The 288358-nt window shown below is 36.2% G+C and overlaps 3 protein-coding genes across 4 annotated transcripts; all 3 read left to right on the top strand.

The window, feature by feature from the left end:
- The first annotated feature begins 8395 nt into the window (after positions 1-8395).
- On the top strand, positions 8396-13905 carry LOC124358789 (mediator of RNA polymerase II transcription subunit 25-like). The gene is made up of 3 exons (XM_046811086.1): positions 8396-8834; positions 10829-10868; positions 13754-13905. The coding sequence occupies exons 1-3, from the start codon at positions 8713-8715 to the stop codon at positions 13874-13876; spliced, it is 285 nt and encodes a 94-aa protein (XP_046667042.1). The 5' UTR covers positions 8396-8712; the 3' UTR covers positions 13877-13905.
- A 1167-nt stretch (positions 13906-15072) lies between these two features.
- Positions 15073-37443, top strand: LOC124358059 (mediator of RNA polymerase II transcription subunit 25-like). Of its 2 annotated transcripts, XM_046810346.1 has the most exons (5): positions 15073-15229; positions 16779-16998; positions 18391-18533; positions 22656-22821; positions 37134-37443. In XM_046810346.1, exons 1-5 carry the CDS (start codon positions 15204-15206, stop codon positions 37422-37424), a joined length of 846 nt encoding a protein of 281 aa, XP_046666302.1. In that variant the 5' UTR covers positions 15073-15203; the 3' UTR covers positions 37425-37443. The 2 variants fall into 2 exon arrangements, with proteins under 2 accessions (XP_046666302.1, XP_046666303.1); XM_046810347.1 differs by lacking the exons at positions 15073-15229; positions 16779-16998 and adding an exon at positions 17967-18085.
- A 12607-nt stretch (positions 37444-50050) lies between these two features.
- On the top strand, positions 50051-262962 carry LOC124358058 (phosphatidylinositol 4-phosphate 3-kinase C2 domain-containing subunit beta-like). Its single transcript, XM_046810345.1, is given in 35 exon segments — positions 50051-50322; positions 69251-69410; positions 72688-72804; positions 78244-78406; positions 84425-84505; positions 87647-87891; positions 88291-88473; positions 107519-107715; positions 129160-129268; positions 146676-146819; positions 152620-152702; positions 166588-166657; positions 170206-170297; positions 172860-172959; positions 176943-177139; positions 184197-184395; positions 193774-193978; positions 195028-195192; positions 195516-195631; positions 201046-201205; positions 201870-202058; positions 209700-209925; positions 214997-215140; positions 220761-221006; positions 222067-222196; positions 222337-222492; positions 231477-231627; positions 244626-244782; positions 247324-247428; positions 247430-247563; positions 248566-248766; positions 256838-257037; positions 259273-259364; positions 261128-261283; positions 262142-262962. Coding segments are annotated over 34 exon segments (5250 nt in total). The 5' UTR covers positions 50051-50322; the 3' UTR covers positions 262319-262962.
- Positions 262963-288358: the final 25396 nt, after the last annotated feature.

The following is a 288358-nucleotide window of genomic DNA, read 5'->3' as shown; positions in this document are numbered from 1 at the left end:
TGAAAAAATCTAAACCATCTGCTAATATATCTAACCAATGTTATTCAAATGCAGTCAACGAAGCTTTTTCTCACTGCAGTGCCTTACACTCAGATGTAAGAGGAAATGTGTCCAATATGGTAGATAGTTCAAAGTGTTTAAATAAAACAGAAAACAAAGCAAAAACGAGGTCAATGTCAAGTGTTTTATTGATCGGAGATTCTCTTTTGCGTTTCTCGGGGAAAAGGTGTGCAGAGGAGGGAGCTATCGTGGATGTAAATCCGGGGTCGAGAATTAGTCATATAAAGGGTAAGCTTGAAAAATATAAGGCTGCACAACCTGAAATAATATATCTCTTGGTAGGCACTAACAACCTTGGTCGTGGCTACAATGGTGGCCCTGGGTATGACGGTGGCTGGGGTAAGCGTGAGGCACTCCATTCGATGGCTGACTTGTTGAGTACGGCTAAACGGACTTTCCCAAACTCTGTTATAATAGTGAATAGCGTTCTCACGAGGAAGGATATCAGTCAGAGAGCCCTCTTCTATTACAATGATCAACTGATGTTGATGTGTAATAATTTTAATGTCGAATTTTTTGATGTTACTGAAGTGATAAGGCCCTATCATCTTGCACGTGATGGAACACATCTGAATAGAAGGGGTAATGAGTGTTTTGGTAACCTCATTTTTCTCTCACTGAGAACGATTCATGAAGCAATGTCTAATGTGTCAAGTGTGTGTCCCAACTTTCAGGTATCAGCGGAGACTAATGATGTGTGCCCCAGTATTCAATCGCCATCCGATTCAAATCTGTGCCTTGGTCTTCAGTCATCTGCTGATGTGAGCGTAGCACTTTCCAGTCCTCGGTTATTACATGAGCAAAATAAAGTGCTTCCCAGTGCTTCTCATTTGGCTCAACTAAGTGATTCAAATCTGTGCTCTTTGAATATTGACCAGTCGGGAAACGACACAGACGTGCTGCCGGCAGTTGTAGGGTAGCACATCCCCCCGGAGACTCTGCAGTGGCAGATCCTGGACATCTGGATAGCCCGCCTGATACTGTGAAGATTCTGCATCAAAATGTTCGGGGCATCAGTAACAAGATTGATAATTTTCAACTTTTTATTGACGCCGAAAATGTAGACATAATTTGTTTATCTGAACACCACCTGAGAGATTTCGAGTTTGAGGTTTTGTCACTGCATGGTTACACTGGTGTTACAGCTTTCTGTAGGACAATTTACCAAAAGGGAGGTGTTTGCATCTTTAGTAAATCTTCAATAAAACACAATGTTTTAGATGTCTCCCGATTTTGTCAGGAGGGTAGGTGTGAGCTTGCGGCAGCGATCTTTCAGTTCAGACAGTTTCCTCTTCTTGTTGTTACCGCTTATAAGCCGAAACCTTTTTCAGCGTCAGTGCAAGAACATGAGATGTTTTATGAATGTTTATCAGATTGCCTTCACAATATCACAAATCCAGCAGTTAGAACTGTTGTTGTGGGTGATTTCAATGTTAATCTCTCTGTTTCTGACATAAAAGTAGATAAGCTTTTATCCATGATGGCATCTCACGATTTAAGCAATAAAGTAACTTCATTTACGAGGGAATTTAAAAACTTCCGGTCCCTTATTGATCACGTATATACTGATCTTTCTGAAGACATTTTCAGTTGCTCTGTCGTGATAAATGCCTTGTCCGATCACCATGCACAAATCTCACATGTCAGGTGTTTATCTAGTCCTGGTTGCCCTAAGTTTATGCTTAAGCGATCATTTGTAGAGGAAAATCTTCGTATTTTTAGACATCTTCTGGGTGGGGAAACCTGGCAAGATGTTTATGCGGCTAGAACAATGGATGATAAAATGAGCTTCTTTATGTCCTCTATAGAGTTTTATTTCATTCAGGCTTTTCCTGAGAAAAGAGTTCGGATTCGTGGGCGTTCTCCAAATGCCAAAGTGTCTTTAACCCAGGAGCAAATTGAGCTACGTGATTTGGTTGTGCATTGGTATTATAAAACTAAAGACCTGAGTTCTTCTGATGAGAGAAGAAAACACTACCTTTCTTTGAAGAGGCAATTTAGGGCTAGTGTAAGGGAAGCTAAGTCATCTAATGTTAAACATTTACTGCAGACTTCCTCAAATAAAGTTAAGACTGTGTGGGACATAGTGAACGAGCATAGAGGTAAGGCAAGAGTTTCAGCAGATATCCCTTCAACCATCAAGGATAGTAATGGAGTCATTGTTAGGGACCCGAAAGACGTTTCCAACTTGTTCAATGATTTCTTCATTAATGTGTTGAATGCAAGTTCATCTTCCACATCGTTGTCTCTTCTTCAACAACAATCAAGTGCAAGGGTGTCTTCATTTTTCTTTTCACCTGTTTCTGAAGTGGAAGTATCTGACATCATCAGATCTATAAAAGAAAAGGCTTCTTCTGGCTTCGACAATATATCATCGAAGCTTCTTAAATCATGTACGGAGTATTTTTTTAGGCCACTTGCCCATTTGATAAATTTTTCGTTTGAAAATGGCGTGTTTCCTGACATTTTAAAGTTGTCTATAGCGAAGCCATTGCATAAAAGGGGACTGGTTGAGGAACTTGATAATTTCAGGCCTATTTCGATCGGATCGACATTTTCTAAGGTGTTTGAGAAGGCAGTTTTGATAAGGTTAACGGCTTTCCTGGAGAGTAATAACGTTTTGTTTGACAAACAGTTTGGTTTTGTCAAGGGAGGCTCAACTGTGAAGGCAATGTTTGCTCTCTTGGATAAAGTTGTTAAAGCTCTTGATGAGGGAAAGTTTTCTGCTGGTATCTTTTTTGATTTAAGAAAAGCATTTGACATGGTTTCGCATGAACTTCTTTTGCAAAAGCTTGACAGAGTGGGTGTGCGTGGCTTGGCAAATCAATGGCTGTCATCTTTCTTGAGTCAGCGTAGACAAGTTGTGGAAATTCCATATGTTGACGTAAATACTAGGAAAAGATGCTTTTCTGACGAGCAGATTGTCAAGACGGGTGTGCCACAGGGTTCCATACTAGGACCCTTCCTCTTTATTTTGTATGTGAATGACCTCAGCAGTTGTGTTTCGAGGGGCTTGTTGTGTTTGTTTGCTGACGACACATCACTTGTAATTGATGAGTCTTGCCGTTTCAATATGGAGATGAATACGTTTGTTCAGTGTAATTCAATAGTCCAGTGGTTTCAGAGTAATGGTTTGGCCGTGAATGCTGATAAAACTACATTGCTGGACTTTTCGATTTAATCAAGACGCAATGACTCTTTGAGTGTTTGGGTTGGCGATGCAGAGGTTTGTTCTGAGCAGATGGTCAAGTTTTTAGGCCTAATTGTTGATAGGAATCTTAGCTTCTCCTTTATGTAAATCATGTCGCACGTAAAGTCTGTGCTGGTATTTTTGTTCTTCGTAGACTTTCATCTTTCACGGAAACCGATGTGCTTCTGACTTCATATTTTGCATTTGTTTATCCCTACCTTTCATACGCTGTTGAGTTTTGGGGTTTTGAAAATTGCAGAACAAAACATGTATTTCTTTTGCAGAAAAAAGCGGTGAGAGCTATTGCTGGCATCCGTCAATCAGAATCCTGCAAATCACATTTTAAGAAGTTTAATCTGCTTACTTTTCCAAGTATATATATTTACCACACATTGGTATTTTTTTAAGCAAAACCAGGGCATTTTCGAGTCACTAATTCCACAGTCCGGACACTACCTCAGAAATAGCAACAAATTAAATATTCCCCCCATGCAACCTCTTTTTTCAAACATCACTGTTTTTATAATGCCGTAATTTTTTATAATTCTCTTTCTGTGGACCTAAAGAATGTAAATGATGTAATGGTCTTTAAGAGAACACTGAAGGCTTTTTTAATAGAAAAATGTTTCTACACCCTCAGTGAATTTATTGGTAAATAGTCTGTATGTATAGATGTAAACTGTACTTGTATTTTTATGATATTTATGACGCAATCCAATGCATGTTATATGTCTGTTTGGAAATAAAGGATATTTGATTTGATTTGATAATCTTGTTTTTATGTTATAATCTTGTAAGGACGCAATATAACTACTTTTTTTATTGATTTGAATCGCATAAAATCACCTTTTATTTTGTCCATTTTTGTATAAACATAATCGTTTGGTGAGTAAGCTTTCAGAAAATAAAATATTTTATTGAGATCTATTTTACAAAATGTAGTAATCTAGCGTAATATTTAGTCATAAATAACGTTTTAGTGTACATTATTTAATTTGGATGATAATTTCTGTAACCCAGAACCATTGTTTGTACTGCACGATTACCGTATCTTGGCAGTCCTAATATTGGAAAGTAATATTTGAGTTTACTTTTTATGTTATTAAGATAACCGAGTATGGAAAAGTTAGAAAGAAAGCTTAGTGTAAAATAGGCCTCGATTTTAAATGAGCATCTCTTTATTTCTAGTTATACCTACAAAATAAAATAGATACAAAATAATAATCTAAAGTTTGATTCTAAAATCAGAGTTAGTAATCCTTACATAAAAGCAATAACAACTATCGGGATATCTGGTAGTATTTCTCTGTTGTGGTGGGAAAGGCATCTTATTCACTGTAATAACAGTTTAGGTCTCTTTGTCTCTTTATTTTTCCTCTGTTTTAGTGTTTGTATAATTAATTCTTAAACTATTGTAATGGAATTTTTAAAAGACAGCGGAGTATAGGAATGTTAGTATTTTGATATATGGAAACCTAAATCAGTTTCGATTGTGTAAAGGCGTCAATCAGTCCAGTGGTAATTTATGTCTTGCATGTAAACATCAGCAGCTATAATAAGCATATAGATGAATTTTTAACTATTTTGAATAGAATTTGTGAGAAAATATTGATGTTATAATGTACGGAAACATGGATGGATGAATGTGGTGTGATTGTTGGTGTGGAAGGGTATGAAGTCATAGTTAATAAAGTAAGCAGAAATCAAATGATGGTGTGATTGTCTATGTACGAGAGTGTTTCATTGTTACGCATGAGGAAGTCAGATTGCATGGGGCCACAAGTATTAAGGTAAACTTTGCATGGGATCACAAGTATTAAGGCAAACTTAACTACAGGTAATGAACGTCTGTGTTTCTTCGTGGTATATCGTAATTCATCCTCTGACCGTGACCTTGAGCTTAATTTATTTATTCAATTAATAAAAGTGTAATGATAGGCACATGGACCGTATGCACTGGATTGTTGTTGATATTAACTGCTGCATATTATAGAAAACCCAAAAACCGCTGTCACAACAATATATAGACGTTTTGTACGGGTCCGATTTTATTGGCTGTATTACTGTTCCCATAAGAGATATGAGTGTATCTAAAAGTTTTATTGATAACATTTTTACGAACTGTAACAGGGGGGAGAGGGAGAGAGGTTCAAAGATTCAAAGATTCAAAATTTCTTTATTTACATAATCGTTAAGATTAGTAATGGCGTCAAATACAAAGTTACTAACTATTACAGTGTAGAACATTAATTAACATATTATAAAACATGTAATGTTACATGATCAGTGATTATTACTTGACACAAATGTTAAAACTGTTAAACATTAAAAATAAAGCAGTGTTAAATGAATACAATCTGGCTGCATATGAAACTTCTACAGAGAAAAATGTACATATGAAATAGAATGAAAAAATCTAAAGTTAACATTGATGATACAAAATGAAACAAGTTGGAGTTAAAAATGGACATGTCAAAGTTTGTGTTAAAATGCTCTATCAAAGTGGTAAAATAATTTCAAGTTAGTGCTAGTTGAAATGTTGTTTCCAGTTATAGAACTCTGCTAGGCTGTAGAAGGGTCGGTCCTGAAGCCAACTCTTCAGGCGGCGTGGAAACTTTTGTACTTCTGTCTTCTTAAGGTCTTCTGGTAGAGAGTTCCACATTTTGGCGCCAGTGTAGCTGGGTTTCTTCTCAGTCCTACTAAGATGATGCACAGGAAGGCAGTAGTTGGTTGCGTGCCTGGTGTTATGGTGGTGGATCTGTGCTCCATTTCTTGCCGCGTTTGGCGCCTTGGTGTGTATATAAGTCACAACTTCTAGAATGTAGATGCTTATGACTGTGAGGATCCTCAGGCTCTTGAAAGTGTCTCTGCATGTTTCTCTTGGTTGAAGGTTCCCTAGAATTCTGATTGCTCTTTTTTGTTTTAGGAAGACACGTTGTAGGTTAGTGTTAGTTGTTCCTCCCCATACAGCTATTCCATAGCGTATGTGTGACTCAAAGAGTGCATAGTATGCAGTCTTGGTAGTTGTGGTGTCACTTATACTTCTCACTCTTCTCAGCACATACAGTCCTGTGCTAAGTTTCTTGCAGAGTAAGTTGATGTGTTGTGTCCACGATAAGTCTTCGTCAATTGTAACTCCAAGGTATTTGGTGGAGCTAACTTCATCAAGTTCTGGTATTCGTGTGACAACTTCTCTGTTTCTTCCTAGTACTAGTTGTTTTGTTTTCTTTTCATTGAGGACAAGGTCATTATTGTGGCAGTATTGGATTGCCATATTTATGGCTGTGAGGGGGTGGGTTCTATTTGCAGGTCAATCGGTGCCACTCCTGCCAGCACTCTGATTGCGTCATGCGAGACCGTGTTGTATGCATTTGCTACCTTCAGTAGAACTCTTCTTTGAATGCTCAGCAATTTCCTCTTCAGTGCAATGTTTCGGACATTTTTCCTCCAGAACTCACATCCGTACAACATTGCCGGCTCCACGCAACCTTTGTATAGCATCATAAGGTGCTTCCCTGTCATACCTCTATTGGCTCTTGTCTGTCCTGCCAGTTTGGCGTAGACTCCTTTCATTTTCTCGCACACCTCCTCCATATGTTTCTCTAAACTCATCCTATGTCCTACTACCACTCCTAAGTACTTCATTTCCTTTTTGCAACGTATATATTCTCCTTCCACTAACAGCCTAGTTGGTCTTACCAGCTTTCCTTTCAACATCACTGTCACTGTCTTTGATTTTGAAAACTTCAACTTCCTTTGTTGTCCCCATTCTATTACATTTTCTACGGCCCTGCTACCCCTATCAACCAACTGTTGTGTAGTCTGTCCTCTGACTATCAGCAATGCGTCGTCAGGATATGCAGTGATTGTTACTCTTTCCCCTAGATCCAATCTCAGTAGGCTGTCGAACGTAACATTCCACAGGAGTGGTCCCACAACTGATCCCTGTGGACACCCTCGAGTCATCCTCTTCCCTGCCTCTCAATTTCCTACCCTGAGTAACACATCTCTAACTTGGAAGTAATCTCTAATTAGGCAATACAAACTCCTCGAGCAATTACACATCCCTAGTACCCTTAAGATTTCTGGCCACCATGCCGAGTCGAATGCTCCCGCTATGTCCAGGGGAACGGCCAGCACATATTTCTCTACGGTCTACTCCACATCCCTCTTCACTATCATCAACGCATCCACTTTTCCTCTTCCCTCCCTAAATCCGAACTGCCTATCACTTAATAAGTCTTCTTCACTAAACCATATTCTCATTCTTGTTACAATCAACATTTCGCCTAACTTTCCCAAAACTGAAAGCAGTGTCACTGGTCTGTATGATTTCACCTCACTGGGATCCTTGTCCTTATTTTTCAAGAATATCTTTACCACTCCTTTCTTCCACACTGATGGGAGAGTACTCTTTGACAGTATTTCAGTACCCCTAGTAGAATATTGTCAGATCCACATCTCTTGCCGTCATCAAGAGACATAATCTTTATTTCCACTTTCTGAGCTAAGAATACACTGAAGACAAAGTTATTAGTACTATCAAAGCTGAAGTCTGGGGTTTTCCCTGAATGCAGATAGAAAACTAAACTGAAGTTTCGGGCAAACATTTCACTCTTTTCCTGATCATCGCATACCATCTAACTATTAAGACATTCTTGTGGGTAATCTTGGTTTCACTTTTAAAGTAGGGTCATAGCTCCAGAAGTATTTAACGTTGTTAGGTAAGGAGTCACTTATGTGATTTTGGTAGTCCTGGTAACATCTCTATTTGAGAGTTCCTTGCACCTGTCACGAATAGGTAATAAAAATTCATAATATTCTGCAGGACTCGCAGTTTGTTTATATGGTTTTTATTTGTTGCAGTGGTATTTATAGTTTATATGGTATTTATTTATGGATAGCTGCCTTTGTCCCCCATACGATATATATATATGTCTTTGTTGCAGTTTTAACATGGACTTTTCACTTTATGTTTTATAGCCTTTACTCTATGATAAAGAATTAAAATAACGCCAAATTACAATACAAAACAGCTAAGTTAATCAACGAATGTGTATGAAGAACTAGTGTATAATGAGGCTTTATGATTAATAATTAAAGCCGACCTATAGGCAAAAGAGAAAACGTCAAAACGTTTGTCAATAATACATCACAATCAACATGAACAAATTTGTCATAACCTAACTTCCTTGCTGGTTGCATTACACATTATTACATACAGAAAACAGAATAGTTGGCCAGGTCAGGAGGGTACGATTGATTTTTTTTTGTGTTTGTTACTATTTTAAGTATACAGAAATGAGTTTTATTGTTGAAAAACCTTTCACAGCATGCGAATTTTCTTGAATCGTTACAAGTTTTAGATTTAAATTAGTGATGTAGTGAAAAACTATCAAAAGTCGTCAACAACCCAAAAGTCCTACCACCCTGGTTGATATATTATTTTATATAGAACAACCATGGTTGTTGGGACAGTGGATCATTCCATCCAAGCTGACATCATATTTGTAATTGAGGGCACTGCTATCAACGGTGCCTACCTGAACGATTTGAAGTCAAACTACATCATTCCAACACTTGAGTAAGTACCTATAACTTACTGCTACTAATACTTTAAATTTAAGGGCAGACTTTAATAAGCGGCTTATGTTATTCTGTTGTTTTTATCGAATGGTTCAATTGTTTTTATCCAAAGGAATAATTCGATATTACAATAAAATCCTCTGCCGATTAATATGAAGAAAATGTGTGAGATATTTCTCAAAAGTGACGAGGTTTGTTTAAGTGGCTTCAACATATGGGTTTGGATCCTGGTAACCCATGGGGAGAATTCTGTACTCCATTTCACAAAAGTGGTTGCTCATTGATATCAAAGTCAAACATTCTTTATTTACAATTTCGTTAAGAAATGTAATGGTGTCAAAAATTGCATAGTAGGTATTTTTCTTGGTCTTGCTTTACATTGCTTATGAGTTTTTCGTTGTAGTGAAGAATTCTTCCAGTTTGCAAAGTGGTTGTTCCATCAGCCAGTCATGCCGTTGTTTCTTGAGTTTTGTAGAGCTGAGGTTCTTCATGGATTCAGGTAGTACATTATATAGTTTGCGTCCCATGTATGATGGCTTCTTGCTGTATTGTGTGGAGTGGTGAATTGGAAGGATGTAGTCTTTGGCTCGTCTTGTATTATAATTGTGAACATTTTCTCCTCGGTTGTAATCCTGTTGGTATGTGTAGATAATCACAGTGTGTATGTATAGACAGACCACTGTTAGGATTCCCAAAGTTTTGATATCAAGCTGGGCTAGTTATAAGTATTGTAAGGTTTCTTTGATATCTAAGTCTAGACCATAGCTGTTGGTTTTGTTGTTTTGTAATGTAATTGTTAAATTTATGTTTTTAAAATTGTAATGTACGAGATTCTTCTTGTAACAATACTTTATTATAACTCTTATTGTGTAAGATTTTTATATAAGATAATATATATTGAATTGTTTAATAATAACAATAGAATAATGAATGTAAGCCGCTTATTTTGTCTCCCCAGTTATAGCCTACCAGGCCTGGTAGTTTGTAGTTAGTTTGAAAGCAAAAAACAAAGTCTCAAATAATTTGGTCAAAAATTAACATTAACATTGCAGGTTATAGTTTAACACCAGTAGGTAATGAGCAATGAAAATAAAAGACATTTTTTCCATGTAGCCTTCTTTCATTTACTTTATAAATAGAAACCTGGATAATGTTTACTTTTTATGTCACAATTTTATTCTCAACGCATAGTCGCGATCATTATGTAGTTTAATTTTGGCTACATTGAAGTAGGTCAGTTCTTTCTGTATGCTTATTTCAAATTGGTTTAACGTTTTAAGTTATATTTATGAAAACTAATCATTACAATAGCATAGGCTATAGGTTTGTTGTATATCCTAGCAGTTATAAATTATTTAAATAGATGTGATGTCACTATCGTAAGTTAGCAGTTCAATTGTGTGCTAAAGAATTATAAACAAGTATCGTACCGTAAGTTACTTGGTGACAGGAATTCCTATTCCAAACACTCTTGTCCTAAACCATTCTCAAATCTTAACCTTTTGAATGGTACCAGACTATTCCTCCAGCTTTGTGCTTTGGTTTGGACATTCCTGATTTTAAAAATATAGTCTAATTAATATTATAATTATTTAATATAGCCTTAATTGCAAACATGTAGTTAATAATCCGTTTTATACTCAAGGCGTTATACAGAGATAGTCAACTAACTATGGTATGTGTTGTGAACCCTTACAGTGCCACAGTCTCATGTAGACTGTATTACATTTTATCAATACACATAGCCTTTATAAGTAGGTTTTAATTCATCATTAAATTATTACTTTCTTAGATATAAAAACACCTGAACTATACTCTAATTTGAAACATCTATAATGTACTTTGCTTCGAGATTTTGGTTTCATTAGTTCAGATAATCGTAAATATCAATAATTCAAATGTGGTGGTGGCAACTTATTATACTTCAGCCTCTCAATTAGAGTTATTGTAATAATTAGGGATTGTAATTGTAATAATTATTTTCTGTTCCAGATATTTCAGTCAGGGCACCATAGAAGATTATGTATGTGAAGTAAGTACATGACAATTCCATACATATTTCAAATAGTAATTGTTGTATGATGATTTAATACATGTTGAATGTAAATTAATCTACCAAAATATGCTTGTGTCACTTATTTTGTAGGCTATGTGTGTGTGTGTGTGTGTGTGTGTGTGTGTGTGTGTGTGTGTGTGTGTGTGTGTGTGTGTGTGTGTGTGTGTGTGTGTGTTTTAGAAAACAATTTCTTGGCAAGAATGTATTCATATAAAAAGGTACAGAATATATTTTGAAACCTTAACTTTCCAGTTTGGGAATGCTCATTGGTAAATATCTTTAATTAATTTATTTTATTTCCAACAGACATACTTTTCAATTTACTCCATTTTATATTCAAGATTCATATAATTAACTTATAAACAGCTTAACCTAAACATGAATTTCTACAAACAAAACATGTGAATGGCTGAAAAATAATACTAATATAATAAACTATGGCAGGGAATAATATATAACAAGAATATATATAAATGTTTTAAGACACGAACAATACAAACAGGAAAACAGTAACAATAAATAAACTATAATATAATAAACTACCGGTATAGCATAATATAACAAGAATATATATATATATATATATGTTTCATTGTTTCAAAACAGTAACTATAACAGTAAAGCTGTAACTATAACAATCATAACATGGTAAACTATGCCATAAAATAACAAAGAATATAAATATGATATATAGATAGCAAATTAGCAGCAAAGATAGCAAAAACTGATGGTGGTATAATAATACGTGAGAAATAGAGTGGAAGCATTTTTTGCATGATGATCCAAAACTTTCACTCTTATGACATTTTTATCACAATGAAACATAAAGTTTTGGTAACATATTGGTATATTTTCCCATTTCCTGTATAGTGTAGCTATTTACTTTACTAATATTCATTTAATTATTTGTCATTTAGGCATTTCAGTATATGGTGCTGCAATAAGCAAAATTCTAGATTCAATTTCATAAATGCTGAAAAGAGCAATTAGAAACATTTGAGGCTAAACCAGACATGTTGATGAAATAAATGTTGTAACATTATGTATAATAATAGTTATGGGAGGTACATTAACTACTATCTCAAGAAATTAGATATGACAGTTTACACCCACTTGTTGAAATAAATGTTGTAACATTATGTATAATAATAGTTATGGGAGGTACATTAACTACTATCTCAAGAAATTAGATATGACAGTTTACACCCACTTGTTGAAATAAATGTTGTAACATTATGTATAATAATAGTTATGGGAGGTACATTAACTACTATCTCAAGAAATTAGATATGACAGTTTACACCCACTTGTTGAAATAAATGTTGTAACATTATGTATAATAATAGTTATGGGAGGTACATTAACTACTATCTCAAGAAATTAGATATGACAGTTTACACCCACTTGTTGAAATAACATTATGTATAATAATAGTTATGTGAGGTACATTAACTACTATCTCAAGAAATTAGATATGACAGTTTACACCCACTTGTTGAAATAAATGTTGTAACATTATGTATAATAATAGTTATGGGAAGGTACATTAACTACTATCTCAAGAAATTAGATATGACAGTTTACACCCACTTTTTGAAATAAATGTTGTAACATTATGTATAATAATAGTTATGGGAGATACATTAACTACTATCTCAAGAAATTAGATATGACAGTTTACACCCACTTGTTGAAATAACATTATGTATAATAATAGTTATGGGAGGTACATTAACTACTATCTCAAGAAATTAGATATGACAGTTTACACCCACTTGTTGAAATAAATTTTGTAAGTTATACAGGCTGTCCCGTAACTCTCTGAAAAAAGGCATTCCATGTTATTACTCAGGTTAAGACAAACATATTTCACCATATGAACATGGGTCTCCGATTCTTGGTTTCCCATCTGTCTGTTTGTATATGCTTTTTGTAAAAAAATAATATTTTTTAAAACTAATAAATTAAATTATACTAACTTATAGGTATAATAACAAGGCTAGTTACTGAAAAATATCATAAAGTTAGTTTTAGTGTTTTAAAAATGATGGCCATTAAAACTTTTAGTATCTTAAAAACTAGAATTTTATCTCAAGAATTGCAAGAATAACAGTTTTTATAGGATTTTTTCACTAATCTAATGACACCAAAATTATTTAAATTGAGTAGTAAATAACTGATTTAGAGCAGATTTACTGTGAAAAGACATGGCCCTCATTGAGGTTCTCAGCGAATAGCCAACAATAAAAAAAATTGAATTACTGCAGCTTTCAATTATTGGAGACACATGTTCATGTGGTGAAAAATATGTTTGTATTGACCTGAGCAATATCGTGATATACATCTTTGTCCAGAGACAATAGTTAAGGGATGCACATTAACTATCACTGGAAATTATATATGACAGTTTACCCCCACTTGGTGAAATAACATTTTGTAACATTATGTATAGTGATAGTTATGAGATGTACACTAACTTGTAACTGGAAATTATATTTGACAGTTAAAATGTCATATTATTGTACTCAGTTTTTTACAAACTTATTTATTCTGTAATTTTTTCATTGTAATCTTAGTTACCCATCAGATCAATGTGAACATGTTTGCTAATGTTGAGCCAAATCCCATGTATTGACATGCACCATCATCAAACTCAAATTTGCTTTTATATAAATTAAGCTTTATACCAAATGTCCAGTCTATAGATCTATACTTCTATCCTGAGGTGTTGTGAGGACACTGGCAGACAGAAATATTTATTTTGCGGAAGGCTAATATTATTGGATAATTGAGTGTGTAAAATGTGTACTATTGAATTGAATACGATGACAAGTAGTGTATAGCATATGTGTGGTGTGTAGAGCACCAGCACCCTCTACGGTATTGTCACGTACCAGGCAGCAGATTGCCTGCCCAGTCTCAGCAGTGACACCTACGGACCCTACACCAGTCCACAGAGAGTGCTCATGATGCTGGATAATTGAGTGTGTAAAATGTGTACTATTGAATTGAATACGATGACAAGTAGTGTATAACATATGTGTGGTGTGTAGAGTACCAGCACCCTCTACGGTATTGTCACGTACCAGGCAGCAGATTGCCTGCCCAGTCTCAGCAGTGACACCTACGGACCCTACACCAGTCCACAGAGAGTGCTCATTATGCTGGATAATTGAGTGTGTAAAATGTGTACTATTGAATTGAATACGATGACAAGTAGTGTATAGCATATGTGTGGTGTGTAGAGCACCAGCACCCTCTACGGTATTGTCACGTACCAGGCAGCAGATTGCCTGCCCAGTCTCAGCAGTGACACCTACGGACCCTACACCAGTCCACAGAGAGTGCTCATGATGCTGGATAATTGAGTGTGTAAAATGTGTACTATTGAATTGAATACGATGACAAGTAGTGTATAACATATGTGTGGTGTGTAGAGTACCAGCACACCTCTACGGTATTGTCACGTACCAGGCAGCAGATTGCCTGCCCAGTCTCAGCAGTGACACCTACGGACCCTACACCAGTCCACAGAGAGTGCTCATGATGCTGGATAATTGAGTGTGTAAAATGTGTACTATTGAATTGAATACGATGACAAGTAGTGTATAACATATGTGTGGTGTGTAGAGTACCAGCACCCTCTACGGTATTGTCACGTACCAGGCAGCAGATTGCCTGCCCAGTCTCAGCAGTGACACCTACGGACCCTACACCAGTCCACAGAGAGTGCTCATGATGCTGGATAATTGAGTGTGTAAAATGTGTACTATTGAATTGAATACGATGACAAGTAGTGTATAGCATATGTGTGGTGTGTAGAGTACCAGCACCCTCTACGGTATTGTCACGTACCAGGCAGCAGATTGCCTGCCCAGTCTCAGCAGTGACACCTACGGACCCTACACCAGTCCACAGAGAGTGCTCATGATGCTGGATAATTGAGTGTGTAAAATGTGTACTATTGAATTGAATACGATGACAAGTAGTGTATAGCATATGTGTGGTGTGTAGAGCACCAGCACCCTCTACGGTATTGTCACGTACCAGGCAGCAGATTGCCTGCCCAGTCTCAGCAGTGACACCTACGGACCCTACACCAGTCCACAGAGAGTGCTCATGATGCTGGATAATTGAGTGTGTAAAATGTGTACTATTGAATTGAATACGATGACAAGTAGTGTATAGCATATGTGTGGTGTGTAGAGCACCAGCACCCTCTACGGTATTGTCACGTACCAGGCAGCAGATTGCCTGCCCAGTCTCAGCAGTGACACCTACGGACCCTACACCAGTCCACAGAGAGTGCTCATGATGCTGGATAAAATCGGAATGGAGTAAGTTTATTGTATTCCCGATATAAATCTGTAGTCTGTAAATCTCTGTTAACTGTGGGGAATGAAATTACATAAATCACTGTAAAATTGATAACTTTTCATTTATCTATATGTGGTGGAATAAAGTTATTATCATCTTTATGTGATCAACTGCGCAGAATATAATCCCATAAAACTAGAGGGTTATGTGACTGCCAGAACCTTTCTAAAGGCTCACCGTCGCAAATGGGCACATATTAACCTGTTTGCAACCACATTTCATCCGAAAAATTCAATTCAGTATTTTGAAAGTATAACCTCCCCAGCAATAAAAGTTAGTTTGAAAAGGTACGCTCTTAAACTTACCCTTGTAACAAAATATAACTTTTGTTGATTTTATAAATAATGACTATTTTAAAACATCAAGTTGTCCATATAATACAGTGTCCAATAAGATTCTTATTTTAAGTACAATAGGAATCATTAGCTATTTAAGCCTCATTGTGGAAAACATTTAACATTTCTCATCTTCAGGTAAGAAATGTTAAATGGTTTCTTCTGTGGTTGAAATATGTTAAGATTTCAATTGTGTTGCAATGTTTTGATGTAGACTTTAAAACTTAGAAGATACTGACTGTGTGAATATGAGAACTGAGGTATTTAATTATTTACTTTTTATTTCCAATGACAATGATTCCAGAGTGTACAGTAATTGCTGCATTGCTTGTGGTACTGAAAGGACATTTTAGAGTAGCTACAAACTGAACTGCTCTTTGGATTGGATAATTAATAATTAAGTTAGCTAAATCTTCCTTCTGCTTATCTCAATAAAAATATTTTACTATCAAGACTGAAGTATTTCAGTACAATCACCAGTTCTTTTTTTTCTAAATTTTGTGATCCATTGAGTTGTTTCTTTACTTCTTATTAACATAAAAAGATTTAACGTATAATTTAAATATTCCAGTTAACATGTGGTCATGAACTCAACAGAAGTCTTGAATACAAATGAAAAAGTTGTTCTTGAAAAAACTCAAGCACATGCCGGAGTGTCAAAGTGATCGGAGCAAGTACCTACCATATTGTTGTAGAGACAAGCATACTGTCAACACATCCATAAAGTAACACAACCCATCTGTGACAGTGAAAGAATAGAATAACTCTGTATTGTTTATCCAATCTTTCACTGTCACTGATGGATTGCTGACATTTTAATTTCTGGATGTGTTATCATTGCGCTTGATCTCTACAGTAACATAACTGGACTTGCTCCAATTACTTTGGAACCTTAGGCATTTGCTTGAGTTTTTTCAAGAACAACTTTTTCATTTGTATTCAAGACTTCTGTTGAGTTAATCTCGACAGATTTATTACATTTAAAAGACCTTTTTGAATAATTAACCTTATGCCTCAAAAGGTTTTTTGACACCCAATGAAGAAGTTAGATTCCGATACTCAAAATTTAGTGTTCTGATTATATAATATTAACAACTGAAAACGTTGAAAAGCCAGTTATGCTATCAAATGACAAATAATGAACAAAAAATTTGACTTCTCGTGTTGTGTACAGGTTTGTTGGTGGGAAAGGAGAGTCTCATGCTAATATTGCGGAAGGCCTGGCCACCGCGCTGCTGTGCTTTGAGGATCTCCAGCCCAAGCGGGATGCCAACGCAGTGCCTCAGAAACACTGCATCCTGGTCTGTAACTCCCCACCGTACATGATGCCGGTCAGGGAGACACCCGCCTTTGATGGGCACAATGTGGAGCAGCTGGCTTCAGTACTTAGCGAGGTTAGTAATACACAACGCAGTGCCTCAGAAACACTGCATCCTGGTCTGTAACTCCCCACCATACATGATGCTGGTCAGGGAGACACCTGCCTTTGATGGGCACAATGTGGAGCAGCTGGCTTCAGTACTTAGCGAGGTTAGTAATACACAACGCAGTGCCTCAGAAACACTGCATCCTGGTCTGTAACTCCCCACCATACATGATGCTGGTCAGGGAGACACCTGCCTTTGATGGGCACAATGTGGAGCAGCTGGCTTCAGTACTTAGCGAGGTTAGTAATACACAAAGCAGTGCCTCAGAAACACTGCATCCTGGTCTGTAACTCCCCACCATACATGATGCTGGTCAGGGAGACACCCGCCTTTGATGGGCACAATGTGGAGCAGCTGGCTTCAGTACTTAGCGAGGTTAGTAATACACAAAGCAGTGCCTCAGAAACACTGCATCCTGGTCTGTAACTCCCCACCATACATGATGCTGGTCAGGGAGACACCGCCTTTGATGGGCACAATGTGGAGCAGCTGGCTTCAGTACTTAGCGGCGTTAGTAATACACAACGCAGTGCCTCAGAAACACTGCATCCTGGTCTGTAACTCCCCACCGTACATGATGCTGGTCAGGGAGACACCCGCCTTTGATGGGCACAATGTGGAGCAGCTGGCTTCAGTACTTAGCGAGGTTAGTAATACACAAAGCAGTGCCTCAGAAACACTGCATCCTGGTCTGTAACTCCCCATTGTACATGATGCCGGTCAGGGAGACACCCGCCTTTGATAGGCACAATGTGGAGCAGCTGGCTTCAGTACTTAGCGAGGTTAGTAATACACAAAGCAGTGCCTCAGAAACACTGCATCCTGGTCTGTAACTCCCCATTGTACATGATGCTGGTCAGGGAGACACCCGCCTTTGATGGGCACAATGTGGAGCAGCTGGCTTCAGTACTTAGCGAGGTTAGTAATACACAAAGCAGTGCCTCAGAAACACTGCATCCTGGTCTGTAACTCCCCATTGTACATGATGCCGGTCAGGGAGACACCCGCCTTTGATGGGCACAATGTGGAGCAGCTGGCTTCAGTACTTAGCGAGGTTAGTAATACACAACGCAGTGCCTCAGAAACACTGCATCCTGGTCTGTAATTCCCCACCATACATGATGCTGGTCAGGGAGACACCCGCCTTTGATAGGCACAATGTGGAGCAGCTGGCTTCAGTACTTAGCAAGGTTAGTAATACACAACGCAGTGCCTCAGAAACACTGCATTGTGAGTTCGTAATCTATTTACAACGGAAAACTCCAGATTTACTGTTTATTTCTAAATTTGTCAAAGGGTTAAAAATAATTAATTCCTAGTTCACTGTTTATCTGTATAATGGTTTATATTTGATTCCAGAGGAACATCCATCTGTCCATTTTGTCCCCTCGTAAGATTCCAGCACTGTTCAAGTTGTACGAGAAGGCAGGTGGTGATTTGCCCAGTCAGACCAAGAACTATGCCAAGGATCCTCGCCATCTGGTACTACTCAAAGGATACAGGTCAGTTATCATCCGGTATTCTTCCACTGTCACTGAAGTTCAATATATTAAAACCAGCAAGACTCACTTAAATGGAACACTGGAAAAGTTAAAACATTTTTTAGGAGTATAAGTAGAAAGGGGAAAAAAGGAAAAAAATATGAGAAGAAAGAGAAGGCAGGAAGGTTCAGGAGTTATCTTTTTTGCATCCAAAGAGTAAGACCCAAACTTATTAAAAAATTTTGATAGTCATGGAGATTAATACTTAATCTATTGGGGAACTTGCCCGAACGTTACTCGTTGCCGGCGAGCACAACCGAATAACGTTCCCTGAGCTCTAGTCGTGCTATTTTTAGACGCTAACGAACACGTAATTGTTTGTTTTTTTTTTTTTTCCGCTAGATTGTAGTTGTGTCCTGCATCCATGTAAGCACTTGTTGTGTTTCATTTTATTATGTTGGCACACTGGAACCACAACTAATAACTTGTTTTGTTATTGTTTACATTTTACCATGTGCTCAAGTTTCGTGACTTCAACATTCTGTACATCGTGTTCTCACCGTTTTGTGTTTAACTGGTTTCAGTTGCTGAATGAGTTTTTAGTTTTTAGTTCATCTGCTAAATCATGGAACAAGACAATTTGTGCACTTTAGAAGTAGATACATATCTACTGCAATATATTTATGTATCTACTACAATATATGTTTACTGTATTATTTATTTAAAACATTCAAATTGGTTTTATTTCTTATTTATCAAGCACTGTTTAGTAAGGTAAATACAACTTTCAATAAATTTTCACTTATTAAAATACTAAACAGTTCCAAAAAATTTAGTTTTTACAATCCTTTGGTTAACCCTCTAAGTGGCAAGCGCCGTCTGAGACATATGATTCACGCCGCCGCGAAGTGGCAAGCGCCGTCACAGCCATCGCTTCTCATTTAACCCTGGAACTGGCCATCATTTTTCCCAAAATGGCAGGCACTTTTTGGTGATTTTGTAAGGGTTTTGTATTTTAATCACTGCTCATCTATTTTTTAAGATAAAAACATTTTAAAAACATCAATGTCTTTAGAAATAAATGCAGTTTCCCAAAAAAATATTAAAGGTTGAATCATTTAATGTATTTTTATTTTTTTACAGATTAACGTAAAAATATTAGTAAAGAATAAATTTTTCTCAAAATGTATAGCACCCTCTCAGGTAATATGAAAGTTTTTAGAATAATTCTAAAATATACAAAAGTTTGCTTATATACCTCAATTACAAATTACAAAAAAAATATTTAGGTAAAAGAAGTTTATTGGTACTTTTGAACAATATATCTATAAAAACTACAAAATCTGAAAAAAGTTTGTATAGCACTATTATGTATACCATTTTGACATTTTGGAATCTATTGGATGAACAAATATTTTTTTCTAAGAGATAAATATATTTAGAAGAGAAAAATATGACATTTATAGAAGTTTACATTGTATAAAATATTTTTATATGGCAACAAACATTTTTTTAATTTTTACAAAAGTCAAAATTGTGAAATAAATGCCTAACTTTTTTAGCTAACAATTTTCTTTTCATCCAAATATTATTTATAAAGATAGTACGTTTATTGAAGTTTACAAAAATGTACAACAATGTATTTTTGTTTATATTATTTTTTTGTTAAAAAAATAAAACAAGCGATGGTCATAGAAATAAAATGCTAATACCTTCAGAAAAAGTAAAAAAAACTTTTTCACTTTTATAATAAATACCTTTGCATAAATTTAAATCAAAATTTAATTTTAATTAAAATTAAATTGTCTACAAAATTATAAAACACTGAACCTACGTGAACATAGGCTTATTTTCAGTTTCACAAAAATCCAACCTATTCCCTAAAACTTAACCTAACCTCTACATTTTTCACTTCACTAATTAAAAAAAAAAAAAAAAAAACAATAAACAAACTTTTATTTATACACACTAAATAACGAAATGTCTAAAATATCCTAATAAATAGCAAGCAATACACTAATACCGGCAATGGCGTAATAACAACAAAGAAATCAACATGGCAACCATGCGATGCGTTGTTCTTCTCTACTGGCTGAGTCGGTGATTGCGCAACAGAACAAAAATAAAATACTAGTTCATAGTCTTCGTTGTCTATTATACTGTTGCTTAGAGCAATTCTTCTTCTTTGTCTTGATATGATTTTCACTATTTCCAGACAACGATAAAGTAACAAAAATAACAAAATTTAATGAAGCTATTTTCGACGCATTAGGCATTTTGGGATTTTACAAAACACGAGCTTTTCAAACGCTTATTTTATAAACATTAATTTTCCTACTGGCTATTGAAAAGATGTTTCTGAAAGCCAAGAATACACTGTTTTCAATGACGACACTTACGATCGTGTAGAACGTAAACTCACGATAGGGAATTTTGACAAACGTACGGTAATTTTAGCGTGTTCGGAAATTACGCAAACAAATGGCAATCGGAAATGTGAACATCCAAGTTTAGAATTTTATAATGAAAGATTTAACTTAACTATAGAGCGTTTTATGGTATAATATGAAACCTTGAATCTTTATCTTTAGATTTACGTATGTTTTACTTCAAACAAAGTAAAAATAGACTTGCTGTGAGAGATCATATTACGACATAGTTAATGCGTCGAAAATAGCTTAGTGCCATTTTGAAACTGTAGTTAATGCGTCGATAATCGCTTAAAGCCAGTTGCAGGGTTAAGGCTGTTGCTCCGCAACCGTCCATTATTTTTAGGCCTAGTTTGAACTATCGTATACTCCATGAAATTTCCTATACATATCATATAGTATAGTGTGTATTCATGTTACTAATGTTTGCTGGCTAAAATGAATCCAACGGTTTTTGTTTGACCTGTCGGCAGATGAGAGAACAGCTGTCTACTCGTCTCGTCACTGTTTTGTTTGGCGACTTTGCGTACTGTTATTGTCAGTATATTATTGTTTATCGCGTTGTTTGTGTTACCGGTAATTGTTTATGTTTTTCGTTCATCATGGAAAATGTTGGGGTACTTTGGGATTATACCGACCACACCAGTATGAGGAACACAAACATATAAATTTATAGAAAAAAAACATTATAAAACGAAAAAGCAAGTCTTCAATTACAAACTTACAATGATTATCAATTGTTAAAGGGTTTCCTGTGACGCCCAGAAAGCAGCAATATCAAGGATGAGTGAGTCTAGTGGATTTCCGCCTTCAGCAGCAACTGCCGACTGCCACGCATATTTTAGATGTAGGCAACTAGTCATGACCTTGTAAAAAAGAATGGCCCCCTCTTCGCTCCTGGGTAAATCCCAAATTCTCATAGTGTCACCCATCACTAATCTATTACACACACAGTAAAACACGGAAGTACAACAAAGCGACGCACTCGACAGACACTTCGGCACGAAAGTACAAGAATGCGGCGCACCAGCTGAACGGGCGGCGAGTCACGTTATCTACTAGATCGCTCGACTTTGACCTCTGTCTGAGGATGGGAGGGGTTTGCGTTAAGACAATTCCTGTTTTATATTTACAAAATGTACTGTGCTATGACAAACTAAGCCACTATTATAGGCCCTACACTACTGGGAGGAAAAGACAAGCCCCTTCTAGTGACTCGGAGTAAAAAAACAGTTTATACATAGATTTAGTTTTCCCATCTAACTTTTTTGTTCTTGTAAATAGAAAAAAATGTATAAGAAGTACTTTGTTTAGAATAAAATTGTGTATATTTTGTGAATTTGACATTATTTTGTAGCTCCAGTAGTTTCAAAGTGACGGACTTAACAATTATTTTTTCTAAAAAAAATTTTTTAAACATCTACAATGATATTAATCTGAAAATAATGGTAAGGCACCAAATATTATATTTACTCTTATTCTATAGTTCATAAGGAAAACAAAAATATATAATGTTATGTTATCACTTAGATAATATTTTCTAAAATTAAGTTTAACGATCACGGCAATTTACCCGAAAACGGCCTGCCACTGAGACCACAAATGACCTCCACTTACAGGGTTAAATAAAAATTAACAAATTTTAACTTTACAAAATTAGGTTTTTGTTACGTAATGCAATTTCCGTTAACAATTTCTTGTTTGTGTGTTGCAGTCTGAAGGAGAGACCTGTCAGCCCTGGTCCAGGCCCCACTGCCCCTCACCCCTCCACCTTGCCCATCCCCTCCATGTCCTCACCTCTGCCCTCCACTAACAGCCCTCTGTCAGCACCGGCCCAGCAGCCTCAGCCCATCTTCAAGCCCACACAAGCCACACCTCAGGTAGCCATGCTGTTGTTCTGTTTAGACTGTACACGTTTGTATGGGAAAACATTGAAATAAACACTCTTGCTTGTAAGAACCGAAAATCATGCTTAACCTCTACGGATAATTTTGGACTGAATATTTTAATACTTTTCTTTAAAATCTGATGAACAAAAAGGAATTATTGCCATGTGTCCTTCTGAGGAGGTAGGCTTAATCACCTTTGTTTTCAACAGTTTCATAGCATTAAATGCGGCTGTCTTCCTGCCCCAGAGGAGTGTGTCCCACTCGAGCTCATTGCCCCAGTAATGCTTGTGGAAGTTAGCCTTTGTAGACTCTGTATTCTCTTGACTGCTGTATTTTGTTCCACTTTCAGCTACGACACAAGAGCTGCATATTTGACTATTGGTTTTATTATGGCTTCATAGATCCAGTATATCATCTTGGTTTACAGTCCCTATGTATATCCAAAGAGTCTTTGGCAAGCACCAATAACTTAGTTGCTTTGAATAAAATGTTTTCAATACGAGGATTCCATGGGAGACTTGACCACTGTTGAATACATTATTCTACTACTTTCCACAACAGGTAGAGCTAATTCAAATTTTCTAGTGAAGTTATACATGTTTTTGATAGTGTAATCTTCAAACCCTCCCCATGACACCAGTTGCTAATAAAGTGAAGGGATTCTTGAGTAAGGCGTCCAAGGCATACCTTTATTCCTTCTGCTGACCATAAGTAATATGTCGTCAGCATTACATTGCAGTTTTACACCCCTTTCTTCTGCTTCACACAAAATATCATTCACCACCAATCTCCATAAAAAGGATGTCCTCTCTTACTTTACAACTTTTTAAGAGGACTACAATCCACTTGATAGCATCTGAGGAAACTCCAATTCTTTCCAGTACTGCTTCCATGGATTCGTATGCTATACTGTCTAAAGCACCTTCAATTTCCATAAATACATTAACTAGGGCTTCCTTTTCCTTGAAGGTATCTTTCACTTCCTCCACTAAACTGTGAAGAGCTGTAGTGGTTGCCTCATCTTCGACATATACATTTTCGACTGAGTGGGCAAACCGACAAGATTTCATCCCTGTGTGTCTATATTTTTTTATTCACCGTAAAGGTTAGGCTGATCGGCCTGTACTACGTAGACTATAGACTAAGACGAGTCTTTACATTTTTCAGTACAAACACCACCAATGCCGTTCTCAAGTTCTTTAGAATAAATCCAAAATCCTAGCTGCTCCTGAACAAAATTATTAGATTATTTAAGAGAACATCCAACCCTTTTGTAATAGGACACAGAGAGATTTTTCTTGATTGCTGGACCAGCAACCTCCCAACTGGACCTATTTCCTGCCATAAAATAAAGAGCCTATTGCTTGGCATTTTCTACCATTTGGTGTCTGACCTTTCCAGTTCAATCTCGCTTTTCTGATAGGGATGTATATCTAGTAATTCTTCTGGTAGGGTACTGTTTGGAAAGTAGGCTGTGCAATTCTTGAGTGCGGGTGTGTGTGTGTGTGTGTGTGTGTGTGTGTGTGTGTGTGTGTGCGCGTGCATAGTGATGGTTGTATGTATTACCTTGAGGAAATATAGGAGCAAGAAGAACACACTGCAAGGTCCACAGCTTCACTTGAATGCCTCGGCACCTTGGCTTGGAAAGCAGGTAAAATAAATCAAGTTGAGAAAAGATTATAAGAAGTCAAATATTTTGGTGGACCGTTTTTTTGATAGATAAGAAAAGAAACAGAGTTAGTGCTAGATGATGAGAGAAGCTGAGCCTGATCAGGTACAACGAGGAGACAAGAAGTGGAGCAGGCTGTCTCCAGGTGCATGCATACAGAAATATGGCTCTTGATGATGAGAGAAGCTGACCCAGATCAGGTACAATGAGGACACAAGAAGTGGAGCAGGCTGTCTCCAGGTGTTTGCATACAGAAATATGGCTCATGATGAGAGAAGTTCTGCCTGATCAGTTTATAATGAGGAGACAAGAAGTGGAGCAGGCTGTCTCTAGGTGCATGCATACAGAAATATGGCTCTTGATGATGAGAGAAGCTGACCCTGATTAGGTACAATGAGGAGACAAGAAGTGGAGCAGGCAGTACCCAGGTGTTTACATACAGAAATATGGCTCTTGATGAGAAAAGTTCTGCCTGATCAGTTATAATGAGGAGACAGGAAGTGAAGTAGGCTGTCTCTAGGTGCATGCATACAGAAATATGGCTCTTGATGATGAGAGAAGCTGACCCTGATTAGGTACAATGAGGAGACAAGAAGTGGAGCAGGCAGTACCCCAGGTGTTTACATACAGAAATATGGCTCTTGATGATGAGAGAAGCTGAGCCTGACCAGTTATAATGAGGAGACAAGAAGTGGAGCAGGCAGTCCCCAGGTGTTTATATACAGACATATGGCTCTTGATGAGAAAAGTTCTGCCTGATCAGTTATAATGAGGAGACAAGAAGTGGAGCAGGCTGTCTCTAGGTGCATGCATACAGAAATATGGCTCTTGATGATGAGAGAAGCTGACCCTGATTAGGTACAATGAGGAGACAAGAAGTGGAGCAGGCAGTACCCAGGTGTTTACATACAGAAATATGGCTCTTGATGATGATAGAAGCTGACCCTGATTAGGTACAATGAGGAGACAAGAAGTGGAGCAGGCAGTCCCCAGGTGTTTACATACAGAAATATGGCTCTTGATGATGAGAGAAGCTGAGCCTGATCAGGTACAATGAGGAGACAAGAAGTGGAGCAGGCAGTCCCTAGGTGCATGCATACAGAAATATGGCTCTTGATGATGAGAGAAGCTGACCCTGATTAGGTATAATGAGGAGACAAGAAATGGAGCAGACAGTCCCCAGGTGTTTACATACAGAAATATGGCTCTTGATGATGAGAGAAGCTGACCCTGATTAGGTACAATGAGGAGACAAGAAGTGGAGCAGGCAGTCCCCAGGTGTTTACATACAGAAATATGGCTCTTGATGATGAGAGAAGCTGAGCCTGATCAGTTATAATGAGGAGACAAGAAGTGGAGCAGGCAGTCCCCAGGTGTTTATATACAGACATATGGCTCTTGATGAGAAAAGTTCTGCCTGATCAGTTATAATGAGGAGACAAGAAGTGGAGCAGGTTGTCTCTAGGTGCATGCATACAGAAATATGGCTCTTGATGATGAGAGAAGCTGACCCTGATTAGGTACAATGAGGAGACAAGAAGTGGAGCAGGCAGTACCCAGGTGTTTACATACAGAAATATGGCTCTTGATGATGAGAGAAGCTGACCCTGATCAGGTACAATGAGGAGACAAGAAGTGGAGCAGGCAGTACCCAGGTGTTTACATACAGAAATATGGCTCTTGATGAGAAAAGTTCTGCCTGATCAGTTATAATGAGGAGACAGGAAGTGAAGCAGGCTGTCTCTAGGTGCATGCATACAGAAATATGCATCAAGAGCTTGATATATGCATCATCAAGAGCAGAAATATGCATCATCATTAAGAGCTTGATCATGCTCTTGATGATGAGAGAAGCTGAGCTTGATCAGTTATAATGGGGAGACAAGAAATGGAGCAGGCTGTCTCTAGGTGCATGCATACAGAAATATGGCTCTTGATGATGAGAGAAGCTGACCCTGATTGGGTACAATGAGGAGACAAGAAGTGGAGCAGACAGTCCCCAGGTGTTTACATACAGAAATATGGCTCTTGATGATGAGAGAAGCTGAGCCTGATCAGTTATAATGAGGAGACAAAAAGTGGAGCAGGCTATCCCAGGGTGCATGCATACAGAAATATGGCTCTTGATGATGAGAGAAGCTGAGCCTGATCAGTTATAATGAGGAGACAAGAGAAGCAGGGCAGTGTCCCCAGGTGTTTACATAAAGAAATATGGCTCTTGATGATGAGAGAAGCTGACCCTGATTAGGTACAATGAGGAGACAAGAAGTGGAGCAGGCAGTACCCAGGTGTTTACATACAGAAATATGGCTCTTGATGAGAAAAAGTTCTGCCTGATCAGTTATAATGAGGAGACAAGGAAGTGGAGCAGGCTGTCTCAGGTGCATGCATACAGAAATATGGCTCTTGATGATGAGAGAAGCTGAGCCTGATCAGTTATAATGAGGAGACAATAAATGGAGCAGACAGTCCCCAGGTGTTTACATACAGAAATATGGCTCTTGATGATGAGAGAAGCTGACCCTGATTAGGTACAATGAGGAGACAAAAAGTGGAGCAGGCAGTCCCCAGGTTCATGCATACAGAAATATGGCTCTTGATGATGAGAGAAGCTGAGCCTGATCAGTTATAATGAGGAGACAAGAAGTGGAGCAGGCAGTCTCCAGGTGTTTACATACAGAAATATGGCTCTTGATGATGAGAGAAACTCTGCTTGATCAGTTATAAGGAGGAGACAAGAAGTGGAGCAGACAGTCCCCAGGTGTTTACATACAGAAATATGGCTCTTGATGATGAGAGAAGCTGAGCATGATGAGTTATAATGAGGAGACCAGAAATGGAGCAGGCTATCCCAAGGTACATGCATACAGAAATATGGCTCTTGATGATGAGAAAAGCTCTGCTTGATCAGTTATAAGAAGGAGACAAGAAGTGGAGCAGGAAGTCCCCAGGTGTGCATACAGAAATATGGCTCTTGATGATGAGAGAAGCTCTGAGCCTTGATCAATTATAAGAAGGAGACAATAAGTGGAGCAGGCAGTCCCCAGGTCCGTGCATACAGAAATATGGCTCTTGATGATGAGAGAAGCTCTGCTTGATCAATTATAAGAAGGAGACAAGAAGTGGAGCAGGCAGTCCCCAGGTCCGTGCATACAGAAATATGACTCTTGATGATGAGAGAAGCTCTGCTTGATCAGTTATAAGAAGGAGACAAGAAGTGGAGCAGGCAGTCCCCAGGTCCGTGCATACAGAAATATGGCTCTTGATGATGAGAGAAGCTCTGCTTGATCAGTTATAAGAAGGAGACAAGAAGTGGAGCAGGCAGTCCCCAGGTGCGTGCATACAGAAATAAGGCTCTTGATGATGAGAGAAGCTCTGCTTGATCAGTTATAAGAAGGAGACAAGAAGTGGAGTAGGCAGTCCCCAGGTGCGTGCATCCAGAAATATGGCTCTTGATGATGAGAGAAGCTCTGCTTGATCAGTTATAAGAAGGAGACAAGAAGTGGAGCAGGCAGTCCCCAGGTCCGTTTACATACAGAAATATGGCTCTTGATGATGAGAGAAGCTCTGCTTGATCAGTTATAAGAAGGAGACAAGAAGTGGAGCAGGCAGTCCCCAGGTGCGTGCATACAGAAATATGGCTCTTGATGATGAGAGAAGCTCTGAGCTTGATCAGGTACAATGAGGAGACAAGAAGTGGAGCAGGCAGTCCCCAGGTCCGTGCATACAGAAATATGGCTCTTGATGATGAGAGAAGCTCTGCTTGATCAGTTATAAGAAGGAGACAAGAAGTGTAGCAGGCAGTCCCCAGGTGCGTGCATACAGAAATATGGCTCTTGATGATGAGAAAAGCTCTGCTTGATCAGTTATAAGAAGGACACAAGAAGTGGAGCAGGCAGTCCCCAGGTCCGTGCATACAGAAATATGGCTCTTGATGATGAGAGAAGCTCTGCTTGATCAGTTATAAGAAGGACACAAGAAGTGGAGCAGGCAGTCCCCAGGTCCGTGCATACAGAAATATGGCTCTTGATGATGAGAGAAGCTCTGCTTGATCAGTTATAAGAAGGAGACAAGAAGTGGAGCAGGCAGTCCCCAGGTCCGTGCATACAGAAATATGGCTCTTGATGATGAGAGAAGCTCTGCTTGATCAGTTATAAGAAGGAGACAAGAAGTGGAGCAGGCAGTCCCCAGGTGCGTGCATACAGAAATATGGCTCTTGATGAGAGAAGGTGGCTGTGACAGTGCTACTTGGACACAATGGCTTGGCTCTTGTGTGGCGAGTGTGAAGACTGCCACTTTCCATCTATGCCAAGTTATTTACTTTAGTATATTTTATAAGTAGATCAATTTTATTCTTTCAGTAATCTTTTTTTTATTACAGACATTGTCATAAGAGTGTTGCAAAATGCAATTAAACAATTGGCCCTATAAAATTTTATTTTGTTCAAATGTCTATTGCTGTCTCCTCCATATGCTGCCCTCGGCAGTCCGTCACAACGGTACAAAGTTTAAAATTTTTATTTAGCCAGAATGGTTTTACGTACTTTGATGAAACATAAATGTTACCTAACCTTGAATAAAATGTAATATAAACCAGTTGTCAAAGATTTAAAGTATTTTTTATAACTTTGTTAGAAGAGTTATATTAGAGAAAGAGTTTATTTGGATATCTTAGAATAATTTTTCTTTTAATTCAAAATGAACTATTTTGTACTCTGTTCTGTTGAAAAGATTCATCTAAAATTCATTCCTTTGTGAATAAAGATTTTTTTAGTTAAACATATTTTTCTATTTCAATATTTTGGTCAAAAGAAAACTAAATCTTACAATATAGGTAAGGAGATTATTGTCAAAATCCAACATTGTAATGTTATAATCAGCTGATTAGAGTGTCGAGAGTTAAAACATGCTGATTATTGTAGGTCAGGTCACAATCAGTGCTGTCCCTTAGTGCATGTGTATTTTGTTCAGCAAGCAAAATATCTCCCTTAGTTATCAACAGATTTTCTTAAACTTGGTATTACTGGATTTTTAGTTAAGTTGTCTAACTAAAATGTAATATTCACTTTTTAATTAAATGTTGTTTATAGGATATTTATGCTTAGAGTTTTAAGAAGCTGCCATTTTGAAAATAAAACCTGTTGAAAGTTGTTATTCTTTTCTGTAATTGGGGTTTTAGTTTATAAAGCTATATACCAAATTCCCACATATTACAACAAGCCATTCTCGAATTAAAAATATGTAAATTGAAATATAAAAAATTATGGCTATATGAATAATTATTGAGTTTTCAAAAGTTTTAATATGATATTTTGGTTTGTTTTTGGACAAGTAATAATATCTGAACAATTTGATAGAGAATTCTGGGACACTCTGTGTAAATATTTAATTAATTTTTGTGTCATCATTTAATTTACAAAATTTTAGTTTATTCTTTTTGACATCCTTTATATTAAAGTATATCATAGTGAGTGAGTATTCCATTATAATTTTCAATATGATTTACAATTTGTAGTACTCGAATAAAATTAGTAATATTCAAAGTCAAAGTCTTTATTGCACATTACATTTGAACATTATTACAATTTGTAATACAAACAGGTGCATTGTCATAATTTAATAAACAATGTTAAATTTAAAAGTAAAACAGTGGAATTTCCTAAAAGTAAGACAGAAGTCTTATAAATATTGCAAAATTTATCAAAGATTTCATTTCAATTAGATTCAAGATAACTCATGATTAAGAATATGCAATGCCAACAATTTAAATAATTCTCCATCAGTTCTGTAGATAAGTAAAAAGCAAGCACTAAAGCCTTTACCAAAAAAATTCTCTCAGTGACTGGTGTGGTTTGATTGAGTCGGCTGTTATCAGTATTAGTGATGATAAAGTGTTTGTGAAACCCAGCGTATTAGTCAGAGTCAGTGTGGTGTTTTCCTGCTCACTCAGTACTGTAATGTCCTTGTGTCTGCCTCAATGGCTCACTTTTGTGATTCTCTCAACCCTTGTGGATTCTGTCAGGTGAATACTGGTAGTGTGATCGTCTTATCGTAGTAAATCTTACAAATTACATCATTGCTATGTTGTCTGTGTAACTGTATTTGTTTAATCCATTTTAAGTTGTAATAATTAAAAAATAATACGATTTACAAGTCAGATAAATAATCCAATATTGTAAATACAAATACAGCAAAAGTAAATGTTGTGTTTTTTAATTCTTAGATGTTTAATTTTCAACTATCATTGAGATACGTGTTCAAAGTTAAGTAGTTTCAAAGGCTATTGATCATTCATTCAGTAATGCACCTTGTGCCTGTAAGTGTCAGAATTAATAACCCATTTAAATATTTTAGGAGGGCATATATTATAAATGGTGTATGTATATTTAATGTTGAATCGATACAGATATAATCCTTCATTTCATTTGCTCGTATACTAATAATAAACAAATTATTATTTTGTTTTTTTTTTTATATATCGTTTGCTGGATAGTTGTAATGAAGTTGTGTTATCACCTGTACTCAGTGACTCCTAAATATCTTATGTCTGTCCAACAAGTGAGAGATCCAGACCTATTTATTGATATTATACATTTACATTATTAGTTAGAACAATCCAATATCGTAATCATACTTCAGTAGTTCTGCCATACAAGTTGTCTAGTGTACACACAACAATACTTGTAAGAGAGATCCAGACACAATTCCCAGCAGAGCAAGCAGTATATTTCATCAGACCTATTTATTGATATTATACATTTACATTATTAGTTAGAACAATCCAATATCGTAATCATACTTCAGTAGTCCTGCCATACAAGTTGTCTAGTGTACACACAACAATACTTGTAAGAGAGATCCAGACACAATTCCCAGCAGAGCAAGCAGTATATTTCATCAGACCTATTTATTGATACATTATACATTTACATTATTAGTTAGAACAATCCAATATCGTAATCATACTTCAGTAGTCCTGCCATACAAGTTGTCTAGTGTACACACAACAATACTTGTAAGAGAGATCCAGACACAATTCCCAGCAGAGCAAGCAGTATATTTCATCAGACCTATTTATTGATATTATACATTTACATTATTAGTTAGAACAATCCAATATCGTAATCATACTTCAGTAATCCTGCCATACAAGTTGTCTAGTGTACACACAACAATACTTGTAACTCACATGACCCTGAGCAGTTCTCTACTTTCTCTCTGCCTCCTCATCTGTGCATCAATGTTTTCCTCTATAGCTTGTAACTGGCTTTATTTTTTATAAATGGTTGTTTTCATTTCAAACTTATCAGCAAAAAGAGTCATACATTTTTAGTCGATTTCTTATGGAAAATCCTTGAAATTGCACTACGGCATTTTCAATATATAATTGTAATAAAAAAGGGTTTAAAACATTATTTTAATAACCTTTTATAAAGTAAAACAGGTTTAACCTAAAATAATTGAAATTAAGATCAAATCACAATTAATTCATCAAAAACAAATTACATCCTGGAGCTGTCCAGAAAGTAATAGTGTTATTCCATAAAAAACATTTCTTGTTAGATTTAGAAAATTTGTTTTTACCATTTCCCTGCACATGAGCCACACAGATTTGTACATTGACTAATTACATCCTGGAGCTGTCCAGAAAGTAATAGTGTTATTCCATATAAAAAACATTTCTTGTTAGATATAGAAAATTTGTTTTTACCATTTCCCTGCACATGAGCCACACAGATGTACATTGACTAATTACATCCTGGAGCTGTCCAGAAAGTAATAGTGTTATTCCATATAAAAAACATTTCTTGTTAGATATAGAAAATTTGTTTTTACCATTTCCCTGCACATGAGCCACACAGATTTGTACATTGACTAATTACATCCTGGAGCTGTCCAGAAAGTAATAGTGTTATTCCATATAAAAAACATTTCTTGTTAGATATAGAAAATTTGTTTTTACCATTTCCCTGCACATGAGCCACACAGATTTGTACATTGACTAATTACATCCTGGAGCTGTCCAGAAAGTAATAGTGTTATTCCATATAAAAAACATTTCTTGTTAGATATAGAAAATTTGTTTTTACCATTTCCCTGCACATGAGCCACACAGATGTACATTGACTAATTACATCCTGGAGCTGTCCAGAAAGTAATAGTGTTATTCCATATAAAAAACATTTCTTGTTAGATATAGAAAATTTGTTTTTACCATTTCCCTGCACATGAGCCACACAGATTTGTACATTGACTGTCGTGTGTATCATTTCTGTTCTTGTTATCTGGGTCAACACGAAAATACTATGAATTTCTGCCCCAGTCATATATTTTGGGCTATAACGTTTTTTTAATACAGCGCTGTTTTTTGTTGTTGTTTAACACGTTCGCTACCACCATGTTAAGAAAAGTCGTATACCCACAGACCAACAGGCTCAAATATGAGCCGCACGGTTTCTTCCCGTGCACCGGCGTCCCAAATATGCGCCGCTCGGGGCACCTCAAATAGACTGACGTCCCATATTTGCGCCGCTGTTTGCATGCCACTATTATTGCCATGAAAAATCACTGGTCTATTTTAGAGGCTTGATACTTTTGTATTGGTCTATGGGGATGTCTGGCTCACATGTGGGACGCTTGGTCTCTGGATATCTTAAAAATTACGTCCTATCATGGCCTATCATGCCAACTTGTTATAACCAGTGGCACAATAATTAGACTATGAATATGTGAGCACTTAAATATAATGTAGCGTGGAACATTCTGAATATAAGTGTAAATTTAATAACTTATTTAATAAATGTTCACTTATTTTGTTAAATAGTTATGACATATGGGTTAACAGTCATGTATTATGTCCTGTAGAGTAAACAGAACCCCATTTATGTTTTTGTACCTTGAAATAAAATAAACTTTATTTCTACTTAATTTTCTTATATTTTACTTTTTTAATTTCTAAACTTAAAATTATTGTAGGCCTATAGCCTAATAAGATATGTATAATAATACATTCAATGAACTTGTATTTATGACTCTGTTGATTGAGCTTTTGTACCATGAATTAAAATACTATCATAATAAGATATGCATGTTTGATTGAAACTTACCCTAAAACCTTCAGTAATTGAGCAAATAAATAGTGGCTCATATATGGAACGCTTGGTCTATGTTAAGATTTTGATGCTATAGACCGAGCGTCCCACATATGCGCCGCCGTAAAAATTACGCAAATCAGCAATATATCAAATAAGAACAGTACAGACGTACATTTTAGGTTATTTTGTTGAATTATAGCTCAATTCAACAATATTTTATCCTTGGTCTATGGTTAGTCTCACACCAATCATTCTCGGTCTGTGTAGAACAACCACATTTTGTAACGTTGGTCTGTTACGGTGACCCGAGCGGCGCAAATATGCGCCGCCTGGTAGCGAACGTGTTAAGCTGTAAATAAACTTAAAGAATATTTTGTCATGTATACATTTTATTAATACAGTCTAAAATCATGACAATACAAATTATACACTGTTACTAAATGTGTCAAAATAAGTCTTAAAGTTTTTAACCATTTTTGAAGTTTTCATAATTGCACAGTTCTAATTATATAAAGTTGTTGATTATTTTGTAAACACTGTTAACTTTAATTTGGCCTAACCTGTAATGATTGTGTACATTTCAAGTACATATGCCACTTTTTGTATAAAAATCTATTTAAATGTTATGTTAAATTTATCTTTTTGCTTTAAACAATTACTTTGGAATTGGGATTAAAGTGATGGATGCTATGCAATGTGTAACTGTTTTTTACAGAATTTATCTCTATTTAAACTCTATTTAAAGAATTATCAATCCTTACAGTTCGTCAGTTATTTATAAAATCTCTCATAGTTCACATCTTCTCACACTTTCACTCTACTTTTTCAGAAATTCCCCATTCATATAACACCCAATATGCCCGTGACACAGGAATAGCCACTTTACAACTATATAGATCTTTCTCCACAGCTAATTCGTATTACATATCAAATATACTATTCAGAAATGTTATATATTATAACATATCCAGCGTATTATTTAGATTTTATGTTGGCGGCTAGATGCAATTAGGCCTATGCACAGGCAGATTGCCCATGTAGGCTTTCCAATAACAATAAAAAAAAATTGTTATATTTATTTTTCTATTCTTTATACTTATTTTACATTTCTTCTATATATAAGCTGCTGTATATATAAAATAATAGGTATTTCATCTAAAAAGATTGTATATATGTATATATATATATATATATATATATATATATATATATATATAAATTGCTGGAATAAACGTTATTCATTCATTCATTCATTCACAGTAATAAAGAAATGTATTATTATTATTATTATAGTCGATAACTGATTACTTGAGATCAATGACAATATATTGAAATCTTGCTCAGTTTAGTTTTTTGAGCCCTCACACATTTTAAGTTCATTAACACATAACGTGTGGTGCTCGCTGTTGTTTGTTGTAAGCGTTCAGTGCGGTTCAGCCATTCTCATATTCGGTAAAATATTTTTACCACAGTCAATGTGTTAAGAAGTAATATCACTTTACTTTAATATCACAGGTGTAAGAAGATAAATAAGATTTGTGCTAACGACTTAAATAAATTTGGTGAGCTATATCATGTAAAAACACAACAAAAATAGTTAATAAACTGTTAATACGATTTGGAATTGATAATCATCCAACGTTGCATAAAAGCTACAAGTAATTCTTCCAGTGTCTCAAATATTAAATTAAAAGCCCAAGGTTTTAAGAAAAAAAACATATTAAAAATGTATAACTGCTTGTACACCTGCATATCAACTATTTAACGCAGAGTTGAAATAACATATGAGTAATTTTTCACAGTAAACCTGAAGGATAAAGGTAAGAGGGAGTTGAGGAAACCCGCTAGTGAAAGTGGTCAGAGGGACAGAATGAGGAAAGTTGAGGATTTAACTACCTACTCTGTCATACACAACAGTAGGTAGTTTATATTTGTAGACCAATGCAAACACAAGTATTAAATACAAAAAGTAATAGGTATAATTAAAAAATGTTAAATATTTATCAACACATTTTATTTTTATTTTCTAACATTATAAATGTAATCGTTATTTGTCTGTTGAGTGGCATCAGCTGTTTTGACATGTTTCTTGCTTCCGGTTTGTTCCTTTAAAGTGGTCGCTTTGACAGTTATGAATTGTGTTGAAAAAAATACTGTCAGAATTGTATAATAGTTGTATGAGTTGTATAATAGTTGTTATTGTAAATTTTTATAACAAAACTGGTTTTTTATTTAATTTTTTTGTAAACATTTTCAACAGGTACCACTTTGTTAATATTAAAGCAAATCAAACAATAAAGTTTTTAAGGTTTCCTTTGTTTTATCACAATATATGTGCAAAGTTGGTGATAGGTACCAGCCCTACCAGATGTTGATGTAAAGCCACACACCAAATTTCTGGGAGTGATAATCGATGAAAAATTGTCATGGACACAACATATTGACAAGCTATGTAAGAAAATAAATACCAGTCTTTATATCTTGAAGCGAAATAAAAACAATCAGTAACACCTCAACAGCAAAGACTACTTACTTTGCAATATTTAAAACCCATAATCGATACAGGATAGCCGCCTGGGAAGGAACAACTCAAGAGAACCTACAACGACTACTGCGACTTCAGAAAAAAGCTATAAGGATTCTTAACTGCCTGGGCCCCAGAGACACCTGTAAAGAAGCCTTTAAGAACCTAAAAATCATGACAGTGATTGCCCTCTATATTCGGGAGGTTATACTGTATGTTGATGGAAAGAACCTACCTCGAGCTTGCTGACCACCACGACTACTACACCCGACATCCTGCAAACTACCCACTACCAGCCCACCATCTTACACTGTACCTGTATGAAAGAAAACCGTCATATGCTGGCAAGAAGCTGTACAACATATTACCACAAGAACTAAAAGCTCTTAAAGGAATGAAGCTGAAGGCATCGCTGAATGACTGGCTGACATCAAGACCCTTCTACACCCTAGATGAATATGTGCACTGCAAAGACATTCAAGAGTGACATTATTTTTGTATACAATTTGAATTGTATCCACTGTAAACTGACGCTATACATTTCTCTAAGAAATTTTGTAATAAAGAGTTTCTGAGTTCTGAAGTTTGATGTTTGTAGCTTTATTAGTTCTAGAGAAAATATTGTGTTCGTAAACAATACACAATAGTGGCTAGCAGTTGGACAACACTTCAACCAATGTTTATAAGACATGAGAACTGCCAACCACAAAAGTTTATGATGCACTTTTCTGAACACCCTGTATATATTTTTAACTACTTTTTACCTTTAAACAGTAGCCTATTGAAATGTCCGATAGACTGTATGACAGGTGAATTTTGAGTTCATCTTTAAGGTTTCCTATAACGTGTACTAACTGTTATTGAAAGCTAAGGAGTATACTGTAACCACAAGTATACTTAATGTATTCATATTTCATTGTGACGAATACTTATGAATAATAATCAGTGCAGTAAAAGTGTAAGCTGATTTATGACTGTTTACATATTATCAGCGACATGAGTGTGTATGATACAGGTTCTGATGGGGACACAGCAGCAGGCCCCGACACAGGCCCAGGCACAGACCCCCGCCCAGACCCCCACAGCTCCACAGACGGTCCAACAGCCCCGTGGAGCTGCTCCGTTCACTCCTGGCTATCACCCCAACATGATGCAGCAGAACCGCCCCCGCTGGCCCATGATGCCCCCACAGAACCGAGCTCCGTACCCCAATACGAGCTCACAAGGCAGTGTTGGAGCTCCTACACTCATAGCCCAGCTCACACAACCTCCCACCGCCATGGTTAACCCTCAATTCTCCAGTTAGTATACATATTTATTATTTACAGATGAACTTACATAATCGGCTAATATCTTTTTTATATGGATTGTTCCTAAAATGTTCAACACTATTAATTTACTAATAATGTTTTTATTGATTGAATGGGGGGGGGGGGTGGGGGGGGGGGGGGGTGGGGGGGGGGGGGGGTGGGGGGGGGGGGGGGTGGGGGGGGGGGGGGGTGGGGGGGGGGGGGGGTGGGGGGACGCACTCAACTATCACAAATTTCAACTAGCTCAGGTAGCAGCTAGAGAAACAATACAAAATGCAAAACGGCTAGGCTGGGTTAAAATATGTAATGAGATAAGCAAACACAAATCTTCTCCACTCGCTTGGAGAATGATCAAAAAATTAAAGTGTAATCAATCTAACTGTAAAAATGGTAGCCTACTTAATGATAATGAACAGCTTTGTGAGAATTTTATGAAACAAATCACACCAGATTATGTTCCTAATAGAGAAGATTTGTTTCATATAGGCCTATGTGACTCTAATAACAGTACTTACCCTTTCCTAGAAGATGATTTTACATTCAAGGAATTAGAGTTAGCGATTTTGTCTAAAAAGAAAGATACCTCACCAGGTTTGGATGGCATCACATATAAAATGATAAAATACTTACCATCTAATGCACTACAATATCTCTTAAATGTTTTTAATAATATATGGAATAATAAATCGGATATACCACAAATATGGAAACAATTCAGAGTGATAGGTATATTGAAGCCCTCAAAAGACAAAAATGATGAAGCATCATACAGGCCTATATCACTCATTCCGTGTATGGTTAAAGTTTTCAACACTATGATTAAGAATAGGCTTGAATGGTACATCGACAGGTCAAACATAATACCAGACACTCAATATGGTTTTCGAAGGAAAAGGGGTTGTAATGATTATATTGTAACATTATTAACCGATATTCACACAGCATTGTCTTTCAATGAGACACTTATTGCCACATCATTGGATATTACGAGTGCGTACGATAATGTCTCAATCCCAGTTTTGTGTAGTAAGATGTTAGAACTTGGTAAGTTATTCCTAATAAAATTGTTAAATACTGTCATCAATGGCTATCTGATAGGGAAATAATCATGAGTCATTCTAGTTCAGTAATACCAAGACGCAATTATAAGGGCCTCCCTCAAGGCAGTGTTTTGAGTCCTATATTGTTCTCCATCTATATTGCTGAGGTTAATAATTTTATACAACAACCCACCAGATCTTTACAATACGCTGATGACGTTTTAATATATTCGTCTGGTAATGGATTCGAGCAAACGCAAACTAATGTACAAAAAACAATTGATTCACTTGAGAAATATTTTGGCCAATTGCACCTACATTTCAATGGTAATAAAAGTAAAGTAATTATTTTCACGAGAAAGAAAAATGTAAGCAATCTAAATCTGTTAGTGGAAGGATGTGTTATTCCTGTAGTGGATAATTTAAAAATTCTGGGAGTCACAATAGACAACAAACTCATGCTAAGACCGCATATTGAAAATGTTAGTAAGTTATGTTTGAAAGATATTGATATAATTAAATTTATGGCCTGTGGTACAAAAGGAATTCACCCTGATTTGGCCCTACAGATATACAAAGGCCTTATAAGGTCCAGATTAGATTATTGTTGTTTTGTATATAGTAATGCTCCCAAAAAAGACCTTCGTAAATTAGATTTAATTCAGAATCTAGCTTTAAGAACCGCAATAGGAGCTATGAAAAGCACGCCAATTATTGCCTTACAAGCAGAATGTAAAATAGCCCCACTGGAAATGAGAAGAAATATGCTAACAGATAGATTGATATACAAGATTTGTACAGGAAAAAATCATCCTACCTTCTATAAAATAATGTACTTGAAGTTGTTAACTTCCAACTTTACATACTGGAGGAATAAAAAGCTTCCACAAATTATAAAATCGGTAGATAGAATAAGCAAATACAATCCAAATTTTGATACCAATTTGGAATATAAAACCCAAAATGACTTTGAAAAACCTTTAGTTATGACCCATATAAACCTCACATGTGTTGATTCAGTAGATTATAATAATAGTATAAGTAAAAAGGGAAATAATATGATAGTATTAAAACAACACTTTCTAAAAAATTATAAGTTAACCTCAAATGCAAGTAAACAACATCTTGAGACTAACAAGGAAAGTATTAAAATATTCACTGATGGGTCAAAGACCAAAGAAGGCGTAGGCGCTGCCTTCTACATACCCGATTTGAATACCAGTGTAAAGTTTAAGTTAAATAAATATGTATCGAATTATACGGCTGAACTAATCGCAATTATAAAGTCAATAGAGTATATAAACAATACTGCATATAATAGTATAGATATTTATACAGATTCTCAATCAGCGATCAGGGCAATTAAAAAAGCAAATCAAGGTTTTCCGGATACAGATAACATAATCCTCAGCCTTTTACATGAAATATTAGCTAAAGGCAAACATTTTGTGATCCACTGGGTTCCAGGACACTGTGGTATTTCGCAGAATGAATACGCAGACAAATTAGCAAAGGAGGCTATATTGGATGGAGATAACTTAGATAACATTAATATTCCATCAACAGACCATAAGAAAATAACTTGCAATGTAGTATTAGACCAATTCAAAGAACTTTTTAACGCAAGTACATCAGGTATATGGTATAAGTCCATAGAACAAATTCCTCCGAAACAATCATGGTTCAGAAATGTTAGGATTAAGAGACACGACATAATTAATATATGCAGACTGAGATTTGGTCATGCCAGAAACAATAGCCGACTACACTGGATGAAATTATATTTCACTCCCTTGTGTCTTAAATGTACATTAGGAGTAGAAGAGACATTAGATCACTTAATTCTAGGATGCCCAATGTACAGTTATGCTAGAGATCAAACGTTCATCAATATTAAGAAACAATTCAGTAATCGCCCATATAATTTAATTGATGTACTACGTACAAACAATCTAGATATTTACAGCGAAATTATTAAATTCATTAATCTACTCAAATTAAAAATATAAGTTAGCAACACAAAAACATATACACCTCAGACATAATTGTTGCATCACCCAGGGTTCTTATAACCGTGGCCTACCTTTCGGTTTAGAAATGCCTGACAGGTCCCAGGCGAGAAGACACCCAAAACACCTATGCAAAAATTATCCTATAATAAAATCCATCTTAGAATTTTCCCAAATCCTTCTTTGAAACTAACCATAACACTTGTAGACATAAATGTTAACCCACTAACACAATAATCAAATAATTATAAACAAATAAGATCGGCAACCACAATATTGTGATTATAAGTAATTCATTGTTTTAGAAAAGACTGTTAATATTAACATAGTCAGTGTACTTCGTGGCTTCATGGTCAGTCCAAAGCCGAAGAGAGAGAAAAAAAAAAAACATTTTGGATCAGTGCCCAATTTTTAGTCTATTCACTTGCCAGGTAAAATCGAGAAGGATGACGTTGCAAAAAATAAGTGATAGTTCACAACGATGTAGTTGTTCACAGCCTTTTTGTTTGAAGTATTATTGTCTTCTCAACACTCATTACTATATTATCGATTTAAGATAATTTAGATAATAAAATATTAAAACAAGTTTGAAAAATGTAGGGTAGAAGAAATTTTAAGTTGAAATCATTATTGGATTTAAAATTAAGTAGATGAAAATTTAAAAAGTAACATACACACACACATGGATATGTCTCGGAGACATATTTCTTTCAAAAGATAACTAAGATGTGTTTTATAAGAGTCTTTAAATTTATAGTAAATGTTAGATTGTAACTTTGTCTTTCTTATATGCATTACAGAACTGATTGCATAGTTAATATTTGTTAAAAGTATATATATATATATATATATATATATATATATATATATATATATATATATATATATATATATATAAATATATATACAATCTGTTCAATTTAAGAAGAACAATAAGTAAATAGTATATACAGAAGCAACACTGACAGTTAAAATTGATTTAGATGTTAACACTAACATAATTAATTCAAGAAACTAAAAGGTAGATCCAGAATGGCAATTCGGTGGAGTCTGTACACATTTTTAGAATTATCAAGTAGATTTACCGCAAGGTGGTTTGGACGATCTTCTAATCTTAAAAGATAAATGCGGCTGAATTTGGTTATTTCTTCATTTACTGTTGGGATGTTCAAATCTTGATGTAACGTTTTATTGGATACATAACATGGCGCTTTTGCAATTTTTCTTTATAATTTTGATTGATACCGTTGTAGTATCTCCAGATTTGAGTTTCTTGCTGTGCCCCATAACTGCACACCATATGTCCACACAGGTTTTAGGATAGTTTTAAATAATAGTATCTTGTTCTTCAAACCGAGTTTTAATTTAGATCCCTGTAGCCAATTCATTTTATTTGTTTTTAAATTTAGCTGTTGTCTTTTTGTCCAAATGTGGGATTTCCATGTAAGCCTTCTGTCTAAGCGCGTGTCCAATTAATTCATGTAACGTTATTCAATGTAACTGGATGACAAGAATTTTGATTTAACGTAAACGTTATGTGAGCTAATTTATTTTCGTTAATTTTGACTCTATGTCTTAAACCAATTAGCAATTGCATCTAAGCTCTATTGTAAATAATGGGACGCTCGAACACAATATTTTTATGGACGGACAAAATTGCAGTATCATAACTTTTATTTTCTAAGCACTCCCGTATCATTTCGACTTGTATATGGACTTGTTTTTTGTGCCATGTTTTCGCCTAAACCCAAATTGATGAGCAAGTATTATAGAATCTTCATCGATTAATGACTGTAGTCTTCTCATAAGAAGCTTTTCAAACAATTTTGAAATAATAGGTAGAAGGCTGTATGAGGTCAGCTGGGTGAGGGGCTTCTCTGGCTTTGGGATGACAATTAGCTGGGCTCTTTTAAATTGAACGCGTATGTGTTTTAGTCTCAGTATGGCGTTAAATAAGAATGTTAAGAACATAATAGCTTTTCTTGGAAGTTCTTTCAGTATTTTTCCAGTAATAGAGTCGTAGCCAAGAGACTTATAAGGATTGAGTTTATGAGCTATAACTGAACGAACTTCAGATGGTTTGAATTTTCGTAATGGGAAATCGAGTTGAAGTGGAGAATATAAATACTCGTGTATTTCCTCTTCGTTGTTTACAAAGGCGCCATTTGGTTTGAAGACATTGGTGAAATATTCTGCAAATGCCTCAGATTTTGCAATATTATTTTCCGCCCAATTTCCATCAGGTTTTAAATTCGGAGAAATGTAAATCTTAGGCTGCTTAATTCTTTTAGTTACTTTCCATAACGAATAGTCTGTAGCTTCGGTTGCTGAGAGAGACTGGGTATACTCTTCAAACCACTGGTTTTTAATATTAAACCATAATCTTTTCAGATATTGAGCTGCACTGTTAAAGTTTACCTTATCATTTGGATTTTTACTGTTTTGCCATATTCTTCTTAATCTTCTTTTCTCAGCGATTTTTTCTTGATGCAGTTACGGTAATATAAACCTATCTTGTCAACTTTTGAAGAAAGTTGTAAGGGTGTAGCCACTTTGGCAGAACATTGCAAACCATCAATAAAGTAGTTGTTGCATTTTCTAAATCCTCAACACTTTTCAACGAAATGTTAAAATTCAAATTTTCATTTAATGAATCACGAAATCGAACCTAATTGTAAATTTGTTATGTAACATTTGACTTGACTTTTTTTAAATACTTCTGTGCTTAAATTAAGTATAATTTTCGAATGATCAGAAGATAGGTCAAGGCAGGATTTGATATCTGTGTAGTTTAGATTAATACCTTTTGTAACAAAACATCTAACAAATCTGGCTTTTTTTCTCATATCAGACGGCCAGTATGTAGGTTCACCCGTAGAAAGATAATTGGATTGTGTTATGCAATTGTAGACTAAGTGAAACCAAGCTTGTTTTGAGATACAGGCAGTTTTGCAAACCTTTTTTGAAAAATTATTTATAATTATGTTATATTCAACATTATATTGATTATAATGTAAAACGAGAGTTATATTTTTCATTTTATAACATTTTTTCAATGATATATAATAAAAAGAAGTTAAAAATCAGAAAAAAGGTGTTTGGTCTACTTTTGATTTTTACAAAATTAAGAAACATTTAATAGACTATCAGCCAACTGACACTTGTTTTTTGGGTCTTCCTGTTAGAGTTATTTCAATTTCTTCCTCACGATTTCCATCATTTTCCTGCGGATGTACAACTTCCTCAGAGTCATTGTCACTTCCAGTATCGTTATAAATGCAGCATTTTTCGTGTATGTTAATGGTTTCCTCTAGGGCTGAATTTTCAGATTGACTCATTAAAATCAGTAGGACAGATTTCACCAATAACATTATTTTCATGTTCATGGGGCCCACAAGTTTTTTCTACGAGGTTTATTGGGTCGTCACTTCCTCCTGCGACTACTACATCATCTAAATCTGAGGTCTCTGTTGGGCCTATTTCTTCTACATCATTATTATTTATCACTATGTATTCATCTAGAATAAAGTCATTAGATTCAAATAGTTCTCTTAATTTTTCATCTTCAATTACGATTAGTGGAGACTCAGTTGCACAAATACCTTCATCAGCATTAAATAGCCCTCCGTCACAATCATTTTCAGGTGTTTTTAGAGCATTATTCTGGTCACAATACTGATCACTTCTTCTCAATGTAGATTTATTTGGGATACAATCCCTTTCAGGTGTTGTTTTTAGTGCAGAATTATTCTGATCACAATCCTTGCCAGGTATATTTAAACTGTCATTATTCGGTTCACTATTTTTTCCAAATGTTTTTAGTTTAGAATTTTTCAGATCACAATCCTTTTCAGGCACTTTTAGGTTGGCATTATTCGGGTGAAGATTATTCTCGGGAGTTTCCTGTGCAGCAGTCTAACGGTCTTCACGCCTTCAGAAGTGAAGGAAACAACAAGAGAACAGAATACTAAAAAATCTACCGGTTATGACCTCATTGCGGGATAGTTGTTACGATAACTTCCCAGAAAAGGGATTATTTTTTTAATTCTATTGTTTAATGCCAACAAGAGTATATCCCATCTAATTGGAAGGTAACCTAATCTATACAAGGAACCACCAGAGAGTGCAGTTGGCGGCGACCAATAGAATGGACTGGCCTGCGCGACGTTGTCACACAACTGCCGCTGCCGCCCAGCACGGCTGGCTCATTGTGGCTGATAAACCGCTGCTCTGTCACAACTAACACTGATACTGAACATTTAAAACTTATCAGTATAATTGAAAAACAATATTTAAAATGTGTTGACAGCTATATTATATTTAAATTACTTGTATAGTTTATTAATGTTATTACAAACTAACTATCGATTAAAACAAACAAATCGTCCCGTCAGTTAGTCAGAGTAAAGTACTTGCTTATTTCCATACGATACAACAATCTTTTCAGTGATTTTAAACGATTACTAAACACACACAAAATTAATATACATGTTGCTTATATTGGACACTGCATGACGTGTTGCTTGATTAAAAATAATTAAAAAATATAACAATATAATCAATTTTAAAATTATGGAACAATTGTATTTTTAAAATTTGAAATAACCCAATTTTCCACTAAATAGCTTTTAGGGCTTACTATTTTAAAATGAAATACGTTAAAAAGCATGATTGACTTAATAATATTCTTACCTTTGCACTTGTATATTATTTATTCGCTCTCAGGCGGCAATATCGTAGCCAAAACGTCGGAGTCTTCTTCATTTTCACGAAATATTAACGGGAAATTAACGTTTTTGCGGTATTTTTATGTTGTTTTTTTATTTATATTTCGGCTAAAGATTTTAATCCTACGATCTTCGTATATGAGTAATATAATACAATAATTTATTTCAATCCATTTAACTCAACATGGAAATAAGCTACAGAGATGTACTTTTTTTAAAAAATGACCGTAAAATTACATTTTGTAATACGTAGTTAATTAATTCAAGACAGCTCTAACATTTCTTTCGAGCGTAACGGTTAAGTATTTTAAGAACGCTGGACTCGCGCGGCTTGTGGTTACAGCGGGGAACAAGTTTGGCAACGTCGCTCAGTTCTCGTTGGCCGCTCCAAGGTCACGGGCAAAATAGGCTCCTCCCTCAACTGCACTCTCTTGTGGTTTTTTGTATAATCTAATAGTTGTTATCTATATTCCTAGTAAACCACATCACCAGGTTTCTTCATACAGACCGATAAGCCAACTATATATTTCTTCAAAGCTTGTTGATGAATTGTGTTAGAAACAGTTTCAGCCATTGATTACTGAGCTAAATGTGTTTCTGTATCATCAATATGGTTTCAGATGGAAACATTCTGCAATGGAAGTACATATAGTAGTCAATGAAATCAAGCAAACTCTTAAAAAGGTAAATTCTGCACCGTTTCTTTATATAACCCAGGCATTCGACAAAGTCTGGCAGATGGCCTTTTGTTCAAAATAAAATCTAAATTCTACCACAATCTTTTACAGTTATTAAATCTTAACTATGTGAGACACTTTGGGATTCAATTTCAAAACTATAATTCGGAAAAAGATTGAATTTATAGTTCAGCAGAATAATGTATTGAGCCTTTTTTGTTCACATTCTTCACAACAGATGTACCAACATATGAAGCAACTTTAACTAGAACTTTTGCAGATAACACAGCAGCTTTGACTTCTCATCAAAACTTATTTGTAACTTCACAGTTCTTGCAAGATATTTAGAATACAATATCTGATTGGCTCAAACGCGGGAGAATAAAAGTAAATGAAAATAAATCTGTGCAATAAATATTCCATTTATTCTTAACGTGGGATGCTGTTCACAAGTTTTCCTTAACAATATTTAACTGCCTAAAAAAATTATTGGAAAAAATCCCACTTCTTTCTCTTGAAATAAATTGTTACTGTACAACGTTGTTTTGGAACCTATATGGAGATATGAACTGTGAAGCACTGCATCTTTATCAAAATCTGAAAATAATTCAACGTTTCCAATCCAAAGTTCTGAGACCAATACTGCAAGCTCCATGGTCCCTTACAAATGCGGTAATTTGCAGCAATACTAGAATTGCATTCGAAGAGAGTATATATAAAAGTGTAGTTTACGCTTCATAAGTAAGCTTAAGGACGTCAAAATCATCTTGCTTTGAATTTTGAGGGTGTGTATAATCTTAGAAAGAACGACTTCCGTAATTTAAGTGATCGCTTTCATGTTCTTTATGTTGGTTTAGGTCTTTGGACGCTAACCAGCCATTGTTATTCTAATAAACCATATATATTTATTATTCATATGTTATGGAATAGATTGTAAATAATAAATAAAATTACATGGTCCTATACACAATAAGAGGGCTATTATGATGACAGATGGTACCAAAGAAATATCAGTCATCAGAAACATAAACTTAAATGCTGTACTATATTATGAATAACAATATTTACCTCTAACGTTACTATAAGAGCTTTATATATTTTTATTTCTTTCTGGACATATGTCTCATTAAGAGTCAGAGGGTTAACTGATTTTTTCTGTAAACTTTTAGCTTTCTTGGTGAAAGCACCATCGATGTCATACGATGTCGTATAATATTAAAAAATGGAATTAGTCATATATAATGCATCAGGTACCCATTTTCAGTGTCATAATAAAATTACGAGGGCCAGAGTTTAAGCGAGTAATTTTGATTTCAGGTTTTGCACTTCTAGTTCTAACTAATTATATTTCCAACGCAAAATAGGAGTTTGCTATTTTGTCCCGAGAAACATTATATACCTAAATATATTTTGTAATAAGTTTGGATTAAAAACAATACAGTTTTTGCTGTAGATGGAGCTTATATTGGTTACTTTTTTAACTTAAATTAAAAACATAAAACCAATATTTAAGACTTTTATTGTTTTGTGAGGCCTTTCGATAGCGAAAGTTTGTGATGTGTCTGAAGAAGATAGCTTCGCTATCGAAAGGCCCCACAAAACAATAAAAGTCTTAAATATTGGTTTTATGTTTTTAATGTAAGTTAAATACAATTTTTATTAATATTAAAACTTACATATGAATATAAAATGAAATTAAAATGAAATGAAAAATGTCTTTATTTACAGAGGCGAAGTTAGGACTTAAAAGTCCTCTCTACCACTTAACCTCCCTAACAATATAGATATTGTTATTAAAAATTAAAACTAAAATAAACCTGTATAGTACAAACACATTTCCTTTGTTAGCTTTGGGGGAAGGGTACTTTTCTTCACATATTAAAAGGTTAGCAATAGTTCAAAAATGTATTCTAAAAAGCTGGTTTGCGAAGTGAAGAAGATATCCCTCTGATTTAAATCTCTGTTGACTACAGACGGATATAGACTAACTGACAACTGACTGACGGGATTGTCCCCTCTCCTCTCCTCTCCAAACTAAAGATAGAAAAATCCGTTTCATTAAGTAACATCCTATTTTTATTGATTTTTGTTCACTCAATATTTTAATTTGTTTTGTGTACTTTCTCTACAATATTTCTAATTTTCAGAAATTCTTAAGTCATGTCCATAAGTTATTCGGCTTCAGATAACTTCTTTCATTTAAAATTTTATAAAATTAATCTACATACTGCTCAAGATAAAATTATAATCCTAAAAATTTCAACTCGATTCTACGCACAGGCCATTAAGGCCCATGTTGGCTCTTTTCACATGTTATTTTTAATTATACAGGAATTAGGTAGCAAATTATGAATCATAAATACTTCACAGGTTTACATTATTTAATTTTAATTTCTCTCTTCATTTCAATATATGGATTTAATTTCTTTATGTTATAAGACGTTTTAATATTACTTAGCGTTAAATTATTTAATGTTAACTATTTTGAACTGTATTACTTGAATATTATTTATATATTCATTACCATTAGATATCCAAATGCATACATTTGTTTTATTTCTTTATTATTATAAAATATTTTCTTCTATTTTTCATTAAATTGTGGAAATAAATGTGATTTGATTTGATTTCAATACGTAAGTTTACTTTACATTAAGACAGTTGTCACCCATATTTATATATGATAAATAATGATAAAGTAAAGTACATGGTCTTGCTTCCCCACCCATGTCCTCAATATCGTACTATTTCTTCGGTCCAGTATAGAAATTATATTAGTATTTATATACCTAATCAGTATTGTATACCTCATCAGTAAGAAATGGATGCGATGTCCCATCAACGATTCTCTGTCATAAAAACTGCATTTAGTATGTTTTATATTGCTTTGTGATTCCACTTGTTATAATCACGAATTCACATTCTCTCGATTGTTTCCTCAAATCGTCATCACGGAACGAATCGTTTGTTGGATCAACCTAATGCCCAGTCCATCCGTTTTTGTTCCTTAAGGTGCTGTAATAAATTATGCCATCCCACGATGTCTAAGGAAGCCAAATTCAATATCTAACATTTATACATACATATTTAGTTAATTAATTAAATTTTGTTTATTAATTGGTTTGCGTTGTTGCCACAATGTATTATAGGAATTGTTGTTACTTATGTTATGATTTCACTAGATGAATTTAAACAAATTGAAACTAGTAGTTAAACTAATTAAACACACGATTGTGCTATCATAATACAATGTTTACACAGAACAGCTTACTACATTTGATAGGCTCATTAAATTAATATTTCGCAACTTTAAAGGATATTTCAAAAATATTTTGGAATTTTTTAATTAACAAAATGTATTCATATAGAATCGGTCTTGATTTTTAAAGACACCACGCGCATTCTGATTTTCTGTATACCTCCTGCCGTGTGCTCGTGGATACACGAGCAGGGGTGCACTTGCCCTTATACCACCATCGTCAGTCCCCTTGCTCAGCATACCCCTTAGTAAGTTCCTAGCTTCCTTCGGCATGCACTTGATGTCCTCCGTTTTTGGCTCTATCATAAACATACAATAGTTTTACTAGGTTAATCTCGCAGAGCCTTGCTCGTGTTAAGTTGAGCACACTTATTTAATTAAATTCCAAATCAAGATATTTGTGTATAATGTTATACTAAGTTTTTAATAAATAAATCATTCTAAATGCCGTTAGGTAGGAAAAAGTTGGGACACAGATAACTATTTCCCGGTACTCGGAGAACGGGGGGAATGGGCCAGCGGGTTGCGTTAACTCAGGAATGGTAGAAAGCAGTAAACAATGATGCCCATGCGACGTAGCGATCAGATTTTGCGATATTGACATGATAATAACATTAAGAGTAACAAGGCACAGAGCTGTCCCAGGCGTTGCTCACTTTTTCTGGAACAAATAACATCACTTTTATGTGCATTAATGGCAATTCATTTATTTTTGGAACCATGGGGACAGTTCATCCACCTACAACCCATCTGTCAGGGAATGTCATGCTCCTAAAGAATTTTATTGACTAGAAATTATAATGTTTTATGGTAGACTAAGAATTTATATGTATTTTTACTACTGCGATCATATAATATTCTACAGCCTTTGACGGTAACAGCTGATTGGGTGGTACAGGATTGACAGAATTGTACCAAAGACCAGTGTTCTTGACATTCTTAACACCATAATCAGTTTTGTTAGTTATTTTATTGTTAATATTTTTAATTAATTCCCGTTTGTTGTTAATTTGAACATTGTGTTGGATGTAAAGCGTGTCTTACAATATTTAATCTACTTTGGTGTAATTTCAAAATGTGTGTTTTAAGAAGTTTACAAAACATTACATAGGGTATGACAGCTGAGCAGGAGCTTTTCAGTTAATACAAATAATTTTACATTTGTCATCTACATTGACTAGAGTAAGTAACCTTAAGCTATTGTTGTAATGAATTCATTATAATAATAGCCCACCAACCATTAATACTTATATCATATTTAGTCAGGTCAGTAATTTATTTAATAGATTTTTACATATCAGTCCAATAATATGGTTCAGAACAGGAAACAGGTACAGACTAGAAATCTGGCCTGAAAATAACAGAAATGCCAAACAATATAAAGTTGATCAATAAAGCATCACCAATATCATCCCCTCAACCAAACATAATTATACTCATTGGTTTGTGTCATCAACAACCAATTAATCATGGATGGGTAGACTTCTGTATGTATGCCCCTTAAAAATTAGTTGGGTAGAGTACGATAAGCGGACCCAGTTTTCTACATTGAAATGATCAAGTGATGTTTAATTATTGTATACATCGATATAACCAACCAATAGGCCTAGTAATTAATTTGAATAATAACTAAATCAACTGCACTAACTGTATTCACATTTTCATTTTCTAAACACAATTTGTTCTATATACAAAAAGATAGTTAACTTTAGAAAACCAAAACGAAATAAAACTTAAAGATCATTTACTGTGTCTTCCTCTGTTTGAAGATGTTTGTTTCGTTGTTACATTTTCTTTATTATTTAAAGTACATTTTTCCTGTCATCTATCTTAATTTTATTGTTTAATTAATGGTTATGGTTTCTTTTATTATTTAAGATATTACTTAATTTTTTGGTAAATCTTAAGCTCAGCGACTACCGCTCCAATCGCCGTAATTTTTCGCATACTAACACAGGTTAACGTAATTTCACCGAAAAAAATTCTTCTTCTTTGAATGTAGTAGTATTATAGCCAACACCAGGCTCCTTGTGGCACATAATAAGAGTAACAGTAGCCAATCTCAATCAGTATAGAGCCGCAGTGAAGGTGTTAACAAGTATTATAGCATGGCAATTATTGTACAGTAGTTGAACTCGTTGACTGAACCATGTGCCTTGTGGCACATAATAAGAGTGACAGTAGCCAATCTCAATCAGTATAGAGCCACAGTGAAGGTGTTAACAAGAAGTATTATAGCGTGGCAATTATTCTACAGTAGTTGAACATATTGACTGCACCAGGCACCTTGCGGCACATAATAAGAGTAACAGTAGCCAATCTCAATCAGTATAGAGCCGCAGTGAAGGTGTTAACAAGTATTATAGCGTGGCAATTATTGTACAGTAGTTGAACACGTTGACTGCACAACGTTCCTTGTGGCACATAATAAGAGTGACAGTAGCCAATCTCAATCAGTATAGAGCCGCAGTGAAGGTGTTAACAAGTATTATAGCGTGGCAATTATTGTACAGTAGTTGAACATATTGACTGCACCAGGCACCTTGTGGCACATAATAAGAGTAACAGTAGCCAATCTCAATCAGTATAGAGCCACAGTGAAGGTGTTAACAAGAAGTATTATAGCGTGGCAATTATTGTACAGTAGTTGAACATATTGACTGCACCAGGCACCTTGCGGCACATAATAAGAGTAACAGTAGCCAATCTCAATCAGTATAGAGCCGCAGTGAAGGTGTTAACAAGTATTATAGCGTGGCAATTATTGTACAGTAGTTGAACACGTTGACTGCACCACATTCCTTGTGGCACATAATAAGTGTGACAGTAGCCAATCTCAATCAGTATAGAGCCGCAGTGAAGGTGTTAACAAGTATTATAGCGTGGCAATTATTGTACAGTAGTTGAACATATTGACTGCACCAGGCACCTTGCGGCACATAATAAGAGTAACAGTAGCCAATCTCAATCAGTATAGAGCCGCAGTGAAGGTGTTAACAAGAAGTATTATAGCGTGGCAATTATTCTACAGTAGTTGAACATATTGACTGCACCACGTTCCTTGTGGCACATAATAAGAGTGACAGTAGCCAATCTCAATCAGTATAGAGCCACAGTGAAGGTGTTAACAAGAAGTATTATAGCGTGGCAATTATTCTACAGTAGTTGAACATATTGACTGCACCACGTTCCTTGTGGCACATAATGAGAGTGACAGTAGCCAATCTCAATCAGTATAGAGCCACAGTGAAGGTGTTAACAAGAAGTATTATAGCGTGGCAATTATTCTACAGTAGTTGAACATATTGACTGCACCACGTTCCTTGTGGCACATAATAAGAGTGACAGTAGCCAATCTCAATCAGTATAGAGCCACAGTGAAGGTGTTAACAAGAAGTATTATAGCGTGGCAATTATTCTACAGTAGTTGAACATATTGACTGCACCACGTTCCTTGTGGCACATAATAAGAGTGACAGTAGCCAATCTCAATCAGTATAGAGCCACAGTGAAGGTGTTAACAAGAAGTATTATAGCGTGGCAATTATTCTACAGTAGTTGAACATATTGACTGCACCACGTTCCTTGTGGCACATAATAAGAGTGACAGTAGCCAATCTCAATCAGTATAGAGCCACAGTGAAGGTGTTAACAAGAAGTATTATAGCGTGGCAATTATTCTACAGTAGTTGAACATATTGACTGCACCACGTTCCTTGTGGCACATAATAAGAGTGACAGTAGCCAATCTCAATCAGTATAGAGCCACAGTGAAGGTGTTAACAAGAAGTATTATAGCGTGGCAATTATTCTACAGTAGTTGAACATATTGACTGCACCACGTTCCTTGTGGCACATAATAAGAGTGACAGTAGCCAATCTCAATCAGTATAGAGCCACAGTGAAGGTGTTAACAAGAAGTATTATAGCGTGGCAATTATTCTACAGTAGTTGAACATATTGACTGCACCACGTTCCTTGTGGCACATAATAAGAGTGACAGTAGCCAATCTCAATCAGTATAGAGCCACAGTGAAGGTGTTAACAAGAAGTATTATAGCGTGGCAATTATTCTACAGTAGTTGAACATATTGACTGCACCACGTTCCTTGTGGCACATAATAAGAGTGACAGTAGCCAATCTCAATCAGTATAGAGCCACAGTGAAGGTGTTAACAAGAAGTATTATAGCGTGGCAATTATTCTACAGTAGTTGAACATATTGACTGCACCACGTTCCTTGTGGCACATAATAAGAGTGACAGTAGCCAATCTCAATCAGTATAGAGCCACAGTGAAGGTGTTAACAAGAAGTATTATAGCGTGGCAATTATTGTACAGTAGTTGAACATATTGACTGCACCACGTTCCTTGTGGCACATAATAAGAGTGACAGTAGCCAATCTCAATCAGTATAGAGCCGCAGTGAAGGTGTTAACAAGTATTATAGCGTGGCAATTATTCTACAGTAGTTGAACATATTGACTGCACCACGTTCCTTGTGGCACATAATAAGAGTGACAGTAGCCAATCTCAATCAGTATAGAGCCACAGTGAAGGTGTTAACAAGAAGTATTATAGCGTGGCAATTATTCTACAGTAGTTGAACATATTGACTGCACCACGTTCCTTGTGGCACATAATAAGAGTGACAGTAGCCAATCTCAATCAGTATAGAGCCACAGTGAAGGTGTTAACAAGTATTATAGTGTGGCAATTATTCTACAGTAGTTGAACACGTTGACTGCACCACGTTCCTTGTGGCACATAATAAGTGTGACAGTAGCCAATCTCAATCAGTATAGAGCCACAGTGAAGGTGTTAACAAGTATTATAGCGTGGCAATTATTGTACAGTAGTTGAACATATTGACTGCACCAGGCACCTTGCGGCACATAATAAGAGTCACAGTAGCCAATCTCAATCAGTATAGAGCCACAGTGAAGGTGTTAACAAGAAGTATTATAGCGTGGCAATTATTGTACAGTAGTTGAACACGTTGACTGCACCACGTTCCTTGTGGCACATAATAAGAGTGACAGTAGCCAATCTCAATCAGTATAGAGCCGCAGTGAAGGTGTTAACAAGTATTATAGCGTGGCAATTATTGTACAGTAGTTGAACACGTTGACTGCACCACGTTCCTTGTGGCACATAATAAGAGTGACAGTAGCCAATCTCAATCAGTATAGAGCCACAGTGAAGGTGTTAACAAGTATTATAGCGTGGCAATTATTGTACAGTAGTTGAACATATTGACTGCACCAGGCACCTTGCGGCACATAATAAGAGTAACAGTAGCCAATCTCAATCAGTATAGAGCCACAGTGAAGGTGTTAACAAGTATTATAGCGTGGCAATTATTGTACAGTAGTTGAACACGTTGACTGCACCACGTTCCTTGTGGCACATAATAAGAGTGACAGTAGCCAATCTCAATCAGTATAGAGCCACAGTGAAGGTGTTAACAAGTATTATAGCGTGGCAATTATTGTACAGTAGTTGAACACGTTGACTGCACCACGTTCCTTGTGGCACATAATAAGTGTGACAGTAGCCAATCTCAATCAGTATAGAGCCGCAGTGAAGGTGTTAACAAGTATTATAGCGTGGCAATTATTGTACAGTAGTTGAACACGTTGACTGCACCAGGCACCTTGCGGCACATAATAAGAGTAACAGTAGCCAATCTCAATCAGTATAGAGCCGCAGTGAAGGTGTTAACAAGTATTATAGCGTGGCAATTATTGTACAGTAGTTGAACACGTTGACTGCACCACGTTCCTTGTGGCACATAATAAGAGAAACAGTAGCCAATCTCAATCAGTATAGAGCCACAGTGAAGGTGTTAACAAGAAGTATTATAGCGTGGCAATTATTCTACAGTAGTTGAACATATTGACTGCACCACGTTCCTTGTGGCACATAATAAGAGTGACAGTAGCCAATCTCAATCAGTATAGAGCCGCAGTGAAGGTGTTAACAAGTATTATAGCGTGGCAATTATTGTACAGTAGTTGAACACGTTGACTGCACCACGTTCCTTGTGGCACATAATAAGTGTGACAGTAGCCAATCTCAATCAGTATAGAGCCACAGTGAAGGTGTTAACAAGTATTATAGCGTGGCAATTATTGTACAGTAGTTGAACATATTGACTGCACCAGGCACCTTGCGGCACATAATAAGAGTAACAGTAGCCAATCTCAATCAGTATAGAGCCACAGTGAAGGTGTTAACAAGTATTATAGCGTGGCAATTATTGTACAGTAGTTGAACACGTTGACTGCACCACGTTCCTTGTGGCACATAATAAGTGTGACAGTAGCCAATCTCAATCAGTATAGAGCCGCAGTGAAGGTGTTAACAAGTATTATAGCGTGGCAATTATTGTACAGTAGTTGAACACGTTGACTGCACCACGTTCCTTGTGGCACATAATAAGAGTGACAGTAGCCAATCTCAATCAGTATAGAGCCACAGTGAAGGTGTTAACAAGTATTATAGCGTGGCAATTATTGTACAGTAGTTGAACACGTTGACTGCACCACGTTCCTTGTGGCACATAATAAGTGTGACAGTAGCCAATCTCAATCAGTATAGAGCCACAGTGAAGGTGTTAACAAGTATTATAGCGTGGCAATTATTGTACAGTAGTTGAACACGTTGACTGCACCACGTTCCTTGTGGCACATAATAAGTGTGACAGTAGCCAATCTCAATCAGTATAGAGCCACAGTGAAGGTGTTAACAAGTATTATAGCGTGGCAATTATTCTACAGTAGTTGAACATATTGACTGCACCAACGTTCCTTGTGGCACATAATAAGAGTGACAGTAGCCAATCTCAATCAGTATAGAGCCACAGTGAAGGTGTTAACAAGTATTATAGCGTGGCAATTATTGTACAGTAGTTGAACACGTTGACTGCACCACGTTCCTTGTGGCACATAATAAGTGTGACAGTAGCCAATCTCAATCAGTATAGAGCCACAGTGAAGGTGTTAACAAGTATTATAGCGTGGCAATTATTGTACAGTAGTTGAACATATTGACTGCACCAGGCACCTTGCGGCACATAATAAGAGTCACAGTAGCCAATCTCAATCAGTATAGAGCCACAGTGAAGGTGTTAACAAGTATTATAGCGTGGCAATTATTGTACAGTAGTTGAACACGTTGACTGCACCACGTTCCTTGTGGCACATAATAAGTGTGACAGTAGCCAATCTCAATCAGTATACTCGTTGACTGCAGGTGGCACATAATAAGAGTGACAGTAGCCAATCTCAATCAGTATAGAGCCGCAGTGAAGGTGTTAACAAGTATTATAGCGTGGCAATTATTGTACAGTAGTTGAACACGTTGACTGCACCACGTTCCTTGTGGCACATAATAAGAGTGACAGTAGCCAATCTCAATCAGTATAGAGCCACAGTGAAGGTGTTAACAAGTATTATAGCGTGGCAATTATTGTACAGTAGTTGAACACGTTGACTGCACCACGTTCCTTGTGGCACATAATAAGAGTGACAGTAGCCAATCTCAATCAGTATAGAGCCACAGTGAAGGTGTTAACAAGTATTATAGCGTGGCAATTATTGTACAGTAGTTGAACACGTTGACTGCACCACGTTCCTTGTGGCACATAATAAGTGTGACAGTAGCCAATCTCAATCAGTATAGAGCCACAGTGAAGGTGTTAACAAGTATTATAGCGTGGCAATTATTGTACACAGTAGTTGAACACGTTGACTGCACCACGTTCCTTGTGGCACATAATAAGAGAAACAGTAGCCAATCTCAATCAGTATAGAGCCACAGTGAAGGTGTTAACAAGAAGTATTATAGCGTGGCAATTATTCTACAGTAGTTGAACATATTGACTGCACCACGTTCCTTGTGGCACATAATAAGAGTGACAGTAGCCAATCTCAATCAGTATAGAGCCGCAGTGAAGGTGTTAACAAGTATTATAGCGTGGCAATTATTGTACAGTAGTTGAACACGTTGACTGCACCACGTTCCTTGTGGCACATAATAAGTGTGACAGTAGCCAATCTCAATCAGTATAGAGCCACAGTGAAGGTGTTAACATGTATTATAGCGTGGCAATTATTGTACAGTAGTTGAACATATTGACTGCACCAGGCACCTTGCGGCACATAATAAGAGTAACAGTAGCCAATGTCAATCAGTATAGAGCCACAGTGAAGGTGTTAACAAGTATTATAGCGTGGCAATTATTGTACAGTAGTTGAACACGTTGACTGCACCACATTCCTTGTGGCACATAATAAGTGTGACAGTAGCCAATCTCAATCAGTATAGAGCCGCAGTGAAGGTGTTAACAAGTATTATAGCGTGGCAATTATTGTACAGTAGTTGAACACGTTGACTGCACCACGTTCCTTGTGGCACATAATAAGTGTGACAGTAGCCAATCTCAATCAGTATAGAGCCGCAGTGAAGGTGTTAACAAGTATTATAGCGTGGCAATTATTGTACAGTAGTTGAACACGTTGACCTGCACCAGGCACCTTGCGGCACATAATAAGAGTAACAGTAGCCAATCTCAATCAGTATAGAGCCGCAGTGAAGGTGTTAACAAGTATTATAGCGTGGCAATTATTGTACAGTAGTTGAACACGTTGACTGCACCACGTTCCTTGTGGCACATAATAAGTGTGACAGTAGCCAATCTCAATCAGTATAGAGCCGCAGTGAAGGTGTTAACAAGTATTATAGCGTGGCAATTATTGTACAGTAGTTGAACATATTGACTGCACCACGTTCCTTGTGGCACATAATAAGTGTGACAGTAGCCAATCTCAATCAGTATATAGCCGCAGTGAGGGTGTTAACAAGTATTATAGCGTGGCAATTATTGTACAGTAGTTGAACATATTGACTGCACCAGGCACCTTACGGCACATAATAAGAGTAACAGTAGCCAATCTCAATCAGTATAGAGCCGCAGTGAAGGTGTTAACAAGTATTATAGCGTGGCAATTATTGTACAGTAGTTGAACATGTTGACTGCACCACGTTCCTTGTGGCACATAATAAGTGTGACAGTAGCCAATCTCAATCAGTATATAGCCGCAGTGAGGGTGTTAACAAGTATTATAGCGTGGCAATTATTGTACAGTAGTTGAACATGTTGACTGCACCACGTTCCTTGTGGCACATAATAAGTGTGACAGTAGCCAATCTCAATCAGTATAGAGCCGCAGTGAAGGTGTTAACAAGTATTATAGCGTGGCAATTATTGTACAGTAGTTGAACACGTTGACTGCACCACGTTCCTTGTGGCACATAATAAGTGTGACAGTAGCCAATCTCAATCAGTATAGAGCCGCAGTGAGGGTGTTAACAAGTATTATAGCGTGGCAATTATTCTACAGTAGTTGAACATATTGACTGCACCAGGCACCTTACGGCACATAATAAGAGTAACAGTAGCCAATCTCAATCAGTATAGAGCCGCAGTGAAGGTGTTAACAAGTATTATAGCGTGGCAATTATTGTACAGTAGTTGAACATGTTGACTGCACCGGGCGCCTTGCCTACTGGAAAAGTGCCTACATGGGCCTTAATGGCCTATGCGTAGACTTGTGTTGAAATTTTTAGGATTCAATTTTTATCTTGAGCAGTATGCAGGTTAATTTTGTAAAATTATAATTTGAAAGAAGTTATCTGAAATAGAATAACTTATGGATATGACTTAAGAATTCTGATGATATGTTATATTATAGAGAAAGTACACAAAAAAATATTGATTTTATAATAGAATTATAACGATTTTTACATTGTTTATGATTTGAAAATGTTTTGAAAGAAAGTCGTAATGAACAAGATGATAGTGAATTAGAAGCACATTAATTAACAATCATGAAATCTCTCACAGTACAAACAACAGTACTAAAATAATTAACCATCGCCCAAAACAATTACCCCTAGAAGAACTATATTTTTGTTTTTCAACATCCTGATGGCCTAGAATGATGAAATTTAATGCACATACGCCTCATTTCTTAAATTGAAAAATAAAAGTATTTTCATGTTTGAAGATCAACCACCCATACAGGGTTGAATTAGGGTTCTAACCCTAGAAGAGCTATGTGTTTGTTTTTTAACTTCCAGAAGTCCTAAAACATGGAAATTTGACACACGTGTCATAATAGTCATAGTCATAGTCATAGTCATAGTCATAGTCATAGTCAAACGTCTTTATTCATGAATCATGTACATTGGTGGTACAGTGAATAGTGTCAAAATAAAATATAAACCTAAAACAAAAAATAATACATACTACATACAGAAATGCTGTGTAACTACAGCTAACTGAACAGATTGAATGAATGAGTGTGCAAGTTGTATGCAGGATCTGCTCTATCATTTTCAGTGAATATAATTGGTTTTTTCGTTGTATTATGATATAAATTTTGCATTAAAGTGATCAGTAAGTAATTCTCAACATTTTTGTATAGTGTATTTTTTAACAATTCACAAGAAGGTGCCAAATTTAAGTTTTTTATACAATTATTTTCATATTTCTATTTGGTCTGTACTCTTAAAAGCAGATAAGAAGGGTCTAGAGATAAGGCCTGAAGAACTGATAAGTGCAGTGACCAGAACTGACCTTTGTATTGTTTGTTGACAAACTTCTTATCTCACATGTCATTGTAATGATTTTGTTATGCACCTGTAACTGACCAGTGTATCAGATCTGATAGCTCAATGATATAGTTGAGGACTTCTATACTGAAAGTTCTGGGTTCAAATCCAACTGTTGTCATTACTTTTTTTGCTTAAAAAGTTAATTATTGTTGTTATTAAGTAACCAGTATTTATATATACAAATACATTTTCAGTTTTTTTTCCTGAATTCATACTAATAATTTCTAACAATTTTATATAAAATGAATAAGAAAAAATTACAGTACCCATGTGGTAAATGTTCTAAAAATATAACCAAAGGCTGTCATGCTATACTTTGTACAGGAGCATGTTCTAAATGGTTCCACAGAAAATGTACTTCTCTAACTCTTGAGGAATATAAAAGCATAGCACAGTTACCAAGAAAATGGCTCTGTGACAAATGTACATCTGTTGATTTCCAATTGGAACAAAGAAACTATAGGTATCAATCAAGATGTAACACAAGAACTAATAAATCAACATGAAATTATAAATTCACTTAATGATGACATTAACCAAGCAAGAAAAGAAATTATAAGTCTTAAGAATCATAATATACAATTGGAAACTTTAGTAATAAAAAAAGAAGAAACAATTATACAGCTGGAAGAAGAGGTAAATGGATTACGTACTAAATTGAACCAAAAAGAAAATTTGAATATCTCTACAATCAAGAAAGTAAATTCAGGTGTACATAGTCTATCTCCTTTGAATTCCACACCTTTCCATAATAACACTGGACTGGAAAAAAGTTTATGGAGCCCTGAAAAAACAAAGCTGGAGAGTTTTTCAATGGTTATAAAAAGTAAAAAAAATATACCCAAACCTATACCTAAGACGTATAATGGGAACCTAAATCCCATTGAATTAAGGAACCAGTTTGAGGTTTTACAAGTTGATGAAGATGAGACTTCAAATGTTAGTGATCTCAGTATTGATGGAAGCCACAATGAGACACACATGAATAAGGTGCTCATTTGTGCTGATAGTCATGGACGAGATTTAGCCTGGCACCTTAATAAAATACATAAAGATCATAAAGCAGTAGGTTTTGTGAGGCCTGGAGGGCGTACAAGACAAATTTTAAATTATAAAAATATAGAAAATGTAAATTTAAATAAAAACGATTATTTGGTGATGGTATGCGGCACAAATGATGTGGCAAAAAATGAAGCAAATGAAGCATTGACTTTAATAACTGAAACCTTGGACAGAGCTACAAATACAAACATCATTTTAGTAGACCTCCCACACAGTTATGACCTGGCTAGTTGGTCCTGTGTCAACAAAGAAGTTGCAAAGACAAATAAGCGCCTCGAAGAGCTTAGTGGCAAGTACTCCAATGTTACACTAGTGAAATCTAGTAAAGCAGAGAGAGCTTTACACACCCGTCAAGGTCTCCACTTAAATTTTTGGGGAAAGAAGTGGTTAGCTGGAGTAGTAACAAAAGCCATTACTGCCAAGAAGGACCCTGACCACAGGCTGGGCCTACGAGATGTGCAACCTCCTCCTCCAGGTACATGTGATGTGACAGGGAACTGCCTACCAACTGGAAAAAACTACAGTGCACAAGTAGAAGGTCACCAGAATCTAAGGACTCATGCCTCATTGTTTATCACTTAAATATTCAATGCATAAGAAATAAATTAGAAGAATTAAATCTATGGTCAAATAAGTTAAATATACATGTTTTAACTATAAATGAACACTGGCTTTGTCCAGAAGAGTCTTTGTTATATGTGCCAGCAGGTTTTTGTGTAGGTAGTGTTTATTGCCGGAAGCCTCCCCTTAGAAGAGGGGGTTGTAGTATATATGTTAAAAGAGATATAATATATAAAACTATTGAATTAGAACATTTATGTGTAGATTTCGTTTTTGAGGTTTCAGGTATATTTTTAGTTAGTTTGAATGCTATCATTATAACAATTTATCGAACACCAAATTCTCCCATAAATGATTTCATAAGTTTTTTTGATGAGTTACTTGGTTATATTAATAAAAAATATTCTAATGTGAAGTTGATCGTATCAGGTGATTTTAATATCAATATAAAAAAAAGTAATGTTGAGGTAGATTCTTTTTTCAATTTATTGTGTTCCCATAACATGCATTGCTTAAATCTAGAAAGCACCAGGGGTGAGGCATGCCTTGATAATATAGTTACTAATGTAAAAAAAGGTACTGTAACCTGTAATGTTATTGAACCTCATTTATCAGATCACGCAGCAGTTTATGCAAATTTTCACACTAATGGTGCTCCAAACTCAGGTATAAAAAAAGGTATTTCAATTAAAACCATTAGAACGTTAACGCCATACGCTATTCAAAATTTTAGGGAAAACTTGACTCATGTAGACTGGTCACAGCTACAACGTTTTACTAATGTAGATGCAGCATTTGATTATTTTAACTTTGTCTTGACAAGCACTTTTAATGTGTGCTGTCCTTTTAAAGAGATTAAATTAGGCAATAGTGACAATACTAATAGGTTAAGTAGTAAATGGTATACAAAAGAATTGGAAAATATTAGGAAAATAGTAGTTGCATTGTATGATAAGCTTAAAAACAGTAAGGGTACAGTTCATGAACTACAATGTAAAAATGTGTACACCAGAGCAAAAAATCTGTATAGATCTGAAATTAAAAGACAGAAAAAATTATTTAATGAGAAATATATTACCAATTCAAAAAATAAATGTAAAGCTGCTTGGAAAATAATTAATACAGAAAAAAAGGTTGAAGAAAAAAGTCATGAAACTTTTATTGATTCTAGGACTTTTAATAACTTCTTTACACTTTCACCTTCTAATATAATTAATACTTCTGACCAGCAGAATGACAATAACCTTGCTCTTGAATATTTAGAAAATTACATAAAAAATAAGGGTGTATTAAAAAATGATTTTAAATGGAAAAATATTGAAAGAAATGATTTTTTATATTGTACATCTAGGTTGAGTACCTCAAAAAGTGAGGATTATTATGGTTTTTCCAATGCAATTATGAAAGACATCATTGACATAATATTAGAGCCAGTTACTTATTTATTTAATAAGATGCTAGACCAAGGAACATTTCCTCAAGCTTTAAAAATAACAGAAGTAGTGCCAATTTTAAAAAAAGGAGATAGGACTAACCCCTCTAGCTATCGACCAATCTCATTAGTTCCTATTCTTAGTAAAATATTTGAGTTTTGTATCAAAGAACAATTGTATAACTTTTTTGTTGTAAATAATCTTTTTTGTTTGGATCAATTTGGTTTTCTCCCACGTTTAAACACAGTAAAAGCGGTTGAAACTGTAACAGAACAGGTTATTCTGAATTTTGAAAACAAAATAATGACATCTACTACCTTAATTGACTTAAGTAAGGCTTTTGACTGCATTCCTCATGACCTGCTTTTAAAAAAGCTACATTTTTATGGCATAAAAAATAATGAATTACGTTTATTTTCATCATATTTACAAAATAGAAGCCAGATGGTTTCACAAAATAAAGATGTATCTGGTTTCCAAAATGTTTTACTAGGAGTACCACAAGGCTCAGTACTCGGTCCTTTTCTTTTTGTAGTAGCAATAAATGATTTTTCATTTAATATGCCTTGTAGGTCTGTTCTATATGCAGATGATACAACTATTTTAAATAGCAATAAACATCTGGAAACTTTAATTTTAGAACAGGAGCAGGCAATGACTGAAGCTATTAAGTGGTTTAAAGCCAACCTTTTGGTAGTAAATAATAGCAAAACAGAAAATTTAATTTTTACTCTTGATGGAAATTGTGTCCTTGATAGTAAATACACAGAACCTATTAAGCTATTAGGAATATACATGGATAATCAATTAAATTGGGATGCACATGTAAGTTTTCTTTGTAAAAAATTAGCTAGGGTTACATACCTTATCAGGAAACTAAAGTATAATATCAGTACTGAAATGTAGGTCACAGCATATTATGCCTTTTTCCATTCCCAGCTCAGGTATGGTGTAACACTTTGGGGAAACAGTACTAGTGCTAAAACTGCTTTCATTTGGCAAAAGAAAGTAATTAGAATTATTGCAAATGTTGGCAATAGAGTTTCTTGTGTCCCACTTTTTAAAAAATTTAGAATTATGATCCTTCCATCCCTGTATATTTATTGTACTTTACTTAGTATCAAGGAACAATTAGACAGTTTTATTAGTAGACAAGAAATACACTCCTACTGTACAAGAAAAAAATACATGCTTGAACAGATGAATGTTCGATTGGAGAAAACCAAAGGCACTTTTATTTATATGAAGATTAAACTTTTTAATAAACTTCCTGAAAAAGCATGGCGTGTGTCTATTAATAGATTTAAAAATGTTGTGAGTAATTGGCTTGTTGATAACACATTTTATTCTTTAAATGACTACTTAACCTGTGATATTGTACGTTAATTTTTTAATAGTTATGATTTTGTTGATAGTTATCTCTTGTTATTTATTTATTGTTCTTAAATCTATTTCATTGTTAATTTTAATTTGTTGCATTTTTATCTATTTATTGTTACTTTTTATTGTTATATATTTATTGTTTTATTTACTATTTAATTTATTCTGTATATAATGTTTTAGATATGTTATATATATTTAACGAGATGCTGCTAATACCATTTTTACTTTTATTTTCTTTTTAATGACTAAATTGTGGCGTTATTCACATGTTCATATAAAATTTACTTTGACTTACAGTCTAATCATTACACTTGTATTATGGGGTTTTAAAGGTGTGATAGGAGTAGGTAGCCTTTTAGATATAATAAAAAGTGACGTTGTCCATTGCATTGTCAAGTGCTTAAAGACAATAAAGATTTCTTGATTCTTGATTCTTGACTATGGGAGGTGGAAAACTCATCTAATCTCAACAGGCAAAAGTATTTCTCCTGAGGAAAGATGCAGACACTTGGCTTTGGACGAATAGAGTTTTTTGTTGACCAATTTATGTATATATTTTATTAATAGGGATGACAATATAAATGTTTTTATGATATCAGAAATATGTTAGAACAGAAATAGATTTTAATAACCATAAAACCATAGATTTTATTGTTATTTAAGTAGGCTCCTCAGTCCTATGTATGTGTATATTTTATTGACCTGGACAACAATGCAAACAATACTAAAGCACCGGAAATAACTAGGAAGAAGATTGCAAGGATCAGAAATAGCTACTTTTTGAGTGAAGTTGGTTTTTCTGACCTAAGTATATATATTCTTTTGATCATGCAACAAAAAAAAAACTCTACTATGACATCTGAAATATAGCCTAATTAATTCGAACCAGAAGTGGTTCTACACACAACATCTGACATAAGTACCAGAAATTATTTTGATCTTGAATTTCTTAACCTTCGACATATTTTAAATGATTTTATTTACTATTGTAAAATCTGCTGTTGAAAATACCCAACTATGATTTAGCAACGGTACTTTGGGATTATACCGACCACACCAGTATGAAGAACACAAAAATATAAATTTCTAGAAACAAACATGATAGAACGAAAAAACAACTCTTTAATTACAAAATTACAAGCATTTCCAGGTATTGTGATCGGTATTGTTGTTGCTGTTATCTTATCTTTCTCGAGAATCCCGATTACGGCAGGCCGCGCGGAATCACATGATTATTTAAGTTTTTTGCACGGTACATAATTGCCTTTCCATTACAATTTAATTTATATTTCTGATCAGCCCCTTTAGAATTTGATATTTTACTGATAGGTACTATCTCGAGGGATGTTTTTCTTTCGTTGACATCAGCGCGGCGCAGCACCAAAGGTGCTGCCGAAGCCCACGCTGATTGCCGGAGGCACTCGCATTTTGGGTGGCAGAGTGTGATCAAGAATAAAACAAGTTTTGAGTGTTTTCAAGAAAGAGTTTAGTTTTTGTTTGGTAATGTTTGTTTATGTTGAATTTTTGTTTTTGGAGAAATGTAGGGGTAATTTAGTAGATAATATATTTTAACTTGGTTTGGTCAAGAACAATATTTAAATTTTATAACGATGATGAAACAATGTTAGATTTGAAAATTTACCATATCTTCTCGCTCAGGCTAACAAAATGGGTGGTGTTTTATGTGAGATGCAGAAACTGAACGATCAATCACCATCTTATTTTCTGATCACTTCATTTATGATTCCAAAGTACTATGAATTGTCGTATGTACTTAGCATACAAATAATGTTTGAAGGAACAGCAATAGAAGAGAACCATTTAACATAATTAACAATCATATCTCAAATTTGTTATGTAGATAAGAGGAGACTATCCTAAGCATACCATCTTACATTCCGTAATAAGTTGAAGGGTATGAATAAGCAGAGGGCTAACATTCAAAGAAATTAAAGATAACCTATGGCCAGTAATGCAATAGCAAGGACAACAATCTTATGTTATGTAAAACTAAACTGGGCAGAAGTTACATTTGAGATTATTAACTTCTTTGGAGTATTGTTCAGGCTATGCTACTGTCTAGGCTAATAGAACATTTATACAAGGTGAGTTTTAAATACCCCTAATTACATTTTTCAACATATTATGATATTTTAATATCACATCACTGCAAATAAGTTTTTAACTATGAATATTTTACTTTTGGATAGTTGAAATTTTCTGTCACCATTTTATAATTTTATTTTCTTTGTTTACATTACACATTTATATTTGAAAAAGTACATCATTTAAAGTTCATCCTAGAAGAGATTTTGTGATTGCTACTATGTCACTGTCATGTATAGCTCAAATAGGTTTTTTTGTGGGTCCGTTGGGTTTCTTGCAGAAGAGATTTTGTGATTGCTAATATGTCACTGTCATGTATAGCTCAAATAGGTTTTTTTTGTGGGTCCGTTGGGTTTCTTGCAGAAGAGATTTTGTGATTGCTACTATGTCACTGTCATGTATAACTCAAATAGGTTTTTTTGTGGGTCCGTTGGGTTTCTTGCAGAAGAGATTTTGTGATTGCTACTATGTCACTGTCATGTATAGCTCAAATAGGTTTTTTTGTGGGTCCGTTGGGTTTCTTGCAGAGGAGATTTATATTTATTTGTAACATAAGGTGATTATTCCACATGATTGCTAACGGTCAGCAGTCTAGATTTCTCCAGCTTACAGAGCTGTTTTCTTGCTATTGCCAATAAAAAAAAACATCCTTTCCTTTTGTATGCTTACCATCTATGATTTTTATTAATTCACACAATTGTTAGTATAAGAAACTTACTTTCTATAGAAATCCAGTTGTGGTGGCCCTCTTCTGCAAGAAATCTGGCCATTTCTAAAGGTGCATACTATTTGTCTATTAATAAAAATTGATTCTATGCTAATTTGTCTAGGACTGGTTCATCATCTAATGTAGAAATCACAACACAAGTTAATTGGAAGTATGCATTTTAGTATGTACCGTTTTACTGGCACATGAGGGGTTAGCGTTGAAATTTACATTTTTGTGAAGGTTCAAAAAGGAAAAGAAAATCTTCTGAAATAAATAAAGTTCAAACTAAAATAAAACTTCTTCTTGAAAATAATTACTGGATTTAAAATAAAAATAAAAAACTTCTTGATGACTTTTAAGTTCAAACTTGTAATATATTCGTCACTCAAAAATGTACAAAGTTCTTACAGCTTGTCTTTTATTCAATTTTCAAAATTCAAAACTTTCACACTCTAATCTGATCTGGCAATTCTTCACTTTAATTTATCTTCAAAATTCAATTTTATTTTGTTACTAATTTTCTTTACTTTACTTTAACTATTACTTCTTCTCAGTGTTAGAATTTATATATTGCTGAAAGCATCTAACAACCACAAAACTCTTTTAGTATTTTTACATAACATTTTATATACATGTGCTCACTGCACCAACAAGTTTTATATTGCACAGATGAAAAGGACAAGTTCCTAAATTCCCATTAAATTTAATTTTTACAATATTTCTTTCCCCAACATTATTCAAAATAATTAAGAATGAATATTGACTGGACTCCAGTTAAAAGGTTCACTTACCTGCAGGTTCGATGACGATTAGCAAAAAATAACTCTAAGTACTTTCAAAGACTATACTCGTTACTACTACTTCCGATCAACTGAGACAGGAGGTACCTCACTCCACCTCTCAATTTCGTTATCAAACACTCCCATCTGCGATGCGCGCCTCGCTGATAGTAGCCTCTTTTGTACTGTCCAGTCCTTATCATTCTTCTGGGCCTACTCCTTCTACCGGTAATCCAGTTACCCCAGAATTATTATTTAATACAATCGGTACAAGTATATATTTTATACAACTTAGCCGTGGATCCACTATTAAAATGAATTCGTTCAACCTCTGCTCCTTTTAGGAAGCTCTTTTATACTTCAGAGTTAATCCTAGCTCTCAAAATAAAAACTGTTGTTGAAGGTTGAATTTTATTAAATTTATTTTTTCAATATATAAATCCAATATAAATTTTAAACGTGAGGATTTGATTTAAAATAAAGTTCAATTAGCTAACTTTGTACAACTTCGTAGTGGATCTATTTTTAGAAATGCTTTTGTTTTTATGTTTTATGTATTTTGAAAAAATCCAGTTTACGGAAATGGAATAATGAGTGAAAGCAGAGTAAGGCAATGGTGTATTGATTTTAAAAATGTCCTCACCGATGTTCATGACAATAGTCGTAGCGGTCGACCTTGTCTAGTGACTGAAGATTTGATGTTGAAAATCAATGAGAAAGTTCGTGAAAATCGCTGTTTCACAATGACTGAACTCTCGGAACATTTTCCACGAATTTCATGAAGTTTACTAGGTTTAGTTTTTCCACGGCAGTGCGTGTCCCCATACAGCCAATCGTATACAACAAGTCTTGGATGATTTTGATTGGGGAGTATTTGATCATCTGCCTTATAGCCCATATCTGGCACCAAGCGACTACCACCAGATTGCTATGCAACGCTTCAATATTGACGCTGAGTTTCACACTGGCATTAATCAGCTTGGTTAAGATCTCAGGCGGCAGATTTTTTCAAAACGGGAATCGAAAATTTTGTGTCACTTTATGATAAATGTCTTAATTTGAATGGGGATTACGTTGAAAAATAGCCTAAGAGTGTAGCTTTTAAATGTATATAAAAATATTCCTATTTCAGTTTAATTTTTTATTTCAAAATACCTGTCACTTTCTGGATAGCCCTCGTACAATTCACGGCAAAAAAAGAAACTTAAATTACGAGATTTCTCGTCTTACACGTTTTGAGCAAATTACTACACGAGATTTCCCGCAGTACACGTGGGAAGGGTTAAGGATCTACTTTGTACAAAGTTTGTTGTGCAAGATATTTCAAACTATTGGTGAGTAGTAACGTCTGTTCAAGTCAGAGCACAGTAACATTGTTACTTAACTTGTTACAGATGTCTAAAGCTGGACACGACACCACAGACTATGACCGTCAGTTCGAAGAAGACCTGGAGAAGGCGCAGGCACTTAGCCTGGAAACCCTTGCATTGGAAAAATTTCGAATGGAAAAGTTGAAAACAGAATTGTATCGTTTCCAGGCTCGAGCAGAAGTTGGTGAGTAATTTATATATATTAAATTATATACACATACACAATTTATTTTTAAAACAATGAAAAAGCTGTAATGGTTAAATTATTCTATAGATGAGTGGCTGTTTTCAATTAAAATAATGACATTACTTAAGTCCAAGTGTAAGATATTTGATTGCCACTAAGAAAACATTTTCCGTCATCTATAGTCTTAAGTTTAGATATCAGACAATATTACTTACATAGTTACACAAGGATCCTCAGTGTTCTCAGTTATATCTACAACAATAGAGATTTTTATGTTCAACAGGTTTATGTAGTTGCAGAAACCAGTGAGGGCCTAAGATAAGATAGGAGTTACACAAGGATCCTCAGTGTTCTCAGTTATATCTACAACAATAGAGATTTTTATGTTCAACAGGTTTATGTAGTTGCAGAAACCAGTGAGGGCCTAAGATAAGATAGGAGTTACACAAGGATCCTCAGTGTTCTCAGTTATATCTACAACAATAGAGATTTTTATGTTCAACAGGTTTATGTAGTTGCAGAAACCAGTGAGGGCCTAAGATAAGATAGGAGTTACACAAGGATCCTCAGTGTTCTCAGTTATATCTACAACAATAGAGATTTTTATGTTCAACAGGTTTATGTAGTTGCAGAAACCAGTGAGGGCCTAAGATAAGATAGGAGTTACACAAGGATCCTCAGTGTTCTCAGTTATATCTACAACAATAGAGATTTTTATGTTCAACAGGTTTATGTAGTTGCAGAAACCAGTGAGGGCCTAAGTTAAGATAGGAGTTACACAAGGATCCTCAGTGTTCTCAGTTATATCTACAACAATTGAGATGTTTATGTTCAATAAATGTATGTAGTTGCAGAAATCAGTGAGGGCCTAACATAAGATGGAAGTTACACAAGGATCCTAAGTGTTCTCAGTTATACGAGGTGTGTCCAAAAAGTATCCGACCTTGACGTCTGGCTTGAACTGACATTACTCGGCCGAGGTTGTCGTAGATTGATGTTGTGTTTGACCAAAAAACGCGGAATAAGATTTGAGGAATGAGCTGGGGCATTGTCGTGGTGCAGGGTCCAGTCACGGCTTGTCCACAGTTCAGGTTGTTTCCTTTGCACTGCATCTCGTAGCCGCCTTAGGACCTCAATATAATACTCCTTATTCACTGTATGGCCTCTTGGAGCATATTGAACAACGCCTTCCTGGTAAAAAAAAAACTGTCAGCATTGTCTTGACTTTGTCTTGCTTTTTTCGGCCGTTGCTCTTCACGAGTTTTCCACTGTGAAGATTGAGCCTTTGTTTCATGGTCATAGCTATAAACCCATGACTCATCACCAGTAATAACTTTTTTAAATAGCCCTGGGTCACTTTTTATCAAATCCAGAATGTCCTGTGCGATTTCAAGTCAACAGTCCTTTTGGTCTTCTGTCAGCAGCCGAGGAACAAATTTTGCCAAAACACGGTTCATTTTTAAATCTTCGTGTGAAATGTTACAAACTGACGATTTTGGTATTCCTAAATCTTCTTCCAGCTCTTGGACAGTCAATCAACGGTTTTCATTAATTGCTCCACGAACAAGTTCAACACTTTCAGCGTTTCTGGCCGTTGAAGGCCTGCCAGTATCTGATGCTGAATGGCAAAGTTTTTGACAAAATTTAATGCAAATGCGCTGCTCAACATGTTCTGTCATATTGACATGCGATGCACACACACGGCAGTACTGTACGGAACAGAGAACTGTGACTCACTGAGTGACTGATCGTATTCAATGCCTAATATGGGAAGGAGTAGGCTCGCCACTCCCCTCCAATAACCGGTTCGAGCCGGTCGGTTACGCCGCGGCCGCCTACTGATCACCGGTCAGATACTTTTTGGACAGACCTACAACAATTGAGATGTTTCTGTTCAACAAGTTTGTGTAGTTGCAGAAACCAGTGAGAGCTTAAGACAAGATAGGAGTTATACACGAGGATCCTCAGTGGACTCGGTTATATCTACAACAATTGAGATGTTTCTGTTCAACAAGTTTGTGTAGTTGCAGAAACCAGTGAGAACTTAAGACAAGATAGGAGTTATACACGAGGATCCTCAGTGGACTCGGTTATATCTACAACAATTGAGATGTTTCTGTTCAACAAGTTTGTGTAGTTGCAGAAACCAGTGACAGCTTAAGACAAGATAGGAGTTATACACGAGGATCCTCAGTGGACTCGGTTATATCTACAACAATTGAGATGTTTATGTTCAACAAGTTTGTGTAGTTGCAGAAACCAGTGAGAGCTTAAGACAAGATAGGAGTTATACACGAGGATCCTCAGTGGACTCGGGTTATATCTACAACAATTGAGATGTTTCTGTTCAACAAGTTTGTGTAGTTGCAGAAACCAGTGAGAGCTTAAGACAAGATAGGAGTTATACACGAGGATCCTCAGTGGACTCGGTTATATCTACAACAATTGAGATGTTTATGTTCAACAAGTTTGTGTAGTTGCAGAAACCAGTGAGAGCTTAAGACAAGATAGGAGTTATACACGAGGATCCTCAGTGGACTCGGTTATATCTACAACAATTGAGATGTTTATGTTCAACAAGTTTGTGTAGTTGCAGAAACCAGTGAGAGCTTAAGACAAGATAGGAGTTATACACGAGGATCCTCAGTGGACTCGGTTATATCTACAACAATTGAGATGTTTCTGTTCAACAAGTTTGTGTAGTTGCAGAAACCAGTGAGAGCTTAAGACAAGATAGGAGTTATACACGAGGATCCTCAGTGGACTCGGTTATATTTACAACAATTGAGATGTTTCTGTTCAACAAGTTTGTGTAGTTGCAGAAACCAGTGACAGCTTAAGACAAGATAGGAGTTATACACGAGGATCCTCAGTGGACTCGGTTATATCTACAACAATTGAGATGTTTCTGTTCAACAAGTTTGTGTAGTTGCAGAAACCAGTGACAGCTTAAGACAAGATAGGAGTTATACACGAGGATCCTCAGTGGACTCGGTTATATCTACAACAATTGAGATGTTTCTGTTCAACAAGTTTGTGTAGTTGCAGAAACCAGTGACAGCTTAAGACAAGATAGGAGTTATACACGAGGATCCTCAGTGGACTCGGTTATATTTACAACAATTGAGATGTTTCTGTTCAACAAGTTTGTGTAGTTGCAGAAACCAGTGACAGCTTAAGACAAGATAGGAGTTATACACGAGGATCCTCAGTGGACTCGGTTATATCTACAACAATTGAGATGTTTCTGTTCAACAAGTTTGTGTAGTTGCAGAAACCAGTGAGAGCTTAAGACAAGATAGGAGTTATACACGAGGATCCTCAGTGGACTCGGTTATATCTACAACAATTGAGAGTAGATCTCGCCCAAGACCAGGCTCTTTTAATACTGGTGAGTTTATTTTATTATTAGTACATTTTTGGCGGTGTATTGGATATAATAATAATAACATTTTATTTTTCCTCTACTCATTTTTGAATAAGTCATAGTGTCATAAAAGTTATCAGAGGAGGTTGATTAGTAATGAACTTGAAGGACTCCTAATGATTGGAATTGATTGCTTTGATGGAACACATGTTGGATTAAGCTGAGGTCAAGGTGGATTGTATTTAAAAATTGACTATATTTATAAGTAGGGATAAACTAAAATTGACCTTTTAAACTTATTGTACTAATCCCCTTGTAAAAGCCAAGAGTTTCTCATCTTCTCTGTTACATAAAGTATAGTGCAGCATATTTTTTCAAGATTTTAATAAATATAAATAACCTATAATTAATTTAAAATATTAAATCTATAATAATGAAATCTATTATGAACTAAAGAAAATCTTTAAAAATACTTAGATGATGAATACTTGGAATAATGTCATTACTGAATAATACATGTAATATGTTACATCCTTTATGAAGAAAAGATGATTTTCTATTCTAGGCTATGGCTATGTACTTAGATCTGTAAACTTGTATTGCACTAATGAAAAACCAACTAGGGGTATGGCTTGCCTAGACAACATTTATTGTAATCTCGCTAAAACGTCTTTTAGCAGTACATTGTTAGAACAAAATATAATTTCTGATCATGCTGGTATGTGGGTTAGTTTTTTAGTCTCAAAAAAAGATACCAGTAAGTTTAATGTTGTAGGCCTATATGAAGTACGTTTGATGCGAAATCTTAATCTTAGGGAACTAAAAAATTTGCCTTAGTAATGTTCAAATTCAAAATTTCTTTATTTACATGATCGTTAAGATTAGTAATGGCGTCAAATACAAAGTTACTAACTATTACAGTGTAGAACATTAATTAACATATTATAAAACATGTAATGTTACATGATCAGTGATTATTACTTGACACAAATGTTAAAACTGTTAAACATTAAAAATAAAGCAGTGTTAAATGAATACAATCTGGCTGCATATGCAACTTCTACAGAGAAAAATGTACATATGAAATAGAATGAAAAAATCTAAAGTTAACATTGATGATACAAAATGAAACAAGTTGGAGTTAAAAATGGACATGTCAAAGTTTGTGTTAAAATGCTCTATCAAAGTGGTAAAATAATTTCAAGTTAGTGCTAGTTGAAATGTTGTTTCCAGTTATAGAACTCTGCTAGGCTGTAGAAGGGTCGGTCCTGAAGCCAACTCTTCAGGCGGCGTGGAAACTTTTGTACTTCTGTCTTCTTAAGGTCTTCTGGTAGAGAGTTCCACATTTTGGTGCCAGTGTAGCTGGGTTTCTTCTCAGTCCTACTAAGATGATTCACAGGAAGGCAGTAGTTGGTTGCGTGCCTGGTGTTATGGTGGTGGATCTGTGCTCCATTTCTTGCCGCGTCTGGCGCCTTGATGTGTATATAAGTCACAACTTCTAGAATGTAGATGCTTATGACTGTGAGGATCTTCAGGCTCTTGAAAGTGTCTCTGCATGTTTCTCTTGGTTGAAGGTTCCCTAGAATTCTGATTGCTCTTTTTTGTTTTAGGAAGACACGTTGTAGGTTAGTGTTAGTTGTTCCTCCGCATACAGCTATTCCATAGCGTATGTGTGACTCAAAGAGTGCATAGTATGCAGTCTTGGTAGTTGTGGTGTCACTTATACTTCTCACTCTTCTCAGCACATACAGTCCTGTGCTAAGTTTCTTGCAGAGTAAGTTGATGTGTTGTGTCCACGATAAGTCTTCGTCAATTGTAACTCCAAGGTATTTGGTGGAGCTAACTTCATCAAGTTCTGGTATTCGTGTGACAACTTCTCTGTTTCTTCCTAGTACTAGTTGTTTTGTTTTCTTTTCATTGAGGACAAGGTCATTATTGTGGCAGTATTGGATTGCCATATTTATGGCTGTGAAGGAATCAATTTCTAGTTGTTCTGTGTTTTCTCTGCCAAGTAATAACACTGTATCATCTGCGTACATTAAACAGTTGCAATAGAGCTCAAGGAGTTTAGGAAAGTCGTTTGTAAAGAGTATGTACAGAACAGGGCCTAGAACCGATCCTTGAGGGACTCCTCTTGTGATCTTCTTCGGATGTGATCTTACTAATTCTAGTTTTCCATTGTTATAGTGTTTTATCTCCACCAGTTGTTTTCGGTCTGTTAAATAGCTTTTAAACCACTCTTTTGTTGTTCCCCGAATTCCTAGTGATGACAGCTTTTTAAGGAGATGTTTGTGGTCAAGACAATCAAAAGCTTTACTATAGTCAAGCAGAATAGCAGTAGTTGTATTTCCTTCTTCCTGTTGGTCAATGATGAATTCCACCAGACTAATCAAAGCAGTGGTTGTGGATTTTCCAGGCATAAAACCATGTTGGTATTTTGTCAGAAGTTGATTGTTTGTTAGGTGTTTTAAAAGACGAGATAGAACTATTTTTTCAAAAACTTTTGATATGGTTGGAATTAAGGATATTGGTCTATAATTAGATGGTTGTGCTGTACATCCTTGTTTGTGTTTTGGATATACTTTTGAAAGTTTCAAAGCTGATGGAAAGGTTCCAGTAGAGAATGATTTGTTAGCAATATGAACTAAAGGCTCTATAAGGTCGTCTTTACACAATTTTAATAGCCTAGAGAAGACTTCATCATAACCTGAGGAAGTTTTTGGTTTAAGTTCATTGATAATTTTGGAAATTTCCTCTGGATCAGTTGGGCTTAGGATTAAGTTGGGAATATTTCCCTGTGGGATTGGTTCTGTTAAGTGGTTAGTATTTGGGTTTTTACTTGCTATTGTTTGATCGGCTGCATTAATAAAGTAGGTGTTTAAGTGGTCTACCATTTCCAATGGTTCAGATACTATGTTTCCATTTATGTTGAGATGTGTTAAGGCACTGTTGTCTGATTTTGCTTTTCTTTCTAGATTAATAAAATTCCATATTGATTTTGTTTTGTTTTCAGCCGTTGCAATTGTTGATATTGTGTTTTGTTTCCTCAAGAGACGTAGTTGGAGATCGTATTCCTTCTTTAATAATATGGCAGTTTGCCTATGTTCCTCCCTACCTGTAGTATTATAGATGTTTTGTGCTTTGAGGAAGTCCTTTTTCAACTGGTATGCTGTGGGGTCAGACAGAGCATAATTCTTTTTCCTTCTTCCTTGTCTTGATTTTATTTTTGGACATGCTTCGTTAAGGGCGGTAAGAAGGGTGCTACTAAATTTAGCGTAGGCTTCATCAGCTTCGTCGGTATTATAGACCTCTGTCCAGTTTTGCTGGTTTAAGAGTTCTTTTAGAGACATCAGATTTTCTTCGCTCATATTTCTTCTTTCTGCTATAGTGTGGTTCATAGGGGAGGATGAGGTATGATTTATAGTGCATATTTGCCCTGTGTGGTCTGAAATTCCTGTTTCAATTACTTCTACCTTTAGGTTGTCTTCTGGGATGTTGCTGCATACACAGTCAATTGACGTCCTTGATGTTGGAGTAATTCTGGTAGGTGGGAGGTCTAGCCTATATAAGTTGTAGCTGGTTAAGGTTTCAGTCAATAAAGTAGAGTCATGATTTCTGTTAAGAGAGTCAATATTTATGTCCCCCATTAAGATGACTTGATGTCTGTGTGTCTGTATGGTTTCCAAAGCATCAGGTATTGCTTCAAGACCGGTCTCAAGATTACTTTTTGTCCTGTAAACCCCTATGATCGTGAATAGACTTTTACCTATTTTAAGATTTATGGCAGTCATTTCGCATGTGAGTTCAATCGAGAAGTGCTGGATGTTAAGAGCTGTGCTATTGTTTTTTAGGTGATCTTTAATGAAGATTGCAACTCCTCCCTTTAGGTGATTTTCTCTGCTATATTCTGTTAGCAAGGAGTAACCAATTATTCTTGTGTTGAGCATTGTTTCTTTTTTTTGACCATGTTCAGTTAGAATTACTACGTCAGCCTTATGCGTGTATAGGAGAGCGTTTATCCTGTCAATTTTGTTTGCAATCCGGTCTGTGTTTTGATGGAGTATAGAGAGAGATTTTTTATTTAGGTTGTTTGTTCGATAGTGGGATTTATTACTAAAAAAGGCTGCAGTTGAAGTGTTGAGGAATTAGGTGAAGTAGTTGGAGTGTTTGTCCTGCTGATAACTGGTTCAAGGTCATTATTTTTACCCATAACCTGGCAGTAGAAGTTAATATTTTGTGCAAAAAATTCTTCAGTACTTTGATTTATAGGTTTTATTTTTGCATGTAGGGGTGGTGTTTTACTGAGTTCAAATTTTGGGTTTTCTGATTGATCTGTGCTGGATTTGCCAGTTAGAGTGCAGTGTTTCTTGCTGGATATCCGTGCACTTTTTGCGACCTGAAGGGAGACGCTGAAAAAATTCCTCTTATCACTTCTTTTAGAAGGCTGTTTCCTTTTATTAAATGGCATCTTGTCTACGGATCCAGTCATACTATGACTCAGTTTGTGTGTCAAAGATTGACTGTCTCTCTCAGTCAATTCATGGCTCAGTTTTTTGGTTGGAGTTTGTCTGTTTCTCCAGGTCATTTCGTAACCCAGTTTTTGTGTCAGAGTTTGGCTGTCTCTCTCGGTCAGTTCGTGGGTCAGTTTTTGTGTCGGAGTTTGACTGGTTCTCCCTGTCACACTGGGCGTCAGACTGTGTAAAAGTAGGGTTTTATCTGGAATGTCATTATTAGTAGCATAAAGTCTGGTACTATTAAGAGCTGTCTTAGAAGCCTTTAGGAAACTCTTTAGATGTTCATGGGCCGTTCTGGCTTGTTCAGAAAGTTTTTCTGCAAGTTCTTCACAGTTTTCTGACATGTTGTTTAACAAATTGGATTTTAATTCAAGTTCTTTTTTGAGGTTTGTCATGTTATTTGTAAGGTCGTATATTTGTTCCTTTAGTAAGATAAAGTTAGATTTTTCTTGTTTTACTTGCTCTTCAAGTTGGCTATTTTGAGTAATGAGATTCAAGTTCTGTGAGGATAGGTTATTTATTTGATCACAGAACTGTGTTTTTTTCTATTTCAGTTTGCTCAATCAGTTCTTGTTTATGATTTTGTTCAGCGTATAGCTTATTTTTCAGAAAATCTATTTCTTCTTGTAATTTGATATTTTCAGCGGAGAGGTCGTGGGTTACTTCTTCTGCTGCTATTAGTTTGTCTTCCAGTTCTAGTTGATACTCAGATTTTCTCAGTTTTTCTTGATGAAGTTTTTCTTTAAGTATTTTATTTTCATATAACAGGGCATTTCCAACTTCTGCAGCGATAGATAGAGACGTTTCATGGTCCAGATTATTAGTTTCAGAGAGGTCTTGAATTTTGTTGACTGGCTTTACTCAGAACCAGTTGTAACGAATTACTTACCATTAAATGTGTCATAAAACTGCTGCCCCATAGTTACCATAATTATATGACGTGTTGCAGGGGGTCCTTGTGTTTATCAGATAAAGCCTCCACCTGCGGTAGTGAGACGGAACAGTGTTGCCACTACCTCAGCACCCCCTGCCAGTGACCTGATCTCCTTCCATAGTCCGACTGGGCCTTCCAACAGCAACACAAATTCTGCTCTTGAACAGTTTGAAGTCAGGTCAGTACTGTACTAACTAACTACTTACTTAGTACGATGTTACGATTGTTCGCATTCCACTCGCGCTCTTAAGTGCAAGAGGAAGCAGCTATAAATTAAATATACTTTTTATGTATTATATAATTTCTTATTGGCTTTTTTCATATGAGCTTTGGACCTTCAATGGCAGGTTTAACAATGAATAATTTTATTTTTAAAATGCAGTTTAGTAGTAAAGCATTAATATCGGTACCTTTTTTATTGTTTCAGACACAAAACTGAGTTGTTTGTAAATAATTTGCTTTATACGTCTAGAGGCAAAAATAAACAAGGTTAAGTTTGAATGCTGTAGATGGAGCTTATATTGGTCACTGTTAAATTACATTAAAAACATAAAACCAATATTTAATACATTTTATTGTTTTGTGAGGCCTTTCGATATCCAAGATATCTTCTTCAGACACATCACAAGAGTAAATACAAAAAGTAAATTTGATTATTAATAATAGTTAACATATGTGATTTAATATTAATTTGTCCTGTGTGGCGTAGTGTGTAAATATAATTAAATTATTACTGTTATTATACTATATAAATTTTGAAGGTTATTTTTGTAATCTTCGTTTAAGTAATATTGAATTTTGAATTGGTCCATCTTCTTGATTTAATAGATCATCTGTATTTGTTTGATTTATGTAATATGACTCCCATGCAAATGTGTGTCACAAACACAAATTGGATAAGCACTACATGGACAAATATATCTAAAGATGTACAAAAGTCATTAAAAAAACATACAAATAAAAACGTCACATATAAAACAACAAATCAATTGAAGAATAAATTGAAAAATCCAAAAGATGAAGAAGAAATTATTAATAAATCAGGTATATACCAAATTAAATGTGATGACTGCAACAAAAAATACATTGGACAAACAAGAAGAAAAATTCATACACAATATAAAGAACATTGCTCCCACATTAAATTCAACAGAAAAGAAAAATCTGCCGTCGCACACCACTGCATCAATACTGGACACACTATATCACAGAAAAACTTAAAACTATTAAAACATGTTAACACTCCAAAATATTTAAATGCATGGGAGTCATATTACATAAATCAAAGAAATACAGATGATCTATTAAATCAAGAAGATGGACCAATTCAAAATTCAATATTACTTAAACGAAGATTACAAAAATAACCTTCAAAATTTATATAGTATAATACCAGTAATAATTTAATTATATTTACACACTACGCCACACAGGACAAATTAATATTAAATCACATATGTTAACTAATATTAATAATCAAATTTACTTTTTGTATTTACTTTTGTGATGTGTCTGAAGAAGATATGAGAGATCACGGGTTCAAATCCCGGGGAGGGCCAATCATGTATGGACACGAGATAAACCAGTGAACATCGAAGCCTACATAGCTGTGTAGCTGAGACTTAAAAAAAAGAGAAAAAAACAAAAAAACAATCTTGGATATCGAAAGGCCTCACAAAACAATAAAATGTATTAAATATTGGTTTTATGTTTTTAATGTAATTTAAGGTTAAGTTTAATGCAACTCCCGTAATTTTAGCTCTATTAGTTAGTTTGCGGTTAAAGTTCTAACTCTGGTATCAATACTTTTTGATCCGAGAGTAGGCAGGCACAGTGTCTACTATTTTATATACATGAAGTGAAATGTGATGACAAAAGATATATGATCTTGGTATCATTGAAAAACCATATTATTAACGTTAAAAACTGATTTCTAAAATTCTATAAACTTTTCATGGTTAGTTGCTTTTTCTTGATTTCATCACAATTTTGCGAGAGCTATTCTCAACAGTGTCTCATTTTCTCGGCTCGTTTCGCAAAATGCAACAAATGCAATTGGAGCTTAAACTCTGGTTGCCACTACCCCAGCACCCCCTACCAGTGACCTAATCTCATTCTATAGTCCGAATTCTGCTCTTGAACAGTTCGAAGTCAGGTGAGTACTCAATATCATGTAGAGCATAATTAAAATAAATATCTGTTCAGTATACATACCATATATATCCTCGATAGACATGAGCTGTTAGACTCACCATCACTTCTGGGACTCCTCAAGGGGTAATCTGTGTGTCAGAATCTAACTTGGTTTTATTAAATAACGGCTCCCCTACATAATTGTGTCCACTAACAGGAACCGGGTCTACCATTGATCTATCGTTGTGCAGCCCAGGCCTGACTGGAACGCATTCAACGAAAAACTAACAGTCCCAGAAATAAACATTTTGTTGGATATTTATACCGTAGTCGAGTAGACGGGTGAAAGAGTGAGGTTGGCACCAGTTGTGCCTACAGGCTATTACACACATTTATAAATGACCTTGTGAAGTGGTACACGCAGAGATCTCTGGCAATGAGTTAGCCGACTGAGTCGCAAGAGGCCTTGCGGCACTATATACAGACGGGTGAAAGAGTAAGGTTGGCACCAGTTGTGCCTACAGGCTATTACACACATTTATAAATGACCTTGTGAAGTGGTACACGCAGAGATCTCTGGCAATGAGTTAGCCGACTGAGTCGCAAGAGGCCTTGCGGCACTATATACAGACGGGTGAAAGAGTAAGGTTGGCACCAGTTGTGCCTACAGGCTATTACACACATTTATAAATGACCTTGTGAAGTGGTACACGCAGAGATCTCTGGCAATGAGTTAGCCGACTGAGTCGCAAGAGGCCTTGCGGCACTATATACAGACGGGTGAAAGAGTAAGGTTGGCACCAGTTGTGCCTACAGGCTATTACACACATTTATAAATGACCTTGTGAAGTGGTACACGCAGAGATCTCTGGCAATGAGTTAGCCGACTGAGTCGCAAGAGGCCTTGCGGCACTATATACAGTCGGGTGAAAGAGTAGGGTTGGCACCAGTTGTGCCTACAGGCTATTACACACATTTATAAATGACCTTGTGAAGTGGTACACGCAGAGATCTCTGGCAATGAGTTAGCCGACTGAGTCGCAAGAGGCCTTGCGGCACTATATACAGACGGGTGAAAGAGTAAGGTTGGCACCAGTTGTGCCTACAGGCTATTACACACATTTATAAATGACTTTGTGAAGTGGTACACGCAGAGATCTCTGGCAATGAGTTAGCTGACTGAGTCGCAAGAGGCCTTGCGGCACTATATACAGACGGGTCAAAGAGTAAGGTTGGCACCAGTTGTGCCTACAGGCTATTACACACATTTATAAATGACCTTGTGAAGTGGTACACGCAGAGATCTCTGGCAATGAGTTAGCCGACTGAGTCGCAAGAGGCCTTGCGGCACTATATACAGACGGGTGTGAAAGAGTAAGGTTGGCACCAGTTGTGCCTACAGGCTATTACACACATTTATAAATGACCTTGTGAAGTGGTACACGCAGAGATCTCTGGCAATGAGTTAGCCGACTGAGTCGCAAGAGGCCTTGCGGCACTATATACAGACGGGTGAAAGAGTAAGGTTGGCACCAGTTGTGCCTACAGGCTATTACACACATTTATAAATGACCTTGTGAAGTGGTACACGCAGAGATCTCTGGCAATGAGTTAGCCGACTGAGTCGCAAGAGGCCTTGCGGCACTATATACAGACGGGTGAAAGAGTGAGGTTGGCACCAGTTGTGCCTACAGGCTATTACACACATTTATAAATGACCTTGTGAAGTGGTACACGCAGAGATCTCTGGCAATGAGTTAGCCGACTGAGTCGCAAGAGGCCTTGCGGCACTATATACAGACGGGTGAAAGAGTAAGGTTGGCACCAGTTGTGCCTACAGGCTATTACACACATTTATAAATGACCTTGTGAAGTGGTACACGCAGAGATCTCTGGCAATGAGTTAGCCGACTGAGTCGCAAGAGGCCTTGCGGCACTATATGTACAGACGGGTGAAAGAGTAAGGTTGGCACCAGTTGTGCCTACAGGCTATTACACACATTTATAAATGACCTTGTGAAGTGGTACACGCAGAGATCTCTGGCAATGAGTTAGCCGACTGAGTCGCAAGAGGCCTTGCGGCACTATAGACAGACGGGTCAAAGAGTAAGGTTGGCACCAGTTGTGCCTACAGGCTATTACACACATTTATAAATGACCTTGTGAAGTGGTACACGCAGAGATCTCTGGCAATGAGTTAGCCGACTGAGTCGCAAGAGATGTGGAAACTCCTCCAATTTACTCAAAGCCATAGCATCAGATATGAAACCCATTTAAAACAGTTTCTGAGAGATGAATGGGTAAGATTGTGGGCAGACTTTATAGAAAAGAAATTCAGGAGAAAGTAAGCGCCATGGGAGTCCTCGAATCGCTTCAACCGCAGGGTTGAAATAGTTTTATGTCACCTCAGGATTGGACACACTCTGCTCACTCACAGCTGTGTAATGTATCCCTCTGCTTGTTCATCTTGTGATGTCCCTTTCACGATTAAACACGTCTTGATTGAGTGTACCTTTTTTTTCTGCAGAGAAGAATTCATAGTCTCCCTGTAACATTGGTGGAGCTGCTTGGAGAAATCAGAAGTTTTATCAGTTCTAATTTCTCTGTAGTACTTTGTTACTGGCCAGATTCTGAAAATTACGTACCAGATTACTTTAGTCACTTATAGGTTTTAGTCTGAGCTGGGTGAGCCCCTTTACAGTTCACCCACACCTATTTTTAACGTTTTAAGTATCTTATTTATAAAAATTGTTGTTAAATAATTTAGAGCTAAGCTATTGCTGTAGTAGCAAAATGAAAAAAAAAATATATCGAGATACAGTACATACATTTCTGGACAGAAACACATATAAACGTTTAGCATTAACATGATGCAAATATATCTGACATCGCTACTTGAGCAGGTGCCATTGGAAAAACAGACGATGGTAACCTCTGTGTTGTTTGTCAAAAACAAAATTTACAATCTGCAATATTTCTTTTTCATTTACTGGTGTACACCTGAAAATTGGATCCATGTGGTTAACTGCAAGACTTGGTTGAGTACTATTTCTAAGATTATGAACTTTAAATTAAAATTACTAACACTGTTTGGATCATTAATTTGAGTTTAAACTGCTTTTTTCTCACTTTAAAAATTGTATGCAGTTTTTTATTTTTATTATTCTATCAATACTACTTAATCTAATAATGTTATTTTTTTCTTTTTTTTTTAACAATCAGTAATTCATTTTAGTCAACACTTCATTTTAGTTTTAAACTAAAAAAGCAAAATCTAAATAATACATAAATATTTTAAGTCTACTGTAGCGTTATAAAAATTTGATCAAGTTTCATTTTCCAATAATTTGATAAAGGTTTCCATAGTATTTTTGAAAAGTTGCTACAGGTTAAAAAAGCATTTTTAGCATTATTATTTATATTTTTTTGAGAATTCTACTGAAAGTTCCACCATTTGACCATCATAATCTGACAGTTCACTTATTAAACCAAATACTTTAATTTCTGATATTTCAATGTTTGTATTAAAATTGTGAATACAGATTGATATTGAAGCCATTACTCTAGTCGGAAAACCCATCAGATAATACATTCCTTGACTTTTTTAAATATTTTTGCATTCTTTAACTTCAGATGAAAATGAATAATTAATATTAACATTAGTATTATAGAACATTAATATTAACGTCTCCCTCAACAATAACATAATTTTCCTTTTTTGTTAATAAGTCTAAAATAAAATTTAGCCTATTTAAAACTTTTAGATTGTGCAATTGTGGTTTGCTAAACACCTGCCTAAATAGTTGTCTTTTTGTTAATTGTTATCATAATTATACAGCACTCAAGAAGTTTATCCTGACACCTGACCTTTAATTTCCTTGAATTCAAATCCCCCTTGGAAAGTATTGTGACTCCTCCCTCACCCCCCACCACGCATTCATCCCCCCTTACAATTAATTTTCAGTAATTTACAATTTTCTTTGAGAAGAAAAGTTTATTCTTTAAATTAGAATATTAATATCAGTACTTTCTTTAATTGATGTGTTCACATTTTCTGTTACAGCAACGATTTGTCTGTTATTCCAAAACCACTGAATGATTATTCTGTCAGGAACTTGAGTTCTGGAATTCCACCAACCATGCGGTCAGTTACCACCTGGAACTTGTTATTATATAATTAAGTATTTAGAAAAGCCTACATGCATATATTTCAGGAGACAAGCATAACTATTTTAAAATTGAGTATTAACGTATTAAAGGTTATATTAAAATATTGATAAATACTTCCTGGTTGTTTGGTACTTTTTGTTCCTCAGGAGTTGGCTCAAATTGGGCTTCTGCTGGTAAAAACTGACCTGTTAGGAGGGGGGGGGAGCAAATAGGCCTTTGTGTTGGCAAATATGTTTTGTAATATGAGTCTACTTTGTTGATAAATTCTAAATTTTGTGACTGAATATGCTAGGCCCACTCAGTCGCAGAGACTTCTAAGTATAAAGATGACTTTAGCTGACTTGCCTTCAATTTTGGCCAGCTGTTCACTCTAGCGTAGGTAATCATACAATATTATATCTAGCAGATGTTGCTATAACTGTCTCTGTATAAACAGTGCATAGACCATGTGACCAAGAATCTTTGTGTTCTGGATTGATGCAAATATTTTTGGGTTTTTGAGGTTTCATTTAAGCAATTTTCTTCAAAGAATTGGGTTGTCATTCGCTTTAATAAAAATATCTAATTTAAGAGCTGCTAAGTATGGTGCCTGATAAAGATAAATGTCATCAATACATATAAAAAGGCTTTCCATTGAAATCGTCTTAGTTATTTAATTTACATAAACAAAGAAGAGAAGAGGACCCAGATTCAATTCTTATAGAACAGTATTTCAGATTAATCTAGGTTTGGAAATAAGAGATTGAATTTATTTACTACCTTGGCCACCTTGCAGGCAGCTATGAATGAACAAATTTCACAAGGGATTTGATTTTATATAATTCACTCTGATAGAATCTGATGACCTTCATGCACAGTCCATCAATTCCTGTTGAAGTTTTGTGTTTAAACTTTACTGAAATGTTTCTTAATATATTATTATTATTAATTTCTTTAAACCAGTCTGATAAGAAGTTTACTACAAATGTGTGCTGTCTGTATATTTTGGTTCTTTAAAACATGTCCATTGATCTTATCAGCAACATTTATGAAACAGTTGTTAAAAAGCCTTTTCAATTTGCTTTGGGTGGTTTATTATTAATTGCCCTCTAACAAAATAGTTTTTTATTTATCATAAAAATGACACATCTGTGCCATGATGGTGGCTTACCTGAATGCCACATTTGTCAACATTATAACGCATTCAAATGCAAAATGTTTTTGGTTTTTTCTGGTTTAATTTTATCTTGGAAAAATTGGGCAAATTCATTTGGGAAGTCTAATTAAAGGGCTCCTAAGCCCGGTGCCTGGTAACAAGAGTAGTGTCAATATAAGGCTTTCCCATTGGGATCTTCTTAGTTATGTTATTTACAAAACAAAGAAGAGAAGAGAACTCAAGATTGATCCTTGTGTAACACCTTTTTAGGTCAATGTAGACTTGGAAAGAACCAATTTAATTGGCTTTACTCAGGCATCTGGAAAAGTGCAGCTATGAATGGACTGACTGCTCATGGGATTTTATCACTTACTCTGACATAATCTCATGCATGGTCTTCTTCACAATTCCTATTGAACTTTTGGGTTTCAATTTCATTAAAATATTTCCCCAAAGTTTTAGTTAGTTAGTAAAGTTAGTTATTGGTTTCAGACAGTCTAGTTTTGAGTTTGCTACAAGTGGGTATTGTACGTTTAGATTATCTTTAAATTTTCAATTCATTTGCTCAGCAACATTTATGAAATAGATATTAGCCCGTCCAATAGTCTTATGAAAGACTGTCCTGTTTGCTTTGGGTTTTTATTATTTATTGTCCTTTTATTTTTTAATTTATCATAAAAATAGCATATCTGGCACACCTGAATGCAACATCGATCAGTATCAGTCTGTTCATTTGCTTGTGACCGATGTTTACACACTTGTGCATGAACACAAGCACAGGCAGATGTTTACTTTTACAAAACCAATTTTATGTACTCTGTTGAATTCAAAACAGATATTTGTATTTTATGTATGAATCAATGTTTCTGGTTTAACCCTGGAACTGGCAAACGCCCGATATCGGGCGTTTTAGTTGCATCCTAGATGGCAGCGCCCGATATCGGGCGTTTTAATACGTCTTTTATTTCTCAATATTACGTACTTAAAACACGATCAAAGAGTATCGGTATTGATACCAATCGAAAGAGGAAGGTTCAATTTATGTAAATAATACACTAATAAATAATTTTATCGTTTCGTTACGCGTCCATACGTTTTATAATCTCGGAACTGTTTGTTTACATTCTCCCGCGTACCGCGCTAGTTGCGCGTGCAGCGATGAGTCAACTGGTTCATTCGGCTATTGTTATTTCGTCAGCTGGTCTGGTTTATTGGTTGTTTGAGTTTTTTGTAATGATGGTTGTGTATATAACACAATAATAGTAATTTTTTGTGATTGTTTACGTAATGGATCATAATTTCCGCGGTCGTTCAAGTGACATTTGAGAACCAGTTGAACATGAAATTAGCAACGATGAGGATTCCGATTTAGACATTCAATCAGAACATAATTAAAAAAATATATAATAAAAAATAGAAAATTAATATAAACTAATAGTTACAAGATTGTACAAATCCAAGTGAGCTTTGAAGTTCTTACTTTTGTTGGTAAGTAGCACTTTCAAATGTCAGTGTATGATTTTTTTATCGTTTACCACATGTAAAAATAAATACCTTATAAACTATGTGTTGTTTTATTTTTACTCAGAATCAAATGCTCTTCCTTTTCTATATTTTGGATTTTGCATATCACTAACAACAACAATTTTACAAATCAAAAACTTTGAACTAACTTTTCTTTTTTCTAAAATTTTTTTTTTTCATGAAGAGTTAGAGTAAGAGTATTTTTTTGTTTTAATTATATTATGTGAAAAATGTTCATTGAACAATGCTGAATAAAGAAATATATAATATGACATAGGTACTTTATAGTAACCATCTAATAATAAAATAAATATGAGGCAATGTATCAAGTACTAAAACACTCTGCCACTGAGAGAAATATGACCGCCAGTTCCAGGGTTAATATCTTAATATTTAGGGGGCTATATGTTTTGAAATTTAAATCAGAGAAAAGATCTAATGAGATTTTGGTTCCAGGAGTGGTTTCCGAGACATCGGGTTCGACTTGAACAATTTGAGCTCTGAGCTGAGCGGCATTACGCCACTGTCCACTACTTCTATGTTCCATGCGGCTCCACCACCGGGGTTCTACCTCCCCACTGTCTCCACCCCTTCCACCTACTCATCCCAGTCTCATCCCGTCATCAACCCCTTCATGTTCTTCAGTATCCCCAGGGGCCAACAACCTCCACCCACCGCTGCCAACCCTAGTCAGTTTAACGGTAGGTATTCTGTACCACTGTCATATATACTGTATATGAATGTCAATCTTACCAGCTCTAAATGTTTCATATCAATTTTATAAGTGCATTCGTCCAATGTATATTTGTTTTGAATGGTTGACTTTTAACAGTAAAAATTGTATTATTAACAATCAATTAAAATCTGTGGCAGTAATTTTGATTAAATTCACGATTTTATATAAATTTCAATGTTTTTATTTGTATAGTGAGTCCTTATTGTATATTTTGAAGGAAAATTATCATTTATTCTAGTAATTTTATAATAGCTAATTTATGTGTTCTAAGTAGTCTAATTTGTGTTATCTAAACCAGTTACTCTCTAAAACTCCTTCTTCTTACTCAGTAACAGTTTATTAGTGTACTGCGGTTGTATTGCAGGCAACAATCTGAATGTTTTGAGGACGGTGGAGAAACGGGACAACAGTAACCTAATAGACCTGACTCCGTTTGACTCGGAGCTAGACCCACACCGGGACAAGGGGGTACGAGTCAGCCTCCTGGAGGCTTTTGACCCTCTCCTCACACCCTCCTGTTCCTCCGAACCCATTCCCGAGGACACAGGTGAGCCGTTAAGTCTTCAAATTCTATATTATTAGTTTATTATTGTCAATTATCGCTCTAATTCAAATCTTGAGTTTAAATTAAATAATCATATGTCCAAATTTGTGATTTATATATTATTTATTCATGCATTAAAAGTTATAACTGGATAAGAGTAAAAGAAAGTTTGAAATTATAACCTAATTAATATTTTATGTTGAAATAGCCTTACATCCATTGTAATCTAACTATGAAATTATTGAAATAAGAACAGTGAAATTTCATCACTTTATATATTTATCAAGTAGTTTTAAATCACAATTTAAAAGAATTTGTAAATGGTTACCACAAGAATATATTTTGTCGGTGTTGCATTAATACATTTTGGGATATACAAAACTTTGTTCCAGTTGTGGTGCTGTGGCTTTAATTATTTACTGATTAAATTTAACCTCAAGGCAACACCACTTGTGCAAATGTGGGTATGAGTAACCTTTGAAGTAATCTTATCACTACAGGTGCCTGATATAACACTGACAAGCTTGACTTGAAAGTATTATATTTATTTAAAGTAGTTTAACTTGTCTTTTGTTACTATTTGTACCTTAGTTTGCTGTTCTCAATTTCTATATTATGTCTTTATTATTTTCTATGGCAAAAATTTGTAATTTGGACTCTTCAAAACAGGTTTTTATAAGTTAGCATGATTATTGGTGCTATTAATGAACTAATCATTAGTTGCTCAATTCAATTTATAATTCATTTACATTCAGTCAGTATTCGAGTAAGCACTAGTTTAGTTTTCAAACATTTTGATTTTAATCGAGTATCAGTCAATATCACTTATAACTTTTAATTTAAATTTTGTCTATCTAATAATTATCACTTTCAATATGTTTCAGTTAGAAATTTTATTCTTCCTGGGTTTTGTCCCTCAATATTAATTTCTAGTCCTGATTGGTGTTTGAAATTCAAATTCAAATTTATTTGATCATTAAGCACATTCAACAGTCAATAGATCATGTCAAAGACATTAAAACAACTAATAAGTTATAAAGTTAGATTACAGAAGGTACAAAAAATTAGTTAAATAAAAAGTATGTACATCACAATAATAGCTAAAACTTAATGCTACCAATGATAACATTCTTTCAACTTATAGGAAGCATTATCAGTCAACCACATATAAAGTGCCTTTTGGAATCTATCATAGTCTACTTCATGAGCCAGTAGAGGAAATTTATTAAATAAAGTTATTCCAGCATGTTCTAAGGAGGACAGGGTTAGGCTGAGTCTACTGTACTGTAGGTGGACTAAGTGCGACTAGTATTGTAACAATGAAAGTTGCTATTGAGTTTAAGTGTGAGTAAATTACGTTTAACACGCAGTAAAGTAACACAAACGCACATATATAAATATATATATATATATATATATATATATATATATATATACAGGGTGATTCATGAAGTTCTCCCCCCACTTCTACAGCACATTGTACTAGTAAAAATAATGAAAAAATGTTATATAAACATAGGTCCGAAAACGCTTCGTTAGCGAGTTACAGCTAGCGAAAGATTTCGCCTGAATTCCTGGGTAAAGAGTAAAATAAAGCCATACTGAACTTTTGGAAAGGTTAATTAAGTAAGAAATATTGTGGATTATTATGTATTTTTACCTGATAAAGCTAATAAAATAGGTTTCAGAACTGTACCTGTAGTAGTTTTTGAGGGATTCAGGTTAAATGCAAAAAAAATTGGGGCACGAAACAATGTTTTTTTTAAGTTTGATGTACAATAACTTTGTTAAATTGGTAATAAATACATAAAATCAACAAACATTAATTGTAGAGAATTTAATTCTGAGAAAATTGATATAATCAAAGTCTAAAATAAAACAGAAAAAAGTACCAAAAAAAGATTTTATTCAGTATAATACATTACTAGTTTTAAGCAAAATTAATCAGGTTGGGCCCAACCGTACGCACCTTTTATAATAGATGTTCGAAAATGAGGCCATCATTATCAATACATTTTGCAGCACGTTTGTATATTGCTTTTGTTGCGTTTCTTAATTTTTCAGGACTTCCCTGTATCTGCACAGCCGAATCCATAATACGGGCAATTAATTCATCACGAGAATTCACTTTTGTCTTGTATACAATGTCTTTCATCCATCCCCAGATGCAATAATTCAATGAAGATAGATCTGGTGATCTTGGTGGCCAAGGGTGAGGCCCTCCACGACCATTCCAGTGTCCAGGAAATTGATGATTTAAGTAAGCAGAAACGGCACGTGAAAAGTGGGGAGGTGCTTCCGTCATTCTGGAAGTACAAATTTTGTCTGAGATGTAAAGGAACATTTTTCTAACAGCTGCGGCAACTCTTCTTGAAGGAAATGCAAATAGAACTCAGCATTTAGGCGTCCAGGTAATATGAAAGGTCCAATCAGCCGATTGTGCAAAAGGCACACCAGACATTGACGCTAAATCGGTGTTGAAAGTTCTGTTCCACTACCTCATGTCGATTTTTTTCTGCCCATGAGTGTTCATTGTGCAAGTTATTGACACCATCCGAGGGAATTTGTGCCTCATCCGTAAACAAAATACGCTTGTGGAGTTGATTATTAATATTCAAAAAGTTGCAAAACTCCAAGCGAAGCGGACCATCCCTAGCTGTAGATGTTGAACCCTTTTGTTTATGAAACGGATAAAATTTTGTTTCGATTAAGTGACCTCCACACCGTTGACTACGAAACTCCTAACCGCCTAGAAATACGTCGTGTGTACTTACACCTGGACTGGCGATGAACAGCATTAATAACAATATCATCATCAAGTTGGACAGCTCGTTCATAATTGGCCCTAGTACTTGGTAGTGATCCTGTTTCCCGAAGAGTACGAAAAGTTCCTGAAATTGTTTTGGTATCTGGAATCCTCCTATTAGGGTAACGTAGTTCATATTCTTCTACAGCAGCTCTAGCATTACCATTACAGTAAACCCAAAATAAAAACCATATCAGCGTATTCCTCTGATGTAAATAAGTAAGGCATTTTTTTCGCTGAATAAACAATCGAATTATAACTCACAGAAAAATTGCATTTAATAACACGATTCACAGAACCCGATCACCTGCTGTAGCTTGCAAAAACACCACTAATACACAGTTCTAACGTAACAGTACAGAATACCATTGTTGATCAGCTGTTATTTGTGCGTTACCAACTTAGAAATTAATAAAACAAAAAACTTCATTTCGATGATTAGTAAACAATAATGGGAAAATGTTTTGCTTCATTTATTTTCGAACATTTTATGTAAATTTTTATTAAAAAAAATACAACGTAATAAAACATGATATTTTTATTTACAAACAAATTTATTTAACAGTTAATCTTGTTTTCTCAATTTTATCTCATCATTAAGGAACAAACATTTTGTTTTTTGTTTTATTTTAACTAAATACCGTACGGTATTTCTTTACAGCTAGTAATGTATTATACTGAATAAAATCTTTTTCTGGTACTTTTTTCTGTTTTATTTTAGACTTTGATTATATCAATTTTCTCAGAATTAAATTCTCTACAATTAAAGTTTGTTGATTTTATGTATTTATTACCAATTTAACAAAGTTATTGTACATCAAACTTAAAAAAAACATTGTTTCGTGCCCCAATTTTTTGCATTTAACCCTGAATCCCTCAAAAAACTACTACAGGTACAGTTCTGAAACCTATTTTTATTAGCTTTATCAGGTAAAAATACATAATAATCCACGATATTTCTTACTTAATTAACCTTTCCAAAAGTTCAGTATGGCTTTATTTTACTCTTTACCCAGGAATTCAGGCGAAATCTTTCGCTAGCTGTAACTCGCTAACGAAGCGTTTTTTCGGACCTATGTTTATATAACATTTTTTCATTATTTTTACTAGTACAATGTGCTGTAGAAGTGGGGGGGAGAACTTCATGAATCACCCTGTATATATATTGGTTTACAACAGTTAAGATTCTTAATTTTCTAAACGAAGGCTTACAATGGTCATTTAAAGCTGAGAATGATAAGATTCTAATCACTATTTTTTGCAGTAACAAAACTCTTTCTATTCCCTGAGCATTGCCCCAATTAAGTACTCCATAAGACAAGTTGCTATGGAAAAAAGTATAGTACACATGTTTTAAGTAGTTGGCAGGGACACAATTTCTAAGGTTGTTGGATGGATTCAAAAAAATCACTCACCTGAATTTTGAATGCCGATTCAAATTTTCTGAGAAAACAGGAATACAGAGATAGACCGATAGCTGTCAACACTTTTCGTGTTCCATTTCTTATGAATAGGAACTACTTTGGTTATCTTAAGACAATCTGGAAATTTCCCTTCCTTGACACGAGCATTTAAACAATCAGCAAAAGGCTGAGCCACAGTACTAATTACAGAAATGGGCAGATCCAACACATTTACACTGATATTTACAGAGTCACTAGTAGACAGAATACTAGTCCAGTCAACACTCTCAAGACACTGAATGAAGTTATTTATATTGTTGTCAGTAAAGCGCCTAATGTAGCCTGTAGGCTTGATTACTGCAGTGTTATCATCCAACAGTAGGCCACTGAGTGCAACAGTAATATGTAACGGTTTATGATCAGAAATGGGCAGATCCAACACATTTACACTGATATTTACAGAGTCACTAGTAGACAGAATACTAGTCCAGTCAACACTCTCAAGACACTGAATGAAGTTATTTATATTGTTGTCAGTAAAGCGCCTAATGTAGCCTGTAGGCTTGATTACTGCAGTGTTATCATCCAACAGTAGGCCACTGAGTGCAACAGTAATATGTAACGGTTTATGATCAGAAATGGGCAGATCCAACACATTTACACTGATATTTACAGAGTCACTAGTAGACAGAATACTAGTCCAGTCAACACTCTTAAGACACTGAATGAAGTTATTTATATTGTTGTCAGTAAAGCGCCTAATGTAGCCTGTAGGCTTGATTACTGCAGTGTTATCATCCAACAGTAGGCCACTGAGTGCAACAGTAATATGTAACGGTTTATGATCAGAAATGGGCAGATCCAACACATTTACACTGATATTTACAGAGTCACTAGTAGACAGAATACTAGTCCAGTCAACACTCTTAAGACACTGAATGAAGTTATTTATATTGTTGTCAGTAAAGCGCCTAATGTAGCCTGTAGGCTTGATTACTGCAGTGTTATCATCCAACAGTAGGCCACTGAGTGCAACAGTAATATGTAACGGTTTATGATCAGAAATGGGCAGATCCAACACATTTACACTGATATTTACAGAGTCACTAGTAGACAGAATACTAGTCCAGTCAACACTCTCAAGACACTGAATGAAGTTATTTATATTGTTGTCAGTAAAGCGCCTAATGTAGCCTGTAGGCTTGATTACTGCAGTGTTATCATCCAACAGTAGGCCACTGAGTGCAACAGTAATATGTAACGGTTTATGATCAGAAATGGGCAGATCCAACACATTTACACTGATATTTACAGAGTCACTAGTAGACAGAATACTAGTCCAGTCAACACTCTTAAGACACTGAATGAAGTTATTTATATTGTTGTCAGTAAAGCGCCTAATGTAGCCTGTAGGCTTGATTACTGCAGTGTTATCATCCAACAGTAGGCCACTGAATGCAACAGTAATATGTAACGGTTTATGATCAGAAATGGGCAGATCCAACACATTTACACTGATATTTACAGAGTCACTAGTAGACAGAATACTAGTCCAGTCAACACTCTTAAGACACTGAATGAAGTTATTTATATTGTTGTCAGTAAAGCGCCTAATGTAGCCTGTAGGCTTGATTACTGCAGTGTTATCATCCAACAGTAGGCCACTGAGTGCAACAGTAATATGTAACGGTTTATGATCAGAAATGGGCAGATCCAACACATTTACACTGATATTTACAGAGTCACTAGTAGACAGAATACTAGTCCAGTCAACACTCTCAAGACACTGAATGAAGTTATTTATATTGTTGTCAGTAAAGCGCCTAATGTAGCCTGTAGGCTTGATTACTGCAGTGTTATCATCCAACAGTAGGCCACTGAATGCAACAGTAATATGTAACGGTTTATGATCAGAAATGGGCAGATCCAACACATTTACACTGATATTTACAGAGTCACTAGTAGACAGAATACTAGTCCAGTCAACACTCTTAAGACACTGAATGAAGTTATTTATATTGTTGTCAGTAAAGCGCCTAATGTAGCCTGTAGGCTTGATTACTGCAGTGTTATCATCCAACAGTAGGCCACTGAGTGCAACAGTAATATGTAACGGTTTATGATCAGAAATGGGCAGATCCAACACATTTACACTGATATTTACAGAGTCACTAGTAGACAGAATACTAGTCCAGTCAACACTCTCAAGACACTGAATGAAGTTATTTATATTGTTGTCAGTAAAGCGCCTAATGTAGCCTGTAGGCTTGATTACTGCAGTGTTATCATCCAACAGTAGGCCACTGAGTGCAACAGTAATATGTAACGGTTTATGATCAGAAATGGGCAGATCCAACACATTTACACTGATATTTACAGAGTCACTAGTAGACAGAATACTAGTCCAGTCAACACTCTCAAGACACTGAATGAAGTTATTTATATTGTTGTCAGTAAAGCGCCTAATGTAGCCTGTAGGCTTGATTACTGCAGTGTTATCATCCAACAGTAGGCCACTGAGTGCAACAGTAATATGTAACGGTTTATGATCAGAAATGGGCAGATCCAACACATTTACACTGATATTTACAGAGTCACTAGTAGACAGAATACTAGTCCAGTCAACACTCTCAAGACACTGAATGAAGTTATTTATATTGTTGTCAGTAAAGCGCCTAATGTAGCCTGTAGGCTTGATTACTGCAGTGTTATCATCCAACAGTAGGCCACTGAGTGCAACAGTAATATGTAACGGTTTATGATCAGAAATGGGCAGATCCAACACATTTACACTGATATTTACAGAGTCACTAGTAGACAGAATACTAGTCCAGTCAACACTCTTTAAGACACTGAATGAAGTTATTTATATTGTTGTCAGTAAAGCGCCTAATGTAGCCTGTAGGCTTGATTACTGCAGTGTTATCATCCAACAGTAGGCCACTGAGTGCAACAGTAATATGTAACGGTTTATGATCAGAAATGGGCAGATCCAACACATTTACACTGATATTTACAGAGTCACTAGTAGACTACTAGTCCAGTCAACACTCTCAAGACACTGAATGAAGTTATTTATATTGTTGTCAGTAAAGCGCCTAATGTAGCCTGTAGGCTTGATTACTGCAGTGTTATCATCCAACAGTAGGCCACTGAGTGCAACAGTAATATGTAACGGTTTATGATCAGAAATGGGCAGATCCAACACATTTACACTGATATTTACAGAGTCACTAGTAGACAGAATACTAGTCCAGTCAACACTCTTAAGACACTGAATGAAGTTATTTATATTGTTGTCAGTAAAGCGCCTAATGTAGCCTGTAGGCTTGATTACTGCAGTGTTATCATCCAACAGTAGGCCACTGAGTGCAACAGTAATATGTAACGGTTTATGATCAGAAATGGGCAGATCCAACACATTTACACTGATATTTACAGAGTCACTAGTAGACAGAATACTAGTCCAGTCAACACTCTCAAGACACTGAATGAAGTTATTTATATTGTTGTCAGTAAAGCGCCTAATGTAGCCTGTAGGCTTGATTACTGCAGTGTTATCATCCAACAGTAGGCCATTGAGTGCAACAGTAATATGTAACGGTTTATGATCAGAAATGGGCAGATCCAACACATTTACACTGATATTTACAGAGTCACTAGTAGACAGAATACTAGTCCAGTCAACACTCTCAAGACACTGAATGAAGTTATTTATATTGTTGTCAGTAAAGCGCCTAATGTAGCCTGTAGGCTTGATTACTGCAGTGTTATCATCCAACAGTAGGCCACTGAGTGCAACAGTAATATGTAACGGTTTATGATCAGAAATGGGCAGATCCAACACATTTACACTGATATTTACAGAGTCACTAGTAGACAGAATACTAGTCCAGTCAACACTCTTAAGACACTGAATGAAGTTATTTATATTGTTGTCAGTAAAGCGCCTAATGTAGCCTGTAGGCTTGATTACTGCAGTGTTATCATCCAACAGTAGGCCACTGAGTGCAACAGTAATATGTAACGGTTTTATGATCAGAAATGGGCAGATCCAACACATTTACACTGATATTTACAGAGTCACTAGTAGACAGAATACTAGTCCAGTCAACACTCTCAAGACACTGAATGAAGTTATTTATATTGTTGTCAGTAAAGCGCCTAATGTAGCCTGTAGGCTTGATTACTGCAGTGTTATCATCCAACAGTAGGCCACTGAGTGCAACAGTAATATGTAACGGTTTATGATCAGAAATGGGCAGATCCAACACATTTACACTGATATTTACAGAGTCACTAGTAGACAGAATACTAGTCCAGTCAACACTCTCAAGACACTGAATGAAGTTATTTATATTGTTGTCAGTAAAGCGCCTAATGTAGCCTGTAGGCTTGATTACTGCAGTGTTATCATCCAACAGTAGGCCACTGAGTGCAACAGTAATATGTAACGGTTTATGATCAGAAATGGGCAGATCCAACACATTTACACTGATATTTACAGAGTCACTAGTAGACAGAATACTAGTCCAGTCAACACTCTCAAGACACTGAATGAAGTTATTTATATTGTTGTCAGTAAAGCGCCTAATGTAGCCTGTAGGCTTGATTACTGCAGTGTTATCATCCAACAGTAGGCCACTGAGTGCAACAGTAATATGTAACGGTTTTATATGATCAGAAATGGGCAGATCCAACACATTTACACTGATATTTACAGAGTCACTAGTAGACAGAATACTAGTCCAGTCAACACTCTCAAGACACTGAATGAAGTTATTTATATTGTTGTCAGTAAAGCGCCTAATGTAGCCTGTAGGCTTGATTACTGCAGTGTTATCATCCAACAGTAGGCCACTGAATGCAACAGTAATATGTAACGGTTTATGATCAGAAATGGGCAGATCCAACACATTTACACTGATATTTACAGAGTAACTAGTAGACAGAATACTAGTCCAGTCAACACTCTCAAGACACTGAATGAAGTTATTTATATTGTTGTCAGTAAAGCGCCTAATGTAGCCTGTAGGCTTGATTACTGCAGTGTTATCATCCAACAGTAGGCCACTGAGTGCAACAGTAATATGTAACGGTTTATGATCAGAAATGGGCAGATCCAACACATTTACACTGATATTTACAGAGTCACTAGTAGACAGAATACTAGTCCAGTCAACACTCTCAAGACACTGAATGAAGTTATTTATATTGTTGTCAGTAAAGCGCCTAATGTAGCCTGTAGGCTTGATTACTGCAGTGTTATCATCCAACAGTAGGCCACTGAGTGCAACAGTAATATGTAACGGTTTATGATCAGAAATGGGCAGATCCAACACATTTACACTGATATTTACAGAGTCACTAGTAGACAGAATACTAGTCCAGTCAACACTCTCAAGACACTGAATGAAGTTATTTATATTGTTGTCAGTAAAGCGCCTAATGTAGCCTGTAGGCTTGATTACTGCAGTGTTATCATCCAACAGTAGGCCACTGAGTGCAACAGTAATATGTAACGGTTTATGATCAGAAATGGGCAGATCCAACACATTTACACTGATATTTACAGAGTCACTAGTAGACAGAATACTAGTCCAGTCAACACTCTCAAGACACTGAATGAAGTTATTTATATTGTTGTCAGTAAAGCGCCTAATGTAGCCTGTAGGCTTGATTACTGCAGTGTTATCATCCAACAGTAGGCCACTGAGTGCAACAGTAATATGTAACGGTTTATGATCAGAAATGGGCAGATCCAACACATTTACACTGATATTTACAGAGTCACTAGTAGACAGAATACTAGTCCAGTCAACACTCTCAAGACACTGAATGAAGTTATTTATATTGTTGTCAGTAAAGCGCCTAATGTAGCCTGTAGGCTTGATTACTGCAGTGTTATCATCCAACAGTAGGCCACTGAGTGCAACAGTAATATGTAACGGTTTATGATCAGAAATGGGCAGATCCAACACATTTACACTGATATTTACAGAGTCACTAGTAGACAGAATACTAGTCCAGTCAACACTCTCAAGACACTGAATGAAGTTATTTATATTGTTGTCAGTAAAGCGCCTAATGTAGCCTGTAGGCTTGATTACTGCAGTGTTATCATCCAACAGTAGGCCACTGAATGCAACAGTAATATGTAACGGTTTATGATCAGAAATGGGCAGATCCAACACATTTACACTGATATTTACAGGCATAAGATTTGTTACAACATTGTCCAAACTTGCTAAGGCACGAATTTGTTCATAATTTCCACACATAAAGCCTATGGTTCGTAGCAAATTATTTAGTTGCAAGTGCTAGCATTATTCTTGAATATATCAATATTTAAGTCTTCACAAAGCAAGACTCTAAAAGAGCACTTACTTAAAAACAATAAGAGTGCCTCCAAGCTGTCAAAAAATACTTTTAGGTCCCCATCAGGAGCTCTGTACAGTGACACTATTACAACCTTCTAAGCACACAAACCTCAAAGTGCTTCTCTGCATAGTAACGTGCAACATCAACCACTTCACAACCCAGGTTTGAGCCAAATAAATCACAACTCCATTTATTTGGAGATTTATCACAACAGTCATTACATAGAATAGCTGATGACATCACATTTTTACACAACTACTACAGGGCTACTTCGCCATAAAGCCTTACCGACATCACCTTTTACTGTAATCTGCCTTACCGACATCACTAATGCTCTAAACTCTCTTACCGACACTTAGTTATTCGTTCCTCTACTAGTCAAAGTTGGCAGTAAACCATAAAATGAGTATTAAATGTCTCTAATTAAAAATAAAATTGATTAAAATTCAATTTTAAAAATAAGTAAATAAAAATGTCTGTTACATATTATTTATATGATAGGTGTCGAGGATAAGTCACAATATATTTCTGTTCAATAGAAATAAGTTATACACATTATTAGACAGCAGAGGGATTTGAACCCATTCTCCTATAGTCCAACAAGTTTTCATAGATAGACAGTATACCAACTGATCAGGACTTGTTGATAAGCAACTAAATAAGTTATATCTTCAGCCAAACAGAAAGCTGATGTTAGCACAGATAAGAACGGTAGAGATGAGCCCAGGGAGATCAAACCGCAAAATTGTGAATCACTATTTTGACTGTTTCCATTGTCTAACTACTAAGTGTCTAACACTAACCCCCAAACAATTGCTAATCACTTTAACCAGTTTTCACCAATATTGCAGAAATCACCCTAAAAAACCAGCCAAAAGTCACAAAACAACCGGCACCTCCACAAACCTCAGGTAATGATTTAACACAGCTACCTTTCACTAATGAACAAGAAATTGAAGAGATCATTGATAACCTTAAACCCAAAACCTCGTCAGGATTAGATGAAATTTCAGCAAAGATGCTGAAACACTGTAAGAAAGCTTTAACTCCACCACTAGTCAAAGTAACAAACTTATCCCTCGCTCATGGCCACTTTCCAGCCGCACTTAAACAAAGTAAAGTATACCCCAAGCTAAAAAGTGGAAACCAGACTGAAGCCAAAAACTACAGACCCATATCATTAATCTCAACCTTCTCCTTGAGAAAATAGTTTTAAAAAGATTAATGGACCACTGTGAACATAACAGCCTGTTAACAGAAGCCAACATGGCTTCATCAAGGGAAGATCCACAACATCACTGCCATAATCAAACTTGCAGAATTCGTCATTGATAGCTTGGAAGAAAAAAATCTGGTTACTGGAATTATGCTGGATTTCAGCAATGCTTTTGACTGCTTGGGACACAAACTGATCCTCAACAAACTTGAACAGCTTGGTGTGAAAGGCCAAGCCTATGCATGGTTCAAGAGTTATTTGGAAGGAAGAAGTCAGGTTGTTGAGATTCAAGACACACAAAAAAAACATACGCCAAGAAGTAAGATCCGACCCTTTACCCATTACAAAGGGTGTACCTCAGGGTTCGGTATTGGGACCAGTCCTATTCATTCTCCTGACAAATGACATGCCACAATATCTAGGAATGCACTGTACTCCCCTAATGTACGCTGATGATACGACACTTCTAGTCTCTGAGTCATCACCAAACAATGTGGCCATCAACTCTTACATTGCACTGAATAAGGCATATCAATACTGTCATGAAAACGACTTAGATGAATATACATAGATGAATACAAACTACACATAACGTCTACAACAAGTTTATCTCTACATGACACATCAGTAAAAGATATCCCTGGGGTGGCTCCCAGGTTGCTTTCAAAACTCTCCAACTCTCAAATTAGTGCTGATAATTTTTTAGAACAAAACGTGACAAAAAAAACCAGACACAAAACAGTCTCAATCCAAAAACAAAAAATAAATAAGTAATTTTTCACCAAAACATGGACAGACTGAGCAACAAGATTGATAGATTAAACCACTTTCTATACATAAACAAGCCACATATAGTTGTACTAACTGAGCATGGTCTAAATTCCCTAATACTCAACAATGTTTGCTTGACTAACTATGTTCTGGTTGCTGCTTTCTGTAGAAAAAATCATCTCAAAGGGGGCACAGCTATATTCAAGCAAGACAACCTCGCTAATGAAGTTGAAAGTATCCTCTCAGAAAAACACAGTATTGAGTTATTATGTGAAATTGCAGGTATAAAAATACATCTAAGCAAAAAGGAAACCTTATATGTGCTGGGTGTTTACAGACCCCCCTCTGCCTCACTTGAGGAGGCCCTTACACAGATGACTCAAGTGCTGGAAGAAATTCCAAATAACAACAATGGAATTTGTATTCTGGGGGACCTTAACGTTGATAGTCTGACACAATCAAGAGAAAAAACTGCAGTAAGTGAAATGCTTGCCACTTTCAACATAACAAGGATTCCTCTGCCCCCAACCAGAATAACCTCCACCACTGCTACTTCAATAGATGTAGTATGCACCGATCTGGACTTGGGGAAGGTTAACGTTGAGGTTATCCATACCTCGCTTTCTGATCATACAGGACAGCTCTGCAAACTTGAAGTGGACTGTGAAGCAAAAAGACCTATTAACATGACCAGACGGATTTTCAACTTTCACAATCTCTCAAACCTATCAAACCTCCTTGCATTAAACTCCTGGGAAAGAGTCGAGTCAGCACCTACAGTAGAAGAGGCATACTCAGTTTTCAAAAGACAATTCAGTCCAACCAACCTAGATAACTTGAAATCTCTTCTGATGAACAAAAAATGGGATACTATCAATCTTGCCCCTGATGCTGACTCAGCTTACGATATTTTTCTGGAAGTCTTGAAATTATCCCTTGACATTGCTTGCCCCAAGAAGAAAAGCAACAGGAAAATAAACCAAAAAACTTTGTGCTATGACAATGAGACACAATACCTCAAGGATATTTTCTTAAAGGCACTTTACAAATATGAAATGACAGGAAATATCCAAGATAAAGCAGTTATGGTGGAAAGGAAAAAATATTATGACAACAAACTTAGAACCCTACGACAAAATGCAAACTCACACTTCATTGAGTCAGCTGCAAACAAAACCAAGGCCATATGGACAGTCATTAACCATGAAAGAAAAGGACAACACAAAATCCCATCTCAATCCAGTATTATAATAAATGACAAAGTCGTGAATAACCCATCTGAAGTTACAGAACATTTTAACATTTTCTTCTCTCAAGTTGCTGAAACGACACTGAAACTTAGCAACCAGAAAACAGTTGGAAATCAGGATAAAAATGAAAATGACCAGTCTATAGTAGACAACTGCCAAACTGTTTTTAACTTAGGCCCCACAAATTTCAGAGAATTAAGAGCTGCCATCTATTCCCTTAAATCAAAACCATCCAGTGGAATGGATGAATATTCAGCTAAAATTGTAAAGTATTGTGCTGATGAGCTTATACCACCTCTAGTCAGCATAATAAACAAATCTTTTAGACTTGACCAATTTCCTACTGCATTAAAACAATCTAAAGTGTATCCAAAACATAAAAAAGGACCAACCACTGAAGTTCAAAATTACCGTCCTATTTCACTTCTTTCAACATTTTCAAAAATAATAGAAAAAGTAGTACTCAATAGACTTATGACCTACCTAGAGCAGCATAACATAGTTACTAACTGCCAACATGGATTTCTTAAAGGTAAATCAACAACATCAGCTATCATCAGCTTAGTAGAATACATAATTGACCAAATAGACAAAGGAAAGTACATCTCTGCTCTCCTCCTTGACTATAGCAAAGCTTTTGACTGTTTAGGACATGACCTCATATCAGAAAAACTTAAATCTCTTGGCATTACTGGCATAGCAAACAACTGGTTTATGAGCTATCTGTCAGGGCGAACACAGGTAGTTGAAATACAGAACATTACACTTGGCCATAAAAACACCTACCAGTCAAACCCACAACCAGTCACACGTGGAGTGCCACAAGGATCAGTCCTGGGCCCAGTCATCTTTGTCTTATTTGTCAATGACTTCCCAGGATACATCCAAGATCACAATACCAACTGTGTAATGTATGCTGATGACACAACACTCTTAATAAAGGATGACACTGCAGAAGGAGTACATACAACCGCCTGCAACTCCCTCTGCAAAGCACTGACATACTGCAGGAAAAATGACTTGGCTGTAAATCCATCAAAAACCATACAGATTAACTTTAGTAAAAGAAAAGACTACATTCCAAAAATACCTGACGTAGAAATTGAAAACCATGTTAAATTCCTTGGAATCATTCTGGATGGAAATCTCGGCTGGACAGAGCATGTGGATGGCCTTTGCAAAAAAATCAGCATAGGTATTTATGCTGTTCGGCGCATAAAATGGATTGGAAACCTAGAAAATGCCAAAACAGCCTACTATTCATTAGTAGAAACCCATATGAGGTATGGGATTGCTGTATGGGGCGGATCCTCTGTCGGAAACCTCAACAAGGTGCTTGTCCTGCAGAAAAAAGCCATTAGAATCCTCGCTGACCTTGAACATCAACAAAGCTGCAGACAAGCCTTCCAAACCCTCGGCATAATGACCGTCACTGCTCTATACATCCAAGAAGTAATTCTACATGTGCACAACCTGGGTCTTCAAACAGGGAAAGATATCCATTCATACAACACTCGCCATGCAGCCAACTACGTTCTGCCTCCACATCGCACAGCAATTTATGGAGAAAAACCATCTTATATCGGCCGGAAGTTGTGGAACGCTCTCCCAGAAACAATGAGAAGATTGAAGAGGAGTGCCCTACAAGGAAAACTGCATGACATCCTAGTAAATCAACCTTTTTATTCACTGGACGAGTTCCTCAACGCCTGCAATGAAACATGGAGATTTCAAAATGTACCTTGACTTTTTTTTTTTAACTGAAACACAAATGTATAAACATTCATCATCCATATTTATGTATTAATATTATGTGACTCTATAACTGTTCTTAATGAATATGTAAATAAAGAAGTTTGTCTATTGTCTATTTGTCTATTGTCTATTGTCTATTAGTACAATTACAACAGCACTAGACATCACATGCCCCCTTAAAAAATCAAGAATTAACAAAAGAAAATATACGCTTTACAACACAGAAGTAGAAGAACTGCGAGCAGACTTCATAAGAGCTAATGAAAAATGTGCACTCAGCAAAAAGGAAGAGGACAAATATATAGCTTTTCAAAAGAAGAAGGAATATGATATGAAGCTGTGAATACTCAGAAAAACAAAGTGTGAACAAAGAATAGCTGAGGCAAGTAACAAAAGTAAGGCTGTATGGGAGATTGTCAACAGTGAAAGGAAAGCGAAAAAAAAGGACTCAGAAACAGTCTGGCAGTTGAATATCAATGGCAATACAGTTGAAGACCTGAAAGAAATTGCAGAATACTTCAATGAATTCTTTGCGACTACAGCGGAGGATATTCTGACCAATAACAATTCTCCCAGAACTTCAGTGATCGAGGATCCAAGAGATCATTACGAAACAGCAATCACCGAAATTCCAATTGGTAACATCAGAGGAGGTACTGAAAGTTATTTCTTCTATGAAATCCAAAACATCCACTGGAGTAGATGGGCTAAATTCCAAAATATTAAAGTTCTGCAGAAATGAAGTTTGTATACCAATCGCCAGTATTGTTAACAAATCCCTAACTCAGGGTAGATGTCCTGAGAATCTAAAAACCTCCAAAGTGTACCCTCTGCACAAACAAGGTAATAAAAAGGAAGTGCAGAATTTCAGGCTCATCTCTTTAATTCCTACAGTCTCAAAAGTCATGGAAAAGGTCATACTGACACGTCTTACACAGCATTTGGAGATAAATCACAACCTACCAGAGAGACAACATGGCTTCATATCGGGAAGATCAACCACCAGTGCCCTCATTGATTTGGTTGAGCACCTCATTGACAACCTTGAGGAGGGAAAAAATGTTTGTAGTGTTTTTCTAGATCTAAGCAAAGCTTTCGATTGCCTTAACCACAGATTATTATTGACAAAACTTAGCTCTTTAGGCATCAAGGGTACAGCACTAAAGTGGTTTGAAAGTTACTTGCAGGGTAGAAGGAACATAGTGGAGATCAAACAGGTTCTTGAGGGAAATATCAGAGTTGAAACATCCGAACCGATGGAAATTAAAAGAGGTGTTCCTCAAGGATCTGTCTTGGGGCCTGTACTGTTTGTGCTTTTCATTGGAGACCTTCAGGAGCACTTGGGGGAGGGTTGCTATCCAGTGTCATACGCGGATGACACTGTCCTCGTCACAAACAACAAGTCGGTGCAGGCACTGGAAATTGACACCCACACATCAATAACTAGATCTAAGCACTACTGCCTGAACAACAATCTGATTTTCAATTCATCCAAAACCAAATGCATCACATGGGGAAGACATAAAGATTATGTATCTTTGCCACTGGACCTAGAACAAGTGCTCTCTGCAAAGCATTTGGGTGTCACAATTGACAATCGTCTCTCATGGAATCAACATGTAGACATAATGTGTTCAAAACTCAGCACAGCTCTCTTTGTTTTAAAGAGAGTTAAACACATTAGCACACCACAAGCTACTAGAATCACTTACTTTGCGCTTTTCGAGACACATGTTCGCTATGGAATAGTGCTTTGGGGGGGCTCTTCTATCACCAACCTTCAGCGAGTCCTAGTTATGCAGAAGCGTGCAGTGCGAATCATGGCTGATTTAAATCCTCAAGAAAGCTGTAGAGATGCTTTTAAGAACTTGGGCATACTCACAGTGGTGTCTATTTACATTACGGAGGTAATATTACTAGCTATCAGACAAAACTGCTTGAGGAACCGTGATATCCATGAACGCCAAACAAGACATGGCAATGACTTCAATCTGCCAGCCCACAGATCAGCTCTATTCGCCAAGAAGCCAACCTATGCAGGTGCCAGGTTGTACAACATGCTACCAGGAGAACTTAAGAACCTTGGCCCACAAGTTTTGAAGAGGAAAATGTTCAAGTGGCTAGTGGAAAAGACTGTATACAGCCTAGAAGAATTTATGACCATCAACACCTACTAATAAAAGTTAACAAAAATGTTTTAACTTATACTTTTTAAGATTTGACGCTGTCTCTGTTCTTGATGAATATGAAAATAAAGTCTATTGTCTATTAGTTGTAAACGCTGAAAAAACCAAACAATTAGCTTTTGGGAGAAGACAGGAGGAAGTCCCAGAAGTATCAATGGAAAGCCAGACCAAATTCCTAGGAATGACTATCGACAATGCACTATCCTGAAACAAACATGTTGACGCACTCTCCAAAAAATTGAACTCCTGCTTGTACATTTTAAAAAGAGTAAACCGAGTAAAAAGAGTAAACTCAGTGACAATGCCACAACAAAAACTGCCTACCATGCATTGTTCGAGTCTCACTTACGATATGGCCTTGCAGTTTGGGGAGGCACAACAGCAGGAAACCTTAATCGAATTCTACTTCTCCAGAAGAGAGCAATCAGGATTATGGCCAGCCTTGGCCCAAGGGAGAGCTGCAGAAAGGTCTTCAAAACTACAAATGTGTTAACAATCATCTGCCTATATATAAAAGAAGTCATATTGTATGTAACGATCGAACAGCTTCAACGAGGCCTTGATATACACACACACAACACTCGTCATGCATCAAACTTTCACCTCCCTCTACATCACATCATATGAGAGGAAACCATCCTACATGGGGAGGAAACTCTTTAACCTCCTACCAGAAGATCTAAAGATGCTGAACGTGAAGAAGTTGAAGACAGCCCTGACCAACTGGCTCATCGACCGACCATTTTACTCCATTGATGAGTTCCTGGACTGGAGGAAGAATAAAGAACACATCCACTGAAGGAAAAAACCTATATAAAATTGACGCCATTGCATTTCTCGATGTTATGTTAATAAAGAATTTGTTTATTGTCTATTGTCTAACTGTAGTGTACACTTTTAGTTAAGTTGTAAAGGAGGACATATAATTTTAATTCTAAAAAAAAAACTGTTTAGTCTTGTTTGTAGGTGTTGAATGAATTAGATAAGTTAATTAAACTTTAAAACTAAATTCTTGAGTCTGAATGTTTGAATATTCCTAATTTGAATTCAGTTATTTTTAGAACTGTGGACGATATTGTTAAATAGTTAACATTAAGTTTTAGATTATTTTCTTATCTATAGTGTTACTTCTTCTTCAAAAATTACATTACTTCTTCATACTTCTTCAAAAATTACATTACTTACAGCATTAAAAACTTGATTAAATTCTTAAAATTGGAAGTTTAGCCCAAGTAAGTATTAGCTAATCGACTAAACACATCCATTCTGCCGTGTTACAGCCCTGAGAGAAGACCAGTCCGAGAGCTCAAGTGTGTACAACCCTTATGATCCTTTCGACTACCTGTACTCTCCTCCATCTCTAGCTGGCAGTCAAGCCTCAGATCCAATCTACGCGGCTGTCGTTAAGGCATCTCCCCTCTCTCCACCGCCGTTACCTCCTCGCAACAATTCCATCAAACACACTCCTGACAGAAAGGTATGGTTCCTAATAATTTTTTGTGTTCAATTTTTCAGTTTTAGCAAATCTGATTAATAGTAGATTTTATTTAAAATATCAAATTATTAATTTTGTTCTGTGTCCCTCAAAATGATCAAACAAATATTTTAAATATGTTTGTTAACCTATTCAAAATTTGGAACATGGCTGACAATCACTTTCTTTGTAAAAATCCCTCTGTAGGCTTTCGGCTCCTAGACAAATAAAGAGAGCCAATTTGCTCTGTATAAGCACACATTCTGGTTTTACTTGAAATTGATGAGAGAATATTTCCTAAGAAAAATAAAATCGGCTGCCAGCCTTACTGGTTCTGATGGATGTTGAGAAATGTAAAGGTATCAATAGGGTCAAAAATGTGAAACAATAATTTTATCCTCAGTGTAACAGATCAATATTGGTTAAATTTAAATTCGAACGGTTCACTCTGACAACGGTAAGTGGAAATTGAAAACAATGAAGGATGTTTGTTATTGAAGTCGTACGTATCGGTTTGGGTTGGAGGCTAAAGAGCTGCCGGTTTCCCTCCATTTGCGGTTTGTGGACCCCGATGTATAAACCACCACATTGTGAGAAAGATCTCGGCCTGATTCCTTCTTGATCCCTAGACCGTAAGGGAAGCACGTGTTATGATTCTTTCTGTTGCTTTACATGTGATATCCAAGTCTGATTTCTGGAATCGTGTATAATGGTGATTGACTGTGTTTGAATATATCTGGTATAACAAAGTAACAATTTGAATACCAACATTTTAATCCAAATGAGACTCCAGAATCTAAATTTGGTGTGCAAGTGTATATACATATATAAGTAGATATGAATATGAGGGTTCTAGGACACTTTTGGGACAGACAGAAAATCAAGGGAAAATACTGTTTAAAGGACAATAAACGAATCTGTAAAATCAAACAGTATGGCGGTTCTGGACCACTTTTGGGACAGCCCAAAAATCAATACAAATACTGTTCAATACACCATAAATATGTAAAAACAATTCACAATACAATTTACTTAAATAAACTATGGTAAACTGTATTCAAGCAATTTTTCATGACAGTATGACAACATAAATTGTGGAATTTATAATACTCGAATGTTGAATAACCGAATCTATAGCTGTTTTACTGTTCATTGTAGGCTTCTAATTTCTAAGCTGTTTTAATGAAAAAATCCAGAAATCTTCGAAATCTTTATTCCACGAAGTTAATTGTAACACAGTCTTTATCTTTAATAGTCTTCTTTCCAGTAACAACCAAGTGTAATTTTTCATTTTTGTTCAATTCTTTAATCTTTTTTTCATCCAAAACAGTCAAAAATCTGTTCGGTAAGTGTACTTTATAATCTTCCAACTCGGCAATTATTGTAAACCCGAATTTATCTTTCATTTTCTCCAAATTCAAGATTCTATGTTTCTTCCTTTCTTCCAATTCATTTAACTTCTTATACTCTTTAAACTTACATTCTCCAATATCATTTAACTCTTTCAAGAACTCCATTTAAATAGAAAAAATTTAAAGACGGAAAAAATGAAATTTGCTAACAATCACTCGAGAAGTCGGGGAGAATGTGAGTAAAACCGCATTCTTTTCAAGAGGTTCCTCGTTTAATTTCTCCAAATGTACTATAAAATCATCGAGGATTTCTGGCTTAAAATCGTAGACAAATTCAACATCCAGATAATGAAAAAATACAGGTAATATCTTTTCATAATAAACGTGTGTATTTAAACCAACAAACCTAATGTATTCTTTGAAAAGGAAAATAATTTTGTCAATGGTTCCAAGAGATAAGTAAAAATTTTTATTCTGTTTTCTAAATTCTGTAACAAATTTTGTTTGCTTCTTGTCTCCATATTGCAATTTTGTAAGCAGGTTATTCAAATGTGTTAATTTATTTCGAAATTTCTTAGGTTTAGGTCTTTCTAACAAAATTAAATTACAACCTCTACAAACTAAATATCTTTTATCGATAATTTCTCCTCTATTAGAACACTTGTAACAGTTGGCATTATACTCTTCCATTTAAACAAAAAGATTTTTTTATAAATGGAGATTATGGAACTAAGTCTGCCGAGATATAAATTTTTCAGCGCAAATGTTTGTGTTTACATTTCTACAACAGAGATAAATAGAAATAATTTCATTCTATTGTACAACTATTTAGGATATTATGTGTACGATTACAAAGATTATTCCGGAAGAAATCGAGATTTTTCATCAGCGAAAGAGTATATTTTTGAAGTTTTAGAAGGAATGAAAGAGAATAATATGAACATCATCAATTATTGTAAAAGACAAAATGAATGATTGTGTCTTTGGTGTAGTGTTGTTAGTGTGCGTGTTTGCGCTATGGGGAATCACATCACATTCAACTTCTACGGTGTCTATTGTTTAGAGACTTGGCCCTGCACTGCTACTGTCCAACCAAGTTAATGGCTAGGAGCTGTAATTCGGGTCTTAGACTCTGGAATTTTTTTGTTCCCAAGTCTCATTTTTCTTTGGTAACTACTGTGTAGAAGTTGATGGAGAGATACAATTAGGGAATTTGTGTCGGGTGTTTTGTAAGTGTAATGTTGTATTAATGAATGATGTGAATGATGAATGTAATGAACGAATTAAGGAAGAGAAGGAATGTACGAATTAAGGAAGAGAAGGAATTAAGGAATGAAGTGGAAAGGTGAGGAAGCAAATGGCGCGCCAACCACAGTTGTCATTACTCGGCTTGTTCTATAGTCATTACACTATGGCCACTCGTGTAAAGACTTGTCCCCAACCACTGAACGACAACCATGTCTTCCTCAATAAAAAGCGCGCCTGAAGCTCTGGGATTTGAACCCAGAACCTCAGGCTTTGAAGGCAAGCGTCTTACCAACTGAGCTACGGAGAGTCTCGAAAGTTATAAGCTATATCTCTGCTATATAAGTTGTTCAATTAGGAGTGCTAGTTTACAAATTTATTAATAATTTTATATTTAATTGAACAACTTATATAGCAGAGATATAGCTTATAACTTTCCAAAAACCACTCAACCGATTTTAATGAAATTTGGTACACATATAGTAAATACTTAACTCTTTCGACTTAACTTATCCATAAGGGTGAAATCATCCCCTATTTCTTAATATTCATAAAAAAAATAAAAAAATTATCAGAAAAATCTGAAACTTCAAAAACAAGCGAGTTCAACTTAAAATTTCATGAAAATAACAAAATTTTCAAAAACTACCCCAATCATCCCTTATCTTAAAACTCTTGTATCTCGAGAACTATTGGAGCTTTTTTGCTGAAATTTGGTATATAGGATCAGTAAATATTAAAGTATTTTTTTAAATCATAACTTCCGGTCCAACACTTAAGATGACCTTGGAATAGTTTTTTGTTAATATCATCCCCATTTTTTAAGATATTCTTTTGAAATTAAAAATGAATACTTATATCAATGTCTTTAACAATTCTGTAAAGTTTTAAAATTATCCGATGAATAATAGTGAAAATAACGTGATTTTTACTGAATTTCTCTAATATCGTTCTTAATCACATCATAGGCTAAAAATTTCTCAGAAACCACAACCACATAACAAATCGCGTTTGTAACAGCTTTTTGAAAATCCATATTGATAATTATATCGTTCTTTGAACCAGAAATATTTGTCAAACTCTTTGTTGTATCAATGACATAAATAGGTCTATTCGCTAAAAATTCTTTAGGATTGTAATACATTTCCTTATTATTACAGTAAACTTTCTTAAAATCTTGATACATCTGATACATGATTCTGAAAAGACCACCGGAAATGTTTAAATTTTGTAATTCATCTGGATAATAAGAACCATTCAATTTTACTCTGATATTTTTTACATTCAAACTATCAAACTTTGAAGGATTTTTTTCTTGATTATTCTGTCTATCTGTTTGAAAACCAATGATAACGAACTTGGGATTGAAGATATTTCTATAAATATTTGTGATATCGAACGAATAAGTTGTTCCGGAAATACCTTTTTGTTCAATACATTGCCAATCTAGAAAATTAAACATAATGTTTTGACTTTTTGTAATTTCATCAATCAATCTAATTTTACTCGTGGTTTTATAATCAATCATTGGAACTCTAATAAAAAAATCTGTAATTGTTATTTTTCCATCAACAGGCATAACATTTCCAGTTGCAGTCTTCAGAATCACATCATCGTCTTCTGCTCTTATAAAACTTAGATAAAATCCTCCTTTATAGATCGGAATAGTAACATTTTCAAAAAATCCTAATCCAAAATGAGATAAATTTCCAGCTGCTTCAAAAACACCAAATTTAAAATCTGATTCAAAGCCATTAGAAGTTTGAGAAATAACATCACTTTTTGAATACGAAATAGTTCCTTTAATTGTGCTTAATTGGCCACAGTTTTCGACTTCTTCTATCAATTTATTGTGTTTTCTTACTTCAATCTTAGAAAATAAAAACGGTATAAAATTATCGATTAATCTAACATTATCAGTTCCAAGATATGCTTGACCATCTTGTTTTGTTAAAGTTCCAGAAATATAAAACTGGAAGTTAGACGAGCAAAAGTTATCTCCAAAATCAATATTAAACTCAGTTCTTTTATTCGGTTCATTCAAATGTTGTTTACTAATTGGATAGAAATTTTTAAACTCCGCCCTTTCAATATCACTAGCATATTTTCTGTAGTCCGCCATTTAATAAGAGAAATTTTAAACATCGTGTATCATTTTTTCATCGATCTAATGTACGTTTTTATAAGAAAAGATATAAATTTTAGTAAAATAATTAAAAAGATTAGAGTCATTTTTTAATGATCTACTTCGTCATATTCAGGATTCTCTTCCTTAAATTTTGCGATCTCGGTCACATATTTCAATAAAATTTGCACAGGATAGTAACCGCTATCTATAATATTGTTCCAATCAACTGTATCTTTATTTTCATCCAAAAACTTTATACTCAAGTGTTGATAGAGACAAAGAACAGACATATGATCTTTTAATTGATAATGTATATTTTCTTGAATGAACTCTGATGATAAAGTTTGATATTTAGCAATGTTATACCAATTCAATTTGTTTACGTATAATCTCATCATATCTTCGGATAATTCATATTTTTGAGAAATATCATCCCAATGTTCTTTTTTCAAATCTCTTTCGTGTTGCATGATAAAAAGATCGAAAGCACTGTAATGTCCCGCCATCTCTATTTATTAAGAAAAAATTTCAAAATCAAGTTTTTATAAATTGGCTCTTTTTAGCGTTACATTCAGCACATTTTCCAGATATTCTCTTAACTCCGTTAATGTTTGCATAGTATTTTATATCGTTTGTGGCAGTTTTCTCTTTGCACCTCACACAGTATATGAGCGCCATTTATATAAGGAAAATTAGTCATCGTAACCACCTACTCCATTAAATCTGTTGTCGATGTTTTCAAAAGTTTTATCGACATCTTCTTTAAATTTATTAAAGTTTTCTTCTAGTTTATTTACTTTATCGAGATATAAAGAGTATCGATCATCTATACTTTTAAGTAATTCATTATTATGTGTTATTTGCTCATTTAAACGTGTACCAAAATCTTCAAAAAAGTTTATTTTCTCATTAAAACTTGTATCAAAATTTTTCAGAATTTTGTTAATTACTTCACCAACTAATACATTAACACTATTTTTATATGTATTAAAGTTTTCTTCTAGTTTATTTACTTTATCAAGTAATTCACCAACATCGTCTACTGATCTTCTATTTCTGGCTTCTAACTTGTCATAGACTTCTGTTGTAAAATCTTTAACATGCTGTTTATGATTCTCGTAATTTTTGTTTAGTTCATTAAACATTTTAATATGATCTTCTAATTGAATCATTACAACAACATCAAATGGATTAATTCCTTTACTAACACTGCTAATTCTTTTTCCTTTAAAATCTAAGGCATTTTTAACATTCGGATCATGTAAATCAACAATATCGATGTTTTCTGATAATTTTAGAGGTTTTAAAATTTGTTCTTTAACAACAACATCATGTTTGTCAATACCAGGTCGAACACCGACAATTCTTTTCTTATTAGCCAAACTAACATAATTCTTTTCAACTTTGATCGCTTCAGTAATTTCATCAGCTTTTTCGATATGAGACATTAAATTGGTAAATAATTTTTTTACACCATCATCAACTTCTTTTTCCAATGTTTTTATTTTATCAGCAACTTCATTTGAACTCATGAAATTTGCAAGTTTGTTATCATATTCTGCTTTAAAATCTTCAATCTCGACAGCAAACATATCTGAATCTGGAAGGTTTTGTAATAAATTTTCTAACTTGTTATCAAACTCATTTCTCAAACTATCAAAATTCAAACTATTATCTACATTTTGAATAATTTGTGTTCCAAATACGTCAAAAATATTTTGTGAATCCATATTTATTAAGCAATAATTTGTTAACAACTTCTTTAAAATCTTTACCAGTACTCAGTTCATTCAAAACAAAAACACATAAATGACCACAAATTGGGGGATCTTTATAGTCTTGAATCTGAGAATCATTGTAGTAGACGCTTGATTTTTTCAAATATTTAATCAATTCTATAGGTGGTTTGTCCTCAATTCTTCCATACAAATCAAAATAACATGTATTCTTATCATTTTTATAATAACAAATCCAATGCGTTCCACTTCCCATAATCGAGTCTAAATTCACAATTCCACATTCAAATTTCTTAACTTTTTCAGGTAATGTATCTCTCATGAAGATTCCTCTAAAATGTTTAATGTTTTTGCAGATTCCTTCCAATTCTCCGAATGTTAAAGGTTCAAATTTTTTTTTCAATGTTTGATTTCACGTAATTCAAAGTTTTTTCATCTAATCCAGATCCTGTAACATCTTCCAACTCTTTATCTAACCAATTTAAAATGTTTCGAACAATAGGAATCACATCCTTTTTAACGATTGGAGCAGCTTTACGAACATAAGGAACAACATTTTTAACAACTGGAATATTTTCTCCAAAATCTAATAAATCTTTCAAAAGTCCACCATTTTTGAGTTCTTTCAACTGATTATAAGAAAATTCTATTCTGGTTCCTTTATTGTTTTTCTTATGTTTTTCGAGTTTATTGTATTGTCTATTTGTTAAAAATATCTTATCTTCGCCATTTTTTAGTTGATCTATTTTAAATTGAATACTAACGAGTATTTTTTTCTTAAAAGCGGATTTTATTTTTTCTTTCTGATTTTTGCTGAAGTTTACGTTCACCTCCATTTATATAGTTAAAATTTCAAGTTCTCTTCGATTCCCATTCCTAGTTTTCTCTTCAAAAACATTGCTCCAGCTGTTGGAAGCGCAACAAATCTTTCACCTAAACTAGCATCTTTTGATAAAAATCTATCCATTGCCTTATCTTGCAAAACTTTATCTGCGATATGTCTGGAATTTGTGTCTCTATGTTTTGCATAAAAAATATCGTGTTCCATAGCAGCTTGATCTAATTTATTTATACCAGGATCTCCTCTTTTTAGTCTTTTTTCGAGTTTTGTGCCAGGCCCCAGATACTGATAAGTTGGTACGTGTAATTCAAAAGGTAAATTGTTGATAAAATCATTCAAAAGTCCACTACCCTCAATCATAGATGAACTTATTGCCGGCAAAACTCGTTTTAAATATTTAATTCCATCAGGTTTTTCAATCATTTCATCAAGTTTGTTCGAAATAAAATCTTTAATCGCTTTCTTTTCGTTCAAAAAATTGTTGTTTCCAGCCTTTTCTTGAGCATAAATATAATTAATAATTCCATCGAGTTTTGTCAAATCGTCGATATATCTGTATTCAATCTTATTATCACTGTATTTTCTCACACCTGATCCTTCGATTCGTTTTTCCCAAATTGGTTTAATCAAATTGAGATATTTTTTACCTTTACTTGACTTTGGTTTCTTAGTTGATGGATCATTATTTTTGTAAATTGAATCAGATTTCCATAAAATTTCAGTATACTTTTTCAAGTCTTCTTCAGAATATAAACCGTCTTTTGGAACATCAGTGCCTGTTAATAATCTCCATAAACCTTGAGTTCCTTCATATGTTTTTTCATTAATAATGATATCATTATGCTCAAAATTCACGGGCAAATTTCCAATCATAAAACTTTTCTTTTTTCTGTCCCAATACAAACCAAATTTATCATCCTTTGCTCTAGGAAGAAATTTTTTACCAATTTCACCAATTATTATATCCGTTGTTCCAGGACTTATTGGTTCAACTATGGTAGAGTCTTCAATGATTCGAGGTCTAAATGGTGTTGAAGATGGTAATTTTGGCAATTCAAACTCAGATTCTGGTATCGAAATATCAGCAAATTGTCGTACAACTGGAACCAAATTCATTAAATTTTGATTATCGCTTAAAACATTTTCAATTTTGCCCTCAACATTTTTTATTGCAGATGTTACAGGTTGATTAATTTTTTGAATAAATTCTTGTTCTTTTTCATCAATTCGAATCTGTTCTTTAAATTCTTTGATTAATTTCTTTTCTATTTGATCAAGTTTTTTTGCTTCTTCTGAAGTTACGTTCGCCATTTATTTAGGAAAATTTTGAAACGTAAACGTGGAACGTGGAAACGTGAACACGAAACGAGAACACGAAACGAGAACACGAAACGAGAACACGAAACGTGGAACGTAAAACGTGAACGTGGAACGTAAAACGTGAACGTGGAACGTAAAAACGTGAACGTGGAACGTAAAACGTGGAACGTAAAAACGTGAACGTGGAACGTGAAACACGAACGTGAAACGTAAACACGAACGTGAAACATGAACGTGAAACATGAACGTGAACGTGGAACGTGAACGTGGAACGTAAAAACGAGAACACGAAACGTAAACGTGAACGTAAAAACATGAAAACAACTAGATTATCACACGTTTATATTGGAAAATTTATTCAAATATTTACCATTTTTAGGCTTCAAAGTTAGATTAATAGTTAAAAATCCATAGTCTTCTTTCCAAATTTTATCACACAATTCATTAAAGTGGTTAAAACTCATATCAGATCCCACATAATTGTTGTAAATTTTTCTCGAATAGTGATCGTCTTGCTTAAAAACACACAACATATTCAAATTATTTCTTATAACTTGTTTATCAACCTTTGAAAAGCATTGAGAAAGATAGATACAAGAGATATTTTTGTGACGAGACATTACGAAATATTCCTTGATAACGTCTTGATTTTCCAAAATACAATCATCAAAAACGATTAACGAATTGGGTTTACATTCGCTTAACGGAACTATGTCCTCAGAAGCATTATAAAAATATGATATTTTCTTACTTAAGTTCTTCTCAATATTTTCAAATCTTTCTTGTAATTTTTTATAGGCGTCTTGTTCTAAAGATTTACTAAAAACATACAAATTGGAATAAGGAATCAACCTATTGTAGATAAAATTCAATAGTAAAGTTGTTTTTCCACATCCACTTGAACCAACAATTAACAATCTGATTGGTTGATCTTTCTTATTTTCTTCAAACGTTTGAAGTTTTATCTGATCTTTTTGCTTTAAAAATTTCTCCATTTAAATAGAAGATTTTCATCTTGAAGCAACGCTTGCGAAAATGAAGCTGTTCAAGTTGACTTCAGAAAGCTCTAAATTAGTTTTAAACTTGGAACATCCTATACACTTAGAGGAAGAATCAAATTATTTTATCGGTTTAAGCGGTTTTTATTCTGACAATTTTGTAATAAATATTAGTGAAAGTTCTCCTTATTGTATAGGATTTAGTGAGAAGAACATAACAAAATACTATGGTTTAAACAAAGGATATTATACTTTCGATCAAATAAAAAATTCCCTTAAAAATTATCTGAAAACATTCAAACAATCAGATAAATCTTTAAACTTTGACGAAAACAAGTTTGAAATGCAAAAAAATTATCTCTCTAATAAAATTCAAATAAAATCACCAGTAAGAATAATGTTTTCAGCAATTATTGTAGATTTGTTAGGGTTTGTTCAAGAAACTATTGAGCCAAATCAGGTATATTTAGGAAATAAAACGCCAAAATTTAGACCGTTTGATGTAATTGAAGTACATTGTAATCTCGTTGAACCTAGTTTTGAAAATCATACCGAACATTTACACAAAGAATCTGAAATTTTGTACACTTTTTTCCCAAATGTTGCTTATGGATCAAAAATCAGTGAAAAACCGAATGAAATCGATTATATTCCAATTAGAAAAAATATTAAAAGAATTCAAAAAATCGTTCTAACTATACAAGACTCTGAGGGAAATTTATTAAATAATGAGAGTAAAACAACAATATATTTAAGATTGTCGAAAGAATGATGAATCAAGGGGGGAACGAATCGTTCTTACCTTCAAATTTTCAAGAAAACAACTTTTGAATGTATAAATTACAGGAGTCTATCCCATAGACCCCTTAACAATCTTCATCCTGACCCTGTTTTTATCAATGAATCTGGACTTTATACTGAAATAAAAATTACTAGTTAAATTTTATTTCTATCTAAATGGAGTCAGTTGTAGACCTACTCAATAATCAACTAAAATTCAATAACAAACATATCTTTACGATTGTTGACGAAAACAATGTGATCTGGTTTAAGGCTAAAGACGTAGCAAAAATTCTAGAATATGAAAATACTATGCAAACGATCAGAATAAACATTGACGAAGATGATAAAAACTTCTATTTTAATCTAAATATAAGGGGGGCTATAAATAGCTTACCTTCAAACTTCCAAAATAACACTGTTTTCGTTAATGAATCTGGACTTTATTCTTTAATTTTGAGATCGCATAAACCAGAAGCGAAATTGTTTAAAAATTGGGTTACGAAAGAAGTATTACCTTCCATTAGAAAATATGGTGAGTACAAACTCAAAAACGAAAATAAGCAGTTAAAAGATGAAATAAAACAGTTACAAATTAAAGATGAAATGAAATCATTGAAAATAGAGAATCAAGAATTGCGAATGGAATTAATGAAGAGAGATATGGTATGTAAAGATTTTGATAAGAAAAAACACCATGTTTTTGTGTTAATTAAGAAGAATCACATGTGGGAATATCCTTATTACGTTATCAGAGCTCAGAAACGAGAAATACCAAACCGATTAAAACATCTAAAAATAAATTATCCTGAATTAGAGATTTTGTTCATTGATGACGAACCAAATTCTATCAATCTGTATAACCAAATGAAAGAATCTTTGAATATTTTATACAACGGAAATCATTTTACTACAAATATGGCAGAATCTCGACTGATTTATAGAATATCTAAATTACACGATGAAAATGTTAAACATTCGAATTATGATAGTTTGTTTGTAAATGTCTTTTAAGACTATAGAAATGTTGAATTTCTCTTCCGCATACGCAAAGAACTGGTCTAGCAAAGATTTGTTTAGCACAATCTTTACAATATGCTTGTTTGTTGTCTTTACTATAATGGAGATTATAAAATTCTGAAATATTCTTAACCTTTTTACACCGTGTGCACTCTTTCTCTTCTAAAGTTAATTTTTCCATTTTATCATATAATTCTTTTCTATATTTCTTATTACAATCCTTACAATAATAGCATAATCCATCTTTTCTAGTCTTATCTTGAAAAAACTTCGACAAATCTTTAAATTCTTGACACTTTATACATTTCTTTTGGGCCTCCATTTATATAGAAAAAATTACAGCTTTGACTTTTTCAATTCATATTCGTAAAAACTTCCGGTTATTTCTCAATTTTCAAAGTTTCCAAGTTTATTTAATTCGTCTAATATATCAGATTTTGCTTCATTTTTATAGCCATACGGTACTGTATCGATCTTATTTTCTAGGACAATTCTCTTATCATCTTTAGCGTTCAGTGCCAGCTTGTTTATGGTAACAGTGTACAACTCATGTTTATAACTTTTGATGACTGTCATCTCCCTAAATTCTTCTTTATCTTCGAACAAACATCTCTTCAAGTTTTCGATATTTATTGTTTTATTTACAACGCTTCTCTTAATTCCTTTACACCTAACTGGGTTTTTATCTAGATATTTGTACGAGTACATCTTAGACCTTAAACCACAAAATTCTTCTAAAACTTCGCTATTTAACTCATCTTTGAATTTCCCTATTACCTTCTTATTTTTAGTAGTGAAACATTCATGATCTTTTGGATAATCACTTGTATCAAAGTCATCTATATTTTCTTTAATAATTTTAAAAGGATCACGTTTCAATTCTAGAAAATAACTGTCTGTATCCATGTAACACAGATTCAAATCTGGATCAAACTTCTTTAATTTGTTGTAATAAAACTCGTACATTAGCAATTTTGAGAGGTCGAGAACTGAAAATCCTATGTAAATCGGTTTGTTAAATTTAACCTTTTGTTTGTACATGTGACTCGCTATACAGTTGTCGTCAAAGATGTTAAAGCATTTGAAATTTGTTTTCTTAGCTTGTTTCATTGAAAATTCTTCATTTCCAAGCTTAATATCACATCTGTTTCTCACATTTTCCATAGATTTTCCAAAAACTGAGTTGTTCATCAGCTTATAAAAGTCCTTTTCAAAGTCGCTTGTAGCTTTGGTTCTCATGTTTGTGTTAAAATCAATGTATTCTTTCATAAAAGGCTTCTGATCGAATGCAATAACTCTATTCACATGTTTCAAAATCATACCTTGTTCCAAATAGAACTTCAAATTTCTCGAATGAACAACGTATTCAGTTTTATCCAGTAGAGTTGTGCAAAGTTTGTTTTTAAAATGTTCTGGAGCAAGAGGTAAATCCTTGTGATGTTCGTGTAAATTTGTTGGATATCCAAGATCGACTTCGAGAATATAGCCATAATCTTCGTCGCCAGTGAGTTCTAAAATTGTTTCTTGCCACTCTTCTTTTGTATACGTTTTAGGATCCATCCACTTGATATCGCCGTATGGTAAACTTTGCATGAGGCCATACCCATAAAGGTTGTTTGCATCGAGATAGAGTAAATAGTTTTCGGGCTTTGTCTTATCAAAATCTTTTAAATATTTGTTATTTGCTTTCACATATCGTTTAATACACTGAGAAATGCCCCCGCGAATGCCTTTTTCAATCATCAAATACATATTATAATCGTTAATTAATTGTAATTCTATCTTCGTTAATTTTAACATAGCATCCCATGCAAGACTGGGAGCTGTTAGATAGTGTGCTGGATCAAGCTTATAGCAATTCAAACATATATTCCTAAAATTTTCAAAGATATCAGCGAGCAATAGAACATCTTGAATGTTATAGAGATCAGAGTAATTTCCTAGATTTTTCTCTTTTAATTTGTTCCAAACATTTAAGTAGTGTTGAAAATCTTTCTCAGATATGCTCTCATCTGTCAAAAGAGAATAGAAATCTTGAATTCTCAATTCTTCTGTGTAATCAAGTTTTTCAATACTGTCGATAAATTCATAGGGAAATATTCCTTTTCCAGATAGAATTTTAAAAATCTCGTCGTCGTCATTTGGCTGTCTTTCTATTATCTCATTCAATATTCTTCCATCTTGTATAAAATGATTTGTATGTTTGAAGTCTTCTTTCTTTAAATTTTTCGCTAATTTTTCAATAGACGAGGCCATGAATCTGAACGTGTCTACAAACGAAAACTTGATGAATTTTCTTGGCTTATCACCTTCGAATTCATAGCCATATCCAGAATTTACAGAATAATTTATATATTTTTCATCGGTGTTTGCAATCAAATCAACATTTCCATATTGTTTAGCCAATTCTTTTATGTACAAATGAGTATCGTAATTTGACATATTGTGGCAGAAAACGGGAATATTCTGAGGAAATTTCAAATTTAGATTGCAACATGCATGAGCTGCGCCTCGAAACTTGCCGGTTAAATGACAATGATCTCTCACTTTATTATAACTCTTATCTTTCCAACTATCAGGAGTAAAACCATACTGAATTGACCCAACATCATAAGCAGACCATTCACAGATATGACAAACGTTTGAATTTTGATATGAAATTTCTTCTTCTTCAGTCAATTTCATAGGTTTTTTGTTCTTAGAATTATATTTTGTAGCTATGTATTTTGATATTTTATTGAGTTCTTCAAACAATTTTGCAGGAACATTTGGCAAATCTTCTTCATTTTTTGCTCGATAACATATCGGCTTGTACATACGATTGGTCACATTTGACACTAAATATAGAGTAAAACCATAAGGAATGTGCTTCTGAATCTTGGTTGTAGTTGATCTTTGTGGATTGTTTTTGCATGTGGGAATCTTCTCTAATATGCTTTCAAAATCCATATAAATAACGTAAGGATGAGAAAATTTCTTTTGATAATTAGTAAATGTTGTTGTTTGACCTGGAAACGGCATAATTGGCTTACAAACTTCATGTTGCTTGCAAATTTCTAAATGATCTGTTAAATCTCCAGATTTGTAGAAATGGCTTAAACATCTTCTGCATAGAAATTTTTTATTTTTACACTTAGATAACTGAGAAAATACAAGTTTGTTTAAATCTGTTATCAAAACATAATGAGATTTTTCATCTTGTTTTACATACAATAAATTGATTTCTAATTTGGCGTCATAAACTTCTGAAATTTGCAACGGAACAATATTGAGTTTTTCATCAAAACTATAGACATTTACAGACATTTTCGGATAATTATACTTTGCTTTACTGCTTCGTTTCTCAAATAATTGTATATCTTTTAAAGACATAGGATAGTCGAACCCAGAAAATATCTCGTCATTTACAAATTTTTCATATTGTTTTACACGTTCAGGATGAAATTTTGATTTTTCAATTGCGCATCGGATAGAGTAAATAAAGCAATAGTCATCTTCATTTTTGATATTTACACAAGCTTTCTTTACCTTGATCTCTTGTGGTAAATCGATATATGATCCTGCGTTCATAAATTCGTGTTTATTAAGGCTCAAAATCAGTTGTTTACAGCGTTTTAATGTCCATCCAGAACCTCGATTTGGATGATTTGTCTGTTCTCGATGTGTTAATTTATTAAATTGTTTAGAAATAAAGTCGTTTACATCAAAGATCTCGTCTGCTTTTATAGTAAAGTACATTGGACAAGTTTGTGTTTCACCGTTCACTAAAGTTCGTTCGTATTCGCATTCTAAAGAGAGATATCCTTTACTATTTTTCACAGTTTCTTGAAATTTTTCGATTAAACTTTTAATTTCTGGGCGCAAAATAGAAAGATATTTGTAAATTGACATGAAATTGTCGTTCAAATTTGTTAAAATGTATTGCTTAAATAGACCGTGTATTGAGGATAAAACTTCTACATCAATGATATTTTCAGGTTTCTCATTAATCGTTTTATCAATTTCTTCGATCATTTCTGACTTAGTTTTGTCGTTAGTTTCGATAGCCAATTTTTCAGCTATTGAATGAATTTTTTCATCATTAAATAGATTGAGATCTTTTTTACTTTCCTTAAAATTTTTCTTTAGTTCACGCAATTTTTCTATATTGTACATCTTTTCGTGACCATCGATTTGATTCTCTTTAGCCCAAGTCCTCAAATAATTTAGTTCTTTTTCATAAATTTCTTTGTTCTTCAAATGATTTTTCGAATTGTAATGACGAGTATAGTGATGCTCAAAAATGTCTTTTTTGCAGTATGGGCACTCTATCTTTTTCCGCTCCATATTTAAAGAGCAAAAATTTGTAAACTAAAATTTTGAGAAGTGGTGATTTTTGTGACAACTTGACACAAATCAGCACAATTTCTGGTCAAATGTTTTCAGATTGTTCTATTTAAAGAGCAAAAATCTTTTAACTAAAATTTAGTTAAAAGATTTTTCTATAATAAATGGCGGCGCTGTTACAAGAGTTGAATAAGGTTGGTGAACTAAGATTCAAAGAATATAAGAAATTAGTGGAATTGGAAGAATAAAAGAGATATAGAATCTTGAATTTGGAGAAAATGAAAGATAAATTCGGGTTTACAATAATTGCCGAGTTGGAAGATTATAAAGTACACTTACCGAACAGATTTTTGACTGTTTTGGATGAAAAAAAGATTAAAGAATTGAACAAAAATGAAAAATTACACTTGGTTGTTACTGGAAAGAAGACTATTAAAGATAAAGACTGTGTTACAATTAACTTCGTGGAATAAAGATTTCGAAGATTTCTGGATTTTTTCATTAAAACAGCTTAGAAATTAGAAGCCTACAATGAACAGTAAAACAGCTATAGATTCGGTTATTCAACATTCGAGTATTATAAATTCCACAATTTATGTTGTCATACTGTCATGAAAAATTGCTTGAATACAGTTTACCATAGTTTATTTAAGTAAATTGTATTGTGAATTGTTTTTACATATTTATGGTGTATTGAACAGTATTTGTATTGATTTTTGGGCTGTCCCAAAAGTGGTCCAGAACCGCCATACTGTTTGATTTTACAGATTCGTTTATTGTCCTTTAAACAGTATTTTCCCTTGATTTTCTGTCTGTCCCAAAAGTGTCCTAGAACCCTCATATTCATATCTACTTATATATATATATATATATATATATATATATATATATATATATATATGTAGAGAATGTTATAAGATAGTGGTAAAAGTGAACTCAATTTAATAAATTAATGATTTGAACACGTTCCAAATTATTTAATTTCCGTGAATGGAATAAGCTATGTGAAACTCAACCAATACAATGGAGTAAATCTTCTGTTATGAAGAGAGTGTTGCAGCAATTGGGAAACACAGGTGAGTCTCATACAATTAATAGTGAACATTATTTTGTATCAAACAATTCAGTGATAAATATTATTAAAAATTGACAGTTAACTTCTGATTTTTTTTATACAACAATAATTAATCCCAAACATTAACAAGGAATTCACACTGATAACAATGGGGATATTGACGAGAATTTAAAAACATATCTACTGCATCAGATTATATTTTCCTAGCTGGATACACTTTTACCAAACTGTTGACACCTCTGTTAGGCAACTAGATAAGTATAGAGTCTACGTGTAGCTGATGCTGATTTAACTTTGGCCACACTTGATTTGATTATATCTGAAATTGTACATTGTGTCTGTCTCTTGGAGAGTTTATTAGTTCACAAAAAGCCTTCAGAATGGGAGGCGCACACTATGCATATCGTTGTTGACTGAGGAAGTATTTTTAGACGACCTGCACGGCAGGAGAAGGGGGCACCCTTTGTCTAGCTCCACCCACCTGCTCTTTTACCTTGCATGACCTATAGAGCCATCCATCCACATGCTCGTTTACCTTGCATGACCTATAGAGCCATCCATCCACCTGGTCGTTTACCTTGCATGTCCTATAGAGCCATCTATCCACCTGCTTGTTTACCTTGCATGACCTATAGAGCCATCATCCACCTGGTCGTTTACCTTGCATGACCTATAGAGCCATCCTCCCATCTGCTGTTTACCTTGCATGTATTATAGAGTCATCCATCCACCTGCTCGTTTACCTTGCATGTCCTATAGAGCCATCCATCGACCTGTCGTTTACCTTGCATGTCCTATAGAGCCATCCATCGACCTGTCGTTTACCTTGCATGTCCTCTAGAGCCATCTATCCACCTGCTTGTTTACCTTGCATGACCTATAGAGCCATCATCCACCTGGTCGTTTACCTTGCATGACCTATAGAGCCATCCATCGACCTGTCGTTTACCTTGTGTGTCCTATAGAGCCATCCATCGACCTGTCGTTTACCTTGCATGTCCTCTAGAGCCATCCATCGACCTGTCGTTTACCTTGCATGTCCTACAGAGCCATCCATCGACCTGTCGTTTACCTTACATGTCCTCTAGAGCCATCTATCCACCTGCTTGTTTACCTTGCATGACCTATAGAGCCATCATCCACCTGGTCGTTTACCTTGCATGTCCTCTAGAGCCATCATCCACCTGGTCGTTTACCTTGCATGTCCTCTAGAGCCATCCATCGACCTGTCGTTTACCTTGCATGTCCTCTAGAGCCATCCATCGACCTGTCGTTTACCTTGCATGTCCTATAGAGCCATCCACCCATCTGCTGTTTACCTTGCTTGTCTACCTTGCGTGTCCTATAGAGCCATAACCAAATGTCTGCTCAGGTGGTAAGATTAGATGATAGGCCTTATCTACGAACATTTAAATAAGAAAATGCTCTAATAATTAGTAATTTATACAGTTTTTCAGTTTTATTAAAGTATACTATTAATTTGAATTTAGATCAAATCATAAGTATGGTAAATGTTATTTTTATTTTGTTATCAATAAATATGCTAATTTTAACTAAAATAACCTGTTTTATATATTTTTGTATTTACGTCTTACAGCAAATGTATAATAAAAATTAGCTTTCAACTTGAAGAAAATTAAATTTTATAGGTGTTTCTTATTTTCCTTGGCTTTATGGAAAATAATGGGATTCATTAGCGGCATGAAAAGGGTCATCATTTATTTGTATGTCTGGCAGTTATTTTTATGTGTGTCATCAAGCTAAGAAAAATGTTATCCGAGAAAAAATTATCATTTCATATTTTAACTGTTTTGATAGCCTCTCATTTCCACCTCCTCCAAAACTATGTAGAATAAGTTTTAACTGCAATTCTCATTGTACAAATATTATATATCATAATGAAAGAAATACATGTTTAATCCTTCTGTTATTCTTGTACTTAACACTTTAGCTACCGCCACTAAAGCGACCTCTGAATGCCAAACTACAAATAAATCTTTTTGTCAATAATAATCATTGTATTTTTGAAGTTATTTTACATCGCCCGCCAGTGACTCCAGTAGGCCTGACTCAGACTCTGAAGATGAGGGAGACAGACCTGAACTAAGTATTGGGAGTGGGGAAAGTAGTGGGAGCGAATGTAGGTCAATTTGAGGTTATTTTACACCGCCTGTCAGTGACTCCTGTGGCTCTGACACGGACCCTGAGGATGAGAGTACAGACCTGAACTAAGTATTGGGAGTGGGGAAAGTAGTGGGAGCAAATGTAGGTCAATTTGAGGTTATTTTACACCGCCCGTCAGTGACTCCTTTGGCTCTGACCTGGACTCTGAAGATAAGAGTACAGACCTGAACTAAGTATTCGGAGTGGGGAAAGTAGTGGGAGCGAATGTAGGTCAGTTTGAGGTTATTTTACACCGCCCGTCAGTGACTCCTTTGGCTCTGACCTGGACTCTGAAGATAAGAGTACAGACCTGAACTAAGTATTGGGAGTGGGGAAAGTAGTGGGAGCAAATGTAGGTCAATTTGAGGTTATTTTACACCGCCCGTCAGTGACTCCTTTGGCTCTGACCTGGACTCTGAAGATAAGAGTACAGACCTGAACTAAGTATTCGGAGTGGGGAAAGTAGTGGGAGCGAATGTAGGTCAATTTGAGGTTATTTTACACCGCCCATCAGTGACTCCTGTGGCTCTGACCTGGACTCTGAAGATGAGAGTACAGACCTGAACTAAGTATTGGGAGTGGGGAAAGTAGTGGGAGCGAATGTAGGTCAATTTGAGGTTATTTTACACCGCCCGTCAGTGACTCCTTTGGCTCTGACCTGGACTCTGAAGATGAGAGTACAGACCTGAACTAAGTATTGGGAGTGGGGAAAGTAGTGGGAGCAAATGTAGGTCAATTTGAGGTTATTTTACACCGCCCGTCAGTGACTCCTTTGGCTCTGACCTGGACTCTAAAGATGAGAGTACATACCTGAACTAAGTATTGGGAGTGGGGAAAGTAGTGGTAGCGAATGTAGGTCAATTTGAGGTTATTTTACACCGCCCGTCGGTGACTCCTGTGGCTCTGACTCGGACTCTGAAGATGAGGGTACAGACCTGAACTAAGTAGTGGGAGTGGGGAAAGTAGTGGGAGCGAATGTAGGTCAGTTTGAGGTTATTTTACACCGCCCATCAGTGACTCCTGTGGCTCTGACTCGGACTCTGAAGATGAGGGTACAGACCTGAACTAAGTATTAGGAGTGGGGAAAGTAGTGGGAGCGAATGTAGGTCAATTTGAGGTTATTTTACACCGCCCATCAGTGACTCCTGTGGCTCTGACCTGGACTCTGAAGATGAGAGTACAGACCTGAACTAAGTATTGGGAGTGGGGAAAGTAGTGGGAGCGAATGTAGGTCAATTTGAGGTTATTTTACACCGCCCGTCGGTGACTCCTGTGGCTCTGACTCGGACTCTGAAGATGAGGGTACAGACCTGAACTAAGTAATGGGAGTGGGGAAAGTAACGGGAGCGAATGTGGATAATTTGGTGGTTATTTTACACTGCCTGCTAGTGACTCCAGTGGCTCTGACTTGGACTCTGAAGATGAGGGTACAGACCTGAACTAAGTAATGGGAGTGGGGAAAGTAACGGGAGCGAATGTGGATAATTTGGTGGTTATTTTACACTGCCTGCTAGTGACTCCAGTGGCTCTGACTTGGACTCTGAAGATGAGGGTACAGACCTGAACTAAGTAATGGGAGTGGGGAAAGTAACGGGAGCGAATGTGGATAATTTGGTGGTTATTTTACACTGCCTGCTAGTGACTCCAGTGGCTCTGGCTTGGACTCTGAAGATGAGGGTACAGACCTGAACTAAGTAATGGGAGTGGGGAAAGTAACGGGAGCGAATGTGGATAATTTGGTGGTTATTTTACACTGTCTGCTAGTGACTCCAGTGGCTCTGACTTGGACTCTGAAGTTGAGGGTACAGACCTGAACTAAGTAGTGGGAGTGGGGAAAGTAACAGGAGCGAATGTGGATAATTTGGTGGTTATTTTACACTACCTGTTAGTGACTCTGGTGGCAAATAGAAATATTGTATTTTTAGTGTTTTGTATTTGTAAAAAAACTATCTTTACACATCGCTTGTAGTATGTAAAGTTCTGAAAAGCTTTATGGTTGACCAATCATTTAAAAGTTTTTACTTTATCTAGGCCCTCTTGATAAAAGTAGTAGTGATGTTTAGCTGTAACATTTGTTTTGTTTTGCATAACTCTTAATTTGCCTCTTATCATTGTTTTTAATTTATCCCACATCCTTTCGAATCAAAGTTTCAAAAACGTAGACGTCGTACCGATTGGTATGAAAAAGTTATGCGTTTTCAGTTTCTTAGCTACTTATGATAAAATAAATGAACAAATAAATTACTATACTTTTGTTTGAAGTAGCTCTTGAACCTTGTGGTAGTTCATCCAACATCCGCCAGATCGCTGACAAATCCACTACTACACTGATTAAGTGAAACGTTACAAGTAACGCATTGTCGAACCGATCATTATTACATGGCAGCTAACGTGTTAAATTTCACGTATCTTCTTAAAAGTTAAACTGTTTACTGATTCTCTGACCATTTACATATTTTTCAGTCTTACCGTCAAAGCAAGCTTTATGACAATGTGCTCGAGGAAAGGAAGAAGCCAACTCTTCATGATCCTGATTTGGTGGCGTTTTATACCATGGTCAAAGCCCTACGAGGTATGTTCTGTTAAGATAAACAAAATAAAATTGAAAATATAAATTGTAAAATAAGTCTTAGAATAGCCTTACATCAACTAACTGTCTATGGAATTATTGTAAGCTATGATTCATGCCCTGAGTAAGTTATGGCTGTGCTTGATTTCTTCTTTTTCTTATTCTTCTATAGGGTGGCTTATTGCCATGCACTTAAGCCTCAAGGGCCGTTTGCGCACCCCGGAAGCACACCACGAGGCCTACTAGTCTACAGTATCAGCAGCTCCACAAACTGCTGAAAACTACGTATCAGGTCCTCCTTAGGAAATTTACCACCCTTGTCCAAACTACTAAATATGGCATACCGCTCCCTTGCTATTGCAAGACAATCAAAGAGCAGGTGTTCAGTAGTTTCCTCATGTTCATCACACATTCCACAGAGCGGATCCTCCTGAAGGATGCTGGTTCTTGTTAAGATGCTTCCTCAGATGACCATGTTCTGTAATCAGAGCGATAACTCGGGAAGACACTGATCTACTTTAGTAAGAGAAGGTCATTGCTCATTCTGAGACCTGGATGCACTCTACACATTCTCTCACGTTCAGTGCGCCAGGTTGGCCAAAGTGTCACTTCTATCGTTACCAGGGATCCCCTCATGACCAGGAACCCATCAAACAATCACATTGTTCATTCTGGCAAGGGAATACAGAATACAGAATACAGAAATCTTTATTCGTATACATGGAGTACAGAATTGTGTCAATGTAATTTAGTTGTACAATCAGGTATTTAAAAATTCTTCTAGGGTGTAATATGGTTTCTGCAGCAGCCAGGCCTTGAGTGCTGTCTTGAAGTACTTCTCATCTCTGCGTCTCTTGAGGTCCTCTGGAAGATGATTGAAAAGTTTTCTCCCCATGTATGTAGGTTTCTTTTCAAATAGGATCAGGTGGTGTGTGGGGAGGGCATAGTTACAGGCGTTTCTGGTGTCATAGCTGTGTGTGTCACCTAGCTGGTCAGGTTTCTGAGCTATTGTGAAGCAGATGGTCTCGCAGATGTAGAGTGAGACAGCTGTCAAGATCGCTAGTTCTCCAAATGCCTGACGGCATGAGTCTTGAGGAGTCAGTCCCACAAGAATTCGAATTGCTTTCTTTTGTAGAACCAGAACCCGCTCCCTGTTTCTTACTGAGGAGTTGCCCCACACAAGTAGTCCGTACCTCAGATGAGATTCAAAAAGAGAGAAGTATGCTGTCCTGGTAGTATCATTGTTACAAGTACTTTTTATTCTTTTAAGAGCATAGATACTAGAGTTGAGCTTGCTGCAAAGACCATCAATGTGTGAGTTCCAAGAGAGATTGTCATCTATTGTTATGCCGAGATACTTGGCTTCATTATCTTGGATTATTTCAGGTAAGCCATAGTAATCATTGGTTCTTCGGCCTTTCCATATTAATTGTTGTGTTTTGCTCTCATTAAGAACTAGGTCATTATGTTGGCAGTATTGCTTTGTCATATTCAGGGCTATAAATGAATTTATTTCAAGAGATTCTGTGTCTTTTTTGGAAAAAAGAAGAGCGGTGTCATCTGCATATAACATAGCTTGGGCCCAGTCAAGAAGATAGCTTGGTAGGTCATTTGTCAGCAATATGAAGAGCACTGGTCCAAGTATAGATCCCTGAGGTACACCTCTAGTGATTGGGAGTAAGGTTGATCTTGCTTTATGGGATGTGTTGTTTCTGGTATAATTTACTTCCACTAGTTGCTGTCGATCTTTCAGGTAGCTAGCAAGCCAGTCATGTGATGCTCCCCTAATGCCCATATTCCCTACTTTTTGGAGCAGTAGAGAGTGGTTTAGGCAATCAAAAGCCTTGCTGAAGTCTAGTAGCATGGCGGTTACTGTTGTACCTTCTTCAAGTTTGTCGATAATAAACTCTGTCAGTTGAACTATAGCCGTGGTGGTGGATCTTCCTCGTAAGAAGCCATGCTGTTGAGGCGTCAAGATGTTTTGAGTAGTCAGATGTGCTGTCAATTGATTCAGAAAGATTTTTTCAATTACTTTTGATATCGTTGGAAGAATCGATATAGGTCTATAGTTTTCCACTGATGTTGTATTGCCTTTCTTGTGTTTAGGAAATACTTTTGCAAGTTTCAGTTTCATGGGAAAGACACCTTGTGAAAACGACAGGTTAATTATGTGACATAAGGGATTTGCTATTTCATCCTTACAGTGTTTTAGGAGTGTGGAAGAGACTTCATCGACACCTGCGGCTGGTTTCGATTTAAGGGATGTGAGTATATGAAGGACTTCTTCCGGTGTGGTTGAGAGTGGGATGAAGTCAGGTACATCGCCATAGTCTTTCCATGTTGTTAGCTGATTATTTATGGCCTGGTTAGCGTTACAGAGAGTGATGTCAGCTATTTTTGTAAAGTAATGGTTGAAGTGTTCAGTTATTTCCAAAGGGTCCTGGATCAGTTTTTCATTGATTATAAGTTTAAGTGGTTCGTCCTTTTTACTGTTATTGCATTTTTCGTAGTTAATAACCTCCCAAACAGCCCTTTGTTTGTTATGTGAGTTATTAATGAAGTCTGAGGTTGACTGTTTCCTCAGTTTTTTCAAGTAGAGGTCATAGTTCTTTTTTCTGATAGCTGTTTCTATTTTATCACCCTCACTGCCAGTTGTTAATTCCATTTCCAGGGATCTTAGAAAATGTTTTCTCAACCTTTCAGATTCTTCATTGGTTGCTTTGAATTTTGATTTTATTTTCGGGCGGGATTTTTTGTGTGGACATGTTGCATTAAGAGTTTGAATGAGTATTTCATGAAAATATTCATAGGATTCTTCCACAGAAGGGGAGTTATATACATTTTGCCATGTCTCTAAATGAAGCAGGTTTTTGAAGTAATCTAGGTTTTTCTGTGAGAAATGTCTATTGGTTAAAATGGGCAAAGGTAATTTTTTGTTCGGAATACTAGCTGAGCAGAGCTGAGCTTTGTGGTCTGATAGGCCAGTGATAATTAAATCAGCGTCAATTTTACCTATGTCAAGGTTAGAGCAGACAAAGTCAATTGATGATTTAGAGTTCAGAGTTACTCTAGTGGGTGGGAGATCTATCCTGGTGATGTTATGACTGGCCAACATGTCTTTAAGTTTTTGGTTTTTATAGTCATGATTCAGCCCGTCTACATTAATGTCACCCATGATTATAGTAGGACATTTCCATGTTGGAATAAGGTCCAGAGTACTAGATAAAATGTCAAGGGCATTGTCAAGGTTTCCACTTGGTGGTCTGTAGACTCCAATTACATAGATTGTGGTTTTGCCAATAGTCACATGTACTACGTGAGTTTCACACGTAAGTTCACAAGCAAGCTCAGTTGTTAAATTGTGTACTTGGTTTCCTAGTGTTTCACTGGAAAAAATTGCTACACCTCCTTTTCTGCAGGTATTAAGTTGTAGCCTGGCAGTCTAGTACTTGAGAGCTGGTACTCTTTAAGACCATGCTCTGACAAGATTACCAGGTCAGGTGAATGAAGTTCTAGAATGTGTGTCAATCTGTTAATTTTCCCACCTAAGCAGTCTATGTTTTGATGAAATATCCTTAGTTGATTTCCTTGGTCAATAAGGTTGTGATTAGTTTTTCTCTGCTTTTTTTGGGAGTGAGGGTTTCTAAAAAACTATTTTCAAAAGTGTTTGCAGGATCAGCTTCTGAGTGGGAGGAGGAGATTTGCACAGGAGCGGAGTGTGGTCTGGTGAGAGTATAGAAGTAGTTGTTATTTATGTTTTTGTAAAACTCTATGTGTCTATTAAAAAATGCTTCTATGTCTTCACCATTGGGACGGATCTTTGCAGTTGATGGTGGGTATTGTATCTGTGTTAAATAATAAATGAATAAATGAATAAATGAATAAATGAATTTATTTCCAATTAGTAACAACAAATATAAAAATACATATACATTGTTTGGAAATTAACTGGCCACTGTATCAAAGTTATGTGACCAGTTTTTGAAAGAAAAATATTTTAGAAACATATAAAATAAAATGAGTCTAGCATGTACTTAAAAAAAAAAAAAAAAAAAAAAAAAAAAAAAAAACAATCGCCACCTCTGCAGTGTTTACATATCTAAAATTAAATTTTTTGGAAGTATACAAAATAAACTTAAACTTTACAAACATATTTCCTTTAGACGTGTATTATAAAACAAACAGGAGAAGCAAAAAAGAAAAAAACAAATAAGAAAAAAAACAAAACAGCAAATTATTTCATATTACATTAACGTTAAGATAACCTATGTCTTGTTGCATTGAAAGCCAAAGTAATTGATTTTTTACAAAAAGTTTTTTAAATTAGCTGCATTTTTTATATCAAGTGGAAGAAAATTAAAATATTTCGGACCTAAATAAGTAATTGAATGTTTAAAAATGGTTTTGTTCACTTTTGGTAGTCTGTAATTTCTGTTATGTGCGAATCTTGTTGCGTAATATAAATTATTGGTACCTAAGTTACCACTTCTGACAAAAAACAATCTTAATACTTTAAAAATGAATAGATGCTGAATAGGCAAAATCTTTAATTGGCTATAAAGAGGAAAAGAGCTTTCTCTCTTTGCCTTCTTTAAAATTATCCTTAAGAAATAGTTTTTGTGTTGTTCTTAATCTGTTTATTAAAAAGTTATAAGTTCCACCCCAACACAATATGCCATACTGTAATCTGGAATTAAATTAGTGCAAAATAAAGAGATCTTAACAATTCAATGCTACAAAAATTTCTTAAAAAAATAAAACTTTCTAATAGTAGATGTAATTTTTCTTATGTAGAATGGAAATATGTTCTTCAAAAGTAAATTTTTTATCCAATGTAATTCCTAAATATTTGAAAGTGTTTACTTTTTCTAATGGTTGGCATTACAAAGAATCATGTTGCAAGATGCAGAATGGAATTTTTACAGGAACTGGCAATTCAAAATTTTGAAAAACTGAAATTTAAAAATTTAGATTTGTTTACATTAACTTGCATTTTGTTTATGAGGCACCACTTACGTAATAATAATAGGTCCACTATTTATTTGTTCGCTAATAGTTAATTCATTCTCATGTGAGTAAAAAATGGCTATATCATCCGCAAAAGCTGTAATTTTCCCGTTAAAATTCAATGTTAACAAATCATTTATAAATATTAAAAATAAGACAGCAGATATCACCGATCCCTGCGGAACCCCCAGATTCAACCGTTCTAGTTGAGCTGAAGGTATTTTGAATCTTTACTTGTTGTTTTTTCTATTTGTAATGAGAGTCCTAAACCAACTCCAAGCAATACCTCTAATTCCTGCATATTCTAACTTGTTTAATAGAATTTCGTGGTCAACCAAATCAAATGCTTTCTTGAAATCTATAAAAAGTCCTGTACATTTTTAATCTGGAATTCAAACTGCTATAAATGGTTTCTGTTATGTAAGTTAAAGCGTCTTCTGTAGATTTTTCCTTTTACGAAACCAAATTGTCGTTTACTAAAAAAAATTCAAATTGTCTAAATATTTTTAGCAGTCTTTTGACCATTATTTTTTTTCAAAGAGCTTAGAGAAAACAGAAAGCAAACTAATGGTCTTATATTGTCCAATTGAAAAGAATTATTTTTCTTTAAAATTGGAACAACTGAACTTAACTTCAACATTTCAGGGAAAATGCCCGTGCTAAAACTAATGTTGATTAAATAAACCAGTATTGGAGCGATTTCATCTATAATGAATTTTAACAACTCAACACTAATCTTATTCAAAACCCTGTTGATTTTTTTATTCTTTAAATTTTTCACTGCATGTATTATTTCATTTAGATCATTGGTTCTATAAAAAATGATTGCAGATACGAACGGACAAGTGGAAGAGTAACTGTGGGAACTGTACAAGGTCGGTCCAGACTGGACAGAGATAAGGTATTTGTTTATCTCGTCTGCGATGACGCTTGGTTCTGCCGTGAATGTTCCGTCTGCAATTCAATGCGCTCTACATTTTTGTTGGAGGTCACTCCTGTCAGACTATTAATTACTTTCCACTGTTGTGATACATTTCCACTGCAACTTTCAATTTTTCTTGCATAAAAATTATTTTTTTGTGAAGGAAACCTGAGTGCTTATGTCTGAACAAAATTTGTTAAAGTAATTTTTTAAAACGTTGTCATAAGGTCTTCTTTTAACAAATTTTGAATAGTTTCTTTTCTCTTTTTGAATTTATTCAAAATTTGTTGATTAATCCATGGACTCAAAGACTTAGCCTTCAATAATTTGTGACAACTATTAAATGTTTTACTACAGCTATCTACAATTTTAATTAACAAATCATGGAATTTACGATAACATAAATTTTACATCTCTTTCTGAATAAACTTCTTCCCAACTAGTACTTTGTAATTATTTTTTTAACTAATTAAAATCAATAATAGATTTGTTTAGGTGAAATTTTATTATTAATTAAGTTGATGTTGTCGTTATTTCTAAAACTAATTTCCTAATATACAATGGTCTGTTATACCTTCATCAAAGACAGCACTTTTATATTTACTTATGTTTCTGCTTCTCACAAATACATGATCTATACATGTTTTAGATATATTGGTTATCCTAGTAGGATCATTTTATTAATGATACAAATCCATTGTTATACAATAAAGTGCTGTAATTATTCGATACTGCACTAGTAGCAGCTATGTTAATGTTAATGTCACCTACAAAAATTACATTATTGTTTATATTACTTAAAACATTAGATATTTCGTCTAAAAATAAGTTTTCAGAAAAATTGTGCAATCTGTATAGGCAAAGTAATTTGAAATAAGATCTATTAAACCTGACATTCAGAAGCAGGGCATCAGCTGTTGTCATGTTTAACTGCAATTGATTACAATCAAAACTATTGTCTACATAACACAGAACACCACCTGATCTATACACATCATTACATTCAGCAAACAGAACATAGCCTGGAATATTAAATAACTCTACTTTCGTCAGTACCGATCCATATCTCACTGAGTAATGATAATGTTAATTCTATTAATACTATTGTTTTATATTGATAATGAAACTGTCAAAATTTTTTCTCATGCTTCTTATGTTAGTGTAGATGATATTGAAACCTCCTTGATTACTCTCTAAGTTGAAAAATGTATTAATGTCTGATTGAGTATTATCTGTCATTATACAAATAAAGATATTTTAATTGAATATTACTTTTAACACATTTAATAAAAATGGATATAATTTAAAATATTGTACTATAAATTTACACAAAAAAATGGTCATACGACGAAAATTTTATTTTAATACCAAATAAAGATTACAAGAGAAGATAATTGCTAAATTTAAATGTTGATTTTCACAGATAAAAATCAACAATACAAAAATAAAACATTAATTCTAGTTTACTTTGATATTAACAACATTCTACAAATAAACATTTACTCTACAAATCTTTGGCTTCTATGTTCACCTAAGTTTGTCAATAGCATCGTAAGATTCAATCCTAATATATTTGTCTCCTTGTGACCTTCTAACAAAAAACTTTCCGTCACGGCACCAGGTGAAGGCGTAACCTAGTTCCTATCGTCTTAGATTTGAGTTTATTTAGAATATACCTTGTTTTCCGGTGAAAGGTGTTCGTTGATATACAACTTGTGCAGTGGAAAGGCTGCGTTTACATTATGTGCTGTCATCCCACCCCTTTTCTCCCTGAACTTGTTGATGACGGTCCTCCTTAGTCGATCTGTTCACGAACTGGAACCACCAATGAAGGCGTACGGTTCTTTTGGAAGGTCGGGACTCTATGAGCAGCAGAGATGTCATTCTTGGTAATCTCCAAACCCAGAGACGATCCAACATCCTTCACGAGGCTGATGACGTCCTCACCCTGAGTAACAGGAAGACCACTTATTTCAACGTTGTTTTTTCTTGTATATTGCTCTAGTGATCTAATTCTGTCCTTCAAAGAGCAGACCTCCGACGTAAGACTTGGCATTCCTGCTTCGCAGCTCCTCACACTACTCCCCCGCTTCACGGACGCAATGTCCGACTTAACCTCTTTCATCAGCTGTGTTGATTCGTCAAGTTTACTTGATATAAATTGAACTGACACAGAAAGCTCACTCATCTCATGTTTGAAGTTCTTAATCTCCCCAAACATCTCCTTCTTGAAGTCATCCAAGACTCTCACAATAAACTCTTTTGTAATTAAGCCTGTAGTAGAACTATCATTACTCTGAACAGATGACGGATTTCGGCACTCTATACACTTCCATTCACGATACGAACGGGTTTTCTTGCCAACTATGTCATCTTTAATGCATCGCGTATGAAAATATTTCTCACACGCGCCAGAACACTTGACTATCGCATCACTTTCATCACTTCCATAGGATTGATTGCAAGCACCACAGAGAGATGACATATTAACTAATAATTTAAACACATATAAATATAAAATGAAAATAAATGGCTAGTTTCAGTGAAATAAAACACTATAGAACGACACCAATTTGCGTGTTGAAACGTTACCAAACAAGAGCGATAAGGCGAGGCGTGTTATCAGCTCGACGGACGGAGCTAGACTGACTGATGAAGAGTGAAATGAAGAGTGCAGTTCAGTTTTTTCTGAGTGGTTTGTCTGGCTCCAACTATGTCAATTTCCGTAGAACAGTTAGGTTGTTCTGGAAGGGGTGTTATATCATTCAGTTTTTTATAAGTGGTTTGTCTGGCTCCAACTATGTCAATTTCCGTAGAACAGTTACGTTGTTCTGGAAGGGGTGTTATATCATTCAGTTTTTTATAAGTGGTTTGTCTGGCTCCAACTATGTCAATTTCCGTAGAACAGTTAGGTTGTTCTGGAAGGGGTGTTATATCATTCAGTTTTTTCTGAGTGGTTTGTCTGGCTCCAACTATGTCAATTTCCGTAGAACAGTTAGGTTGTTCTGGAAGGGGTGTTATATCATTCTGTTTTTTATAAGTGGTTTGTCTGGCTCCAACTATGTCAATTTCCGTAGAACAGTTACGTTGTTCTGGAAGGGGTGTTATATCATTCAGTTTTTTATAAGTGGTTTGTCTGGCTCCAACTATGTCAATTTCTGTAGAATAGTTAGGTTGTTCTGGAAGGGGTGTTGTATAATTCAGTTTTTTATGAGTGGTTTGTCTGGCTCCAACTATGTCAATTTCTGTAGAACAGTTAGGTTGTTCTGGAAGGGGTGTTATATCATTCAGTTTTTTATAAGTGGTTTGTCTGGCTCCAACTATGTCAATTTCTGTAGAACAGTCAGGTTGTTCTGGAAGGGGTGTTGTATAATTCAGTTTTTTATGAGTGGTTTGTCTGGCTCCAACTGTGTCAATTTTAGTGTTGTATTTGGCTGCCTGAAGCGAGATGCTAAAAGCAGTCTTTTTCCTATCAGAAAAAACTTGTTTTGGCACAAAATGTCTTGTTTTTGACGTTCTTGGACCAGATATATGTGTGTTAATTCCTGGTGCAGTCAATTCACTTGCGCTGGGGAGTTTAGATAAATTTAGAGTCTTAAGCTGTTCTTGTAGTTCTTTAACAACGTCCTCCATTCGATCTTGTCTCGTCTTCACTTGAGCTAATTCTGTCAGAGCGAGGCTGCTGGAGTTTATGACAGGTGTTTCTTCATGGACTGTTTGAGTTCCTATGTCTTTGAGCATTTTAGTATCTTGAAATTGATCTGACTTTTCAATCTTATTAAAACTTAGTTTTAAATCTGTATAATTATTGTGTTCTATCACGTTTAGTTTTTTTGTCAGATGTTGATTTAATTTTTCAAGATCCAGTATTTTTTTCTTTTGTTCATCTAGTGAAAAGGTTTGCATTCTGTCATTCTCTTCAAATAAGTTTTGTAATTCTAATCTGTGCTGTTTTTCCTTTTCCAGTTGAGCCAATGTTTCATGCAATTTTTCCTGCAGGGTTTCTATTTTGTGCAAAAATGTTTTTTCTTGTTCAGTCATTTCTTCCAGCTTCAACTCCAACCCTGCAAAAGTATCTTCTAATGAGGATTTTTGTTTTGACAATATCTGAATGTCTCTTTTGAGATTATTGTTCTCCTTCAGTAGGAAGTTGCCAGCTTCAGCCGCTATGGTCAAAGAGGTTTCCATGTCTGTTTCTTCTAGATCTTCATATTTTTGGACACTTTGTCTGACCATTTCTAGCTCCTCTGCCAAGCTGGAAGTTGTTGAGATTTTCTCCTGATGTTGATGACCATGTTCAGCAATTTTAGGTGCAGGCCCTGGTGACTGACCATTTGTCTTGATGTGATCCTGTTTAGTGGGTAGAATCAGGGATGCTGATGTTGTATTACAGTTTTTACATGTCCAGTGGTCGATTTCCTCTTTATTCATTTTTTTCAAATGTTTTTCAGCAATGTTTACACATCCAGCATGGTACCATAGGTTGCAGGGACCAGTACAATAGATACCAGAGAATTTTACACCTATACTACAAATACACAAGATACAATTGGAATGGTGAACAGCCAAGTTTAATAGATTATATATTAGTGAGGAAATGCCTGCAGCCATACATGGCAGATGTAAAAGTTATACCCAGTGAAAGTATGGGAGGAGATCACAGGCTGGTGGTAGCTGATTTTCAAAGAATGAGGTTTGGAAAGGATACATGCAAAAGACTAACAAGAATCAAGACATGGAAGTTAAAAGATACGAAAGTTAGAGAGGAGTTTGTAAATAACATTAGAGGAACGATACCCAAGGGGGAGGTCAAAACAGGAGAGGAGGAATGGACAAATTTCAAGAATGCTATAGTCAAAGCTGCAGAAGAAACATGTGGACGAACTTCAGGTAAAAGAAGGGATAAAGAGACCCCTTGGTGGAATGAAAGAATTGCTGAAGCAGTTAAAAACAAAAATAGAGCTTGGCGAGAATGGTTTAAGGATAGGTCAAACGAAAAGAGGGATAAATGGAAGAGACTTGCAAGGGCATCAGCAAAGATGATGAAGGAGGCAAAGGAGAGGACATGGAAGGATTTTGAAGAAAAGCTGAAATCAAACTTCAAAGGAAATAAGAAGATTTTTTATGGGGTGATAAGGAACAAGACGAAACCTAAAGAAATGTTGACTAAGGTGGTGGATGTTTCAGGGGAAATCAAATGGGAGGAGAAAGAGGTTTTGAAGACGTGGAAAGAGTATTTTAAGGAACTACTGGAAGGAACAGAAAATGAAGAGGAAAGAAGAGATATGACAGAGGAAACAGAAGATGAAGAGGATTTTAGTATGTGCGAATTGGAAAAAGCGGTTAAAGAGATGAAAGAGGGGAAATCTGCGGGAATAGACGAGCTGACGGCTGAGATGATAAAGGCGGCGGGCCCATTGGGAATTCAATGGTTGTACAGAGTGATGAGAGTGATTTGGAAGGAAAAGAAGATACCAGAAGACTGGAAAATGGGAATAATAGTGCCGATTTTTAAGAAAGGCAATAAGCAAAAATGCGAGAATTACAGGGGAATAACTTTGTTGTGCCATACACAAAAAATTTATGAAAAAATACTGTTGCAGAAAATTAGACCAGTACTGGAAGAAACAGGAAGAGAGGAGCAATGTGGTTTTAGGAAAGGTAGGTCAACGGTGGATGCTATTTTTGTGATGAGACAAGTGTTAGAAAAGAGGTGGGAATACGGAAAAGATACAATGGTAGCGTTTATAGACCTACAGAAGGCATATGATAAGGTACTGAGAGAAAGGATATGGGAGAGTATGAGAAAGAGAGGATTGCGTGAGGGAATAGTAGAAAGAATAAAGAACCTGTACGGCATATGTAAAAACAGAGTAAGAATTGAAGAAAAATATACAGATTCTTTTAAAACAGAGAGAGGAGTAAGGCAGGGAAGCATATTGTCACCTTTCCTTTTCAATATTATAATGGATGAAATTATTCTAGAAGTACAAGGAAACAGAGGAGCAGAAGAACTTAAGACAATAGCATATGCGGATGACATAATGATATGGGAAAATAGGGAAGAAGAGTTAGAACGAGAGCTAAACAAATGGGCAAAAGTGGCGAAGAAATATGGTTTAGAGATGAACATACAAAAATGTAAAGTAATGAAAGTAGAGAGAAGGGATGGAAATAACAAAGACGTGTTAGTTGAAGGAAAAAGACTTGAAAAGGTGAAGGAATTCTGTTATTTAGGAAGTATCATAACAGATAGGGGCACAATAAGAGAAGAGATAGGAAACAGAATATGGAAGAGTGGAAAGTTTTTCAATATGGTAAAGAAGATTGTGTGGAGTTGGAACATTGGGAAAGAATCAAAAGTATTGATGTATAAATCTTATTTCCAACCAATTTTATTATATGGAGCAGAGACGTGGACGTGGACTAAAAATGATTTAAGCAGATTGCAAGCTGCAGAAATGAGATTTTTAAGAGGGATAGAGAAGACTACAAGAAGAGATAGAATAAGGAACGAAATAACCAGAGAAAGATTGAAGGTAGTTTCACTGCAAGAGACAATGGAAGGAAGAAGAATACAGTGGATGGGGCATGTGAAGAGGATGGGAGATAATAGAATGCCTAGAATAGCACTGGAGAAGGAGGAAGGAGGAAGAAGACCAAGAGGAAGACCGAGAGGAAGATGGGAGGACCAAGTGTGGAAGGACATAGAGAGAAGGGGACTACAGAAAATACAGGTGGATGAAGAGGAGACATGGGACGATAGACTAAAGTGGAGGAGGCTGTGTACGACGACCCGTGAGAACGGAAACGTCTAACGATGATGATGATGACTACAAATACCACAGGGATATTTAGGTCCGGATGTAGTCTTGTTCTTGGACATTTTTGAGAATTATTTACTTATGTCAGGAAAATAATTGAAAATAAAAATTGTTAATATTTTAGAAAGAGGAAGACAGTTGTCGGATTGAGTGAGATATCAAGTTGGCAGTGGCAGTGCCTGAGGCAGAGTAGTTGTGTGCACTGTCAGCAACTGCTGGGTCACTGCTCCCGTCTGTGACCTTCTCACTCTGTACTTTCTGCTGTATAGCAGGTGTGAGCTGGAGTCTATCACACAATCTAATACATCACTACTTTTTTTTGAGTTGGCTATTCTAGTGACGTCATTAAGATATGTGGGAAACAGCTACTTGTCCGTAGGCTTTCCAATTGTGGTTTAATTGTCAGAGTATAAATGAATGAATTACTGTATATTATTTGATTTAGATGTGCTAATCAACTGCTTTGTCAGATAGTGAAAAAATGAGAGAAGTTTGTCAAAAATACATAGACCTAAAAACTCTTGATTAAATGGCAATCAAGTGCCGTGTCAATAGTATGAGTACAGCAGCTGGCTGTATTGCTGTAGGTCAGCGCTGACAATGCTGACACGGTGTCTGGGTCACTGGTCTAGTTACAGGTGGCCAAGCAGCTGTGTGCCAACGCTGTATGATGTGGAATATCACTGTTAGTTTGTGACTTGGCAGTGACGTCACTGTTATTTAGTTATTTCATAGATGAGTAATACATGAATTATATTTCATATTATTTTAAATCTTAAAAGGCTTATAAGTTTGGAGTGAATAATATAGTTGTGTGAAGTGTTATGCTTGATTATTGAAAGTCTTTAACTTGGCTTAATCTTGATAGTTTACGTGCTTGTTAGTGTTCAGTATTTGATTCAAGTTTCATGATAAAGTTCTGAAGCTTCCATGAAAGAAAATATTTGTTGTTTTAACTTACATGAGATCCAAGGTAAGTATTGTGCACAAGTAAATAATATTTTGTTGTGTTATTACCACTTAAAATACACACTTTTCTTGGAGTTCACTTTAATGTGACTGTAGTCAGTCAGCCAAGGGAAGAAACCACTTGATAGCAATCCCAGACAAGTTCAGAGTTGAACACACAAGATTCCAGCGTCACAACCACCAGCTTCCCACATGGCCTCGTGATCACCCTTACAGTAATGTAGGGCTTGTGATCAGCCCACTGATAGAGAGCTCTTACCTGCAGGGTACCAGTGTCAAGCTGACTGTTCGCTGTGTATAAAGTAGTGATGTTTTACAGGGGAATTTGTCCACTCAGACCCTTACACCAATGTAGAGCTCGTGATCAGCCCACTGATAGAGAGCTCTTACCTGCAGGGTACCAGTGTCAAGCTGACTGTTCGCTGTGTATAAAGTAGTGATGTTTTACAGGGGAATTTGTCCACTCAGACCCTTACACCAATGTAGAGCTCGTGATCAGCCCACTGATAGAGAGCTCTTACCTGCAGGGTACCAGTGTCCAGCTGACTGTTCGCTGTGTATAAAGTAGTGATGTTTTACAGGGGAATTTGTCCACTCAGACCCTTACACCAATGTAGAGCTCGTGATCAGCCCACTGATAGAGAGCTCTTACCTGCAGGGTACCAGTGTCAAGCTGACTGTTCGCTGTGTATAAAGTAGTGATGTTTTACAGGGGAATTTGTCCACTCAGACCCTTACACCAATGTAGGGTTCGTGATCAGCCCACTGATAGAGAGCTCTTACCTGCAGGGTACCAGTGTCCAGTAGGGTGGGCTGAAAAAACTAAATTTTCGAGTATCGAGTTCTAATAGGGCTCAAAAGTTGCGTATTCTTGAGCTGATTAAGAGAAAAATAATTTTAAAAATATTATTTAAAATCTTTAGTTCGCGCAACGAGCTTGAAGTTTTGTAAAAGTGTACTTTTTTGCTATTTTCAAAAAAATATTTTAAACCGTCTTATGATGATTTTTTTTATTGTACTAACGTATATATATTATGTTTATAAGTCCATAACGTCAATAAAAATATTTAGATACTTTAAACAAACATATAAGGTTCTCAAGAAATATCGTAATTATTAGAAAATTGTACGAAAATAACAATTTTTCTTCAAAGAGTAAAACATCACAGATTTGCAGCTCTTCGCCCATTTCACAAATTTTTTGGTGGAATGACCCAGAACTCACCACGGGGAGGTGGCTGCAACTCGAGTTCCACCCACACCCTACCCAACCATCCAACCAAATAGGGTGTATTTGAATGTATTTACATTATTTACATGTTCTACGCTTCCCTAAGTTTACATACCTTAGAATGACGTCGAAGGTTTAAACTCTGATTTATGTTCAAATTTTGGCATGACAGACCTTGATAACTATGTGGTTCTGATAAATCCATCTCTGTTATCTTGACCACACACTTTGTCCGACTACCAGAGATTTGTCAGCTGAAATAAAAAAAGTTATTGATCATGTGATTGAAAGAAACTCCTTTTTGTGTCACCCAGAAAACATGCTGTTAACAATGATAACTGACGAAAGACTACATATAAGAGAGTTAGGTTTCAGAAGAGTTTTGAAGGCAAGAAGTGTGAAAAATAACAGCAAATCGGCTGTAAGAATATTTCATACACTCACTCTTAAGTTTGAAGCTAAGGACTACAGTGAGCTCGTTGATTGGTCTAAATGCAAAGTTTATCCTCCTCCTATGATGAGGAAATTAACAACGGAAACAATATCAACCTATTTGAGGAACAAAACTTTACCAGAGTTCGAGTTCATGAACTTTCCTTGCCACACGCAAGCCGTGGAAAGGTGTGTTAACCCATTCAAGACATTGGACGGGCAGTTTCCATCCTTCACTTCGCGCGGCCCAACGGCTAAAGACGGGCCGCGCCCGTCCGCTAGACACTACATCGACGTAGTTGAATATATTGCCGATAGATCGCAGAGGCATTCACATTTGCTGCATATTTTGTTCTCAATATTCTAGTCTATGTTTTTCTTCTTCTTCGTTGCTGAAAATCATCTGATGTTGCCTCAAATCATCTTGGCAAAACAGCTTTCTTTCGTTTGTAAACAGTCAAGATGGCGTCTCGCGACCGGAATGATGTGTTCGTAAATTCAGATGATTTTGCGACTTACGTTGCTAATGTTTTAGATGAAGTGGTGATGAGGAATGTGACAGCGAACAAGATGACATGATACATGAAAATAATTAAATGTCTGATGGTACAAACGTTGACAGCAGTGATAATGAAAGTGACGATAACCCACCGGCTAGGCCTTGTGATTTTGCGTGAAGTGTTGGACCAAATACTGTTAGTACAATGCGTTTTACCGTCAATGACGGAATAAATCCTATCATTTCGAGGTAGTTAAGAGAAAACTGCACTGAATCAGATGTGTTTATAATCACTTCTGTGACGAAACTTGTTGGGCTCAGGTAACCCTTTGGTAGGCTTCCCGCTTGTGGAGAATCACCACTGCGCCTTCAAGGAAAGTTTTGGGGGCATTTTATTGAAAAGATACCTCCAACCACCAAAGCCAAGCCCTCAAGAAAATGTAAAGTTTGTGCCTCACAGGGGAAAAGAAGTGAAACAGTCTACCAATGTAAAAAGTGTCATGTTCCACTTCATCTGGGAACATGTTTTGAGGTGTTTCACACCCGAACCAAATTCTAAAGATGTATATTAAAAATTTGTAAATGGTGTAAATAATTTGTAAATATATTTATATAAAAAAACTAACATTTTGTGTTCATACAATAACAAGGAATAACTAGAGTAAATGTATAATATTCATAGCATGTTATACATTAAGTGTTATGCAATGTGCACATGTTCTTACACGAAAGCATGGAAAATATCCAGTTCTGTAGTCCAAAAATTATAGTAATTTATTCAGTCACGAATGGGTTAAGTTAGTGACAGAAGCGTTGGACAAAGTGTGTGGTCAATATAACAGAGATGGATTTATCAGAACCACATTGTTATCAAGGTCTGTCATGCTAAAATTTGAACATAAATCAGAGTTTAAACCTTCGACGTCATTCTAAGGTATGTAAACTTAGGGAAGCGTAGAACATGTAAATAATGTAAATACATTCAAACACACCCTATTTGGTTGGATGGTTGGTTAGGGTGTGGGTGGAACTCGAGTTGCAGCCACCTCCCCATGGTGAGTTCTGGGTCATTCCACCAAAACATTGGTGAAATGGGCGAAGAGCTGCAAATCTGTGGTGTTTTACTCTTTGAAGAAAAATTGTTATTTTCGTACAATTTTCTAATAATTACGATATTTCTTGAGAACCTTATATGTTTGTTTAAAGTATCTAAATATTTTTATTGACGTTATGGACTTATAAACGTAATATATATACGGTAGTAAAATTTTAAAAAATCATCATAAGACGGTTTTAAAATATTTTTTTTGAAAATAGCAAAAAAGTACACTTTTACAAAACTTTAAGCTCGTTGCGCGAACTAAAGATTTTAAATAATATTTTTTAAATTATTTTTCTCTTAATCAGCTCAAGAATACGCAACTTTTGAGCCCTATTAGAACTCGATACTCGAAAATTTAGTTTTTTCAGCCCACCCTAGTGTCCAGCTGACTGTTCGCTGTGTATAAAGTAGTGATGTTTTACAGGGGAATTTGTCCACTCTGACCCTTACACCAATGTGGGGCTCGTGATCAGCCCACTGATAGAGAGCTCTTACCTGCAGGGTACCAGTGTCAAGCTGACTGTTCACTGTCCAGACAAGGAGGCACCTCTTAGCTTCACTAGTGATGGTAAGTTTCCAACATATAGCTGGAATAATTAATTTAATCTGTACTTTTTTACTTTGACAATAAATTAAACAATAATGTTTACATGGTTTAATGTTTTATAACTTTATGTGTGTAATCGGCTAATTAAAGGCACTGGTTGATTGTTACACGTCAGTGTGAACGTCTGGATAACTGGACATGTATATGGAAATATATTGAAAGTAAAATACCTATTATTGTTACACATTTTTTTATATCAATTCACATATAAAATAAACACGCTTTCTGTTAAGCATGTTATATAGTGCACAAACACAGCTGGCCAATTGGTAACAATGACCAAAGTTTAAGTTGTTTCAGTGAGCTGCAGTGCTGAACTCGTGTTGGAGAACATTGTTTGTGGTTTGTTGGGAAAGCTGGCCCGGCTACAGATTATTTGTTAGTGTTATGTTGTTTCAGTGAGCTGCAGTGTTGAACTCGTGTTGGAGAACATTGTTTGTGGTTTGTTGGGAATGCTGGCCTGGCTACAGATTATTTGTTAATGTTAAGTTGTTTCAGTGAGCTGCAGTGCTGAACTCGTGTTGGAGAACATTATTTGTGGTTTGTTGGGAATGCTGGCCTGGTTACAGATTATTTGTTAATGTTATGTTGTTTCAGTGAGCTGCAGTGTTGAACTCGCGTTGGAGAAAATTGTTTGTAGTTTGTTGGGAATGCTGGACTGGCTACAGATTATTTGTTATTGTTATGTTGTTTCAGTGAGCTGCAGTGCTGAACTCGTGTTGGAGAACATTGTTTGTGGTTTGTTGGGAATGCTGGCCTGGCTACAGATTATTTGTTAATATAATGTTGTTTCAGTGAGCTGCAGTGCTGAACTCGTGTTGGAGAACATTGTTTGTGGTTTGTTGAGAATGCTGGCCTGGCTACAGATTATTTGTTAATGTTATGTTGTTTCAGTGAGCTTCAGTGCTGAACTCGTGTTGGAGAACATTGTTTGTGGTTTGTTGGGAATGCTGGCCTGGCTACAGATTATTTGTTAATGTTATGTTGTTTCAGTGAGCTGCAGTGTTGAACTCGTGTTGGAGAACATTGTTTGTGGTTTGTTGGGAATGCTGGCCTGGCTACAGATTATTTGTTAATGTTATGTTGTTTCAGTGAGCTGCAGTGTTGAACTCGTGTTGGAGAACATTGTTTGTAGTTTGTTGGGAATGCTGGCCTGGCTACAGATTATTTCTTAATGTTATGTTGTTTCAGTGAGCTGCAGTGCTGAACTCGTGTTGGAGAACATTGTGGTTTGTTGAGAATGCTGGCCTGGCTACAGATTATTTGTTAATGTTATGTTGTTTCTGTGAGCTGCAGTGCTGAACTCGTGTTGGAGAACATTGTTTGTGGTTTGTTGGGAATGCTGGCCTGGCTACAGATTATTTGTTAATGTTATGTTGTTTCAGTGAGTTGCAGTGCTGAACTCGTGTTGGAGAACATTGTTTGTGGTTTGTTGGGAATGCTGGCCTGGTTACAGATTATTTGTTAATGTTAAGTTGTTTCAGTGAGCTGCAGTGCTGAACTCGTGTTGGAGAACATTGTTTGTGGTTTGTTGGGAATGCTGGCCTGGCTACAGATTATTTGTTAATATAATGTTGTTTCAGTGAGCTGCAGTGCTGAACTCGTGTTGGAGAACATTGTTTGTGGTTTGTTGAGAATGCTGGCCTGGCTACAGATTATTTGTTAATGTTATGTTGTTTCAGTGAGCTTCAGTGCTGAACTCGTGTTGGAGAACATTGTTTGTGGTTTGTTGGGAATGCTGGCCTGGCTACAGATTATTTGTTAATGTTATGTTGTTTCAGTGAGCTGCAGTGTTGAACTCGAGAAACATTGTTTGGAATGCTGGCCTGTAGAACCTGTTTATTTGTTAATGTTATGTTGTTCAGTGAGCTGCAGTGCTGAACTCGTGTTGGAGAACATTGTTTGTAATGCTGGCCTGGCTACAGATTATTTGTTAATGTTATGTTGTTTCAGTGAGCTGCAGTGCTGAACTCGTGTTGGAGAACATTGTTGTGAAATGCTGGCCTGGCTACAGATTATTTGTTAATGTTATGTTGTTTCAGTGAGCTGCAGTGCTGAACTCGTGTTGTGTGGTTTGTTGGGAATGCTGGCCTGGTTACAGATTATTTGTTAATGTTATGTTGTTTCAGCTGCAGTGCTGAACTCGTGTTGGATTGTTTGTGTTTGTTGGGAATGCTGGCTGGCTACAGATTATTTGTTAATGTTATGTTGTTTCAGTGAGCTGCATGCTAGAACTCGTGTTGGAGAACATTGTTTGTGGTTTGTTGGGAATGCTGGCCTGGCTACAGATTATTTGTTAATATAATGTTGTTTCAGTGAGCTGCAGTGCTGAACTCGTGTTGGAGAACATTGTTTGTGGTTTGTTGAGAATGCTGGCCTGGCTACAGATTATTTGTTAATGTTATGTTGTTTCAGTGAGCTTCAGTGCTGAACTCGTGTTGGAGAACATTGTTTGTGGTTTGTTGGGAATGCTGGCCTGGCTACAGATTATTTGTTAATGTTATGTTGTTTCAGTGAGCTGCAGTGTTGAACTCGTGTTGGAGAACATTGTTTGTGGTTTGTTGGGAATGCTGGCCTGGCTACAGATTATTTGTTAATGTTATGTTGTTTCAGTGAGCTGCAGTGTTGAACTCGTGTTGGAGAACATTGTTTGTAGTTTGTTGGGAATGCTGGCCTGGCTACAGATTATTTCTTAATGTTATGTTGTTTCAGTGAGCTGCAGTGCTGAACTCGTGTTGGAGAACATTGTGGTTTGTTGGGAATGCTGGCCTGGCTACAGATTATTTGTTAATGTTATGTTGTTTCAGTGAGCTGCAGTGCTGAACTCGTGTTGGAGAACATTGTTTGTGGTTTGTTGGGAATGCTGGCCTGGCTACAGATTATTTGTTAATGTTATGTTGTTTCAGTGAGTTGCAGTGCTGAACTCGTGTTGGAGAACATTGTTTGTGGTTTGTTGGGAATGCTGGCCTGGCTACAGATTATTTGTTAATGTTAAATTGTTTCAGTGAGCTGCAGTGCTGAACTCGTGTTGGAGAACATTGTTTGTGGTTTGTTGGGAATGCTGGCCTGGCTACAGATTATTTGTTAATGTTAAGTTGTTTCAGTGAGCTGCAGTGTTGAACTCGTGTTGGAGAATATTGTTTGTGGTTTGTTGAGAATGCTGGCCTGGCTACAGATTATTTGTTAATGTTATGTTGTTTCAGTGAGCTGCAGTGCTGAACTCGTGTTGGAGAACATTGTTTGTGGTTTGTTGGGAATGCTGGCCTGGCTACAGATTATTTGTTAATGTTATGTTGTTTCAGTGAGTTGCAGTGCTGAACTCGTGTTGGAGAACATTGTTTGTGGTTTGTTGGGAATGCTGGCCTGGCTACAGATTATTTGTTAATGTTAAATTGTTTCAGTGAGCTGCAGTGCTGAACTCGTGTTGGAGAACATTGTTTGTGGTTTGTTGGGAATGCTGGCCTGGCTACAGATTATTTGTTAATGTTAAGTTGTTTCAGTGAGCTGCAGTGTTGAACTCGTGTTGGAGAATATTGTTTGTGGTTTGTTGAGAATGCTGGCCTGGCTACAGATTATTTGTTAATGTTATGTTGTTTCAGTGAGCTGCAGTGCTGAACTCGTGTTGGAGAACATTGTTTGTGGTTTGTTGGGAATGCTGGCCTGGCTACAGATTATTTGTTAATGTTATGTTGTTTGAGTGAGCTGCAGTGTTGAACTCGTGTTGGAGAACATTGTTTGTAGTTTGTTGGGAATGCTGGCCTGGCTACAGATTATTTGTTAATGTTATGTTGTTTCAGTGAGCTGCAGTGCTGAACTCGTGTTGGAGAACATTGTGGTTTGTTGGGAATGCTGACCTGGCTACAGATTATTTGTTAATGTTATGTTGTTTCAGTGAGCTGCAGTGCTGAACTCGTGTTGGAGAACATTGTTTGTGGTTTGTTGGGAATGCTGGCCTGGCTACAGATTATTTGTTAATGTTATGTTGTTTCAGTGAGCTGCAGTGCTGAACTCGTGTTGGAGAACATTGTGGTTTGTTGGGAATGCTGGCCTGGCTACAGATTATTTGTTAATGTTATGTTGTTTCAGTGAGCTGCAGTGCTGAACTCGTGTTGGAGAACATTGTTTGTGGTTTGTTGGGAATGCTGGCCTGGCTACAGATTATTTGTTAATGTTATGTTGTTTCAGTGAGTTGCAGTGCTGAACTCGTGTTGGAGAACATTGTTTGTGGTTTGTTGGGAATGCTGGCCTGGCTACAGATTATTTGTTAATGTTAAATTGTTTCAGTGAGCTGCAGTGCTGAACTCGTGTTGGAGAACATTGTTTGTGGTTTGTTGGGAATGCTGGCCTGGCTACAGATTATTTGTTAATGTTAAGTTGTTTCAGTGAGCTGCAGTGTTGAACTCGTGTTGGAGAATATTGTTTGTGGTTTGTTGAGAATGCTGGCCTGGCTACAGATTATTTGTTAATGTTATGTTGTTTCAGTGAGCTGCAGTGCTGAACTCGTGTTGGAGAACATTGTTTGTGGTTTGTTGGGAATGCTGGCCTGGCTACAGATTATTTGTTAATGTTATGTTGTTTGAGTGAGCTGCAGTGTTGAACTCGTGTTGGAGAACATTGTTTGTAGTTTGTTGGGAATGCTGGCCTGGCTACAGATTATTTGTTAATGTTATGTTGTTTCAGTGAGCTGCAGTGCTGAACTCGTGTTGGAGAACATTGTGGTTTGTTGGGAATGCTGACCTGGCTACAGATTATTTGTTAATGTTATGTTGTTTCAGTGAGCTGCAGTGCTGAACTCGTGTTGGAGAACATTGTTTGTGGTTTGTTGGGAATGCTGGCCTGGCTACAGATTATTTGTTAATGTTATGTTGTTTCAGTGAGCTGCAGTGCTGAACTCGTGTTGGAGAACATTGTTTGTGGTTTGTTGGGAATGCTGGCCTGACTACAGATTATTTGTTAATGTTATGTTGTTTCAGTGAGCTGCAGTGTTGAACTCGTGTTGGAGAACATTGTTTGTGGTTTGTTGGGAATGCTGGCCTGGCTACAGATTATTTCTTAATGTTAAGTTGTTTCAGTGAGCTGCAGTGCTGAACTCGTGTTGGAGAACATTGTTTGTGGTTTGTTGGGAATGCTGGTTTGGCTACAGATTATTTGTTAATGTTATGTTGTTTCAGTGAGCTGCAGTGCTGAACTCGTGTTGGAGAACATTGTTTGTGGTTTGTTGGGAATGCTGGCCTGGCTACAGATTATTTGTTAATGTTATGTTGTTTCAGTGAGCTACAGTGTTGAACTCGTGTTGGAGAACATTGTTTGTGGTTTGTTGGGAATGCTGGACTGGCTACAGATTATTTGTTAATGTTATGTTGTTTCAGTGAGCTGCAGTGTTGAACTCGTGTTGGAGAACATTGTTTGTGGTTTGTTGGGAATGCTGGCCTGGCTACAGATTATTTGTTAATGTTAAGTTGTTTCAGTGAGCTGCAGTGCTGAACTCGTGTTGGAGAACATTGTTTGTGGTTTGTTGGGAATGCTGGCCTGGCTACAGATTATTTGTTAATGTTATGTTGTTTCAGTGAGCTGCAGTGTTGAACTCGTGTTGGAGAACATTGTGGTTTGTTGGGAATGCTGGCCTGGCTACAAATTATTTGTTAATGTTATGTTGTTTCAGTGAGCTGCAGTGCTGAACTCGTGTTGGAGAACATTGTTTGTGGTTTGTTGAGAATGCTGGCCTGGCTACAGATTATTTGTTAATGTTATGTTGTTTCAGTGAGCTGCAGTGTTGAACTCGTGTTGGAGAACATTGTTTGTGGTTTGTTGGATGCTGGCTCAGCTACAGATTATGTGTTAAAGGTATAGTCTTATAATTTTAACTATTTGAAACAATTTGTCAATTTATTGTAATTGTTTCCCTTTGGAACACCAATTATAGTATTTTCTAAATCATTCAGTCTTATTACGTGTTTGCTGAACAACCATTTTGTTTCATATCCTTTAAATAGGTGGGAAATAGTTTAAGGTTATTGTACCTGATTCCATTAGCAAAACGTTTTTCTAATAGTTACTCTTTGGTATGGAGAGAAACTTGTGAAACTGAGTAGTCTTCTAGGAGAATGTTTTTGAGAGATTGTAGGCCATGGTGTTTGTAGTGATAATGTTCTCCCTTGTTTTTTAGGGTGAGTTTTGGGATGTCTGAGCTAACTAGATTTGGTTGTCAACCATAGATTTTGTATATCTGTACTTAAAAAAGGCGCTGGATATGGTTTCATTGAAATTCTACAACTCTTGGGTTAAATAATATTAATTATTACATACTACCATGTATCATTTTAACCTTCAAAATGATACAAAATATTCCTTCCAGCTCAGCCAGAAGTAGGTAGATTTTGTGACAGTTGAAATAGCCTATTATTATTTATTCCCATTTGATTTACATTTAATTGAATCTCAAAACCCGTTTGAGATAAATAAATTGTATATAACAAAAATTTTAGGAAAAGTTATAAGTATTCCAGAACACTTTTTATTTTTGTGATCTTTTTTAAAGTTTGAACAACCTGAACAACCACCCTAATAAAATGAAACAGCGTACCAAGCTGGGCCAACAACTGAGTCGAGATATTTATGAGATCAATTTTTGTAGTAAGTTTGAAACTTGTTTCAGCATTCCTATTACTAGTTCTTAGATGGTAGAAAAATTCTTTTGGGATTATATATGTAATTGATATATCAAAACCTGTTTGAGATGCAAAACAATTGTTTATTACAACATTTTTCGTAGATGTTATAAGCATTCAGAACACTTACTCATTACATTGAGCATTCCAGTCAATACCACTGTTTTTTCTCTAGACTCATAATTAAACAACCACAATATTGAAACGAAATGGTGTATCCAGCTGACCAACGAACTTAGCCAAGGAATTTATAAGAAGACAGTTACAATTTCACAAGTTGTGTTTTATGTATATATTTAAAAACTTTTGAACAGGGTTTTAGGCTAGGAATCATGTCCAGTGACGTTACACTACCATAGATGTTCAGGACAATCTACCTAAAAGCAGTCAAATTCAAATTCAAATATCTTTATTACATGAACATTAAGTACAGTAATTTTGTCAAGTTTTACAATAGAATATAAAGTAAGATATACATATACATATAGAGAGAGAGTTTATACAGCTTCTTTGAACTCTTCTATGTTGTAGATTGTCTTCTTAAGAAGGAAATTTTTAAGTGGTTCCTTTAGTGCATTTCCAGTTAGACTTTGTAAGTTCTCCGGTAGGAGATTTCTAAATTTTCTTCCTGCATAGGATGGTTTTTTCTCAAAAAGTGCTGTTCTATGCTGAGGCAGTATATATCTAGAGGCGTGGCGGGTAGGGTAGTTGTGGACATCTCCAAGGGTTTGCAGATTGAGTCGGGAAACATGTATGATAGATTCATAAATATAAAGAGCTGGTACAGTGAGTATCCCCAGAGTTTGGAATGCTTCTCTGCAGCTTTGTTGAGGCTCAAGATTGGCAAGGGATCTAATTGCTCTTTTTTGCAGTATCAGAATCTTATTCAGATTTCCATTAGAAGTACCCCAGATGATTAAGCCATATCTTATATGAGACTCAACAAGCGCATAGTACGCAGCCTTAGCTGCTGCTTGAGTACAAACTGTTTTTATACGTTTCATAACGTAAATTCCAGTGCATATCTTGTTGGAGATAGTGTTTACATGTTCAGTCCACGAAAGTCCACTGTCAAGTGTTAAGCCCAGAAATTTGACTTGGTTGAGGACAGTTATATCTGGGACATCTGCAGGTATTCCTTTTTTCTTGCTAAAGTGCACTTGTGTTGTCTTTTCAGTATTTAATGCCAGGTCATTTGATACACTATACTTAACAGCTCCTTGTAAAGCTGTTAGTGAGTTAGTAGATAGTTCTTCCGTAGAGTCATTTTTAACAAGGAGTGTAGTGTCATCTGCATACATTATACAGTCAGTACTATAGTTTTCAATAAAAGCTGGGAAGTCATTGGTGAATAGTATAAAAAGTATGGGGCCGAGCACGGATCCTTGAGGGACTCCTCTTGTTAGTGGTTTTTGAGTTGATATATATGAGCTAGTAAGGCCAGATTTGGTATCCTGGACCTCCACAACTTGAGATCTTCCTTGTAAGTAGCTTATGAACCACATGTTCTCTTTACCTCTTATACCAAGAGTTTTGAGCTTTTCGGAAATAAGATCATGTCCCAGGCAGTCGAAGGCCTTGCTGTAGTCAATGAAAAGAGCTGTTACATACTTTTCTTCATCAATACTGTCAATAATTGATTCAACCAGGCTTATGATTGCAGAAATTGTAGATTTGCCCTTTTGAAATCTATGCTGGTTATCTGCTATTAAATTATGGTGTTTAAGGTAAACCATCAGCCTGTTCAGCACAAGTTTCTCTATAACTTTTGAGAAAGTCGATATCAGTGAGATGGGCCTATAGTTTTGGGGCTCTGATTTTAGTCCTTTTTTGTGCTTTGCATAGACTTTAGAAATTTTGAGCTTTGTAGGGAAGTGGCCTTGGGCAAAAGACTTGTTGACTATGGCTGCGAGAGGATGGAAGATTTCTTGCACACAGTATTTAACAATTTTTGAAGAGTATTCATCTAAACCACTGGATGATTTATTTTTATGATTCTGAATTACCTTTTGTACTTCTATCCAGGTTGTAGGTGTTAGTTTAAATGATTGTATCGGAGGAGTGTGTAGGAGATTCTGGTCCTCATCTATTCTGTCAGTTGGTAGTAAATTATTTTGTTCTATTGTGATATCTGCTATTTGGGTGAAATAGGTGTTGAGGTTTTCAGCTACTTCCTCTGGGTCATCTATAGTTATATTGTTAATGTTAAGCTTAGGGCATGTTTGACTAGTCTTATTGCTAAGTCTCTCACTATTTATAACACTCCATAGTGCTTTTGTTGTGCTGTCAGAGTTTTGTATATATTGAAGGTTAACTTGTTGACGCAGTATTTGTACAAATGGTATATTTTTAAATAACTTGTAAATTAATGCAGTGAAAATGGTGTGATGTTTTTTTATTCTTTGAAATAACAACAATTACAAATAATTTTATTCATAAATGCAAAAAACCCATTTTGGTTTGTCTGCATTTTCACTAAATATACTAATTACTAATTCTATTCTTTGAAATTAATTTTTGGTCAAGTCCATGCAGTTTTATTACAAGAGTTTTTGAACACCTCACCAATAATGCAGTTACAATATACAAAACAATAAATACAAATTTCAAATTAACATACCAAAAATTCTCAAGAAAAACAATAGCAAAAAATTAACATTTCTAAAAAAAACTTAATCCTAACAACAATAAATAAATACTCAAGGATAACAATAACAACAACACCAAACAGAAGAAATAAATATAAAATATGCATAATTCAACTTAATATACTCAAGAACATGTTTTTAAATTTCAGAAAAAATTATTCAAAGAACAACAAAATAAATAAATATATATATAGTATTGAACGTTCAATATTTCAGACGTTCACAAAATATTTAAAAAAATGTAATATAATCGGTAAAATACTTCTTATATATATTAAAGCACTTCTAATAAACACCTTTATAAAGGTATAGTATGTAAAGGCACTTGTAATTCGATATAGCAAAGCTGTTTATTTCGAATTAGAAGGCTGTGACTGCTCGGTGCCATGTGCCGCGTCATCAATTGTTTGCTGGTCTTGTTTTTGTTATGGTCTTTTATTTGGAAGTTTAATGTTCACAACAAGTTTATGATTGTTTGTAGTGATTCAAAATGAAACGGGCACATTCACCTATTAGTGAAAATACTATTCACCAAGTGATGAATGAAGATGACAATTTTTCCAGTGATGACAGTATTTAATTAACTCTCATAGTGCAGTTGACAGTAGTGGATGAGACGGATAATGATCTGACAATAGTAACGAAAATGTAAGGACTAAGACTACTCTACATCAGTAACCAAGACGACCTCCCTGGCCTAGGCCTAGACCTACTAATGGTGATTCAACTGATGATTCCAGTGATGACAGTATTTAAATAACTCTCATAGTGCAGTTGACAGTAGTGGATGAGACGGATAATGATCTGACAATAGTAACGAAAATGTAAGGACTAAGACTACTCTACATCAGTAACCAAGACGACCTCCCTGGCCTAGGCCTAGACCTACTAATGGTGATTCAACTGATGATTCCAGTGATGGCAGTATTTAAATAACTCTCATAGTGCAGTTGACAGTAGTGGATGAGACGGATAATGATCTGACAATAGTAACGAAAATGTAAGGACTAAGACTACTCTACATCAGTAACCAAGACGACCTCCCTGGCCTAGGCCTAGACCTACTAATGGTGATTCAACTGATGATTCCAGTGATTACAGTATTTAAATAACTCTCATAGTGCAGTTGACAGTAGTGGATGAGACGGATAATGATCTGACAATAGTAACGAAAATGTAAGGACTAAGCCTACTCTACATCAGTAACCAAGACGACCTCCCTGGCCTAGGCCTAGACCTACTAATGGTGATTCAACTGATGATTCCAGTGATGACAGTATTTAAATAACTCTCATAGTGCAGTTGACAGTAGTGGATGAGACGGATAATGATCTGACAATAGTAACGAAAATGTAAGGACTAAGCCTACTCTACATCAGTAACCAAGACGACCTCCCTGGCCTAGGCCTAGACCTACTAATGGTGATTCAACTGATGATTCCAGTGATGACAGTATTTAAATAACTCTCATAGTGCAGTTGACAGTAGTGGATGAGACGGATAATGATCTGACAATAGTAACGAAAATGTAAGGACTAAGACTACTCTACATCAGTAACCAAGACGACCTCCCTGGCCTAGGCCTAGACCTACTAATGGTGATTCAACTGATGATTCCAGTGATGACAGTATTTAAATAACTCTCATAGTGCAGTTGACAGTAGTGGATGAGACGGATAATGATCTGACAATAGTAACGAAAATGTAAGGACTAAGACTACTCTACATCAGTAACCAAGACGACCTCCCTGGCCTAGGCCTAGACCTACTAATGGTGATTCAACTGATGATTCCAGTGATGACAGTATTTAAATAACTCTCATAGTGCAGTTGACAGTAGTGGATGAGACGGATAATGATCTGACAATAGTAACGAAAATGTAAGGACTAAGACTACTCTACATCAGTAACCAAGACGACCTCCCTGGCCTAGGCCTAGACCTACTAATGGTGATTCAACTGATGATTCCAATGATGACAGTATTTAAATAACTCTCATAGTGCAGTTGACAGTAGTGGATGAGACGGATAATGATCTGACAATAGTAACGAAAATGTAAGGACTAAGACTACTCTACATCAGTAACCAAGACGACCTCCCTGGCCTAGGCCTAGACCTACTAATGGTGATTCAACTGATGATTCCAGTGATGACAGTATTTAAATAACTCTCATAGTGCAGTTGACAGTAGTGGATGAGACGGATAATGATCTGACAATAGTAACGAAAATGTAAGGACTAAGACTACTCTACATCAGTAACCAAGACGACCTCCCTGGCCTAGGCCTAGACCTACTAATGGTGATTCAACTGATGATTCCAGTGATGACAGTATTTAAATAACTCTCATAGTGCAGTTGACAGTAGTGGATGAGACGGATAATGATCTGACAATAGTAACGAAAATGTAAGGACTAAGCCTACTCTACATCAGTAACCAAGACGACCTCCCTGGCCTAGGCCTAGACCTACTAATGGTGATTCAACTGATGATTCCAGTGATGACAGTATTTAAATAACTCTCATAGTGCAGTTGACAGTAGTGGATGAGACGGATAATGATCTGACAATAGTAACGAAAATGTAAGGACTAAGCCTACTCTACATCAGTAACCAAGACGACCTCCCTGGCCTAGGCCTAGACCTACTAATGGTGATTCAACTGATGATTCCAGTGGAGAAAATGCTCAAGGGTGGGTTGATGTTACTGCAGACAATGTTCCAGGTTACGTTGATTCATTTTCATTCTTAGAGTTGCCCGGCTTGATACATTACCCTCCCATGAATACACCAGCAATTGCTTATTTTAGGTTGTTTTTCACTGTTACACTGATGGAACTGTTTGCAAAATATACAAATCTGTATGCTGAGAGAGTTGTTACAAAGTACAATTCGAGTTTGGGACTGAATGATAGCTTAAGAACATGGCTCAAAGTTATAACTGCGAAAATACAAGCTTTTATTTGTATCCTAATAAATGTGGGTCTAAATCACAAACCAACCTTTGCAAGTTACTGGTGGAAATCTGACAGACAGAATTATAAATGGTTTGGGAGAATGATGAGCAGGAACGGATTCCAAGATATTTTGGCTTATTGTCATATAGTTGACACACGGAACCTTCCTAAACCTAAGGAGCCAATTATGACCCTTGTGCCCGTGTTCAACCCCTAATAGATCACATGAATAGGATATCTAAGCACCATTATAGTCCCAATAGGTGCCTATCTATTGATGAGAGTATTATACCGACTAAATGTCACAACCCTTTGATGCAGTATCTCCCTAAAAAGCAACATAGATTTGGTATCAAATTGTGGATATTGTGTGATGCAGTAACACACTAATGTGTGCATGTTTTTGTCTTCAAAGGAACAAAGAATACAGATAGACAACAAGTAAGAGAAACAGGCCTGGCTTACAATGTTGTTATGAAACTTCTTGATGTAGCTGGTTGTTTGTACAAAGGATTTAATTTATTTGTTGATAATTTTTTTTACCTCTATTAGATTGGCCAAAGCTTTGTACAGAAAGTGTACCCATTTGACTGGAACAGTGAGAATGAATAGAAAGGGAAATTAAAACAAATTACACAATCGGGCAAAGGAAATATAAAAGGAAAAATGCAATGTTGTTACTTGGTTATAGACAAAGAAAGTCTCCAAAATATCCTGTAATGTTGTTATCAACTGCCTATAAAGCTGGGGAACAAGAAAAAGAGTAAATAAAGTATATATTACTACTAAACCTAAAATAATAAGAAAATATAATAACTATATGGGCGGTGTGGACGGCCATGATCAAATGTTACAACCATACATGGGTGACCACAGGTCGGCAAAATTTTGGAAAAAGATTACTTTTAATTTTTGATCTAGGATGATTCTGAACTCATATATCTTGTACAAACAAAATACCACCAATCCTATGACAAGACTAACATTTTTAGTGACTGTAGTTGGAAAGTTCATCATCTGAATGGTTTGATACAAAAGAACAGAGACACCCCATTCTAGACACTATGTCAGTGATGATGAAAAGCAAGGTGGAGGCGATGTTGGAAGATTACCCTCTTTTTTTTAAAACTTCATAACAAGAAGGAAATAAATTGCTGTGGATTTAGTGCAGCCAACACCAGCATGGGTTGACAGAGGAACAAATCTAGCTACATTTGTAAAAAGATGTAAAAAGGACTACACACCAAGTGTTTTCTACTGCACAAGTGTTGTGTATGTACAACACATTTTATCACAATAAGACATCATAAATACATTTGAAGAAAACTAAAATATAATTATTTGTGTTTCTTTTGTTATAATTTGTAATTTTACAAGTAGCTTTATTAATTGTTATTTGCATTTATTTTCATCTGATTTTTGCAATGTTGTGCCTATGAAACTTAATGCGCACTTTTTTAGTTATAAACCTATATTTAAGTTATCCCACTAATATTATAAATGCGCAGGCAAACACTTCTAGTGCTGGGAGTCTACAGGCCACCAAGCGGAAACCTAGAACAAGCTATAGACATCCTCTCAGATCAACTTGACAGAGCACTTGGTGCTGGTAAACAAATAGTAATAATGGGTGACATCAACGTGGACAATTTAGTTGACAGCGTTGAGGAAACAAAAATAGAGGAATTCCTAATACCTTTCAACATCACAAGACTGAACCTGCCGCCCACACGAGTCACCAGAGACACAGCAAAATCAATAGACTGGATATGTACAAACATTGACCCTCAACAAATACAGACATCAGTTATAGTATCAGTGCTATCAGACCACACAGCACAACTAGCCACAGTAATCACCAAAAAACCTGCCATAAACAACGTTAAAGAAAAAATACGAATTTTCAACAAAAAAGCAATAGACCTACTCAAAATACAACTACAGGTACAAAACTGGGAAAGTGTGATTCTAACTCATGATGCAGATGAAGCCTACAACAAATTCCATAACATAATTCAGTCCATACTAAACTATGCATGCCCACTGAAAACGTCAAGAGCCAGACAACCTAAGAAAACTCAGTGCTGGGATCAAGAATGTACTAAACTTAAGGATGAGTACATAAAAGCCCTGGAAATGGAGCAGACTACAGGACTAGCAGAAGACAAAGTTAGAACAGCTGCAAAGAAAAAGGTATATGACCAACATCTAAAAATGCTAAGGAAAGAAAAAGCTACAGACCACATCAACAGAGCAGAAAATAAATCAAAAGCACTGTGGCGTACAATAAACTGTGAAAAAAAGTTAAATGCAGTCCAGACAAACCGCTTCACTTACAAATTAACAATAAAATAGTAGACGACCCGATAGAAGTTTCAAACTATCTGATTGACTTTTTCTCAACAATAGCTGAAAGGACACTTCAAAATAGTAATAACACAAGAATTAATATGTTACCAGACTCATCAACAACAAATCATATCTTCCAGCTCAGACCAGTCACGCAAGACGAAGTCCAAACAGCCATTGACTCCCTAAAACCAAAAAACTCAGCCGGAGTTGATGAAATATCAGCTAAAGTGATAAAATCTTGTAAATATGAAATGTTATTACCCTTGACAGACGTAATAAGCAAGTCATTCTCACAAGGAGTTTTCCCAGACAAACTGAAAATTGCAAAAGTTTACCCAAAATTCAAAACTGGACCAACCACTGAAAGAAATAGCTACAGGCCAATCTCCCTGATCTCAACATTCTCGAAAATCATTGAAAAGGTAGTACTTAACAAACTCTTGCTCTACCTTGAACAACACAACCTCCTCAATAAACAGCAACATGGATTTCTGAAAGGCAGATCTACCACCACAGCCATAATTCAGTTAACAGAACATATTTTAGATCAACTAGAAGAAGGTTGCACTGCTACTAGCCTGTTTCTCGACTTTAGTAAGGCTTTCGACTGCCTGAACCATGATCTCCTACTCTTCAAGCTAAGGAACCTGGTGTGAGAGGGAGAGCAGAACAATGGTTTGCCAGTTACCTTAGTAAAAGAAAACAACTTGTGGAAATAAATTATATAAAAAACAACACAAAATACAAGGCCCATTCCAGAACCGCTGATATACAAAAGGGTGTACCACAAGGATCGGTACTGGGACCAGTCCTATTTCTGCTTCTCACAAATGACATGCCAGGATGGATAGCAGAAAATGGACACACCGTTATGTACGCAGACGACACTGTCCTCACGTTTACAGACAGAACACTTGAAATGCTAGAAGAGAAAACAAACTTACAATTCCAGAGAACCAAACAATACTGCTCCACCAACGACCTAGTTTTAAATGAAAGCAAAACAGTGCAGATGACCTTCACCACCAGACGCAATAACACAACCATATCACTACCTGGACTACTTACACAAAACAGCACAAAATACTTGGGCATCATAATTGATTCAAAGCTCTCCTGGAAACCCCACGTAGACCAACTCTGCAAGAAGCTGTGCTCAGGCCTCTATGTCATCCGCAGAATCAAGCAAGTATGCAGCCCAGACTCAGTCAGAGTTGCCTACTTTGCCCTTTTCGAGTCCCACCTAAGCTACGGCATTGCAACATGGGGAGGAGCATCAAAAAACAACCTAGAAAGGGTGCTTCTAAAGCAGAAAAGAGCGATTAGATGCCTAGCAGATCTTAACTATCGGGACAGTTGCAGAGAACCTTTTAAAGAGCTGAAAATTCTAACAGCAGTTTCACTTTACATCAGGGAAACAATTATGCACACCATCTCAACAACGCAGCCGAGACATAGAGATCTTCACCAGTATAACACTAGACATGCAGCAAACTTCTCACTTCCCCAACACCACCTGAGTCTGTCGGGAAAAAACCCACCTACAAAGGTGCCCTCTTTTTCAATAACCTGCCAGAGCACCTAAGGAGGGAACATCCAAAGCGCCTCAAGAAACAGCTGACAGCATGGCTTCTGGATCGACCATTCTACTCGGAGGGAGAATTCCTGAATACCTCATTCAACGTATAAATTGATACTGAACCTTATCTAATATTGACGCATGGCTGTTCTCTATGAATATGTCAAATAAAGAGTTGTCTATTGTCTATTGTATATAATTAATTAGAACCAGAAATGCTCCTAAACGTGCCAAACATGATATAATAATTAAGTTAAACTCTGATACTATTTACCATGAACTTAAATAATATCTACCTGATGTATGCCTACTTACGTTTTAAAATGTTTGTAGGACTCCCATCATATTACATCATAATTGCTTTTTATAAGGACTTTGGTTCTAAAAATTGCGTGCGAAGCCGCGGGTAACAGCTAGTTTTTAAATATAACTAAGTGAAAATTTGGAATACATCTCAATTTTATGTGTACAAAGGCAATATGCTTTATTTTGGGACTGATTTTTTATGCACTGTATAAAAAATGGAACCTGAAAATTTTGTAAATGTTTATTTTGGTAAGTAAAATTTTTCTCATAAAATGTTTTGTTCATGTTTATTATAATTCTAGGTAAGTTTATGTTATTTTAGTCTTAAAGAAGTATATTTGAAAAAAGAATCATGAAAATCCATCGATAAATAAACATTTGGTGTAATTTTTGTCAAAGCACTACATTTTTAATAAATCATAGCCGGGACTGGAGCAAACACCCTTGCGAAAAGTTCTGGGATCAAAAGGGTTAAAAGGGTTTTAGTTGACTTAATTTTACAGCGTGTATCAAAATGAATGACCTGATTTTAAAACTCAATATCTATTCAAGATTCAAGATTCAAACATTCTTTATTCATATTATGTACAAAGGTACAATAAATAGCGTCAAATTACAAATGGTCAAGACGTAATACTAGATAGGACTTTAATATAGATTTTATTTATATTAAAATATATTATGTTATACCAAACATAGAATGGCCCCTCCTAGCCTTACAACAGTTAGGTCAGAATTGCTTAAATCTAGCTGAGAAAATATTCATCTAGCGAATAAAGAGATAAATTTATTAAATAATCTTTCGCTTTAGATTTGAATTTAGATAAATTATTTTCCAAAAATTGCTAAAAATATACTAAAAAAATAATATTTATTGCAAAATACTCACAAAATCTTAAAGTTTTAGGTATGTTATTACAAATGTTCTATATGTCCACCAGCAACAGAACGAACAACATCCAGATGATAGCTAAATTCCTCATAAACCTTACACAACTTATCTGCGTTCACAGACCTTATTGCGACAGTTATTCTGTTCTTTAGTTCTTCGATGTCATGAGTTACAGAAGGAACAAACACTTTTTCCTTCACATATCCCCACAAGAAAAAGTCGCATGGGGTCGTCAAGTCTGGTGATCTTGGATGCCAAGAATGAAAGGGCATTTTCTCGAGGTCCCGTGCGCACTATCCAGCGGTGGGGCAGAGTGTTGTTGAGAAGCTGCCAAACATTGTTGTGCCAGTGAGGCAGAGCTCTATGCTGTTGGAAAATGAAGTCACCAGAGTCTGCCTGAAGTTGTGGGAAAAGCAATTTCTGCAGCATTTGAAGATAGCTTATTCCATTCACAGTGTCTCCCTCAAACAAGAAGGGACCGTACACTTTTTTACGAGAGACTGCACAAAAAACTTTCACTTTCGGCGAGTCTCGTTCATGCTGAATAACGTCGTGAGGTTGTTCGAGTCCCCATATGCGCACGTTATGTCGGTTTACTTTACCACTAGTATGAAATGTTGCTACATCACTGAAAATTAATCGTGATAAAATTGTATCCACTGCCATGTCCTCAAGTAGAGCATTACTAAATTTAACACGTTTCCTTTTATCACCAACCCGGAGAGCGTGTACTAATTTTAGTCTGTATGGTTTGTACAGCAAAAGACGTCTTAACACTCGCCAGACAGTCATGTGAGGCATACCCAGTTGTGTGCTTGCACGGCGAGTAGACGTTCGTGGACTGCGCTCATACGTTTGCCGAACTGTTTCCACCATTTCGTCAGAAGTGAGAGGTCGGCCTGAACTTTTACCTTTGCACAAGCACCCTTTCTCTTCAAATTGGCGATACCATCGACGAATGTTTTTAGGTGAAGGCGGATCAATGCCGAAACGACGATGAAAAGCACGCTGGACCAAAACAACTGACTCATCCTTGGCAAACTGCAACACACAAAACGCCTTTTATTGAGCGGACGCCATTTTACTTCAGACTGACTGGAAACGAAGAAGATGCATTGACCGACATCTAGCGGCGATTTTATGAAACTTTGGGCCATGCCCATTCTAAATACACAGATTTCCTTGCCCACACGCCTTATGTTTCGTAATTATTGCCGTACAAAATCAGGTCATTCTTTTTTATACACCCGGTATTTGGAATGTATTTTCAATAACAATCATAACAAACTATCATTAATCAATAACATCAATTAATATAATTATGTACAATGGATCCATTTAGTATAATATGGGGAAAAACAGATTAATACAGCTACAAAGAAACAAAACAACACAACAACAACTAGTAATACTAAATTTCATTTTTTCATAACAACTTTTTTAATACAATTTAAAATCATTTACAACTTTTACCATTTTTAACATTGTTTGGCAGCATGTTAAAAAAACTGTAGGCACATAAACTTCCAGAGTTTTACTTCCATGTTTATTGCTGAATTTAGGTACAACAAGATAGTTTTTTCTCACCAAGTAAGTATGTGATTTTTATTTTATGTGTCAACTCTTAAATAATCATTAATTATTAAAAATTTAAAAAATTTTTCTGTTTGTGGTTTGTTTTGGAAAACATCAGCATCTTGCAATACTTTCAAATTATTTGGCATAATACATTTAAGTGTCTGTCTTTGTAGGTTTTCTATATTTTTTAAATGATAGTTAGATGCATTTCCCCATATCTTTTAACAGATTCACACAGTGCATCATATATTGTTAACAGTGTTTTACAGGGTAAATATTGCTAGTATAGTTTACAAGAGTAGACTCTGACCTTTTTGCAGACACTTTCTATGTGCCTATCCCACAAATGTTTTAAATCTAAAACATTTTCTAAAATACTACAATGACAATTATTAAAAATATATGTTTTAGCATGTAACAATTACAATCATGATATTTAATTTCAAAAATTTACATTTTTACAAGGTTGTGTACGTTGAATTTTTCAAATTATAAAATTGATTTTTAAGAGATCATATCAAAGGTATTACATTAAAAAGCGTTTTTAATACATCTTTTGAACAATTTTTACTAAATAAAAATTGTTCCGTTTTTGACTGATATTTGTAATTAAATATTTTAGAGTGATGTTTCCTTACAGAAAAGCCAGTGACTTTTGCAGCTTTTGAAGTTATGTATAGTTTATGTACGGTATATTATATTTTTAAAATTATTATCCAGCACTAAAACTAACTTTTATTGTGTCCAGGTGTGGGGTCTGGCCGAGTACCTGACTTCTCAATCATACTCAACTTTCAGACTAACGAGTATGTCCAACAGTGTATCAAGCTGGACCAGATATTAGCTGGTTGTTGGTGCACGTCGACAGCCTCCTCGACCTACATCGGGCCAGGACGGTAAAATAGGATAATCTCTGGACTCTTAGTAATTTTAACTTGTCCACCACTGATCAAACTGGACCAGGATATTATCTTGTGTTGTTGCACGGTCGACAGCCTCCTCGCACCTTCCTCGCATGACGGTAATAGGAGTATCTCTGTATCTTAGTAGTTTACTTGTCCACCACTGTATCACGCTGGACCCAGGATAATAGGCTGTTTGGTCACCGTCGACAGCCTGCCTCGACCTCTCGCCAGGACGGTAATAGGAGTATCTCTGTATCTTAGTAGTTTACTTGTCCACCACTGTAATCAAACTGGACCAGATATTAGGCTTGTGTTGGTGCACGTCGATTAGGCTTGTGTAGGTGCAGGCGACCGACAGCCTGCCTCGACCTCTCACCAGGACGGTAAATAGGAGTATCTCTGTATCTTAGTGTTTTACTTTTCACCCACTGTATCAAACTGCGAACCAGGAAATTAGCTTGTGTTGGTGCACGTCGACAGCCTGCTCGACCCTCCTCGCCAGACGTAAAAGGAGTATCTCTGTTCTTAGTGGTTACTTGTCCACCCACCTGTATCAGCTGGTGACCATGATATTAGCTTGCGGGGGGGGGGTGTGGGTGTGGGTGGTGGGGGGGGGGGGTTTGGGGGGGTGTGATGGTGTGTGGTTGGTTTGGGGTGGTGGTGGTGGGGGGGGGTGTGGTGGGGGGGGGGGGGGGTTGGGTGTTGGGGGGGGGGGGGGTGGGGGTGGGGGTTGGTGGGGGGCTTGGTGTGGGTGGGGGGGGGGGTGGGGGGGGGGGGGGGTGGGGGGGGGTGGGGTGGGGGGGGTGGGGGTCACTGGGGGGGGGGGTGGGGGGTGGGGGTGGCGGGGGGGGGGGGGTGTGGGGGGGGTGGGTGGGGGGAGGGGGTGGGGGGGGGGGGTGGGGGGTCGGGGGGGGGGGGGGTGGGAGGGTGGGTGGGGTGGGTGGGGGGTGGTGGAGGGTTGTGGTGGGGGGGGGGGGGGGGGGGGGGGTGGTGGGTGGGTGGTGGGAGGGGGGGGGGGGGTGGGGGGGGGGGGGGGTGGGTGGTGGGGGGGGGGTGTGGGGGGGGGTGGGGGTTGATTAGGCTGTGTTGGTGCACGTCGACCAAGCCTGCCTCGACTCACCCCCATGGACGGTTATAGGAGATCCTCTGTATCTTAGTAGTATTACTTGTCCCCACTGTATCAAACTGGGACCAGGATATTAGGCTTGTGTAGGTGCAAACGTCGACAGCCTGCCACGACCTCTCGTTCAGCTACGGTAATAGGAGTATCTCTGTATCTTATAGTATTTACTTGTCCACCACCTGTATCAAGCTGGACCCATGATATTAGGCTTGTGTTGGTGCAGCGTCGACACGCCTGCTCGAACCTTCTCGCCAGGACGGTAATAGGAGTATCCTCTGTATCTTAGCTAGTTTACTTGTCCACCTCTGTATCAAACTGGACCAGGAATTTGGCTTTTGTGTTGTGCACCGTTCATTAGTCTTGTGTTGTGCACGACACAGCCTGACTCGACCTCTCTCACCAGGACGGTAAATCAGGAGTATCACTCTGTATCTTAGTGGTTTACTTGTCCACACCACTGTATCAACTGGACCCAGGATATTAGGCTTGTGTTGGTGCACGTCGACACAACTCTTGACCTGCCTCGACCTCCAGCACGTCGCCAGACGGTAATGAGGAGTATCTCTGTATCATATGGTTTACTTGTCCACCACTGTATCAAGCTGGACCAGTATATTAGGCTTGTGTATGGTGCACGTCGCCAGCCTGCCTCGACCCCTCTCGCCAGCGGTAATGAGGAGTATCTCTGTATCCTTAGAAGTTTACTTGTCCACCACCGTATCAAACTGAAACCAGAATAATTAGGCTTGTGTTTGTGCACCGTCGACCCCAAAAAACCCCCCTTTTTTTGCTCGACCTCGTCTCCAGATGGTAAATAGGAGTATCTCTGTATCTTAGTGGTTTACTTGGTCCACCACTGGTAATCAAGCGGGACCAGGATATTAGGCTTGTGTTGGTGCACGTCGACAGCATGCCTCGACCTCTGCGCCAGGAGACGGTAATAGGAGTATCTCTGTATCTTAGTAGTTTACATGTCCCCCCCCCCCCCAAGAAACCACTGTATCAAACTGGACCAGGATATTAAGGCTTGTGTTGGTGCACGTCGACAGCCTGCTCGACCTCCCCCCCCCTCACCAGGTCGGTAATAGGATATCTCTGTATCTTAGTGTTAACTTGTCCACCACGTATCAAACTGGACCAGATATTAGGCCTTGTGTTGGTGCAACAGTCGACAGCCTGCCTCTACCTCTCGCCAGACGGAAATAAGGAGAATCTCTGTATCTTTAGTGTTTACTTGTCCAACTCACTGGTATCAAACTTGGACTAGAATATTAGGCTTGTGTTGGTGCACGACACAGAGGCCTGGCCTCTACCTCACACCAGGACGGTAATAGGAAAATCTCTGTATCTTAGTGGTTTACTTGTCTACCACTTTATCAAACTGGACCCAGGATATTTGGCTTGTTTTGGTGGCACTTCGACAGCCTGCCTCGACCTCTCGCCAGGACTATAGGAGTATCACAGTATCTTAGTGGTTTACTCCTTGTCCACCACTGTTCAAACTGACCTAGATATTAGCTTGTGTTGGTCACCGACGACAGCCTGCCTCGACGCTCTTCACCAGGAACGGTAATAGGAGTAGCTCAGTATCTTAGTGTTTACTTGGTCCCACACACTGTATCAAACTGACCAGATATTAGGCTTGTGGGTTGGTGCACACGACAGCCTGCCTCGAACCTCTCACCAGGATCGGTAATAGGAAGTAACCTCTGTATCTTAGTGGTTTTACTTGTCCACCACTGTAAACAAACAGGACCAGGATATTAGGCTTGTGGTTTGGTGCACGTTGACCAGGCCTGCTCGACCTCTTCGCCGACCCGGTAAAAAAGGAGTATCTCGTTATCTTAGTGGTTTACTTGTCCACCACTGTATCAAACTGGACCAGGATATTAGGCTTGTGTTGGTGCACGACGACAGCCTGTGCCCTCGACCTCCTCACCAGACGGTTAATAAGGAGTAAATCTCTGTATTCTTAGTGGTTTACTTGTCCACCACTGTATCAAACTGGACCAGGATATTAGCTGTGTTTTGTGCACGTCGACAGCCTGCCTCGACCTCTCGCCAGGACGGTAATAGGAAGTATCATCCTGTATCTAGTGGTTTACTTGTCCACCACTGTATCAAACTGGACCAGGATATTAGCTTGTGTTGGTGCACGTCGACAGTCCTGCCCACCTCTCACCAGGTCGGTAATAGAGTATCTCTGTATCTTAGTGTTGTTTACTTGTCCACCACTGATCAAACTGGACCAGATATTAGGCTGTGATGGTGCACGACGACAGCCTGCCTCGACCTCCGTCGCCAGGACGGTAAAAGGAGTAACTCTGTATCTTAGTAGTTTACCTTGTCCACCACTGTATCAAGCTGGACCAGGATATTAGGCTTGTGTTGGTGCACGTCGACAGCCTGCCTCGACCTCTCGCCAGGACGGTAATAGGAGTATCTCTGTATCTTAGTAGTTTACTTGTCCACCACTGTATCAAACTGGACCAGGATATTAGGCTTGTGTTGGTGCACGTCGACAGCCTGCCTCGACCTCTTGCCAGGACGGTAATAGGAGTATCTCTGTATCTTAGTGGTTTACTTGTCCACCACTGTATCAAACTGGACCAGGATATTAGGCTTGTGTTGGTGCACGTCGACAGTCTGCCTCAACCTCTCACCAGGTCGGTAATAGGAGTGAGTATCTCTGTATCTTAGTGGTTTACTTGTCCACCACTGTATCAAACTGGACCAGGATATTAGGCTTGTGTTGGTGCACGACGACAGCCTGCCTCGACCTCTCGCCAGGACGGTAATAGGAGTATCTCTGTATCTTAGTGGTTTACTGTTTTGAGGCTAGCAACTGTGATTAAGCTGCAGAGTGGTTTGACAGGTTCAATCCTGAGGCGCTAAGGTGGCATCAAGTTGGGGTCTATTTTTAACTTAATAATAAACTGTAATTATCTCCGAATATAATATTAATTTCAAATCATGGCCATTTCCTTAGTAAAGTCTGTGTTTTCGTGGTCATGAAAAAGATAGACAAATTAATCATCATTCACTTCATGTTTATCTCTGCAGGCTGCTTGTGTGAATTGTAGATATCAGCACAGCTCCAGTTTACAGATGCTTGATAACAACATATTTCGCTATCCTAAATTGAGTTTTGTATCTGGAACAGGGTTTTAAAGAGGAATGGTATCTAAAATGTTTTCCAACTCTGCAATAAACCGTATCCATAATAACTTAAACAAATAAAGGATTTAGCCTACACATTACCCTAGCTGACAAGTAAGGTTTGGGATTTCTGATAACTTCATTTTTAATTATTTGCTTTCTACTAAGTAAAAATCCAAAGTTATAATCACATTATAAAAAAATGTGATATCTTAATTAGTAAAGTTGTAGTACATCTTTATTAAAAAGTCATTTGTAAATTTAGTCACATGTAAATTTCTACTCGATTTCCCCTGCTATATCTAACAGCAAAACAATTGATGATATGAAAGAAAACTTTCTCAGTCGGTTTTTTAAGAAATCATATAAAAATTAAACAACGGAATTAGCAATCTTCGTCCCATCCATTACACAGTAAATGTTAACAATAACTTGGATCATAGTTGGATGTTGTACTGTATATTATAACAATGCAGCCAGTATAGCTTCTAAACCAAGACAATAGACAATATCCTTTATTACAATTTCTTCAAGAAATGTTACAGCGTCAAATTTAAGTCAAATTAGTATAATAGATAAGCTTCTTCAGTGTTATGTGGGGTCTCCCCAAGTAAAGAATTCATTTAGAGTGTAGAAAGCCTTGTCTAGCAGCCATCTCTGTAACTTCCTCTTCATCAGCACAGGGCCTCCAGCTTTCAAGTGGTCTGGTATCTTGTTTAGCATCTTCACTCCCTGCATACAATGGTTTCCTTTCATACATGGCTGTTCTGTGACCTGGCAGCACATAGTTTCCTGCATATCTGGTGTTGTATTCATGCACGTCACTTTGTTTAGGGGGGTCTTTGGTCACACTGTAAAGGACAGAATCTAGGATGTAGATGGAAGTGACCGTCAGGATGTTCAGGTTCTTGAAAACATCTCTACAGCTTTGTCTTGGACTTAAGCCTGCTATTACTCTGATTGCCCTTTTCTGCATACACAGGACGCGGTTGAGATTGCCCATAGTGAATCCACCCCAGACAGAAATACCATAGCGTAAATGGCTTTCAAACAATGCATAGTATGCAGTCCTTGTTGCCTCAGGGGTACTAATTGCCTTGATTAGTTTTATGGCATAGAGAGCTGACCCGAGTTTTAGGCAAAGATTGTCCACTTGATTAGTCCAGGATAAATTTTCATCAAGTATGACACCTAGATGTTTGATTTTGTCAGCTGCTGTCATTGTTGGGCATTTCAGATACTGTAGACTTTTTATTCCCAAATGACATTTGCTTGGTCTTACTTTGATTGAGAACTAAGTCATTTTTCATACAGTAGTCTTGTGTCATATTGAAGGCAATAAAAGTGTTCACTTCTAGTTGATCTACGTTTCTGTTTGCAGTAAGCAGCACAGTGTCATCCGCATACATGACCATCTTACTGTATTCCTCTAGATGTTCTGGAAAATCATTGATAAACAGCACAAACAGAATTGGCCCTAGGACAGAGCCCTGGGGAACTCCTCTGTTAGTCGGTACCAATTCAGATCTGACAGTATTTGTAAATCCTCTTGTTGTGTGTTTTAGTTCTACCATTTGGCTTTGTCCTTTTAGATAACTTGCAAACCATTTTAGTACTGTTCATTGGATTAGGTGACAGTGAGGTTACATGAATTCCTCTAATTGATTCATAAGTAAGCTCCTATCCATAGAACCATAAAATCCATCTCTAGTTTCAATACATAATATATTTAATGTTAAAAGGGCATATTCCAATTTTAACTTATTTTAAAGCTATTTCTTATTATATGAGATCCTGAAGCTAATTTTGTAAATGTGTTGTTTCGGTTTCCAGGCCCAGGATGATGAGAGAGACAAGGACTTGACTTTAGAAGATTTGTTACCCAAAGAACCAGTGCAGCCTATATCATATGAAACTTTACAAATTCTTCTAGGTAATAAATGTTAATAATTTTTTGTAATTTTATCGCCACAAATTGCATCTATTAATCCCCTCTCAGGCAATTAATTGCCATTAATCGATATTCCAATGAGAGCTTAATTATTTTAATTGGGCTTATTCTGTTGCTTATTAGCACCACAGTTGAAATAATTATGAAACTGGAAACAACTGTTGCAGCAACAAACACAATGCAACAAGAAATTTTGGTTTCATCAAGGGAATGTCAAGTTTCAAATTTTCGGTCTCTCCCTGTTTCATGATTGGAATATGTTGTACATCTAAGGTTTCCCACTCTGACTCATCCTATCTGTACCTAGGCCTGCCTCTATGTTCTTTTATGATTGGAATATGTTGTACATCTAAGGTTCCCACTCTGACTCATCCTATCTGTACCTAGGCCTGCCTCTATGTTCTTTTATGATTGGAATATGTTGTACATCTAAGGTTCCCACTCTGACTCATCCTATCTGTACCTAGGCCTTCCTCTATGTTCAGATTCAGATTCAGATTCCTTTATTTGTCATTACACATTACAGAATGCAGGACAAGTGTCAACAACAACAGCAACAATAAATTAATAAGTTACAACAATTAATAACAGTCAATAATTAAGAAAGTTGATGTCATAATACTCTTGAACATTGTACAGACATTCATCCAATAAAATAAGCTTAATACTATTCTTAAATTTATTTACAGGCAGCACCTTAAGATGTTGTGGTAAACTATTGTACATTTTAATCCCTTGGTAGACAAAACTATTTTGAGTGAGAGTATAACAACACCTCTTTGTCACCAAATGTTGCCTGTATCTTGTGTTGTGTTCATGTACTGAGGTGTAATCCTCAAGAGTAGACAAATTGTTTCTTATGTACATTAAAACAGACAATACATAAATAGATGGCAGGGAAAGAATTCTTGATTTTATGAAGAGAGGTTTACAATGTGTTCTAGCTGATACCCCACATATTAATCTGATGGACCTTTTTTGCAACACAAAAAGTCTCTGAGCTCCATGATAATTGCCCCAGAGGGAAGTGCCATAGGCCAATAGGCTGTGAATGTACGCATAATAAACACATAATAAGGTATCTGTGCCTAAACTATCTTTCAGTATCCTAAGTACAAATATACCCTTGCTAACACGAGTACATAAGATGTTTATGTGATTTCCCCATTTTAAATTAGATTGAATATTAATTCCAAGAAATGTTAAACTACTGGTAACATCAAAGTGACTTAAACTAACAGGTAAGTCAACAACCTTCTCCATGTTAACACCAATCATTTATTAGTCTGGTTTGCTGGCTTAAGACTGATCTCATGACTTCAAGGCTCTTTTTTTAACAACACACCCAAATCATCAGCAAACAGGTAACTACTAGCACCAACATAACTTAAATTAAAAGGCTGGTCATTTATGTACAAAATAAACAGTGTCGGACCCAAAATTGAGCCCTGTAGTACGCCATGTTTAACATTTAAAGACGGACAAAATTAACCATTTAGAAACACTGATTGATATCTATTTGTTAAGTAGGATCTAAAATACTTCACAGTAAACATCAGTGAAACCATAAAAAACTAACTTATAAACTAGAATGCTATGTACAACGGTGTCAAAAGCTTTAGACATGTCAAATGATCTAAAGATTGAGCAGTCTTTATTTTCAACTCCATTTAGACAATCATTTATTAATGTTTGAACTGCATCAATGGTACTATGTTTCGCTCTGAAACCAAACTGTTTAGCAGATAACAGACAGTTTCCTTCTACATATTTTACAAGTTGAGTATGCACTAAGGATTCCAGTATTTTAGACACTGCTGGCACATAGGGATAGGCCTGTAATTTTTTGGTTCATCTTTGGCACCTTTTTTATGAACAGGAACCTTGTTTTGTTTTAAAATATCAGGAAAGACACCCTGACTTATAGACTCATTAAACAAATAAGCTAAGACTTCACTAATGTATTTAGCAGCTATCTTAAGAATAGGAGCATTTATTCCATATAATCAAGACATGTACTGTTGCTTAGGCTGCACATTACTGTGACACACTTTCCACAGTGAATTCCTCCAAAGAGAAACTAAAAATATTGTTTTGATTTGAACTAACAGCTCTCAAATACAGATGATAATCACTATTGCTAGATGGTATATTATTACTAATATTATCAACAGATTCGATAAAAGACTCGTTAATATTTACAGAAGTTAGCCCATTTGGTTTTAGTACAGGCTTTCTATTTACATTAAGCGTTTGATTCACTACATTCCATGCAGCTTTTGTCTTATTTTTAGAATTATCAATAAGACTACTGTTATAATTAAATTTAGCTTTTCTTATTTCAGATTTATACATTTTTTTCATTTGGTTGTACTTTCCCCTCATACTCTCGCAGCCAGTGGAACTCGCAGTCATTAAAAAATACAGCCTATCCAACTCTTGTTTTGGTTCAATAAGGCCCACATGGTACTATTTACAGCATACACTTTTCTTTTTATTCAAAATATATTTAAGTGCAATAGGAGTATTTAATGTCGATAAAAATAGATAAACAAATATTTTAAATTTACTATTTACATCACCTTTGGAGCAGTAAACACTAATCCAATTTATTTGGTTTATAAGATTTACAAAATGGACTAATTTAAAACTATTTACAGGTCTAATAATATTAGCCTACTATGTTTGAACATATCGTCATGAGACTCCAAATGAGCAGTAAACAAGATTGCATTGTGGTCTGATACCACAGTGTTAATAACTGTAGCAGTCCAACGGTCTGGATGAATTGACGTAAGAAGATTGTCTATACAAGAGCCCCCTGAACTGGTTCCACTCGGTCGAGTGATATCACATATCATGTTCTTTCATGATTGGAATATGTTGTACCTGACTCATCCCATCTGTATCTAGGCCTGCCTCTATGTTCTTTTATGATTGGAATATGTTGTACATCTAAGGTTCCCACTCTGACTCATCCCATCTGTACCTAGGCCTACCTCTATGTTCTTCCATGAAGCGTACTTCCTCCTTTTTTTTAAAGTTCCCAGACCTTTCATCCTGGAGATGGAACGTGTGGAGACCAGTATACAGGGTAGCAGTGAGGTCAGTATACAGCCACGTGGGGTCATGCAGGCAGTCAAGGCTGTGTGTGCACTGTTGGGTAGTGTGGAGACACTGGACATCACAACGGCTCTCGACTCGTTCAACCGTGTCTCTGCACAGCTCTCCCAGACTCCTCAGGTAGTCTGTGTTAATATTGATGACCTGTTGTCCAGAAACACTGGAGCGGGAGATGGAACATGTGGAGGCCAGTATACAGGGTGGCAGTGAGGTCAGTATACAGCCACGTGGGGTCATGCAGGCAGTCAAGGCTGTGTGTGCACTGTTGGGTAGTGTGGAGACACTGGACATCACAACGGCTCTCGACTCGTTCAACCGTGTGTCTGCACAGATCTCCCAGACTCCTCAGGTAGTCTGTGTTAATATTGATGACCTGTTGTCCAGAAACACTGGAGCGGGAGATGGAACATGTGGAGGCCAGTATACAGGGTGGCAGTGAGGTCAGTATACAGCCACGTGGGGTCATGCAGGCAGTCAAGGCTGTGTGTGCACTGTTGGGTAGTGTGGAGACACTGGACATCACAACGGCTCTCGACTCGTTCAACCGTGTGTCTGCACAGATCTCCCAGACTCCTCAGGTAGTCTGTGTTAATATTGATGACCTGTTGTCCAGAAACACTGGAGCGGGAGATGGAACATGTGGAGGCCAGTATACAGGGTGGCAGTGAGGTCAGTATACAGCCACGTGGGGTCATGCAGGCAGTCAAGGCTGTGTGTGCACTGTTGGGTAGTGTGGAGACACTGGACATCACAACGGCTCTCGACTCGTTCAACCGTGTGTCTGCACAGATCTCCCAGACTCCTCAGGTAGTCTGTGTTAATATTGATGACCTGTTGTCCAGAAACACTGGAGCGGGAGATGGAACGTGTGGAGGCCAGTATACAGGGTGGCAGTGAGGTCAGTATACAGCCACGTGGGGTCATGCAGGCAGTCAAGGCTGTGTGTGCACTGTTGGGTAGTGTGGAGACACTGGACATCACAACGGCTCTCGACTCGTTCAACCGTGTGTCTGCACAGATCTCCCAGACTCCTCAGGTAGTCTGTGTTAATATTGATGACCTGTTGTCCAGAAACACTGGAGCGGGAGATGGAACATGTGGAGGCCAGTATACAGGGTGGCAGTGAGGTCAGTATACAGCCACGTGGGGTCATGCAGGCAGTCAAGGCTGTGTGTGCACTGTTGGGTAGTGTGGAGACACTGGACATCACAACGGCTCTCGACTCGTTCAACCGTGTGTCTGCACAGCTCTCCCAGACTCCTCAGGTAGTCTGTGTTAATATTGATGACCTGTTGTCCAGAAACACTGGAGCGGGAGATGGAACATGTGGAGGCCAGTATACAGGGTGGCAGTGAGGTCAGTATACAGCCACGTGGGGTCATGCAGGCAGTCAAGGCTGTGTGTGCACTGTTGGGTAGTGTGGAGACACTGGACATCACAACGGCTCTCGACTCGTTCAACCGTGTGTCTGCACAGCTCTCCCAGACTCCTCAGGTAGTCTGTGTTAATATTGATGACCTGTTATCCAGAAACACTGGAGCGGGAGATGGAACATGTGGAGGCCAGTATACAGGTTGGCAGTGAGGTCAGTATACAGCCACGTGGGGTCATGCAGGCAGTCAAGGCTGTGTGTGCACTGTTGGGTAGTGTGGAGACACTGGACATCACAACGGCTCTCGACTCGTTCAACCGTGTCTCTGCACAGATCTCCCAGACTCCTCAGGTAGTCTGTGTTAATATTGATGACCTGTTATCCAGAAACACTGGAGCGGGAGATGGAACATGTGGAGGCCAGTATACAGGGTGGCAGTGAGGTCAGTATACAGCCACGTGGGGTCATGCAGGCAGTCAAGGCTGTGTGTGCACTGTTGGGTAGTGTGGAGACACTGGACATCACAACGGCTCTCGACTCGTTCAACCGTGTGTCTGCACAGATCTCCCAGACTCCTCAGGTAGTCTGTGTTAATATTGATGACCTGTTGTCCAGAAACACTGGAGCGGGAGATGGAACGTGTGGAGGCCAGTATACAGGGTGGCAGTGAGGTCAGTATACAGCCACGTGGGGTCATGCAGGCAGTCAAGGCTGTGTGTGCACTGTTGGGTAGTGTGGAGACACTGGACATCACAACGGCTCTCGACTCGTTCAACCGTGTCTCTGCACAGATCTCCCAGACTCCTCAGGTAGTCTGTGTTAATATTGATGACCTGTTGTCCAGAAACACTGGAGCGGGAGATGGAACGTGTGGAGGCCAGTATACAGGGTGGCAGTGAGGTCAGTATACAGCCACGTGGGGTCATGCAGGCAGTCAAGGCTGTGTGTGCACTGTTGGGTAGTGTGGAGACACTGGACATCACAACGGCTCTCGACTCGTTCAACCGTGTCTCTGCACAGCTCTCCCAGACTCCTCAGGTAGTCTGTGTTAATATTTCATATTTGAATAACAAGTAATAACTTTGGATCTTGATACCATACTCAATATTTTCCAGTAAATGAAACATTTTGCATTTGTAACACAAAATTGTAATGAGTGAGTAATAAGATAATTAAATTTAACAATCTGACATATACTGAGTTAAATATTGTAATTTGTGACGTATTCATTATTTCAACAATCAACACCAAGTTATATAAGTAATACATGTCATATATAAAAACACTCAGGTTGGTCACCAGACCGGGAAAACCGGGAATCAGGCGGAACTTTAACAGACAGGGGTAACTGAGAATAAGCCAGGAAAATTACAAAAGTAATTAGCTTATCAAATCAAGAAATAATTTGACAGCTTCTTTAATCACGAATTTATTAATCTCGAAAAATTACACGACATGGATCGTGAAATTGTGAATGAAGATCGACATATGTTCACATGCATCATCTGAGGATTGCCTCCACTAGTGTTGTGGAGTTTATCTTGGTTAGTTCTACTCCTGTACCGCAGCAAGCCCCCTCTCCTCAAAAAAATACGTAGCAATGCATTGCACAGTTTAAAATCCGCATTCCGAACTTCGGTACTAAACGGGTGGCAGAGTGGTAGTGACAGCGATACAAACGGGTTTTATGTATTTAAGTGTTATTCAGTCATCAAAGTGGAGCTTTTTTTCTCTTAGGACAAGAAGCTTATAAATTGCATTTTGTCCTGTAAGAACCTTAGTGCTGCTTCCGGAGTGACTGGATATTCAGGATGGGTAAGGTTAGGGGGTAGCCTAACCTTATCAAGATCCATGATGAATAATTAGGGCACTAATCTCAAAGTCATATCCCTCCAAGAAGAAGGGGAGGCCAGCTCTGAACCAGCCTCTCTAGTCAAAGCAGACAGGGGGTGGCACACCCTTTTTTTTCCTTCCTGAGGGAAGAGGACAGTTTGTCCCCGCACTTAGTCCTAAAAAGGACCTTTGCGCCTCCCTTACTTTAATTTGTGCCCTCAAAGACCGAGGCTTTTGCAAAAACCAATCAGGTGGCACAACCTTGTTGAGGCTAGCAAGAACCTCTGATACTTAGGGAACGAACCCCACAAACTCCAACAGTCATCTCCCGTAGTAGACTCGACCTTTCGAATCACCCTTGCACCTCAGAGTCTCGACATTTGCCGCTCCTGGACATCCACAATGTTACCCAGATTTAAGTGACACCAGTTTATGCTGTGCCCAGTGGTGGTTTCAACTGGAAGGTTTAAAGCAGCCAGAAGTGATCTCTGCTGGGTGAAGTGGGGCTATAAACAGACTTAATAGTTTGGTTTGTTGAATAATATAGTATGTTTGACAGTTGGACATACCCGGTTTTTGAGTACACCAGAATTTCAGTTGGATTTTTACCTGATAAGCTACCTTTCCGAGAAGAAAATAGTGGGTAAGCTATAACAAATAACACCAAGAAAGGCGCATTTGTGTCCGACGTTTTGCACAGCAATGACAGAATGAGCTGTTGCTGATCGGCAGGAGAAACATTTATTGTTTAGAATTGGCGACGGATAAGCGGCATCATGTGGTACCACCCCGCAGCCCACGTCTGTTGTGAGTGTCCCCCATATGTACAACACAATCATTAAACTCTAAGTACCGCTCGATCCAGCGCTCACCACTTACCACTCGTATCGTGGCCGAGACATCGGTTGTTCTATGAATGGTTGCTCTTCGCACACGTTTTGATTGGTCATCAGATTACATAGGTTTAAACAAAGAAATTGATGTTATATTTGATATCACGGTCACATCCAAACCTCGACTGTACTGCGTTTACACTGGTAAAAAATTGTGTAAGTTTTGTGTCCGACTGTAAAAATCGTGTCTCAATGGGTGCAAAAGTTCTCGCAAGCGCTGCCGCAATCAGTGTCGGACAGTTGTTTGCAAGGACTGGAGATCAGTCTCGACTATTAAAATTTCAATTATAAACATTGCCGAGACACCACTGCTGTGTGTGAACAGACTTCGTATTGACTCCGGGACAACCAGCGGTACAACTGTAGCAAGTACTTGCGACAGTTCTCGTGAGTAAAATTGCTTATCTTGTTCACATTATGCGACAGTAGTTGTGCTAATTCTCTCGCAACTTTACTCACCAGTGTAAACGCAGTTTAATATTGTTACCAGTCTACAAACGAAAGCCAGTCGACCGAATCAACCACGCACGTCAGTTTCGTCGTCAGAGAGGGATTGGTTGGACGACGGCTAGAAATCCTGTGAGTTCTCCTATTAATTATTTACCTAACGACTTCCCCGGACTATACGAACTATTTAAACTAAATAGTCCAACATGTATAAGGGAGCCTTATTACATGTTGTTTCGTAGTCCATGACTATAATCTATCGAACACGTAACAAACCACAGCCTTTCGTGCATTTATTTACTTTGTAGTTGTGTTTTGTCGTCATGGCGTGATTCTATTTTTGCACTATATTAAAGGCTGACACAAAATATTTAGGAGCCAATAATTATTAACATCAATTATTGTGCTCTTATTCTGGCTGCAACTGTACAAGATACTGTTCTGTACTGGTGTCTATGTACTTATTCTACACATCGTGATCTACCCGCATTTGGTAACTTTCGTAGCAGAAAACTTTCTGATGCATTTTTCATGTATTGGCCGTCAGTGGGATATATATATTGAGAGCCACGATACTTTCACGGAACTATAACCAGGGCTCCCCCCAACAATGAGAATGTGGAAAAGCATGCATTATGCATGAATTTCGGACTCTGAAAACATGCATGGACATGTGTGAATTCTTATAGTGTCCCTGGAACTTTTAGTAGATATGGATCGTTTCCCATACTCGATACCGGGGATCTTTTTACTCGATTCCGATACCAACAGAAGTGCTTAAATACGCTTGAAAAACCACGATTTCACAATATATACTACTCATATGGGGAAGTTGAATCCGGAATCCAAAAAATTCTATTCCTGGATGACTACTGATTGCTAAAACATTTTTGTACTTTCTGTGTGAAAACAATATAGATAGATAGCCAGAGTAACAAACTACTGTAGTATAACAAATAATATTTGAGCCATAATTAGTATTTATTTTGGCGCATCGTTGAGAGTGTACTCTGTCTATTCGTGGAGAAAAACGATTGGCAGTAAGCAAATTACTGAACAGTGAAACGTGTTTTTTTTTTCGTTCTCTGAGTATAAAAACTATTGAGAAACATATAGTAACAAAATAACGGGATTTATTAATAATATTTAAATTGATGTTCATATTTCTATGTCTATATTTGCTAACGCCATCATGTCTCCTAGTTCTATGGGCTGATATTAGCTGCTCAGCGGAAAACAAATGTAAATATAAATATATCCATGCATTTTTATGTACATGGAATATATTCAGGAAGCTCATCCTATAATCTACTATTTCTATAATTTAAAAGGAGAATCTCTGCAAATTAATTTGAAGTATCGTGATATTCTTAAGCTTGCTCCTCCCCCCCAAAAAAATGATAAATTAATTAAGTAAAGTTCAGATGAAAGTATTTGATAAATAGATGGACCGATCTTTTTCCTTGTGAAATCATTGTTTTGTACCGAAAGTTTGTCCACCGGAGACCTCTGACTCGCAATGCTGGGTTGCAGTCTGCTTCATGGTAGCACTGTGTTCATATTTATTTGTTATCTTATTCTGTATTGGATATATGTATCTACCAATCATCACAGAAAGGAAAGTTATTAGGTATATATGATGTTTATTGACACATCAAAAGACACAGAGATAAAAACTAAGGAGCTTAAAATACATAACAGCGATAAATCGTCACTGAATTACTGGCATATCGCTAGCAACAAAATGCTAAGCACTGCAGCTTTGTGGCATTTCTTGCAAATACAGATACAACTGGTGACAGTAAACCGTCACCGTTGAACTCGGTGTATGGGTTCAATACAGTATTACAGTTGTTTATTTGGTTTGAAAAGTGACTAGAAAATCAGAAATTTTTGACCGAGAAAACCGGGAATTTGAAAAGAGGTTTTGAGTGGCCACCCTTAAACTTCAAACAGCTGAGAAAAATTACAATTTTCTTTGTTTGAATTCAGTGTTAAAGTTGGATTCTAATTCCTATGTGCATCTATTAAATATATCTTACCTGTTGAGGAGAACTGACGGCTATAACAGTCAATTTACCTAGGGATGAAAGGATAACAGGATTTAGGATATTTACCATCGTTATGTGTTACAAAAGGTATAACACATCAAAAAAACAACAGAAAGAAAAAAAGAAGGGAAAGAAAAGGGTTCGAATATACCCAAAAGCTGTTTGAGCCAGTCCAGATGCCACTGCACAGGATGCAAGTCCGGAGCACAAGTCAAGAGTATGAGAATCACAATCACACATCACACCAGCACAGGCTACAGTGCGATACTAACAAAAATGTTGTTGTCGGCTCTTTCATCGACACCATGTCGTGTCATCTGAAACATGGAATGGACTCCAGGGAGTAAAGAATACTTTTTAACTATGTTTATTCAGAATATATTTAAACGTTATAAATTACCAAAATACTGCATAATTTGTACCTTCTAGGCATTAAAACTGTATTTTTAATTTTATTAAAGAATTATGGCAAAGTATGATAATTTTTCAAAATTACTCTAGCACTGAATTAATCTTTCTTTTATATCACATTTCTAATAGATCAAATTTATCCAGATAATTTTACCTCAGTATTCATAAAACAGTCATGCATAAATGTTCACTCCAGCAATAGTTACGTTGAACATTTCACAGTGGAAATAGTACGTAGGAACTTAAATATAGCAAATATAGCCATAATATTGGTTATTGGAACATGCCTGTGATAAACATTGAAACCATCATTACTGTTTTGGGATCAAATGACTACAGCTGTCAGTACTGTTTTGGGATCAAATGACTACAGCTGTCAGTACTGTTTTGGGATCAAATGACTACAGCTGTCACTACTGTTTTGGGATCAAATGACTACAGCTGTCACTACTGTTTTCAGATCAAATGACTACAGCTGTCAGTACTGTTTTGGGATCAAATGACTACAGCTGTCAGTACTGTTTTGGGATCAAATGACTACAGCTGTCACTACTGTTTTGGGATCAAATGACTACAGCTGTCACTACTGTTTTCGGATCAAATGACTACAGCTGTCAGTACTGTTTTGGGATCAAATGACTACAGCTGTCAGTACTGTTTTGGGATCAAATGACTACAGCTGTAAGTACTGTTTTGGGATCAAATGACTACAGCTGTCAGTACTGTTTTGGGATCAAATGGCTACAGCTGTCAGTACTGTTTTGGTATCAAATGACTACAGCTGTAAGTACTGTTTTGGGATCAAATGACTACAGCTGTCAGTACTGTTTTGGGATCAAATGACTACAGCTGTCAGTACTCTTTTGGTATCAAATGACTACAGCTGTCAGTACTGTTTTGGGACCACCTTCAATTACTCCTCAACAGTTACATTTTCATGTATTTATCATAAAAAATCGTAAATATATTACAGAATTAAATACTGTCAAGTATAGAACTTAACAATTGTGTAAACATTTTCAAAATGTAAATAATTAAATTATAAATATAAATTGGTTGTACTAGTGCTGATTGTTTGTAACTGTGAAGGAGGAAATGTGGAAAGGGCCAGAGATAGTGGACGAAGATGGAGACTACTCTGTGGTGCTGTTCCGTGGAGATCTCGCCAAGGAGACCGTATCCAATCAGTGCGAGCGGATCCGTGATGCTGTCCAGAATCTGATACAGACGTACGCAACGGCCTTCCGTGTGGACTTCCAGGTCAAAGACTTGTCCACCCCGACTAACGGTAATTTGCTCTCAGCACATGATACAGTCCAACAGATTCTGTCAGTTGGTGTTGCGAACTCATTTTCTTACACGATTTCATGTTTGTTAGCTGATATGGAACATACAAATTATATACCAGTGGAGAAAGGAGATTCTAAAGTCAAAGTCAAAGTCAAAATATCTTTATTACATTATCTTCAAGATAAGTACAGTGTCATAAAGTTTATCTTAAGAGCTAATGCTGTGGTAACATTTTACATTTAGTTACAAATTAGAAGTTCTGTCAAAGAATTCGTTTACAGAATAGAAGGACCGGTCTTGTAGCCAGATCTTTAGGCGCTGTCCAAAAAGTAGCTTGTCAGTTTTCTTCATTTCTTCTGGCAAGGCGTTCCATATCTTTGCCCCAGAGTAGCTTGTTTTCTTCTCTGTAGAGCTGAGATGGTGTATAGGTAGGCAGTAGTTGTGAGCATGCCTGGTGTTGTGTTGGTGGGTTTGTGATCCATTGCTTGCTAGTTCGGGCATCTTGATATATACGTGTTTTATTGCCTCTAGGATGTACAAATTGTGTACTGTGAGGATCTTTAGCTCCTGGAAGGCTTTTCTACAAGATTCTCTGGATTGTAAGTTGCTCAGAATTCTGATTGCTCTTTTTTGGAGGACAAGGACACGTTGGAGATTTCTTGCTGTAGTACCACCCCAGACAGCAATTCCGTATTGTAGATGTGATTCGAAAAGGGCATGGTAGGCTATTTTAGCTGTTGTCATGTCACATAAAATTATTATTCGTCTTATCACAAACAGCCCTGTGCTTAATTTGCTGCAAAGAGAGTCTATGTGTTCTGTCCATGATAGTTTGTCATCCAGAGTAACACCAAGATACTTGGTAGCTGTAGCTTCTTCCAGCTCAGGCAGTCTTCCAGTGTGCTCTTTTCGTCTCCCCAGGACTAGTTGCTTGGTTTTGTTTTCATTCACAACAAGGTCATTGTTGTGACAGTATTGAACTGCCATGTTTAGTGCAATATAACTGTCCACTTCCAGTTGTTCTGCCTTTGGTCTGCCAAGAAGTAGTACAGTGTCATCAGCGTACATTAGAGACTTGCAGTAACCTTGCATATGCTTAGGGAAGTCATTCGTGTAAAGGATAAACAGAACAGGCCCCAACACTGATCCTTGAGGGACTCCTCTTGTGATTGGCTTCAGTTTGGATCTAATTGATTTTGATTTGCCATTTGCTGAATGTGTTATTTCCACCAGTTGGCTTCTGTTGGTTAGATAGCTGGAGAACCATGATTTTGCACTTCCCTGTATTCCAAGAGCTGTTAATTTCCTTATGAGATAGTCATGATCCAGGCAGTCGAAGGCTTTGCTGTAGTCTAAGAGGATGGCAGTCGATGTGTTTCCCTCTTCTTCTTGGTCAAGTAGGAATTCCACTAAGCTGATCAGTGCTGTGTTAGTCGATTTCCCAGCCAGAAAGCCATGTTGATGTGGTGTCAAAAGCTGATGGAGTGTCAGGTGGTCAAAGAGTCTAGTCAAGACAATTTTCTCAATTATTTTAGAAAAAGTGGGTATTAATGAGATGGGGCGGTAGTTAGCTGCTTGTGTGGGAGAGTCCTTTTTGAATTTAGGGTATACTTTAGCAATTTTTAGTGCCGAAGGGAAGATACCAGAGTTAAAAGACTTATTGGTGATGTCTACCAGAGGGTCCACAAGTTCATTCTCACATATCTTTAGCAATCTAGAGGATATATCATCGTACCCTGCTGAGGATTTAGGCTGCAGTGATTTGATTATTTTGAAAACTTCTTGCCTGCAAGTTTGTGTCAGTATAAGATTTGGAAGGTCTGTTGAGGGGGCTGGTAAAGATTGTTGTTTGTCTATGTTTCCATTTTTCATAATTGTTTCTTCTGCTGTTGTGGTGAAAAAATTATTCAGATAGTTTGCTATTTCTGATGGGTCTGATGTATCCTGTCCATTGATGTCAATTTTGGTCAGCTGATTTATTTCTGTTTTAGTTTTCCTTTCTGAGTTGATTATATGCCAAATGGTTTTTGATTTGTTATCAGCCTCAGCAATTTTAGTTATATTGGTGTCTTGCCTTATTTTTCGGAGCTGTAAGTCATATTCCTTTTTTAAAAGGAATGCTCTCCTCTTATGTTTCTCACTACCGCTTGTGTGGTATAAGTTTTGTGCCCTTAAAAACTGTTGTTTTAATTCTGCTGCAGTTGGATCATTGACTGGATGTTTTTTGTATCTTTGTTGCCTCGTAGTAATTAGTGGACATGTATAGTTTAGTGCCTGTTGAATGGTAGTGTTAAATTTATCATATGCATCATTTGGATTTGTTGTGTTATAGACATCAACCCAGTTTTCTTGTTTCAATGTGTTTTTTAAATTGAATAAATTTCTATTGGTCATATGTCTTTTTGTCATTAAAGTGGATGGTGAGTCCATTTTTATAGCAATTTTGCATATTTGTCCTGTATGGTCAGATATACAGGTGTCTATTACTTGAACATTCAGTTCCTCTGCCATTAAGTTGGTACAGACACAGTCAATTGATGTTTGAGATGTTGGTGTTTTTCGGGTTGGGGGGAGCTCAACTCTATACATGTTGTGGCTACTAAGAATGTCTCTTAGCTTGTGGTGGTCAGTATTTTTAGCAAGGCAGTCAATATTTATATCACCGATAAGTAATGTAGAGCTTCTCTCAGCATTGATTTTTTCAAGGACGTCATTGATCACTTCTAGTCCTGTATCCAGGTCTCTGTGCGTTCTGTAAATTCCAATAATGTAGATAATTGTTTTCTTGATAGTAACTTTTACGGCGGCCATTTCACAGGTCATCTCAATGCAGAATTCTTTTAAGTCAACTACATCTATGTTATGTCCTACCAGGGAGTTTCGTATGAATATGGCTACACCTCCTTTTATGTGGTTTTCACGGCAGAATGCAGTTTTCAAAGAGTAGTTGGTGAGTCTGGTGTTGTCAAGGCTTTCCTTTTTTTGTCCGTGCTCTGTTATGATTACCACATGAGGTTTTAGGGTTTCTAGCTCTGCATTAAGTTTTTCAATTTTGTTTGATCCATGTTTATGTTCATCCATGATGAGTTTCTGGTCCTCTTTTTTGTAGCTATAAACCATAAAACAAATTAAAATAATTTTAATGTATAATTGCCCAGATTGTTGGGACTATCAGTGATGATAAAATTAATAAACTTTTAAAAATAACATCATGGAAAATAACTGTTTTGTACATGGTCAATTAAGTGGTTTTATTTTGGAATTATGGTTTTCAAGCTTTGGATTTATAAATGAGATTTGAATTCAGAATGGTTTTATGATATTATTTATGAAAATAGGTTAATTACATGTCAACCTAGATACATTCATATAATTTCTGGGACATTTTTATTTATAATAAAAGAAAGGTCAAAGTATGTGCTTTTATGTGATACTTGTATTTCTTTTAGAGCAGTTATTTGTTTTTGTCAGCTGTTGAAACTAAAGCATTCTAAGCTGGAATACTGAATTACATGGTTCTACATTAGCCCTTTTGACTTGTGTTTTTTTCCAGTAAGAGTGCCCTAAAAGTGAGTTTTTTAAATTTTAGAATTAGTTTTGTAGGTGATTTTGGTTTACTGCAGAAGTTTTATAAAAGCACACCCAATTAAACATTTTATAAGTTTTAAGTTTGTGTATTTATTAGAAATTAATCTAATTATGCGCAAAAGTTGTCATATTTACAAAATATGAATAGTAGATATAATATTCAGTATTTTCTCATAGACATACTAAGGTTCTCATTAGGTAAAAGTTAGTAAACAGTACACAAGTCTCATCAGAAATCTTTGATGGTCTGAAAGGTGCGGAAACAGTCGTGTACACAAATCGAAACGTCACAATCGCAACACATCCATGTCGTGTCCTGACACGGTTGTTCGCCGACGCTGTCCCATCTGCGCACGTGGCAGCTCTCCTCGGCAGTGAGTGAGTCTCAGAGGAGCATCTCATGCAGAAAGTCTTTATCGTGTCATTTTACACACTCAGTAATTAAACAAACACCTCCTTTTTACTCACGATAAACACAACAGTATGTTTACAAACAATCAGGTCAACCGGTAACATAAAAGTGAGGTTAGGACATGTATCCTGTTCACAAACAGAAATAGGATCAGTTGATTAGATTACTTAAAACGACATTAAATACCGTCATAAAGCAGCAAGTGGGGTGTAAAATAAATAAACAAAAGCAACTGTGATATATTGGGAACAACGAAAACTACTTGAAAGTGTTTCTTATCTGTTATGCTATATCACATTCGCATTCATCACGAAACATTATTGTGAAAACTGTTTACCTTAACAGTGCTCCCCGCACGGTTACTGGGATTGCTAGTCGAAGTGTAGATATCTAAGTCAAACGCTTCAATAAGTGTTTTATTTCTTATTGGTATGTTTGATTTGTAATGCATGTTTTATTATAATTCATAAAATCTATCCCACCCATCTAAATGGTTTCATTTTTCTTTTAAATATGATTCTTTTACAAAATAGGTAAACTATCAGGTCTTTATTATTTTTACTTTTTGGAAATTAAACTTTTTTGTTGAAAATACATTAATTTTCCACATCATATTTTCATTTCAAATGATGCAATTAAATGCTATAATGTAAAGTTTTTTATTTTAAATTATTTTCATTGAATTTTAGCAGTTATCGTAGTGCTGAAAACCTCTATGGTTGTTTTATAGTTTGTTCAATGGAATGTTATTTTGTCAGAGAACACAAAATCATTTCCATTTCCAGCACTAAATTCACTACAAATTTAAATCTTGGAATGTTTATTAAATAGTTATAGCTTTTAATTTGTTTCATACTTTAAGTTTATAGCTGAAAAATAAATTTATAATTTTCAATTTAATTTCTCACAATATATCTTTCTTAGTGATTAAACTATAACAATCACATTATTTCATTTTCATGTTTTTTTTTTTTTTAGAAAAACAACTTATTCAAGGTTATTTTTTATAAATTTGGATTCCTATATCCATAGGATCTTAAAGTGTAATTTTTAGATAGTTTGATAAATTTTAAATCTCAAAGTAGAAAAAAATGTCATAAGTATTTATAAATGTTTTTTTTTTATTTATGTGTAGGGAAATAAAGTATAATACTTTATTTTATCTTAATGTTTGAAGTAAATACTTTTTATAGCAAAAAATTATTAACACATTCACTGCGGCAAAAATATGAGTGAGGGTCACAGGATGCTGAAAATTTTGTTTTTCAAATAATCTTACCTTGTGTTGATAAAAGATGGGAATGATGTGTCAAACTGCAATTCCGGGGATATTTCCGTTTCAGAATGACGTCATAAGCCTGGGCCCACATGTAGGCCCGCTGCATATCCTGAGGGTCATGTACTGACGGAACTCTGACGCAATCTGAGTTTATTGATTGTTTGTACCGCACAGTCACTTATTTGCTGGATATAATCTAGTACAGTTCCTAATTATGTTTTTATTATGTTAAATACTATAATATTAAATAATCTGAAGTGTTGTCAACAATCCTTTGTATAGGATCAATAGATCCGTCACTGTCATTTTCGTCCATACTCCTAGCTCTACCACTGCTCATACCAGAACAACTAGGCTGAGAAGGATCCATTTTGGTAAACAAAAAAAAACTAAACACTCACAATTAAAAAACACAACCGTAAAAATACACAAAACACTTAAAGAAGTGAAGTTAAAAGTGGGCCCACGTAGGGGCCAGCCGCGCGCGGGTTACGCCCGAACAGAGGATACCGGGCATGACTCTAGGACGTCACTGAATACACGGCTACAAATCGACCGTCTACTGCGAGTAACGAGACCACACTGAGACAATGTTTGACAGATGGCGTGCGAGCCCCGATGTGAGCCCACAAATAAATTTAAAGGAACAAATAAATTCATTATTAAATTTTAATAATAACAAAAAATTTTTATTGATTAAAACATATATTTTATGAATGGTATTCAGTGAAAATTCATCATTACACAAATGTGACTTTTATAGATTTTGGTCTCATTATTTGTTTGTTATAAAATATTCACTGAATTCTGCAGGAAGGCCAAAAATGGCCAGACATTCGGGAAATTTTGACTAATACTTTTAGTGTTAATGAATTTTACAAATAATTAAAAGTTATTATAAGGGTTATCCAAAAAGTAGATTATGTTTTGCTCTGTAGCCGCTAGGGCTAAGCACAATAAAAAATTTGAGGTTTATCACAAACTCTTTGAAGTTTATGGGAACAATGAGATTACTGAAGGTGGAGTGTGTCAGTGGTGCATTATGTATAAAAATGTCCGAACTAATGTGCATCATGATTAACCCTCCGACTGTGACCGACGGCACAGACGTTCATTAATACCGCTTGTGGAACTGATAAAGACGGCACAGCCGTCGGTCAACTTTCCGCTACTATTACGCAAGAACCGTTAAAGTTATAAAGACATAGCTTGCACCATTCGAATCCTCCACTCATAAATACAAATTCATTTGATATAGTTTATGTCCGTAATATTACTCGTTGTCAGCTGATATAAATCCAAAAGCCGCACGACATATAGCTGACAGACTACGCAGCTGTTGACGCGCAGCACGGTCGGTGCGGCGCGTTGCTTGGCCTTGACGTTCTTTGTTGCTACTCTTGCTAGGGTATTATGTGGTCTAGTTGTTTATGATTGATTGTTACATTGTAAAATGGGTGATCCATAAATTAGACCACTATCTTAGGCCTACACACTCAGGGAAGAGGAAGAGAACAGATTCCAGTGGTTCTTTGTTGCTACTCTTGCTAGGGTATTATGTGGTCTAGTTGTTTATGATTGATTGTTACGTTGTAAAATGGGTGATCCATAAATTAGACCACTATCTTAGGCCTACACACTCAGGGAAGAGGAAGAGAACAGATTCCAGTGGTTCTTTGTTGCTACTCTTGCTAGGGTATTATGTGGTCTAGTTGTTTATGATTGATTGTTACGTTGTAAAATGGGTGATCCATAAATTAGACCACTATCTTAGGCCTACACACTCAGGGAAGAGGAAGAGAACAGATTCCAGTGGTTCTTTGTTGCTACTCTTGCTAGGGTATTATGTGGTCTAGTTGTTTATGATTGATTGTTACGTTGTAAAATGGGTGATCCATAAATTAGACCACTATCTTAGGCCTACACACTCAGGGAAGAGGAAGAGAACAGATTCCAGTGGTGATGAGTGAAAAAAAGAATTGGTACATACTTGATATTTTTATCAAAAAACTTTTTTGTGTTGTAAATAAGTGTATATATGTTATATTCTTTTTGTTCACTACAAAACTGTGTATATTTTGTACATTTACAGTGTAATAATATCTCAATTCATGTGAAAGCTACATGGAGTGAAACTTGGAAAATAAAAAATTAACAATATACATTTTTTAATTTATGTACAAATAAAAAAAAAAACAATACTCTGCTAAGTGCATATTTTTATTATGATACATTTTTCTCTAGTTTCTAAGAAAAAAATTATATATAACACTTATTACTTACCATTTATCATATATTTTTAAAAAATATTTGAAATATATGCTGCGCAAAGACAAAAACCAATGTATCATTCTGGGAGATTCTTATTATCAGTACAAAGTGGACGGTCAAGAATTGTGACCAATAAAAATGTCTCGAAACGATGAGTTGATTACAGAAGACCGCTGATTCACAATAATAGAACTCTCACCTAGTTTTCCTCAAATTTCATAGAGTTTGTTACACGAAATTGTTACGCAGAATTAAGGTGTTTCCACATCCGCCTAACAGTCCACGTGTTTCCAGCAATGAAGACCTGGCTTGTGACACAACGTTTTGACGGGTGTGACTATCTGGTTATCTTTCAGGTGGCAGAATTTTAAAACACTAGAATTTCAAACCTAGTTACTGCTATAATAAATGCATAACTTTTTATGGTGATTTGTGTTGAAAAATAGTATTTTATTTTCAGTTTCAAATGTATATAATACAATTTTATTATTTCTTGTACTTTTTTTATTATATCAAAACGTAATCTACACCCTGGATAGCCCTTATAGTTTTATAGTGTCCTAGATATTACTGTTAAAAAATGTAATATGTAGCATATTTTAACAAATCTAATCTGTAAATACAACTTAAATGAGAACTACAAATCTGCTTTTTGCCTCATTGCACTACTTTTTCTTCTTGTGCTTTACATAACTTGTTAGGTAAATACATGTCATAGCTGGGCAACTCTACCACGAAACTCGACCTGTGGGTCACCCTGTGCTGTCCAAACCTACGCCACCCTCACGCTCTCTCTACAACAGAGTCATCTTTGTCACGATAATGTATGTTTGTTAGTTACAGTGTCGTATGTTACAGTGTCATCTAAACTGTCTTCAGAGGTGTTAGACACGGTGCTGGTCCACGTGGAATGCTTACACAGACTGTCAGCAGCCTGGACTCACGACACTTACCTGATAGCTGGGCAACTCTACCACGGAACTCGACCTGTGGGTCACCCTGTGCTGTCCAAACCTACGCCACCCTCACGCTCTCTCTACAACAGAGTCATCTTTGTCACGATAATGTATGTTTGTTAGTTACAGTGTCGTATGTTACAGTGTCATCTAAACTGTCTTCAGAGGTATTAGACACGGTGCTGGTCCACGTGGAATGCTTACACAGACTGTCAGCAGCCTGGACTCACGACACTTACCTGATAGCTGGGCAACTCTACCACGGAACTCGACCTGTGGGTCACCCTGTGCTGTCCAAACCTACGCCACCCTCACGCTCTCTCTACAACAGGGTCATCTTTGTCACGATAATGTATGTTTGTTAGTTACAGTGTCGTATGTTACAGTGTCATCTAAACTGTCTTCAGAGGTATTAGACACGGTGCTGGTCCACGTGGAATGCTTACACAGACTGTCAGCAGCCTGGACTCACGACACTTACCTGATAGCTGGGCAACTCTACCACGGAACTCGACCTGTGGGTCACCCTGTGCTGTCCAAACCTACGCCACCCTCACGCTCTCTCTACAACAGGGTCATCTTTGTCACGATAATGTATGTTTGTTAGTTACAGTGTCGTATGTTACAGTGTCATCTAAACTGTCTTCAGAGGTATTAGACACGGTGCTGGTCCACGTGGAATGCTTACACAGACTGTCAGCAGCCTGGACTCACGACACTTACCTGATAGCTGGGCAACTCTACCACGGAACTCGACCTGTGGGTCACCCTGTGCTGTCCAAACCTACGCCACCCTCACGCTCTCTCTACAACAGGGTCATCTTTGTCACGATAATGTATGTTTGTTAGTTACAGTGTCGTATGTTACAGTGTCATCTAAACTGTCTTCAGAGGTATTAGACACGGTGCTGGTCCACGTGGAATGCTTACACAGACTGTCAGCAGCCTGGACTCACGACACTTACCTGATAGCTGGGCAACTCTACCACGGAACTCGACCTGTGGGTCACCCTGTGCTGTCCAAACCTACGCCACCCTCACGCTCTCTCTACAACAGGGTCATCTTCGACTGCTGGTAACCTATCAAATTCTCTCTGCAATTTAATGAATCCTTTTTTTTAGTATTTTGCCAGAACAACGCTGTGCTTATTAACTGTTCTGCTTAACTTTGAATTCTTATTTCATTTAAAAGGTGAGGTTAAAGTTTACACACATGGGTGGCATGTGTCAGTAACATCCTCCAGCAATACATATTTTCAGAATTAATTCAGTGATTTCAAGAAGCTTTCCTGTTTGTATTTCAATTTATTTTTTAATATTGTATTTTGAAATTACTCTGTTTGAGTGTAACCTTTTAAAATATATGAATCTGTTAGTAGTACTCTGCTACTAAATGTTAAGATTTCATTACATTTCTGCAGATCATCATGAATGCCAAAAACAAAAGTGTAAAACTATATTGTATATAATTTCTACAAGCTGACAAAAGCTCTCAGTTTTAACCCATTGTTATTGAGTAATTTGTGTGTGCGTGTCCCAGCAAGTATGAATGATTTATGTGACAGCACAGCTGCTGAACTGCAATAGAGCAACACACAGCTTTAGCTGAAACCTATCTTTAAAATTAAGTTAATTTTGATTTTATACATTTTTTTGTGCCTTTATACTGAAAAACTATATATAACATTACCAGAACGTTCATGTACAACTAAATAGAAAATATCATAAGCTCAGTTTAGTGTTTTAACTTAAAAATACTAGTGTTGGGACATCTGTATACATTTAAGAAGATGAAACCAAATGTAGATCGTTGTACAAAATATTACGCTGTCTAAAAAGGAAATAACAGCATTATATCAGACATTATTATAACTATTAGGAGGCAATAATAAACGCTAAGCTATGATGAACTTGTCACCATGCTAAAAGCTCAGGTCACAGTGTAACGAGATATTTTCATGAATGAACTGTAAAGATTCAAGATATTTTATTGTCATTAAGCAATTTACATGCAATAGAGAAAGTCATAGCAGCAATATTTAACCATTTACCCTAAAAGAATAGTATATTTAAAAGTATAAATAAATAATTAATTAAAATTCATAACTAAAATGAATGTTATAGGTTGAACTTTGAGGGAACGTCGGTATGTGAGCTGCCCAGGGAGTGTAGGCTAGTGCTGGTGGTCTACGGTCGATCTGTCACCCCCGCCACAGAGGGGGGAGAGGGTGGGGAGGTCACTCAGGTCGAGCTAGGCTGGTCTGCTGTTCAGTTCTTCAACTATGAAGGGTAGATAAGTTTATCACTGTAGATGTAGTTGTTTTTAAATTGAAAGTTGAAATATAATTGGTAAACAAACACACACACACACACACACACACACACCTTTCATTAAATTTTGTTAAATAGATTTTGTTCTGGAAAATTAAAATGATAACCTGTAAAAGGAAAGTGCAGTATTTTTTTGCTAAAAGAAATGTATTACAGGCATGTGTTCAAAATCAAAATGTTAGATTTAAGTAATAAATATGAATACTTCAACTTAATTTTACATAAAATTTGCAAAAAACCCAAAATATTACGTAGCCTCTCACAATGTATGGGTTATTTAGAGTGCTGGTGCAAGGGACTTCACTCCTATCAGTGTGGCCCCCCGGGGCAGACAAGAGACTAGGGCCTGCCCCAGCATCTGGCACTCAGCCCCATGGAGACACCCATCCAGTCCTTGGTGAGTACCTGTATGTAGATGGTGAGTTCCAAAACCCTCTGCCGGTCTAGATGAGTACTCTTCTATGATGATTAAATACTGCATGGAGGAATTACTTCCACCCTTACTCCACATCGTTAACCTCAGTTTGAGTGATGGTTGTTTCCCAAAGGAAAAATGGAACTACAGACCAACATCGCTAGTATCAACCTTTACGAAAATAATAGAGAAGGTTGTTCTTGTAAGAATTTTTGAACACCGGAGAGTAAAATCATTGATTTAACAAGTCAACATGGATTCCTTCAAAATAGATCAACCGCAACTGCTTTGGTGGATCTTGTTGAATTGATCTTAGAGAAACTGGAATGGTGATAATGTCATAAGTATCCATCTAGATATGAGTAAGGCATTTGATTGTTTTAGCCACAAGCTTATTTTAGATAATCTGGACAAAGAAGGAACGGTATGGAATTGGTTCAGAAGTAATCTGGAGGGTTGTGAACAGCTGGTGGAATCTAGGAATGGAGCAAGATCTATAAAACTTCCCATTACCAGAGGAGTACCCCAGGGGTCTGTCCTGGGCCCAGTGATGTTCATACTTTTCAGTTTTGACCTTCCTTATTTTATAGAACAATACTGTTGAATCGTGATGTATGCTGACGGACTCTGCCCTTGTGACTTCATCAAGGGTTGTAGATGATCTTGAAGTGCAGACATACATAGCCTTCAACATGGCTCTTGATTATTACAGCTCCAATTATCTTGTTCTAAATGAAAGCAAAAGTGGACAAATAAACTTTGGAAGCAAGAGAGATGACATCCATGTTCTTCTCCTAATTTACAATGCGCTAAGTCAACTAAGCATCCAGGAGTCATACTGGACGACCATATTTCCTGGGCTAATCATATTGACCAATTACGCAGCAAGCTGAGCAGCTCACTTTTTGTCTTGAGACGGATTTTGGCTATAGTCTCACCTCAGGCAGCCAAGACTAGGTATCTTGCACTCTTCGAGAGACACTTAAGGTATGGCATTGTGCTTTGGGGGTCCCATCACACAACCACCTTGAGCGAGTGCTGATAATGCAGAAGGAGGCTGTGAGTTTGCTGCACGGTCTAGAGAAAAGAGAAAGATGCAGAGATACCTTCAAGGGTGAAATATTAATTATAGTGAGCATTTGTCTATTGGAATCCATCTGCCTAGCTAATTCAAAAGGCCTTGTATGGAATGGACACTTCCATTCTTATGGTACTAGGTATGCAAATGACTTCAACTTGGTTTCTCACAGGACTGGAAGATTTCAAAAGATGCCCACATATTCTGGTGATAAATTCTACAATATACTGCCTGCTGAAATCAAGAAAACTGAATCAAGGAGTTTCAGAGCACATCTTCGGGCTTGGTGTAATGTATGAAATATTATAATTATTATTATTAGTTTTATATAATAACACTTGATTATGTTTACTGGCTTTGTAATGATTTACCAAAGGTCGCTGGATACACCTATGTACGGGATCGTATGATGCTGTGACGTCATATGGGGTGATTTTAGTTCAATAAACCGCATTGGCTGCTTCCATCACACCACTGTCCTCATTCCACCACCATGTCCATTATCCAGCCCTGGCCTCCAACAATAACCTTCTTACCCCTTAACCGTGAACCGTGTACAGTCAATGATGTGACCAAAAACAGTCTTTCATTTCAATTACCGATCCTCTGTGTCCCGTACACAACAAATGGCGATGAGGTATTTTATTCAGCCCGCGTGTGCAATGCAATTAGTTTGATTGTACCCGGAAATTTTTTCCGAAAACTGTAGTGGGAGGAAGTGTGTCCATAGTTTGGTGTGGTGTGGACTCAAAATCTGTATAATTTGATATGGGAAGATAAAGAAGAAATGTAGAACATTTCGTCTTTATTCAACGAAAAACTAAGTATGATGGGTAAGAGACTTTTTGGATTTAAATGGGGACTTAAACCCAAAATGATATATTGGATTTACGAAACCATAATAAAACCAATGGTCACATATGCTGCCTTAGTGTGGTGGCCGAAAGTAGAACAAACAACAGCTGCTAAAAGGCTACAGACTCTTCAAAGGCTAGATTGCTTAAGCATCAAGGGAGCGATGAGCTCCTGTCCAACACTAGCAATTGAAGCGGTCCTGGGATACACTCCTCTGGGGCAGGAGGTGGTGAGAACAGCCGCTATAAGTGCAATGAAGCTTCTAGGAACAAAGGTAATAAATGCTACCTCCTTAGAAGGCCACACGAAGATATTGCAAGTATTTCCTGAGGCTGAAATGTTAACCAAAGACGCAATAGTTAAGAAATACACCTTTGAAAACCCATATACAGTCTCTATCGATGAAAGGGAGAAATGAATTTAAAAGGAGGCCTACCCTACAAAAGGAGTCCTGAAGTTTAACACAGATGGTTCACGCCTTGACTCTAGGGCAGGATACGGAATACACGGACCTGGAGTCAACATGGCTGTGCCCCTAGGAAGACACACCACGGGTTTTCAGGCAGAGGTCATGGCAATAGACTCATGTTACAGAAGACTCATATAAATGAGGACAAAAGGATTAAAATACCTAATACTTTCTGATAGTCAGGCTGCACTGAAGGCACTTGATACCTGTTCGTTTGATTCAAAAGCGGTCTGGGAATGTAAGAATGCTCTAGTAGAGCTGGCAATGAATAACAGTAACACTCTGTTGGGTACCGGGTCATGAAGGCATTCATGGAAATGAAAAAGCAGACATCCTCGCCAAAAAGGGATCGAAATCCACAATGGTGGGGCCTGAGCCAGGTTGTGGGATAGCCTTCTCCAACATTAAAGCTCTGGTCAAAGATTGGGGAAAGAGGATAAGACACATTAATTGGAGTAGAGCCTCAGGATTAAGACTATCCAAATTTTTTATCTCTCCTATAGGGAGGATATAAGACTAATATTAGGAATTTTGACAGGCCCTCTAAAGAAGCGTCTTATGAAGGTAGGCCTTAGCCAGAGTAACGAGTGTAGACTCTGTGGAGAGGAGGAGGAGTCAGCAGAGCACATTTGGTTAGATTGTCCTGCCATCGTAGAAACTCTGAAAAGATACCAGGGAGCATATCTCCTCAGCCCGAAGGATATCAGAGAACAGGAGCCCTCAAATCTGATTGGTTTTTGCAAAAAGCCTTGGACTTTGAGGGCACAAAATTAAAGTAAGGGAGGCGCTAAGGTCCTTTTAGGACTAAGCGTGGGGATAAACTGTCCTTTTCCCTCAGGATGGAGAATCAAGTATGATGGGTATTATTGGCGGGATCGGCGACTTCGACAACAGTGTGGAAACGTGGAGTTTGTATGTGGAACGTTTCGATTTGTTTGTGGAGTGTAACAACATTTCCCAGGACAAAAAGGTCAGTACATTACTGACAGTTGTGGGTGTGAAAACGTACAGTTTATTACGCAATTTGTCTACGCCTGAGAAACCTACATCAAAAACTTTTGACGACCTAGTGAAGTTAATTCAGGAACATTTATATCCGAATCCATTGTTTATAGCTGAACGATATAAATTCAGTAAACAAAACCAGCACGAAGGAGAAACAGTTGAAGAGTAGGTTACATCACCAGCCTCAAGAAGTTGTCCGCATATTGCGAATTTGGCGTGGCTCTAAACGATTATTTCTAAGACAGACCGGTGAGCGACATCAGAAGCGAGTCGACCAAGCAGAGATTGTTGGGAGAGACTACCCTGACCTTCGAGCAGGCGGTGAAAAATCTTATGTTCAGTGGAGGCGGCTGAGAAGAATGTGGCGGCGCTGACGGTCAATGGAGGAGTCAGCGGCGGCAACGCGGGCCTCAACGCAAAGCATGAAGTGTAGTGTTTGTGCTGTGGGCCGGAAGCAGTGTAAATTGTTCGGTGTTGTGTGTCATAGCGAACCACTAAAGCTTAATCTAAAGGAGAATGCTAGACCCAGATACTTTAAACCAAGACCGATATCATTCTGATTGAAAGTAAAGTTGAAAAAGAATTAGAGCTGATGAGCAAGTGTTAATCCCTAGTAGCTCTGAATAGGGAACACCTATTGTGCCAGTCTTAAAAGAGAACGGTGAGATTAGGTTGTGTGGAGATTTTAAAGTAACTATAAATCAGTACCTAGAAGTGGATAAGTACCCCATACCTAGAATAGAAGATCTATTTGCCAATTTACAACATGAAGAATGTTTCTCTAAATTAGATCTGAGTCAAGCTAACATGCAGTTAAAGTTAGATGGTGAAAGCTGTTTACAATTAGTACCCATAAAGGTCTTTTCTCATACTGTAGAATGCTTAATTTCTCATACTGTAGAATGCTTAAGTTTTACAAACCACGTATCACAAATACAGAACATGTAACTCCTATGTATTGCTGCAGCAGACCTAGTAACTCCATTTTAATTGTGATAGTGTTTCATGAAATTATTATGTGTGTTTTAGTCATTTATATTATCATGTATTCATAGAAAATAATAGGTAATGTTAACAATATATCTTTGAATTAAAACACGAAACAGGTTTTCTTGCCTTCTGTAAAAAGTAAAAAATTTGTGAGTTACTTAATTTGTTAACTAGGCCGACGATATGGTAAATTATATTTCATACAAAGATGATATATAAGGAGGCTGTTATGTGCTAATGCAAACGAGCATGTGGGGACTGACATGTCTGCACTGAGTAAATTTATTCTAACAAGAACAGTATTGGTGGTTTTAATTATTTTGGCACACAATTAGTATTGATCTAAATTTCAGCTTTTGTACTATAAAAGTAAAATCTTATGAATTTCATTATATTTAACCCCTTGGCTGACGTAACCTCCGCCTTATCTATGCAGCTGATGATTATTTTTATGTATTTCAGGCTTGAAAATATATATATATATATATATATATATATATATTCAGGCTGGTTGGTGAATTTCCAGTATGTATTCTACGTACATTTTTTGAAGTTGTTAAACCTCTTTCAAACCATCCCACTTTTTGATCCACCAAAACCAGCATGTCTGACGATGGATACATAGTTGTGAGGGTTTTCTCTATTAAATAATTTAAAATTAGCTTTAAGCTTTAGGGATGTGTTAAGCCGAATCTTGAATCCAAATTAAAAGGATTTTTAACTGAAAATCAATATCCCTTCTGAAGATTGGCTGCATGTCACCCTCCTCCCGTGTATTGTATAACATCCTTACTACAAACTTGTTACTTTGAATTTTTGAAAACCAAAGTCATTTGGGATTTTTACATATCTAGCTAGATAAGTAAGATAATTAAAAAGTAAAAATTCAGAGGGTTATAAAGAAGCTTGTCCATGATGTCACCATGTAGAGCGTGAACGTGGTGAAACCTTTGATTTGAATGAAATGATGACTGAAAAATACTTAATGTGATTCTGTAGGTGTGGAGCTGCCAGACTACGGTAGCAGGGTGGTGTTTCCTCCTCTCATCAAGGAGCTGGATCAGGAATCCTTCTCCCCCACCTCACACGACTTCCAGTCTCTGGATCTCAACACCCAGGAGCTCCTCATGGATATCATCCAGCAGGATACATTCACCAGGTCAGTTACTTGGCATTACAGGTCAGATAAAAGAGGCAATTTTAAGGTTGCAAATGATACGTTTGAAAAAGGAAAGAATTCTGGGTGATAAAAGTAGACACCAACTAGCACTCTACCACGTACCCTCAGCAAGATCCTGAGACAGTCTTGGCAAACCTCCCGCTTCTATCTTTGAGAACCCAGAATTTGGAACTTTTGCCAAATACCACAAAAAAGTAGCAATAATAATTACAATCCAACATTGTGATTTACTAACTACTGTGTGAACACTACTGCCCTGTCCAACACATTCAGCATCCTCCATAACCATTAACAACCGTTTCTCTCACCATGAGTCCCATGTTCTCCTTCTCCACGCTCAGAACCAAATCCTGTGACACCCAATTGCTACATATGTACCTTATGCTAAGGTCAGTACTCGTGTAACTGAGCACAATGTGACAGGCAACTACGGGGCAGCAATTCAACACATCTTGTATTTTTATATTTCTACTCTAAATGTGCTCGATACGTGACAACATATGCCTTACCATTTATTCTGCCCACTGTGTTTACAATCTGAAGTTGTCCAAGAGTTTATGAACTGAGAAATGATATTAAAATTGTTTTAATATGTGTCTCAGTCCTTCGAAGTTTCACAGGCATATTCTTTGTTACTGTCCAGGCCACTGCTAGAAGACAGGGAGATACTGTGGGAGAAGCGGCACTACCTCGTAGCACAGCCGCAGGCACTACCCAAGGTGTTACTGGCCGCACATAGCTGGGACTATGCTTGTCTGTCTGACTTGCACGCCATGTTACACACCTGGACTCCACTGGACCCTGTCAGCGCACTCCAGCTGTTACTGCCATGGTGTGTACACTGTACAGTAGTGCAATTTTGTTGTTCAACTCGTATTACGATGTTTTAGTTTATAACAAAGTGATATAAACTTGACTGATAACAATCTGGCTTGTCTGTTTTTAGAACTTTAACCAATTTAAATACATCTGATTTTATACTTTGTACTAATTTTGTCTTTTTTACTAAGATTATTTACTATGAAATGGTTCACAAAGAGATACAAACAAAATTAAAAAATTAAAGATCCTGACTCGGAGGACCAAAATGTTATGTGGAAATAGTGCTATAAATGAAATTAAAGTATGGAGACATCCGTAGATGGAAGGATGGGTGAAACATGAGATATAAAGGTGCATTTGAATAGATGCCAACTCACCGATGTTGATCTTGGTTAAGTCAAAGTCAAAAGATTCTTTATTCATAAACTGTACAAATAATACAGAGAATAGTGTCATAAGCATCATTTGCATACAGCATGCTATAAAATACTAATTTAAAATATGTTCACATACACAAACATCTACCTAAACATTTTTTTGTTTTGTTTTTAAGAAATTAACAAATTCTTCGACATTGTATACACAAATATCACATAAAATAGATCTAATTTCATTTTTAAAATGTTTTACATTGAGCAATTTAACATTGTATGGTAGCATATTATAAAGCCTCAGACCAAATTCACAAAAACTGTTTATAGTTGTTTGAAAATTGCACTGATTTACTCTAAGGAAATTGTTTTGTCTGGTAAAATGACTATGAATAGAATTATTTGTAGGAATTGTATCTAAATTAGTTTTGATATATAATAAACAGTCTAAAATGTATAAAGAAATAACAGTTAAAATACCAAGTTGCTTAAACAGTGGCTTACAGTGCGTCCTACTACTAACATTAAACATTACTCTAACTGCTCTCTTCTATAATAAAAATAGTCTTCTTACATTACCAAAATGCCCCCACACAATAATTCCATAAGATAAATGACTTTGAATAGGGCAAAGTAAACAGCTTTCAACACATCTATGCTTACAAAAGATTTAAGTTTTCTAAGCATAAAAATACCTTTAGAAACCTTTTTACATAGAGTTTCAACATGAATGTTCCACTTAACATTAGATTGCACGAACAGGCCTAAAAATCTAACACTGTCCTCATTTCTTGTTTTAAAGCTGAATTCAATACTCTGAGTTTTATCATTATTCAAACATAATGAGTTGGCAGCTGTCCAATCTTCGATTATGGAGTTAGAAGTCATAAGGAGGTGATTAGCTACACTAGCATATTTACAATTAATTTGAACAGCTAAATCATCAGCATACATGTAGGCACTTACATAATCATTTGTAAAGGCTGATGATAGATCATTGATGTAAATTATAAACATGGTAGGCCCCAAAATTGAGCCCTGCGGGACCCCTAGCTGTACAGGTAAATAAGAAGAAAAATTATCATTATAGTAGACTGACTGATGCCTTTCTGATAGGTAAGATCTAATTAAGTTCAAAGCAGATTTATCGAAACCATAATATTTTAACTTATCTAATAATACACTATGTGATATAGTATCGAAGGCCTTCGACATGTCATAGAAATTACCTAAAACCTTATTTTTTACATCTAGGCCATTCATACAATTTTTCATAAATTTAACAATAGCATTACATGTGCCTCTATTAGGCCTAAATCCAAACTGATCATCAGAAAATAGCTTATGTTTTTCAAAATAGCCACCTATTTTTCTATTCAACAACAATTCAAACACCTTTCCAATAACAGGTATTATGGACACTGGCCGATAGTTACAATAATCAGTTTTTACACCTTTTTTAAACAAAGGAACTACTTTTGATAACTTCAAATGTAAAGGGAACACTGAGTTATCAATACATTGATTAAACAAATAGGCCATAACCTCTGCAATATACGGTGCAGCAAGTTTTAATATTTGTGAATTAAGACAATATACATCTAAACTAACACTATTACTAAGAGAGAGGATGGCACTATATACCTCACCTACACTTACATTACCAACAGAAAAAACATCACAGCCTTGGTTATGACTTAACTTATTAAGATAGTATGTAACATCATGACGAGACCCAGGTATATTCTGTACAATAGATTCAACATTATTTAAAAAGAAATAATTGAACTCATCACATTTTAATCCAAGTTTCTGTGTATCACATATAGGCCTTTCATTCGTACTCATGCCATCCTTAATAACAGACCATATGGCTTTAGGTTTATTATTGGCCTGAATAACTCTGTTGCAATAATATGCTTTTTTAGCCGATGAAATTTCATGTCTGTAAATTATTCTTAGTTGTCTATACGATTCTCTATAGCGTGCTTGACCAGTGTCTTTAAAAAGGTTGTAGATAGTAAGGCATTGTTCTTTGAGATCAGAAAGATTCTGGGTATACCACCTAGGCCTCAGAGGCTTATTCCTTTTATTACTCACAAACTTAGTTGGAAAAACCGTGTCTACAATGTTCAAGAATACACTAAAAAAATATTCAAACTTGTCATTTACTGTACCCAGAGTATACAGAGCAAACCAGTTTATTTTTCTAAGTAAGGTTATAAAATATAAAACATTAATTTCGTCAATAGGTCTTGTCAAGTGAGAGCGCTTACAAGTATTTAACTGTATATTATCTTTGGTGTTTAGTTGCATTTGTAAAATAACCGAATAATGATCTGATACAACCGTTGGCTCAACACATGCAGACACTATCCTGTCTTGGTGAATTGTGGTGGCAATATTATCAATGCAGGTACCCATATTACCAAATAGACTAGGTCTGGTAACATCCGCCACAGTATACACTAAGTTAAAACTCATTAAAAGGTTAACAAATATAGATCTATTAACACTAGCAACCAACAAATCAACATTGAAGTCACCACATAGCATAACAGACGTATTAGACTTATTTCTAAGACATACAACATTCAATACATTAAACAAACATTCAATAAACATATCAAAATTATTACTATCAGGTACACAGTAAATCTCCAAACAAATAACATTGACTTCATGAATGAGGACTGCAGCAACCTCACAAACATGGGAAATCGAAAGTTCAACAAGATACACGAGTTCATCAAATTTCAACTCCTCCGCAATATAAATAGCAGTACCACCTCTAGGCCTACCTGAAGACGGTCTACTGTAGACACTTGCCAGTTTAAAACCAGACAACACCACATTATGTAAGTCGTCTCGAGTAAGCCAGTGTTCACAGATACCAACAACAGCAATATTGAACTTTCTCAGTATTAAACTAATTTCATCGGTCTTGTCCACGATCCCTTGTACGTTCCAGTGCATAATTGAAAAATGGGATATGCCTGATATTAAATCTAAGTCTGAATTCCCGATGATTTGGACTGGATTAAAAAATGTTCCCTCGCATCACTAATAGTCTCAGTAGGCATGTTCACAAAAGACTTTTGATATTTGAACCGGTTCACATAGATCCCCATAGGCCAAAAATCTGCATCAAACACTGTTTTCCAAAGAGACAGAGGAACTCCTACTTTAAAAGAACTATATCCTGGCAACCTGTTCTTCAGTTTTGTTACCTCACACTTTCCCTTCGCACTGTCACTGACATATTGTCTTATGTCTTCACTTTCCGCATTTTCTGGAAAACGTGAAACAAAAATATGTCTAAGTTTTTCAACCGCCTTAAGTTTTTGATTATTAACTACCGCACGGCCCGTCAGAAATTTGTTGTTCCTGTTCATAACATTTCGCTGAGGTTGTGTGGGATTGCGTTTTCTGTGTTGTACCTCAACAAACCCACTATTGACAGCCTCATTTTCAAATTCAACTCTTTCCCGATCCGAGTATGTGAGAGCAGAAGTATCGTCTGCTTCAGAATGCAAGACGGACGGCGATTGGAGTTTTACATGCAGCCTTGCTTTCCTTTCCTTACTCCTGAGACTTGTAGGCACAACTGCCTTCTCGATTCCGTCAATCCCAGCCAATTCACTGCCTTCATCAGAGGTATTGGGCGGCAGCACTGAATTATATCGGTCTTGAGAACGACAATCAAAATCGACTGATGGAGTCAAATTATGCCTGTCATTCCTAACCTCACTTGTATTACCGTTACTATAATCTCGATTAGCACTTTTCGTCAGTAACGATGAGTCAATATTTGTCCGGGTAGATTTTACGACACTCGCCTAAGAAACACTATTTTGATTACTCGTAAAAATTTCACCAATGGCTTCTGCATGATTATTCACAATCAAGGTTAGGTTTACATTCTCGGCCTGCACAATGTTCAGTTGATTTCTAAGCTCAAGGTGATTTTTAGTTAGATCAGAAATTTGATCAGTCAAAATTTTAATAAATTCGAAACATTTACAAACACTATAATTTTCGTTTTCCTTAGCACTACCGTTTACAACAGGTGGCGTACTTACGATACAGTCACGCTTGTCCAGCTGCCGCTCACAGTTTTCACACATAAAATTCGATTTCTCGCCTTTAGAATATGAATATTCACTTTTAGATTTGCCTGCACACTCAAAGTGGAACCACTTGTTACAGATTCCTTCACATAAAATGCCACCAGTATTATTAGTGACCTTTTTAGGGCAAGCTCCACAATTCGTATTCTTGTTAGTTGGCGCCATCTTATGTGTTGTTTCCATCCAACGGTTCTTGCCTCACTTCATCCGTTGGAGGAAAGCTTCCAGCTCGGCCAGAGCCTCTAGGGCTGCAGTGGGATCCACGGAAGAACAAGTCACTTTCACTGGGGATCTTCTGGCATCGGGTAGGAACAAGTGTAGAGAGTAAACACCAGGGGTAAGCTACTGCAGTCAGACCATGACACCTCCGACAGGAGCTTCGAGACACTATACAATGAATACGAGAAAAGAGGGCATAGAAACCTGAGGCAACACTTCCACTAGCGCGAGAACATAGGGATGAGCGACCGCAATCGAATCATGTCTCCAGAACGGCTCCTACGATACAACTGAATGTTTGGACATGTTTTTGTGACATTGTTCTGTAGTTTTATTTGATCTTATAATAATACAGAACACACAACATTTTTTTAAAACATTTTTTCCAATTTCATAACTCTTATTATGTCCTTCACCTCTCAGAAATGTATAAAATAATATCTTCCATTGTCATGTCTTTTAATGATTACTATTAAGTCAGCAAAGACTAAAATAAACTATCTCAATGGGGAATATGCTTTAAATCAGGCAGTTCTAATGTGAGAAATTCCTAACTAATATTATAAATATTAAAGTGAGCTTATTTTTTTACTCAATCATAAAACAAATATTAAATATGCAGTAAATTATTACTATTGTAATTCAGATATCAAGGACAAAATTACTACCTAAATTTACTATAAATTTAAAAACTGTTATAAAAGCCATTTTAGTTGTCTTTTTAACGAAGTACGTTTATCAGACATCTGAATAAATGTATATTTTATTGATCAGGAAAAGCAAAATAAACTTTGGCACAAAAAATATTGACGCCGGAGTAAATTTAATTGGCCATAAATATACACTTTCTGACACATCTGAAATTGGGTATGACACCATAAGAAACCAATTTAGCCTAAATATGTTCATAACAAAATATAACTAGTTTTTCAGTGTTGGAAGCTATTCTCATTCTAAGTGATTATTCATAATCACTAGCCATAATTATTAGTTTTTGTATAACTGTGAATGTATCATGTGCAGTTTCCCTGACTGTGAGGTGCGCCGAGTGACTGTGTCATGGATACAGGATCTGTCCAGTGATGAGCTGGTGGACTATCTGCCACAGCTTGTGTAGGCAGTGTTATAGTTGTGAATGTGTCATGTGCAGTTTCCCTGACTGTGAGGTGCACCGAGTGACTGTGTCATGGATACATGATCTGTCCAGTGACGAGCTGGTGGACTATCTGCCACAGCTTGTGTAGACAGTGTTATAGTTGTGAATGTGTCATGTGCAGTTTCCCTGACTGAGAGGTGCGCCGAGTGGCTGTGTCATGGATACAGGATCTGTCCAGTGACGAGCTGGTGGACTATCTGCCACAGCTTGTGTAGGCAGTATTATAATTGTGAATGTGTCATGTGCAGTTTCCCTGACTGTGAGGTGCGCCGAGTGGCTGTGTCGTGGATACAGGATCTGTCCAGTGACGAGCTGGTGGACTATCTGCCACAGCTTGTGTAGGCAGTGTTATAGTTGTGAATGTGTCATGTGCAGTTTCCCTGACTGTGAGGTGCACCGAGTGGCTGTGTCGTGGATACAGGATCTGTCCAGTGACGAGCTGGTGGACTATCTGCCACAGCTTGTGTAGGCAGTGTTATAGTTGTGAATGTGTCATGTGCAGTTTCCCTGACTGTGAGGTGCGCCGAGTGGCTGTGTCGTGGATACAGGATCTGTCCAGTGACGAGCTGGTGGACTATCTGCCACAGCTTGTGTAGGCAGTGTTATAGTTGTGAATGTGTCATGTGCAGTTTCCCTGACTGTGAGGTGCGCCGAGTGGCTGTGTCATGGATACATGATCTGTCCAGTGACGAGCTGGTGGACTATCTGCCACAGCTTGTGTAGACAGTGTTATAGTTGTGAATGTGTCATGTGCAGTTTCCCTGACTGTGAGGTGCGCCGAGTGGCTGTGTCATGGATACAGGATCTGTCTAGTGACGAGCTGGTGGACTATCTGCCACAGCTTGTGTAGGCAGTATTATAATTGTGAATGTGTCATGTGCAGTTTCCCTGACTGTGAGGTGCGCCGAGTTGCTGTGTCGTGGATACATGATCTGTCCAGTGACGAGCTGGTGGACTATCTGCCACAGCTTGTGTAGGCAGTGTTATAGTTGTGAATGTGTCATGTGCAGTTTCCCTGACTGTGAGGTGCGCCGAGTGGCTGTGTCGTGGATACAGGATCTGTCCAGTGACGAGCTGGTGGACTATCTGCCACAGCTTGTGTAGGCAGTATTATAATTGTGAATGTGTCATGTGCAGTTTCCCTGACTGTGAGGTGCGCCGAGTGGCTGTGTCATGGATACATGATCTGTCCAGTGACGAGCTGGTGGACTATCTGCCACAGCTTGTGTAGGCAGTGTTATAGTTGTGAATGTGTCATGTGCAGTTTCCCTGACTGTGAGGTGCGCCGAGTGGCTGTGTCGTGGATACATGATCTGTCCAGTGACGAGCTGGTGGACTATCTGCCACAGCTGGTGTAGGCAGTGTTATAGTTTTGAATGTGCCATGTGCAGTTTCCCTGACTGTGAGGTGCAGTGAATAGCTGTCTCATGGATACAGGATCTGTCCAGTGATGAGCTGACGGTGGACTATCTGCCACAGCTTGTGTAGGCAGTGTTATAGTTGTGAATGTGCCATGTGCAGTTTCCCTGACTGTGAGGTGCGCCGAGTGGCTGTGTCGTGGATACATGATCTGTCCAGTGACGAGCTGGTGGACTATCTGCCACAGCTGGTGCAGGCTTTTTTATAGTTATGAATGTGTCATGTGCAGTTTCCCTGACTGTGAGGTGCGCCGAGTGGCTGTGTCGTGGATACATGATCTGTCCAGTGACGAGCTGGTGGACTATCTGCCACAGCTGGTGCAGGCTTTTTTATAGTTATGAATGTGTCATGTGCAGTTTCCCTGACTGTGAGGTGCGCCGAGTGGCTGTGTCGTGGATACAGGATCTGTCCAGTGACGAGCTGGTGGACTATCTGCCACAGCTTGTGCAGGCACTGAAGCACGAGACGTACGAAGCCTCACCACTTGCTCGGCTGCTGCTGGAGCGTGCCCTTACCTCACCACGGGTCGCCCACCACCTTTACTGGCTTCTCACCCAGGCCCTGCCCGGCCCCTCTCCTCAGGTCAGCTGACATCAATATTGTAATATTTATACTTCTTTAATAATATGTCAATTTTATGCAGGGACTGTTTATAGGTTTTGAGGTATTCTGTTATTCTGTGAAGATTGTGCACCATGACCCAAACAGGTATGGTACTAAAGTAATAATGACAAACGTAGCAATTATCACCTGTCTCCATTTGGGCTATTACCAGTACAGATATAAATTTGTTTTGTCAAATATTAAATATTTGCCAATTTATTGTATCTGGAATAATATTTGCCATTTCTGTTTAGCTTAGTTATACTCATTAATTGTTTCCAAAAAATACATTTTATAGACTCATAGCTGAATGCAATTACACATCATTACATGATAAATTACGTCTAAAAATGGTCCTAATGTAATCGCGCTTGCCTGCTACTTCACAGTCACCACAACAATAGATCTATGTATGTGGTACTTAGTAGTGTTTTGTATAGATTTTAATTTTCGCCATTACTTATTTTATAGTGGATCACTTAATGTATTTTCATCTTTACTTTAGTCGTTTTGTTAATTAAACAACTGAACCTAATATAAAAATAATCAGTTGATAAACTGATTGAAAATGTAAGTTCAATTTTGCTTGTAGTGAGTTTGTGGTGTAAAAGCAAATATGAAAGTAACATATACCCCATAGGCAAGCATAGTTATTCTAACTCATCGTTATACTTGCTATTATGCTCTGGCTACTATTTGTCCCCTTGTACAGTGCCTGCAAACATAATTTTATTTGCCTAGATGTATTTTGTATAAACCAGTTCTGGGATGATGGGGAAAATAATTGCAAGTTTACAATGGAAATAGGAAAAAGAACGGATGTAAAATTGATCCTTGTGGAACCTCATACTTTATTCTTTATTAATTCAGTTGAAAAAAATTTAAAAAATGATTTACAACATTTTAACTTACAACTGAGATTAGTTCCCCACACGAGCAAATGCTTGTGGGTGGGGAATGAGTTCATATAGTCTAAGAAGAACGAAACAAAACACAAAAATTACACTTTCACTTTAAACAGCAAATAATTTAAACTCTTTGTTTATAGACTTACATAATTTTTGTAATACGAAAGCAAAAAAATTTTACTTAGATACATTGTCATAAAATGTAAAAAATTCATATAAACAATAGTTTTTACATTTTTTAGATCATTCATGTGCATTCAGAAATTAAATACAATATTACATACGTATTAATTTAGTCCTGTGTTAACAAAGATTAGCACACACACACGCACACTAGAGCAACGGGTCTACAATCTACTCATACTGTGAGGAGAAATAGAGTCTAATTTCCTCCTGCCCGATTTATTGACAGTTTTCTTATACGTATTTATACTGCCCGTACGAGATGTTTGATATAGACTGCAAGTTTGGAATGAACTTTCTTAGCAATGTAATGTGATGGCTTTCTCATACAGCAAAGCTCTTGTAAAAGATTAAGAAAAGAGGACAAGATACTTTAAATGGATTTGGGTCTCAGGATTAAGACAATAAAAAATGTTTATCTCTCCATATGTTAAAGGGTGGGCGTTTCTCCTAGATCAGAGTAAGGAGGATATAAGAATGATAATAAGGATGCTGACAGGACATGGCCCCCTTAGAAAACACCTCATGAAGGTGGGCCTTAGTCAGACTGATAAATGCAGACTCTGCAGAGAAGCAGAGGAATCAGCAGAGCATATTTGGCTAAACTGTCCTGCCATATCTAAAATCCGGAAAAGATTCCTAGGGACATATCTCCTCAGCCTCAAGAATATCAGAGAACAGCAGCTCTCAAATCTGATCGGCTTCTGTAAACGTCTCAGATTCTGAGGATACAAATATAAGTAAGGGAGATGCAAAGGTCCTTTTAGGACTAAGTGCGGAAACAATCATCTCTTTCCCTCAGGAAAAAAAGGTGATGAGATTGAAGTAAATAATAAAATTAACCTTGGTGCATGAAGCTCTTATGGAGTACGTGTGAGATATTTGGCCAAACATGTTATTCTTGTTTTTTGTAAATATACACAATCAGGGTTCTTACGTATAATTGTGGAATGTTTTAAAGCAGGTCTGTAGGAAAGCGACAATTGTTTGCAGAGCCTCTTTGGTTATTAAATTTTGTGTTATTTCTAAAGGATAAAGAATGCTTTTAAAACAACCCCTCCAAGCCAAAATACCGTACTATAATATCCATTGAATATATGCGTAGTAAACAATCCTAAGCAAGTCATATGCGAGATTTCTACTGAGAAACTGTTGGAGTTTAGTCTTGAGTCTTATATGTTTGTTTCATTCCATGCAGTTATAAAAAATAACACGTAAATATCTGTAGTCAGAAACAATGTTGACACGCAAACACGCTGCATGTCTGCCGATGGTCAGCACACATATGAAGCCGTAAGTAAGTTAACATTGCCAGGATCACAATCAGCTCTGATGGAAATAGCAAGCATTTTTCTTTTATATATTGACTGTAAGTCGATTTTGATCAAACCAACGTTTGACGGCGAGCAGGCCAAGCTTCCTCCCAGTTGTTCCCTTAAACAGCAAAGCTGTGTTGTCGGCATACAGGAATGTCTTGCTAAAAACCAGATTGACTTTACTCAGAAAGTGAAAAACAGTAAGGGCCCAACATACTTCCCTGCAATCGATTTTCATTGGAGAACTATATTTGTGGTCTAATATTGAAACTAATAAGGTAGCTTTGGAACCATTTCAGAGCGGTACTCCAGAACCCAATACATTCAAAGTTTTTCAGTAATAAAACTCTATCAACAGTGTCAAATGCTTTGGCTAAATCTACTACTGGGTTTTCTTTTTCTCTATCGCTTCATGAATATTTTTTGTTAATAAAAAAGCCCATCATTTAGATTTTGGTCTTTTCTAATTTTTGATTTGATTTGAGAATAAAAGGTTATTTTCAATGTAAAATTTCTCAAGTTGCAATCTAATACAATTTTTGAGTAATTTTCACAACATACTATCTAGAGTAATTGGTATGAAGCTAACACATTGATCCTTCCGTTACCCTGTATAAATCGGGATTCTTTTGTAAGTTTGAAAGTGTTTGGGAAAATGCCCTCATTAATACTCTGGTTTATTATATGAAGCAGGGGAAATTGTATATGGACGAAATCATTTTTAATCAATGAAGCCAATGTTATCAATGCCGGGAGCTGAGCTGCCCTACAAACCCGTGAAAACATGATGAAGTTCGATGTCCGATGTTGTAATTAATGGTTCAATTTTATGTCTATTTTGTTTCGTGAAAAATGTTATAAAGTTTGATTTACTTGAATTCAATAATAAATTATGATTATTTAAGAATTCTTTGGTAGCTGCCAAGTCAATATAAGCAGAAATCTCAATGTCACTATCATGTTAGTGTCTTCTGCATATAAACAAATTTTGCTTACAGTGGCATGTTTTGTAATTCCTTTCAGATAACAAATGAAAAGTAGGGGGCCCAATATTGAGCCTTGTGGGACCCCATACCTTATTATTTGATGACTTGATGCAATTATGCACTATAATAGATATTTTGACGCCCTTACAATTCTCCAAGGAATTTGTAAATAAAGATTGGATTGTATTGTAATTTTTCTTATATAATTACAGATTAAGTTATTTTCTGTAAATTGTGTTTCCACATATTGTTTCCTGTTACTGAGATAAGAGTTAACCAACTGAGTTCTTTTCTGTTTATACCTAATTCTTTCAGTTTATCTAATAACAATTTGTGAGACACACTATCAAAAGCTCGTGATAGGTCAAGAAATATCCCTACCACTTTTTTTCCTGCATCGACTGAATTGATTATGTTTTCAATAAACTCAATCTCAGCTGTAATAGTGGATTTTCCCGGCAAAAACCCATGATGTTCTTTATCTGTTAATCTATTGAAATCTAAATATTTTATAAGTTGGTTGTAGACAATACGTTCAAAGATTTTTGAGAAAGAAGACAGAATCGACACTGGCCTGTAACAGGAGACATCCCTTGTATTATTTCTTTTTAAACTGGTATAACTTTAGAAATTTTTAGTTTTGATAGAAAATTACCTGATATGAGAGAAGAGTTTATTAAGTGTGTTAAAGACTTTTTAAGAAATCTTATAGGATTTTTAATAACTATTATGTGAATTTCATTAACTCCAGCAGAATATTTATTTTCAAAGGAGAGAACAACCTTTTCTACTTCTTTTTCAGTAACGGAACTAAATAAAAATGTTTTACTTGTATTTTGATTAAAGTTTTGTTGTACTTTACTGTTTGCTTGACCATCTATGTGTAGTACTATTTGTTCATCTACCACGTTTGTGAAAAAGTGATTGAAAATTCACTAATCTCCATTGAATTATTGATCTTTACCTCCTGATTGTGTAATCTAATATTGGTTGCCAATTTTTGTGGTTCTCTCAATTTTGAATTATTTAATTATTTTCCAAGTTGTTTTAGATTTATTTGAAGAGTTTAAAATATGTTTAGTCATAAGTTTTTTTTGCGTATTTATAATGTTTTGAATTAAAGATTTCTTTTTTTCATCAATAATTGGTTCTAAGCTGATATTTTTGGAAGATGTAAAGATATTTTCTAGTTCAACTAGTTGATTTAGTTTATTTTTTAGATCACTAGTTATCCATTTTTGGGTTTTATAAGGTCTTTCTTTAACTGTTACATATTGTAGTCCACATGTTTTGCTGCATTTTTCCCATTCGTGTCGTGATTACACTTTGGACAATTCAATCTAAACGAAATATGTAGAAAAAAATTTCAGAACTAAAAGAAGGGGAATAAAAATCTTGTTTCAGCAGAATAACACTTTCCAAACTCCAATTACGTATGTTAAAACAGAAAAAGGAAAACAAATCCTATTTAAAAAATTCACTGAAAAACATCACTGGGCGCGAATAAACATGTGCAGGCGGGCCGGTGTGTACACTCAGGAACACTCTTTTTTCTATGCCCCTTCCTCATCAGTAGACTGATAAGAACTGACATTTACACTATCTTAGATATCCCTTTTATAAAAGAAAGCATGACCTATCTTTCACTTACCTACAGAACTCAAGTGAAATCGGGACAGAGGACCAGAGTGTGTGCGAGGCGAGATACTTCCGTCGTCTGCAGTTAATGTTGCGTGCTCTACTGGCAATATCTGGGGAAGCTCCCAGAGAACGCTTCATGTCACAGCAGCTGCTAGTTAAGGTTGGTTATTATAGCCACTAAGTCTGATAGATGAAAGATATTTTGAGATTGGCCAATAATTGATTTTAATTTATTAAAAGTAACTTTATTATTTTTTTAAACATTCTTTCCTCTTGGAACTCACATGTATTTGTTATATTGTTCATGTAACTTCTCAAAACATTTCTAGTTTTTTAGTTGAAGATTTTGATTGTAGAAACAACAAATTGATTTGTTTCTAATCAGCTTACTGTTACATTAATTTCGTGTTTATATTTGGAAACAGCTAGACATTAACAGATATAGGGAGGATATTCATGGGTGGTAAAATTGTGTTTGACTAGGTACTTTTTTACAAACTACATTGTAGTGGAGTATTGTCATACAATAAAAACTATCCTTTTTACTAATTTGTTCAGAGTTTTGTCTGCTGCCATTTCTCGCATAATTTATAAATCAATGTTTAAGTTCTCTATTTGTTGTTTTGCTTTGTAAAATATGTAGTAGATCAGGTTTTAGTAGTCTGTCATCACATTTCATCTAAGCAAATCTTTTTCTCCTTTGTTTCCATTTTTAATTTTTCATGCCTGTGACAGAGATTTTGTCACAGAATCATGTATAAATCGCCATACCTCATCATCTGTCGCAATAGTTTTTAAGAAATTACATTTTTAAATATAAACAAGATACATGACATGTCACGTAGCAGGTTTAGCTGAGACTCCATGCAAACTCTCAAGCTACACGTGTTACTATGTCACATGTTAACATTTCATATGATCGTTCTCAGTTGTTTACAAATTATATTTTTAAATATAAACAAGATACATGACATGTCACGTAGCAGGTTTAGCTGATACTCCATGCAAACTCTCAAGCTACACGTGTTACTATGTCACATGTTAACATTTCATATGATCATTCTCAGTTGTTTACAAATTATATTTTTAAATATAAACAAGATACATGACATGTCACGTAGCAGGTTTAGCTGAGACTCCATGCAAACTCTCAAGCTACACGTGTTACTATGTCACATGTTAACATTTCATATGATCGTTCTCAGTTGTTTACAAATTATATTTTTAAATATAAACAAGATACATGACATGTCACGTAGCAGGTTTAGCTGAGACTCCACGCAAACTCTCAAGCTACACGTGTTACTATGTCACATGTTAACATTTCATATGATCATTCTCAGTTGTTTACAAATTATATTTTTAAATATAAACAAGATACATGACATGTCACGTAGCAGGTTTAGCTGAGATTCCATGCAAACTCTCAAGCTACACGTGTTACTATGTCACATGTTAACATTTCATATGATCGTTCTCAGTTGTTTACAAATTATATTTTTAAATATAAACAAGATACATGACATGTCACGTAGCAGGTTTAGCTGAGACTCCATGCAAACTCTCAAGCTACACGTGTTACTATGTCACATGTTAACATTTCATATGATCGTTCTCAGTTGTTTACAAATTTATTCATTCTGTAATTTATCTCATTCGCCATCACGGTTACCTACAAGACCAATGTAAAAACACACACCAATGTTCAGCCAAACCCCATGGAGTGACATGCATTGTCATCTAACTCAGTGTTGCCAATACAGAAATGAAGTCTTATAATTCAGTTCGTTTTCAAGATATTATACGGACAGACCGAAATGAAATGCTCAGACAATTATGTTCCTGCACAAGTCTACTCTCTTTTCCTTTTGTTCAGAGAATTATATTTTCTGAACTATGCGTAAATAAACAAGATAACTGTATTCAAATCATCATAAAGAATTTTGTTTAACCCTTTGCACGCCATAAGCGATTTAATCCGCTAGCGTAGAATTCCGTTTAACGCCCATAGCGATATGGGCTGATAACTCGTATTCGCAAACTATGAGTTACGAATCTAAAGGCCCTAATAGTTGTCGAATTATCTGCTAGATGGCAGGACAAGTCACTTTTGTTGTCTGCTGCCGTCTGGCAATGTGCAAACCGAACATCTGGGGAATATCGATAAATAACAGCTGTTCCTTTGTTCTCATCCGTCTTTGCCATACTTCTTCAAACGCCTATAGCGATATATATCGCAAACTATGAGTTACGAAACTAAAGGCCCTTATAGTTGTCGAATTATCTGCTAGATGGCAGGACAAGTCACTTTTGTTGTCTGCTGCCGTCTGGCAATGTGCAAACCGAACATCTGGGGAATATCGATAAATAACAGCTGTTCCTTTGTTCTCATCCGTCTTTGCCATACTTCTTCAAACGCCCATAGCGATATATATCGCAAACTATGAGTTACGAATCTAAAGGCCCTAATAGTTGTCGAATTATCTGCTAGATGGCAGGACAAGTCACTTTTGTTGTCTGCTGCCGTCTGGCAATGTGCAAACCGAACATCTGGGGAATATCGATAAATAACAGCTGTTCCTTTGTTCTCATCCGTCTTTGCCATACTTCTTCAAACGCCCATAGCGATATATATCGCAAACTATGAGTTACGAATCTAAAGGCCCTAATAGTTGTCGAATTATCTGCTAGATGGCAGGACAAGTCACTTTTGTTGTCTGCTGCTGTCTGGCAATGTGCAAACCGAACATCTGGGGAATATCGATAAATAACAGCTGTTCCTTTGTTCTCATCCGTCTTTGCCATACTTCTTCAAACGCCTATAGCGATATATATCGCAAACTATGAGTTACGAATCTAAAGGCCCTAATAGTTTTTGAATTATCTGCTAGATGGCAGGACAAGTCACTTTTGTTGTCTGCTGCTGTCTGGCAATGTGCAAACCGAACATCTGGGGAATATCGATAAATAACAGCGTTTCCTTTGTTCTCATCCGTCTTTGCCATACTTCTTCAAACGCCTATAGCGATATATATCGCAAACTATGAGTTACGAATCTAAAGGCCCTAATAGTTTTTGAATTATCTGCTAGATGGCAGGACAAGTCACTTTTGTTGTCTGCTGCCGTCTGGCAATGTGCAAACCGAACATCTGGGGAATATCGATAAATAACAGCTGTTCCTTTGTTCTCATCCGTCTTTGCCATACTTCTTCAAACGCCCATAGCGATATATATCGCAAACTATGAGTTACGAATCTAAAGGCCCTAATAGTTGTCGAATTATCTGCTAGATGGCAGGACAAGTCACTTTTGTTGTCTGCTGCCGTCTGGCAATGTGCAAACCGAACATCTGGGGAATATCGATAAATAACAGCTGTTCCTTTGTTCTCATCCGTCTTTGCCATACTTCTTCAAACGCCCATAGCGAGTATTTCCACCGCCATTACAGGAGGCTTGTTTGGTGCTCTAGTTTTGTCGTTCTTGCTTACTGATAGTTTTCTTTTGAGTTTTAGTACAGTTTTATTAGTTCAGTGTTTTTAAAGTTTTTAAATCTTGACATACTTTATGAAAATATTTCCATTATCATGGCTAATGGAGACGACCCAGATTTTGACGATTTCGTTCTTGGGGTTATGAACGCTTACAAGTGCAGTTGAGGATGATGAGCAACAGGACATTATGTTGCATAATTTTAGTGAAAGTGAAACTGACCCAGAAGATGAAAGCGAAGCTTCAAATTCAAATAGGTCTACGAGAAACCTTTCCTGGACTGAGGTAACTAATAGTGATCCAGGTCCTAGCCATACAATACCCATTTACAGTGTAAATCATGGACCTAACTTACCCATTTCTTTTGATTCCAATTCAAAACCAATTGAATATTTTGACCTTTTTTCAGTGATGAAATAATTGATTGTATTGTATATGAAACAAATCTGTATGCAAACAAGAAAATCAGCACAAATGTTTCACCCAACTCAAGACTCAATAGATGGAATGATATAACAGCATGTGATTACAAAGCTTTCCTTGGTGAAATAATAAATATGGGTCTGATTCCAATGACCTCTTTTGAAGAATACTTCAGTACAAAATGGGAATCACGTATGAAGTTTTTTAGTGATGTATTTTCTAAAAACTAATTTCTCAACATTTTTTGGCAAATGCACTTCAACCACGATCGTCAAAAAAAGGCTGATGTCAAAAAAAAGGCTTCCTCATACAACCTCTAATTGATCATATGAGACAGATGTGTAAATTATTTTACAACCTTCAAAAACCCAAAAAAATTTGTATGAAAGTATTTGTCTTATCTGACTACTTTATATCATCCTACAACTTTTTGCGACTGACACAAAAGTGGTATAGGAAAACTTTTTTTTGCTGTTGTAGGTAGGAATCGTAAATTCGTACTTATTGTATAAATGTATACAAAAAAAAAAGCTTGAAAAAGCCAATGACACATGCACAGTTCAGAAAAAGCTTGGTGGGGGAACCTCGTTGCAAGCAAACTGGTGCATCAATGTGCAGACGCGGCTGCAGGGGTCGACCCAGTCAAGGTCAAGGAGCGCCACCCGCTGAATGGCTAAACAAGAAGCCACTCTTAATCCTAAAGAGACTAAAGGGGAGTGCGAGGTGTGTTGTTTGTCTGAAAAAGGGCTTGAGAAAAGAAACGATATACTTGTGCAAAACATGCACCGATAACCCAGCCCTACATCCAGAAGTGTGTTTTGAAGTTTTTCATACCATGGACGACTATTCATGAACAGAAAACAAAAAACTTGTAGAATAGTTTGTCTTTCTACTGTTTTCCAAAATCTGTACTTCTTTACCTCTCATATAATGTTTTTTCCATGTATGTGTTAGTAAAAAATATACTGTTTTATTAAAATAATATTGTTCAATTATTTCATACCTACTGGTACTTATAATTTTAAAAATACAATAAATTGTATAAAAATACCCGAAAACGCATTCAACTGGTGTTTTTACCGTTCAAATGAACTATTTAACCAAATAAAAAAATAACTTTAAGTTTAAAAAAATATATAAAAATTTTGTAATTTGGCGCTAGGGCAAAATACCTATACAAGAATTTGGTGTTTAAAGGGTTAATAGTCACATTGTTAATCATTGTGCACTTGTGGATAGCATAGTAACTCTAGAAGAATTAATTAACTGTTAGCAGATTGTGATTAACATGGTAACTCTAGAATTCTTTTTTGGTATTTCTTCACGAAAACGCTTGATTGTATTTTTCAACACATCCTCTTCTTAGCATCTGTATGTTAAAAGCCTCAGATGTGATTAGTTTAAGAAAATAACATGGTACTTAAAGTTGGTACTCACTTCCAATGATACATTTCAAAATCTGATGAATAAGCACAGGCCTTTGTCTGAAACTACCTGCAAACTACCTGCAGCTTTCGATGGCGTAACAGAAAAATCTCAGATGGATCAACACGTTCACCATCCGCAGAAGAGACTTCAGCAATCTCCTGCGAATATAGGTGACAACACTAGGAACTTTTATACTCATATCTCATTGCAACAGAATTATAAGCTCTGTTAATGCATTACGATTGTGAGATTAGGCAGCTTTGGTGATATGATGCTGATTTCAGTCACAGAAAGTCCCCTGCTTCCAAGGTTTTTACGAGTTAGTTAATTGTAAGCCATGAATATGGCCAGAGCTGTGCAAAACCTCTGTGAACTTTAGTGAAAATTTCATTTAAATAATTGAAACCGTCTTTAGTTTGTTGCTTTAAATTGTGTGTAGGGACTGTTTGAGGTGGCCGAGACTGTGAAGACAACCAAGGAGTCACAGCGCCTGAATGCTCTGGTATCAGCGCTGGAGGTGCTGCACTTTAATATAGAAACCACCAAGACCTGCCTCCCTCTCAGTCCCAGCCTGGAGGTCAAAGGTGTCCACATCCGCTCCTGCTCCTACTTCCCTTCCAACACTCTTCCACTGAAGATCAACTTCCACTGTGCCGATGACTGTGTCATACCTGCCATCTTTAAGGTGAGTGATTATACATTTGCATGGACATATTGTACAAAAAGCATCAGCATCATAAAAATATAAATGTTTGTGTTATAAAATGCAGTTGTACAGTGTAACATGGAAAGAATTTTAAATTTACAAGGATTTACAGACGAATTAGGAGGGAATAATTCATGCCTCTCATTTTCATAGCTATGCACAATACTCCTGCTCTTCTTATTTTACTTATCGTGTATATACCTAATCTATTATTAATTATTTGCTTCATCCTTTACTTACTGTTTCTTTGGGATCATAACATTTTTGAAGTGGCAATATTGTAAAACCTTATTTTTTTCCTTAAAACTTTTATTAAAGATGGCCTGGTACTTTGGACTAGCCCATGAATAACTGTTTGTGTATCCATGATGTGGTTGTCAGTTTAAACTTACTCTAGTGATCATGTGTGTGACAGGTAGGAGATGACCTGGTACTTTGAATTAGTCCATGAATAACTGTTTTTGTATCCATGATGTGGTAGTCAGTTTAAACTTACTCTAGTGATCATGTGTGTGACAGGTAGGAGATGACCTGGTACTTTGAATTAGTCCATGAATAACTGTTTCTGTATCCATGATGTGGTAGTCAGTTTAAACTTACTCTAGTGATCATGTGTGTGACAGGTAGGAGATGACCTGGTACTTTGAATTAGTCCATGAATAACTGTTTTTGTATCCATGATGTGGTAGTCAGTTTAAACTTACTCTAGTGATCATGTGTTTGACAGGTAGGAGATGACCTGGTACTTTGAATTAGTCCATGAATAACTGTTTCTGTATCCATGATGTGGTAGTCAGTTTAAACTTACTCTAGTGATCATGTGTGTGACAGGTAGGAGATGACCTGGTACTTTGAATTAGTCCATGAATAACTGTTTTTGTATCCATGATGTGGTAGTCAGTTTAAACTTACTCTAGTGATCATGTGTGTGACAGGTAGGAGATGACCTGGTACTTTGAATTAGTCCATGAATAACTGTTTTTGTATCCATGATGTGGTAGTCAGTTTAAACTTACTCTAGTGATCATGTGTGTGACAGGTAGGAGATGACCTGCAGCAAGACATGTTGACCCTGCAGATGATACGAATAATGGATAAACTGTGGCTGAGGGAGGGGCTGGATCTCAAGATGGTCACATTTGCTTGTGTTCCCACCGGCACCAAGAGAGGTAATTACAAAAATTAATATCGATACTGTACAATTGTTTACTAAATGAATATGTCCATTTTGCAGATATAATTTTGCCATCCTGTTCCTGCCTCTTTTTCCATCTGCCCATTGTTTACTAGATCTGTGTCTGATGTTTAGGGATGATAGAGATGGTGACAGAAGCAGAAACTCTTCGTAAAATCCAAGTGGAGCTGGGTCTCACTGGCTCATTCAAGGATCGGCCGATAGCAGCATGGCTCGCCAAACACAATCCTTCTGCTTTAGAATATGAGAGAGCTGTGGCTAATTTTACTGGTAACATTTTATAATTCTAGTCTTTAAATATCCACCATTGATATAGTAACTAGTTTTTCCTTCTCGTAATTACCATTTTTTTAAACTTAGAAATTAGTCAAATTTAACAGTTGTTCTTAAGAATAAAAATTACAGGGTATACTCAGTAAGTATCAGAACTGGTTGTAAAAATCAAAATATATTGCAGGTATCATTACATTTACCTAATGATCTTCAAAATACATTCCTCCTGCATCGATACATTGAGTTTGGCGCGTCTGCCACTTATCAAAAGTCCGCTGAAAGTCGGTTTCCAGAATATTGTTGAGAACCTTTGTCTTTTTTTAAATTAATGTGCACCTGAAAGGTGGAGGACCCCTCTACCGAGGCCGACTGGTTGGACCTCCCTCCACCGCTCTGTTTGTTGAGGATACAGCAAACCAGTCCTGATACTTATTGAACAGACACTGTATCTTTCATTTTTTTTTTAACTATTCATCGCTTAGTTGTTTAAACAAAGTAAATCATATCACCCAGCAGGGATCACTTCTGGCTGGTTTATACCTACCGGTTGAACCCACCACTGGGCACAGCAAAAACCGATGTGCCACTTCAATCTGGGCAACCTTATGGATGTCCAGTAGTGGCACATCACTAACCGCAAATGTTGAGATTCTGGGGTTCAAGGGCAATTCGATAGGTCTAGCCTACTGTGAAAGATGACTGTTGGAGTTGGTGGGGTTTGTTTGCTTACCTCAGAGGTTCTTGTTAACCTCAACAAGGGTGTGGCACCCCCTGCCTACTTTGACTGGAGAGGCTGGTTCAGAGCTGGCCTCCCCTTCTTCCAGGATGAATTTGAGATGTAGTGCCCTAATTCTTCCTCATGGATCTCGATAAGAAGCGGCCCATACTCCCTAACCTTACCCATCCTGAATATCCTATCACACCGGAAGCAGCGCAAAGGTTCTTACAGGACTAAGTGCAATTTATAAGCTTCTTGTCCTAAGAGAAAAAAAAGTAAATCATATTATTTGTCCAAAAAGTAACAGTTCATTATGGAAAAAACCAAATTTAATAAAGAAGCGATCTTATAATTTTGATTAAATGTTATCCACTTAGACCATTATATACTAAGAATGCACCATTAAGAATCATCAAAATAAATAATGGCTCGAGGCTAATAAAGATTATGTTTTAGTTAAAAACAATAAAAACTACACCTATTATATTTATTATTCCTTTGGGATCAGCATCAAATCGATATGGTTGGTCTCTCATATCGCCTGGCCTCGAGTGTTCTCTGCCTCGGGTCAGTCAGCCCTCTCGGCCAACAAAGCAACTAAATTAATATTTCTCTATTTGCAGCTCATACCTAAGTAACCATCGTTCAGAATTATATTTATTGCTATTTGGCTTTATGGCTATTTTTTAGCTACTTGGATTATAATATTCGACTTTCAGCGTCTATGTAAAAACTATAGTGTATTCTACCTACGTATTAAAATACTAGTGCATTTGTAATTTGCAATACTAGTGATGGAGATTAAGCTCAAAATATGGAAACAAGTTTATATTTTGTTGATACTAGAGACCTAATTGAGACGGATTGTATATCCTGCAAATAAAAATACTTTTAAAACATATCAACCTATAAGTGAAAGTTACTTCTTACTTTGTTTATTAAAAGTAAATAATAAATAACCGATCGATAAAGTTTCAACCTTGAACAAATTTGAGACTTCCTGATCACAAAAATTGTACTTAATAACTCAATTCTCTTACATGTTTGGTACATGTGGTAATATAGTATATACAATAAATTTTACCAATATTTTTCAAATACATGTACAAGATATAATTTTGAAAATCAAACGGAAAAAGCAGTTTACCTAATTGTTATATTTAAATGAAAGTGGCAATCTACTTTTTCCAGCATACTTAATAGGTTCCAGTGAGATGCTAAAATTAGGTACCAGCTAGTTACAACTTATAGGAATTAAGTATGTTAATTCCAGGAAAAATAAATAAAAAGTAAAATAAAATTAAAATATAGCTTTTTTATTTTTATATTAAATTTAAAATTAAATGTTGTATTTTAAATATTGGTATAAAATTATATTTTTCTGAAGATATGTCAATAAATCTAAGAGATGTCATGTGTGTATATCTTATAAATAAAAATGAATGGCGAAATGTGTTGGTAAGCGCTAATCTCGATAACGGCTCGACCAACTCGGTTAATTCTTTTTGTAAAATGTCCATTGAAATCCAAGGAAAAAAAGTTACCTGGAATATTTTGGAATTCAAAAAAATTTGCAGTTTTTTGTTTCATAATTCAAATTAATCTGGCACTAAACAGCTGTTCAAATCTTCAGTTTTATGTCGACAAATTGGTTGAAACATCTGTTTACATTTCAATTTCATCAAATATTAAGTAAACAGTTCTTTATCAGTAGTGCAATGCAGATAGTAAATATAAAGTTAATGTCAAAATTTTACTCCAGATCGCGCCAGTGACGAATTTAAATCATTACTGATGTATTTTAAATATTATTTAAACACTGCTATGTAACCAACCTTAATGAACAATGTTATGAATGCTATCACATAAGTTACTTTAACCCATTGCGGATCGTATTGTTAAGGCGCGCGGGCACCAGCGGGCGCGAATTAATTCACGGTCAGCGGCCGCACGAACAGCAATGGTGCGCCACATCGTATCTCTCGCTATTGCATACTAGAAAATTCAGCTGCAAAGGTATTTGTTCAGATGGAACATGGGCATGCTGGGTTATCCGTGATGTAGGAACGATAACACGCGAGCAAGGTTACGGCGTGGCAGGGATGATGTCTGAATCATAGTCTAAATAAAGCGGCAAGGGTGAATCGATTGCAACATATGGGCCATTGTCTAGACTAAACCCACCAACATGTACGTCTGCGTCGTTTAGTTGTGTCATTAACCTCAAAAGTATTATAATATCAACTGAGGAAATCACCCAATCAGAAGCGCTAAAAAGCAGAGAGTAAACTCATATGAATGATTTTTCAACTTCGACATACAACTGCGATCTGTAGGATATTTATAAAACTTTTGAAAATTCTAAACGTAGACCGTTGTTAAACACTCTTAGTAGACAAGTGAAGACGATCGCCCGATCTATCAGACATAAACAGAACTATCTGGAGGGAAATTTAAAAGCAGACCGCTTATGCGACCTGAGCTCGTCACCGTGCCGTCAGGCCCGGCCGCTGCGTGACGAGCCCAGCTCGTCAGTGATCTGCAATGGGTTAAACTGGTGGGCTTCCTTGACATTGTGATATGGCATTTTAACAGTGGCTTTTGGAAAAACAGAGAAAAGAACAAAAAATGCCTAAACAATTCATTCTTTCCCTGGCTACACAGTTCAAAAACAAGTGTAACGCAAAACTTTAATAACGATTATTTTGGAATGCTGCATAACCTTAATAAGATTTCCCCCTTATACCGAAAGTACATAGGAAGTGGGTATTACTTCCCCTTAGCCGTAATAGGTCCTACATATGTGTATATTTTCTTCATCAGGGCAACAAACAGTGGCGTAACTAGACAGAGTCGCGCCCCCCCCGCAGCGTACTGAAATGCGCCCCCTCCTGTCGGCTCCTAACACCCCCCCCCCCCCCCCCCTTCCTCCTACTGACCTACACGCATCGTTATAATTATAGCCTACTTCCCCTGGTCTACCTTTATTCTCATGATGTTCACTCTACTTACGGTAAATTGTAATAGAAAACAAACCTTTACTTTTTAAGAGTGGCTTTAAATTTGTGTAAATAGTTGATAGTCCCGTGCTGTGCAATGTTTATTTTTATACATTTTGTAAAAAGATCAAAAAGGAAAAGAAAACTTTAAAATGAATTATTCATCATAATTATTTATTAATGAAAACTATCTCAAACATTAAAATAAAAATAGAAAAAATTGTAGACATGTTAATTATTTCCATTTATTTAAACCCTCTCCTCTTCTTAAAACTGAAATATTTTTCAGCTAACATCTTCAAGTTGATCCTACGAGCCCGTTCATGTTCTATTGCTCAAGACTCCCAAAGCGCTCAGCCTGGTATTGGTCATAGTGTTTCTCAAATAATTCTTTATGAGCTTGAGTTTAGAAAATGACCTGAAAATTTATATAAGATTAAAAAACTATGTTGTTAACATATATGCCATTTTCAGGTTATAATACAAGTATATAATTAAAGGGTATAATAACTCTTCTTAACACAAAAATTAATTTTAGTTAGTACGGGTTTTTATGATATTTTGGTGATTACGAACCTTTCCGCTTGACGCTGACGTAACTGGGAGAGTCAAGAACATCATCATCGCTGTGCAGACATCAGGAAGGCTGCTTGACAAAGTCACGTTTTCTATCATTAAATATGAGGCTAAATCCTTAACTTTTTTCAATCCTCTTGTTTTTTATTTCATCCGAAACAATGTTTTCTGAAACACACACTATTTGTGTCTCCAACCCGTGTGAAACATCTTCCTCATACTTCTCACAAAACTTCCCTGGCTGAAAAAATTAGTTCATCATCACTTTTCTCTGTGAGGTACTTTGGAGTTAAAAAGATGAACTGATCGTTAATCCTGACCATGCTCTCAAAACGTCTGGAGATTTGAGCAATAACTATATCCAAGCTCCTGTAAAATACTTTTACTTTGAATTCTTGCAATGGATTAGAAAATTCAACATCGTTGGTCAGTTCGTCAAAAAAAAGTTTTTTACTTTTTTACATCGTTTTAGTCGGCAGAGAAGACTCAATATTCCATCCCCTGGCTAGCGTTTCAGCTTCTTTAACAACACCTTCAAACTCATTTCTTGCTCTCTTTAGTTCAGTCATACTCTTTCCAAGAAGGGCTGTAGCTTCGTCAATTGATACATCCTCTTTTTGTAGTGTTTTAGATGTAATATTAATTCTCTCTAAAAACCTTACTTTGGAAAGTAAGCATCAATACAAATTGAAAACACGTCATTTGTTTTTTGAGTCCAGTTGCCTCTAAAACCTCTTTATTCTTTTTAGAAGTCAGAATAATATTCGTCAAACAGCTTAAGACAGAAACAAAGTTACACTTTATGGCCAGTAAACAATCGTACCTAGATGACCAACGGGTCGGACACAATCTTTTGAGTGTCTTGCTAAGTATAGACCCCCCCTTTTGCTCCATAGATTTCTCTCCTCAAAGCTTGCCATCTTGGCAGGCTTTCGCCGAAAAACACGTAAATTTGATTGACCAAATCGTAAAATAAAATCATTTCTGTTATGTCAGTAACTGAGTCATTGAGTACCAAATTTTAAATTATGCGAGGCACAATGCACGTACTCTGCATTTGGCGGACTTTTGCTTTATTCTAGATTGGATTCCAGAATAGTTTCCACTCATTACGGCTGCCCCGTCATAACCCTGGCCTCTACACTTTTCAATTTTAATGTTGTTTTCTTCTTCCAAAAAATTACAAACCTCGTTAGTAATTTTTTTCCGAATTTTGGCCTGTAAGAGCTATGAACCCTAAGAATGATTCTTTAATTTCAAGTTTTTTCGTAGTTTTGGACTGCCACATGTCGTATTACTATCGATAGTTGATCAGTTTTTGAGACGTCTTGAGTGGTGTCTAATACCAGAGAGAAGAAAGGAGCTGCTTGGATTTCACTTACAACTTCATCCAGAACATGCTGTGACGCAAACATGATCATTTCATTTTGGATTTTGGGAGACAAATACTTAACTTTGCTTTGATCGTTTTCTAAGTGACTTTTTAGAAGAGGATCGTATCGTGACAACAAATCTATAATATTCAAAAAGTTTCCAGAAGTAGTGTCCACTGTTTCAATATTTTTCATTCCGATGCCCTCTGAACGCTAAGTTACAAGTAGCCATAGTTTATTACTACATCTAAAAGTCTTTTGAGAATCTCACAATACTCAAGGTTCATACTTTTGAATAAGTGATTTTGCATCTTGGCTATTTTTTACGGTACTATATGCTAAACATGAATTTAAGTGTATACGAGATGTTTCATGTTCTTTAATTTTTTTTGCTTAAACCTTGCCAATCATTTATTAGACCTTTACACCAAGCATCTTTAAATTTAGGGTCAGTTCTGTCAGCGAACAAACCAACAAGGTTCACAGTATACGCCATTTAATAAAGGTGAATAACAAAGCCAAAACCGTTCTAGTTTTTGGCCCGTTTTGGCAATTTTGTAATAAAAATCACTGCTAAAAGATCTATTGTTTGTCGAGTCTTTAGGAAAAGGCCCTGTGGGCCTACATGGTTCAGAATTCTCAAAATGAAAGTTTTATCTTCTTCTTTTAAGAGGGATACTCCGTCATTAGTGTAGAGCCCAATGTCAGTTTTAAAAAACACCACGTTGTTGACTGATTTCATTAGTATCAATATGCAAAACACAGTTTTTATCAATGTCTACGGTACAGCTACAGCTATCATTATTTATCTTAACGTCTAGACTCACGTCTGGTTCGTTATTTGTGAATTCAGGTGGGGTCTGAGTAGATGTTCCATTTTCTGTCTCGATGGTAGGTAGGTCAGAACTTATTTCACTACACTCACAAATTAAACCGGAAAGTTATTTGTTTCCTTACACTGTCATTGTTTTTACTAAGAGATATGTCAGATTTAAAAAATAGATCAATTTTTGTTGGTGTTTTTTTGCTTTTTTCTTCCTCCTCCTTCTTCCGCTTTCGGTATTCTGCACCACTAGGTTTTTTAGACATTTTTGTTTAATTATTGATTTAGTTTTCTAGTACATCGTCCCATAATATAAGTTTCCTGTAAGAGGTGTAGTTTGCAAACACTTTTCACCGCCACCACAGTTGTAGGCTACTGAATAAATCACAACTTTCGAAAATGCAGTAAACGTAACGAGTAATGAATATATGACTGAGTTGACAAGGAACCACAGTATACTGTGAAGGAACTACCTAACAATAATTGGTACTTGGTAGTGTGGAGGGAGGGAGGGGAGTATTCAAGTCGCAACATGAAAACAAGGCAGTACACGCACGCACACCCCCACGCTCACACACGGTCCTAAAGCGCCTTAAAATACACTTCCGTGGCGGTTCAGCAAATAGTTTGCCTGCTTTAGTTTTGAAGGCGTTTAACTAAAACAAGAAATGATAATAGGCCTACGATATTCCTCGCTAGCTCATTTATACAAAAAAAATTATAAGGAATTACAATGAAAATAGTGATATTCAACCTTAAGAAATTTGGTAAAATCGGTATAATTTTTTTTTATTTTTTTCATTCCTTCGTGTGGCGCCCCTTGACACGCCGCGCCCCCCCGCATTGCGGGGGTTGCGGGGGTATGTATTACGCCACTGGGCAACAAAACAAACAACAATGTCCCTGGAAATATTCTAAACTGAAAATAGATTACAGAAGACGATTTTGACCAAAGTAGATTTCCGAGAACTGCATAATTGAACGTGTCTAAAATTTGATCGAGGAAATATTGCAAGGTGTAATGTGACATAGTAAGTGAATTTAAACGATCTGAAGTAGGCACTTTTTAACCGAAGTAGGCTTTTCGGTCCTACGTAACTATATGTTTTTTCTTCATCAGGACAAGGCAAACTCTACATCAGGACAAGGCAAACTCTACTATGGTACTGGAAATATCTTAGACCTGAAATATGTGATAAAGGCTAGAAATAGACACTTTTTGACCGAAGTAGGTGTCTGAGACCTGGGTATTTGTATTTTATTGATCAGAAGAATAATGCAGGCTCAACTGTGACATTCCAAATATAATTAATTAATTTGAACCAGAAATGCTCTTCCACGTGCAAAACATGATATATTAACACATTCACTGCGGGTGACGAGCATACTCGTCATGCGAAAATGGCGCGCCGGGCGGTGGACGAGCGAGCTCGGCATATGGCAGCTGCTTTCATATTGCCTCAGTGTGAGCTGAGCAGTTGCCCGGGAAGGCTGTAACTTTCATAGCGAGGTGTGCCTTTTTCGGTGAGTCAGTTGGTGCGATTCGTCACCGGTTCACCATTTTTGTTTGTTGTGTATGCTTTGCGATATTGTGTCTGACTGTGTAAGTGTATGTACTCATAATGGAGAAAGACGATAATGTTATTGACGATAATTTTTCATCTGATGAAGACAATGAGTCGAGTTCGAACAGTTCTAGTGACGGTGAAGGCGGCGTCCCCCACCCCCAGTGGGCCACTCCACCCGAAACGTGTAATTGATGTACTATCTTCGTGTAATTGATGTACTATCTTCGTGTAATTGATGTACTATCTTCGTGTAATTGATGTACTATCTTCGTGTAATTGATGTACTATCTTCGTGTAATTGATGTACTATATTCGTGTAATTGATGTACTATCTTCGTGTAATTGATGTACTATCTTCGTGTAATTGATGTACTATCTTCGTGTAATAGATGTACTATCTTCGTGTAATTGATGTACTATCTACGTGTAATTCGTAAGTGTTTGTGCTGAAACCTAGTGCGCTGCGAGCACATACAACACGGGGACCGGCACCCGGTGCGAATGACGAGCAGACTCGGCACGGACATGACGTCACCCGTTCCGGCCATCGAAGCTTCCGGGATACTTTGGTCAACCCTTTCGGCTATCCTGACTTCGTTTTGGGTTACTTACAAAAAAAAAATCCTTCATTTTCTTTCGCCGGTAATTTTGTCATCCGCATTGAATGTGTTAAATTAAACTCTGATAATATTTACCATGAATAATATCTACTTGATGTATGCCTACTTACGTTTTAAAATTTTCATAGAGCCCCATCATTTTACATCATAAGTGCTTTTACTAAGTAATATAAGGACTTCGGTTCTAAAGATTGCGTGCGATGCTGCGGGTAACAGCTAGTATATATATATGAATTTTTAATAAATTCATGTCATATTTTCTATTGTGGTAATGTGTAATGTAATACTTTTCCTGTTCTGGCAGCGTCTTGTGCAGGGTACAGTGTGGCCACCTATGTCCTCGGTATCTGTGACCGACACAATGACAACATCATGCTGAAGACTTCCGGACATATGTTTCACATAGATTTCGGCAAGTTCCTTGGTGACGCTCAGATGTTTGGCAACTTTAAGAGGTATGTATAGATCAATCAGCACTCCTAACAAGATTCTTGACAATGCTCAGATGTTTGGCAACTTTAACCCTAGAACTGGCAGTCATTTCATCCTGTAGTGTCGGGCTGTTTTGGAGCTTCGCGCAAGGTTTTTTTAAAAAAATTATTAAAAATATAAAATAAAAGCAATATAAATAAGAGTATATATTTTTGTGTTCAGAATTAAACGTAGAATTGCACTATATTGTAAAATTAACCATCAAAAATTTTCTAATAAACACTTTTTTTAATCAAATATAAAATTTACGAAAAATATTTCTTAAATTTGGGGGGGACCATACCTAGCAAATGAAGTTATAGTGAGAAATATTTATAAGTGAGATAGCCATTCTGTGTCAAATTTTATCTAGTTTCAGAAAAACATAAGCAATATACACATTTATGAAAGCATCATAAAGCTATAGAACAAAAAGCAGCGATGCGTATAAATTCTGAAAATCGGGTGTACACGTAAGACTTTGGTAAAACAAGTTTTGCTAATACATTTATCTATGAATACATGTTATTTTGCATATTTTATTACTTAGAATAAAATAGAATATACAGTAGTAATGAAATAATTACCATAAATTATTTTTTTTAAAGTAAAAAAAGTTAAATTTTGCCATTATTCAAAAATTTTGCGAAAAATTTTCATTCAGCAAAATATAAAATCGTTTCTAAAGCTTGTACTATATCAAAATTTATAAATTTATGGTTTATAAGTAATAGGAAATATTATGTAGTTAGAAAACTATAAATATAACTAAATATATTGAAAAAATATAGAATAACCCAAACAGTTATTATATATAACCAAAGAAATTACAGGATATATATATTTTATTGTGAAAACTATCTATTTATCAAAAATAAATAGTTACTTCAGAGCTAAAAGAGTGCTATAAATAACGTTTAGTAAGTGAAAACAATAACAAACTATGTGAAATGAATTTTAGCCAAGTCATTTTGCCATAGCCTACACAAAGCCGGTAATTTCTCAAACATATTTCAGTAAATAGAAATTGATTTATTCTAAAATATATATGTTTACACTACTACGACATCAAACAACACACTACACATTAAATACGACACTAAAACACGCGTAAAACTATTAAAACTTACAAATATCCACAGCTCGGCACGAAAGTGATACAGAACGGCAGCGGCAATATGGCGGTCACAACAAACGGCGTCGCGTTTTCTTTTACGTTCAAAATAACAAGCTTGCTACGTCATAACCATAATACAAAGAGGAATAAAACTTATCTGTTCCTTAGCATTTTTCTTCCCGAATCCAATGGTGCATGAATTATATATCGATACGTTACCGGAGTATATTGTAAAAAGTAATTATACGAGGGAATGTTTGACCGACAAACTTTTGACGGTTAACACTACAAAAGCGGCATTAACCGACATAATTATGTCGATTAACAGTTCTAGGGTTAAGAGGTACGTACAGATCCCAAATGAGTTTGAAATTTTGTTTATACAGTGTGGCATATATGTTAGTTTCCCCATAAATAGTGATATTTTGTTTCGATAGGTTGGTAACTATGTTAAATTGGCAGCAACACGGAGTAAGTTTATTTTTGTCTGTTCCAGTGAAAAGTGACGGTCTTTGCACCCGTTAATTGTTTGTGTGTGATTTTAAAATGTTTACAACCCAACAACGAGTTTACGTCCTTCAGTTATGATGGAAGCATAATAAAAATACTGCTATAATAATTGAAGGATTTAGTAGTAAATATGCAGATGTCGCGATACCCACTTGACAGTATATGCAGAATTTAAATGAGAAATGTGAAAACACAGGATGCGTTTTAAGTGCCCTAAATGCCGTTTTAAGTGTGGTCGTCCACGATCAATTTGCAACAAAGTAAACCTGCAGACAGTTGCTCAAGCTTTTGTAGCCAGTCCCGGTAAATCGACTTGTTAGGCATCTGCTGAACTAGAAATATCAAGAAGTATGCAAAGAATGTTAAAGCAATTAAAATTTAAGCCATACCGTCCATCTTCACTCCAAGTGCTTCATGAGGATGATTCCGATAGGCGATTGGAATTCTGTGAGACAATAACTATCAATTCTGAGGCTGATCCAAATTTCTTGCAATCAATTTTGTGGTGTGATGAGGCATGTTTCAAGCTTTATGGACACATTAATCGGCATAACTGCGTGTACTGATCGGATGTAAATCCTCATAACGTAATCTAAGCAGAACTCAATGTGTCTGGTGTTATGGTAAGGGGAGGTATTTCGAGTACTGCACTGTTTGGTCTTATTTTGTTCAAGGTAATGTTAACTCAGAAAGTTACTTAAGATTCCTGCAAGAAGTAATAGTTCCCGAGCTCAGAAACAATCCTGTTTTCAATATTCATTCGTTCATCAGGCAATAAGACATTTCGGTATCCAAGTTCAAGATTTTATAGATAACACATTTAATGAATGGATTGGTCTCCGTGGTACAATCGATTGGCCTGCATGCTCACCAGACCTGACCCCAGGTGATTTTTCACTGTGGGGTATTATAAAGGAGACTATGTATGCTTCAAAACCACAAAATCTTGACGAACTCAGAAACCTAATTAGAAATGCGCTTGAACTTGTTAATGACGATAAACCTTTATTCCTAAAAATTGGTGATTCTGTTCTCAGTCGTTGTATGAAGTGTATACAAAGTCAAGGTGGACATTTCGAACAACTGCTATAACATTGTATGGTAATTATGTAAGTAATTTCATGTAGTGGATTTGTTTTCTTGCCTAAAGTGTTTTATTCAATTACCCTATAACGCCTTTAAATTTCTCTTCTGAGGAAACCGATATATGCTCCAACCTGTAGAAATGTTATTAATTCCAAGTAAAAATCCATAGGATATTAAAGTTTTGGTAGGTAATTCATTTTTCATTAACCCAGTAATGCCCAAATTATTAAAAAAAAAATATTTTTCTTTTCTTTTAGTATTTTATTATCTATAGTACAAAGAGTGTAAATATAGATCAAAAAAATTTTTTTTATTATCCAATACTGAATGACGTCATGTCGACAGTGGGCATGAATGGTAACATTACGGCATTGACAGATATTGACTACTGAAGCCAACCGTGAGCACATCTGGTAGGATGGAAACTATATTTAGACACATTTTAGTTTACTATTCCTGATGGAAGGAATTTTAAATGAAAGAACATCTATGGAATAGCACTTTTATTTATTTATGTATAAAACTACAACTCTACAAATTGATTCATAAATAATACAAAAAAAAAAAACACTTTTTTATGTGACATAAAATAATATTTTCGAATATCAAAAGGAAGTACATGTTTATCAAAACATTTGTAAGAAATGCATTGACCATGTTTTGCAAAACAATGTTACAAACACTGTTATAAAACACGAACTACACACAAAACTATTTATAAACTAATGTTACGTGAATAGAACTACTGTTAAGTAAAACAATGAGCTGTCGTAAAATCTGCTAGTAGCCTTCTACGAGGTACAAATACTACTGCACTCCTAAAAAACTGTCAAATACGTAATAATACGTACTTAGTAAACACAAAAATGTAGTTTTAGGAAGACATTTTGGAAGAAAAATAATGTACATACTCTAAAACTACTGTTGTAGCCGACAAAACTATTGTGCCCTTGAGTGGAAACTTTGTCACACAACACGTGACAGCCAACCTTACAAGTTTCACACATTTTTCTGGTCACTTTGCCACAGTGACCACATCTTTTTTGCGTAGCAGAGGAAACTAAAAAGTCATTACCGCTGAAGCGGACATCTGGGATAACCCCTGTTACAGCTTTTGAACTTGGTCGTCCTGTTGCCAGTCTGATTGTTTTGTAGGTTGCCAGTCTGATTGTTTTGTAGGTTGCCATGTAACTTTGGACTATATACCTTGTAAAAGAAAGGAAATCCAACTTCTCTTCCTTACTTTTAGTGGTCATTCGATAAATAAGCCAAGCATTGTTCATCGATACACCTCGTATGATATCATTGGCCAATACCATTTTTTTTATCTGACATTGATGTGGTATGTGGAAATGTTTTCATCCATAAAATCAACGCCGCCCATATACATGTTATACAAGACAATACAGGCAGGTTGATCCACATTAATATGTTTTTTATGTTCATTTGACCACCGCTTCGCTTTGCCAAGAGGCTCAACTCCTGCAATAGTAGATGCGATAGTGAACACACTGTTGTCATTGTAGCGGACAAGCGTGATTTTAGTTTCTTGGTCAGTAAGTTGGTGGTATGAGCCTCGTTCTTCTATTTTTACAGTTTTTGGTTTTGGAAGGGGAGCTTTCTCCACTCTGTCAGCTTGTACTGTACCAGTTCCCTTGTAGACTTCCTTTTTCAACGCCTCTAACAGACGGAACGAAGTAAAAAAATTGTCGAAGATAAACAGTACTTCCTGTCTTTGGGCAATTCTGTTATGAGATCAATGACCACTGATCCTCCAACGCCTAATCCTGGGACTGATGTTCCAAAACTTTTGCCTTGATACGGCTCTCCTTGAACGATGTAGCCTAGTCTTGTTGTGAGAAAATGCACAAAATGCATGGATTGTACCTTTAAACAATTTTAAGAGAGTATTAGAGAACTGGTTCAAGAATAATGTTTATTACTCAGTCCCAGATTTCTTAAGCAGCGATATTACATGTTTATGCTTTTAAAATTAATTTGCGTTGTGTGTCCCATTGATTTGTTACATTATAAACCGTAATTGTTTGTATTTGTTTTATTTATTCGTGATATAGTATGTGTTTTATTTATTAATTTATATTTATATACATAAATGAATAAGCTGACTTTGTCTATCGCTGTACGCTTAATGACAATAAAATATTTCTGATTTCTGAGAACCCAAACTTTATATCCAAAGCGGATGAGTTTTCCGTGGATATGCTGCTTTGCTCCATGTCTTCCGTATTAGGGCACCATGGATTCGTCAACAGATAATTAAATATCACGTGGAAAAAATTTTAGCCAGCGTTCATTTAGCATACTCCAAACTGGTCTACTTTTCCCAAAGCGGTCTCCATTTTCAAGTTGACCGTTTTTACAAAAGTGGAAGTATTTCATTATTTCCTCAAATCTATTCCTGCTAATAGCTTTTGAAACAGCGTTGTTATGTACATCGTCAGCTAGTTCCCAATACATTCTTGTTCTTGACACGACGCAATATCCGGACAGAAAAAGAATCCCAAAAAATAGTGGAATTTCTTCTTCTGTTGTAGTAAAACTATCGTTTCCTTTCTCAACTGAAAATTCATTTGTACATTCGACTATGAAGTCAAGAACTTCTTCATCGAAAAAAAAACTCATATATATCAACATGAGTAAAGTCTTGTTGTAGGTATCTGGTACGTTCGAACTCTACCCGTGATTTGTTTGGCATGTCTTTCTTTTCCCATTTCCTGGCTGGCTTAGGGTTTTTGACGCTGTCTTGTTGAGTGGGTGCTTTTATTTTCCTATTTTTTGTTTTACTATCCTCAACTTTCTTCTTTTTACTACCACAACGTGGCTTATAGCCATGTTCTCTGAGAACATTATTTGTCGTCGGTTTGGACAAAGTTTCAGTACTTGTACTTGGCTAAGAATCTTTATTTGTCGTATCAAAACTTATTTTTGAAGTAGAATCCTCTTCGTTGCCTCTATCTGCTTGTTTTTGTAGATGAATCAATGAATGTTTATTGTCATATTACATCTTACAAGATCCAGCTATGCTGATAAGACAGATGACACGGTCAGAAATTTCCCTTTTTTCGGTCTCCCATCCTTAGTAGTAATAGATTTAACAAGAACAAGATTCTAGCTAAAATTATTTGCTAACAAATAAATAAGCTCTAATATAAATAACAGTATTAACATTTTCAACTATAAACTAATTAACAGTATTAAAACCTATGTCAAACATTTATTTTGTAAAGCATTCCTGAGTCAGATAACATTCAAACTGTAGTACACCATAATGTAATAACAATCATTCATTAAACTAATTTAACAAATAAAACAATAAAATTAGTTAAACAATAAAATTAATAAAGCCATTAACAAATCAAACAATAAAATTGGTAACAATATAACATATTTAAATAACAAAATGGAGATCAATTATTGAATTTTTTATTATATTAAATTAAGTTTCTTAGGAGAAAACACTTAATCTTCATAACTAGATTATTATGTTTCTGTCATTTAGAAATTCGGAAATCTTGTAGTAAGCCTTTTCGACAAACATACTTTTTATTCTATATAAGAATTCAACTTGTGGCATTTGTTTGAAATTGTTAGGCAATTTGTTGTAAAGTTTAAAACCCATATAATAAAAACTTTTTTCAAATATGGCTGTGGTGTGTACAGGATATATTAACAAATTGGTATTTCTAGTATTGTGTTGATGAATAGTTTTTTCTTTAGAAAACCAGTTCAAATTTTGATGAACTTGACTCAGTACTTCATACATGTATACACAAGGGACAGTAAGAATCTTCAGTTTCTTAAATTTTTCTTTACAAGAACTTCTTCTGGTTGAGAATGTCATTATTCTTAAAAAAAGTTCTTGGTCTTGCCAGTGTAAAAATAAGTTTCATGTAAAATGTAAATTCTATAGATCAAACAGTTCCTGATATATCGCGTGACCAGTTAGGCTCAGCTAATGCTCAGCCAAAGCTCTTGAAGATACATTTTCCACCAAACTCAAACTGTTAGCCTTCAAACGTAGTAAGGTATATTCAAAGCTTAAAAGTGGAAGCCACACAGAGGCTACTAACTACATAGGCTCATATCTCTGATCCAAACCTGCTCCAGAGTCATTGAGAAAGTAGTTTTGAAAAGACTAATCGATCACTGTGAACTACACAACCTTCTAACAGATAATCAACATGGCTTTATTAAAGGAAGGTCTACAACATCGGCCATTATCAAACTTTCAGAATTCATTATTGATAACTCGGAAGGAAAAAAGATGGTCACTGGCATTATGTTCGTTTTCAGCAAAGCTTTTGACTGCCTAGGGCATGACTCCTCTACAAACTTTGAGTTAAAGGACATGCCAAAGAATGGTTTAAGAGCTATCTAGAGGGAAGAATCCAGACAGTAGATATTCAATATACACAAACAATAACATCAGAGCCTCTGTCTGTTAAAAGAGGCGTACCTCAGGGCTCAGTGTTGGGACCGGTTCTGTTTATTCTCATGACAAATGACATGCCGCAATACTTAGACATGTACTCTGCTCCAGTCATGTATGCCGATGACACAACACTTCTAGTGTCCAAATCTTCTCTAAATAACTTGGTCATTAAAATTCCTACACTGCATTAAACATGGCTTATCAATATTCTCACGAAAACGATTTAGTAGTCAACACTGAAAAAAACCAAACATCTAGCTTTTGGAAGGCGACAAGAAGAAGTTCCAGGACTGCCTGACGTATCAATGGAAAGTGAGACAAAATTCCTCGGAATGATTATTTATAGCGATTTATCATGGAAAAATCACATTGACATACTTTCCAAAAAGCTGAATTCATGCCAATATGTTTTAAAAGGAGTAATGCATGCCAGTGATGAAGCAACTAAAAAAATTGCCTATTATTCATTATTCGAGTCACACTTAAGATACGGCCTTGCAGTTTGGGGAGGCACAACTGCAGGAAACTTAAATAGAATACTGCTACTACAGAAAAGAGCTGTCAGGATCATGTCTGGCCTTGGCCCAAGGGAAAGCTGCAGAGTTGCCTTCCCTCACCAGGGAATCATAACGATTAACGGCCTATACATCAGAGAAGTCATAGTCCATGTTGACAAAGAGCAATTGGAACGAGGCCATGACTTCCATACTTACAACACACGCCTTGCTTTAAATTTTCACTTGCCACTACATCACACTGCACTATATGAAAGGAAGAATACCATCCTACATGGGCAGAAAAATCTTCAACCATCTTCCTGAAGATATAAATATGCTACAAGGACAGAGACTGAAGATAGCAGTGACCAAATGGCTCTCTAGCCGTCCATTCTACTCCATGGATGAGTTCTGGAAAAGAGATGAGCAATACTCTCAATAAAAACTAACATGTAATATTTGACGCAATTGCATTTCTTGATGATTTGTAAATAAAGAATTTGTCTATTGTCTATTGTCAAACTCAATAGCTCAATCTGTTCTTGACATATCCTGTGAGTAGTTTAGACTTCAGTGACACTCAAGGAAGGACATGCATCATTGATGAACTGAATATCCACCTCTGCAACCTTTATTTGTAAACAAGCCATAGATGCAATTACAGCAAGAATTGATTGTTATTACACCTTTTAATGTATATTTCAGATGCCCCCATCAATTGAGAAACCCGCAGACTGTGAAGTATGTGTTGTTATTATTTTCTTCGCGCTAAAGGTGTGAAATGAGTTGAAATTCACCATTAGAATTGTAAAGTGTATGGACAGAACATTATGAGTAATGGATCGGCACTAAAATGGCTGAGAGCTTTACAAGATGAACAGAAGAGTTATTATTATTTTGTTTTAAGAATTTTAATTGGCTATATAATTATAACTTTACTGTTAATTTATTCTTTTTAAAATTATTATTAGAATTATTATAGCACTAAAAAAAATTTGAATTCACTACCATTTTATTTATTTTTCTCTCCACTTACATTTTTAATACTGATTATTATTGTTACAATAAGAGCCTGCAAGCTTGCATGCATGTTTAAATTTATTATGAATAATATTAAATTAGTAATAACTTCAATTAATTTTAAGTTTATATTAAATGATAAAGTATTATTTTTTCTTTGTTATGGTATGCGTGAGTGTGTAAATGTCCTGACCGCAATGTCACTGTCGCGTGTACCGCCGGCCGCTCGCCGCCTGCAGTGTCGTCGCGCCCCTGCTCGCCGCCGTGCACGGCTCTGACAGCCCCGCCCCGAGCGGGCGCGCCTCTCCGCCGTCCCTGCCCGCGCTTCTCTGCCGTTCTCTCGCTCCCTACAACAATTTCCTCAAGGCAGCACACGTTAACGCACAATCACTGTATAGTCATATTGACGAATTTCGTTCCATTTTTGAGCCATTACATACCGACATTATCTTGGTCTCTGAGACTTGGTTAAAACCAACCACAAGCGACAAGAGCATTAATTTAGCTGGCTACAATATTTTCAGGAACGACCGTCTACACAAACGTGGTGGTGGAGTCGCAGTTTATGTCAAGTCTCAGTTTCCTACTTCCATCTTATTCTCATCTGATACATCTAGAGAGGGACGGCCTGAATTTATGTTTTTGGATGTCAGTGTCAACGGGACGCATGTTTTAGTCGGTGCATGTTATAGGGCCCCCAATACCGGCCATCTTGCCGAATTTGAACACACACTCATCGATCTTATGGCTCGTTACAGTCATGTCATTGTCATGGCGATCTTAACCTCCGATTTGTTAGGGCCTACCACATATGAGAAAACCTTTTTGACCACAATGTTTCAGTCATGTAACATGTCTCTGCTACCACTTCAGGCCACTCATCACACTGCTACAACCGACACGTGGCTTGACATCATGGCTGTTTCTGACCCGACCCACGTTGCACACCACGGACAATTTCCTGCCCCTGGACTTTCAAAGCATGATCTCATTTTTTGTGCCTATAAACTCCATACCCCCAAAAATAAGCCCAATATTATCAAATATCGCAGATACAGGGACATAGATCATGCTTCACTTCTCACAGATGCTGCTGCTTTACCCTGGCATGAAGTAACCACTGCCATAATGTAGACAAAATGGTTATCAAAATTTAATGCTTTACTTACTAATTTATTTGATAAACATGCCCCAATCATAACTAAAAGAGTAACCAAAGCCCCTCTCCATGGATGAATGATTTCATAAGAAATTTGCAAAAGCAAAGGGATTCCGCCTTTAGAAAAGCTAAACGTTCTAAATCCACTCAAGATTGGGAGGCATATAAACGTCTTAGGAATCACACGCAGCAGCAAATATACGTAACGCCCAAAGTTAGATTTTACCACACAACACTTTCAGAGCCTCAGTCCACTAAATCACTGTGGAGTTAAAATCAAAGACCTTGGTGTGGGTAAATACAATATCAGTCCACCTGTTCCGTTTGACCCTCAATATTATAAATGATTACTTTATTAATATCCCTGTTAATATATCTGCAGCTAGCGATTATATTGCTGAGCTGGAGGCTGCTCCTCGGGAGGCTGCTGGCCGCCAGTTTTTCTTTCACACCTGTGAGTGAGGCTGATGTGCTTGCTGCTTTCCGCGAGGATGACCAGCAACGCAGTTGGGGCTGACAACATACCTTTGCGCTTTCTGAAAGATACATTGCCAATCACCCTTCCTGTTTTAGTAGTCATTTTCAATTATTCTTTAAATTCCTCTGTATTTCCCTTAACCTGGAAGCATGCTCTAGTTCGTCCGTTGAGAAAAGTGTCTAATCCGCAATCCCCTTCTGACCTACGTCCAATCAGTATTCTCCCTTGTCTCTCCAAATGCCTTGAAAGAGTGTACATCAACAAATTTCATCTTATCTGAATACCTATAACATCTTATCTAAATACCAGTCCTGGATTCAGGCCTAATCACAGCACCACCACAACCCTAATTAAAATCACCGATGATATCAGATTGGCAATGGACAAGAGACTAATCACCATTTTACTGCTTTTTGACTTTTCCAAAGCCTTCGACTGTGTTTATTACCCCCTTCTCCTCATCAAATTGAAGAAGTAATGGTTTCTCCGATGAGTGTGTTAACTGGGTCAAATCGTATCTTACTGGGCGACAGCAATGTGTCAAAGAAAGGGGAAAAATATCTGAATGGAAAGCCGTAACACGGGGTGTTCCACAGGGCTCTGTTCTTGGACCCCTATTGTTCTCAATTTATATTAATGACGTCACATCTATTATAAGGCACTCGTAAGTTTCATCTTTATGCCGATGATTTACAGATTTACGTACACTGTTCGCCTGATGAATTGAGCACATTTATGGTTCTACTCAATCAAGAAGACATGAATCAATTGCTTGTTGGGCAAATAAACATGGGCTGAAATTAAATGAAGAAAAAACGCAGGCAATGGTATTGGGAAACCCAAGATTGATCGACCGTTTGGACTTCAACGTTGCACCAAAAACTTGAACTCAATAACCTCGTGCTAAAATTTTCAAAACAAATTAAAAAATCTTGGTCTTACTATGAGCTCAAGTCTTAAGTGGAATGACCAGGTTACGATAACGTGTAATAGAGTATTTGCTGGCATTCACAGTTTAAAGCGTTTTGCTTTATATCTACCATTCAGTGTCAAGGTTATGCTGGTTAAAACTCTCATACTGCCACACTTCAACTACTGTGACGCTGTGATCAGTGACATGACTGTTGAGCTTTCGGACAGGCTCTTCAACGTGCTCAAAACTATTGTATCAGATTTATTTTCAATCTCAGAACGTTATGAGCATGTGACTCCATTTTTCAAACAGCTATCGCTTCTGAAACTTCAACAACTTCGCCAACTTCACATTCTTTCAACTCTACATTCAGTTATCAGAAACAAGTCACCTGTTTACCTGTCCGAAAATTTCAAATTTATTTCCGATATAAGTGAGCGACCTAACGAGAAGGGGATCCACGTTACTCTCAATTCCTGTTCATCGATCGAACTTCTTCAGTAGGTCGTTCACTGTTCAGGCATGTCGCCTCTGGAACTCTCTTCCTGATGATATTCGTGTTATAGAAGGTCGGGCTCGTTTTTGGGGCGGGGTCAGGGACTTGTTGCTGGGCGGTCTGGTAGGGGTGGCGGATGGCGGTGCTCGTGGCGTGCTTGTGGTCAGGCTGTGTGTTTGAGAGAATGAATGTAGCAATAACAAGAAACTATTTAAAAAGTAAATTGTTAATTTAAGTTTTAATTTATCTTTGTTTTGAAAATTTTCTACATATTCAGCTGATAAATTTGATTTTTAATTATTACATAGTAGTATATAATTTTAGTTAAATTTAAATTTAAAATGGAATTTGTTATAGTTTTAAGGTCATTAAATGTAAAAATGTATATATATATCTGTATATTATGTGAGGTTGAGTGGTAGAGAGGGCTAAATAGCCCTAACTCCGCCTCTTGAATAAAGGCATATTTCATTTCATTTCATTTCATTCATTTCATTCATTTCATTCATTTTCATTCATTTCATTTCATTTCATTTCATTCATTTCATTTCATTTCATTTCATTCATTTCAAGAGTGTTCATGATGAGAAATGGAGTGGTTGATTACTGATGATTACTGACAATTTTGTGCAGAAAGTGAATAATAGAATTAAAGTGAACAAACATTTCATAGTTTCTTCGTTATTGTACAGTATCTTCATTCGAAGAAGTGTTCTTTCTGACATTTTTATTGAGAAACATGTTTTGCTGTTTAACAATGTTTATCCATCCAATGTTTATTCCATGTGGGAAAACGAACTCAAGATCTGATCACAGCATGACTCTTAATCCACCAAATAAACTCAATTTAGCACTCCACTGGACATATCTTCCAGGTCAGTGTCGCAACTATGACAACGGTATATAAAGAGTTGTTTTTAGTGATGATAATTGCCTTAATATTGATGGCAATTATGTAGAAAAATAGAAGTGTGGCTTTCATATAAAAATAAATTATTAGAAAAAGTTGGTTTTATCTATGTATCAAAACAGTACTTACTTAAAAAACATAACTTGTTTATAGAAATGAAGCTTCATGCAAAATTGAAGTCCATATCTCAACTTACTAGTGAGATATTCTGTGCACAGTCACACAGTCAGACATATGTAGACAGAAGTGACAGGCTTCGCTAATGCTGAGCTAATAAAAGGAGCGATTTTTACCATATTTATTAATTACTTAATGAAATATATATTTGATTGTATTGTGACAGGGACCGTACACCTTTTGTGCTGACATCAGATATGGCGTACGTGATCAACGGTGGTGATAAGCCCTCGGCCAAGTTCCATCACTTTGTGGACCTCTGCTGCCAGGCGTTTAACGTCGTCCGCAAGCACGGCAACCTGCTTCTCAACCTCTTTGGCTTGGTTAGAATCTAAACTATATACAATAGAAAATTAGATTAACTGAGCGGGGATCACTGAGTTTGTAATTTAAAGACAAGGAGCTTGCATTAGGGAACTTTCTGAACAGTTGATTTCATTAAAACAAAAAGTTTCTTTGGCTTGGTTAGAATCTAAACTATATACAATAGAAAATTAGATTAACTGAACGGGGATCACTGAGTTTGTAATTTAAAGACAAGGAGCTTGCATTAGGGAACTTTCTGAACAGTTGATTTCATTAAAACAAAAAGTTTCTTTGGCTTGGTTAGAATCTAAACTATATACAATAGAAAATTAGATTAACTGAACGGGGATCACTGAGTTTGTAATTTAAAGACAAGGAGCTTGCATTAGGGAACTTTCTGAACAGTTGATTTCATTAAAACAAAAAGTTTCTTTGGCTTGGTTAGAATCTAAACTATATACAATAGAAAATTAGATTAACTGAACGGGGATCACTGAGTTTGTAATTTAAAGACAAGGAGCTTGCATTAGGGAACTTTCTGAACAGTTGATTTCATTAAAACAAAAAGTTTCTTTGGCTTGGTTAGAATCTAAACTATATACAATAGAAAATTAGATTAACTGAACGGGGATCACTGAGTTTGTAATTTAAAGACAAGGAGCTTGCATTAGGGAACTTTCTGAACAGTTGATTTCATTAAAACAAAAAGTTTCTTTGGCTTGGTTAGAATCTAAACTATATACAATAGAAAATTAGATTAACTGAACGGGTTTTATATATATATATATATATATATATATATATATATATAACTTTTTATATGTCTAAGTATACATTTTTCAGTAGAACATATTACAGGTAAAAAATAACATCTAAAGCAGAGCTTTTGAATAAATAATTATATAGATAAGAAAAATAACATCTAAAGCAGAGCTTTTGAATAATATATAAATCCCTTCACTTGTTTATTTTATCTGAAAGACAGTCTCATATTCATGCAAGTATGTTTTTAGCTTTGTTTTTTAAATAGACTATAAGGTTTTGTCTGTAATCATGATAAAAACTTTGTTTTAGTAAATCTACCAATTGCATTATGTATTCACAGGTTAATTATTTATTCAAAAGCTCTGCTTTAGATGTTATTTTTTTCCTGTAATATGTTCTACTGAAAAATGTATACTTAGACGTATAAAAAGTTATATATATATATATATATATATATATTACATGTATATATATATACAAATTTTTATACGTCTAAGTATACATTTTTCAGTAGAACATATTACAAGTAAAAAATAACATCTAAAACTGATCTTTTGAATAAATAATTATATAGATAAGATTATTTTCTCAAAGGAAAGCATATAAAATCGCACATTTTATATGTTAGCAATTTTTGGAACATGGACCAAAATAAAAGAAATTTTGTTCATATTAAATTTTGCCCTGGTCCTAAAAGGGTTAATATTTGTAAATAAAGTTAAAAAAGATTATAGGTCTTTACTATATTTCAATTTGCATCTTAACAAACAATGTTATTCATTCACATAAAATCATGTGTTTTCTTTATGCCATGTTAAATGTAAGTGAAGTGTCATGATACATCACGACGTATGTGTGTATGTGTTCCCTGGTTTGTCTGCATCATGTCTCTGTCATGATACATCACGACGTATGTGTGTATGTGTTCCCTGGTTTGTCTGCATCATGTCTCTGTCATGATACATCACGACGTATGTGTGTATGTGTTCCCTGGTTTGTCTGCATCATGTCTCTGTCATGATACATCACGACGTATGTGTGTATGTGTTCCCTGGTTTGTCTGCATCATGTCTCTGTCATGATACATCACGACGTATGTGTGTATGTGTTCCCTGGTTTGTCTGTATCATGTCTCTGTCATGATACATCACGACGTATGTGTGCCCTGGTTTGTCTGCATCATGTCTCTGTAATGATACATCACGACGTATGTGTGCCCTGGTTTGTCTGCATCATGTCTCTGCTAATGTTTATAGCTTTCTTACCAAGTAAAATTGTTTTAATTTTATAATAGCAATGTATGGACTTATCTAGAATTATTGAATTTAACCAATCAACTTTTTAAATACTTTTTGTTAGCTGTTAATTTAACTATTGATTTTTGGTTCGAATGGATAAGAAAAGAAATGACTATTAACTAATTTCTTAAGCAGTTAAATTCCATTTACCTCTTATATTTATCGGTTCTGGTCTTTGTCCATGAAATGGAACCTACGTTTGAAACTGGCTCATCACTAATCTATAGTAATCCCTAATATCTAAAAAAGTTTTAGATCATTTTGGTTACACACTTTAATTAATAGGCTCAGATTATTTTTGTTTATTTGAAAATTCAAAAGTTATTGTTATGCTTATTTGTATTTGCTTTTACTTCAGCAAGTATCCTCGGTTTAAAGTTTACTCGCCATTGTTAAACATTAAGAAAACAACAAAACTCTACGAAGAAATATTCAAAACAATCCTGTTACACAGAAAGTGAACATGTCGGCAGTATATGGTCTGTTGTGTGCCAGATGGCATCGTCAGGTATCTCTGGCGTGACAATGGACGCGGTGCGCTACATCCAGCGCTCGTTACTGCTGGAACTGACCAATGCTGAAGCAGCCGCCATGTTCGCTCGCTCGCATGATCCAAAGTTCCCTCAAGTCATGGTTCACACAGTTCAACTTTTTCCTTCACAACCTAGCACAGCTACGCTTCACCGGTGACCACAATGATGGAGAACTACTCAGCTTCGTCCCTCGTACCTACTCGTGAGTAAAACATTTCAAGTAAAGAGATAGCTTTTTAATTCTTCATCAGTTACTAAAAATAAATGTACTTTACACAGTTACAAATTACAGCTGAGAAAAACAATCAAAAAGCAAAAAAAAATAACGTGACAAACATATGCTTGGAATTTTGTTTTTTTTTTTTGTATTTATAGCAAATAAAAATTTATTTTCACTGTCATCCATAATTTACCTAGAATCTGGTCTCTATTTAAAGAGTTAAAAAGCCCAATATGAAAAAATATTTAAATACTTCCAGGCTGTATTTGATTTTTCGTTATAATTTTGGTGCTGTGTTCATTCATGTGAACGTGAAATTTAACATAAAAATATTTCAAAGAATCATAATTTCAAAAGTAAACAATACTTTTTTACTTTTAGCACCATATCAAATGCTTATAAGGCAATAAATCATGAACAATTTAACTCTGTTACCTGAACTAATATGAGTTATTTGTTACGTACACTAAAAAAAACTGATGTGCCATATTGATAGATGTACTATTGTATTGATAGTATATTTATTTTAATGTCTAGAATCAATTACATTTTATCTCCAAAGAAAATTTATTAAGCCAAATTCAAAGTTATATAAACAAAAATAAAGTGAGAAGGGTTTGAACAACATTTTCTATACAATTTTCCACATTTTATGCTTATTCTTCCAGACCACTTTGAATTGTGCTTACACATACTTTTAGTTCTTGAACCCTTCCATATTACTTATCAGTTCTTTATAGCTGATTGCTAGAGACATTTGTGTGGTGGGAAGGTTGAGCTCAGCTCCATCTCACCGTCTCATTTGATGACAATGAGAATACCTATTCACCTAGATTGCACTTGATTTTGTAGTCTAGGTGTCTAAACGATGAAAGAGTTCGTTTTGAGCTACTTCATCACCAACTTTTTGTATCTCTTCAGACAGACATTGATTCTAGATTTCAGGAGTCATGTGTGAAAGTGAGATGTTGTTGTTGTGGACAGAATGGCTCAGGAAGGAAGATTGCAGAGTGTGGAGGTGTACGGGTACCAGAAACGGTACGACCCAGGCAAGTACTATGTGTACATCCTGAGAGTGCAGAGAGTGAGCCAGACCGACCCTAGCTACCTGTTCCGCTCGTACAAGGAGTTTGTGGAGTTTCAGCAGAAGCTGTGTATTCACTTTCCACTCGCAAAGTGTTACAGGTGACAGATAATATGTTCATAATGGTATAATACTTGTCAGAGAAGTAGTGATTTGTTTTAATTTACAGTAAGATTACAAAACAAGATATTTTTATATAATTGTCTTGCTGAAGTGTTTAATATTGTATTATAGAATCTGGCTAGTTGAATGTGCTTTCCAATTAAGGTATTTTCTAATGATTGTTGCTTAAAATTGCACAATTTCATTTACAAAGTGAAGATTACAGCTTTGACCAATAATAAGTGAGGTTCACCAATCATACTAAGTACTCAGGTGACACAGTAATGAGAACTTTGTTACAATAACTGACATAACTAAGATTGTTGCTTAAAATTGCACAATTTCATTTACAAAGTGAAGATTACAGCTTTGACCAATAATAAGTGAGGTTCACCAATCATACTAAGTACTCAGGTGACACAGTAATGAGAACTTTGTTACAATAACCGACATAACTAAGATTGTTGCTTAAAATTGCACAATTTTCATTTACAAAGTGAAGATTACAGCTTTGACCAATAATAAGTGAGGTTCACCAATCATACTAAGTACTCAGGTGACACAGTAATGAGAACTTTGTTACAATAACCGACATAAACTAAGATTGTTGCTTAAAATTGCACAATTTCATTTACAAAGTGAAGATTACATACAGCTTTGACCAATAATAAGTGAGGTTCACCAATCATACTAAGTACTCAGGTGACACAGTAATGAGAACTTTGTTACAATAACCGACATAACTAAGATTGTTGCTTAAAATTGCACAATTTCATTTACAAAGTGAAGATTACAGCTTTGACCAATAATAAGTGAGGTTTCACCAATCATACTAAGTACTCAGGTGACACAGTAATGAGAACTTTGTTACAATAACCGACATAACTAAGATTGTTGCTTAAAATTTGCACAATTTCATTTACAAAGTTGAAGATTACAGCTTTGACCAATAATAAGTGAGGTTCACCAATCATACTAAGTACTCAGTGACACAGTAATGAGAACTTTGTTACAATAACCGACATAACTAAGATTGTTATGTCATCATCCACCTGGACTCAAGTGACACAATCAAATAAAAAACCCAGTAGGCCTAGGAGCCCTTTGTTACCTTCAGATCTTCCATGTACAAATACTTTTGCATCTCTAACAGTGGCTGATGAGGAGGGAGAAGAAGATGAGATGGTCAACGTTGAAAATGTACAACCTGAAATTCTCATTTGCGGGGATAGTCATGGACGAGACTTGGCCTATCATCATCTGAACAAAAGCACGCAAATCCAATAAGGCTTTTGGTTTTATCAAGCCTGGTGGTCGAAGCAAGGATATTTTAAATCATGAAAATATAGAGCAATTGAAATCTGAAGGAAAGAGACATATTGGTGTCAGTATGCGGTGCAAATGATGTTGCAAAAAAAAAATGAAGCCAATTGAAGCCTTGAAGAATATAACAGACACATTAAATAAATTTTCACAAAATGAATATCGTACTAGTTAATATACCAAATAGATATGATCTTGCAGAATGGTCAGTTGTGAATAAAGAGGTCAGAAAAACCAATAAGTCTCTGGAAACTCTTTGTCAACAGCATCCAAAACGTCACCTTAGTACAGGCAAGTGAGGCTGAAAGACACTTGCACACTCAGCAGGGCTTACACTACAACTACAGGGGTAAAATGTGGCTGGCAAGAAAGATATCTGAAGCAATACAACGATTAGCAGAGAAGCCTACCAAAGAAAAGCCCTGAACAGGACTGGTAGCATCAATGGTGACTGATCAACAACCAATACCACCTGGATGTGATGACTATGAGGAACTGGAACCCAGGCTGCCTACTCCTGCTGATCTGGGAAACTCGGAACCACCACCTGCAGATCCTCACCCTTAGTTAATAATAGAAACAACCTAGGTCTTAATGGTTTCAAGGTATTTCATATCAATATTCAATCCATTAGAAACAAATTAGATATGTTAGAGTTATTTTTGAATATATTGACTGCAATGTTGTTACAATAAATGAGCACTGGCTATGCTCAGAAGAAATTCCTCTGTACATTCCAGAGGGTTTCAGTCTTGCTGGAGTTTACTGCAGGCAACCACCGCTTAGGAATGGGGGTTCATCTATTTTATTTATATCAAGTCTCACCTGGAGTTTTTCAGTCATAAATGTCAGTAAATTTTCTATAAATTAGCATCTTTGAAGTCTCAGCTGCCTACATAACAAAGTTAAACACTGTAATTGTTTCAATTTATAGGACAACCACAGTCTAATGTGGAAATCTTTTTTTCAATGTCTTGATATTTTTTCTGGGAGTATTTTAAGTAAAAAAATACTCATCTAATTTTATTTTAACAGGGGATTTTAATATTAATTGTTTTTTAAAAATGGACCAAACAACAAAATCTTTTTCTTAACTTATTACGATCATATAATATGTATTGTGTCAACATGGAAGCAACTAGAGGCCAAGCTTGCATTGATAATATAATAACTAACATAAGCAATGACGAAGTGCAGTGCAAAGTTGTAGATGCTTGTATGTCAGACCATTTTGGTGTTTTAGCAAACTTTAGTAGCCTTGACAATCTCAAAAGTAGAGCTAACGTAATCACTAAACAGGTTTAGATCTTTAGACTCCCAGGCTGTATATTATCTTAAAGAAAATTTAAATAACTTTAGTTGGAATTACTTGTATCGGTATGCTAATGTAAACGAAGCTTTGACTTATTTTTTGAGCATATTTAAGTGTTTTAATTATGATGAATGTTGCCCTGTAAAAAAATGTTAAAGGTAAATGAGTCCAAAAGTAAAAATAAAATAAAAAATAAGTGGTTTACACCTCAACTTAAATCCTACAGGGATTCTGTTATGGTATTTTATGATAGATATAAAAATCACAAAGATCTTACTGATGGAAATGTTCACAAAACTGCATACATTACAATCAGAAAGCAATACAAGGCTGAAATAAGACGGGCCAAACAAATTGCTTTTGAAAATTACATTCTATCAATCCAAAAATAAGTGTAAAGCTGCTTGGAATGTTATTAAGTCTGAATCAAACTGTAACAAGGAATATCAAAAGACTACTATTGATTCTGATACTTTTAATAATTATTTTGTAAATTGTGTTAGCCAAATGAAATAACCTACATCCAAATGATAACTTTGATTTAGCTATTCAAAATGTAAACAGTTTTATCTCTTGTAGATCCTTTGAAAGAAAGTACTTTACTTGGAAACCCATTACTGTCAAGGATGTCTTGTTGTGTGTATCTAAATTTAGCTCATCACAAAGTGAAGATTTCTATGGGTTTTCTAATAAGATATTTAAAGAAATAATAGACACAATAGCTGAGCCTTTAGTATATATATTTAATATGATTTTGGATCAAGGGATTTTTCCTAGCAAACTTAAGGTAGTGAGTGATTACACCAATATTCAAGAAAGGTGATAGAAACAGTCCCTCTAGCTACAGGCCAATATCATTAGTCCCCTATAGTGAGTAAAATATTTGAGTGTTGTGTTAAAGATCAGCTGTATAATTTTTTTGACAGTAGCTCGCTTTTGTGTGAAGAACAGTTTGGATTTTTACCAGGAAAAAAACACATCAAATAGCAGTTCAATCAATTGTTGAAAAGGTCCTCATAAGTTTTGAAAACAGAGATCCATGCTCTGCTACTCTAATTGACTTGTCAAAAGCATTTGATAGTATACCACACAAGCTTCTTGTTAAAAAATTACACAGCTACGGAGTTAGAGGTAAAGAACTTTTCTTGTTATCATCATATTTAAACAAACAGAAGTCAAATTGTGATTCAGGGTTCTGATTTCTCAGATTTACAAAAATGTGCAAGTTGGTTGTACCACAAGGATCGGTACTTGGTCCTTTTTTTGTTTATTATTGCCATTAATGATTTTTGCCAATAGTATGCCCTGTGCATCAGTTTTATATGCGGACGACACAACTTTATTCAATTCAAGCAAACACCTTAATGACTTAGTTACATTGCAAAAGCAATCTTTACAAATAGCGCTTGAATGGTTTCAAAAACAATATGTTGACTGTAAATGCTGGTAAAAACCGAAGAAATATTTTTCTCTTTGGACAACAACAGCATAAAGAGTTCTGTTAAACTTTTAGGAATTCACTTGGATAGCAAACTAAGCTGGGAATAATCATACTAGTCAATTATGTGTTAAGTTATCTAGAGTTATATATTTGTTACGTAAATTAAGTCTCTGTGTTAGTAAAAAAATGTTAATTATGTCATATTATGCTTTTTTTCATTCTATATTATCGTATGGTATAAATCTATGGGGGAACAGCTGTGGGGTTCAGAGAGTTTTGATATGGCAAAAAATGGCACTAAGGGTTATCAAAAATACTGGTAGTAGAGAACACTGTCGTCCTATTTTTTAAAGAAATATAAAATAAATGACTGTTATAAACATGTATATTTTCTCTGCTCTAGTCAATGTTAGGGAAAATATTGATAATTACCAGCTAAGACAGCACATACACAATTATAATACGAGATCTAATTATAAGCTAGAAATTACCATTTGTAAGGCTCAAGAAAGCCCAGGTCAGCCATTATTGCATGAACATTGCACTTTTTTAATAAACTGCCAAAGGAATGTTGGTACCTTGAACTAAATAAATTTAAATTATTACTCAAGGGTTGGTTGGCAGAAAATCCATTTTATAATATTGAGGAGTACATGACATGTGACACGAACGCTTTTAGCAGGATCAATTTTACAAACTTGATAATAACTGTTAATTTATTTTAATGTAATATTTTATAATGTCTGTGTTATATGTGCTATTTATTTTTGTGTGTATCTATATGTTTATTTATGATAATGAACAATCTTGTTTGTAGATAATAACAAAATGTAACTGACGATGCCTATTGTAATCACTGTATTACTTAATGGAAAATAAACGATCTTGTATCTTGTATCTTGTTGCTTAAAATTGCACAATTTCATTTACAAAGTGAAGATTACAGCTTTGACCAATAATAAGTGAGGTTCACCAATCATACTAAGTAACTCAGGTGACACAGTAATGAGAACTTTGTTACAATAACCGACATAACTAAGATTGTTTGCTTAAAATTGCACAATTTCATTTACAAAGTGAAGATTACAGCTTTGACCAATAATAAGTGAGGTTCACCAATCATACTAAGTACTCAGGTGACACAGTAATGAGAACTTTGTTACAATAACCGACATAACTAAGATTGTTGCTTAAAATTGCACAATTTCATTTACAAAGTGAAGATTACAGCTTTGACCAATAATAAGTGAGGTTTCACCAATCATACTAAGTACTCAGGTGACACAGTAATGAGAAACTTTGTTACAATAACCGACATAACTAAGATTGTTGCTTAAAAATTGCACAATTTCATTTACAAAGTGAAGATTACAGCTTTGACCAATAATAAGTGAGGTTCACCAATCATACTAAGTACTCAGGTGACACAGTAATGAGAACTTTGTTTACAATAACCGACATAAACTAAGATTGTTGCTTAAAATTGCACAATTTTTCATTTACAAAGTGAAGATTACAGCTTTGACCAATAATAAGTGAGGTTCACCAATCATACTAAGTACTCAAGGTGACACAGTAATGAGAACTTTGTTACAATAACCGACATAACTAAGATTGTTGCTTAAAATTGCACAATTTCATTTACAAAGTGAAGATTACAGCTTTGACCAATAATAAGTGAGGTTCACCAATCATACTAAGTACTCAGGTGACACAGTAATGAGAACTTTGTTACAATAACCGACATAACTAAGATTGTTGCTTAAAATTGCACAATTTCATTTACAAAGTGAAGATTACAGCTTTGACCAATAATAAGTCAGGTTCACCAATCATACTAAGTACTCAGGTGACACAGTAATGAGAACTTTGTTACAATACTACGGGGGGAGGGTCTGCCCCCGGTTGCGATGGCATTTCAGCTGAAGTTCTTAAATTTAATTTAAATATTCTTTGCAAACCTTTACTACACTTAATCAATTTGAGCATTAGTTCTGGTACTTTCCCAAATATTTTTAAAATAGCTAAAGTTATACCGATTCATAAAGCCGACGAATATACCGATAAAAGTAATTTCCGACCGATATCTCTGCTAAGTGTTTTGTCTAAAATATTGGAAAAAATAATAAAAGAACAGCTGGTCGAATATCTCTTTACTCATGATATTATGTCGAAGAATCAGTATGGATTCCGGTCAGACAAAAACATTTCAAATGCTCTATTCGATGTCTGCAGAGAAATAAATCAAGCAATAGCAGGTCAAGAGCGTCTAATGTTAATTTTTTTAGATCTAAAAAAGGCATTTGATTCTGTAAACAGGAATAAGCTCTTAGATAAGCTTAAGGCTGTGGGTGTTCGGGGCGGCGCTCTTTCGTGGTTCCAGTCCTATCTCACAGATAAGCGACAGATAACAACGATCTGTGGTGTCAACAGCGATCAAATGCCCATTAATTACGGAGTGATCCAAGGAAGCACACTTGGGCCCATTTTATTTCTATTATATATCAATAATATATCTAAGTTGAATATAACAAGTAAATTAGTTCTTTTTGCCGATGACACTCTTATTTTAACGCGGGGAAAAGACCTGGAATGAAGTACGCTTAAATGCTCTAAATGATTTGGCAATAGTGAAAACATGGCTCGATCAAAATATTTTAACACTAAACATTTCAAAATCTAATTTATGCCAATTTCGTTGTCTACACAATCAGATTATGTACTCTCTGACTTGACCATTCACTCTTGTGGAAATTACACAAACACTAATTGTAACTGTGGAAATATACAGCGTGTTAGCAGTTACAAATATCTGGGAATTATATTTGATAATCGTATGAAATGGACGGAACATGTTGAGTATTTGAAAAACAGATTAAGGAAATATATTTTTGCTTTTAAAGAGTTAACAAATATTCTGAACATAAACAAAATTAGAGTAGCTTATTTTGCATTTGTACAGTCGATTCTGTCTTTTGGTATTATTGCGTGGGATGGAGCAAATAAAACTTTAATTCATAACCTTAGTATAATTCAAAAATCAATATTAAAAGCTGCATTTAGGAAGAGTAAGCGTTGCCCGACCAGTACCCCATTCCAAGAGACTAGAGTTTTTACGGTCAGAAAAATTTTCATTAAAACTGTATTAATACACACGTTCAATAATTTTACCGAAATATTTATTCCAATTACTCATAATTACAGCACTAGATACTCTAGAAACATAGGAATTACTACCTCCAATCTTATTAAATCTTTTTCAACTACTAATTGTTATTACATTTCTCAACTACTCTACCGAAATTTGTGCTTAAAATATGAAGGCGTAGAACTTTTTCAAACAACTGCATTATCGACTTTTAAAAGGAAAGTGTCGGAACTGCTTATCAGTCTCAGTGACGAGGAAGTCGAGGCCCTCATTGTGACCGGGTACAACAGGCGGACCTGACCTTGACCCCCCTCACCTACCCCTCAGTCATTGCGTCCGGCTGCCCCTGGAAGGAAATAGTTGTATCCGACAGATATTAGATTGTTATGGTTTGATATATTTTTATTTATTTTTTTATTTTTAGCTTAAAGAGGTGGGTTTGTTGTCATCGTTAACTGATTGCTCCAAAACTATAAACATTAATGTATTGTATTTCTTTTATTGTTTTACTATTTAATTTTTTCTTAATTAAAAAATATTCTATCACATATAACTAATTTTTTTTTTCTAAAAATCCGTTCCTATATCGTTGCCATAATGGCTCGGGTCTACGCACAGGCTACTTGCCCATGTAGACCCTATTTTTCCCTGATGGAATAGTATTATTGAATATTTTGCAGCCGTTTTTTACCATATTTAGATGATTATCTATTATGTTAATAATGGATGTAGGATTTATAGTAATATAGATACATTGTACGTGTTATTAATTTGTATTTGGGAAATAAATATTATTCATTCATTCATTCAATAACCGACATAACTAAGATTGTTGTTGGTGGCCAGCCTGCAGAGCACGTCACTACATGTAGGTCGGTCCAACATCAAGCAGGTGGCGGAGAAACGTCGGGTAGACATCAAGCGGTTCCTTACGTCACTGTTCAAGATGGCGGATGAGATCTGTCATAGTGACCTTGTATACACCTTCTTCCACCCCTTGCTGCGGGACCAGCAGGAGGCCAGTATCCACGAGGCCAAACTCAAGGGTGAGTGTACGAGTGTTAGCAGTTAGTTATCACTGTTCAAGATGGCGGATGAGATCTGTCATAGTGACCTTGTATACACCTTCTTCCACCCCTTGCTGCGGGACCAGCAGGAGGCCAGTATCCACGAGGCCAAACTCAAGGGTGAGTGTACGAGTGTTAGCAGTTAGTTATCACTGTTCAAGATGGCGGATGTGATTTGTCATACTGACCTTGTATACTCCTCCTTCCACCCCTTGCTGCGGGACCAGCAGGAGGCCAGTATCCACGAGGCCAAACTCAAGGGTGAGTGTACGAGTGTTAGCAGTTAGTTATCACTGTTCAAGATGGCGGATGAGATCTGTCATAGTGACCTTGTATACACCTTCTTCCACCCCTTGCTGCGGGACCAGCAGGAGGCCAGTATCCACGAGGCCAAACTCAAGGGTGAGTGTACGAGTGTTAGCAGTTAGTTATCACTGTTCAAGATGGCGGATGAGATCTGTCATAGTGACCTTGTATACACCTTCTTCCACCCCTTGCTGCAGGACCAGCAGGAGGCCAGTATCCACGAGGCCAAACTCAAGGGTGAGTGTACGAGTGTTAGCAGTTAGTTATCACTGTTCAAGATGGCGGATGAGATCTGTCATAGTGACCTTGTATACACCTTCTTCCACCCCTTGCTGCGGGACCAGCAGGAGGCCAGTATCCACGAGGCCAAACTCAAGGGTGAGTGTACGAGTGTTAGCAGTTAGTTATCACTGTTCAAGATGGCGGATGAGATCTGTCATAGTGACCTTGTATACACCTTCTTCCACCCCTTGCTGCGGGACCAGCAGGAGGCCAGTATCCACGAGGCCAAACTCAAGGGTGAGTGTACGAGTGTTAGCAGTTAGTTATCACTGTTCAAGATGGCGGATGAGATCTGTCATAGTGACCTTGTATACACCTTCTTCCACCCCTTGCTGCGGGACCAGCAGGAGGCCAGTATCCACGAGGCCAAACTCAAGGGTGAGTGTACGAGTGTTAGCAGTTAGTTATCACTGTTCAAGATGGCGGATGAGATCTGTCATAGTGACCTTGTATACACCTTCTTCCACCCCTTGCTGCAGGACCAGCAGGAGGCCAGTATCCACGAGGCCAAACTCAAGGGTGAGTGTACGAGTGTTAGCAGTTAGTTATCACTGTTCAAGATGGCGGATGTGATTTGTCATACTGACCTTGTATACTCCTCCTTCCACCCCTTGCTGCGGGACCAGCAGGAGGCCAGTATCCACGAGGCCAAACTCAAGAGTGAGTGTACGAGTGTTAGCAGTTAGTTATCACTGTTCAAGATGGCGGATGTGATCTGTCATACTGACCTTGTATACTCCTCCTTCCACCCCTTGCTGCGGGACCAGCAGGAGGCCAGTATCCACGAGGCCTAACTCAAGGGTGAGTGTACGAGTGTTAGCAGTTAGTTATCACTGTTCAAGATGGCGGATGTGATTTGTCATACTGACCTTGTATACTCCTCCTTCCACCCCTTGCTGCGGGACCAGCAGGAGGCCAGTATCCACAGTAATGTCTGTGCTCATGTGTTCAAGATGGGTTAGATTGGGAAATAGAATGTCCAAATGGAGCTCTTGTAAAGGATATCAAGTCCATTGACAAAAATAAATGTTTCTTTCTAAACTTACATTCTGTGTACGTGGATTGAACAGTTATGGTGGATAACATTGTTCTGGAAGAAATCGACTGTGCTAAATAAAGGATTTCTGCCATATCAAAAAGAAAATGTTTGAATCACATCAAAATTCAACAAAAGGAAGACTTGAAGTGCTTTCAGGGAGCTCAGATTGTTAACTCTGCCCAGCTTGTATATTTTAGAGGTTTCATTTTACTGTTTATTTAACTGATAAGAAGGGTTAAGAATTGATTCCTTTTGATTTAGTGTTTACTAAGTTAACTTTTTAAAATTATAAAATATAATGAACTGAGCTATTAACTTCTAGAGTATTTTTTATCCAATCATAAATATAGAAGCTTTGTCTATGTCTTTCTTCTTTTTTTTACTTTTTAGTACCAAAACCACTTTTTACGAAGAACTAGACATGAAGAATGATGACATTACATTTGCCTCCACATTGACTGTAACAGTTGAGTATAGATTGTAATGAATGTTTGTTTGTATTGTTTTGGAAGAATAGAAGAGAAGTGTAAAATTAATTGTATAGTAAATCTCATTTATTATAATAAGATAGTTTGATTTTTTTACAGAACGCAAGAAGGAGCGGGCAATAAACAGTGAGTCATGGAGATTACGAGGAGAACTGAGGCTGTCTGTACACTACCAGCGAGGCATCCTAATGGTAACTAATACATTCAGGTACCACTGGGCACATCACTAACCACAAATGTTGAGATTCTGGGGTTCATGGGCAATAAACAGTGAGTCATGGAGATTACGAGGAGAACTGAGGCTGTCTGTACACTACCAGCGAGGCATCCTAATGGTAACTAATACATTCAGGTACCACTGGGCACATCACTAACCACAAATGTTGAGATTCTGGGGTTCATGGGCAATAAACAGTGAGTCATGGAGATTACGAGGAGAACTGAGGCTGTCTGTACACTACCAGCGAGGCATCCTAATGGTAACTAATACATTCAGGTACCACTGGGCACATCACTAACCACAAATGTTGAGATTCTGGGGTTCATGGGCAATAAACAGTGAGTCATGGAGATTACGAGGAGAACTGAGGCTGTCTGTACACTACCAGCGAGGCATCCTAATGGTAACTAATACATTCAGGTACCACTGGGCACATCACTAACCACAAATGTTGAGATTCTGGGGTTCATGGGCAATAAACAGTGAGTCATGGAGATTACGAGGAGAACTGAGGCTGTCTGTACACTACCAGCGAGGCATCCTAATGGTAACTAATACATTCAGGTACCACTGGGCACAGCAAAAACCACAAATGTTGAGATTCTGGGGTTCATGGGCAATAAAACAGTGAGTCATGGAGATTACGAGGAGAACTGAGGCTGTCTGTACACTACCAGCGAGGCATCCTAATGGTAACTAATACATTCAGGTACCACTGGGCACAGCAAAAACCACAAACGTTGAGATTCTGGGGTTCATGGGCAATTCGATAAGTCTAGTCTACTGTGGAAGACGACTGTTGGAGTTGGTGGGGTTTGTTCCCTTACCTCGGAGGTTCTTGTTAACCTCAACAAGTGTGTGCCACCCCCTGCCTACTTTGACTGGAGAGGCTGGTTCAGAGCTGGCCTCCCCTTCTTCCGGGATGACTTTGAGATGTAGTGCCCTAATTCTTCCTCATGGATCTCGATAGGAGGCGGCCCATACTCCCTACCCTTACCCATCCTGAATATCCTATCACTCCGGGAGCAGCACAAAGGTTCTTACAGGACTAAGTGCAATTTATAAGCTTCTTGTTCTAAGAGAACAAAAAAAAATTAATAAATTCAGGTCCATTACCACGCTGAGTTATCAAATTTGCTGGTTTATTGGATATGTACCTGAGAAAAAATGTAGACACAATAAATAAACAAACAACACGTTTTAATTATTCAAATGTAACCTTTAGGTAGTCCTCGTTATATCTGGATCTATGAGAACTATTCTTTTAAACGGTGTATGTCCAGCGCTTGGTAGCCTACGCAGCACGACGATTGGGCGGAACACGGTCAAGGTCGAGGGCAAGTTCATCGTAGCTTGAAGACACATTGACTTTAGGACCCATGTCGCTAGTTAACCACAATCCAATCACTTACAAGCTTTATAGGGTAATATAACTTATTAAAATGTCATTACTGCACCCAAAATCTAAATAGCAGACTGAAAGAATGACAACTAAGTGTGAACGTATAACAACATGACACAACGGCAACCGGTTACTCGAGTCTAACCTCTTCACCATGCCCACCTAAACCGGACTACCAAGCGTGTCCAACTATAGGATTAATGGAATTTTACTGTACTAAAATTTTATTGTAAATTAAATTTCTGTGTTATTTGTTACCAAGGCATAAGCGTATAACCTATTCTAAAATAACATTTTATTAAAACATTATAAAGTGTGACGGTATGATGTAGGTGATGGTTCACCATGCACGGGAACTGCCGGCGGTGCCGAACGGACAGGAGCCCTCCACATACGTCAAGGTGTACCTGCTGCCTGACCCCCACAAGCAGACTAAGCGGAAGACCAAGGTGGTGCGACGCAGCTGTCATCCCTCCTTCATGGAGATGGTCAGTACCGTTAGTAATAACAAACTTACCTTCAAATTTACAAATCGGGTCTTGCACTTTCTCATCCATATGTAAAGGACATTATTGTGACAGTTTAAAAAAATGGAATTTTGGTTATTATTAGTGTTGGACCAATTTAAAAAAATTTTGACTTAGTGTTATTTGTTACTAAGAAATAAGAGTATACTATAGCCCAATTCTAAAAAAGATTGTTCACCATTTTTATTAGGGATGGGCCAGTACAAGAAACTTAACTCCGATACCTATTCCAAAAGTTTGTCTCGATTCTCAATTCGGTAACGAGTATTCTATAAATAACAATGGCTAAGACTTATACGCCAGTTACCCTTCGTTACTAACTTCATGCCACTTTTACACTTTCTACACCATTCGTACACTTGCTGTAAGGAGAAACATAAAGCACAATCACTCACTGCTGTGACCCGGTGATGTTGACAGCAATAGCACTTCTACTTATGAAATCTATTTAACGACTTTGCACAACTGTACAGCACATTTAATGTACTCATTTGTTACAGTCTAGTAACTTGGTCAAGAAATCTGTGCTAACTTAAGGGTTATTAACATGACTAACCTTTGGATTTGGTTTTAAATTCTTGATTTTTTTTATACTTTGGAATACTGTATCATTTGAACATTTTGATTCGGGTACTCTTTTATATGGAAGACATCCTCAAAATTGTTCATACAGCAAGAATTAGGTTCTATTTCAACTAAATAAAATCTGATTTTCTAAATCTCCTGTTTTCTGTTTACTATCACTCAAAAATATACTTTTATGCTGAATGGAGTTGCATATAACAACACTTGACAAACTCAGACCGGTAATTTGTTCAGCTGGAGTACCGGATGCCACTGGAAATAGTCCAGCACAGGATTCTTCAAGCGACGGTTTGGAACCACGACCCTCTCCAGGAGAATGAGTTCTTAGGTGGCATTTCCCTGCCCCTGGAGTCACTGGACCTCAGCCAGGAGACGTTGCAGTGGTACTCCTTGGGCAATGTTCACAGGTAGTCCAGACGACAGTCGTGTGTGGTACATTTGGCTTACCCAGAACATTATGCAACTGTTTGGGCAATGATTTTGCTAACTTGTGCATTTGACGAAATAATTACACCTTAGTGATGATTCAATAACATAAAGTAAGCTTGAATTTACTGATAAGTCTTATATAAGACTTAAGTTGTATGAATTAACAAAATCCTAAGTTACACCAAATATTCTTTGAAAGCCAGAGAATCCAGCATGTTGGTGTGGCTCAGTCCACAGAAGTATCTCACCACAATAACCATTCACCGATCTTTAACATGAAAACAAGTTTGTAAGTGCAAGTTTGAATCATGTGCAACCGTTGTGTTGGGTATTCTTATTGAGCAGCCAGATAACTGTTTTGACATAGGTAAGTTTCCGCACAAATTTTAATTTTATTTATATTTATCGCACATATTCAAATATTACAATAAATTATTGCTTAACAAAGTAATGGACTCGCTTGTGTTATCTAGTAAAGATGCTTGTGTATAGTGGATAAATGACCTGGTACTGTATAGGATCAAACCATTTTATTCCTTTTTTATATTAATACCAGTTTTTTGAATATAATTTTAGATGTATTGTCAGAAGTTAAAATGCATTCTAATATATTTGGTTGAAAGTTATTCACTTAGCAATTATTGTTTAGCCATTTTAAATTATTTTATAAATTCTCTGTGATATATTTTGTTGTGTAGTTTTAATAATATGTACTTTAAAGAGTAAGTAACAATTAAAAAGGTTTATGGTGGAGAAAGATTAATATGTCATGTTATATATATATATATATATATATATATATATATATATATATATATATATATATAAACATGATCATGATTTGACAATATTGATTTCAATAACTACACAATTACATAGTATAACAAGACTGTTGAACATCATCAAACATGACATCTTCACATTAATCTATGCCTAAAATTGTTACATTTAGTCTGTGACTGAATATATTTATGTGTAGCAATAAAATCTAAGAAGTATTTCTACATTAAATATGGATACAATTTAAATGTTTGCTCTGTTATGAAAATTTAATTTAGTATATATTGATTATACACTTGTGCAATTAGAAAACTAATATGTTTACTTGGCGTAAGTATTTGTATCATTTACTCTTTCATTTTACATTTAACCTATTAAGGAGTAATCACGTCATTTTTGTTTGTGATACTATCATTACTTACAGGAATTTGAGTTCCTTCTAGCATATCTGATTGATGATTTTCATCAATTGATTCTCTGTAATACGGTAGTTCACATCCATGTCCGTAGCCTCTGTAATACGGTAGTTCATGTCCATGTTCGTAGCCTCTGTAACACGGTAGTTCACTTCCATGTCTGTAGCCTCTGTAATACGGTAGTTCACATCCATGTCCGTAGCCTCTGTAATACGGTAGTTCATGTCCATGTTCGTAGCCTCTGTAACACGGTAGTTCACTTCCATGTCTGTAGCCTCTGTAATACGGTAGTTCACATCCATGTCCGTAGCCTCTGTAATACGGTAGTTCACATCCATGCCCGTAGCCTCTGTAATACGGTAGTTCATGTCCATGTTCGTAGCCTCTGTAACACGGTAGTTCACTTCCATGTCTGTAGCCTCTGTAACACGATAGTTCACGTTCATGTCCATAGCCTTTGTAATACGGTAGTTCACATCCATGCCCGTAGCCTCTGTAATACGGTAGTTCATGTCCATGTTCGTAGCCTCTGTAACACGGTAGTTCACTTCCATGTCTGTAGCCTCTGTAACACGATAGTTCACGTTCATGTCCATAGCCTTTGTAATACGGTAGTTCACATCCATGTCCGTAGCCTCTGTAATACGGTAGTTCATGTCCATGTTCGTAGCCTCTGTAACACGGTAGTTCATTTCCATGTTCGTAGCCTCTGTAACACGGTAGTTCATTTCCATGTCCGTAGCCTCTGTAATACGGTAGTTCACATCCATGTCCGTAGCCTCTGTAACACGGTAGTTCACGTCCATGTCCGTAGCCTCTGTAACACGGTAGTTCACGTCCATGTCCGTAGCCTCTGTAACACGGTAGTTCACGCCTATGTCCATAGCCTCTGTAACAAAGTATTTCACATCCATGTCCATACCCTCTGTAACACGGTAGTTCACGTCCATGTCCGTAGCCTCTGTAACACGGTAGTTCACGCCTATGTCCATAGCCTCTGTAACAAAGTATTTCACATCCATGTCCATACCCTCTGTAACACGATAGTTCACGTTCATGTCCATAGCCTTTGTAGCACTTTAGTTCAAATTTGGATCTGCTTCACTTTAACCTTCTATTTCTCTTGACGAATCTCCTCACTCCTCAGTAAAATGTCTGTGATATCAGCTATAGTAAACAATCGTGTTGATCACAACATAGATGTGATACACAACAGATGCTACAATAAAACAATAGTAAATGATTGTTGTAAGAATAAAAATGAAACATCAAAATCATCCACTGCCAGTTATATTGCTCTCTTAAACATCTTGACGTGATTACTCCTCTAGCATACACTGTGTGAACATCTGAAGACGTAGTTACTAATAAGCGTACAAATGCTTAATACTGAATAGGTAAATAAATGGTTATACTTAGGCTAGCGTCACATTAACACGTGATAGTCAGTGTGTTCAGCATGCAATGACACAGTTTGAAAATTGTCACCGTTTAATACAATGAGGTCAGTCTCATGTTCAATATAGAAATATTTATAATTGAAACTAGCTGTTTCCCGCGGCTTCGCACGCTTTTCGTAAGCGTTACCCGTGTATGTGCACTTCTGGCTCAAGTAAATTATATTTCCAACGCCGATGTAGAGTTTGCTTTGTTGCCACAATCAAGAAAATCTGTATATGTTTATAGCCATTGTACATGTACATGTGTTTTATTATAAAGTGGTCTAACACTCAAGCTTTAAGTTCAACCAAACATTTATCTTCAAGACAAATATACAATATAACTTAGTGCCTTCAAATAGTGTTTGGCTATTAAATATTCGTAACTGTCTCGTAATTGCAGTTTATAATGTGCAGGCGCTTTTTTAAAACTATTATCATTGGCAACGCCACCTGGAGGCGAGTTACATCAATAGACATAGCATAGAAACCTTCTTCGTGGAAAAATACATATACAGTCAAATTTTCGTAATGATCGGTCAAATAGTTTACGATTCCATAAAGGACAAACACACAAAAATTCATTTTTATATATATAGATTATTTCACATTCTTTATAGTTTTTAATTATAAGTTACAAGTCTACTATTTTATAATGGAACGTTAAATTTGCTTAACTTAAGGTGACTGCTAGCTGATCTCTTCTGGTATAAATCTTGTAACTTCGAAGCACTGGCCTTGAGTAAGACGCACACACATTATTAATCATGTAAGCACCAAGTTATATCTAAAATGTAAAAAATAAAACTTAATTAATTGAAGGGAGACAACTGAGGAAGATGTGTAGAGCCAGAAACACGTGCGTTTGCCAACATTTAAGTTGTTGTGGTGCCCAACACTTTCTGCAGCAAAAATACATGTAATTGTAATGTGACACTAGCCTTAGTCGATTTATCGGTTTAAGGTGCAATCAATAACTAATTAAATAGTTGAGAACAGGGCGAAAGTAAAAGATCTGTTGTTGATATGTCTGTTTAATCTTAGCAACTTCTGTTTTGGGTTGTTTTGAACCAATAGATTTGATTGAAAATCAATGTTTTATGCCAGAATTTTAAAAATTGGTTATTATAAAAATAATATCAGCTGACTAAAATATTGTAACTCTATTGGTGCACTGTTGTAAGCTTTGTAATATTTAATAAGAAATATTATTATCACAATCACATTGCTGAGCAATAAAATATTCACAAAAAGAAAGCCTGCCAAAGCGGAATGATCCCTGTACAAACTGACCAGGCAATAATGCAAGGATGTTGTCCTGCCTTGATGACATTGTAAGAGCCCTAGTTAGAATATATCAAGTTTAATGTTGGGATTGGCAGTATACTCAGCAAGTTCCAAGTGGAAACCAGATGTACAATTTTAAAACATTGTTTCAATTTTGAATAATTCCTCATATTTATAACACAAAATGATGAGTTAACATCTGAAATTAATTAATTAGAAATCTAATTTTGAAATAAAATTGTTTAATCTTTTTCTCCTAAATTAAATTAGATTCGTGGTTAGTAATGTCAAAATTACATATTACAAAATTTTAAAATCAGGATAATTTCAACAAATTACATTAGTTTTGGGTTTTAATTAAATGTTGATATACCTTACTTTCATTTATGACTTTGTTTTAATGCACACAAATTCTCAATTCAAGATAAAAGAATGTATTACGTCTTATAAATATATTAGAATTAAAATTTTTATTTATGTATTAATTAAAAATTGTTATCTTTAGATCTAAAGCATCATAGTAGTGGAGGTAGTGTCACTATCTTTGTGCAGCCCTGGATCCAAGTGTAAATGTTATCTGATTATCTTTGTTGTTCGTTGTTGACATCCAATTCAGTGTGTTAAATTATTCCATTGCAAATCTCCAAACTAAATTATAATTGTCTGTGTTTTTGGGCAAGATACTCCAGTCATGACATGACATTGGCTAAAAACCTTGTGGAGTATAATGTTGTGAGGACGCAAGTGGCCAACCTTCTATCGTGGATCAACTTGTTATAAAAATGAATAATAAGATGAAAGAAAATATCTGTTAGTTCATGCTTGCAGAATGAACAGACTTGCATCTGATGGCATGGATATTTTTATACAAAACTGTTCCGTATTTTGCTGTAGAATTCTTGAGAAACTTTTTTTTATTTGGCAAGTACCTTATTGAAGAATATGGATATAAAGTAACAAAGAATCATAGCTTTAGGTAGTACATATAATAAATAAATCCTCTTTATATTTTTTATCGGTGTATGTTTTACAACCATTAACTGATTACTTTGCACTAAATAGCAAAAATGTTGTTTTGATCAAAATTAGCGTCTTACAATATCAGCAATAAGTTTTTACATCCTAAATTACATTTAGGTGTTGTAAATAATGTGTCAATAGGTGAATGTAAAATGGAAAACTTCTGAGATAAGCTAGTGGAGTCAGTATAATAATCTTGTTCATGTTAATGTACTCTGTGACCTACTCGTACATGTGACGTTGTCAAACAGGCTGTTCTGCTAGGGAATCAAGTTGCTTCAGTAGCAGCATAAAATCGCCTAAAACTGTAATGGAAATAGTAGTCAATATTGAAATAAATAATTTTTGTCTTATCAATTCCAAGAATGCCTTACAATTATTGTCATTTTTGAACTATCGTATTTCACTATATTCTAATGCATGATGGTTATTCAGGAAGTGTTATTTTACACCATTTTAATAAATGGCTTGATCATTTAAATATATACTGGTATATATTTTTATATTATTTGAAATTTTAGTTACAAGTTTACACTTTTAATTATGTTAATAGCAAAATATACAATTTATTAAAGATTTTTATGTTGGCAGCTTGTATCCGCATTATTAAATTTTTATTTATTTATATTACAATAAATTTTATGTACCTTAGAACATTATGATTAGCTTATACTGTATAATCATGTAATGTATTTATGAAGCATTAATGTTATGTTCAATACAAAATATTTTAGTCAATTATTGTATAAAATGCTTTCTCTTTATTTTATTCCATGCAAAACTAATATTTTTGTGTCATTTATTGATATATTAGTTAGTGCAGTATATTTTTTTATAAAATCTGTAAAAACCTATGTAAATAACTTTTGAATACTTTCCTAGTAAATATTTTTAAATTTTACACGTCTTCTTTTCTTTAGCCTTGTTGTTCTGCAATCTAACCTTGTAAGTACAACATGTGACCATCATCGTCGAGTCGAGCAGGGTTGTCCATGGAGTTATTTTTCATATTTTTAAATAAACAAAGTATTGTTGGAAAGTGTGTAATACTCCTCCTCTCGTTCTTGTTAAAAAATAATCCAGGACAATTTTCCTTGAGATCATTTCCAAATTTAACCAGAAAATTATCATCAGTATTTTGTAAATTTTAAATATTTTTAGCTTTTTTTAGAAAAAAGAAGAATATTTTTTCTTAAATTAAATCAAAATAGTATTAAATAAGTTTCTCTGGCCCGTTGAGTCTTGAGATAACTTATACACAATTATATACATGCAATTAAAAAACTAGACTGCATATAGCAAACTCAGTTTACCATTAGTTTCAAATGAGAGGTTCACTTGTCTATTGTATGCGTGTATTGGATTTGAAACTTGAAAACAAAGTTTGTATCATAACAAAGCTGTGTAAGTGTGATTAGTTACAATAATCATCATGTTATGAATCATGATAATAATACACACTATATGAGTAAAACTTCACGTAAAGTTCTGTATTTAACCTCTCTATATATTCACGTTTTGAGAAGATAAAACCTTTTAGACTCGCATTGATCAAGGAAAGATTTTTAATTTTATAAGGAATTATGTAATGTACAGACCTGGTTTTCCAATTTGAATGTAATTTTATTTTTGAGGCCTATAGTACGAGACATTGCAAGCCTGGTCGTATGTGCAATTACCGCACCCCACTTCCCCCCTCACCACGTGTGATTCTCAGTATTAGGCGACACAACGATGTCTCGCTTCATCCAGTTGTTTGAATCAGTTTTGTTCTTCGGTGCTCGATTATTAAGCATGATTTCATTTTATTATTTTTGCCCACATTCTATGTAAACACATGTTCATTTAACCTTTTGAGTAGTAATCCCGCAGCTACGTGCCACCTGCAGTCATTCTGAGAGCCTTGTGGGAAGCACTATTGAGATAAACAGTTTTCTCAATGATGATTTTTAACGAAAGCAAGACTCAAATTATTCTCATTGGAACTTCTAGACTCAGAAATCAGAAGCAGTATCGACTTGAACAACTCTCCTACACTCGTATTAAACGGTCATCCTCTTGCATACAGTGACAATGTCAAAAATCTTGGACTGGCTATTACAAAAACTCTTAGTTGGGCCGATGTTACCTTGTGGTAGGGTATTTGCTGGTATTCATAGTCTTAAGTAATTTGCTATTTATTTACCCTTGAATTTGAAATTAATGCTAGTGAAGACCCTGATTTTGTGCCATTTCAATTACTGTAGCTTAGTTAAAAATGACATGACGGTTGAGCTTTCGGACAGATTACAACGTGCTCAAAATTATTGTGTTCGCTTTATCTTCAGCCTTAGATGATATGATCATATAACACCCTTCACCAATCAGTTACATCTGGTAAAATTGAATCTACTCCACATTCAGTCAGTTCCACATTCTTAGCATGTTACATTCTATTTTGTATAACGATTATTCTCCTTGTTATTTCTCTGAACGCTTTTCTTGCATTTCTGAAACAAGCAATTGGAATACTCAACGTGGAGCCTCTTTGTTGTCTATTCCTGTTTATAGATCTTCTATTTACAGTAAACCATTCACAGTCTCTGCTTGTCGACTCTGGAATAAATCTCCCGGATCATATCAGAGGTATTCGTAGTCGGGAACGGTTTCGGGGGGTGCTTAGGGACCATCTGTTTTGGGCCTCGTCGGGTTGACGATATCGTGGCGTAGGGTATGGGACGATGGCTTTGTATAAATGGTGATGGGTGAATGTCTGTTAATTTCCTTGTAATTTTTACTTTATTTATTTATTTTTAGTTTCATAAAGAACCTTCTTTTCGTTTTATTATTTTATATTAATATAGATTATTATTTCTGAATGTAAAACAGTAATATAGACTATATATTGTGACACAGATTTTAGACTAATAGTATAGCTTATAAATGTATGGTTAGGAGTACGAGAGGACTTAACCTAACCTCACCAATTGAGTATGTTTATCTTTGTATTCAAAAAAGACATATTTCATTTCATTTTTCATGATCTCTTGCCTGAATACGTGTACAATGTAATCTAGTACAATGGATAAGAAACATGTTCAAATAGTTTCTGTCGTTCCGACTAGGCAGCAGTTTATCACCATATGACAGTATTCAATCAGTTGTTTCAAGTAATCAGCAGATTCTGTTTCTGTACAATTCTGTTGTTATGTGTGATATATGTTGTTAGTTGACCTTTGTATGTTTCATTGAAAGAATTCTTTGACGCTACACATCGGTAAAGAGAAATAATTTCAACATTGTAATTTGTACTCACATATTCTTAATTGTTTGTACTGATTGTATAATATTTTTGATGCCAATACGTTTCTTAATGTTACTGTAAATAAAGATGATTGATCGATTGATAAGAAAATACGGACAATATTTTAATTCATATTCATACTATTTTATAAATAAAATAATTGTTGTATTAAATATACAAAAATCTGCAAATATGTAAAATTGAATGTTTAATTACTTCCCCTGCAGTAAATCCAAAAAACATACAAAAATGTAAAAACCCACTTTTCAAGTCACTCTTACAGATGTAGAAATAGTTACCAGGTTAAATAATGAAAGTAGAGGATTCATTATTCTTCTGTTACAACCGGCAACTCCTCACCACAACCCAGGCGTACATTAACACTTCGTCACACGCCATGACGGCTATTTGCTCACAGTAGTTAAAACCTTAGATTCCTTAATCTTTAGTCATGTATATAAATTGAAAGTGATTGTTTATTAATATTTGTTACTAAACAGATAAGATTGTAAACTTAAAAACTTAATATATAATCAAAAATATGTTTAAAAAATTATATTGCATACATTTAATTCCATGAGAGCACGCCATGTTAGCATATTGCTGCAGTCATTGGTTTTCAGTGTAGCGCCAGAACACGCGCTGTTAGCAAATTGCCGCACTATATCGTTTGAGGTTGAAAATAATCCAACAACATATTTTTACAACACTTGTTTAATTGCACTCGGTAAATTAGCAATACATTTACAATAACACAAAATATATGCTACGATATTAAATAAGTTTTATCTAATAAAAAAAACGTTACCAAATAGGTAATTATGTAGAGTAAAATGTTTATAAAGAAAATATAAAATTAAAACATAATGTTTTCCTATTTGCACTAACTTTTTACATTATATATAATATAAGAACAAGTATTATTAAAGTAAGTAATTAATATTTAAAGTCTAAAACTTAAGTCTATGAAAAGAAACAAAACTAAAGATCAAGTTATGAAATTTGTGTCACCTTATACGAGAATATCCACGGTATTGTCTAACTTCATCTTCCAGTTTGTGCTCCTTGTTTGGAGGTTGAATAGTTAGTCTTCAGGATCCTCTACACCTTCAGGTGGTTGGTTACCCTCTGCGCATGTTGTGCATAATGGCTGCGTATGCTCCTTGCAGATCGAAGTGTTGCATCTGTTGCAGACGACAGTGGTTTTGCGGTTTTTGCGTCTAGGACAAATTCCACAAGCCCTGTAATGTCCTTGTTGAGCGGGTGCTGCTTGTGGTTCTCTCCTTTCTTGTGTAAAGTGAAATATTTGAGTCAATCGGTCCTTGATAGGTTTCGCAATCGGGTAGTTTGCAGCAGCTCTTCTCTGGCCATGTTCGAAAACCAGCTGACGACCAAGTGATTCCATGAATACATACGGTTTTCATTCAGTTCCATGTTGTTTGCCTTCCAAATGACAAAGGCGTTAATTCCACCAACATTTAGCTCAAAGAAGAACATGGTGAGTGGCCATCTGTTTGAGATTCTTGCTACGGAATACTCCTTTTGCATTCCGTCACTGACATCAACCCCACATTTGTTTTTATTGTAGAAGCTGATTATTGATGGTTTTGATGCTTCACCAGTACTTTCGTCAATTTCATCGTCTTCATGTAATGTAGATAGTAATAACACAAACTTATTTTCCCTGGCCTTGTATGAAACCAACGTTTCATTCAAAGTAAAAGCAAACATTGAGCTATTTACTGGCCTTTTGTTTCCCCTAACCTCCTCCACGAGCTCCAATGGGATTTCCCTTTTGTTCTTGCGGATTGTGCCAACTAACGTCAGTTTTTTATCCAAGAGATCTCGAGCTAGAGGTAACGATGTGAAGAAATTATCACAAGTTATGTTCCGCCCAGTATTTTCTATGTGAGATACCATTCTATTTACTACATCTCTAGTAGATGTACTCACAAGATAGGGGCCTCTCCTTTGATTTCTAATGTAAACCTCCAAATTGGAAGTGTAGTAGGTCTTTGAGTCCGTAACTGCCCAAACCTTGATACCAAATTTGCCTGGTTTTTTTGGCATATAAACGTGAAATCCACACTTTCCACGAAAGTTCGGTAGCATTTCGTCAATTGTCACAAATGCACTGTGGCTGTAGCTGTCCCGACATCGCTGAGAAAAATCTTGAAAAATTTCTCGAAAACAGTACAATTTGTCTTGTTGTTTCTTTTGCTGTCTTTCCTCATCAGCCACGTTATCAAATCTCAAATTTTGCATCAAAAATTTGAAACGGTTTACTCCCATAATTAGTCCAAATATTTCCACTCCAAGCCCATCTTTTTTCCACAGGTCCAATGTGTTTTGTTTTGCCGAAATAGTAATTGTAATTCTGTTGTATTTGCCGATGACTCAACTTTTTTCTGTAGAAACAAGCTAGAGATGCTATCTGGTATAATGGATAATTATATTACTGAAAGTTCCATTTGGTTTCAGTCTAACGGTCTTATGCTAAACCAGTCTAAGACTCAGTCTATAATTTTTAGTTTATGTAATCGTGAAACTGACTTGGGCTTTAAGATTAATGATAGTGTCAAATTATTAGGTATAACCTTAGATTCTAAATTAGCTTGGAATGCCCATGTAAATAATGTTTCTGTCAAGCTCTCCAGAGTAATTTATTTACTTAGACAAATTAGAAAGCTTGTCCCAAAACAATATGTAATTAATGCATACTATGCTTTTTTTAATAGTATAATTTCTTATGGTATTATTCTTTGGGGAAACTGCAGTGATGTACAGAGAATCTTAATTCTACAAAAGAAAGCTTTAAGAATTTTAACAAACTCTCCTTATAGGGCACATTGCAAACCTCTTTTTGTTCAAGAAGGTATTCTTACTGTGATAAATCTGTATATATTTGTTTGTTTATGTAATGTTAAGAATAACTTGCAGGACTATTACACGAGGAATGAATTTCATCATTACCATACTAGATTTAATGCACTGTTAGATTTACCATATGTTAGGTTAGCAAAAACTCAAGCATCACATAAAGTTATAAGCATCAAATTTTTTAATAGATTACCTTCTAGTGCCCGATCTGTGCCTATAAGTAGATTTAAAAGAGTGTTATATGCCTGGTTAAAAGAAAACCCATTTTATCATGTACAAGAATTTTTTAATATGCCTGACATTGATGTTATTTTTTAAGTCTATATGTTATGTGTCTCTTAAAGTTTTATTGCTACATGTTGTGTTTTTAAAGTAGTCTAGTCATTGTATTTTATACGAAAAGGTATTAATCATAACTTAGGCTGTGACGATGTCTATTGCACTGTTTCTTGTGTTAAATGACAAATAAATTTTCTGATTTCTGATTTCTGATTCCGGCTAAATAAAGCAATCCTAAAAGCGCCTCCATTTCACATACGTCAGTTTCTCTTGCGTCTCGTACTCGAGCATACCTTTCCTGGACTCTTCTGATTTTTATGTTTGTATAAACGACCAAACTCTCAATGATAGTTTCAGGAAAAAATAAACTCCAACATTCCATTTCACTAAGTGCATTTCTAGCTACTCTTTTTGGTCCGGGAAGCTGTGTTACGATGTTTTGTCTTCTGATTCTTCCAGGTCGGGGTTGCGGAACGTTTGACCAAATGGTAGGGTTAGGCCTATCCCTTCCAGTATAAGTTGGGTTGATCAACACTCGTTCATTTTGTTGAACATTACAAGGATCCAAATTATGGTGTTGAGATAGGTCCATAGCTTCAACTTGGTGGCTGGGGCCAGCAATAGGTAGTTCATCGTTGTTGAGTTCTTGATCTACATCCATCGGAATAGGTGCCTCCACCCCAAAACTTTCCTCTGAATGGGTATTATTTTCAGCGTTGCTTCCCAAGTCCACATCATCGACATCGCTGTAATCCGATTCCGGTTCTCCAAGTTCACTAGAAAGTAGATCAAGCATTTCCCGAACTCTATCTTGTTCTCTTTCATACGAAGCCATTGTCTAAGTATGAATAACACACACAACATGTAATAATTAAAACACGCCCATTAAATGCAAACTGCTCACAGTTGAAAAAACATTACACTACGCGATAACACGCCCGTTAGCAAGTTGCTCAAACAGACAAACAAACATGTAACCACGCCCAAGCGACGTGCGCGACTGACAAAAACCGGTCCGCATCCAGTAGTGGTGAGGGTAGAAGGGGATAATTCGAGCCACCACCCTCCAAAGTTCACAAACAAGGAGAATACAACATATTTTATACAAGCGCAGCAATGTGCCGCGGGTGCGTGTAATGACGTGTTAATATGTCTCTGACTCTGGTCTTTACTCTGGTAATGTGGGTGGAGTTGGACTACATAAATGGAAGAGAAAATGAAATCTTTATTATTCCTACCTAAAATAGTGTTTACAACTCCTCACCACAACCCAGGCTTACATTGATATGTCTATGACTCTGGTCTTTACTCGGGTAATGTGGGTGGAGTTGGACTACATAAATTAAAGAGAAAATGAAATCTTTATTATTCCTACCTAAAATAGTGTTTACAACTCCTAGCCACAACCCAGGCTTACAATGATATGTCTATGACTCTGGTCTTTACTCGGGTAATGTGGGTGGAGTTGGACTACATAAATTGAAGAGAAAATAAAATCTTTATTATTCCTACCTAAAATAGTGTTTACAACTCCTCACCACAACGCAGGCTTACATTGAAATGTCTATGACTCTGGTCTTTACTCGAGTAATGTGGGTGGAGTTGGACTACATAAATGGAAGAGAAAATAAATTGTTATTATTCCTATCTAAAATAGTGTTTACAACTCCTAGCCACAGCCCAGGCTTACATTGATATGTCTATGACTCTGGTCTTTACTCGGGTAATGTGGGTGGAGTTGGACTACATAAATGGAAGAGAAAATAAATTGTTATTATTCCTACCTAAAATAGTGTTTACAACTCCTAGCCACAACCCAGGCTTACAATGATATGTCTATGACTCTGGTCTTTACTCGGGTAATGTGGGTGGAGTTGGACTACATAAATTGAAGAGAAAATAAAATCTTTATTATTCCTACCTAAAATAGTGTTTACAACTCCTCACCACAACCCAGGCTTACATTGATATGTCTATGACTCTGGTCTTCACTCGGGTAATGTGGGTGGAGTTGGACTACATAAATGGAAGAGAAAATAAATTGTTATTATTCCTACCTAAAATAGTGTTTACAACTCCTAGCCACAGCCCAGGCTTACATTGATATGTCTATGACTCTGGTCTTTACTCGGGTAATGTGGGTGGAGTTGGACTACATAAATGGAAGAGAAAATAAATTGTTATTATTCCTATCTAAAATAGTGTTTACAACTCCTAGCCACAGCCCAGGCTTACATTGATATGTCTATGACTCTGGTCTTTACTCGGGTAATGTGGGTGGAGTTGGACTACATAAATGGAAGAGAAAATAAATTGTTATTATTCCTACCTAAAATAGTGTTTACAACTCCTAGCCACAACACAGGCTTACAATGATATGTCTATGACTCTGGTCTTTACTCGGGTAATGTGGGTGGAGTTGGACTACATAAATTGGAAGAGAAAATAAAATCTTTATTATTCCTACCTAAAATAGTGTTTACAACTCCTCACCACAACCCAGGCTTACATTGATATGTCTATGACTCTGGTCTTTACTCGGGTAATGTGGGTGGAGTTGGACTACATAAATGGAAGAGAAAATAAATTGTTATTATTCCTACCTAAAATAGTGTTTACAACTCCTAGCCACAGCCCAGGCTTACATTGATATGTCTCTGACTCTGGTCTCTACTTGGGTAATGTGGGTGGAGTTGGATTACATAAATGGAAGAGAAAATAAACTGTTATTATTCCTACCTAAAATAGTGTTTACAACTCCTAGCCACAGCCCAGGCTTACATTGATATGTCTCTGACTCTGGTCTCTACTTGGGTAATGTGGGTGGAGTTGGATTACATAAATGGAAGAGAAAATAAACTGTTATTATTCCTACCTAAAATAGTGTTTACAACTCCTAGCCACAACCCAGGCTTACAATGGTATGTCCCTGACTCTGGTCTCTACTTGGATAATGTGGGTGGAGTTGGATTACATAAATGGAAGAGAAAATAAACTGTTATTATTCCTACCTAAAATAGTGTTTACAACTCCTAGCCACAACCCAGGCTTACAATGGTATGTCCCTGACTCTGGTCTCTACTTGGGTAATGTGGGTGGAGTTGAATTACATAAATGGAAGAGAAAATAAACTGTTATTATTCCTACCTAAAATAGTGTTTACAACTCCTAGCCACAACCCAGGCTTACAATGGTATGTCCCTGACTCTGGTCTCTACTTGGATAATGTGGGTGGAGTTGGACTACATAAATGGAAGAGAAAATGAAATTGTTATTATTCCTACCTAAAATAGTGTTTACAACTCCTAGCCACAACCCAGGCTTACAATGATATGTCTCTGACTCTGGTCTTTACTTGGGTAATGTGGGTGGAGTTGGACTACATAAATGGAAGAGAAAATGAAATTGTTATTATTCCTACCTAAAATAGTGTTTACAACTCCTAGCCACAACCCAGGCTTACAATGGTATGTCCCTGACTCTGGTCTTTACTTGGGTAATGTGGGTGGAGTTGGACTACATAAATGGAAGAGAAAATAAATTGTTATTATTCCTACCTAAAATAGTGTTTACAACTCCTAGCCACAACCCAGGCTTACAATGATATGTCCCTGACTCTGGTCTTTACTTGGGTAATGTGGGTGGAGTTGGACTACATAAATGGAAGAGAAAATGAAATTGTTATTATTCCTACCTAAAATAGTGTTTACAACTCCTAGCCACAACCCAGGCTTACAATGATATGTCTATGACTCTGGTCTTTAATTGGGTAATGTGGGTGGAGTTGGACTACATAAATTGAAGAGAAAATGAAATTGTTATTATTCCTACCTAAAATAGTGTTTACAACTCCTAGCCACAACCCAGGCTTACAATGATATGTCTCTGACTCTGGTCTTTAAGTGGGCAATGTGGGTGGAGTTGGACTACATAAATGGAAGAGAAAATGAAATTGTTATTATTCCTACCTAAAATAGTGTTTACAACTCCTAGCCACAACCCAGGCTTACAATGGTATGTCCCTGACTCTGGTCTCTACTTGGATAATGTGGGTGGAGTTGGACTACATAAATGGAAGAGAAAATGAAATTGTTACTATTCCTACCTAAAATAGTGTTTACAACTCCTAGCCACAACCCAGGCTTACATTGATATGTCTCTGATTCTGGTCTTTAGTTGGGTAATGTGGGTGGAGTTGGAGTACATAAATGGAAGAGAAAATGAAATTGTTAATATTCCTACCTAAAATAGTGTTTACAACTCCTAGCCACAACCTAGGTTTACAATGATATGTCCCTGACTCTGGTCTTTACTTGGGTAATGTGGATGGAGTTGGACTACATAAATGGAAGAGAAAATAAATTGTTATTATTCCTAGCTGAAATATCAATCAATCAATCAATCAATCAATCTTTATTTACATATACATAGAGTATAGTATTGCGTCAAAAACATTACATTGTAAGAAAAAACACAGGTTTACATTTACATACATACAAAAATTTTACTGTACATAGGTAAAAAAGTGTTAAATTTCAAGGTTATGATATAACATCATAAAAGTTGCTATAGTTTCTTTTTTTTTTGTCAATGGGTTCTCCAGTTCAGGAACTCTCGTACTGTGTAGATGGATCGGTCCAGTAGCCAGTCTGACAGTGCGGTTTTCAGTTTTTTCTCAGGCAGCCTCTTGAAATTCTCAGGCAGTCGATTGTAGAAGGTGGCTCCTTTATAGGAAGGCTTCCTCTCGTATAGACTAAGGTGGTGAGCGTCAAGCAGAAAGTTGTGTCTGTACCTGGTGTTATAAGAATGCTGTTCTTCCATTCTAGTTTGGCCCGATTTTACTGTAAAGAGCACAGTTTCAAGGATGTAGAGTGAGGCCACTGTCAGTACTTTGAGCTCCTTAAAAGCCTCTCTGCAAGAGTCTCTGGGGCCCAGTCCGTTCAGAGTTCTTATTGCTCTTTTTTGTATGATCAGTACTCTTTGCAGATTTGTGTCACTTGTACCTCCCCAGGCTACCAGTCCGTATCGAAGCTGGGACTCAAAGAGTGAATAGTAGGCAGTTAGTGCTGTTTTATGGTCGCTGATCTGTTTCATTCTTCTAATAACAAAGAGACTGGAGTTCAATTTATTGCATAACTGGTTTATGTGAGGTGTCCATGTTAGGGTATTATCTAAAATTATGCCTAAGTATTTATTTATACTGACAGTTGTGATGTCTGGGAGCCCCTGATGGTTGTTTGGGGTTGTTGTGAAGATGAGTTGGCAGGTTTTGCTTTCATTTAAGACAAGGTCATTTTGGTAGCAGTATTGCTTTGCCATGTTATAAGCCACATAGGAATTTATTTCCAATTGTTCTTTATTTTTGTCAGCAACAATCAACGCTGTGTCATCCGCAAACATGACCGCCTCGCAGAAGTTTTCTAGGTATTTTGGAAAATCGTTTGCTAGAAGAATGTACAGGACAGGACCAAGCACTGATCCTTGTGGCACTCCTCTAGTTATTGGTAGTACTTGTGATTTCATCTTTTGTAGGACGTGATTGTCTTCATAGGTGATCTCTACCAACTGTTTCCTGTCACTTATATAGCTTTGAAACCATTGTGCTTCTTTTCCAGAAATACCGAGAACCCTTAGTTTCTTTATTATCAGTTTGTGGTCCAGGCAATCAAATGCTTTGCTGAAGTCCAGCAAGATTGTTGAGGCAATGTAGCCTTGTTCTAGCTTCTCTATGAGGCCTTCTATGAGTTGCGTAATGGCTGTTGTTGTTGACCTGTTCTTGATGAAGCCGTGCTGTTTAGAGGTAAAAAGGTTATGCTGATGAAGATGCTCTGTGAGTCTGTTGAGAACTACTCTTTCAAGAATTTTTGAGAAGTTTGGTATTAAGGAGATTGGGCGGTAGCTGGTTGCTTCAGTGGTTTTTCCACTTTTGTATTTTGGATATATTTTAGACGTTTTTAAAGTGCTAGGAAATACTCCTTCGTTAAGAGATTTATTTATTAGGTTTGTTAGAGGGGCTGCTAGTTGTGTTTACAACTCCTAGCCACAACCCAGGCTTACAATGATATGTCTATGACTCTGGTCTTTAATTGGGTAATGTGGGTGGAGTTGGACTACATAAATTGAAGAGAAAATGAAATTGTTATTATTCCTATCTAAAATAGTGTTTACAACTCCTAGCCACAACCCAGGTTTACAATGATATGTCTCTGACTTTTGTCTTTAATTGGGTAATGTGGGTGGAGTTGGACTACATAAATGGAAGAGAAAATGAAATCTTTATTATTCCTACCTAAAATAGTGTTTACAACTCCTAGCCACAACCCAGGCTTACATTGATATGTCTATGACTCTGGTCTTTAATTGGGTAATGTGGGTGGAGTTGGACTACATAAATGGAAGAGAAAATGAAATTGTTATTATTCCTACCTAAAATAGTGTTTACAACTCCTAGCCACAACCCAGGCTTATAATGATATGTCTCTGACTTTGGTCTTTAATTGGGTAATGTGGGTGGAGTTGGACTACATAAATGGAAGAGAAAATGAAATCTTTATTATTCCTACCTAAAATAGTGTTTACAACTCCTAGCCACAACCCAGGCTTACATTGATATGTCTCCGACTCTGGTTTCTACTTGGGTAATGTGGGTGCAGTTGGACTACATAAATGGAAGAGAAAATAAATTGTTATTTTTCCTACCTAAAATAGTGTTTGCAACTCCTAGCCACAACCCAGGCTTACATTGATATGTCTCCGACTCTGGTTTCTACTTGGGTAATGTGGGTGCAGTTGGACTACATAAATGGAAGAGAAAATAAATTGTTATTTTTCCTACCTAAAATAGTGTTTACAACTCCTAGCCACAACCCAGGCTTACAATGACATGTCCCTGACTCTGGTCTTTACTTGGGTAATGTGGGTGGAGTTGGACTACATAAATGGAAGAGAAAATGAAATCTTTATTATTCCTACCTGAAATAGTGTTTACAACTCCTAGCCACAACCCAGGCTTACAATGATATGTCTATAACTCTGGTCTTTACTCGGGGAATGTGGGTGCAGTTGGACTACATAAATGGAAGAGAAAATAAATTGTTATTTTTCCTACCTAAAATAGTGTTTACAACTCCTAGCCACAACCCAGGCTTACAATGACATGTCCCTGACTCTGGTCTTTACTTGGGTAATGTGGGTGCAGTTGGACTACATAAATGGAAGAGAAAATAAATTGTTATTATTCCTACCTAAAATAGTGTTTACAACTCCTAGCCACAACCCAGGCTTACAATGATATGTCTATAACTCTGGTCTTTACTCGGGGAATGTGGGAGGAGTTGGACTACATAAATTGAAGAGAAAATAAAATCTTTATTATTCCTACCTAAAATAGTGTTTACAACTCCTCACCACAACCCAGGCTTACATTGATATGTCTATGACTCTGGTCTTTACTCGGTTAATGTGGGTGGAGTTGGACTACATAAATGGAAGAGAAAATAAATTGTTACTATTCCTACCTAAAATAGTGTTTACAACTCCTAGCCACAACCCAGGCTTACATTGATATGTCTCTGATTCTGGTCTTTAGTTGGGTAATGTGGGTGGAGTTGGAGTACATAAATGGAAGAGAAAATGAAATTGTTAATATTCCTACCTAAAATAGTGTTTACAACTCCTAGCCACAACCTAGGTTTACAATGATATGTCCCTGACTCTGGTCTTTACTTGGGTAATGTGGGTGGAGTTGGACTACATAAATGGAAGAGAAAATGAAATCTTTATTATTCCTCCCAATTGGGTTATTACCATTTAACCCAATTGTCAGAGAAATCTTTCGAGCACATCGTGCAAATGTCAGTAACTTGATCAAGCAAACAAAAAGGAATTATTATAGATCAAAGATTGATCAATCCGGAAAAGATCCAAAAATTCTCTGGGGAATTATTAAAGAATTGGCAGGGACTGATGTACAAAAAGACGTTTTTAAAATCCAAAAATATTGTCCAGATATTAATGTAAACAACGATTTGTTTAAAAATGTAGCAGACGAATTTAATAACTTCTTTGTGAATGTAGGCGAAATATTAGCAAACAACATTAACCCTAGCGGCGACCCAGTTGTGACTGACGAGGACTACCGACAGAACAGTTGTTTCACACTGCATACTGTCACAGAGGAACACATCTTACGTCATGTATCCGGTCTGCGGGGAGGGTCTGCCCCCGGTTGCGATGGCATTTCAGCTGAAGTTCTTAAATTTAATTTAAATATTCTTTGCAAACCTTTACTACACTTAATTAATTTGAGCATTAGTTCTGGTACTTTCCCAAATATTTTTAAAATAGCTAAAGTTATACCGATTCATAAAGCCGACGAATATACCGATAAAAGTAATTTCCGACCGATATCTCTGCTAAGTGTTTTGTCAAAATATTGGAAAAAATAATAAAAGAACAGCTGGTTGAATATCTCTTTACTCATGATATTATGTCGAAGAATCAGTATGGATTCCGGTCAGACAAAAACATTTCAAATGCTCTATTCGATGTCTGCAGAGAAATAAATCAAGCAATAGCAAGTCAAGAGCGTCTAATGTTAATTTCTTTAGATCTAAAAAAGGCATTTGATTCTGTAAACAGGAATAAGCTCTTAGATAAGCTCAAGGCTATGGGTGTTCGGGGCGGCGCTCTTTCGTGGTTCCAGTCCTACCTCACAGATAGGCGACAGATAACAACGATTTGTGGTGTCAACAGCGATCAAATGCCCATTAATTACGGAGTGATCCAAGGAAGCACACTTGGGCCCATTTTATTTCTATTATATATCAATAATATATCTAAGTTGAATATAACAAGTAAATTAGTTCTTTTTGCCGATGACACTCTTATTTTAACACGGGGAAAGACCTGGAATGAAGTACGCTTAAATGCTCTAAGTGATTTGGCAATAGTGAAAACATGGCTCGATCAAAATATTTTAACACTAAACATTTCAAAAACTAAATTTATGCCAATTTCGTTGTCTACACAATCAGATTATGTACTCTCTGACTTGACCATTCACTCTTGTGGAAATTACACAAACACTAATTGTAACTGTGGAAATATACAGCGTGTTAGCAGTTACAAATATCTGGGAATTATATTTGATAATCGTATGAAATGGACGGAACATGTTGAGTATTTGAAAAACAGATTAAGGAAATATATTTTTGCTTTTAAAGAGTTAACAAATATTCTGAACATAAACAAAATTAGAGTAGCTTATTTTGCATTTGTACAGTCGATTCTGTCTTTTGGTATTATTGCGTGGGGTGGAGCAAATAAAACTTTAATTCATAACCTTAGTATAATTCAAAAATCAATATTAAAAGCTGCTTTTAGGAAGAGTAAGCGTTGCCCGACCAGTACCCTATTCCAAGAGACTAGAGTTTTTACAGTCAGACAAATTTTCATTAAAACTGTATTAATACACACGTTCAATAATTTTACCGAAATATTTATTCCAATTACTCATAATTACAGCACTAGATACTCTAGAAACATAGGAATTACTACCTCCAATCTTATTAAATCTTTTTCAACTACTAATTGTTATTACATTTCTCAACTACTCTACTGAAATTTGTGCTTAAAATATGAAGGCGTAGAACTTTTTCAAACAACTGCATTATCGACTTTTAAAAGGAAAGTGTCGGAACTGCTTATCAGTCTCAGTGACGAGGAAGTCGAGGCCCTCATTGTGACCTGGTACAACAGGCGGACCTGACCTTGACCCCCCTCACCTATCCCTCAGTCATTGCGTCATGTATTGTTGCGTCCGGCTGCCCCTGGAAGGAAATAGTTGTATCCGACAGATATTAGATTGTTATGGTTTGATATATTTTTATTTTTTATTTTTAGCTTAAAGAGGTGGGTTTGTTGTCATCGTTAACTGATTGCTCCAAAACTATAAACATTAATGTATTGTATTTCTTTTATTGTTTTACTATTTAATTTTTTCTTAATTACAAAATATTCTATCACATATAACTAATTTTTTTTTTTCTAAAAATCCGTTCCTATATCGTTGCCATAATGGCTCGGGTCTACGCACAGGCTACTTGCCCATGTAGACCCTATTTTTCCCTGATGGAATAGTATTATTGAATATTTGCAGCCGTTTTTTACCATATTTAGATGATCTTCTATTATGTTAATAATGGATGTAGGATTTATAGTAATATAGATACATTGTACGTGTTATTAATTTGTATTTGGGAAATAAATATTATTCATTCATTTTTCATTCATTCCTACCTAAAATAGTGTTTACAACTGCTAGCCACAACCCAGGCTTACATTGATATGTCTCTGATTCTGGTCTTTAGTTGGGTAATGTGGGTGGAGTTGGAGTACATAAATGGAAGAGAAAATGAAATCTTTATTATTCCTACCTGAAATAGTGTTTACAACTCCTAGCCACAACCCAGGCTTACAATGATATGTCTCTGATTCTGGTCTTTAGTTGGGTAATGTGGATGGAGTTGGAGTACATAAATGGAAGAGAAAATGAAATCTTTATTATTCCTACCTGAAATAGTGTTTACAACTCCTAGCCACAACCCAGGCTTACAATGATATGTCTCTGACTCTGGTCTTTACTTGGGTAATGTGGGTGGAGTTGGAGTACATAAATGGAAGAGAAAATGAAATCTTTATTATTCCTACCTAAAATATTGTTTACAACTCCTAGCCACAACCCAAGCTTACATTGATATGTCCCTGACTCTGGTCTTTACTTGGGTAATGTGGGTGGAGTTGGACTACATAAATGGAAGAGAAAATGAAATCTTTATTATTCCTCCCAATTGGGTTATTACCATTTAACCCAATTGTCAGAGAAATCTTTCGAGCACATCGCGCAAATGTCAGTAACTTGATCAAGCAAACAAAAAGGAATTATTATAGATCAAAGATTGATCAATCCGGAAAAGATCCAAAAATTCTCTGTGGAATTATTAAAGAATTGGCAGAGACTGATGTACAAAAAGACGTTTTTAAAATCCAAAAATATTGTCCAGATATTAATGTAAACAGCGATTTGTTTAAAAATGTAGCAGACGAATTTAATAACTTCTTTGTGAATGTAGGCGAAATATTAGCAAACAACATTAACCCTAGCGGCGACCCAGTTGTGACTGACGAGGACTACCGACAGAACAGTTGTTTCACACTGCATACTGTCAAATCAAATCAAATCAAATCAAAATTTCTTTATTCATTGGCACAACATTGTACACTGAATGGTGTCATCAATAGCATTGTACATCTAAAGTATTATTATTAACTATATAATTTGACATGTTCTGTATTTAAAATTCGTTTAAAACTATAAAGAGCCTTGTCAATGAGAAAATATTTTAATTTTGATTTGAAAGTTGATAAAACATTTTCTGACTTTAAATATTGAGGTAATTTATTATAAAATATTGTGCCCATATATTGAGGTTTTTTGCGGAAAAATTCTAAATGATGTGTGGGAATGGCAAGGTCATTTTGATGCCTGGTATTGTATTGGTGAAGTGTACCAAGCTGTGGCAAATTGGAAAATCTGAGCTTTACCGATAATATTGTTTCATAAATATACATACCATACACGGTCATTATACCTAATGAAATAAAATGTTCTTTTGACGATGTGCCTGGTTTAAGTTTAAAAATTGATCTTACTGCTCTCTTTTGGATTTTTAAAATTGAGTGTAAATTTCTAACTGTTGTGGCACCATATATTGAAATCCCAAAGGAAATAACGGAATGAATATAAGAAAAATAGACTGTTCTTAGAGTTTTGACATCACAAAAATTTCTTAATCTATTTAAAGCATAGATGCCTGAAGCTGCCCTTGCAAGAACACTTTCAATGTGAGAGCTCCAGTCCAGGTTCTCGTCAATCGATAATCCTAAAAATTTTGAATTTGCTACTTGGAAAATATGGCTATCTTTATTTATTGTTACTGTTGGCTTGATTATTTTTTTCATTTGTTTGTGGTTAAATACTATAAAGTTTGTCTTATCAACATTCAAAAGTAATTTATTTGCTTCAAAAAATTGAGCCAAAAGTGATAAGTTAGTGCTGGATGACTCCTCCACTCCCTTTATTGAAGGTGCAGAAATTTTTAGGTTTGCGTCGTCTGCATAAAAACAAAGTTTTCCAGGTTGCCTGATTTTAGGTACATCATTGATATAACAAATGAAAAGTAAAGGTCCCAGTATGGAACCTTGAGGAACCCCATGCTTCACATCTGAAATCGAGGATTTGTAAAGTTGTTTATACATTGTCCCTTTGTTGTGGGAGAAATATTCCAATTCGACAAATTGTTTTCTATTATTCAGATATGAGTTTAACCATTCAAAAGCTTTACCTTCTACGCCAATTTGTTTTAATTTAGACAACAACAAAACATGAGAAATTGAATCAAAAGCTTTGCTCAGATCCATGAAAACTCCAATTACCTTTTCATGATTATCTATGGAGTCAATAACTGATTCAAGAAATTCTGTGGCTGCGGTTTAAAACAGATTTTCCCTTTTGGAAACCATGTTGATTGCTGTTAATTATATTGTTTTTTTCCAAATAAATTTTAAATTGATTGTAAAAAGCACGTTCAAAGATTTTGGAGATTGATGGAAGCAAAGCAATGGGACGATAATTTTCTACGTGGGTTCTGTTCCCTTTTTTAAATAGAGGTTTAATCTTTGCAATTTTCAATTTTTCTGGAAATATTCCTGAAATAAAAGAAGAATTTATTAAGTGAGTGATAGGTTTTATTAGCGATTTCCTGGCTTTCTTAATGAGAACAACAGGAATGTCGTCATATCCAGCACTAAGCTTGTTTTTTAGACTGATCATAATTTTCTCTATATCTTCTTCTGTGACTGGCTCTAGTCTAAATCTAGAAAAATTACAAATAGGTTGTTGTTGAACTGAAGGTCCTGTGGAGCTTGACAAATTAGGCAGTATAGATTTATCTACTAGATCTGAGAAATATCTGTTTATAAATTCGCTTAAGTTACCAGGGTCTGTACAAAGTTGATTTCTAACCTTAAGCTCTATATTTTTATTACTATTGTTGTTTACACCAACTTCCCTATTAATCATCCTCCAGACAGTGGCATTAACATTCACAGACTTTTCCAACTGACTATTAAGATATTGTTTCTTTTGATGCAGAATATTTGTCTTAAATAATTTGTTTCTTGATTTTACCTCACTATAAACAAGTGGGCTTTGAAGTTCTCTAGCTAGGCTACTTAATTCAATAATTTCTAGCTTTTCTAATCTGAGCTCATCTGTTAACCACATATTTTTATTCAACTGTTTTCGACTTAAGGTTTTAGGAAAATGGAGGTTAAAGTAGAACAATAAAATACTATGAAAAACATCATATTTTGAAGTAACAGGAGCTAAATATAAGTCTGTCCATGATTCTTGTTGCAATGAATACAAAAATGAATGTGTGTTTAAATCTGAGAACTTTCTAGTATACATTTGAATGGATTCATTGGGATGATGAACAGTAATTTTACTTTTATGTTTAATAGGGGTATGTAATAATGCTAAGAACTGCCCATCATGGTCTGAGAGTTGAGTATTAATTCCGATTAGTTTGATAAAATTCATATTAATGTTGGTGAAAATGTTGTCTATAGTTGTGGCTGATGACTCCGTAATTCTAGTTGGAAATTTTACTAAAGAGCACATTCCATTAGAAACTAACAAGTTGTTCAGTTTCAATGCACTGTTGGATTGTCCCATCATATCAATGTTTATATCCCCCGCTATTAAAATGTGCTTATATCTTTTGTCTACATGTTCCAATAAAACTTCCATACTTTTTAAGAATTCTGGTTCATTTTTTGTTATGGGATTTCTGTACAAGCCCACCACTAATAATTTAGACTGTTTTTCGAGAAAAATATTTTTTATTTCAACCATGCAACATTCAAATATTTCATCCTTCAATAAATATCCAATGTCTGGAATTTTAATTTCTTTCCAAATCACACTTGTTTTGGATAAAATTACTACACCTCCTCCTCTGCAGCTTTCTCTTGCATAGCTAGAGTTTAAGACATAACCATTAATATTTAACCTTTGAAGCATCATCTTGGTCATTTTATGCTCAGTTAAAATCACTATATTAGGGTTTATTTCACTCAACGTAATTTCTAAAGATTCTAAGGATGATTGTAATCCTCTAATATTTTGATGGAACAACCCAAATGTGCTATTGCTTACAAAGCTTCCAAAGTCACATGGCTTATCTTTAATGACAGAACATGGATTATTGTAAGTACTGTCTGAAACATAATTTAAATTGTAACTACTACCTAGGTGACGCTCCTGTGCACAGGAGGAAGACAGTTTTTTTGAGGTGTAGCATTCAAAGAGCAAACTGAGGCAGGTACTGCCTGATTTAATGATTCACCACAAACACCATTACTCTGCTTTAGCGCCTCAGAAAATGTGAGGTCGCCCGGTGCCACAAACACATCACTAGCCCGATCCTGTGATTCTTGCTGATTCCTGGATAGCGTCACCAAACTCACTGGAGACCTCACTGCTGCTGGTTGATGTGACTCAAGATTGATGATT

The sequence above is a fragment of the Homalodisca vitripennis genome, chromosome 3 (genome assembly GCF_021130785.1).
Source record: "Homalodisca vitripennis isolate AUS2020 chromosome 3, UT_GWSS_2.1, whole genome shotgun sequence".
Taxonomy (NCBI): Eukaryota; Metazoa; Arthropoda; class Insecta; order Hemiptera; family Cicadellidae; genus Homalodisca; species Homalodisca vitripennis.
This window is presented reverse-complemented; position numbering and strand designations above follow the sequence as displayed.

What these genes read in the sequence shown, in the direction of transcription:
- LOC124358789 (XM_046811086.1), top strand. Translation starts at nt 8,713, where the DNA reads ATGGTTGTTGGGACAGTGGATCATTCCATCCAAGCTGACATCATATTT. An exon ending in TACATCATTCCAACACTTGA is followed by an intron (nt 8,835 to 10,828) that starts GTAAGTACCTAT and finishes TTTCTGTTCCAG; the next exon opens with ATATTTCAGTCAGGGCACCA. An exon ending in TAGAAGATTATGTATGTGAA is followed by an intron (nt 10,869 to 13,753) that starts GTAAGTACATGA and finishes TGTGGTGTGTAG; the next exon opens with AGCACCAGCACCCTCTACGG.
- LOC124358059 (XM_046810346.1), top strand. Translation starts at nt 15,204, where the DNA reads ATGATGCTGGATAAAATCGGAATGGA. An exon ending in GTACTACTCAAAGGATACAG is followed by an intron (nt 18,534 to 22,655) that starts GTCAGTTATCAT and finishes TGTGTGTTGCAG; the next exon opens with TCTGAAGGAGAGACCTGTCA. An exon ending in CCACACAAGCCACACCTCAG is followed by an intron (nt 22,822 to 37,133) that starts GTAGCCATGCTG and finishes TGTATGATACAG; the next exon opens with GTTCTGATGGGGACACAGCA.